The sequence below is a fragment of the Lepisma saccharinum genome, unplaced genomic scaffold, assembly GCF_977018435.1.
Source record: "Lepisma saccharinum unplaced genomic scaffold, izLepSacc3.1 HAP1_SCAFFOLD_35, whole genome shotgun sequence".
Taxonomy (NCBI): Eukaryota; Metazoa; Arthropoda; class Insecta; order Zygentoma; family Lepismatidae; genus Lepisma; species Lepisma saccharinum.
Window position 1 is genome coordinate 499846 of NW_028142899.1, and position 288358 is coordinate 788203.

Sequence of the window (288358 nt, forward strand, 5' to 3'; positions counted from 1 at the left end):
TACATTGAGTGTAAAATCACTGCTGTATCTTCTATAGTAACGGAGATATGCGAGTTTGAAATTTTATATAATGTTTTTGTACAATGTGATTCCTTAGGATGTATTACATTGTTTCAACAATCAAAGTGGTTATTTCAAATCTCCACGACGACGACTACAATCATGCACAAATAGATTGTTTACTTTATTGTTATGAGAGTTTCCATGGTAACTAAGCATGAATATTACACATGGATTAAATTTTTTGGTATGAGCAAATAGAGAGCTTCGACCTGATTACATTGAGTGTAAAATCACAGCTGTATCCTCTATAGTAACGGAGATATATGAGTTTGAAATTTTATATAATGTTTTTGTAAAACATGTTTCCAAGGATGTATTACATTGTTTCAACAATCAAAGTGGTTATTTCAAATCTCCACGACTACGACTACAATCATGCACAAATTGATTGTTTACTTTATTGTTATGAGAGTTTCCATTATAACTAAGCCTGAATATTACACATGGATTAAATTGTTGCGGATGAGCCAATAGAGAGCTTCGACCTGATTACATTGAGTGTAAAATCACAGCTGTATCTTCTATAGTAACGGAGATATAGGAGTTTGAAATTTTATATAATGTTTTTGTAAAACATGTTTCCAAGGATGTATTACATTGTTTCAACAATCAAAGTGGTTATTTCAAATCTCCACGACGACGACTACAATCATGCACAAATAGATTGTTTACTTTATTGTTATGAGAGTTTCCATGGTAACTAAGCATGAATATTACACATGGATTAAATTTTTTCGTATGAGCCAATAGAGAAGTTCGACCTGATTACATTGAGTGTAAAATCACAGCTGTATCTTCTATAGTAACGGAGATATATGAGTTTGAAATTTTATATAATGTTTTTGTAAAACATGTTTCCAAGAAGGTATTACATTGTTTCAACAATCAAAGTGGTTATTTCAAATCTCCACGACTACGACTACAATCATGCACAAATTGATTGTTTACTTTATTGTTATGAGAGTTTCCATTATAACTAAGCCTGAATATTACACATGGATTAAATTGTTGCGGATGAGCCAATAGAGAGCTTCAAACTGATTACATTGAGTGTAAAATCACTGCTGTATCTTCTATAGTAACGGAGATATGCGAGTTTGAAATTTTATATAATGTTTTTGTACAATGTGATTCCTTAGGATGTATTACATTGTTTCAACAATCAAAGTGGTTATTTCAAATCTCCACGACGACGACTACAATCATGCACAAATAGATTGTTTACTTTATTGTTATGAGAGTTTCCATGGTAACTAAGCATGAATATTACACATGGATTAAATTTTTTGGTATGAGCAAATAGAGAGCTTCGACCTGATTACATTGAGTGTAAAATCACAGCTGTATCCTCTATAGTAACGGAGATATATGAGTTTGAAATTTTATATAATGTTTTTGTAAAACATGTTTCCAAGGATGTATTACATTGTTTCAACAATCAAAGTGGTTATTTCAAATCTCCACGACTACGACTACAATCATGCACAAATTGATTGTTTACTTTATTGTTATGAGAGTTTCCATTATAACTAAGCCTGAATATTACACATGGATTAAATTGTTGCGGATGAGTCAATAGAGAGCTTCGACCTGATTACATTGAGTGTAAAATCACAGCTGTATCTTCTATAGTAACGGAGATATAGGAGTTTGAAATTTTATATAATGTTTTTGTAAAACATGTTTCCAAGGATGTATTACATTGTTTCAACAATCAAAGTGGTTATTTCAAATCTCCACGACGACGACTACAATAATGCACAAATAGATTGTTTACTTTATTGTTATGAGAGTTTCCATGGTAACTAAGCATGAATATTACACATGGATTAAATTTTTTCGTATGAGCCAATAGAGAAGTTCGACCTGATTACATTGAGAGTAAAATCACAGCTGTATCTTCTATAGTAACGGAGATATATGAGTTTGAAATTTTATATAATGTTTTTGTAAAACATGTTTCCAAGAAGGTATTACATTGTTTCAACAATCAAAGTGGTTATTTCAAATCTCCACGACTACGACTACAATCATGCACAAATAGATTGTTTACTTTATTGTTATGAGAGTTTCCATTATAACTAAGCCTGAATATTACACATGGATTAAATTGTTGCGGATGAGCCAATAGAGAGCTTCAAACTGATTACATTGAGTGTAAAATCACTGCTGTATCTTCTATAGTAACGGAGATATGCGAGTTTGAAATTTTATATAATGTTTTTGTACAATGTGATTCCTTAGGATGTATTACATTGTTTCAACAATCAAAGTGGTTATTTCAAATCTCCACGACGACGACTACAATCATGCACAAATAGATTGTTTACTTTATTGTTATGAGAGTTTCCATGGTAACTAAGCATGAATATTACACATGGATTAAATTTTTTGGTATTAATAAATAGAGAGCTTCGACCTGATTACATTGAGTGTAAAATCACAGCTGTATCTTCTTAAGTAACGGAGATATATGAGTTTGAAATTTTATATAAGGTTTTTGTAAAACATGTTTCCAAGGATGTATTACATTGTTTCAACAATCAAAGTGGTTATTTCAAATCTCCACGACGACGACTACAATCATGCACAAATAGATTGTTTACTTTATTGTTATGAGAGTTTCCATGGTAACTAAGCATGAATATTACACATGGATTAAATTTTTTCGTATGAGCCAATAGAGAAGTTCGACCTGATTACATTGAGTGTAAAATCACAGCTGTATCTTCTATAGTAACGGAGATATATGAGTTTGAAATTTTATATAATGTTTTTGTAAAACATGTTTCCAAAAAGGTATTACATTGTTTCAACAATCAAAGTGGTTATTTCAAATCTCCACGACTACGACTACAATCATGCACAAATTGATTGTTTACTTTATTGTTATGAGAGTTTCCATTATAACTAAGCCTGAATATTACACATGGATTAAATTGTTGCGGATGAGCCAATAGAGAGCTTCAAACTGATTACATTGAGTGTAAAATCACTGCTGTATCTTCTATAGTAACGGAGATATGCGAGTTTGAAATTTTATATAATGTTTTTGTACAATGTGATTCCTTAGGATGTATTACATTGTTTCAACAATCAAAGTGGTTATTTCAAATCTCCACGACGACGACTACAATCATGCACAAATAGATTGTTTACTTTATTGTTATGAGAGTTTCCATGGTAACTAAGCATGAATATTACACATGGATTAAATTTTTTGGTATGAGCCAATAGAGAGCTTCGACCTGATTACATTGAGTGTAAAATCACAGCTGTATCTTCTATAGTAACGGAGATATATGAGTTTGAAATTTTATATAATGTTTTTGTAAAACATGTTTCCAAGGATGTATTACATTGTTTCAACAATCAAAGTGGTTATTTCAAATCTCCACGACGACGACTACAATCATGCAAAAATAGATTGTTTACTTTATTGTTATGAGAGTTTCCATTATAACTAAGCCTGAATATTACACATGTATTAAATTGTTGCGGATGAGCCAATAGAGAGCTTCAAACTGATTACATTGAGTGTAAAATCACTGCTGTATCTTCTATAGTAACGGAGATATGCGAGTTTGAAATTTTATATAATGTTTTTGTACAATGTGATTCCTTAGGATGTATTACATTGTTTCAACAATCAAAGTGGTTATTTCAAATCTCCACGACGACGAATACAATCATGCACAAATAGATTGTTTACTTTATTGTTATGAGAGTTTCCATGGTAACTAAGCATGAATATTACACATGGATTAATTTTTTTGGTATGAGCAAATAGAGAGCTTCGACCTGATTACATTGAGTGTAAAATCACAGCTGTATCTTCTATAGTAACGGAGATATATGAGTTTGAAATTTTATATAATGTTTTTGTAAAACATGTTTCCAAGGATGTATTACATTGTTTCAACAATCAAAGTGGTTATTTCAAATCTCCACGACTACGACTACAATCATGCACAAATTGATTGTTTACTTTATTGTTATGAGAGTTTCCATTATAACTAAGCCTGAATATTACACATGGATTAAATTGTTGCGGATGAGCCAATAGAGAGCTTCGACCTGATTACATTGAGTGTAAAATCACAGCTGTATCTTCTATAGTAACGGAGATATAGGAGTTTGAAATTTTATATAATGTTTTTGTAAAACATGTTTCCAAGGATGTATTAAATTGTTTCAACAATCAAAGTGGTTATTTCAAATCTCCACGACGACGACTACAATCATGCACAAATAGATTGTTTACTTTATTGTTATGAGAGTTTCCATGGTAACTAAGCATGAATATTACACATGGATTAAATTGTTGCGGATGAGCCAATAGTGAGCTTCAAACTGATTACATTGAGTGTAAAATCACTGCTGTATCTTCTATAGTAACGGAGATATGCGAGTTTGAAATTTTATATAATGTTTTTGTACAATGTGATTCCTTAGGATGTATTACATTGTTTCAACAATCAAAGTGGTTATTTCAAATCTCCACGACGACGACTACAATCATGCACAAATAGATTGTTTACTTTATTGTTATGAGAGTTTCCATGGTAACTAAGCATGAATATTACACATGGATTAAATTTTTTGGTATGAGCAAATAGAGAGCTTTTACCTGATTACATTGAGTGTAAAATCACAGCTGTATCTTCTATAGTAACGGAGATATATGAGTTTGAAATTTTATATAATGTTTTTGTAAAACATGTTTCCAAGGATGTGTTACATTGTTTCAACAATCAAAGTGGTTATTTCAAATCTCCACGACTACGACTACAATCATGCACAAATTGATTGTTTACTTTATTGTTATGAGAGTTTCCATGGTAACTAAGCATGAATATTAAACATGGATTAAATTTTTTGGTATGAGCCAATAGCGAGCTTCAAACTGATTACATTGAGTGTAAAATCACTGCTGTATCTTCTATAGTAACGGAGATATGCGAGTTTGAAATTTTATATAATGTTTTTGTACAATGTGATTCCTTAGGATGTATTACATTGTTTCAACAATCAAAGTGGTTATTTCAAATCTCCACGACGACGACTACAATCATGCACAAATAGATTGTTTACTTTATTGTTATGAGAGTTTCCATGGTAACTAAGCATGAATATTACACATGGATTAAATTTTTTCGTATGAGCCAATAGAGAGCTTCGACCTGATTACATTGAGTGTAAAATCACAGCTGTATCTTCTATAGTAACGGAGATATGCGAGTTTGAAATTTTATATAATGTTTTTGTAAAACATGTTTACAAGGATGTATTACATTGTTTCAACAATCAAAGTGGTTATTTCAAATCTCCACGACTACGACTACAATCATGCACAAATTGATTGTTTACTTTATTGTTATGAGAGTTTCCATGGTAACTAAGCATGAATATTACACATGGATTAAATTGTTGCGGATGAGCCAATAGAGAGTTTCAAACTGATTACATTGAGTGTAAAATCGCTGCTGTATCTTCTATAGTAACGGAGATATGCGAGTTTGAAATTTTATATAATGTTTTTGTACAATGTGATTCCTTAGGATGTATTACATTGTTTCAACAATCAAAGTGGTTATTTCAAATCTCCACGACGACGACTACAATCATGCACAAATAGATTGTTTACTTTATTGTTATGAGAGTTTCCATGGTAACTAAGCATGAATATTACACATGGATTAAATTTTTTGGTATGATCAAATAGAGAGCTTCGACCTGATTACATTGAGTGTAAAATCACAGCTGTATCTACTATAGTAACGGAGATATATGAGTTTGAAATTTTATATAATGTTTTTGTAAAACATGTTTACAAGGATGTATTACATTGTTTCAACAATCAAAGTGGTTATTTCAAATCTCCACGACGACGACTACAATCATGCACAAATAGATTGTTTACTTTATTGTTATGAGAGTTTCCATGGTAACTAAGCATGAATATTACACATGGATTAAATTTTTTCGTATGAGCCAATAGAGAAGTTCGACCTGATTACATTGAGTGTAAAATCACAGCTGTATCTTCTATAGTAACGGAGATATATGAGTTTGAAATTTTATATAATGTTTTTGTAAAACATGTTTCCAAGGAGGTATTACATTGTTTCAACAATCAAAGTGGTTATTTCAAATCTCCACGACTACGACTACAATCATGCACAAATTGATTGTTTACTTTATTGTTATGAGAGTTTCCATTATAACTAAGCCTGAATATTACACATGGATTAAATTGTTGCGGATGAGCCAATAGAGAGCTTCAAACTGATTACATTGAGTGTAAAATCACTGCTGTATCTTCTATAGTAACGGAGATATGCGAGTTTGAAATTTTATACAATGTTTTTGTACAATGTGATTCCTTAGGATGTATTACATTGTTTCAACAATCAAAGTGGTTATTTCAAATCTCCACGACGACGAATACAATCATGCACAAATAGATTGTTTACTTTATTGTTATGAGAGTTTCCATGGTAACTAAGCATGAATATTACACATGGATTAAATTTTTTGGTATGAGCAAATAGAGAGCTTCGACCTGATTACATTGAGTGTAAAATCACAGCTGTATCTTCTATAGTAACGGAGATATATGAGTTTGAAATTTTATATAATGTTTTTGTAAAACATGTTTCCAAGGATGTATTACATTGTTTCAACAATCAATGTGGTTATTTCAAATCTCCACGACTACGACTACAATCATGCACAAATTGATTGTTTACTTTATTGTTATGAGAGTTTCCATTATAACTAAGCCTGAATATTACACATGGATTAAATTGTTGCGGATGAGCCAATAGAGAGCTTCAAACTGATTACATTGAGTGTAAAATCACTGCTGTATCTTCTATAGTAACGGAGATATGCGAGTTTGAAATTTTATATAATGTTTTTGTACAATGTGATTCCTTAGGATGTATTACATTGTTTCAACAATCAAAGTGGTTATTTCAAATCTCCACGACGACGAATACAATCATGCACAAATAGATTGTTTACTTTATTGTTATGAGAGTTTCCATGGTAACTAAGCATGAATATTACACATGGATTAAATTTTTTGGTATGAGCAAATAGAGAGCTTCGACCTGATTACATTGAGTGTAAAATCACAGCTGTATCTTCTATAGTAACGGAGATATATGAGTTTGAAATTTTATATAATGTTTTTGTAAAACATGTTTCCAAGGATGTATTACATTGTTTCAACAATCAAAGTGGTTATTTCAAATCTCCACGACTACGACTACAATCATGCACAAATTGATTGTTTACTTTATTGTTATGAGAGTTTCCATTATAACTAAGCCTGAATATTACACATGGATTAAATTGTTGCGGATGAGCCAATAGAGAGCTTCGACCTGATTACATTGAGTGTAAAATCACAGCTGTATCTTCTATAGTAACGGAGATATAGGAGTTTGAAATTTTAGATAATGTTTTCGTAAAACATTTTTCCAAGGATGTATTACATTGTTTCAACAATCAAAGTGGTTATTTCAAATCTCCACGACTACGACTACAATCATGCACAAATTGATTGATTACTTTATTGTTATGAGAGTTTCCATTATAACTAAGCCTGAATATTACACATGGATTAAATTGTTGCGGATGAGCCAATAGTGAGCTTCAAATTGATTACATTGAGTGTAAAATCACTGCTGTATCTTCTATAGTAACGGAGATATGCGAGTTTGAAATTTTATATAATGTTTTTGTACAATGTGATTCCTTAGGATGTATTACATTGTTTCAACAATCAAAGTGGTTATTTCAAATCTCCACGACGACGACTACAATCATGCAAAAATAGATTGTTTACTTTATTGTTATGAGAGTTTCCATGGTAACTAAGCATGAATATTACACATGGATTAAATTTTTTCGTATGAGCCAATAGAGAGCTTCGACCTGATTACATTGAGTGTAAAATCACTGCTGTATCTTCTATAGTAACGGAGATATATGAGTTTGAAATTTTATATAATGTTTTCGTAAAACATTTTTCCAAGGATGTATTACATTGTTTCAACAATCAAAGAGGTTATTTCAAATCTCCACGTAGACGACTACAATCATGCACAAATTGATTGTTTACTTTATCGTTATGAGAGTTTCCATTATAACTAAGCCTGAATATTACACATGGATTAAATTGTTGCGGATGAGCCAATAGAGAGCTTCAAACTGATTACATTGAGTGTAAAATCACTGCTGTATCTTCTATAGTAACGGAGATATGCGAGTTTGAAATTTTATATAATGTTTTTGTACAATGTGATTCCTTAGGATGTATTACATTGTTTCAACAATCAAAGTGGTTATTTCAAATCTCCACGACGACGACTACAATCATGCACAAATAGATTGTTTACTTTATTGTTATGAGAGTTTCCATGGTAACTAAGCATGAATATTACACATGGATTAAATTTTTTGGTATGATCAAATAGAGAGCTTCGACCTGATTACATTGAGTGTAAAATCACAGCTGTATCTTCTTAAGTAACGGAGATATATGAGTTTGAAATTTTATATAAGGTTTTTGTAAAACATGTTTCCAAGGATGTATTACATTGTTTCAACAATCAAAGTGGTTATTTCAAATCTCCACGACGACGACTACAATCATGCACAAATAGATTGTTTACTTTATTGTTATGAGAGTTTCCATGGTAACTAAGCATGAATATTACACATGGATTAAATTTTTTCGTATGAGCCAATAGAGAAGTTCGACCTGATTACATTGAGTGTAAAATCACAGCTGTATCTTCTATAGTAACGGAGATATATGAGTTTGAAATTTTATATAATGTTTTTGTAAAACATGTTTCCAAAAAGGTATTACATTGTTTCAACAATCAAAGTGGTTATTTCAAATCTCCACGACTACGACTACAATCATGCACAAATTGATTGTTTACTTTATTGTTATGAGAGTTTCCATTATAACTAAGCCTGAATATTACACATGGATTAAATTGTTGCGGATGAGCCAATAGAGAGCTTCAAACTGATTACATTGAGTGTAAAATCACTGCTGTATCTTCTATAGTAACGGAGATATGCGAGTTTGAAATTTTATATAATGTTTTTGTACAATGTGATTCCTTAGGATGTATTACATTGTTTCAACAATCAAAGTGGTTATTTCAAATCTCCACGACGACGACTACAATCATGCACAAATAGATTGTTTACTTTATTGTTATGAGAGTTTCCATGGTAACTAAGCATGAATATTACACATGGATTAAATTTTTTGGTATGAGCCAATAGAGAGCTTCGACCTGATTACATTGAGTGTAAAATCACAGCTGTATCTTCTATAGTAACGGAGATATATGAGTTTGAAATTTTATATAATGTTTTTGTAAAACATGTTTCCAAGGATGTATTACATTGTTTCAACAATCAAAGTGGTTATTTCAAATCTCCACGACGACGACTACAATCATGCAAAAATAGATTGTTTACTTTATTGTTATGAGAGTTTCCATTATAACTAAGCCTGAATATTACACATGTATTAAATTGTTGCGGATGAGCCAATAGAGAGCTTCAAACTGATTACATTGAGTGTAAAATCACTGCTGTATCTTCTATAGTAACGGAGATATGCGAGTTTGAAATTTTATATAATGTTTTTGTACAATGTGATTCCTTAGGATGTATTACATTGTTTCAACAATCAAAGTGGTTATTTCAAATCTCCACGACGACGAATACAATCATGCACAAATAGATTGTTTACTTTATTGTTATGAGAGTTTCCATGGTAACTAAGCATGAATATTACACATGGATTAATTTTTTTGGTATGAGCAAATAGAGAGCTTCGACCTGATTACATTGAGTGTAAAATCACAGCTGTATCTTCTATAGTAACGGAGATATATGAGTTTGAAATTTTATATAATGTTTTTGTAAAACATGTTTCCAAGGATGTATTACATTGTTTCAACAATCAAAGTGGTTATTTCAAATCTCCACGACTACGACTACAATCATGCACAAATTGATTGTTTACTTTATTGTTATGAGAGTTTCGATTATAACTAAGCCTGAATATTACACATGGATTAAATTGTTGCGGATGAGCCAATAGAGAGCTTCGACCTGATTACATTGAGTGTAAAATCACAGCTGTATCTTCTATAGTAACGGAGATATAGGAGTTTGAAATTTTATATAATGTTTTTGTAAAACATGTTTCCAAGGATGTATTAAATTGTTTCAACAATCAAAGTGGTTATTTCAAATCTCCACGACGACGACTACAATCATGCACAAATAGATTGTTTACTTTATTGTTATGAGAGTTTCCATGGTAACTAAGCATGAATATTACACATGGATTAAATTGTTGCGGATGAGCCAATAGTGAGCTTCAAACTGATTACATTGAGTGTAAAATCACTGCTGTATCTTCTATAGTAACGGAGATATGCGAGTTTGAAATTTTATATAATGTTTTTGTACAATGTGATTCCTTAGGATGTATTACATTGTTTCAACAATCAAAGTGGTTATTTCAAATCTCCACGACGACGACTACAATCATGCACAAATAGATTGTTTACTTTATTGTTATGAGAGTTTCCATGGTAACTAAGCATGAATATTACACATGGATTAAATTTTTTGGTATGAGCAAATAGAGAGCTTTTACCTGATTACATTGAGTGTAAAATCACAGCTGTATCTTCTATAGTAACGGAGATATATGAGTTTGAAATTTTATATAATGTTTTTGTAAAACATGTTTCCAAGGATGTGTTACATTGTTTCAACAATCAAAGTGGTTATTTCAAATCTCCACGACTACGACTACAATCATGCACAAATTGATTGTTTACTTTATTGTTATGAGAGTTTCCATGGTAACTAAGCATGAATATTAAACATGGATTAAATTTTTTGGTATGAGCCAATAGCGAGCTTCAAACTGATTACATTGAGTGTAAAATCACTGCTGTATCTTCTATAGTAACGGAGATATGCGAGTTTGAAATTTTATATAATGTTTTTGTACAATGTGATTCCTTAGGATGTATTACATTGTTTCAACAATCAAAGTGGTTATTTCAAATCTCCACGACGACGACTACAATCATGCACAAATAGATTGTTTACTTTATTGTTATGAGAGTTTCCATGGTAACTAAGCATGAATATTACACATGGATTAAATTTTTTCGTATGAGCCAATAGAGAGCTTCGACCTGATTACATTGAGTGTAAAATCACAGCTGTATCTTCTATAGTAACGGAGATATATGAGTTTGAAATTTTATATAATGTTTTCCTAAAACATTTTTCCAAGGATGTATTACATTGTTTCAACAATCAAAGTGGTTATTTCAAATCTCCACAACTACGACTACAATCATGCACAAATTGATTGTTTACTTTATTGTTATGAGAGTTTCCATTATAACTAAGCCTGAATATTACACATGGAATAAATTGTTGCGGATTAGCCAATAGAGAGCTTCAAACTGATTACATTGAATGTAAAATCACTGCTGTATCTTCTATAGTAACGGAGATATGCGAGTTTGAAATTTTATATAATGTTTTTGTAAAACATGTTTCCAAGGAGGTATTACATTGTTTCAACAATCAAAGTGGTTATTTCAAATCTCCACGACTACGACTACAATCATGCACAAATTGATTGTTTACTTTATTGTTATGAGAGTTTCCATTATAACTAAGCCTGAATATTACACATGGATTAAATTGTTGCGGATGAGCCAATAGAGAGCTTCAAACTGATTACATTGAGTGTAAAATCACTGCTGTATCTTCTATAGTAACGGAGATATGCGAGTTTGAAATTTTATATAATGTTTTTGTACAATGTGATTCCTTAGGATGTATTACATTGTTTCAACAATCAAAGTGGTTATTTCAAATCTCCACGACGACGACTACAATCATGCACAAATAGATTGTTTACTTTATTGTTATGAGAGTTTCCATGGTAACTAAGCATGAATATTACACATGGATTAAATTTTTTGGTATGAGCAAATAGAGAGCTTCGACCTGATTACATTGAGTGTAAAATCACAGCTGTATCCTCTATAGTAACGGAGATATATGAGTTTGAAATTTTATATAATGTTTTTGTAAAACATGTTTCCAAGGATGTATTACATTGTTTCAACAATCAAAGTGGTTATTTCAAATCTCCACGACTACGACTACAATCATGCACAAATTGATTGTTTACTTTATTGTTATGAGAGTTTCCATTATAACTAAGCCTGAATATTACACATGGATTAAATTGTTGGGGATGAGCCAATAGAGAGCTTCGACCTGATTACATTGAGTGTAAAATCACAGCTGTATCTTCTATAGTAACGGAGATATAGGAGTTTGAAATTTTATATAATGTTTTTGTAAAACATGTTTCCAAGGATGTATTACATTGTTTCAACAATCAAAGTGGTTATTTCAAATCTCCACGACGACGACTACAATCATGCACAAATAGATTGTTTACTTTATTGTTATGAGAGTTTCCATGGTAACTAAGCATGAATATTACACATGGATTAAATTTTTTCGTATGAGCCAATAGAGAAGTTCGACCTGATTACATTGAGTGTAAAATCACAGCTGTATCTTCTATAGTAACGGAGATATATGAGTTTGAAATTTTATATAATGTTTTTGTAAAACATGTTTCCAAGAAGGTATTACATTGTTTCAACAATCAAAGTGGTTATTTCAAATCTCCACGACTACGACTACAATCATGCACAAATTGATTGTTTACTTTATTGTTATGAGAGTTTCCATTATAACTAAGCCTGAATATTACACATGGATTAAATTGTTGCGGATGAGCCAATAGAGAGCTTCAAACTGATTACATTGAGTGTAAAATCACTGCTGTATCTTCTATAGTAACGGAGATATGCGAGTTTGAAATTTTATATAATGTTTTTGTACAATGTGATTCCTTAGGATGTATTACATTGTTTCAACAATCAAAGTGGTTATTTCAAATCTCCACGACGACGACTACAATCATGCACAAATAGATTGTTTACTTTATTGTTATGAGAGTTTCCATGGTAACTAAGCATGAATATTACACATGGATTAAATTTTTTGGTATGAGCAAATAGAGAGCTTCGACCTGATTACATTGAGTGTAAAATCACAGCTGTATCCTCTATAGTAACGGAGATATATGAGTTTGAAATTTTATATAATGTTTTTGTAAAACATGTTTCCAAGGATGTATTACATTGTTTCAACAATCAAAGTGGTTATTTCAAATCTCCACGACTACGACTACAATCATGCACAAATTGATTGTTTACTTTATTGTTATGAGAGTTTCCATTATAACTAAGCCTGAATATTACACATGGATTAAATTGTTGCGGATGAGCCAATAGAGAGCTTCGACCTGATTACATTGAGTGTAAAATCACAGCTGTATCTTCTATAGTAACGGAGATATAGGAGTTTGAAATTTTATATAATGTTTTTGTAAAACATGTTTCCAAGGATGTATTACATTGTTTCAACAATCAAAGTGGTTATTTCAAATCTCCACGACGACGACTACAATCATGCACAAATAGATTGTTTACTTTATTGTTATGAGAGTTTCCATGGTAACTAAGCATGAATATTACACATGGATTAAATTTTTTCGTATGAGCCAATAGAGAAGTTCGACCTGATTACATTGAGAGTAAAATCACAGCTGTATCTTCTATAGTAACGGAGATATATGAGTTTGAAATTTTATATAATGTTTTTGTAAAACATGTTTCCAAGAAGGTATTACATTGTTTCAACAATCAAAGTGGTTATTTCAAATCTCCACGACTACGACTACAATCATGCACAAATAGATTGTTTACTTTATTGTTATGAGAGTTTCCATTATAACTAAGCCTGAATATTACACATGGATTAAATTGTTGCGGATGAGCCAATAGAGAGCTTCAAACTGATTACATTGAGTGTAAAATCACTGCTGTATCTTCTATAGTAACGGAGATATGCGAGTTTGAAATTTTATATAATGTTTTTGTACAATGTGATTCCTTAGGATGTATTACATTGTTTCAACAATCAAAGTGGTTATTTCAAATCTCCACGACGACGACTACAATCATGCACAAATAGATTGTTTACTTTATTGTTATGAGAGTTTCCATGGTAACTAAGCATGAATATTACACATGGATTAAATTTTTTGGTATGATCAAATAGAGAGCTTCGACCTGATTACATTGAGTGTAAAATCACAGCTGTATCTTCTTAAGTAACGGAGATATATGAGTTTGAAATTTTATATAAGGTTTTTGTAAAACATGTTTCCAAGGATGTATTACATTGTTTCAACAATCAAAGTGGTTATTTCAAATCTCCACGACGACGACTACAATCATGCACAAATAGATTGTTTACTTTATTGTTATGAGAGTTTCCATGGTAACTAAGCATGAATATTACACATGGATTAAATTTTTTCGTATGAGCCAATAGAGAAGTTCGACCTGATTACATTGAGTGTAAAATCACAGCTGTATCTTCTATAGTAACGGAGATATATGAGTTTGAAATTTTATATAATGTTTTTGTAAAACATGTTTCCAAAAAGGTATTACATTGTTTCAACAATCAAAGTGGTTATTTCAAATCTCCACGACTACGACTACAATCATGCACAAATTGATTGTTTACTTTATTGTTATGAGAGTTTCCATTATAACTAAGCCTGAATATTACACATGGATTAAATTGTTGCGGATGAGCCAATAGAGAGCTTCAAACTGATTACATTGAGTGTAAAATCACTGCTGTATCTTCTATAGTAACGGAGATATGCGAGTTTGAAATTTTATATAATGTTTTTGTACAATGTGATTCCTTAGGATGTATTACATTGTTTCAACAATCAAAGTGGTTATTTCAAATCTCCACGACGACGACTACAATCATGCACAAATAGATTGTTTACTTTATTGTTATGAGAGTTTCCATGGTAACTAAGCATGAATATTACACATGGATTAAATTTTTTGGTATGAGCCAATAGAGAGCTTCGACCTGATTACATTGAGTGTAAAATCACAGCTGTATCTTCTATAGTAACGGAGATATATGAGTTTGAAATTTTATATAATGTTTTTGTAAAACATGTTTCCAAGGATGTATTACATTGTTTCAACAATCAAAGTGGTTATTTCAAATCTCCACGACGACGACTACAATCATGCAAAAATAGATTGTTTACTTTATTGTTATGAGAGTTTCCATTATAACTAAGCCTGAATATTACACATGTATTAAATTGTTGCGGATGAGCCAATAGAGAGCTTCAAACTGATTACATTGAGTGTAAAATCACTGCTGTATCTTCTATAGTAACGGAGATATGCGAGTTTGAAATTTTATATAATGTTTTTGTACAATGTGATTCCTTAGGATGTATTACATTGTTTCAACAATCAAAGTGGTTATTTCAAATCTCCACGACGACGAATACAATCATGCACAAATAGATTGTTTACTTTATTGTTATGAGAGTTTCCATGGTAACTAAGCATGAATATTACACATGGATTAATTTTTTTGGTATGAGCAAATAGAGAGCTTCGACCTGATTACATTGAGTGTAAAATCACAGCTGTATCTTCTATAGTAACGGAGATATATGAGTTTGAAATTTTATATAATGTTTTTGTAAAACATGTTTCCAAGGATGTATTACATTGTTTCAACAATCAAAGTGGTTATTTCAAATCTCCACGACTACGACTACAATCATGCACAAATTGATTGTTTACTTTATTGTTATGAGAGTTTCCATTATAACTAAGCCTGAATATTACACATGGATTAAATTGTTGCGGATGAGCCAATAGAGAGCTTCGACCTGATTACATTGAGTGTAAAATCACAGCTGTATCTTCTATAGTAACGGAGATATAGGAGTTTGAAATTTTATATAATGTTTTTGTAAAACATGTTTCCAAGGATGTATTAAATTGTTTCAACAATCAAAGTGGTTATTTCAAATCTCCACGACGACGACTACAATCATGCACAAATAGATTGTTTACTTTATTGTTATGAGAGTTTCCATGGTAACTAAGCATGAATATTACACATGGATTAAATTGTTGCGGATGAGCCAATAGTGAGCTTCAAACTGATTACATTGAGTGTAAAATCACTGCTGTATCTTCTATAGTAACGGAGATATGCGAGTTTGAAATTTTATATAATGTTTTTGTACAATGTGATTCCTTAGGATGTATTACATTGTTTCAACAATCAAAGTGGTTATTTCAAATCTCCACGACGACGACTACAATCATGCACAAATAGATTGTTTACTTTATTGTTATGAGAGTTTCCATGGTAACTAAGCATGAATATTACACATGGATTAAATTTTTTGGTATGAGCAAATAGAGAGCTTTTACCTGATTACATTGAGTGTAAAATCACAGCTGTATCTTCTATAGTAACGGAGATATATGAGTTTGAAATTTTATATAATGTTTTTGTAAAACATGTTTCCAAGGATGTGTTACATTGTTTCAACAATCAAAGTGGTTATTTCAAATCTCCACGACTACGACTACAATCATGCACAAATTGATTGTTTACTTTATTGTTATGAGAGTTTCCATGGTAACTAAGCATGAATATTAAACATGGATTAAATTTTTTGGTATGAGCCAATAGCGAGCTTCAAACTGATTACATTGAGTGTAAAATCACTGCTGTATCTTCTATAGTAACGGAGATATGCGAGTTTGAAATTTTATATAATGTTTTTGTACAATGTGATTCCTTAGGATGTATTACATTGTTTCAACAATCAAAGTGGTTATTTCAAATCTCCACGACGACGACTACAATCATGCACAAATAGATTGTTTACTTTATTGTTATGAGAGTTTCCATGGTAACTAAGCATGAATATTACACATGGATTAAATTTTTTCGTATGAGCCAATAGAGAGCTTCGACCTGATTACATTGAGTGTAAAATCACAGCTGTATCTTCTATAGTAACGGAGATATGCGAGTTTGAAATTTTATATAATGTTTTTGTAAAACATGTTTACAAGGATGTATTACATTGTTTCAACAATCAAAGTGGTTATTTCAAATCTCCACGACTACGACTACAATCATGCACAAATTGATTGTTTACTTTATTGTTATGAGAGTTTCCATGGTAACTAAGCATGAATATTACACATGGATTAAATTGTTGCGGATGAGCCAATAGAGAGTTTCAAACTGATTACATTGAGTGTAAAATCGCTGCTGTATCTTCTATAGTAACGGAGATATGCGAGTTTGAAATTTTATATAATGTTTTTGTACAATGTGATTCCTTAGGATGTATTACATTGTTTCAACAATCAAAGTGGTTATTTCAAATCTCCACGACGACGACTACAATCATGCACAAATAGATTGTTTACTTTATTGTTATGAGAGTTTCCATGGTAACTAAGCATGAATATTACACATGGATTAAATTTTTTGGTATGATCAAATAGAGAGCTTCGACCTGATTACATTGAGTGTAAAATCACAGCTGTATCTACTATAGTAACGGAGATATATGAGTTTGAAATTTTATATAATGTTTTTGTAAAACATGTTTACAAGGATGTATTACATTGTTTCAACAATCAAAGTGGTTATTTCAAATCTCCACGACGACGACTACAATCATGCACAAATAGATTGTTTACTTTATTGTTATGAGAGTTTCCATGGTAACTAAGCATGAATATTACACATGGATTAAATTTTTTCGTATGAGCCAATAGAGAAGTTCGACCTGATTACATTGAGTGTAAAATCACAGCTGTATCTTCTATAGTAACGGAGATATATGAGTTTGAAATTTTATATAATGTTTTTGTAAAACATGTTTCCAAGGAGGTATTACATTGTTTCAACAATCAAAGTGGTTATTTCAAATCTCCACGACTACGACTACAATCATGCACAAATTGATTGTTTACTTTATTGTTATGAGAGTTTCCATTATAACTAAGCCTGAATATTACACATGGATTAAATTGTTGCGGATGAGCCAATAGAGAGCTTCAAACTGATTACATTGAGTGTAAAATCACTGCTGTATCTTCTATAGTAACGGAGATATGCGAGTTTGAAATTTTATACAATGTTTTTGTACAATGTGATTCCTTAGGATGTATTACATTGTTTCAACAATCAAAGTGGTTATTTCAAATCTCCACGACGACGAATACAATCATGCACAAATAGATTGTTTACTTTATTGTTATGAGAGTTTCCATGGTAACTAAGCATGAATATTACACATGGATTAAATTTTTTGGTATGAGCAAATAGAGAGCTTCGACCTGATTACATTGAGTGTAAAATCACAGCTGTATCTTCTATAGTAACGGAGATATATGAGTTTGAAATTTTATATAATGTTTTTGTAAAACATGTTTCCAAGGATGTATTACATTTTTTCAACAATCAATGTGGTTATTTCAAATCTCCACGACTACGACTACAATCATGCACAAATTGATTGTTTACTTTATTGTTATGAGAGTTTCCATTATAACTAAGCCTGAATATTACACATGGATTAAATTGTTGCGGATGAGCCAATAGAGAGCTTCAAACTGATTACATTGAGTGTAAAATCACTGCTGTATCTTCTATAGTAACGGAGATATGCGAGTTTGAAATTTTATATAATGTTTTTGTACAATGGGATTCCTTAGGATGTATTACATTGTTTCAACAATCAAAGTGGTTATTTCAAATCTCCACGACGACGAATACAATCATGCACAAATAGATTGTTTACTTTATTGTTATGAGAGTTTCCATGGTAACTAAGCATGAATATTACACATGGATTAAATTTTTTGGTATGAGCAAATAGAGAGCTTCGACCTGATTACATTGAGTGTAAAATCACAGCTGTATCTTCTATAGTAACGGAGATATATGAGTTTGAAATTTTATATAATGTTTTTGTAAAACATGTTTCCAAGGATGTATTACATTGTTTCAACAATCAAAGTGGTTATTTCAAATCTCCACGACTACGACTACAATCATGCACAAATTGATTGTTTACTTTATTGTTATGAGAGTTTCCATTATAACTAAGCCTGAATATTACACATGGATTAAATTGTTGCGGATGAGCCAATAGAGAGCTTCGACCTGATTACATTGAGTGTAAAATCACAGCTGTATCTTCTATAGTAACGGAGATATAGGAGTTTGAAATTTTAGATAATGTTTTCGTAAAACATTTTTCCAAGGATGTATTACATTGTTTCAACAATCAAAGTGGTTATTTCAAATCTCCACGACTACGACTACAATCATGCACAAATTGATTGATTACTTTATTGTTATGAGAGTTTCCATTATAACTAAGCCTGAATATTACACATGGATTAAATTGTTGCGGATGAGCCAATAGTGAGCTTCAAATTGATTACATTGAGTGTAAAATCACTGCTGTATCTTCTATAGTAACGGAGATATGCGAGTTTGAAATTTTATATAATGTTTTTGTACAATGTGATTCCTTAGGATGTATTACATTGTTTCAACAATCAAAGTGGTTATTTCAAATCTCCACGACGACGACTACAATCATGCAAAAATAGATTGTTTACTTTATTGTTATGAGAGTTTCCATGGTAACTAAGCATGAATATTACACATGGATTAAATTTTTTCGTATGAGCCAATAGAGAGCTTCGACCTGATTACATTGAGTGTAAAATCACTGCTGTATCTTCTATAGTAACGGAGATATATGAGTTTGAAATTTTATATAATGTTTTCGTAAAACATTTTTCCAAGGATGTATTACATTGTTTCAACAATCAAAGAGGTTATTTCAAATCTCCACGTAGACGACTACAATCATGCACAAATTGATTGTTTACTTTATCGTTATGAGAGTTTCCATTATAACTAAGCCTGAATATTACACATGGATTAAATTGTTGCGGATGAGCCAATAGAGAGCTTCAAACTGATTACATTGAGTGTAAAATCACTGCTGTATCTTCTATAGTAACGGAGATATGCGAGTTTGAAATTTTATATAATGTTTTTGTACAATGTGATTCCTTAGGATGTATTACATTGTTTCAACAATCAAAGTGGTTATTTCAAATCTCCACGACGACGACTACAATCATGCACAAATAGATTGTTTACTTTATTGTTATGAGAGTTTCCATGGTAACTAAGCATGAATATTACACATGGATTAAATTTTTTGGTATGATCAAATAGAGAGCTTCGACCTGATTACATTGAGTGTAAAATCACAGCTGTATCTTCTTAAGTAACGGAGATATATGAGTTTGAAATTTTATATAAGGTTTTTGTAAAACATGTTTCCAAGGATGTATTACATTGTTTCAACAATCAAAGTGGTTATTTCAAATCTCCACGACGACGACTACAATCATGCACAAATAGATTGTTTACTTTATTGTTATGAGAGTTTCCATGGTAACTAAGCATGAATATTACACATGGATTAAATTTTTTCGTATGAGCCAATAGAGAAGTTCGACCTGATTACATTGAGTGTAAAATCACAGCTGTATCTTCTATAGTAACGGAGATATATGAGTTTGAAATTTTATATAATGTTTTTGTAAAACATGTTTCCAAAAAGGTATTACATTGTTTCAACAATCAAAGTGGTTATTTCAAATCTCCACGACTACGACTACAATCATGCACAAATTGATTGTTTACTTTATTGTTATGAGAGTTTCCATTATAACTAAGCCTGAATATTACACATGGATTAAATTGTTGCGGATGAGCCAATAGAGAGCTTCAAACTGATTACATTGAGTGTAAAATCACTGCTGTATCTTCTATAGTAACGGAGATATGCGAGTTTGAAATTTTATATAATGTTTTTGTACAATGTGATTCCTTAGGATGTATTACATTGTTTCAACAATCAAAGTGGTTATTTCAAATCTCCACGACGACGACTACAATCATGCACAAATAGATTGTTTACTTTATTGTTATGAGAGTTTCCATGGTAACTAAGCATGAATATTACACATGGATTAAATTTTTTGGTATGAGCCAATAGAGAGCTTCGACCTGATTACATTGAGTGTAAAATCACAGCTGTATCTTCTATAGTAACGGAGATATATGAGTTTGAAATTTTATATAATGTTTTTGTAAAACATGTTTCCAAGGATGTATTACATTGTTTCAACAATCAAAGTGGTTATTTCAAATCTCCACGACGACGACTACAATCATGCAAAAATAGATTGTTTACTTTATTGTTATGAGAGTTTCCATTATAACTAAGCCTGAATATTACACATGTATTAAATTGTTGCGGATGAGCCAATAGAGAGCTTCAAACTGATTACATTGAGTGTAAAATCACTGCTGTATCTTCTATAGTAACGGAGATATGCGAGTTTGAAATTTTATATAATGTTTTTGTACAATGTGATTCCTTAGGATGTATTACATTGTTTCAACAATCAAAGTGGTTATTTCAAATCTCCACGACGACGAATACAATCATGCACAAATAGATTGTTTACTTTATTGTTATGAGAGTTTCCATGGTAACTAAGCATGAATATTACACATGGATTAATTTTTTTGGTATGAGCAAATAGAGAGCTTCGACCTGATTACATTGAGTGTAAAATCACAGCTGTATCTTCTATAGTAACGGAGATATATGAGTTTGAAATTTTATATAATGTTTTTGTAAAACATGTTTCCAAGGATGTATTACATTGTTTCAACAATCAAAGTGGTTATTTCAAATCTCCACGACTACGACTACAATCATGCACAAATTGATTGTTTACTTTATTGTTATGAGAGTTTCGATTATAACTAAGCCTGAATATTACACATGGATTAAATTGTTGCGGATGAGCCAATAGAGAGCTTCGACCTGATTACATTGAGTGTAGAATCACAGCTGTATCTTCTATAGTAACGGAGATATAGGAGTTTGAAATTTTATATAATGTTTTTGTAAAACATGTTTCCAAGGATGTATTAAATTGTTTCAACAATCAAAGTGGTTATTTCAAATCTCCACGACGACGACTACAATCATGCACAAATAGATTGTTTACTTTATTGTTATGAGAGTTTCCATGGTAACTAAGCATGAATATTACACATGGATTAAATTGTTGCGGATGAGCCAATAGTGAGCTTCAAACTGATTACATTGAGTGTAAAATCACTGCTGTATCTTCTATAGTAACGGAGATATGCGAGTTTGAAATTTTATATAATGTTTTTGTACAATGTGATTCCTTAGGATGTATTACATTGTTTCAACAATCAAAGTGGTTATTTCAAATCTCCACGACGACGACTACAATCATGCACAAATAGATTGTTTACTTTATTGTTATGAGAGTTTCCATGGTAACTAAGCATGAATATTACACATGGATTAAATTTTTTGGTATGAGCAAATAGAGAGCTTTTACCTGATTACATTGAGTGTAAAATCACAGCTGTATCTTCTATAGTAACGGAGATATATGAGTTTGAAATTTTATATAATGTTTTTGTAAAACATGTTTCCAAGGATGTGTTACATTGTTTCAACAATCAAAGTGGTTATTTCAAATCTCCACGACTACGACTACAATCATGCACAAATTGATTGTTTACTTTATTGTTATGAGAGTTTCCATGGTAACTAAGCATGAATATTAAACATGGATTAAATTTTTTGGTATGAGCCAATAGCGAGCTTCAAACTGATTACATTGAGTGTAAAATCACTGCTGTATCTTCTATAGTAACGGAGATATGCGAGTTTGAAATTTTATATAATGTTTTTGTACAATGTGATTCCTTAGGATGTATTACATTGTTTCAACAATCAAAGTGGTTATTTCAAATCTCCACGACGACGACTACAATCATGCACAAATAGATTGTTTACTTTATTGTTATGAGAGTTTCCATGGTAACTAAGCATGAATATTACACATGGATTAAATTTTTTGGTATGAGCAAATAGAGAGCTTCGACCTGATTACATTGAGTGTAAAATCACAGCTGTATCTTCTATAGTAACGGAGATATATGAGTTTGAAATTTTATATAATGTTTTTGTAAAACATGTTTCCAAGGATGTATTACATTTTTTCAACAATCAATGTGGTTATTTCAAATCTCCACGACTACGACTACAATCATGCACAAATTGATTGTTTACTTTATTGTTATGAGAGTTTCCATTATAACTAAGCCTGAATATTACACATGGATTAAATTGTTGCGGATGAGCCAATAGAGAGCTTCAAACTGATTACATTGAGTGTAAAATCACTGCTGTATCTTCTATAGTAACGGAGATATGCGAGTTTGAAATTTTATATAATGTTTTTGTACAATGTGATTCCTTAGGATGTATTACATTGTTTCAACAATCAAAGTGGTTATTTCAAATCTCCACGACGACGAATACAATCATGCACAAATAGATTGTTTACTTTATTGTTATGAGAGTTTCCATGGTAACTAAGCATGAATATTACACATGGATTAAATTTTTTGGTATGAGCAAATAGAGAGCTTCGACCTGATTACATTGAGTGTAAAATCACAGCTGTATCTTCTATAGTAACGGAGATATATGAGTTTGAAATTTTATATAATGTTTTTGTAAAACATGTTTCCAAGGATGTATTACATTGTTTCAACAATCAAAGTGGTTATTTCAAATCTCCACGACTACGACTACAATCATGCACAAATTGATTGTTTACTTTATTGTTATGAGAGTTTCCATTATAACTAAGCCTGAATATTACACATGGATTAAATTGTTGCGGATGAGCCAATAGAGAGCTTCGACCTGATTACATTGAGTGTAAAATCACAGCTGTATCTTCTATAGTAACGGAGATATAGGAGTTTGAAATTTTAGATAATGTTTTCGTAAAACATTTTTCCAAGGATGTATTACATTGTTTCAACAATCAAAGTGGTTATTTCAAATCTCCACGACTACGACTACAATCATGCACAAATTGATTGATTACTTTATTGTTATGAGAGTTTCCATTATAACTAAGCCTGAATATTACACATGGATTAAATTGTTGCGGATGAGCCAATAGTGAGCTTCAAATTGATTACATTGAGTGTAAAATCACTGCTGTATCTTCTATAGTAACGGAGATATGCGAGTTTGAAATTTTATATAATGTTTTTGTACAATGTGATTCCTTAGGATGTATTACATTGTTTCAACAATCAAAGTGGTTATTTCAAATCTCCACGACGACGACTACAATCATGCAAAAATAGATTGTTTACTTTATTGTTATGAGAGTTTCCATGGTAACTAAGCATGAATATTACACATGGATTAAATTTTTTCGTATGAGCCAATAGAGAGCTTCGACCTGATTACATTGAGTGTAAAATCACTGCTGTATCTTCTATAGTAACGGAGATATATGAGTTTGAAATTTTATATAATGTTTTCGTAAAACATTTTTCCAAGGATGTATTACATTGTTTCAACAATCAAAGAGGTTATTTCAAATCTCCACGTAGACGACTACAATCATGCACAAATTGATTGTTTACTTTATCGTTATGAGAGTTTCCATTATAACTAAGCCTGAATATTACACATGGATTAAATTGTTGCGGATGAGCCAATAGAGAGCTTCAAACTGATTACATTGAGTGTAAAATCACTGCTGTATCTTCTATAGTAACGGAGATATGCGAGTTTGAAATTTTATATAATGTTTTTGTACAATGTGATTCCTTAGGATGTATTACATTGTTTCAACAATCAAAGTGGTTATTTCAAATCTCCACGACGACGACTACAATCATGCACAAATAGATTGTTTACTTTATTGTTATGAGAGTTTCCATGGTAACTAAGCATGAATATTACACATGGATTAAATTTTTTGGTATGATCAAATAGAGAGCTTCGACCTGATTACATTGAGTGTAAAATCACAGCTGTATCTTCTTAAGTAACGGAGATATATGAGTTTGAAATTTTATATAAGGTTTTTGTAAAACATGTTTCCAAGGATGTATTACATTGTTTCAACAATCAAAGTGGTTATTTCAAATCTCCACGACGACGACTACAATCATGCACAAATAGATTGTTTACTTTATTGTTATGAGAGTTTCCATGGTAACTAAGCATGAATATTACACATGGATTAAATTTTTTCGTATGAGCCAATAGAGAAGTTCGACCTGATTACATTGAGTGTAAAATCACAGCTGTATCTTCTATAGTAACGGAGATATATGAGTTTGAAATTTTATATAATGTTTTTGTAAAACATGTTTCCAAAAAGGTATTACATTGTTTCAACAATCAAAGTGGTTATTTCAAATCTCCACGACTACGACTACAATCATGCACAAATTGATTGTTTACTTTATTGTTATGAGAGTTTCCATTATAACTAAGCCTGAATATTACACATGGATTAAATTGTTGCGGATGAGCCAATAGAGAGCTTCAAACTGATTACATTGAGTGTAAAATCACTGCTGTATCTTCTATAGTAACGGAGATATGCGAGTTTGAAATTTTATATAATGTTTTTGTACAATGTGATTCCTTAGGATGTATTACATTGTTTCAACAATCAAAGTGGTTATTTCAAATCTCCACGACGACGACTACAATCATGCACAAATAGATTGTTTACTTTATTGTTATGAGAGTTTCCATGGTAACTAAGCATGAATATTACACATGGATTAAATTTTTTGGTATGAGCCAATAGAGAGCTTCGACCTGATTACATTGAGTGTAAAATCACAGCTGTATCTTCTATAGTAACGGAGATATATGAGTTTGAAATTTTATATAATGTTTTTGTAAAACATGTTTCCAAGGATGTATTACATTGTTTCAACAATCAAAGTGGTTATTTCAAATCTCCACGACTACGACTACAATCATGCACAAATTGATTGTTTACTTTATTGTTATGAGAGTTTCCATTATAACTAAGCCTGAATATTACACATGGATTAAATTGTTGCGGATGAGCCAATAGAGAGCTTCAAACTGATTACATTGAGTGTAAAATCACTGCTGTATCTTCTATAGTAACGGAGATATGCGAGTTTGAAATTTTATATAATGTTTTTGTACAATGTGATTCCTTAGGATGTATTACATTGTTTCAACAATCAAAGTGGTTATTTCAAATCTCCACGACGACGAATACAATCATGCACAAATAGATTGTTTACTTTATTGTTATGAGAGTTTCCATGGTAACTAAGCATGAATATTACACATGGATTAAATTTTTTGGTATGAGCAAATAGAGAGCTTCGACCTGATTACATTGAGTGTAAAATCACAGCTGTATCTTCTATAGTAACGGAGATATATGAGTTTGAAATTTTATATAATGTTTTTGTAAAACATGTTTCCAAGGATGTATTACATTGTTTCAACAATCAAAGTGGTTATTTCAAATCTCCACGACTACGACTACAATCATGCACAAATTGATTGTTTACTTTATTGTTATGAGAGTTTCCATTATAACTAAGCCTGAATATTACACATGGATTAAATTGTTGCGGATGAGCCAATAGAGAGCTTCGACCTGATTACATTGAGTGTAAAATCACAGCTGTATCTTCTATAGTAACGGAGATATAGGAGTTTGAAATTTTAGATAATGTTTTCGTAAAACATTTTTCCAAGGATGTATTACATTGTTTCAACAATCAAAGTGGTTATTTCAAATCTCCACGACTACGACTACAATCATGCACAAATTGATTGATTACTTTATTGTTATGAGAGTTTCCATTATAACTAAGCCTGAATATTACACATGGATTAAATTGTTGCGGATGAGCCAATAGTGAGCTTCAAATTGATTACATTGAGTGTAAAATCACTGCTGTATCTTCTATAGTAACGGAGATATGCGAGTTTGAAATTTTATATAATGTTTTTGTACAATGTGATTCCTTAGGATGTATTACATTGTTTCAACAATCAAAGTGGTTATTTCAAATCTCCACGACGACGACTACAATCATGCAAAAATAGATTGTTTACTTTATTGTTATGAGAGTTTCCATGGTAACTAAGCATGAATATTACACATGGATTAAATTTTTTCGTATGAGCCAATAGAGAGCTTCGACCTGATTACATTGAGTGTAAAATCACTGCTGTATCTTCTATAGTAACGGAGATATATGAGTTTGAAATTTTATATAATGTTTTCGTAAAACATTTTTCCAAGGATGTATTACATTGTTTCAACAATCAAAGAGGTTATTTCAAATCTCCACGTAGACGACTACAATCATGCACAAATTGATTGTTTACTTTATCGTTATGAGAGTTTCCATTATAACTAAGCCTGAATATTACACATGGATTAAATTGTTGCGGATGAGCCAATAGAGAGCTTCAAACTGATTACATTGAGTGTAAAATCACTGCTGTATCTTCTATAGTAACGGAGATATGCGAGTTTGAAATTTTATATAATGTTTTTGTACAATGTGATTCCTTAGGATGTATTACATTGTTTCAACAATCAAAGTGGTTATTTCAAATCTCCACGACGACGACTACAATCATGCACAAATAGATTGTTTACTTTATTGTTATGAGAGTTTCCATGGTAACTAAGCATGAATATTACACATGGATTAAATTTTTTGGTATGATCAAATAGAGAGCTTCGACCTGATTACATTGAGTGTAAAATCACAGCTGTATCTTCTTAAGTAACGGAGATATATGAGTTTGAAATTTTATATAAGGTTTTTGTAAAACATGTTTCCAAGGATGTATTACATTGTTTCAACAATCAAAGTGGTTATTTCAAATCTCCACGACGACGACTACAATCATGCACAAATAGATTGTTTACTTTATTGTTATGAGAGTTTCCATGGTAACTAAGCATGAATATTACACATGGATTAAATTTTTTCGTATGAGCCAATAGAGAAGTTCGACCTGATTACATTGAGTGTAAAATCACAGCTGTATCTTCTATAGTAACGGAGATATATGAGTTTGAAATTTTATATAATGTTTTTGTAAAACATGTTTCCAAAAAGGTATTACATTGTTTCAACAATCAAAGTGGTTATTTCAAATCTCCACGACTACGACTACAATCATGCACAAATTGATTGTTTACTTTATTGTTATGAGAGTTTCCATTATAACTAAGCCTGAATATTACACATGGATTAAATTGTTGCGGATGAGCCAATAGAGAGCTTCAAACTGATTACATTGAGTGTAAAATCACTGCTGTATCTTCTATAGTAACGGAGATATGCGAGTTTGAAATTTTATATAATGTTTTTGTACAATGTGATTCCTTAGGATGTATTACATTGTTTCAACAATCAAAGTGGTTATTTCAAATCTCCACGACGACGACTACAATCATGCACAAATAGATTGTTTACTTTATTGTTATGAGAGTTTCCATGGTAACTAAGCATGAATATTACACATGGATTAAATTTTTTGGTATGAGCCAATAGAGAGCTTCGACCTGATTACATTGAGTGTAAAATCACAGCTGTATCTTCTATAGTAACGGAGATATATGAGTTTGAAATTTTATATAATGTTTTTGTAAAACATGTTTCCAAGGATGTATTACATTGTTTCAACAATCAAAGAGGTTATTTCAAATCTCCACGTAGACGACTACAATCATGCACAAATTGATTGTTTACTTTATCGTTATGAGAGTTTCCATTATAACTAAGCCTGAATATTACACATGGATTAAATTGTTGCGGATGAGCCAATAGAGAGCTTCAAACTGATTACATTGAGTGTAAAATCACTGCTGTATCTTCTATAGTAACGGAGATATGCGAGTTTGAAATTTTATATAATGTTTTTGTACAATGTGATTCCTTAGGATGTATTACATTGTTTCAACAATCAAAGTGGTTATTTCAAATCTCCACGACGACGACTACAATCATGCACAAATAGATTGTTTACTTTATTGTTATGAGAGTTTCCATGGTAACTAAGCATGAATATTACACATGGATTAAATTTTTTGGTATGATCAAATAGAGAGCTTCGACCTGATTACATTGAGTGTAAAATCACAGCTGTATCTTCTTAAGTAACGGAGATATATGAGTTTGAAATTTTATATAAGGTTTTTGTAAAACATGTTTCCAAGGATGTATTACATTGTTTCAACAATCAAAGTGGTTATTTCAAATCTCCACGACGACGACTACAATCATGCACAAATAGATTGTTTACTTTATTGTTATGAGAGTTTCCATGGTAACTAAGCATGAATATTACACATGGATTAAATTTTTTCGTATGAGCCAATAGAGAAGTTCGACCTGATTACATTGAGTGTAAAATCACAGCTGTATCTTCTATAGTAACGGAGATATATGAGTTTGAAATTTTATATAATGTTTTTGTAAAACATGTTTCCAAAAAGGTATTACATTGTTTCAACAATCAAAGTGGTTATTTCAAATCTCCACGACTACGACTACAATCATGCACAAATTGATTGTTTACTTTATTGTTATGAGAGTTTCCATTATAACTAAGCCTGAATATTACACATGGATTAAATTGTTGCGGATGAGCCAATAGAGAGCTTCAAACTGATTACATTGAGTGTAAAATCACTGCTGTATCTTCTATAGTAACGGAGATATGCGAGTTTGAAATTTTATATAATGTTTTTGTACAATGTGATTCCTTAGGATGTATTACATTGTTTCAACAATCAAAGTGGTTATTTCAAATCTCCACGACGACGACTACAATCATGCACAAATAGATTGTTTACTTTATTGTTATGAGAGTTTCCATGGTAACTAAGCATGAATATTACACATGGATTAAATTTTTTGGTATGAGCCAATAGAGAGCTTCGACCTGATTACATTGAGTGTAAAATCACAGCTGTATCTTCTATAGTAACGGAGATATATGAGTTTGAAATTTTATATAATGTTTTTGTAAAACATGTTTCCAAGGATGTATTACATTGTTTCAACAATCAAAGTGGTTATTTCAAATCTCCACGACGACGACTACAATCATGCAAAAATAGATTGTTTACTTTATTGTTATGAGAGTTTCCATTATAACTAAGCCTGAATATTACACATGTATTAAATTGTTGCGGATGAGCCAATAGAGAGCTTCAAACTGATTACATTGAGTGTAAAATCACTGCTGTATCTTCTATAGTAACGGAGATATGCGAGTTTGAAATTTTATATAATGTTTTTGTACAATGTGATTCCTTAGGATGTATTACATTGTTTCAACAATCAAAGTGGTTATTTCAAATCTCCACGACGACGAATACAATCATGCACAAATAGATTGTTTACTTTATTGTTATGAGAGTTTCCATGGTAACTAAGCATGAATATTACACATGGATTAATTTTTTTGGTATGAGCAAATAGAGAGCTTCGACCTGATTACATTGAGTGTAAAATCACAGCTGTATCTTCTATAGTAACGGAGATATATGAGTTTGAAATTTTATATAATGTTTTTGTAAAACATGTTTCCAAGGATGTATTACATTGTTTCAACAATCAAAGTGGTTATTTCAAATCTCCACGACTACGACTACAATCATGCACAAATTGATTGTTTACTTTATTGTTATGAGAGTTTCGATTATAACTAAGCCTGAATATTACACATGGATTAAATTGTTGCGGATGAGCCAATAGAGAGCTTCGACCTGATTACATTGAGTGTAGAATCACAGCTGTATCTTCTATAGTAACGGAGATATAGGAGTTTGAAATTTTATATAATGTTTTTGTAAAACATGTTTCCAAGGATGTATTAAATTGTTTCAACAATCAAAGTGGTTATTTCAAATCTCCACGACGACGACTACAATCATGCACAAATAGATTGTTTACTTTATTGTTATGAGAGTTTCCATGGTAACTAAGCATGAATATTACACATGGATTAAATTGTTGCGGATGAGCCAATAGTGAGCTTCAAACTGATTACATTGAGTGTAAAATCACTGCTGTATCTTCTATAGTAACGGAGATATGCGAGTTTGAAATTTTATATAATGTTTTTGTACAATGTGATTCCTTAGGATGTATTACATTGTTTCAACAATCAAAGTGGTTATTTCAAATCTCCACGACGACGACTACAATCATGCACAAATAGATTGTTTACTTTATTGTTATGAGAGTTTCCATGGTAACTAAGCATGAATATTACACATGGATTAAATTTTTTGGTATGAGCAAATAGAGAGCTTTTACCTGATTACATTGAGTGTAAAATCACAGCTGTATCTTCTATAGTAACGGAGATATATGAGTTTGAAATTTTATATAATGTTTTTGTAAAACATGTTTCCAAGGATGTGTTACATTGTTTCAACAATCAAAGTGGTTATTTCAAATCTCCACGACTACGACTACAATCATGCACAAATTGATTGTTTACTTTATTGTTATGAGAGTTTCCATGGTAACTAAGCATGAATATTAAACATGGATTAAATTTTTTGGTATGAGCCAATAGCGAGCTTCAAACTGATTACATTGAGTGTAAAATCACTGCTGTATCTTCTATAGTAACGGAGATATGCGAGTTTGAAATTTTATATAATGTTTTTGTACAATGTGATTCCTTAGGATGTATTACATTGTTTCAACAATCAAAGTGGTTATTTCAAATCTCCACGACGACGACTACAATCATGCACAAATAGATTGTTTACTTTATTGTTATGAGAGTTTCCATGGTAACTAAGCATGAATATTACACATGGATTAAATTTTTTCGTATGAGCCAATAGAGAGCTTCGACCTGATTACATTGAGTGTAAAATCACAGCTGTATCTTCTATAGTAACGGAGATATATGAGTTTGAAATTTTATATAATGTTTTCCTAAAACATTTTTCCAAGGATGTATTACATTGTTTCAACAATCAAAGTGGTTATTTCAAATCTCCACAACTACGACTACAATCATGCACAAATTGATTGTTTACTTTATTGTTATGAGAGTTTCCATTATAACTAAGCCTGAATATTACACATGGAATAAATTGTTGCGGATTAGCCAATAGAGAGCTTCAAACTGATTACATTGAATGTAAAATCACTGCTGTATCTTCTATAGTAACGGAGATATGCGAGTTTGAAATTTTATATAATGTTTTTGTAAAACATGTTTCCAAGGAGGTATTACATTGTTTCAACAATCAAAGTGGTTATTTCAAATCTCCACGACTACGACTACAATCATGCACAAATTGATTGTTTACTTTATTGTTATGAGAGTTTCCATTATAACTAAGCCTGAATATTACACATGGATTAAATTGTTGCGGATGAGCCAATAGAGAGCTTCAAACTGATTACATTGAGTGTAAAATCACTGCTGTATCTTCTATAGTAACGGAGATATGCGAGTTTGAAATTTTATATAATGTTTTTGTACAATGTGATTCCTTAGGATGTATTACATTGTTTCAACAATCAAAGTGGTTATTTCAAATCTCCACGACGACGACTACAATCATGCACAAATAGATTGTTTACTTTATTGTTATGAGAGTTTCCATGGTAACTAAGCATGAATATTACACATGGATTAAATTTTTTGGTATGATCAAATAGAGAGCTTCGACCTGATTACATTGAGTGTAAAATCACAGCTGTATCTTCTTAAGTAACGGAGATATATGAGTTTGAAATTTTATATAAGGTTTTTGTAAAACATGTTTCCAAGGATGTATTACATTGTTTCAACAATCAAAGTGGTTATTTCAAATCTCCACGACGACGACTACAATCATGCACAAATAGATTGTTTACTTTATTGTTATGAGAGTTTCCATGGTAACTAAGCATGAATATTACACATGGATTAAATTTTTTCGTATGAGCCAATAGAGAAGTTCGACCTGATTACATTGAGTGTAAAATCACAGCTGTATCTTCTATAGTAACGGAGATATATGAGTTTGAAATTTTATATAATGTTTTTGTAAAACATGTTTCCAAAAAGGTATTACATTGTTTCAACAATCAAAGTGGTTATTTCAAATCTCCACGACTACGACTACAATCATGCACAAATTGATTGTTTACTTTATTGTTATGAGAGTTTCCATTATAACTAAGCCTGAATATTACACATGGATTAAATTGTTGCGGATGAGCCAATAGAGAGCTTCAAACTGATTACATTGAGTGTAAAATCACTGCTGTATCTTCTATAGTAACGGAGATATGCGAGTTTGAAATTTTATATAATGTTTTTGTACAATGTGATTCCTTAGGATGTATTACATTGTTTCAACAATCAAAGTGGTTATTTCAAATCTCCACGACGACGACTACAATCATGCACAAATAGATTGTTTACTTTATTGTTATGAGAGTTTCCATGGTAACTAAGCATGAATATTACACATGGATTAAATTTTTTGGTATGAGCCAATAGAGAGCTTCGACCTGATTACATTGAGTGTAAAATCACAGCTGTATCTTCTATAGTAACGGAGATATATGAGTTTGAAATTTTATATAATGTTTTTGTAAAACATGTTTCCAAGGATGTATTACATTGTTTCAACAATCAAAGTGGTTATTTCAAATCTCCACGACGACGACTACAATCATGCAAAAATAGATTGTTTACTTTATTGTTATGAGAGTTTCCATTATAACTAAGCCTGAATATTACACATGTATTAAATTGTTGCGGATGAGCCAATAGAGAGCTTCAAACTGATTACATTGAGTGTAAAATCACTGCTGTATCTTCTATAGTAACGGAGATATGCGAGTTTGAAATTTTATATAATGTTTTTGTACAATGTGATTCCTTAGGATGTATTACATTGTTTCAACAATCAAAGTGGTTATTTCAAATCTCCACGACGACGAATACAATCATGCACAAATAGATTGTTTACTTTATTGTTATGAGAGTTTCCATGGTAACTAAGCATGAATATTACACATGGATTAATTTTTTTGTTATGAGCAAATAGAGAGCTTCGACCTGATTACATTGAGTGTAAAATCACAGCTGTATCTTCTATAGTAACGGAGATATATGAGTTTGAAATTTTATATAATGTTTTTGTAAAACATGTTTCCAAGGATGTATTACATTGTTTCAACAATCAAAGTGGTTATTTCAAATCTCCACGACTACGACTACAATCATGCACAAATTGATTGTTTACTTTATTGTTATGAGAGTTTCCATTATAACTAAGCCTGAATATTACACATGGATTAAATTGTTGCGGATGAGCCAATAGAGAGCTTCGACCTGATTACATTGAGTGTAAAATCACAGCTGTATCTTCTATAGTAACGGAGATATAGGAGTTTGAAATTTTATATAATGTTTTTGTAAAACATGTTTCCAAGGATGTATTAAATTGTTTCAACAATCAAAGTGGTTATTTCAAATCTCCACGACGACGACTACAATCATGCACAAATAGATTGTTTACTTTATTTTTATGAGAGTTTCCATGGTAACTAAGCATGAATATTACACATGGATTAAATTGTTGCGGATGAGCCAATAGTGAGCTTCAAACTGATTACATTGAGTGTAAAATCACTGCTGTATCTTCTATAGTAACGGAGATATGCGAGTTTCAAATTTTATATAATGTTTTTGTACAATGTGATTCCTTAGGATGTATTACATTGTTTCAACAATCAAAGTGGTTATTTCAAATCTCCACGACGACGACTACAATCATGCACAAATAGATTGTTTACTTTATTGTTATGAGAGTTTCCATGGTAACTAAGCATGAATATTACACAGGGATTAAATTTTTTGGTATGAGCAAATAGAGAGCTTTTACCTGATTACATTGAGTGTAAAATCACAGCTGTATCTTCTATAGTAACGGAGATATATGAGTTTGAAATTTTATATAATGTTTTTGTAAAACATGTTTCCAAGGATGTGTTACATTGTTTCAACAATCAAAGTGGTTATTTCAAATCTCCACGACTACGACTACAATCATGCACAAATTGATTGTTTACTTTATTGTTATGAGAGTTTCCATGGTAACTAAGCAAGAATATTAAACATGGATTAAATTTTTTGGTATGAGCCAATAGCGAGCTTCAAACTGATTACATTGAGTGTAAAATCACTGCTGTATCTTCTATAGTAACGGAGATATGCGAGTTTGAAATTTTATATAATGTTTTTGTACAATGTGATTCCTTAGGATGTATTACATTGTTTCAACAATCAAAGTGGTTATTTCAAATCTCCACGACGACGACTACAATCATGCACAAATAGATTGTTTACTTTATTGTTATGAGAGTTTCCATGGTAACTAAGCATGAATATTACACATGGATTAAATTTTTTCGTATGAGCCAATAGAGAGCTTCGACCTGATTACATTGAGTGTAAAATCACAGCTGTATCTTCTATAGTAACGGAGATATATGAGTTTGAAATTTTATATAATGTTTTCCTAAAACATTTTTCCAAGGATGTATTACATTGTTTCAACAATCAAAGTGGTTATTTCAAATCTCCACAACTACGACTACAATCATGCACAAATTGATTGTTTACTTTATTGTTATGAGAGTTTCCATTGTAACTAAGCCTGAATATTACACATGGATTAAATTGTTGCGGATTAGCCAATAGAGAGCTTCCAACTGATTACATTGAATGTAAAATCACTGCTGTATCTTCTATAGTAACGGAGATATGGGAGTTTGAAATTTTATATAATGTTTTTGTAAAACATGTTTCCAAGGAGGTATTACATTGTTTCAACAATCAAAGTGGTTATTTCAAATCTCCACGACTACGACTACAATCATGCACAAATTGATTGTTTACTTTATTGTTATGAGAGTTTCCATTATAACTAAGCCTGAATATTACACATGGATTAAATTGTTGCGGATGAGCCAATAGAGAGCTTCAAACTGATTACATTGAGTGTAAAATCACTGCTGTATCTTCTATAGTAACGGAGATATGCGAGTTTGAAATTTTATATAATGTTTTTGTACAATGTGATTCCTTAGGATGTATTACATTGTTTCAACAATCAAAGTGGTTATTTCAAATCTCCACGACGACGACTACAATCATGCACAAATAGATTGTTTACTTTATTGTTATGAGAGTTTCCATGGTAACTAAGCATGAATATTACACATGGATTAAATTTTTTGGTATGAGCAAATAGAGAGCTTCGACCTGATTACATTGAGTGTAAAATCACAGCTGTATCCTCTATAGTAACGGAGATATATGAGTTTGAAATTTTATATAATGTTTTTGTAAAACATGTTTCCAAGGATGTATTACATTGTTTCAACAATCAAAGTGGTTATTTCAAATCTCCACGACTACGACTACAATCATGCACAAATTGATTGTTTACTTTATTGTTATGAGAGTTTCCATTATAACTAAGCCTGAATATTACACATGGATTAAATTGTTGCGGATGAGCCAATAGAGAGCTTCGACCTGATTACATTGAGTGTAAAATCACAGCTGTATCTTCTATAGTAACGGAGATATAGGAGTTTGAAATTTTATATAATGTTTTTGTAAAACATGTTTCCAAGGATGTATTACATTGTTTCAACAATCAAAGTGGTTATTTCAAATCTCCACGACGACGACTACAATCATGCACAAATAGATTGTTTACTTTATTGTTATGAGAGTTTCCATGGTAACTAAGCATGAATATTACACATGGATTAAATTTTTTCGTATGAGCCAATAGAGAAGTTCGACCTGATTACATTGAGTGTAAAATCACAGCTGTATCTTCTATAGTAACGGAGATATATGAGTTTGAAATTTTATATAATGTTTTTGTAAAACATGTTTCCAAGAAGGTATTACATTGTTTCAACAATCAAAGTGGTTATTTCAAATCTCCACGACTACGACTACAATCATGCACAAATTGATTGTTTACTTTATTGTTATGAGAGTTTCCATTATAACTAAGCCTGAATATTACACATGGATTAAATTGTTGCGGATGAGCCAATAGAGAGCTTCAAACTGATTACATTGAGTGTAAAATCACTGCTGTATCTTCTATAGTAACGGAGATATGCGAGTTTGAAATTTTATATAATGTTTTTGTACAATGTGATTCCTTAGGATGTATTACATTGTTTCAACAATCAAAGTGGTTATTTCAAATCTCCACGACGACGACTACAATCATGCACAAATAGATTGTTTACTTTATTGTTATGAGAGTTTCCATGGTAACTAAGCATGAATATTACACATGGATTAAATTTTTTGGTATGAGCAAATAGAGAGCTTCGACCTGATTACATTGAGTGTAAAATCACAGCTGTATCCTCTATAGTAACGGAGATATAGGAGTTTGAAATTTTATATAATGTTTTTGTAAAACATGTTTCCAAGGATGTATTAAATTGTTTCAACAATCAAAGTGGTTATTTCAAATCTCCACGACGACGACTACAATCATGCACAAATAGATTGTTTACTTTATTTTTATGAGAGTTTCCATGGTAACTAAGCATGAATATTACACATGGATTAAATTGTTGCGGATGAGCCAATAGTGAGCTTCAAACTGATTACATTGAGTGTAAAATCACTGCTGTATCTTCTATAGTAACGGAGATATGCGAGTTTCAAATTTTATATAATGTTTTTGTACAATGTGATTCCTTAGGATGTATTACATTGTTTCAACAATCAAAGTGGTTATTTCAAATCTCCACGACGACGACTACAATCATGCACAAATAGATTGTTTACTTTATTGTTATGAGAGTTTCCATGGTAACTAAGCATGAATATTACACAGGGATTAAATTTTTTGGTATGAGCAAATAGAGAGCTTTTACCTGATTACATTGAGTGTAAAATCACAGCTGTATCTTCTATAGTAACGGAGATATATGAGTTTGAAATTTTATATAATGTTTTTGTAAAACATGTTTCCAAGGATGTGTTACAATGTTTCAACAATCAAAGTGGTTATTTCAAATCTCCACGACTACGACTACAATCATGCACAAATTGATTGTTTACTTTATTGTTATGAGAGTTTCCATGGTAACTAAGCAAGAATATTAAACATGGATTAAATTTTTTGGTATGAGCCAATAGCGAGCTTCAAACTGATTACATTGAGTGTAAAATCACTGCTGTATCTTCTATAGTAACGGAGATATGCGAGTTTGAAATTTTATATAATGTTTTTGTACAATGTGATTCCTTAGGATGTATTACATTGTTTCAACAATCAAAGTGGTTATTTCAAATCTCCACGACGACGACTACAATCATGCACAAATAGATTGTTTACTTTATTGTTATGAGAGTTTCCATGGTAACTAAGCATGAATATTACACATGGATTAAATTTTTTCGTATGAGCCAATAGAGAAGTTCGACCTGATTACATTGAGTGTAAAATCACAGCTGTATCTTCTATAGTAACGGAGATATATGAGTTTGAAATTTTATATAATGTTTTTGTAAAACATGTTTCCAAGAAGGTATTACATTGTTTCAACAATCAAAGTGGTTATTTCAAATCTCCACGACTACGACTACAATCATGCACAAATTGATTGTTTACTTTATTGTTATGAGAGTTTCCATTATAACTAAGCCTGAATATTACACATGGATTAAATTGTTGCGGATGAGCCAATAGAGAGCTTCAAACTGATTACATTGAGTGTAAAATCACTGCTGTATCTTCTATAGTAACGGAGATATGCGAGTTTGAAATTTTATATAATGTTTTTGTACAATGTGATTCCTTAGGATGTATTACATTGTTTCAACAATCAAAGTGGTTATTTCAAATCTCCACGACGACGACTACAATCATGCACAAATAGATTGTTTACTTTATTGTTATGAGAGTTTCCATGGTAACTAAGCATGAATATTACACATGGATTAAATTTTTTGGTATGAGCAAATAGAGAGCTTCGACCTGATTACATTGAGTGTAAAATCACAGCTGTATCCTCTATAGTAACGGAGATATAGGAGTTTGAAATTTTATATAATGTTTTTGTAAAACATGTTTCCAAGGATGTATTAAATTGTTTCAACAATCAAAGTGGTTATTTCAAATCTCCACGACGACGACTACAATCATGCACAAATAGATTGTTTACTTTATTTTTATGAGAGTTTCCATGGTAACTAAGCATGAATATTACACATGGATTAAATTGTTGCGGATGAGCCAATAGTGAGCTTCAAACTGATTACATTGAGTGTAAAATCACTGCTGTATCTTCTATAGTAACGGAGATATGCGAGTTTCAAATTTTATATAATGTTTTTGTACAATGTGATTCCTTAGGATGTATTACATTGTTTCAACAATCAAAGTGGTTATTTCAAATCTCCACGACGACGACTACAATCATGCACAAATAGATTGTTTACTTTATTGTTATGAGAGTTTCCATGGTAACTAAGCATGAATATTACACAGGGATTAAATTTTTTGGTATGAGCAAATAGAGAGCTTTTACCTGATTACATTGAGTGTAAAATCACAGCTGTATCTTCTATAGTAACGGAGATATATGAGTTTGAAATTTTATATAATGTTTTTGTAAAACATGTTTCCAAGGATGTGTTACATTGTTTCAACAATCAAAGTGGTTATTTCAAATCTCCACGACTACGACTACAATCATGCACAAATTGATTGTTTACTTTATTGTTATGAGAGTTTCCATGGTAACTAAGCAAGAATATTAAACATGGATTAAATTTTTTGGTATGAGCCAATAGCGAGCTTCAAACTGATTACATTGAGTGTAAAATCACTGCTGTATCTTCTATAGTAACGGAGATATGCGAGTTTGAAATTTTATATAATGTTTTTGTACAATGTGATTCCTTAGGATGTATTACATTGTTTCAACAATCAAAGTGGTTATTTCAAATCTCCACGACGACGACTACAATCATGCACAAATAGATTGTTTACTTTATTGTTATGAGAGTTTCCATGGTAACTAAGCATGAATATTACACATGGATTAAATTTTTTCGTATGAGCCAATAGAGAGCTTCGACCTGATTACATTGAGTGTAAAATCACAGCTGTATCTTCTATAGTAACGGAGATATATGAGTTTGAAATTTTATATAATGTTTTCCTAAAACATTTTTCCAAGGATGTATTACATTGTTTCAACAATCAAAGTGGTTATTTCAAATCTCCACAACTACGACTACAATCATGCACAAATTGATTGTTTACTTTATTGTTATGAGAGTTTCCATTGTAACTAAGCCTGAATATTACACATGGATTAAATTGTTGCGGATTAGCCAATAGAGAGCTTCCAACTGATTACATTGAATGTAAAATCACTGCTGTATCTTCTATAGTAACGGAGATATGGGAGTTTGAAATTTTATATAATGTTTTTGTAAAACATGTTTCCAAGGAGGTATTACATTGTTTCAACAATCAAAGTGGTTATTTCAAATCTCCACGACTACGACTACAATCATGCACAAATTGATTGTTTACTTTATTGTTATGAGAGTTTCCATTATAACTAAGCCTGAATATTACACATGGATTAAATTGTTGCGGATGAGCCAATAGAGAGCTTCAAACTGATTACATTGAGTGTAAAATCACTGCTGTATCTTCTATAGTAACGGAGATATGCAAGTTTGAAATTTTATATAATGTTTTTGTACAATGTGATTCCTTAGGATGTATTACATTGTTTCAACAATCAAAGTGGTTATTTCAAATCTCCACGACGACGACTACAATCATGCACAAATAGATTGTTTACTTTATTGTTATGAGAGTTTCCATGGTAACTAAGCATGAATATTACACATGGATTAAATTTTTTGGTATGAGCAAATAGAGAGCTTCGACCTGATTACATTGAGTGTAAAATCACAGCTGTATCCTCTATAGTAACGGAGATATATGAGTTTGAAATTTTATATAATGTTTTTGTAAAACATGTTTCCAAGGATGTATTACATTGTTTCAACAATCAAAGTGGTTATTTCAAATCTCCACGACTACGACTACAATCATGCACAAATTGATTGTTTACTTTATTGTTATGAGAGTTTCCATTATAACTAAGCCTGAATATTACACATGGATTAAATTGTTGCGGATGAGCCAATAGAGAGCTTCGACCTGATTACATTGAGTGTAAAATCACAGCTGTATCTTCTATAGTAACGGAGATATAGGAGTTTGAAATTTTATATAATGTTTTTGTAAAACATGTTTCCAAGGATGTATTACATTGTTTCAACAATCAAAGTGGTTATTTCAAATCTCCACGACGACGACTACAATCATGCACAAATAGATTGTTTACTTTATTGTTATGAGAGTTTCCATGGTAACTAAGCATGAATATTACACATGGATTAAATTTTTTCGTATGAGCCAATAGAGAAGTTCGACCTGATTACATTGAGTGTAAAATCACAGCTGTATCTTCTATAGTAACGGAGATATATGAGTTTGAAATTTTATATAATGTTTTTGTAAAACATGTTTCCAAGAAGGTATTACATTGTTTCAACAATCAAAGTGGTTATTTCAAATCTCCACGACTACGACTACAATCATGCACAAATTGATTGTTTACTTTATTGTTATGAGAGTTTCCATTATAACTAAGCCTGAATATTACACATGGATTAAATTGTTGCGGATGAGCCAATAGAGAGCTTCGACCTGATTACATTGAGTGTAAAATCACAGCTGTATCTTCTATAGTAACGGAGATATAGGAGTTTGAAATTTTATATAATGTTTTTGTAAAACATGTTTCCAAGGATGTATTACATTGTTTCAACAATCAAAGTGGTTATTTCAAATCTCCACGACGACGACTACAATCATGCACAAATAGATTGTTTACTTTATTGTTATGAGAGTTTCCATGGTAACTAAGCATGAATATTACACATGGATTAAATTTTTTCGTATGAGCCAATAGAGAAGTTCGACCTGATTACATTGAGTGTAAAATCACAGCTGTATCTTCTATAGTAACGGAGATATATGAGTTTGAAATTTTATATAATGTTTTTGTAAAACATGTTTCCAAGAAGGTATTACATTGTTTCAACAATCAAAGTGGTTATTTCAAATCTCCACGACTACGACTACAATCATGCACAAATTGATTGTTTACTTTATTGTTATGAGAGTTTCCATTATAACTAAGCCTGAATATTACACATGGATTAAATTGTTGCGGATGAGCCAATAGAGAGCTTCAAACTGATTACATTGAGTGTAAAATCACTGCTGTATCTTCTATAGTAACGGAGATATGCGAGTTTGAAATTTTATATAATGTTTTTGTACAATGTGATTCCTTAGGATGTATTACATTGTTTCAACAATCAAAGTGGTTATTTCAAATCTCCACGACGACGACTACAATCATGCACAAATAGATTGTTTACTTTATTGTTATGAGAGTTTCCATGGTAACTAAGCATGAATATTACACATGGATTAAATTTTTTGGTATGAGCAAATAGAGAGCTTCGACCTGATTACATTGAGTGTAAAATCACAGCTGTATCCTCTATAGTAACGGAGATATAGGAGTTTGAAATTTTATATAATGTTTTTGTAAAACATGTTTCCAAGGATGTATTAAATTGTTTCAACAATCAAAGTGGTTATTTCAAATCTCCACGACGACGACTACAATCATGCACAAATAGATTGTTTACTTTATTTTTATGAGAGTTTCCATGGTAACTAAGCATGAATATTACACATGGATTAAATTGTTGCGGATGAGCCAATAGTGAGCTTCAAACTGATTACATTGAGTGTAAAATCACTGCTGTATCTTCTATAGTAACGGAGATATGCGAGTTTCAAATTTTATATAATGTTTTTGTACAATGTGATTCCTTAGGATGTATTACATTGTTTCAACAATCAAAGTGGTTATTTCAAATCTCCACGACGACGACTACAATCATGCACAAATAGATTGTTTACTTTATTGTTATGAGAGTTTCCATGGTAACTAAGCATGAATATTACACAGGGATTAAATTTTTTGGTATGAGCAAATAGAGAGCTTTTACCTGATTACATTGAGTGTAAAATCACAGCTGTATCTTCTATAGTAACGGAGATATATGAGTTTGAAATTTTATATAATGTTTTTGTAAAACATGTTTCCAAGGATGTGTTACATTGTTTCAACAATCAAAGTGGTTATTTCAAATCTCCACGACTACGACTACAATCATGCACAAATTGATTGTTTACTTTATTGTTATGAGAGTTTCCATGGTAACTAAGCAAGAATATTAAACATGGATTAAATTTTTTGGTATGAGCCAATAGCGAGCTTCAAACTGATTACATTGAGTGTAAAATCACTGCTGTATCTTCTATAGTAACGGAGATATGCGAGTTTGAAATTTTATATAATGTTTTTGTACAATGTGATTCCTTAGGATGTATTACATTGTTTCAACAATCAAAGTGGTTATTTCAAATCTCCACGACGACGACTACAATCATGCACAAATAGATTGTTTACTTTATTGTTATGAGAGTTTCCATGGTAACTAAGCATGAATATTACACATGGATTAAATTTTTTCGTATGAGCCAATAGAGAGCTTCGACCTGATTACATTGAGTGTAAAATCACAGCTGTATCTTCTATAGTAACGGAGATATATGAGTTTGAAATTTTATATAATGTTTTCCTAAAACATTTTTCCAAGGATGTATTACATTGTTTCAACAATCAAAGTGGTTATTTCAAATCTCCACAACTACGACTACAATCATGCACAAATTGATTGTTTACTTTATTGTTATGAGAGTTTCCATTGTAACTAAGCCTGAATATTACACATGGATTAAATTGTTGCGGATTAGCCAATAGAGAGCTTCCAACTGATTACATTGAATGTAAAATCACTGCTGTATCTTCTATAGTAACGGAGATATGGGAGTTTGAAATTTTATATAATGTTTTTGTAAAACATGTTTCCAAGGAGGTATTACATTGTTTCAACAATCAAAGTGGTTATTTCAAATCTCCACGACTACGACTACAATCATGCACAAATTGATTGTTTACTTTATTGTTATGAGAGTTTCCATTATAACTAAGCCTGAATATTACACATGGATTAAATTGTTGCGGATGAGCCAATAGAGAGCTTCAAACTGATTACATTGAGTGTAAAATCACTGCTGTATCTTCTATAGTAACGGAGATATGCGAGTTTGAAATTTTATATAATGTTTTTGTACAATGTGATTCCTTAGGATGTATTACATTGTTTCAACAATCAAAGTGGTTATTTCAAATCTCCACGACGACGACTACAATCATGCACAAATAGATTGTTTACTTTATTGTTATGAGAGTTTCCATGGTAACTAAGCATGAATATTACACATGGATTAAATTTTTTGGTATGAGCAAATAGAGAGCTTCGACCTGATTACATTGAGTGTAAAATCACAGCTGTATCCTCTATAGTAACGGAGATATATGAGTTTGAAATTTTATATAATGTTTTTGTAAAACATGTTTCCAAGGATGTATTACATTGTTTCAACAATCAAAGTGGTTATTTCAAATCTCCACGACTACGACTACAATCATGCACAAATTGATTGTTTACTTTATTGTTATGAGAGTTTCCATTATAACTAAGCCTGAATATTACACATGGATTAAATTGTTGCGGATGAGCCAATAGAGAGCTTCGACCTGATTACATTGAGTGTAAAATCACAGCTGTATCTTCTATAGTAACGGAGATATAGGAGTTTGAAATTTTATATAATGTTTTTGTAAAACATGTTTCCAAGGATGTATTACATTGTTTCAACAATCAAAGTGGTTATTTCAAATCTCCACGACGACGACTACAATCATGCACAAATAGATTGTTTACTTTATTGTTATGAGAGTTTCCATGGTAACTAAGCATGAATATTACACATGGATTAAATTTTTTCGTATGAGCCAATAGAGAAGTTCGACCTGATTACATTGAGTGTAAAATCACAGCTGTATCTTCTATAGTAACGGAGATATATGAGTTTGAAATTTTATATAATGTTTTTGTAAAACATGTTTCCAAGAAGGTATTACATTGTTTCAACAATCAAAGTGGTTATTTCAAATCTCCACGACTACGACTACAATCATGCACAAATTGATTGTTTACTTTATTGTTATGAGAGTTTCCATTATAACTAAGCCTGAATATTACACATGGATTAAATTGTTGCGGATGAGCCAATAGAGAGCTTCAAACTGATTACATTGAGTGTAAAATCACTGCTGTATCTTCTATAGTAACGGAGATATGCGAGTTTGAAATTTTATATAATGTTTTTGTACAATGTGATTCCTTAGGATGTATTACATTGTTTCAACAATCAAAGTGGTTATTTCAAATCTCCACGACGACGACTACAATCATGCACAAATAGATTGTTTACTTTATTGTTATGAGAGTTTCCATGGTAACTAAGCATGAATATTACACATGGATTAAATTTTTTGGTATGAGCAAATAGAGAGCTTCGACCTGATTACATTGAGTGTAAAATCACAGCTGTATCCTCTATAGTAACGGAGATATATGAGTTTGAAATTTTATATAATGTTTTTGTAAAACATGTTTCCAAGGATGTATTACATTGTTTCAACAATCAAAGTGGTTATTTCAAATCTCCACGACTACGACTACAATCATGCACAAATTGATTGTTTACTTTATTGTTATGAGAGTTTCCATTATAACTAAGCCTGAATATTACACATGGATTAAATTGTTGCGGATGAGCCAATAGAGAGCTTCGACCTGATTACATTGAGTGTAAAATCACAGCTGTATCTTCTATAGTAACGGAGATATAGGAGTTTGAAATTTTATATAATGTTTTTGTAAAACATGTTTCCAAGGATGTATTACATTGTTTCAACAATCAAAGTGGTTATTTCAAATCTCCACGACGACGACTACAATCATGCACAAATAGATTGTTTACTTTATTGTTATGAGAGTTTCCATGGTAACTAAGCATGAATATTACACATGGATTAAATTTTTTCGTATGAGCCAATAGAGAAGTTCGACCTGATTACATTGAGAGTAAAATCACAGCTGTATCTTCTATAGTAACGGAGATATATGAGTTTGAAATTTTATATAATGTTTTTGTAAAACATGTTTCCAAGAAGGTATTACATTGTTTCAACAATCAAAGTGGTTATTTCAAATCTCCACGACTACGACTACAATCATGCACAAATAGATTGTTTACTTTATTGTTATGAGAGTTTCCATTATAACTAAGCCTGAATATTACACATGGATTAAATTGTTGCGAATGAGCCAATAGAGAGCTTCAAACTGATTACATTGAGTGTAAAATCACTGCTGTATCTTCTATAGTAACGGAGATATGCGAGTTTGAAATTTTATATAATGTTTTTGTAAAACATGTTTCCAAGGAGGTATTACATTGTTTCAACAATCAAAGTGGTTATTTCAAATCTCCACGACTACGACTACAATCATGCACAAATTGATTGTTTACTTTATTGTTATGAGAGTTTCCATGGTAACTAAGCATGAATATTACACATGGATTAAATTTTTTGGTATGAGCAATAAGAGAGCTTCGACCTGATTACATTGAGTGTAAAATCACAGCTGTATCTTCTATAGTAACGGAGATATATGAGTTTGAAATTTTATATAATGTTTTCCTAAAACATTTTTCCAAGGATGTATTACATTGTTTCAACAATCAAAGTGGTTATTTCAAATCTCCAATTCGACTAATACAATCAAGGACAAATAGATTGTTTACTTTATTGTTATGAGAGTTTTCATGGCAACTAAGCATGAATATTACACATGGATTAATTTTTTTACTGATGAGCCAATAGAGAACTTCGACCTGATTACATTGAGTGTAAAATCACTGCTGTATCTTCTATAGTAACGGAGATATGCGAGTTTGAAATTTTATATAATGTTTTTGTACAATGTGATTCCTTAGGATGTATTACATTGTTTCAACAATCAAAGTGGTTATTTCAAATCTCCACGACTACGACTACAATCATGCACAAATTGATTGTTTACTTTATTGTTATGAGAGTTTCCATTATAACTAAGCCTGAATATTACACATGGATTAAATTGTTGCGGATGAGCCAATAGAGAGCTTCAAACTGATTACATTGAGTGTAAAATCACTGCTGTATCTTCTATAGTAACGGAGATATGCGAGTTTGAAATTTTATATAATGTTTTTGTACAATGTGATTCCTTAGGATGTATTACATTGTTTCAACAATCAAAGTGGTTATTTCAAATCTCCACGACGACGACTACAATCATGCACAAATAGATTGTTTACTTTATTGTTATGAGAGTTTCCATGGTAACTAAGCATGAATATTACACATGGATTAAATTTTTTGGTATGAGCAAATAGAGAGCTTCGACCTGATTACATTGAGTGTAAAATCACAGCTGTATCCTCTATAGTAACGGAGATATATGAGTTTGAAATTTTATATAATGTTTTTGTAAAACATGTTTCCAAGGATGTATTACATTGTTTCAACAATCAAAGTGGTTATTTCAAATCTCCACGACTACGACTACAATCATGCACAAATTGATTGTTTACTTTATTGTTATGAGAGTTTCCATTATAACTAAGCCTGAATATTACACATGGATTAAATTGTTGCGGATGAGCCAATAGAGAGCTTCGACCTGATTACATTGAGTGTAAAATCACAGCTGTATCTTCTATAGTAACGGAGATATAGGAGTTTGAAATTTTATATAATGTTTTTGTAAAACATGTTTCCAAGGATGTATTACATTGTTTCAACAATCAAAGTGGTTATTTCAAATCTCCACGACGACGACTACAATCATGCACAAATAGATTGTTTACTTTATTGTTATGAGAGTTTCCATGGTAACTAAGCATGAATATTACACATGGATTAAATTTTTTCGTATGAGCCAATAGAGAAGTTCGACCTGATTACATTGAGTGTAAAATCACAGCTGTATCTTCTATAGTAACGGAGATATATGAGTTTGAAATTTTATATAATGTTTTTGTAAAACATGTTTCCAAGAAGGTATTACATTGTTTCAACAATCAAAGTGGTTATTTCAAATCTCCACGACTACGACTACAATCATGCACAAATTGATTGTTTACTTTATTGTTATGAGAGTTTCCATTATAACTAAGCCTGAATATTACACATGGATTAAATTGTTGCGGATGAGCCAATAGAGAGCTTCAAACTGATTACATTGAGTGTAAAATCACTGCTGTATCTTCTATAGTAACGGAGATATGCGAGTTTGAAATTTTATATAATGTTTTTGTACAATGTGATTCCTTAGGATGTATTACATTGTTTCAACAATCAAAGTGGTTATTTCAAATCTCCACGACGACGACTACAATCATGCACAAATAGATTGTTTACTTTATTGTTATGAGAGTTTCCATGGTAACTAAGCATGAATATTACACATGGATTAAATTTTTTGGTATGAGCAAATAGAGAGCTTCGACCTGATTACATTGAGTGTAAAATCACAGCTGTATCCTCTATAGTAACGGAGATATATGAGTTTGAAATTTTATATAATGTTTTTGTAAAACATGTTTCCAAGGATGTATTACATTGTTTCAACAATCAAAGTGGTTATTTCAAATCTCCACGACTACGACTACAATCATGCACAAATTGATTGTTTACTTTATTGTTATGAGAGTTTCCATTATAACTAAGCCTGAATATTACACATGGATTAAATTGTTGCGGATGAGCCAATAGAGAGCTTCGACCTGATTACATTGAGTGTAAAATCACAGCTGTATCTTCTATAGTAACGGAGATATAGGAGTTTGAAATTTTATATAATGTTTTTGTAAAACATGTTTCCAAGGATGTATTACATTGTTTCAACAATCAAAGTGGTTATTTCAAATCTCCACGACGACGACTACAATCATGCACAAATAGATTGTTTACTTTATTGTTATGAGAGTTTCCATGGTAACTAAGCATGAATATTACACATGGATTAAATTTTTTCGTATGAGCCAATAGAGAAGTTCGACCTGATTACATTGAGTGTAAAATCACAGCTGTATCTTCTATAGTAACGGAGATATATGAGTTTGAAATTTTATATAATGTTTTTGTAAAACATGTTTCCAAGAAGGTATTACATTGTTTCAACAATCAAAGTGGTTATTTCAAATCTCCACGACTACGACTACAATCATGCACAAATTGATTGTTTACTTTATTGTTATGAGAGTTTCCATTATAACTAAGCCTGAATATTACACATGGATTAAATTGTTGCGGATGAGCCAATAGAGAGCTTCAAACTGATTACATTGAGTGTAAAATCACTGCTGTATCTTCTATAGTAACGGAGATATGCGAGTTTGAAATTTTATATAATGTTTTTGTACAATGTGATTCCTTAGGATGTATTACATTGTTTCAACAATCAAAGTGGTTATTTCAAATCTCCACGACGACGACTACAATCATGCACAAATAGATTGTTTACTTTATTGTTATGAGAGTTTCCATGGTAACTAAGCATGAATATTACACATGGATTAAATTTTTTGGTATGAGCAAATAGAGAGCTTCGACCTGATTACATTGAGTGTAAAATCACAGCTGTATCCTCTATAGTAACGGAGATATAGGAGTTTGAAATTTTATATAATGTTTTTGTAAAACATGTTTCCAAGGATGTATTAAATTGTTTCAACAATCAAAGTGGTTATTTCAAATCTCCACGACGACGACTACAATCATGCACAAATAGATTGTTTACTTTATTTTTATGAGAGTTTCCATGGTAACTAAGCATGAATATTACACATGGATTAAATTGTTGCGGATGAGCCAATAGTGAGCTTCAAACTGATTACATTGAGTGTAAAATCACTGCTGTATCTTCTATAGTAACGGAGATATGCGAGTTTCAAATTTTATATAATGTTTTTGTACAATGTGATTCCTTAGGATGTATTACATTGTTTCAACAATCAAAGTGGTTATTTCAAATCTCCACGACGACGACTACAATCATGCACAAATAGATTGTTTACTTTATTGTTATGAGAGTTTCCATGGTAACTAAGCATGAATATTACACAGGGATTAAATTTTTTGGTATGAGCAAATAGAGAGCTTTTACCTGATTACATTGAGTGTAAAATCACAGCTGTATCTTCTATAGTAACGGAGATATATGAGTTTGAAATTTTATATAATGTTTTTGTAAAACATGTTTCCAAGGATGTGTTACATTGTTTCAACAATCAAAGTGGTTATTTCAAATCTCCACGACTACGACTACAATCATGCACAAATTGATTGTTTACTTTATTGTTATGAGAGTTTCCATGGTAACTAAGCAAGAATATTAAACATGGATTAAATTTTTTGGTATGAGCCAATAGCGAGCTTCAAACTGATTACATTGAGTGTAAAATCACTGCTGTATCTTCTATAGTAACGGAGATATGCGAGTTTGAAATTTTATATAATGTTTTTGTACAATGTGATTCCTTAGGATGTATTACATTGTTTCAACAATCAAAGTGGTTATTTCAAATCTCCACGACGACGACTACAATCATGCACAAATAGATTGTTTACTTTATTGTTATGAGAGTTTCCATGGTAACTAAGCATGAATATTACACATGGATTAAATTTTTTCGTATGAGCCAATAGAGAGCTTCGACCTGATTACATTGAGTGTAAAATCACAGCTGTATCTTCTATAGTAACGGAGATATATGAGTTTGAAATTTTATATAATGTTTTCCTAAAACATTTTTCCAAGGATGTATTACATTGTTTCAACAATCAAAGTGGTTATTTCAAATCTCCACAACTACGACTACAATCATGCACAAATTGATTGTTTACTTTATTGTTATGAGAGTTTCCATTGTAACTAAGCCTGAATATTACACATGGATTAAATTGTTGCGGATTAGCCAATAGAGAGCTTCCAACTGATTACATTGAATGTAAAATCACTGCTGTATCTTCTATAGTAACGGAGATATGGGAGTTTGAAATTTTATATAATGTTTTTGTAAAACATGTTTCCAAGGAGGTATTACATTGTTTCAACAATCAAAGTGGTTATTTCAAATCTCCACGACTACGACTACAATCATGCACAAATTGATTGTTTACTTTATTGTTATGAGAGTTTCCATTATAACTAAGCCTGAATATTACACATGGATTAAATTGTTGCGGATGAGCCAATAGAGAGCTTCAAACTGATTACATTGAGTGTAAAATCACTGCTGTATCTTCTATAGTAACGGAGATATGCGAGTTTGAAATTTTATATAATGTTTTTGTACAATGTGATTCCTTAGGATGTATTACATTGTTTCAACAATCAAAGTGGTTATTTCAAATCTCCACGACGACGACTACAATCATGCACAAATAGATTGTTTACTTTATTGTTATGAGAGTTTCCATGGTAACTAAGCATGAATATTACACATGGATTAAATTTTTTGGTATGAGCAAATAGAGAGCTTCGACCTGATTACATTGAGTGTAAAATCACAGCTGTATCCTCTATAGTAACGGAGATATATGAGTTTGAAATTTTATATAATGTTTTTGTAAAACATGTTTCCAAGGATGTATTACATTGTTTCAACAATCAAAGTGGTTATTTCAAATCTCCACGACTACGACTACAATCATGCACAAATTGATTGTTTACTTTATTGTTATGAGAGTTTCCATTATAACTAAGCCTGAATATTACACATGGATTAAATTGTTGCGGATGAGCCAATAGAGAGCTTCGACCTGATTACATTGAGTGTAAAATCACAGCTGTATCTTCTATAGTAACGGAGATATAGGAGTTTGAAATTTTATATAATGTTTTTGTAAAACATGTTTCCAAGGATGTATTACATTGTTTCAACAATCAAAGTGGTTATTTCAAATCTCCACGACGACGACTACAATCATGCACAAATAGATTGTTTACTTTATTGTTATGAGAGTTTCCATGGTAACTAAGCATGAATATTACACATGGATTAAATTGTTGCGGATGAGCCAATAGAGAGCTTCGACCTGATTACATTGAGTGTAAAATCACAGCTGTATCTTCTATAGTAACGGAGATATAGGAGTTTGAAATTTTATATAATGTTTTTGTAAAACATGTTTCCAAGGATGTATTACATTGTTTCAACAATCAAAGTGGTTATTTCAAATCTCCACGACGACGACTACAATCATGCACAAATAGATTGTTTACTTTATTGTTATGAGAGTTTCCATGGTAACTAAGCATGAATATTACACATGGATTAAATTTTTTCGTATGAGCCAATAGAGAAGTTCGACCTGATTACATTGAGTGTAAAATCACAGCTGTATCTTCTATAGTAACGGAGATATATGAGTTTGAAATTTTATATAATGTTTTTGTAAAACATGTTTCCAAGAAGGTATTACATTGTTTCAACAATCAAAGTGGTTATTTCAAATCTCCACGACTACGACTACAATCATGCACAAATTGATTGTTTACTTTATTGTTATGAGAGTTTCCATTATAACTAAGCCTGAATATTACACATGGATTAAATTGTTGCGGATGAGCCAATAGAGAGCTTCAAACTGATTACATTGAGTGTAAAATCACTGCTGTATCTTCTATAGTAACGGAGATATGCGAGTTTGAAATTTTATATAATGTTTTTGTACAATGTGATTCCTTAGGATGTATTACATTGTTTCAACAATCAAAGTGGTTATTTCAAATCTCCACGACGACGACTACAATCATGCACAAATAGATTGTTTACTTTATTGTTATGAGAGTTTCCATGGTAACTAAGCATGAATATTACACATGGATTAAATTTTTTGGTATGAGCAAATAGAGAGCTTCGACCTGATTACATTGAGTGTAAAATCACAGCTGTATCCTCTATAGTAACGGAGATATATGAGTTTGAAATTTTATATAATGTTTTTGTAAAACATGTTTCCAAGGATGTATTACATTGTTTCAACAATCAAAGTGGTTATTTCAAATCTCCACGACTACGACTACAATCATGCACAAATTGATTGTTTACTTTATTGTTATGAGAGTTTCCATGGTAACTAAGCAAGAATATTAAACATGGATTAAATTTTTTGGTATGAGCCAATAGCGAGCTTCAAACTGATTACATTGAGTGTAAAATCACTGCTGTATCTTCTATAGTAACGGAGATATGCGAGTTTGAAATTTTATATAATGTTTTTGTACAATGTGATTCCTTAGGATGTATTACATTGTTTCAACAATCAAAGTGGTTATTTCAAATCTCCACGACGACGACTACAATCATGCACAAATAGATTGTTTACTTTATTGTTATGAGAGTTTCCATGGTAACTAAGCATGAATATTACACATGGATTAAATTTTTTCGTATGAGCCAATAGAGAGCTTCGACCTGATTACATTGAGTGTAAAATCACAGCTGTATCTTCTATAGTAACGGAGATATATGAGTTTGAAATTTTATATAATGTTTTCCTAAAACATTTTTCCAAGGATGTATTACATTGTTTCAACAATCAAAGTGGTTATTTCAAATCTCCACAACTACGACTACAATCATGCACAAATTGATTGTTTACTTTATTGTTATGAGAGTTTCCATTGTAACTAAGCCTGAATATTACACATGGATTAAATTGTTGCGGATTAGCCAATAGAGAGCTTCCAACTGATTACATTGAATGTAAAATCACTGCTGTATCTTCTATAGTAACGGAGATATGGGAGTTTGAAATTTTATATAATGTTTTTGTAAAACATGTTTCCAAGGAGGTATTACATTGTTTCAACAATCAAAGTGGTTATTTCAAATCTCCACGACTACGACTACAATCATGCACAAATTGATTGTTTACTTTATTGTTATGAGAGTTTCCATTATAACTAAGCCTGAATATTACACATGGATTAAATTGTTGCGGATGAGCCAATAGAGAGCTTCAAACTGATTACATTGAGTGTAAAATCACTGCTGTATCTTCTATAGTAACGGAGATATGCGAGTTTGAAATTTTATATAATGTTTTTGTACAATGTGATTCCTTAGGATGTATTACATTGTTTCAACAATCAAAGTGGTTATTTCAAATCTCCACGACGACGACTACAATCATGCACAAATAGATTGTTTACTTTATTGTTATGAGAGTTTCCATGGTAACTAAGCATGAATATTACACATGGATTAAATTTTTTGGTATGAGCAAATAGAGAGCTTCGACCTGATTACATTGAGTGTAAAATCACAGCTGTATCCTCTATAGTAACGGAGATATATGAGTTTGAAATTTTATATAATGTTTTTGTAAAACATGTTTCCAAGGATGTATTACATTGTTTCAACAATCAAAGTGGTTATTTCAAATCTCCACGACTACGACTACAATCATGCACAAATTGATTGTTTACTTTATTGTTATGAGAGTTTCCATTATAACTAAGCCTGAATATTACACATGGATTAAATTGTTGCGGATGAGCCAATAGAGAGCTTCGACCTGATTACATTGAGTGTAAAATCACAGCTGTATCTTCTATAGTAACGGAGATATAGGAGTTTGAAATTTTATATAATGTTTTTGTAAAACATGTTTCCAAGGATGTATTACATTGTTTCAACAATCAAAGTGGTTATTTCAAATCTCCACGACGACGACTACAATCATGCACAAATAGATTGTTTACTTTATTGTTATGAGAGTTTCCATTATAACTAAGCCTGAATATTACACATGGATTAAATTGTTGCGGATGAGCCAATAGAGAGCTTCGACCTGATTACATTGAGTGTAAAATCACAGCTGTATCTTCTATAGTAACGGAGATATAGGAGTTTGAAATTTTATATAATGTTTTTGTAAAACATGTTTCCAAGGATGTATTACATTGTTTCAACAATCAAAGTGGTTATTTCAAATCTCCACGACGACGACTACAATCATGCACAAATAGATTGTTTACTTTATTGTTATGAGAGTTTCCATGGTAACTAAGCATGAATATTACACATGGATTAAATTTTTTCGTATGAGCCAATAGAGAAGTTCGACCTGATTACATTGAGTGTAAAATCACAGCTGTATCTTCTATAGTAACGGAGATATATGAGTTTGAAATTTTATATAATGTTTTTGTAAAACATGTTTCCAAGAAGGTATTACATTGTTTCAACAATCAAAGTGGTTATTTCAAATCTCCACGACTACGACTACAATCATGCACAAATTGATTGTTTACTTTATTGTTATGAGAGTTTCCATTATAACTAAGCCTGAATATTACACATGGATTAAATTGTTGCGGATGAGCCAATAGAGAGCTTCAAACTGATTACATTGAGTGTAAAATCACTGCTGTATCTTCTATAGTAACGGAGATATGCGAGTTTGAAATTTTATATAATGTTTTTGTACAATGTGATTCCTTAGGATGTATTACATTGTTTCAACAATCAAAGTGGTTATTTCAAATCTCCACGACGACGACTACAATCATGCACAAATAGATTGTTTACTTTATTGTTATGAGAGTTTCCATGGTAACTAAGCATGAATATTACACATGGATTAAATTTTTTGGTATGAGCAAATAGAGAGCTTCGACCTGATTACATTGAGTGTAAAATCACAGCTGTATCCTCTATAGTAACGGAGATATATGAGTTTGAAATTTTATATAATGTTTTTGTAAAACATGTTTCCAAGGATGTATTACATTGTTTCAACAATCAAAGTGGTTATTTCAAATCTCCACGACTACGACTACAATCATGCACAAATTGATTGTTTACTTTATTGTTATGAGAGTTTCCATTATAACTAAGCCTGAATATTACACATGGATTAAATTGTTGCGGATGAGCCAATAGAGAGCTTCGACCTGATTACATTGAGTGTAAAATCACAGCTGTATCTTCTATAGTAACGGAGATATAGGAGTTTGAAATTTTATATAATGTTTTTGTAAAACATGTTTCCAAGGATGTATTACATTGTTTCAACAATCAAAGTGGTTATTTCAAATCTCCACGACGACGACTACAATCATGCACAAATAGATTGTTTACTTTATTGTTATGAGAGTTTCCATGGTAACTAAGCATGAATATTACACATGGATTAAATTTTTTCGTATGAGCCAATAGAGAAGTTCGACCTGATTACATTGAGTGTAAAATCACAGCTGTATCTTCTATAGTAACGGAGATATATGAGTTTGAAATTTTATATAATGTTTTTGTAAAACATGTTTCCAAGAAGGTATTACATTGTTTCAACAATCAAAGTGGTTATTTCAAATCTCCACGACTACGACTACAATCATGCACAAATTGATTGTTTACTTTATTGTTATGAGAGTTTCCATTATAACTAAGCCTGAATATTACACATGGATTAAATTGTTGCGGATGAGCCAATAGAGAGCTTCAAACTGATTACATTGAGTGTAAAATCACTGCTGTATCTTCTATAGTAACGGAGATATGCGAGTTTGAAATTTTATATAATGTTTTTGTACAATGTGATTCCTTAGGATGTATTACATTGTTTCAACAATCAAAGTGGTTATTTCAAATCTCCACGACGACGACTACAATCATGCACAAATAGATTGTTTACTTTATTGTTATGAGAGTTTCCATGGTAACTAAGCATGAATATTACACATGGATTAAATTTTTTGGTATGAGCAAATAGAGAGCTTCGACCTGATTACATTGAGTGTAAAATCACAGCTGTATCCTCTATAGTAACGGAGATATAGGAGTTTGAAATTTTATATAATGTTTTTGTAAAACATGTTTCCAAGGATGTATTAAATTGTTTCAACAATCAAAGTGGTTATTTCAAATCTCCACGACGACGACTACAATCATGCACAAATAGATTGTTTACTTTATTTTTATGAGAGTTTCCATGGTAACTAAGCATGAATATTACACATGGATTAAATTGTTGCGGATGAGCCAATAGTGAGCTTCAAACTGATTACATTGAGTGTAAAATCACTGCTGTATCTTCTATAGTAACGGAGATATGCGAGTTTCAAATTTTATATAATGTTTTTGTACAATGTGATTCCTTAGGATGTATTACATTGTTTCAACAATCAAAGTGGTTATTTCAAATCTCCACGACGACGACTACAATCATGCACAAATAGATTGTTTACTTTATTGTTATGAGAGTTTCCATGGTAACTAAGCATGAATATTACACAGGGATTAAATTTTTTGGTATGAGCAAATAGAGAGCTTTTACCTGATTACATTGAGTGTAAAATCACAGCTGTATCTTCTATAGTAACGGAGATATATGAGTTTGAAATTTTATATAATGTTTTTGTAAAACATGTTTCCAAGGATGTGTTACATTGTTTCAACAATCAAAGTGGTTATTTCAAATCTCCACGACTACGACTACAATCATGCACAAATTGATTGTTTACTTTATTGTTATGAGAGTTTCCATGGTAACTAAGCAAGAATATTAAACATGGATTAAATTTTTTGGTATGAGCCAATAGCGAGCTTCAAACTGATTACATTGAGTGTAAAATCACTGCTGTATCTTCTATAGTAACGGAGATATGCGAGTTTGAAATTTTATATAATGTTTTTGTACAATGTGATTCCTTAGGATGTATTACATTGTTTCAACAATCAAAGTGGTTATTTCAAATCTCCACGACGACGACTACAATCATGCACAAATAGATTGTTTACTTTATTGTTATGAGAGTTTCCATGGTAACTAAGCATGAATATTACACATGGATTAAATTTTTTCGTATGAGCCAATAGAGAGCTTCGACCTGATTACATTGAGTGTAAAATCACAGCTGTATCTTCTATAGTAACGGAGATATATGAGTTTGAAATTTTATATAATGTTTTCCTAAAACATTTTTCCAAGGATGTATTACATTGTTTCAACAATCAAAGTGGTTATTTCAAATCTCCACAACTACGACTACAATCATGCACAAATTGATTGTTTACTTTATTGTTATGAGAGTTTCCATTGTAACTAAGCCTGAATATTACACATGGATTAAATTGTTGCGGATTAGCCAATAGAGAGCTTCCAACTGATTACATTGAATGTAAAATCACTGCTGTATCTTCTATAGTAACGGAGATATGGGAGTTTGAAATTTTATATAATGTTTTTGTAAAACATGTTTCCAAGGAGGTATTACATTGTTTCAACAATCAAAGTGGTTATTTCAAATCTCCACGACTACGACTACAATCATGCACAAATTGATTGTTTACTTTATTGTTATGAGAGTTTCCATTATAACTAAGCCTGAATATTACACATGGATTAAATTGTTGCGGATGAGCCAATAGAGAGCTTCAAACTGATTACATTGAGTGTAAAATCACTGCTGTATCTTCTATAGTAACGGAGATATGCGAGTTTGAAATTTTATATAATGTTTTTGTACAATGTGATTCCTTAGGATGTATTACATTGTTTCAACAATCAAAGTGGTTATTTCAAATCTCCACGACGACGACTACAATCATGCACAAATAGATTGTTTACTTTATTGTTATGAGAGTTTCCATGGTAACTAAGCATGAATATTACACATGGATTAAATTTTTTGGTATGAGCAAATAGAGAGCTTCGACCTGATTACATTGAGTGTAAAATCACAGCTGTATCCTCTATAGTAACGGAGATATATGAGTTTGAAATTTTATATAATGTTTTTGTAAAACATGTTTCCAAGGATGTATTACATTGTTTCAACAATCAAAGTGGTTATTTCAAATCTCCACGACTACGACTACAATCATGCACAAATTGATTGTTTACTTTATTGTTATGAGAGTTTCCATTATAACTAAGCCTGAATATTACACATGGATTAAATTGTTGCGGATGAGCCAATAGAGAGCTTCGACCTGATTACATTGAGTGTAAAATCACAGCTGTATCTTCTATAGTAACGGAGATATAGGAGTTTGAAATTTTATATAATGTTTTTGTAAAACATGTTTCCAAGGATGTATTACATTGTTTCAACAATCAAAGTGGTTATTTCAAATCTCCACGACGACGACTACAATCATGCACAAATAGATTGTTTACTTTATTGTTATGAGAGTTTCCATGGTAACTAAGCATGAATATTACACATGGATTAAATTTTTTCGTATGAGCCAATAGAGAAGTTCGACCTGATTACATTGAGTGTAAAATCACAGCTGTATCTTCTATAGTAACGGAGATATATGAGTTTGAAATTTTATATAATGTTTTTGTAAAACATGTTTCCAAGAAGGTATAACATTGTTTCAACAATCAAAGTGGTTATTTCAAATCTCCACGACTACGACTACAATCATGCACAAATTGATTGTTTACTTTATTGTTATGAGAGTTTCCATTATAACTAAGCCTGAATATTACACATGGATTAAATTGTTGCGGATGAGCCAATAGAGAGCTTCAAACTGATTACATTGAGTGTAAAATCACTGCTGTATCTTCTATAGTAACGGAGATATGCGAGTTTGAAATTTTATATAATGTTTTTGTACAATGTGATTCCTTAGGATGTATTACATTGTTTCAACAATCAAAGTGGTTATTTCAAATCTCCACGACGACGACTACAATCATGCACAAATAGATTGTTTACTTTATTGTTATGAGAGTTTCCATGGTAACTAAGCATGAATATTACACATGGATTAAATTTTTTGGTATGAGCAAATAGAGAGCTTCGACCTGATTACATTGAGTGTAAAATCACAGCTGTATCCTCTATAGTAACGGAGATATATGAGTTTGAAATTTTATATAATGTTTTTGTAAAACATGTTTCCAAGGATGTATTACATTGTTTCAACAATCAAAGTGGTTATTTCAAATCTCCACGACTACGACTACAATCATGCACAAATTGATTGTTTACTTTATTGTTATGAGAGTTTCCATTATAACTAAGCCTGAATATTACACATGGATTAAATTGTTGCGGATGAGCCAATAGAGAGCTTCGACCTGATTACATTGAGTGTAAAATCACAGCTGTATCTTCTATAGTAACGGAGATATAGGAGTTTGAAATTTTATATAATGTTTTTGTAAAACATGTTTCCAAGGATGTATTACATTGTTTCAACAATCAAAGTGGTTATTTCAAATCTCCACGACGACGACTACAATCATGCACAAATAGATTGTTTACTTTATTGTTATGAGAGTTTCCATGGTAACTAAGCATGAATATTACACATGGATTAAATTTTTTCGTATGAGCCAATAGAGAAGTTCGACCTGATTACATTGAGAGTAAAATCACAGCTGTATCTTCTATAGTAACGGAGATATATGAGTTTGAAATTTTATATAATGTTTTTGTAAAACATGTTTCCAAGAAGGTATTACATTGTTTCAACAATCAAAGTGGTTATTTCAAATCTCCACGACTACGACTACAATCATGCACAAATAGATTGTTTACTTTATTGTTATGAGAGTTTCCATTATAACTAAGCCTGAATATTACACATGGATTAAATTGTTGCGAATGAGCCAATAGAGAGCTTCAAACTGATTACATTGAGTGTAAAATCACTGCTGTATCTTCTATAGTAACGGAGATATGCGAGTTTGAAATTTTATATAATGTTTTTGTAAAACATGTTTCCAAGGAGGTATTACATTGTTTCAACAATCAAAGTGGTTATTTCAAATCTCCACGACTACGACTACAATCATGCACAAATTGATTGTTTACTTTATTGTTATGAGAGTTTCCATGGTAACTAAGCATGAATATTACACATGGATTAAATTTTTTGGTATGAGCAATAAGAGAGCTTCGACCTGATTACATTGAGTGTAAAATCACAGCTGTATCTTCTATAGTAACGGAGATATATGAGTTTGAAATTTTATATAATGTTTTCCTAAAACATTTTTCCAAGGATGTATTACATTGTTTCAACAATCAAAGTGGTTATTTCAAATCTCCAATTCGACTAATACAATCAAGGACAAATAGATTGTTTACTTTATTGTTATGAGAGTTTTCATGGCAACTAAGCATGAATATTACACATGGATTAATTTTTTTACTGATGAGCCAATAGAGAACTTCGACCTGATTACATTGAGTGTAAAATCACTGCTGTATCTTCTATAGTAACGGAGATATGCGAGTTTGAAATTTTATATAATGTTTTTGTACAATGTGATTCCTTAGGATGTATTACATTGTTTCAACAATCAAAGTGGTTATTTCAAATCTCCACGACGACGACAACAATCATGCACAAATTGATTGTTTACTTTATTGTTATGAGAGTTTCCATGGTAACTAAGCATGAATATTACACATGGATTAAATTTTTTGGTATGAGCAATAAGAGAGCTTCGACCTGATTACATTGAGTGTAAAATCACAGCTGTATCTTCTATAGTAACGGAGATATATGAGTTTGAAATTTTATATAATGTTTTTGTAAAACATGTTTCCAAGGATGTATTACATTGTTTCAACAATCAAAGTGGTTATTTCAAATCTCCACGACTACGACTACAATCATGCACAAATTGATTGTTTACTTTATTGTTATGAGAGTTTCCATTATAACTAAGCCTGAATATTACACATGGATTAAATTGTTGCGGATGAGCCAATAGAGAGCTTCAAACTGATTACATTGAGTGTAAAATCACTGCTGTATCTTCTATAGTAACGGAGATATGCGAGTTTGAAATTTTATATAATGTTTTTGTACAATGTGATTCCTTAGGATGTATTACATTGTTTCAACAATCAAAGTGGTTATTTCAAATCTCCACGACGACGACTACAATCATGCACAAATAGATTGTTTACTTTATTGTTATGAGAGTTTCCATGGTAACTAAGCATGAATATTACACATGGATTAAATTTTTTGGTATGAGCAAATAGAGAGCTTCGACCTGATTACATTGAGTGTAAAATCACAGCTGTATCTTCTATAGTAACGGAGATATATGAGTTTGAAATTTTATATAATGTTTTTGTAAAACATGTTTCCAAGGATGTATTACATTGTTTCAACAATCAAAGTGGTTATTTCAAATCTCCACGACTACGACTACAATCATGCACAAATTGATTGTTTACTTTATTGTTATGAGAGTTTCCATTATAACTAAGCCTGAATATTACACATGGATTAAATTGTTGCGGATGAGCCAATAGAGAGCTTCAAACTGATTACATTGAATGTAAAATCACTGCTGTATCTTCTATAGTAACGGAGATATGCGAGTTTGAAATTTTATATAATGTTTTTGTAAAACATGTTTCCAAGGAGGTATTACATTGTTTCAACAATCAAAGTGGTTATTTCAAATCTCCACGACTACGGCTACAATCATGCACAAATTGATTGTTTACTTTATTGTTATGAGAGTTTCCATTATAACTAAGCCTGAATATTACACATGGATTAAATTGTTGCGGATGAGCCAATAGAGAGCTTCAAACTGTATACATTGAGTGTAAAATCACTGCTGTATCTTCTATAGTAACGGAGATATGCGAGTTTGAAATTTTATATAATGTTTTTGTACAATGTGATTCCTTAGGATGTATTACATTGTTTCAACAATCAAAGTGGTTATTTCAAATCTCCACGACGACGACTACAATCATGCACAAATAGATTGTTTACTTTATTGTTATGAGAGTTTCCATGGTAACTAAGCATGAATATTACACATGGATTAAATTTTTTGGTATGAGCAAATAGAGAGCTTCGACCTGATTACATTGAGTGTAAAATCACAGCTGTATCCTCTATAGTAACGGAGATATATGAGTTTGAAATTTTATATAATGTTTTTGTAAAACATGTTTATAAGGATGTATTACATTGTTTCAACAATCAAAGTGGTTATTTCAAATCTCCACGACTACGACTACAATCATGCACAAATTGATTGTTTACTTTATTGTTATGAGAGTTTCCATTATAACTAAGCCTGAATATTACACATGGATTAAATTGTTGCGGATGAGCCAATAGAGAGCTTCGACCTGATTACATTGAGTGTAAAATCACAGCTGTATCTTCTATAGTAACGGAGATATAGGAGATTGAAATTTTATATAATGTTTTTGTAAAACATGTTTCCAAGGATGTATTACATTGTTTCAACAATCAAAGTGGTTATTTCAAATCTCCACGACGACGACTACAATCATGCACAAATAGATTGTTTACTTTATTGTTATGAGAGTTTCCATGGTAACTAAGCATGAATATTACACATGGATTAAATTTTTTCGTATGAGCCAATAGAGAAGTTCGACCTGATTACATTGAGTGTAAAATCACAGCTGTATCTTCTATAGTAACGGAGATATATGAGTTTGAAATTTTATATAATGTTTTTGTAAAACATGTTTCCAAGGAGGTATTACATTGTTTCAACAATCAAAGTGGTTATTTCAAATCTCCACGACTACGACTACAATCATGCACAAATTGATTGTTTTCTTTATTGTTATGAGAGTTTCCATTATAACTAAGCCTGAATATTACACATGGATTAAATTGTTGCGGATGAGCCAATAGAGAGCTTCAAACTGATTACATTGAGTGTAAAATCACTGCTGTATCTTCTATAGTAACGGAGATATGCGAGTTTGAAATTTTATATAATGTTTTTGTAAAACATGTTTCCAAGGAGGTATTACATTGTTTCAACAATCAAAGTGGTTATTTCAAATCTCCACGACTACGACTACAATCATGCACAAATTGATTGTTTACTTTATTGTTATGAGAGTTTCCATTATAACTAAGCCTGAATATTACACATGGATTAAATTGTTGCGGATGAGCCAATAGAGAGCTTCAAACTGATTACATTGAGTGTAAAATCACTGCTGTATCTTCTATAGTAACGGAGATATGCGAGTTTGAAATTTTATATAATGTTTTTGTACAATGTGATTCCTTAGGATGTATTACATTGTTTCAACAATCAAAGTGGTTATTTCAAATCTCCACGACGACGACTACAATCATGAACAAATAGATTGTTTACTTTATTGTTATGAGAGTTTCCATGGTAACTAAGCATGAATATTACACATGGATTAAATTTTTTGGTATGAGCAATAAGAGAGCTTCGACCTGATTACATTGAGTGTAAAATCACAGCTGTATCTTCTATAGTAACGGAGATATATGAGTTTGAAATTTTATATAATGATTATGTAAAACATGTTTCCAAGGATGTATTACATTGTTTCAACAATCAAAGTGGTTATTTCAAATCTCCACGACTACGACTACAATCATGCACAAATTGATTGTTTACTTTATTGTTATGAGAGTTTCCATGGTAACTAAGCATGAATATTACACATGGATTAAATTTTTTGGTATGAGCAATAAGAGAGCTTCGAACTGATTACATTGAGTGTAAAATCACAGCTGTATCTTCTATAGTAACGGAGATATATGAGTTTGAAATTTTATATAATGTTTTCCTAAAACATTTTTCCAAGGATGTATTACATTGTTTCAACAATCAAAGTGGTTATTTCAAATCTCCAATTCGACTAATACAATCAAGGACAAATAGATTGTTTACTTTATTGTTATGAGAGTTTTCATGGCAACTAAGCATGAATATTACACATGGATTAATTTTTTTACTGATGAGCCAATAGAGAACTTCGACCTGATTACATTGAGTGTAAAATCACTGCTGTATCTTCTATAGTAACGGAGATATGCGAGTTTGAAATTTTATATAATGTTTTTGTACAATGTGATTCCTTAGGATGTATTACATTGTTTCAACAATCAAAGTGGTTATTTCAAATCTCCACGACGACGACTACAATCATGCACAAATAGATTGTTTACTTTATTGTTATGAGAGTTTCCATGGTAACTAAGCATGAATATTACACATGGATTAAATTTTTTGGTATGAGCAATAAGAGAGCTTCGACCTGATTACATTGAGTGTAAAATCACAGCTGTATCTTCTATAGTAACGGAGATATATGAGTTTGAAATTTTATATAATGTTTTTGTAAAACATGTTTCCAAGGATGTATTACATTGTTTCAACAATCAAAGTGGTTATTTCAAATCTCCACGACTACGACTACAATCATGCACAAATTGATTGTTTACTTTATTGTTATGAGAGTTTCCATTATAACTAAGCCTGAATATTACACATGGATTAAATTGTTGCGGATGAGCCAATAGAGAGCTTCAAACTGATTACATTGAATGTAAAATCACAGCTGTATCTTCTATAGTAACGGAGATATAGGAGTTTGAAATTTTATATAATGTTTTTGTAAAACATGTTTCCAAGGATGTATTACATTGTTTCAACAATCAAAGTGGTTATTTCAAATCTCCACGACGACGACTACAATCATGCACAAATAGATTGTTTACTTTATTGTTATGAGAGTTTCCATGGTAACTAAGCATGAATATTACACATGGATTAAATTTCTTGGTATGAGCAAATAGAGAGCTTCGACCTGATTACATTGAGTGTAAAATCACAGCTGTATCTTCTATAGTAACGGAGATATATGAGTTTGAAATTTTATATAATGTTTTTGTAAAACATGTTTCCAAGGATGTATTACATTGTTTCAACAATCAAAGTGGTTATTTCAAATCTCCACGACGACGACTACAATCATGCACAAATTGATTGTTTACTTTATTGTTATGAGAGTTTCCATTATAACTAAGCCTGAATATTACACATGGATTAAATTGTTGCGGATGAGCCAATAGAGAGCTTCAAACTGATTACATTGAATGTAAAATCACTGCTGTATCTTCTATAGTAACGGAGATATGCGAGTTTGAAATTTTATATAATGTTTTTGTAAAACATGTTTCCAAGGAGGTATTACATTGTTTCAACAATCAAAGTGGTTATTTCAAATCTCCACGACTACGGCTACAATCATGCACAAATTGATTGTTTACTTTATTGTTATGAGAGTTTCCATTATAACTAAGCCTGAATATTACACATGGATTAAATTTTTTGGTATGAGCCAATAGAGAGCTTCAAACTGATTACATTGAGTGTAAAATCACTGCTGTATCTTCTATAGTAACGGAGATATGCGAGTTTGAAATTTTATATAATGTTTTTGTACAATGTGATTCCTTAGGATGTATTACATTGTTTCAACAATCAAAGTGGTTATTTCAAATCTCCACGACGACGACTACAATCATGCACAAATAGATTGTTTACTTTATTGTTATGAGAGTTTCCATGGTAACTAAGCATGAATATTACACATGGATTAAATTTTTTGGTATGAGCAAATAGAGAGCTTCGACCTGATTACATTGAGTGTAAAATCACAGCTGTATCCTCTATAGTAACGGAGATATATGAGTTTGAAATTTTATATAATGTTTTTGTAAAACATGTTTCCAAGGATGTATTACATTGTTTCAACAATCAAAGTGGTTATTTCAAATCTCCACGACTACAACTACAATCATGCACAAATTGATTGTTTACTTTATTGTTATGAGAGTTTCCATTATAACTAAGCCTGAATATTACACATGGATTAAATTGTTGCGGATGAGCCAATAGAGAGCTTCGACCTGATTACATTGAGTGTAAAATCACAGCTGTATCTTCTATAGTAACGGAGATATAGGAGTTTGAAATTTTATATAATGTTTTTGTAAAACATGTTTCCAAGGATGTATTACATTGTTTCAACAATCAAAGTGGTTATTTCAAATCTCCACGACGACGACTACAATCATGCACAAATAGATTGTTTACTTTATTGTTATGAGAGTTTCCATGGTAACTAAGCATGAATATTACACATGGATTAATTTTTTTCGTATGAGCCAATAGAGAAGTTCGACCTGATTACATTGAGTGTAAAATCACAGCTGTATCTTCTATAGTAACGGAGATATATGAGTTTGAAATTTTATATAATGTTTTTGTAAAACATGTTTCCAAGGAGGTATTACATTGTTTCAACAATCAAAGTGGTTATTTCAAATCTCCACGACTACGACTACAATCATGCACAAATTGATTGTTTTCTTTATTGTTATGAGAGTTTCCATTATAACTAAGCCTGAATATTACACATGGATTAAATTGTTGCGGATGAGCCAATAGAGAGCTTCAAACTGATTACATTGAGTGTAAAATCACTGCTGTATCTTCTATAGTAACGGAGATATGCGAGTTTGAAATTTTATATAATGTTTTTGTAAAACATGTTTCCAAGGAGGTATTACATTGTTTCAACAATCAAAGTGGTTATTTCAAATCTCCACGACTACGACTACAATCATGCACAAATTGATTGTTAACTTTATTGTTATGAGAGTTTCCATTATAACTAAGCCTGAATATTACACATGGATTAAATTGTTGCGGATGAGCCAATAGAGAGCTTCAAACTGATTACATTGAGTGTAAAATCACTGCTGTATCTTCTATAGTAACGGAGATATGCGAGTTTGAAATTTTATATAATGTTTTTGTACAATGTGATTCCTTAGGATGTATTACATTGTCTCAACAATCAAAGTGGTTATTTCAAATCTCCACGACGACGACTACAATCATGCACAAATAGATTGTTTACTTTATTGTTATGAGAGTTTCCATGGTAACTAAGCATGAATATTACACATGGATTAAATTTTTTGGTATGAGCAATAAGAGAGCTTCGACCTGATTACATTGAGTGTAAAATCACAGCTGTATCTTCTATAGTAACGGAGATATATGAGTTTGAAATTTTATATAATGTTTTCCTAAAACATTTTTCCAAGGATGTATTACATTGTTTCAACAATCAAAGTGGTTATTTCAAATCTCCAATTCGACTAATACAATCAAGGACAAATAGATTGTTTACTTTATTGTTATGAGAGTTTTCATGGCAACTAAGCATGAATATTACACATGGATTAATTTTTTTACTGATGAGCCAATAGAGAACTTCGACCTGATTACATTGAGTGTAAAATCACTGCTGTATCTTCTATAGTAACGGAGATATGCGAGTTTGAAATTTTATATAATGTTTTTGTACAATGTGATTCCTTAGGATGTATTACATTGTTTCAACAATCAAAGTGGTTATTTCAAATCTCCACGACGACGACTACAATCATGCACAAATAGATTGTTTACTTTATTGTTATGAGAGTTTCCATGGTAACTAAGCATGAATATTACACATGGATTAAATTTTTTGGTATGAGCAATAAGAGAGCTTCGACCTGATTACATTGAGTGTAAAATCACAGCTGTATCTTCTATAGTAACGGAGATATATGAGTTTGAAATTTTATATAATGTTTTTGTAAAACATGTTTCCAAGGATGTATTACATTGTTTCAACAATCAAAGTGGTTATTTCAAATCTCCACGACTACGACTACAATCATGCACAAATTGATTGTTTACTTTATTGTTATGAGAGTTTCCATTATAACTAAGCCTGAATATTACACATGGATTAAATTGTTGCGGATGAGCCAATAGAGAGCTTCAAACTGATTACATTGAGTGTAAAATCACTGCTGTATCTTCTATAGTAACGGAGATATGCGAGTTTGAAATTTTATATAATGTTTTTGTACAATGTGATTCCTTAGGATGTATTACATTGTTTCAACAATCAAAGTGGTTATTTCAAATCTCCACGACTACGACTACAATCATGCACAAATTGATTGTTTACTTTATTGTTATGAGAGTTTCCATTATAACTAAGCCTGAATATTACACATGGATTAAATTGTTGCGGATGAGCCAATAGAGAGCTTCAAACTGATTACATTGAATGTAAAATCACAGCTGTATCTTCTATAGTAACGGAGATATAGGAGTTTGAAATTTTATATAATGTTTTTGTAAAACATGTTTCCAAGGATGTATTACATTGTTTCAACAATCAAAGTGGTTATTTCAAATCTCCACGACGACGACTACAATCATGCACAAATAGATTGTTTACTTTATTGTTATGAGAGTTTCCATGGTAACTAAGCATGAATATTACACATGGATTAAATTTTTTCGTATGAGCCAATAGAGAAGTTCGACCTGATTACATTGAGTGTAAAATCACAGCTGTATCTTCTATAGTAACGGAGATATATGAGTTTGAAATTTTATATAATGTTTTTGTAAAACATGTTTCCAAGGAGGTATTACATTGTTTCAACAATCAAAGTGGTTATTTCAAATCTCCACGACTACGACTACAATCATGCACAAATTGATTGTTTTCTTTATTGTTATGAGAGTTTCCATTATAACTAAGCCTGAATATTACACATGGATTAAATTGTTGCGGATGAGCCAATAGAGAGCTTCAAACTGATTACATTGAGTGTAAAATCACTGCTGTATCTTCTATAGTAACGGAGATATGCGAGTTTGAAATTTTATATAATGTTTTTGTAAAACATGTTTCCAAGGAGGTATTACATTGTTTCAACAATCAAAGTGGTTATTTCAAATCTCCACGACTACGACTACAATCATGCACAAATTGATTGTTTACTTTATTGTTATGAGAGTTTCCATTATAACTAAGCCTGAATATTACACATGGATTAAATTGTTGCGGATGAGCCAATAGAGAGCTTCAAACTGATTACATTGAGTGTAAAATCACTGCTGTATCTTCTATAGTAACGGAGATATGCGAGTTTGAAATTTTATATAATGTTTTTGTACAATGTGATTCCTTAGGATGTATTACATTGTTTCAACAATCAAAGTGGTTATTTCAAATCTCCACGACTACGACTACAATCATGCACAAATTGATTGTTTACTTTATTGTTATGAGAGTTTCCATTATAACTAAGCCTGAATATTACACATGGATTAAATTGTTGCGGATGAGCCAATAGAGAGCTTCAAACTGATTACATTGAATGTAAAATCACAGCTGTATCTTCTATAGTAACGGAGATATAGGAGTTTGAAATTTTATATAATGTTTTTGTAAAACATGTTTCCAAGGATGTATTACATTGTTTCAACAATCAAAGTGGTTATTTCAAATCTCCACGACGACGACTACAATCATGCACAAATAGATTGTTTACTTTATTGTTATGAGAGTTTCCATGGTAACTAAGCATGAATATTACACATGGATTAAATTTTTTCGTATGAGCCAATAGAGAAGTTCGACCTGATTACATTGAGTGTAAAATCACAGCTGTATCTTCTATAGTAACGGAGATATATGAGTTTGAAATTTTATATAATGTTTTTGTAAAACATGTTTCCAAGGAGGTATTACATTGTTTCAACAATCAAAGTGGTTATTTCAAATCTCCACGACTACGACTACAATCATGCACAAATTGATTGTTTTCTTTATTGTTATGAGAGTTTCCATTATAACTAAGCCTGAATATTACACATGGATTAAATTGTTGCGGATGAGCCAATAGAGAGCTTCAAACTGATTACATTGAGTGTAAAATCACTGCTGTATCTTCTATAGTAACGGAGATATGCGAGTTTGAAATTTTATACAATGTTTTTGTAAAACATGTTTCCAAGGAGGTATTACATTGTTTCAACAATCAAAGTGGTTATTTCAAATCTCCACGACTACGACTACAATCATGCACAAATTGATTGTTTACTTTATTGTTATGAGAGTTTCCATTATAACTAAGCCTGAATATTACACATGGATTAAATTGTTGCGGATGAGCCAACAGAGAGCTTCAAACTGATTACATTGAGTGTAAAATCACTGCTCTATCTTCTATAGTAACGGAGATATGCGAGTTTGAAATTTTATATAATGTTTTTGTACAATGTGATTCCTTAGGATGTATTACATTGTTTCAACAATCAAAGTGGTTATTTCAAATCTCCACGACGACGACTACAATCATGCACAAATAGATTGTTTACTTTATTGTTATGAGAGTTTCCATGGTAACTAAGCATGAATATTACACAAGGATTAAATTTTTTGGTATGAGCAATAAGAGAGCTTCGACCTGATTACATTGAGTGTAAAATCACAGCTGTATCTTCTATAGTAACGGAGATATATGAGTTTGAAATTTTATATAATGTTTTTGTAAAACATGTTTCCAAGGATGTATTACATTGTTTCAACAATCAAAGTGGTTATTTCAAATCTCCACGACTACGACTACAATCATGCACAAATTGATTGTTTACTTTATTGTTATGAGAGTTTCCATTATAACTAAGCCTGAATATTACACATGGATTAAATTGTTGCGGATGAGCCAATAGAGAGCTTCAAACTGATTACATTGAGTGTAAAATCACTGCTGTATCTTCTATAGTAACGGAGATATGCGAGTTTGAAATTTTATATAATGTTTTTGTACAATGTGATTCCTTAGGATGTATTACATTGTTTCAACAATCAAAGTGGTTATTTCAAATCTCCACGACTACGACTACAATCATGCACAAATTGATTGTTTACTTTATTGTTATGAGAGTTTCCATTATAACTAAGCCTGAATATTACACATGGATTAAATTGTTGCGGATGAGCCAATAGAGAGCTTCAAACTGATTACATTGAATGTAAAATCACAGCTGTATCTTCTATAGTAACGGAGATATAGGAGTTTGAAATTTTATATAATGTTTTTGTAAAACATGTTTCCAAGGATGTATTACATTGTTTCAACAATCAAAGTGGTTATTTCAAATCTCCACGACGACGACTACAATCATGCACAAATAGATTGTTTACTTTATTGTTATGAGAGTTTCCATGGTAACTAAGCATGAATATTACACATGGATTAAATTTTTTCGTATGAGCCAATAGAGAAGTTCGACCTGATTACATTGAGTGTAAAATCACAGCTGTATCTTCTATAGTAACGGAGATATATGAGTTTGAAATTTTATATAATGTTTTTGTAAAACATGTTTCCAAGGAGGTATTACATTGTTTCAACAATCAAAGTGGTTATTTCAAATCTCCACGACTACGACTACAATCATGCACAAATTGATTGTTTTCTTTATTGTTATGAGAGTTTCCATTATAACTAAGCCTGAATATTACACATGGATTAAATTGTTGCGGATGAGCCAATAGAGAGCTTCAAACTGATTACATTGAGTGTAAAATCACTGCTGTATCTTCTATAGTAACGGAGATATGCGAGTTTGAAATTTTATATAATGTTTTTGTAAAACATGTTTCCAAGGAGGTATTACATTGTTTCAACAATCAAAGTGGTTATTTCAAATCTCCACGACTACGACTACAATCATGCACAAATTGATTGTTTACTTTATTGTTATGAGAGTTTCCATTATAACTAAGCCTGAATATTACACATGGATTAAATTGTTGCGGATGAGCCAACAGAGAGCTTCAAACTGATTACATTGAGTGTAAAATCACTGCTCTATCTTCTATAGTAACGGAGATATGCGAGTTTGAAATTTTATATAATGTTTTTGTACAATGTGATTCCTTAGGATGTATTACATTGTTTCAACAATCAAAGTGGTTATTTCAAATCTCCACGACGACGACTACAATCATGCACAAATAGATTGTTTACTTTATTGTTATGAGAGTTTCCATGGTAACTAAGCATGAATATTACACAAGGATTAAATTTTTTGGTATGAGCAATAAGAGAGCTTCGACCTGATTACATTGAGTGTAAAATCACAGCTGTATCTTCTATAGTAACGGAGATATATGAGTTTGAAATTTTATATAATGTTTTTGTAAAACATGTTTCCAAGGATGTATTACATTGTTTCAACAATCAAAGTGGTTATTTCAAATCTCCACGACTACGACTACAATCATGCACAAATTGATTGTTTACTTTATTGTTATGAGAGTTTCCATTATAACTAAGCCTGAATATTACACATGGATTAAATTGTTGCGGATGAGCCAATAGAGAGCTTCAAACTGATTACATTGAGTGTAAAATCACTGCTGTATCTTCTATAGTAACGGAGATATGCGAGTTTGAAATTTTATATAATGTTTTTGTATAATGTGATTCCTTAGGATGTATTACATTGTTTCAACAATCAAAGTGGTTATTTCAAATCTCCACGACGACGACTACAATCATGCACAAATAGATTGTTTACTTTATTGTTATGAGAGTTTCCATGGTAACTAAGCATGAATATTACACATGGATTAAATTTTTTCGTATGAGCCAATAGAGAAGTTCGACCTGATTACATTGAGTGTAAAATCACAGCTGTATCTTCTATAGTAACGGAGATATATGAGTTTGATATTTTACATAATGTTTTTGTAAAACATGTTTCCAAGAAGGTATTACATTGTTTCAACAATCAAAGTGGTTATTTCAAATCTCCACGACTACGACTACAATCATGCACAAATTGATTGTTTACTTTATTGTTATGAGAGTTTCCATGGTAACTAAGCATGAATATTACACATGGATTAAATTTTTTGGTATGAGCCAATAGAGAGCTTCAAACTGATTACATTGAGTGTAAAATCACTGCTGTATCTTCTATAGTGACGGAGATATGCGAGTTTGAAATTTTATATAATGTTTTGTACAATGTGATTCCTTAGGATGTATTACATTGTTTCAACAATCAAAGTGGTTATTTCAAATCTCCACGACGACGACTACAATCATGCACAAATAGATTTTTTACTTTATTGTTATGAGAATTTCCATGGTAACTAAGCATGAATATTACACATGGATTAAATTTTTTGGTATGAGCAAATAGAGAGCTTCGACCTGATTACATTGAGTGTAAAATCACAGCTGTATCTTCTATAGTAACGGAGATATATGAGTTTGAAATTTTATATAATGTTTTTGTAAAACATGTTTCCAAGGATGTATTACATTGTTTCAACAATCAAAGTGGTTATTTCAAATCTCCACGACTACGACTACAATCATGCACAAATTGATTGTTTACTTTATTGTTATGAGAGTTTCCATTATAACTAAGCCTGAATATTACACATGGATTAAATTGTTGCGGATGAGCCAATAGAGAGCTTCGACCTGATTACGTTGAGTGTAAAATCACAGCTGTATCTTCTATAGTAACGGAGATATAGGAGTTTGAAATTTTATATAATGTTTTTGTAAAACATGTTTCCAAGGATGTATTACATTGTTTCAACAATCAAAGTGGTTATTTCAAATCTCCACGACGACGACTACAATCATGCACAATTAGATTGTTTACTTTATTGTTATGAGAGTTTCCATGGTAACTAAGCATGAATATTACACATGGATTAAATTTTTTCGTATGAGCCAATAGAGAAGTTCGACCTGATTACATTGAGTGTAAAATCACAGCTGTATCTTCTATAGTAACGGAGATATATGAGTTTGAAATTTTACATAATGTTTTTGTAAAACATGTTTCCAAGGAGGTATTACATTGTTTCAACAATCAAAGTGGTTATTTCAAATCTCCACGACTACGACTACAATCATGCACAAATAGATTGTTTACTTTATTGTTATGAGAGTTTCCATTATAACTAAGCCTGAATATTACACATGGATTAAATTGTTGCGGATGAGCCAATAGAGAGCTTCGACCTGATTACATTGAGTGTAAAATCACAGCTGTATCTTCTATAGTAACGGAGATATAGGAGTTTGAAATTTTATATAACGTTTTTGTACAATGCGATTCCTTAGGATGTATTACATTGTTTCAACAATCAAAGTGGTTATTTCAAATCTCCACGACGACGACTACAATCATGCACAAATAGATTGTTTACTTTATTGTTATGAGAGTTTCCATGGTAACTAAGCATGAATATTACACATGGATTAAATTTTTTGGTATGAGCAAATAGAGAGCTTCGACCTGATTACATTGAGTGTAAAATCACAGCTGTATCTTCTATAGTAACGGAGATATATGAGTTTGAAATTTTATATAATGTTTTTGTAAAACATGTTTCCAAGGATGTATTACATTGTTTCAACAATCAAAGTGGTTATTTCAAATCTCCACGACTACGACTACAATCATGCACAAATTGATTGTTTACTTTATTGTTATGAGAGTTTCCATTATAACTAAGCCTGAATATTACACATGGATTAAATTGTTGCGGATGAGCCAATAGAGAGCTTCAAACTGATTACATTGAGTGTAAAATCACTGCTGTATCTTCTATAGTAACGGAGATATGCGAGTTTGAAATTTTATATAATGTTTTTGTATAATGTGATTCCTTAGGATGTATTACATTGTTTCAACAATCAAAGTGGTTATTTCAAATCTCCACGACGACGACTACAATCATGCACAAATAGATTGTTTACTTTATTGTTATGAGAGTTTCCATGGTAACTAAGCATGAATATTACACATGGATTAAATTTTTTCGTATGAGCCAATAGAGAAGTTCGACCTGATTACATTGAGTGTAAAATCACAGCTGTATCTTCTATAGTAACGGAGATATATGAGTTTGAAATTTTACATAATGTTTTTGTAAAACATGTTTCCAAGGAGGTATTACATTGTTTCAACAATCAAAGTGGTTATTTCAAATCTCCACGACTACGACTACAATCATGCACAAATTGATTGTTTACTTTATTGTTATGAGAGTTTCCATGGTAACTAAGCATGAATATTACACATGGATTAAATTTTTTCGTATGAGCCAATAGAGAAGTTCGACCTGATTACATTGAGTGTAAAATCACAGCTGTATCTTCTATAGTAACGGAGATATATGAGTTTGAAATTTTACATAATGTTTTTGTAAAACATGTTTCCAAGGAGGTATTACATTGTTTCAACAATCAAAGTGGTTATTTCAAATCTCCACGACTACGACTACAATCATGCACAAATTGATTGTTTACTTTATTGTTATGAGAGTTTCCATGGTAACTAAGCATGAATATTACACATGGATTAAATTTTTTGGTATGAGCCAATAGAGAGCTTCAAACTGATTACATTGAGTGTAAAATCACTGCTGTATCTTCTATAGTAACGGAGATATGCGAGTTTGAAATTGCACTCACGGCCCCCGAAATGACGTGTCAATCATACCCCGGTACGGGGCCAAACGTCGTTATGTGTACGGGAGACCGGTCGTGACTCTCGGTCCAGTTATCAAGTTCGGTACTGAGACGGTCGTTTATTGTCATACTATTGCGAGGCGGAGATTAATACCTTGAAATGTTACACTGTTTGGTTTACCTTTGAGATGTAGATTCGAACAATCATAAAACACTAATAGCATAATATCCGGTACCTGAAAAACGTCAAATAACAACACTGACGAACGGTAAAAAAGTGAATATATATTGTAACAACAAAAAAATATTGCAATCAATAACTGTTTACAAAACCTCCTCACTCTCACAACATTCACGCTATCTCTCTTTCACACACATGAGGTATTTTTACATGTGAAGTATGGATACAAATCATGGATCTCATTAACATATCATTCCTTTTAATTTTTAAACCTTTATGTGAATTTAGGGCATTTGTCTGCCAGCTCCTGTGCTCTTTTAAATTAACTTAAGTGCCAGCCCTGGGAAAGCGGTTAACAAAGACAATTGGGTCGGCGTGGTTAAATCTTTCGTTCGAATGAACGTATGCATCGTTTCTCGGACGGGGGTATTACACACAAGCCTCTCTCGTCCCATGAGAACAACTACTCAATTACATAGTGATGCAAAAACTTAATTGGCTCCAGCTGCCGGAATACACTAATCAATCGTCGGCGCGAGCAAAAATTACCTTAAAAACCACTATGCAACAAATAATACTATTTCACGCACACGACCTTGAAATAAAAACAACTACGCTTTCCACAATTAAAAAGGACTCATCAGTCAACTATTGACAAATTAAATGGCGCGACGGGGCGGTCGGTTACACAAGAAATGGAGCACACTTTGACAATTTACACTAAATATTAAAGAAATGAAATGGAGCTTGTAACGCTGAATGCAGACAATTAAATTAGAATATCTGAACATGAAATAACCCTTTTTTACAACAATACCAAAACAATTTTTAGACGCGGAAATTAGGTTTAGGTTTTTCCTGAGTAACTTTGCGAATAAGTGAGACTTCGGCGTTAACTGTACGGTGTTGATACTAACGACGCACGTTTACATGTACATGAGACCCTCTGAAGTATACTGTACCAGACTCTGCTACATGGCGTGGTCATTCATCTCTCCTGGACGCGGGACTTGCACACGGTTCCTTTGTGGCGAAATTGTCCTCCAAGGTCGATCGCGACGAAGAATAATTGCGACGATCTGGTGTACTTGCACCTCCTTAGAACTTCGGGCGTTCCTCTTGCCACTAGCGTCGGATGTACGTGGTCACGCGCCGGTTCGGAATCTCTCTGGTGACGGGCTTCGATTTCGGCGTCGTTCTGGAAGCGTCGTTCTGGAGTCGTCCCTCAATCTCTCCCCCTGGCTTCGATTTCGGCGTCGTTCTGGAAGCGTCTCTCTCTCTGGAAACGTCCTTCGGGCTTTGGTTGGGACGTCGGTCTGAAAGCGTCCTTCGGGCTTTGGGCAGTGTTTGGTTTTGGTGTCGTCTGTGGCGTTGGCTGACTGGCTTCATCGGAAGATGGCGATGCATCGTTGCGGGCGTCAGGGGAAGCGACGTCCCCCCTTCTCTATCTTCTCTAGCCCTCCATCCTTATGTAGTCCACGCTTGGCAAAAACAAATCACCGCGTAATCTTCACCAAAATAAGGCGCACACTGGTAACGCTCTATCTGCGATTCACTCACGGTACGTAAGGAAACAAAGTTCACGGACACAAAACAATAATCACGCGAGAGTGTAGCGCGGAGATGCTCTCTCTGTGAAATCCGGGTAAAAACTGTGTGTGGAATCAGAGTACTGCCTATATATAAGAGATTCGAATTCTTCCGTTGAAAAGGACGCCCTAGTGGCTTGGCTTCTGTTTCAGAGGGGATGCGAAATGACCTCTCTCCATTGTCTTGAAACGCGGTCAAGTGCGCGTCGTCGATCCTTGCAAGCTTGAGCTCCAGCTGGTATCTCTGGTCATCCGTGAACATGGGTTAGCTCGCCCGCTGCGACTCAAGCCTGGTAGCGACGAAAATAATCCTTTCGTATCTCCGTGTCGGTGCAAATTTGTCATGTCCTAAGCCGAAAAGACAGTTCCGCTGTCACTCAAGAAAAACCCGTCCCCAACTCCCGATGTCTGGCTTGGATGCAAATTTATTCACAAAATAAAATCAAACCTCACACTTTCATGTTTGTGCATAAAATGAATCAATAAACAAAAAAATAATTTACATCGAACTGCGTTTTACATGTCACTAGATACCGTGACATTTCGCCCTCCTTCCGATCAAAAAATTCTGTAGGCGAATAAAATTTTTACTACTCAGGGGCATGAAATTTTGACTACAAATTTTTTAACACCCTGTACAAGAAAAGTCAACCAGTTCGATAACACAACACACATGATATAAATGATGCCTCCAATTTACATAATAGAATAACATATTATACACTCAAAAATTTACACAAAAATAGGATAAATGTACCTCACATCCTTATCAGAATTCAAACCAAATACTCGCTTGTGCTTTTATATCGCGCTAACCACTCTTGGCGCTTTTCGTCGGAGCAGTTCCACCTTTTGCATTTCTCTGCAAAAAATACGGCTCGTCGTACATGAAAAACGGCTTCTTGATCTTTCCCTTCACTTGCATAGAGCGTGGAAAGTGCGTTAGGAAGGCTTCCCTAAATGCCGAGTACGAATGAAAGTGTCTTTCATTCTGAACCAGCCAGTTCTTTGCTCGACCTTGCATCCAGCCTTTCAGTACAAGCAATCGCTCTCCATCCGTCAGTCCTAACTCCCGGGCTGTTGCTTTGAATTCCTCGACGAGGGCAGACGGCGATATCCGGTCGTCCCCGGAGAACTTCTTGAAGTTTTTCTTACATTCGGACGGGTACAAAGCTCTCGCCGACGGTGGTCTAGACCATATGTCGTCCCGGCTTGAAGTTTGGGCTTCGAACGGTCGCGACGATGGAAGATGTAGTCTCGATTCCACTTCGCTTCCTCGGTTGACACCTGTAGTCGGCCTTGCGTCACTCGCGCTTCTTGAAGGCGAAGGAACTTCAGCTGGCTGCGATGACGTCATAGCTGCCGGCTCTCGCGGTGATCCCGGAACGTCGGCTACGTTCAATTGTTGCAGTTTTTCCTCGATTCCCTTTATCTTCTCGGAATTCCCTTCCGCTGGGTTCGCTGCTCGCCGCACTTGTCGCTCGGGGGCATCGTTGCTCCGATTGCAGGCAGACTCCAGCTGTGCACATTGCTGGCCGATGTGTTGCAAAGCTCCTTCCTGCTCACTTACGCTCTGCGCCAGTGTTGCCACCTTGGCTTCTTGGTCCTTGATGCGAGCGTCGGTCTCGGCGGTCCTGGATTTGATTCGAGCCTCGGATTCTAGGATCGTTGGGGGGAGTTGTCGCGTCATTTCCTCTCCGGAGGCGCGAACTGTTCCTTGGAGGCGTTCTTCCATCCCTCGTACGTTGCTCTGCATCCTGGTTTCCAACCCCTGGATATTGGTCTGCGCCTCGGTCTGCAACTCCTGGCTGGTGGTTTGTACCCTGGTTCCCATTTCTTGGATGTTGATCCGCATTCTTTGCATGCTGGCTTGCAATCTCTCGGAGTCGGTACGCAACCCTTGGAGCATCTGGAGGATAAGCTGGAATTGGTTGGCAACACTGCCACTTCCTACGTCATCTTGTTCCTTGCTGTGGTCGCTGTCCGCACGTGACGATGTACCCCCTTGGGCACTTGGTATCTCCCTTTCCATTTCCAACGGGCCCTTGCACTGGGGACAAGCCGGTCTGGCCCCCTCGCTGTCGATTTCGGAGTCAGAAAATTGCTGTCCACAAGCCTCGCAAACCATCATGACGTCACTCTTGTTCAAACAGTCTATACGGCGATTTCTTAATCTCATGTAGGCCTTTCGCAAAATATCTGCTCGATTTTCTGTCGCACTTAGGAACAGTTATGCAAACTTACGCGAGCTCACGCAAAATGTGAATTACAAATCGATACATAAAAAGAAAAGGAGGTCCGTCGGGAATCCCTTATCCCGCAACTCAGCCTGATGCCATAAATTACGCAAACAACCAAAAAAATACACAAAAAGTACATAAAAAATGCCCTATGCAGCTGCCCTTGCTGCTTTCGCCGAAAAAATATCTGCCCTATTGTTACCAATTACGCCCAAAAACGTGTCCTTACACGTGAACCTACGACAAATACATGAAAATAACCCTCGAAATACAAAACGAAAAATACACAAATAACCAGGAACCTAACACAAGAATTTTATGCATGACGTATACACAATGAAATTTCTACCGCTCTCGCAACCTGGCTTTCCTGGAAAGACATGACAAAAGTTGCCGTCCCTGTTCGGGCGCCAAATGTAACGAGTGCACTCACGGCCCCCGAAATGACGTGTCAATCATACCCCGGTACGGGGCCAAACGTCGTTATGTGTACGGGAGACCGGTCGTGACTCTCGGTCCAGTTATCAAGTTCGGTACTGAGACGGTCGTTTATTGTCATACTATTGCGAGGCGGAGATTAATACCTTGAAATGTTACACTGTTTGGTTTACCTTTGAGATGTAGATTCGAACAATCATAAAACACTAATAGCATAATATCCGGTACCTGAAAAACGTCAAATAACAACACTGACGAACGGTAAAAAAGTGAATATATATTGTAACAACAAAAAAATATTGCAATCAATAACTGTTTACAAAACCTCCTCACTCTCACAACATTCACGCTATCTCTCTTTCACACACATGAGGTATTTTTACATGTGAAGTATGGATACAAATCATGGATCTCATTAACATATCATTCCTTTTAATTTTTAAACCTTTATGTGAATTTAGGGCATTTGTCTGCCAGCTCCTGTGCTCTTTTAAATTAACTTAAGTGCCAGCCCTGGGAAAGCGGTTAACAAAGACAATTGGGTCGGCGTGGTTAAATCTTTCGTTCGAATGAACGTATGCATCGTTTCTCGGACGGGGGTATTACACACAAGCCTCTCTCGTCCCATGAGAACAACTACTCAATTACATAGTGATGCAAAAACTTAATTGGCTCCAGCTGCCGGAATACACTAATCAATCGTCGGCGCGAGCAAAAATTACCTTAAAAACCACTATGCAACAAATAATACTATTTCACGCACACGACCTTGAAATAAAAACAACTACGCTTTCCACAATTAAAAAGGACTCATCAGTCAACTATTGACAAATTAAATGGCGCGACGGGGCGGTCGGTTACACAAGAAATGGAGCACACTTTGACAATTTACACTAAATATTAAAGAAATGAAATGGAGCTTGTAACGCTGAATGCAGACAATTAAATTAGAATATCTGAACATGAAATAACCCTTTTTTACAACAATACCAAAACAATTTTTAGACGCGGAAATTAGGTTTAGGTTTTTCCTGAGTAACTTTGCGAATAAGTGAGACTTCGGCGTTAACTGTACGGTGTTGATACTAACGACGCACGTTTACATGTACATGAGACCCTCTGAAGTATACTGTACCAGACTCTGCTACATGGCGTGGTCATTCATCTCTCCTGGACGCGGGACTTGCACACGGTTCCTTTGTGGCGAAATTGTCCTCCAAGGTCGATCGCGACGAAGAATAATTGCGACGATCTGGTGTACTTGCACCTCCTTAGAACTTCGGGCGTTCCTCTTGCCACTAGCGTCGGATGTACGTGGTCACGCGCCGGTTCGGAATCTCTCTGGTGACGGGCTTCGATTTCGGCGTCGTTCTGGAAGCGTCGTTCTGGAGTCGTCCCTCAATCTCTCCCCCTGGCTTCGATTTCGGCGTCGTTCTGGAAGCGTCTCTCTCTCTGGAAACGTCCTTCGGGCTTTGGTTGGGACGTCGGTCTGAAAGCGTCCTTCGGGCTTTGGGCAGTGTTTGGTTTTGGTGTCGTCTGTGGCGTTGGCTGACTGGCTTCATCGGAAGATGGCGATGCATCGTTGCGGGCGTCAGGGGAAGCGACGTCCCCCCTTCTCTATCTTCTCTAGCCCTCCATCCTTATGTAGTCCACGCTTGGCAAAAACAAATCACCGCGTAATCTTCACCAAAATAAGGCGCACACTGGTAACGCTCTATCTGCGATTCACTCACGGTACGTAAGGAAACAAAGTTCACGGACACAAAACAATAATCACGCGAGAGTGTAGCGCGGAGATGCTCTCTCTGTGAAATCCGGGTAAAAACTGTGTGTGGAATCAGAGTACTGCCTATATATAAGAGATTCGAATTCTTCCGTTGAAAAGGACGCCCTAGTGGCTTGGCTTCTGTTTCAGAGGGGATGCGAAATGACCTCTCTCCATTGTCTTGAAACGCGGTCAAGTGCGCGTCGTCGATCCTTGCAAGCTTGAGCTCCAGCTGGTATCTCTGGTCATCCGTGAACATGGGTTAGCTCGCCCGCTGCGACTCAAGCCTGGTAGCGACGAAAATAATCCTTTCGTATCTCCGTGTCGGTGCAAATTTGTCATGTCCTAAGCCGAAAAGACAGTTCCGCTGTCACTCAAGAAAAACCCGTCCCCAACTCCCGATGTCTGGCTTGGATGCAAATTTATTCACAAAATAAAATCAAACCTCACACTTTCATGTTTGTGCATAAAATGAATCAATAAACAAAAAAATAATTTACATCGAACTGCGTTTTACATGTCACTAGATACCGTGACAGTTTTGTACAATGTGATTCCTTAGGATGTATTACATTGTTTCAACAATCAAAGTGGTTATTTCAAATCTCCACGACTACGACTACAATCATGCACAAATTGATTGTTTACTTTATTGTTATGAGAGTTTCCATTATAACTAAGCCTGAATATTACACATGGATTAAATTGTTGCGGATGAGCCAATAGAGAGCTTCGACCTGATTACGTTGAGTGTAAAATCACAGCTGTATCTTATATAGTAACGGAGATATATGAGTTTGAAATTTTATATAATGTTTTTGTAAAACATGTTTCCAAGGATGTATTACATTGTTTCAACAATCAAAGTGGTTATTTCAAATCTCCACGACGACGACTACAATAATGCACAAATAGATTGTTTACTTTATTGTTATGAGAGTTTCCATTATAACTAAGCCTGAATATTACACATGGATTAAATTGTTGCGGATGAGCCAATAGAGAGCTTCGACCTGATTACATTGAGTGTAAAATCACTGCTGTATCTTCTATAGTAACGGAGATATGCGAGTTTGAAATTTTATATAATGTTTTTGTACAATGTGATTCCTTAGGATGTATTACATTGTTTCAACAATCAAAGTGGTTATTTCAAATCTCCACGACGACGACTACAATCATGCACAAATAGATTGTTTACTTTATTGTTATGAGAGTTTCCATGGTAACTAAGCATGAATATTACACATGGATTAAATTTTTTGGTATGAGCAATAAGAGAGCTTCGACCTGATTACATTGAGTGTAAAATCACAGCTGTATCTTCTATAGTAACGGAGATATATGAGTTTGAAATTTTATATAATGTTTTTGTAAAACATGTTTCCAAGGATGTATTACATTGTTTCAACAATCAAAGTGGTTATTTCAAATCTCCACGACTACGACTACAATCATGCACAAATTGATTGTTTACTTTATTGTTATGAGAGTTTCCATTATAACTAAGCCTGAATATTACACATGGATTAAATTGTTGCGGATGAGCCAATAGAGAGCTTCAAACTGATTACATTGAGTGTAAAATCACTGCTGTATCTTCTATAGTAACGGAGATATGCGAGTTTGAAATTTTATATAATGTTTTTGTATAATGTGATTCCTTAGGATGTATTACATTGTTTCAACAATCAAAGTGGTTATTTCAAATCTCCACGACTACGACAACAATCATGCACAAATTCATTGTTTACTTTATTGTTATGAGAGTTTCCATGGTAACTAAGCATGAATATTACACATGGATTAAATTTTTTGGTATGAGCAATAAGAGAGCTTCGACCTGATTACATTGAGTGTAAAATCACAGCTGTATCTTCTATAGTAACGGAGATATATGAGTTTGAAATTTTATATAATGTTTTCCTAAAACATTTTTCCAAGGATGTATTACATTGTTTCAACAATCAAAGTGGTTATTTCAAATCTCCAATTCGACTAATACAATCAAGGACAAATAGATTGTTTACTTTATTGTTATGAGAGTTTTCATGGCAACTAAGCATGAATATTACACATGGATTAATTTTTTTACTGACGAGCCAATAGCGAACTTCGACCTGATTACATTGAGTGTAAAATCACTGCTGTATCTTCTATAGTAACGGAGATATGCGAGTTTGAAATTTTATATAATGTTTTTGTACAATGTGATTCCTTAGGATGTATTACATTGTTTCAACAATCAAAGTGGTTATTTCAAATCTCCACGACGACGACTACAATCATGCACAAATAGATTGTTTACTTTATTGTTATGAGAGTTTCCATGGTAACTAAGCATGAATATTACACATGGATTAAATTTTTTGGTATGAGCAAATAGAGAGCTTCGACCTGATTACATTGAGTGTAAAATCACAGCTGTATCTTCTATAGTAACGGAGATATATGAGTTTGAAATTTTATATAATGTTTTTGTAAAACATGTTTCCAAGGATGTATTACATTGTTTCAACAATCAAAGTGGTTATTTCAAATCTCCACGACTACGACTACAATCATGCACAAATTGATTGTTTACTTTATTGTTATGAGAGTTTCCATTATAACTAAGCCTGAATATTACACATGGATTAAATTGTTGCGGATGAGCCAATAGAGAGCTTCAAACTGATTACATTGAATGTAAAATCACAGCTGTATCTTCTATAGTAACGGAGATATAGGAGTTTGAAATTTTATATAATGTTTTTGTAAAACATGTTTCCAAGGATGTATTACATTGTTTCAACAATCAAAGTGGTTATTTCAAATCTCCACGACGACGACTACAATCATGCACAAATAGATTGTTTACTTTATTGTTATGAGAGTTTCCATGGTAACTAAGCATGAATATTACACATGGATTAAATTTTTTCGTATGAGCCAATAGAGAAGTTCGACCTGATTACATTGAGTGTAAAATCACAGCTGTATCTTCTATAGTAACGGAGATATATGAGTTTGAAATTTTATATAATGTTTTTGTAAAACATGTTTCCAAGGAGGTATTACATTGTTTCAACAATCAAAGTGGTTATTTCAAATCTCCACGACTACGACTACAATCATGCACAAATAGATTGTTTACTTTATTGTTATGAGAGTTTCCATTATAACTAAGCCTGAATATTACACATGGATTAAATTGTTGCGGATGAGCCAATAGAGAGCTTCGACCTGATTACATTGAGTGTAAAATCACAGCTGTATCTTCTATAGTAACGGAGATATAGGAGTTTGAAATTTTATATAACGTTTTTGTACAATGCGATTCCTTAGGATGTATTACATTGTTTCAACAATCAAAGTGGTTATTTCAAATCTCCACGACGACGACTACAATCATGCACAAATAGATTGTTTACTTTATTGTTATGAGAGTTTCCATGGTAACTAAGCATGAATATTACACATGGATTAAATTTTTTGGTATGAGCAAATAGAGAGCTTCGACCTGATTACATTGAGTGTAAAATCACAGCTGTATCTTCTATAGTAACGGAGATATATGAGTTTGAAATTTTATATAATGTTTTTGTAAAACATGTTTCCAAGCATGTATTACATTGTTTCAACAATCAAAGTGGTTATTTCAAATCTCCACGACTACGACTACAATCATGCACAAATTGATTGTTTACTTTATTGTTATGAGAGTTTCCATTATAACTAAGCCTGAATATTACACATGGATTAAATTGTTGCGGATGAGCCAATAGAGAGCTTCAAACTGATTACATTGAGTGTAAAATCACTGCTGTATCTTCTATAGTAACGGAGATATGCGAGTTTGAAATTTTATATAATGTTTTTGTATAATGTGATTCCTTAGGATGTATTACATTGTTTCAACAATCAAAGTGGTTATTTCAAATCTCCACGACGACGACTACAATCATGCACAAATAGATTGTTTACTTTATTGTTATGAGAGTTTCCATGGTAACTAAGCATGAATATTACACATGGATTAAATTTTTTCGTATGAGCCAATAGAGAAGTTCGACCTGATTACATTGAGTGTAAAATCACAGCTGTATCTTCTATAGTAACGGAGATATATGAGTTTGAAATTTTACATAATGTTTTTGTAAAACATGTTTCCAAGGAGGTATTACATTGTTTCAACAATCAAAGTGGTTATTTCAAATCTCCACGACTACGACTACAATCATGCACAAATTGATTGTTTACTTGATTGTTATGAGAGTTTCCATGGTAACTAAGCATGAATATTACACATGGATTAAATTTTTTCGTATGAGCCAATAGAGAAGTTCGACCTGATTACATTGAGTGTAAAATCACAGCTGTATCTTCTATAGTAACGGAGATATATGAGTTTGAAATTTTACATAATGTTTTTGTAAAACATGTTTCCAAGGAGGTATTACATTGTTTCAACAATCAAAGTGGTTATTTCAAATCTCCACGACTACGACTACAATCATGCACAAATTGATTGTTTACTTTATTGTTATGAGAGTTTCCATGGTAACTAAGCATGAATATTACACATGGATTAAATTTTTTGGTATGAGCAATAAGAGAGCTTCGACCTGATTACATTGAGTGTAAAATCACAGCTGTATCTTCTATAGTAACGGAGATATATGAGTTTGAAATTTTATATAATGTTTTCCTAAAACATTTTTCCAAGGATGTATTACATTGTTTCAACAATCAAAGTGGTTATTTCAAATCTCCAATTCGACTAATACAATCAAGGACAAATAGATTGTTTACTTTATTGTTATGAGAGTTTTCATGGCAACTAAGCATGAATATTACACATGGATTAATTTTTTTACTGACGAGCCAATAGCGAACTTCGACCTGATTACATTGAGTGTAAAATCACTGCTGTATCTTCTATAGTAACGGAGATATGCGAGTTTGAAATTTTATATAATGTTTTTGTACAATGTGATTCCTTAGGATGTATTACATTGTTTCAACAATCAAAGTGGTTATTTCAAATCTCCACGACGACGACTACAATCATGCACAAATAGATTGTTTACTTTATTGTTATGAGAGTTTCCATGGTAACTAAGCATGAATATTACACATGGATTAAATTTTTTGGTATGAGCAAATAGAGAGCTTCGACCTGATTACATTGAGTGTAAAATCACAGCTGTATCTTCTATAGTAACGGAGATATATGAGTTTGAAATTTTATATAATGTTTTTGTAAAACATGTTTCCAAGGATGTATTACATTGTTTCAACAATCAAAGTGGTTATTTCAAATCTCCACGACTACGACTACAATCATGCACAAATTGATTGTTTACTTTATTGTTATGAGAGTTTCCATTATAACTAAGCCTGAATATTACACATGGATTAAATTGTTGCGGATGAGCCAATAGAGAGCTTCAAACTGATTACATTGAATGTAAAATCACAGCTGTATCTTCTATAGTAACGGAGATATAGGAGTTTGAAATTTTATATAATGTTTTTGTAAAACATGTTTCCAAGGATGTATTACATTGTTTCAACAATCAAAGTGGTTATTTCAAATCTCCACGACGACGACTACAATCATGCACAAATAGATTGTTTACTTTATTGTTATGAGAGTTTCCATGGTAACTAAGCATGAATATTACACATGGATTAAATTTTTTCGTATGAGCCAATAGAGAAGTTCGACCTGATTACATTGAGTGTAAAATCACAGCTGTATCTTCTATAGTAACGGAGATATATGAGTTTGAAATTTTATATAATGTTTTTGTAAAACATGTTTCCAAGGAGGTATTACATTGTTTCAACAATCAAAGTGGTTATTTCAAATCTCCACGACTACGACTACAATCATGCACAAATAGATTGTTTACTTTATTGTTATGAGAGTTTCCATTATAACTAAGCCTGAATATTACACATGGATTAAATTGTTGCGGATGAGCCAATAGAGAGCTTCGACCTGATTACATTGAGTGTAAAATCACAGCTGTATCTTCTATAGTAACGGAGATATAGGAGTTTGAAATTTTATATAACGTTTTTGTACAATGCGATTCCTTAGGATGTATTACATTGTTTCAACAATCAAAGTGGTTATTTCAAATCTCCACGACGACGACTACAATCATGCACAAATAGATTGTTTACTTTATTGTTATGAGAGTTTCCATGGTAACTAAGCATGAATATTACACATGGATTAAATTTTTTGGTATGAGCAAATAGAGAGCTTCGACCTGATTACATTGAGTGTAAAATCACAGCTGTATCTTCTATAGTAACGGAGATATATGAGTTTGAAATTTTATATAATGTTTTTGTAAAACATGTTTCCAAGCATGTATTACATTGTTTCAACAATCAAAGTGGTTATTTCAAATCTCCACGACTACGACTACAATCATGCACAAATTGATTGTTTACTTTATTGTTATGAGAGTTTCCATTATAACTAAGCCTGAATATTACACATGGATTAAATTGTTGCGGATGAGCCAATAGAGAGCTTCAAACTGATTACATTGAGTGTAAAATCACTGCTGTATCTTCTATAGTAACGGAGATATGCGAGTTTGAAATTTTATATAATGTTTTTGTATAATGTGATTCCTTAGGATGTATTACATTGTTTCAACAATCAAAGTGGTTATTTCAAATCTCCACGACGACGACTACAATCATGCACAAATAGATTGTTTACTTTATTGTTATGAGAGTTTCCATGGTAACTAAGCATGAATATTACACATGGATTAAATTTTTTCGTATGAGCCAATAGAGAAGTTCGACCTGATTACATTGAGTGTAAAATCACAGCTGTATCTTCTATAGTAACGGAGATATATGAGTTTGAAATTTTACATAATGTTTTTGTAAAACATGTTTCCAAGGAGGTATTACATTGTTTCAACAATCAAAGTGGTTATTTCAAATCTCCACGACTACGACTACAATCATGCACAAATTGATTGTTTACTTGATTGTTATGAGAGTTTCCATGGTAACTAAGCATGAATATTACACATGGATTAAATTTTTTCGTATGAGCCAATAGAGAAGTTCGACCTGATTACATTGAGTGTAAAATCACAGCTGTATCTTCTATAGTAACGGAGATATATGAGTTTGAAATTTTACATAATGTTTTTGTAAAACATGTTTCCAAGGAGGTATTACATTGTTTCAACAATCAAAGTGGTTATTTCAAATCTCCACGACTACGACTACAATCATGCACAAATTGATTGTTTACTTTATTGTTATGAGAGTTTCCATGGTAACTAAGCATGAATATTACACATGGATTAAATTTTTTGGTATGAGCCAATAGAGAGCTTCAAACTGATTACATTGAGTGTAAAATCACTGCTGTATCTTCTATAGTAACGGAGATATGCGAGTTTGAAATTTTATATAATGTTTTGTACAATGTGATTCCTTAGGATGTATTACATTGTTTCAACAATCAAAGTGGTTATTTCAAATCTCCACGACTACGACTACAATCATGCACAAATTGATTGTTTACTTTATTGTTATGAGAGTTTCCATTATAACTAAGCCTGAATATTACACATGGATTAAATTGTTGCGGATGAGCCAATAGAGAGCTTCGACCTGATTACGTTGAGTGTAAAATCACAGCTGTATCTTATATAGTAACGGAGATATATGAGTTTGAAATTTTATATAATGTTTTTGTAAAACATGTTTCCAAGGATGTATTACATTGTTTCAACAATCAAAGTGGTTATTTCAAATCTCCACGACGACGACTACAATCATGCACAAATAGATTGTTTACTTTATTGTTATGAGAGTTTCCATTATAACTAAGCCTGAATATTACACATGGATTAAATTGTTGCGGATGAGCCAATAGAGAGCTTCAAACTGATTACATTGAGTGTAAAATCACTGCTGTATCTTCTATAGTAACGGAGATATGCGAGTTTGAAATTTTATATAATGTTTTTGTACAATGTGATTCCTTAGGATGTATTACATTGTTTCAACAATCAAAGTGGTTATTTCAAATCTCCACGACGACGACTACAATCATGCACAAATAGATTGTTTACTTTATTGTTATGAGAGTTTCCATGGTAACTAAGCATGAATATTACACATGGATTAAATTTTTTGGTATGAGCAATAAGAGAGCTTCGACCTGATTACATTGAGTGTAAAATCACAGCTGTATCTTCTATAGTAACGGAGATATATGAGTTTGAAATTTTATATAATGTTTTTGTAAAACATGTTTCCAAGGATGTATTACATTGTTTCAACAATCAAAGTGGTTATTTCAAATCTCCACGACTACGACTACAATCATGCACAAATTGATTGTTTACTTTATTGTTATGAGAGTTTCCATTATAACTAAGCCTGAATATTACACATGGATTAAATTGTTGCGGATGAGCCAATAGAGAGCTTCAAACTGATTACATTGAGTGTAAAATCACTGCTGTATCTTCTATAGTAACGGAGATATGCGAGTTTGAAATTTTATATAATGTTTTTGTATAATGTGATTCCTTAGGATGTATTACATTGTTTCAACAATCAAAGTGGTTATTTCAAATCTCCACGACTACGACAACAATCATGCACAAATTGATTGTTTACTTTATTGTTATGAGAGTTTCCATGGTAACTGAGCATGAATATTACACATGGATTAAATTTTTTGGTATGAGCAATAAGAGAGCTTCGACCTGATTACATTGAGTGTAAAATCACAGCTGTATCTTCTATGGTGACGGAGATATATGAGTTTGAAATTTTATATAATGTTTTTGTAAAACATGTTTCCAAGGATGTATTACATTGTTTCAACAATCAAAGTGGTTATTTCAAATCTCCACGACTACGACTACAATCATGCACAAATTGATTGTTTACTTTATTGTTATGAGAGTTTCCATTATAACTAAGCCTGAATATTACACATGGATTAAATTGTTGCGGATGAGCCAATAGAGAGCTTCGACCTGATTACGTTGAGTGTAAAATCACAGCTGTATCTTCTATAGTAACGGAGATATAGGAGTTTGAAATTTTATATAATGTTTTTGTAAAACATGTTTCCAAGGATGTATTACATTGTTTCAACAATCAAAGTGGTCATTTCAAATCTCCACGACGACGACTACAATCATGCACAATTAGATTGTTTACTTTATTGTTATGAGAGTTTCCATGGTAACTAAGCATGAATATTACACATGGATTAAATTTTTTCGTATGAGCCAATAGAGAAGTTCGACCTGATTACATTGAGTGTAAAATCACAGCTGTATCTTCTATAGTAACGGAGATATATGAGTTTGAAATTTTACATAATGTTTTTGTAAAACATGTTTCCAAGGAGGTATTACATTGTTTCAACAATCAAAGTGGTTATTTCAAATCTCCACGACTACGACTACAATCATGCACAAATAGATTGTTTACTTTATTGTTATGAGAGTTTCCATTATAACTAAGCCTGAATATTACACATGGATTAAATTGTTGCGGATGAGCCAATAGAGAGCTTCGACCTGATTACATTGAGTGTAAAATCACAGCTGTATCTTCTATAGTAACGGAGATATAGGAGTTTGAAATTTTATATAATGTTTTTGTACAATGCGATTCCTTAGGATGTATTACATTTTTTCAACAATCAAAGTGGTTATTTCAAATCTCCACGACGACGACTACAATCATGCACAAATAGATTGTTTACTTTATTGTTATGAGAGTTTCCATGGTAACTAAGCATGAATATTACACATGGATTAAATTTTTTGGTATGAGCAAATAGAGAGCTTCGACCTGATTACATTGAGTGTAAAATCACAGCTGTATCTTCTATAGTAACGGAGATATATGAGTTTGAAATTTTATATAATGTTTTTGTAAAACATGTTTCCAAGGATGTATTACATTGTTTCAACAATCAAAGTGGTTATTTCAAATCTCCACGACTACGACTACAATCATGCACAAATTGATTGTTTACTTTATTGTTATGAGAGTTTCCATTATAACTAAGCCTGAATATTACACATGGATTAAATTGTTGCGAATGAGCCAATAGAGAGCTTAAAACTGATTACATTGAGTGTAAAATCACTGCTGTATCTTCTATAGTAACGGAGATATGCGAGTTTGAAATTTTATATAATGTTTTTGTATAATGTGATTCCTTAGGATGTATTACATTGTTTCAACAATCAAAGTGGTTATTTCAAATCTCCACGACGACGACTACAATCATGCACAAATAGATTGTTTACTTTATTGTTATGAGAGTTTCCATGGTAACTAAGCATGAATATTACACATGGATTAAATTTTTTCGTATGAGCCAATAGAGAAGTTCGACCTGATTACATTGAGTGTAAAATCACAGCTGTATCTTCTATAGTAACGGAGATATATGAGTTTGAAATTTTACATAATGTTTTTGTAAAACATGTTTCCAAGGAGGTATTACATTGTTTCAACAATCAAAGTGGTTATTTCAAATCTCCACGACTACGACTACAATCATGCACAAATTGATTGTTTACTTGATTGTTATGAGAGTTTCCATGGTAACTAAGCATGAATATTACACATGGATTAAATTTTTTCGTATGAGCCAATAGAGAAGTTCGACCTGATTACATTGAGTGTAAAATCACAGCTGTATCTTCTATAGTAACGGAGATATATGAGTTTGAAATTTTACATAATGTTTTTGTAAAACATGTTTCCAAGGAGGTATTACATTGTTTCAACAATCAAAGTGGTTATTTCAAATCTCCACGACTACGACTACAATCATGCACAAATTGATTGTTTACTTTATTGTTATGAGAGTTTCCATGGTAACTAAGCATGAATATTACACATGGATTAAATTTTTTGGTATGAGCCAATAGAGAGCTTCAAACTGATTACATTGAGTGTAAAATCACTGCTGTATCTTCTATAGTAACGGAGATATGCGAGTTTGAAATTTTATATAATGTTTTGTACAATGTGATTCCTTAGGATGTATTACATTGTTTCAACAATCAAAGTGGTTATTTCAAATCTCCACGACTACGACTACAATCATGCACAAATTGATTGTTTACTTTATTGTTATGAGAGTTTCCATTATAACTAAGCCTGAATATTACACATGGATTAAATTGTTGCGGATGAGCCAATAGAGAGCTTCGACCTGATTACGTTGAGTGTAAAATCACAGCTGTATCTTATATAGTAACGGAGATATATGAGTTTGAAATTTTATATAATGTTTTTGTAAAACATGTTTCCAAGGATGTATTACATTGTTTCAACAATCAAAGTGGTTATTTCAAATCTCCACGACGACGACTACAATCATGCACAAATAGATTGTTTACTTTATTGTTATGAGAGTTTCCATTATAACTAAGCCTGAATATTACACATGGATTAAATTGTTGCGGATGAGCCAATAGAGAGCTTCAAACTGATTACATTGAGTGTAAAATCACTGCTGTATCTTCTATAGTAACGGAGATATGCGAGTTTGAAATTTTATATAATGTTTTTGTACAATGTGATTCCTTAGGATGTATTACATTGTTTCAACAATCAAAGTGGTTATTTCAAATCTCCACGACGACGACTACAATCATGCACAAATAGATTGTTTACTTTATTGTTATGAGAGTTTCCATGGTAACTAAGCATGAATATTACACATGGATTAAATTTTTTGGTATGAGCAATAAGAGAGCTTCGACCTGATTACATTGAGTGTAAAATCACAGCTGTATCTTCTATAGTAACGGAGATATATGAGTTTGAAATTTTATATAATGTTTTTGTAAAACATGTTTCCAAGGATGTATTACATTGTTTCAACAATCAAAGTGGTTATTTCAAATCTCCACGACTACGACTACAATCATGCACAAATTGATTGTTTACTTTATTGTTATGAGAGTTTCCATTATAACTAAGCCTGAATATTACACATGGATTAAATTGTTGCGGATGAGCCAATAGAGAGCTTCAAACTGATTACATTGAGTGTAAAATCACTGCTGTATCTTCTATAGTAACGGAGATATGCGAGTTTGAAATTTTATATAATGTTTTGGTATAATGTGATTCCTTAGGATGTATTACATTGTTTCAACAATCAAAGTGGTTATTTCAAATCTCCACGACTACGACAACAATCATGCACAAATTGATTGTTTACTTTATTGTTATGAGAGTTTCCATGGTAACTGAGCATGAATATTACACATGGATTAAATTTTTTGGTATGAGCAATAAGAGAGCTTCGACCTGATTACATTGAGTGTAAAATCACAGCTGTATCTTCTATGGTAACGGAGATATATGAGTTTGAAATTTTATATAATGTTTTTGTAAAACATGTTTCCAAGGATGTATTACATTGTTTCAACAATCAAAGTGGTTATTTCAAATCTCCACGACTACGACTACAATCATGCACAAATTGATTGTTTACTTTATTGTTATGAGAGTTTCCATTATAACTAAGCCTGAATATTACACATGGATTAAATTGTTGCGGATGAGCCAATAGAGAGCTTCGACCTGATTACGTTGAGTGTAAAATCACAGCTGTATCTTCTATAGTAACGGAGATATAGGAGTTTGAAATTTTATATAATGTTTTTGTAAAACATGTTTCCAAGGATGTATTACATTGTTTCAACAATCAAAGTGGTTATTTCAAATCTCCACGACGACGACTACAATCATGCACAATTAGATTGTTTACTTTATTGTTATGAGAGTTTCCATGGTAACTAAGCATGAATATTACACATGGATTAAATTTTTTCGTATGAGCCAATAGAGAAGTTCGACCTGATTACATTGAGTGTAAAATCACAGCTGTATCTTCTATAGTAACGGAGATATATGAGTTTGAAATTTTACATAATGTTTTTGTAAAACATGTTTCCAAGGAGGTATTACATTGTTTCAACAATCAAAGTGGTTATTTCAAATCTCCACGACTACGACTACAATCATGCACAAATAGATTGTTTACTTTATTGTTATGAGAGTTTCCATTATAACTAAGCCTGAATATTACACATGGATTAAATTGTTGCGGATGAGCCAATAGAGAGCTTCGACCTGATTACATTGAGTGTAAAATCACAGCTGTATCTTCTATAGTAACGGAGATATAGGAGTTTGAAATTTTATATAATGTTTTTGTACAATGCGATTCCTTAGGATGTATTACATTTTTTCAACAATCAAAGTGGTTATTTCAAATCTCCACGACGACGACTACAATCATGCACAAATAGATTGTTTACTTTATTGTTATGAGAGTTTCCATGGTAACTAAGCATGAATATTACACATGGATTAAATTTTTTGGTATGAGCAAATAGAGAGCTTCGACCTGATTACATTGAGTGTAAAATCACAGCTGTATCTTCTATAGTAACGGAGATATATGAGTTTGAAATTTTATATAATGTTTTTGTAAAACATGTTTCCAAGGATGTATTACATTGTTTCAACAATCAAAGTGGTTATTTCAAATCTCCACGACTACGACTACAATCATGCACAAATTGATTGTTTACTTTATTGTTATGAGAGTTTCCATTATAACTAAGCCTGAATATTACACATGGATTAAATTGTTGCGAATGAGCCAATAGAGAGCTTAAAACTGATTACATTGAGTGTAAAATCACTGCTGTATCTTCTATAGTAACGGAGATATGCGAGTTTGAAATTTTATATAATGTTTTTGTATAATGTGATTCCTTAGGATGTATTACATTGTTTCAACAATCAAAGTGGTTATTTCAAATCTCCACGACGACGACTACAATCATGCACAAATAGATTGTTTACTTTATTGTTATGAGAGTTTCCATGGTAACTAAGCATGAATATTACACATGGATTAAATTTTTTCGTATGAGCCAATAGAGAAGTTCGACCTGATTACATTGAGTGTAAAATCACAGCTGTATCTTCTATAGTAACGGAGATATATGAGTTTGAAATTTTACATAATGTTTTTGTAAAACATGTTTCCAAGGATGTATTACATTGTTTCAACAATCAAAGTGGTTATTTCAAATCTCCACGACGACGACTACAATCATGCACAAATAGATTGTTTACTTTATTGTTATGAGAGTTTCCATGGTAACTAAGCATGAATATTACACATGGATTAAATTTTTTGGTATGAGCAAATAGAGAGCTTCGACCTGATTACATTGAGTGTAAAATCACAGCTGTATCTTCTATAGTAACGGAGATATATGAGTTTGAAATTTTATATAATGTTTTTGTAAAACATGTTTCCAAGGATGTATTACATTGTTTCAACAATCAAAGTGGTTATTTCAAATCTCCACGACTACGACTACAATCATGCACAAATTGATTGTTTACTTTATTGTTATGAGAGTTTCCATGGTAACTAAGCATGAATATTACACATGGATTAAATTTTTTGGTATGAGCAATAAGAGAGCTTCGACCTGATTACATTGAGTGTAAAATCACAGCTGTATCTTCTATAGTAACGGAGATATATGAGTTTGAAATTTTATATAATGTTTTTGTAAAACATGTTTCCAAGGATGTATTACATTGTTTCAACAATCAAAGTGGTTATTTCAAATCTCCACGACTACGACTACAATCATGCACAAATTGATTGTTTACTTTATTGTTATGAGAGTTTCCATTATAACTAAGCCTGAATATTACACATGGATTAAATTGTTGCGGATGAGCCAATAGAGAGCTTCAAACTGATTACATTGAGTGTAAAATCACTGCTGTATCTTCTATAGTAACGGAGATATGCGAGTTTGAAATTTTATATAATGTTTTTGTAAAACATGTTTCCAAGGAGGTATTACATTGTTTCAACAATCAAAGTGGTTATTTCAAATCTCCACGACTACGACTACAATCATGCACAAATTGATTGTTTACTTTATTGTTATGAGAGTTTCCATTATAACTAAGCCTGAATATTATACATGGATTAAATTGTTGCGGATGAGCCAATAGAGAGCTTCAAACTGATTACATTGAGTGTAAAATCACTGCTCTATCTTCTATAGTAACGGAGATATGCGAGTTTGAAATTTTATATAATGTTTTTGTACAATGTGATTCCTTAGGATGTATTACAATGTTTCAACAATCAAAGTGGTTATTTCAAATCTCCACGACGACGACTACAATCATGCACAAATAGATTGTTTACTTTATTGTTATGAGAGTTTCCATGGTAACTAAGCATGAATATTACACATGGATTAAATTTTTTGGTATGAGCAATAAGAGAGCTTCGACCTGATTACATTGAGTGTAAAATCACAGCTGTATCTTCTATAGTAACGGAGATATATGAGTTTGAAATTTTATATAATGTTTTTGTAAAACATGTTTCCAAGGATGTATTACATTGTTTCAACAATCAAAGTGGTTATTTCAAATCTCCACGACTACGACTACAATCATGCACAAATTGATTGTTTACTTTATTGTTATGAGAGTTTCCATTATAACTAAGCCTGAATATTACACATGGATTAAATTGTTGCGGATGAGCCAATAGAGAGCTTCGACCTGATTACGTTGAGTGTAAAATCACAGCTGTATCTTCTATAGTAACGGAGATATAGGAGTTTGAAATTTTATATAATGTTTTTGTAAAACATGTTTACAAGGATGTATTACATTGTTTCAACAATCAAAGTGGTTATTTCAAATCTCCACGACTACGACTACAATCATGCACAAATAGATTGTTTACTTTATTGTTATGAGAGTTTCCATGGTAACTAAGCATGAATATTACACATGGATTAAATTTTTTGGTATGAGCCAATAGAGAGCTTCAAACTGATTACATTGAGTGTAAAATCACTGCTGTATCTTCTATAGTAACGGAGATATGCGAGTTTGAAATTTTATATAATGTTTTGTACAATGTGATTCCTTAGGATGTATTACATTGTTTCAACAATCAAAGTGGTTATTTCAAATCTCCACGACTACGACTACAATCATGCACAAATTGATTGTTTACTTTATTGTTATGAGAGTTTCCATTATAACTAAGCCTGAATATTACACATGGATTAAATTGTTGCGGATGAGCCAATAGAGAGCTTCGACCTGATTACGTTGAGTGTAAAATCACAGCTGTATCTTATATAGTAACGGAGATATATGAGTTTGAAATTTTATATAATGTTTTTGTAAAACATGTTTCCAAGGATGTATTACATTGTTTCAACAATCAAAGTGGTTATTTCAAATCTCCACGACGACGACTACAATCATGCACAAATAGATTGTTTACTTTATTGTTATGAGAGTTTCCATTATAACTAAGCCTGAATATTACACATGGATTAAATTGTTGCGGATGAGCCAATAGAGAGCTTCAAACTGATTACATTGAGTGTAAAATCACTGCTGTATCTTCTATAGTAACGGAGATATGCGAGTTTGAAATTTTATATAATGTTTTTGTACAATGTGATTCCTTAGGATGTATTACATTGTTTCAACAATCAAAGTGGTTATTTCAAATCTCCACGACGACGACTACAATCATGCACAAATAGATTGTTTACTTTATTGTTATGAGAGTTTCCATGGTAACTAAGCATGAATATTACACATGGATTAAATTTTTTGGTATGAGCAATAAGAGAGCTTCGACCTGATTACATTGAGTGTAAAATCACAGCTGTATCTTCTATAGTAACGGAGATATATGAGTTTGAAATTTTATATAATGTTTTTGTAAAACATGTTTCCAAGGATGTATTACATTGTTTCAACAATCAAAGTGGTTATTTCAAATCTCCACGACTACGACTACAATCATGCACAAATTGATTGTTTACTTTATTGTTATGAGAGTTTCCATTATAACTAAGCCTGAATATTACACATGGATTAAATTGTTGCGGATGAGCCAATAGAGAGCTTCAAACTGATTACATTGAGTGTAAAATCACTGCTGTATCTTCTATAGTAACGGAGATATGCGAGTTTGAAATTTTATATAATGTTTTTGTATAATGTGATTCCTTAGGATGTATTACATTGTTTCAACAATCAAAGTGGTTATTTCAAATCTCCACGACTACGACAACAATCATGCACAAATTGATTGTTTACTTTATTGTTATGAGAGTTTCCATGGTAACTGAGCATGAATATTACACATGGATTAAATTTTTTGGTATGAGCAATAAGAGAGCTTCGACCTGATTACATTGAGTGTAAAATCACAGCTGTATCTTCTATGGTAACGGAGATATATGAGTTTGAAATTTTATATAATGTTTTTGTAAAACATGTTTCCAAGGATGTATTACATTGTTTCAACAATCAAAGTGGTTATTTCAAATCTCCACGACTACGACTACAATCATGCACAAATTGATTGTTTACTTTATTGTTATGAGAGTTTCCATTATAACTAAGCCTGAATATTACACATGGATTAAATTGTTGCGGATGAGCCAATAGAGAGCTTCGACCTGATTACGTTGAGTGTAAAATCACAGCTGTATCTTCTATAGTAACGGAGATATAGGAGTTTGAAATTTTATATAATGTTTTTGTAAAACATGTTTCCAAGGATGTATTACATTGTTTCAACAATCAAAGTGGTTATTTCAAATCTCCACGACGACGACTACAATCATGCACAATTAGATTGTTTACTTTATTGTTATGAGAGTTTCCATGGTAACTAAGCATGAATATTACACATGGATTAAATTTTTTCGTATGAGCCAATAGAGAAGTTCGACCTGATTACATTGAGTGTAAAATCACAGCTGTATCTTCTATAGTAACGGAGATATATGAGTTTGAAATTTTACATAATGTTTTTGTAAAACATGTTTCCAAGGAGGTATTACATTGTTTCAACAATCAAAGTGGTTATTTCAAATCTCCACGACTACGACTACAATCATGCACAAATAGATTGTTTACTTTATTGTTATGAGAGTTTCCATTATAACTAAGCCTGAATATTACACATGGATTAAATTGTTGCGGATGAGCCAATAGAGAGCTTCGACCTGATTACATTGAGTGTAAAATCACAGCTGTATCTTCTATAGTAACGGAGATATAGGAGTTTGAAATTTTATATAATGTTTTTGTACAATGCGATTCCTTAGGATGTATTACATTTTTTCAACAATCAAAGTGGTTATTTCAAATCTCCACGACGACGACTACAATCATGCACAAATAGATTGTTTACTTTATTGTTATGAGAGTTTCCATGGTAACTAAGCATGAATATTACACATGGATTAAATTTTTTGGTATGAGCAAATAGAGAGCTTCGACCTGATTACATTGAGTGTAAAATCACAGCTGTATCTTCTATAGTAACGGAGATATATGAGTTTGAAATTTTATATAATGTTTTTGTAAAACATGTTTCCAAGGATGTATTACATTGTTTCAACAATCAAAGTGGTTATTTCAAATCTCCACGACTACGACTACAATCATGCACAAATTGATTGTTTACTTTATTGTTATGAGAGTTTCCATTATAACTAAGCCTGAATATTACACATGGATTAAATTGTTGCGAATGAGCCAATAGAGAGCTTAAAACTGATTACATTGAGTGTAAAATCACTGCTGTATCTTCTATAGTAACGGAGATATGCGAGTTTGAAATTATATATAATGTTTTTGTATAATGTGATTCCTTAGGATGTATTACATTGTTTCAACAATCAAAGTGGTTATTTCAAATCTCCACGACGACGACTACAATCATGCACAAATAGATTGTTTACTTTATTGTTATGAGAGTTTCCATGGTAACTAAGCATGAATATTACACATGGATTAAATTTTTTCGTATGAGCCAATAGAGAAGTTCGACCTGATTACATTGAGTGTAAAATCACAGCTGTATCTTCTATAGTAACGGAGATATATGAGTTTGAAATTTTACATAATGTTTTTGTAAAACATGTTTCCAAGGATGTATTACATTGTTTCAACAATCAAAGTGGTTATTTCAAATCTCCACGACGACGACTACAATCATGCACAAATAGATTGTTTACTTTATTGTTATGAGAGTTTCCATGGTAACTAAGCATGAATATTACACATGGATTAAATTTTTTGGTATGAGCAATAAGAGAGCTTCGACCTGATTACATTGAGTGTAAAATCACTGCTGTATCTTCTATAGTAACGGAGATATGCGAGTTTGAAATTTTATATAATGTTTTTGTATAATGTGATTCCTTAGGATGTATTACATTGTTTCAACAATCAAAGTGGTTATTTCAAATCTCCACGACTACGACTACAATCATGCACAAATTGATTGTTTACTTTATTGTTATGAGAGTTTCCATTATAACTAAGCCTGAATATTACACATGGATTAAATTGTTGCGGATGAGCCAATAGAGAGCTTCGACCTGATTACGTTGAGTGTAAAATCACAGCTGTATCTTATATAGTAACGGAGATATATGAGTTTGAAATTTTATATAATGTTTTTGTAAAACATGTTTCCAAGGATGTATTACATTGTTTCAACAATCAAAGTGGTTATTTCAAATCTCCACGACGACGACTACAATCATGCACAAATAGATTGTTTACTTTATTGTTATGAGAGTTTCCATTATAACTAAGCCTGAATATTACACATGGATTAAATTGTTGCGGATGAGCCAATAGAGAGCTTCAAACTGATTACATTGAGTGTAAAATCACTGCTGTATCTTCTATAGTAACGGAGATATGCGAGTTTGAAATTTTATATAATGTTTTTGTACAATGTGATTCCTTAGGATGTATTACATTGTTTCAACAATCAAAGTGGTTATTTCAAATCTCCACGACGACGACTACAATCATGCACAAATAGATTGTTTACTTTATTGTTATGAGAGTTTCCATGGTAACTAAGCATGAATATTACACATGGATTAAATTTTTTGGTATGAGCAATAAGAGAGCTTCGACCTGATTACATTGAGTGTAAAATCACAGCTGTATCTTCTATAGTAACGGAGATATATGAGTTTGAAATTTTATATAATGTTTTTGTAAAACATGTTTCCAAGGATGTATTACATTGTTTCAACAATCAAAGTGGTTATTTCAAATCTCCACGACTACGACTACAATCATGCACAAATTGATTGTTTACTTTATTGTTATGAGAGTTTCCATTATAACTAAGCCTGAATATTACACATGGATTAAATTGTTGCGGATGAGCCAATAGAGAGCTTCAAACTGATTACATTGAGTGTAAAATCACTGCTGTATCTTCTATAGTAACGGAGATATGCGAGTTTGAAATTTTATATAATGTTTTTGTATAATGTGATTCCTTAGGATGTATTACATTGTTTCAACAATCAAAGTGGTTATTTCAAATCTCCACGACTACGACAACAATCATGCACAAATTGATTGTTTACTTTATTGTTATGAGAGTTTCCATGGTAACTGAGCATGAATATTACACATGGATTAAATTTTTTGGTATGAGCAATAAGAGAGCTTCGACCTGATTACATTGAGTGTAAAATCACAGCTGTATCTTCTATGGTAACGGAGATATATGAGTTTGAAATTTTATATAATGTTTTTGTAAAACATGTTTCCAAGGATGTATTACATTGTTTCAACAATCAAAGTGGTTATTTCAAATCTCCACGACTACGACTACAATCATGCACAAATTGATTGTTTACTTTATTGTTATGAGAGTTTCCATTATAACTAAGCCTGAATATTACACATGGATTAAATTGTTGCGGATGAGCCAATAGAGAGCTTCGACCTGATTACGTTGAGTGTAAAATCACAGCTGTATCTTCTATAGTAACGGAGATATAGGAGTTTGAAATTTTATATAATGTTTTTGTAAAACATGTTTCCAAGGATGTATTACATTGTTTCAACAATCAAAGTGGTTATTTCAAATCTCCACGACGACGACTACAATCATGCACAATTAGATTGTTTACTTTATTGTTATGAGAGTTTCCATGGTAACTAAGCATGAATATTACACATGGATTAAATTTTTTCGTATGAGCCAATAGAGAAGTTCGACCTGATTACATTGAGTGTAAAATCACAGCTGTATCTTCTATAGTAACGGAGATATATGAGTTTGAAATTTTACATAATGTTTTTGTAAAACATGTTTCCAAGGAGGTATTACATTGTTTCAACAATCAAAGTGGTTATTTCAAATCTCCACGACTACGACTACAATCATGCACAAATAGATTGTTTACTTTATTGTTATGAGAGTTTCCATTATAACTAAGCCTGAATATTACACATGGATTAAATTGTTGCGGATGAGCCAATAGAGAGCTTCGACCTGATTACATTGAGTGTAAAATCACAGCTGTATCTTCTATAGTAACGGAGATATAGGAGTTTGAAATTTTATATAATGTTTTTGTACAATGCGATTCCTTAGGATGTATTACATTTTTTCAACAATCAAAGTGGTTATTTCAAATCTCCACGACGACGACTACAATCATGCACAAATAGATTGTTTACTTTATTGTTATGAGAGTTTCCATGGTAACTAAGCATGAATATTACACATGGATTAAATTTTTTGGTATGAGCAAATAGAGAGCTTCGACCTGATTACATTGAGTGTAAAATCACAGCTGTATCTTCTATAGTAACGGAGATATATGAGTTTGAAATTTTATATAATGTTTTTGTAAAACATGTTTCCAAGGATGTATTACATTGTTTCAACAATCAAAGTGGTTATTTCAAATCTCCACGACTACGACTACAATCATGCACAAATTGATTGTTTACTTTATTGTTATGAGAGTTTCCATTATAACTAAGCCTGAATATTACACATGGATTAAATTGTTGCGAATGAGCCAATAGAGAGCTTAAAACTGATTACATTGAGTGTAAAATCACTGCTGTATCTTCTATAGTAACGGAGATATGCGAGTTTGAAATTATATATAATGTTTTTGTATAATGTGATTCCTTAGGATGTATTACATTGTTTCAACAATCAAAGTGGTTATTTCAAATCTCCACGACGACGACTACAATCATGCACAAATAGATTGTTTACTTTATTGTTATGAGAGTTTCCATGGTAACTAAGCATGAATATTACACATGGATTAAATTTTTTCGTATGAGCCAATAGAGAAGTTCGACCTGATTACATTGAGTGTAAAATCACAGCTGTATCTTCTATAGTAACGGAGATATATGAGTTTGAAATTTTACATAATGTTTTTGTAAAACATGTTTCCAAGGATGTATTACATTGTTTCAACAATCAAAGTGGTTATTTCAAATCTCCACGACGACGACTACAATCATGCACAAATAGATTGTTTACTTTATTGTTATGAGAGTTTCCATGGTAACTAAGCATGAATATTACACATGGATTAAATTTTTTGGTATGAGCAAATAGAGAGCTTCGACCTGATTACATTGAGTGTAAAATCACAGCTGTATCTTCTATAGTAACGGAGATATATGAGTTTGAAATTTTATATAATGTTTTTGTAAAACATGTTTCCAAGGATGTATTACATTGTTTCAACAATCAAAGTGGTTATTTCAAATCTCCACGACTACGACTACAATCATGCACAAATTGATTGTTTACTTTATTGTTATGAGAGTTTCCATGGTAACTAAGCATGAATATTACACATGGATTAAATTTTTTGGTATGAGCAATAAGAGAGCTTCGACCTGATTACATTGAGTGTAAAATCACAGCTGTATCTTCTATAGTAACGGAGATATATGAGTTTGAAATTTTATATAATGTTTTTGTAAAACATGTTTCCAAGGATGTATTACATTGTTTCAACAATCAAAGTGGTTATTTCAAATCTCCACGACTACGACTACAATCATGCACAAATTGATTGTTTACTTTATTGTTATGAGAGTTTCCATTATAACTAAGCCTGAATATTACACATGGATTAAATTGTTGCGGATGAGCCAATAGAGAGCTTCAAACTGATTACATTGAGTGTAAAATCACTGCTGTATCTTCTATAGTAACGGAGATATGCGAGTTTGAAATTTTATATAATGTTTTTGTACAATGTGATTCCTTAGGATGTATTACATTGTTTCAACAATCAAAGTGGTTATTTCAAATCTCCACGACGACGACTACAATCATGCACAAATAGATTGTTTACTTTATTGTTATGAGAGTTTCCATGGTAACTAAGCATGAATATTACACATGGATTAAATTTTTTGGTATGAGCAAATAGAGAGCTTCGACCTGATTACATTGAGTGTAAAATCACAGCTGTATCTTCTATAGTAACGGAGATATATGAGTTTGAAATTTTATATAATGTTTTTGTAAAACATGTTTCCAAGGATGTATTACATTGTTTCAACAATCAAAGTGGTTATTTCAAATCTCCACGACTACGACTACAATCATGCACAAATTGATTGTTTACTTTATTGTTATGAGAGTTTCCATTATAACTAAGCCTGAATATTACACATGGATTAAATTGTTGCGGATGAGCCAATAGAGAGCTTCAAACTGATTACATTGAGTGTAAAATCACTGCTGTATCTTCTATAGTAACGGAGATATGCGAGTTTGAAATTTTATATAATGTTTTTGTAAAACATGTTTCCAAGGAGGTATTACATTGTTTCAACAATCAAAGTGGTTATTTCAAATCTCCACGACTACGACTACAATCATGCACAAATTGATTGTTTACTTTATTGTTATGAGAGTTTCCATTATAACTAAGCCTGAATATTATACATGGATTAAATTGTTGCGGATGAGCCAATAGAGAGCTTCAAACTGATTACATTGAGTGTAAAATCACTGCTCTATCTTCTATAGTAACGGAGATATGCGAGTTTGAAATTTTATATAATGTTTTTGTACAATGTGATTCCTTAGGATGTATTACAATGTTTCAACAATCAAAGTGGTTATTTCAAATCTCCACGACGACGACTACAATCATGCACAAATAGATTGTTTACTTTATTGTTATGAGAGTTTCCATGGTAACTAAGCATGAATATTACACATGGATTAAATTTTTTGGTATGAGCAATAAGAGAGCTTCGACCTGATTACATTGAGTGTAAAATCACAGCTGTATCTTCTATAGTAACGGAGATATATGAGTTTGAAATTTTATATAATGTTTTTGTAAAACATGTTTCCAAGGATGTATTACATTGTTTCAACAATCAAAGTGGTTATTTCAAATCTCCACGACTACGACTACAATCATGCACAAATTGATTGTTTACTTTATTGTTATGAGAGTTTCCATTATAACTAAGCCTGAATATTACACATGGATTAAATTGTTGCGGATGAGCCAATAGAGAGCTTCGACCTGATTACGTTGAGTGTAAAATCACAGCTGTATCTTCTATAGTAACGGAGATATAGGAGTTTGAAATTTTATATAATGTTTTTGTAAAACATGTTTCCAAGGATGTATTACATTGTTTCAACAATCAAAGTGGTTATTTCAAATCTCCACGACTACGACTACAATCATGCACAAATAGATTGTTTACTTTATTGTTATGAGAGTTTCCATTATAACTAAGCCTGAATATTACACATGGATTAAATTGTTGCGGATGAGCCAATAGAGAGCTTCGACCTGATTACATTGAGTGTAAAATCACAGCTGTATCTTCTATAGTAACGGAGATATAGGAGTTTGAAATTTTATATAATGTTTTTGTACAATGCGATTCCTTAGGATGTATTACATTTTTTCAACAATCAAAGTGGTTATTTCAAATCTCCACGACGACGACTACAATCATGCACAAATAGATTGTTTACTTTATTGTTATGAGAGTTTCCATGGTAACTAAGCATGAATATTACACATGGATTAAATTTTTTGGTATGAGCAAATAGAGAGCTTCGACCTGATTACATTGAGTGTAAAATCACAGCTGTATCTTCTATAGTAACGGAGATATATGAGTTTGAAATTTTATATAATGTTTTTGTAAAACATGTTTCCAAGGATGTATTACATTGTTTCAACAATCAAAGTGGTTATTTCAAATCTCCACGACTACGACTACAATCATGCACAAATTGATTGTTTACTTTATTGTTATGAGAGTTTCCATTATAACTAAGCCTGAATATTACACATGGATTAAATTGTTGCGAATGAGCCAATAGAGAGCTTAAAACTGATTACATTGAGTGTAAAATCACTGCTGTATCTTCTATAGTAACGGAGATATGCGAGTTTGAAATTTTATATAATGTTTTTGTATAATGTGATTCCTTAGGATGTATTACATTGTTTCAACAATCAAAGTGGTTATTTCAAATCTCCACGACGACGACTACAATCATGCACAAATAGATTGTTTACTTTATTGTTATGAGAGTTTCCATGGTAACTAAGCATGAATATTACACATGGATTAAATTTTTTGGTATGAGCAAATAGAGAGCTTCGACCTGATTACATTGGGTGTAAAATCACAGCTGTATCTTCTATAGTAACGGAGATATATGAGTTTGAAATTTTATATAATGTTTTTGTAAAACATGTTTCCAAGGATGTATTACATTGTTTCAACAATCAAAGTGGTTATTTCAAATCTCCACGACTACGACTACAATCATGCACAAATTGATTGTTTACTTTATTGTTATGAGAGTTTCCATTATAACTAAGCCTGAATATTACACATGGATTAAATTGTTGCGAATGAGCCAATAGAGAGCTTAAAACTGATTACATTGAGTGTAAAATCACTGCTGTATCTTCTATAGTAACGGAGATATGCGAGTTTGAAATTTTATATAATGTTTTTGTATAATGTGATTCCTTAGGATGTATTACATTGTTTCAACAATCAAAGTGGTTATTTCAAATCTCCACGACGACGACTACAATCATGCACAAATAGATGGTTTACTTTATTGTTATGAGAGTTTCCATGGTAACTAAGCATGAATATTACACATGGATTAAATTTTTTCGTATGAGCCAATAGAGAAGTTCGACCTGATTACATTGAGTGTAAAATCACAGCTGTATCTTCTATAGTAACGGAGATATATGAGTTTGAAATTTTACATAATGTTTTTGTAAAACATGTTTCCAAGGATGTATTACATTGTTTCAACAATCAAAGTGGTTATTTCAAATCTCCACGACGACGACTACAATCATGCACAAATAGATTGTTTACTTTATTGTTATGAGAGTTTCCATGGTAACTAAGCATGAATATTACACATGGATTAAATTTTTTGGTATGAGCAAATAGAGAGCTTCGACCTGATTACATTGAGTGTAAAATCACAGCTGTATCTTCTATAGTAACGGAGATATATGAGTTTGAAATTTTATATAATGTTTTTGTAAAACATGTTTCCAAGGATGTATTACATTGTTTCAACAATCAAAGTGGTTATTTCAAATCTCCACGACTACGACTACAATCATGCACAAATTGATTGTTTACTTTATTGTTATGAGAGTTTCCATGGTAACTAAGCATGAATATTACACATGGATTAAATTTTTTGGTATGAGCAATAAGAGAGCTTCGACCTGATTACATTGAGTGTAAAATCACAGCTGTATCTTCTATAGTAACGGAGATATATGAGTTTGAAATTTTATATAATGTTTTTGTAAAACATGTTTCCAAGGATGTATTACATTGTTTCAACAATCAAAGTGGTTATTTCAAATCTCCACGACTACGACTACAATCATGCACAAATTGATTGTTTACTTTATTGTTATGAGAGTTTCCATTATAACTAAGCCTGAATATTACACATGGATTAAATTGTTGCGGATGAGCCAATAGAGAGCTTCAAACTGATTACATTGAGTGTAAAATCACTGCTGTATCTTCTATAGTAACGGAGATATGCGAGTTTGAAATTTTATATAATGTTTTTGTACAATGTGATTCCTTAGGATGTATTACATTGTTTCAACAATCAAAGTGGTTATTTCAAATCTCCACGACGACGACTACAATCATGCACAAATAGATTGTTTACTTTATTGTTATGAGAGTTTCCATGGTAACTAAGCATGAATATTACACATGGATTAAATTTTTTGGTATGAGCAAATAGAGAGCTTCGACCTGATTACATTGAGTGTAAAATCACAGCTGTATCTTCTATAGTAACGGAGATATAGGAGTTTGAAATTTTATATAATGTTTTTGTAAAACATGTTTCCAAGGATGTATTACATTGTTTCAACAATCAAAGTGGTTATTTCAAATCTCCACGACGACGACTACAATCATGCACAAATAGATTGTTTACTTTATTGTTATGAGAGTTTCCATGGTAACTAAGCATGAATATTACACATGGATTAAATTTTTTCGTATGAGCCAATAGAGAAGTTCGACCTGATTACATTGAGTGTAAAATCACAGCTGTATCTTCTATAGTAACGGAGATATATGAGTTTGAAATTTTATATAATGTTTTTGTAAAACATGTTTCCAAGGAGGTATTTCATTGTTTCAACAATCAAAGTGGTTATTTCAAATCTCCACGACTACGACTACAATCATGCACAAATTGATTGTTTTCTTTATTGTTATGAGAGTTTCCATTATAACTAAGCCTGAATATTACACATGGATTAAATTGTTGCGGATGAGCCAATAGAGAGCTTCAAACTGATTACATTGAGTGTAAAATCACTGCTGTATCTTCTATAGTAACGGAGATATGCGAGTTTGAAATTTTATATAATGTTTTTGTAAAACATGTTTCCAAGGAGGTATTACATTGTTTCAACAATCAAAGTGGTTATTTCAAATCTCCACGACTACGACTACAATCATGCACAAATTGATTGTTTACTTTATTGTTATGAGAGTTTCCATTATAACTAAGCCTGAATATTACACATGGATTAAATTGTTGCGGATGAGCCAATAGAGAGCTTCGACCTGATTACGTTGAGTGTAAAATCACAGCTGTATCTTCTATAGTAACGGAGATATAGGAGTTTGAAATTTTATATAATGTTTTTGTAAAACATGTTTCCAAGGATGTATTACATTGTTTCAACAATCAAAGTGGTTATTTCAAATCTCCACGACTACGACTACAATCATGCACAAATAGATTGTTTACTTTATTGTTATGAGAGTTTCCATTATAACTAAGCCTGAATATTACACATGGATTAAATTGTTGCGGATGAGCCAATAGAGAGCTTCGACCTGATTACATTGAGTGTAAAATCACAGCTGTATCTTCTATAGTAACGGAGATATAGGAGTTTGAAATTTTATATAATGTTTTTGTACAATGCGATTCCTTAGGATGTATTACATTTTTTCAACAATCAAAGTGGTTATTTCAAATCTCCACGACGACGACTACAATCATGCACAAATAGATTGTTTACTTTATTGTTATGAGAGTTTCCATGGTAACTAAGCATGAATATTACACATGGATTAAATTTTTTGGTATGAGCAAATAGAGAGCTTCGACCTGATTACATTGAGTGTAAAATCACAGCTGTATCTTCTATAGTAACGGAGATATATGAGTTTGAAATTTTATATAATGTTTTTGTAAAACATGTTTCCAAGGATGTATTACATTGTTTCAACAATCAAAGTGGTTATTTCAAATCTCCACGACTACGACTACAATCATGCACAAATTGATTGTTTACTTTATTGTTATGAGAGTTTCCATTATAACTAAGCCTGAATATTACACATGGATTAAATTGTTGCGAATGAGCCAATAGAGAGCTTAAAACTGATTACATTGAGTGTAAAATCACTGCTGTATCTTCTATAGTAACGGAGATATGCGAGTTTGAAATTTTATATAATGTTTTTGTATAATGTGATTCCTTAGGATGTATTACATTGTTTCAACAATCAAAGTGGTTATTTCAAATCTCCACGACGACGACTACAATCATGCACAAATAGATTGTTTACTTTATTGTTATGAGAGTTTCCATGGTAACTAAGCATGAATATTACACATGGATTAAATTTTTTGGTATGAGCAAATAGAGAGCTTCGACCTGATTACATTGAGTGTAAAATCACAGCTGTATCTTCTATAGTAACGGAGATATAGGAGTTTGAAATTTTATATAATGTTTTTGTAAAACATGTTTCCAAGGATGTATTACATTGTTTCAACAATCAAAGTGGTTATTTCAAATCTCCACGACGACGACTACAATCATGCACAAATAGATTGTTTACTTTATTGTTATGAGAGTTTCCATGGTAACTAAGCATGAATATTACACATGGATTAAATTTTTTCGTATGAGCCAATAGAGAAGTTCGACCTGATTACATTGAGTGTAAAATCACAGCTGTATCTTCTATAGTAACGGAGATATATGAGTTTGAAATTTTATATAATGTTTTTGTAAAACATGTTTCCAAGGAGGTATTTCATTGTTTCAACAATCAAAGTGGTTATTTCAAATCTCCACGACTACGACTACAATCATGCACAAATTGATTGTTTTCTTTATTGTTATGAGAGTTTCCATTATAACTAAGCCTGAATATTACACATGGATTAAATTGTTGCGGATGAGCCAATAGAGAGCTTCAAACTGATTACATTGAGTGTAAAATCACTGCTGTATCTTCTATAGTAACGGAGATATGCGAGTTTGAAATTTTATATAATGTTTTTGTAAAACATGTTTCCAAGGAGGTATTACATTGTTTCAACAATCAAAGTGGTTATTTCAAATCTCCACGACTACGACTACAATCATGCACAAATTGATTGTTTACTTTATTGTTATGAGAGTTTCCATTATAACTAAGCCTGAATATTACACATGGATTAAATTGTTGCGGATGAGCCAATAGAGAGCTTCGACCTGATTACGTTGAGTGTAAAATCACAGCTGTATCTTCTATAGTAACGGAGATATAGGAGTTTGAAATTTTATATAATGTTTTTGTAAAACATGTTTCCAAGGATGTATTACATTGTTTCAACAATCAAAGTGGTTATTTCAAATCTCCACGACTACGACTACAATCATGCACAAATAGATTGTTTACTTTATTGTTATGAGAGTTTCCATTATAACTAAGCCTGAATATTACACATGGATTAAATTGTTGCGGATGAGCCAATAGAGAGCTTCGACCTGATTACATTGAGTGTAAAATCACAGCTGTATCTTCTATAGTAACGGAGATATAGGAGTTTGAAATTTTATATAATGTTTTTGTACAATGCGATTCCTTAGGATGTATTACATTTTTTCAACAATCAAAGTGGTTATTTCAAATCTCCACGACGACGACTACAATCATGCACAAATAGATTGTTTACTTTATTGTTATGAGAGTTTCCATGGTAACTAAGCATGAATATTACACATGGATTAAATTTTTTGGTATGAGCAAATAGAGAGCTTCGACCTGATTACATTGAGTGTAAAATCACAGCTGTATCTTCTATAGTAACGGAGATATATGAGTTTGAAATTTTATATAATGTTTTTGTAAAACATGTTTCCAAGGATGTATTACATTGTTTCAACAATCAAAGTGGTTATTTCAAATCTCCACGACTACGACTACAATCATGCACAAATTGATTGTTTACTTTATTGTTATGAGAGTTTCCATTATAACTAAGCCTGAATATTACACATGGATTAAATTGTTGCGAATGAGCCAATAGAGAGCTTAAAACTGATTACATTGAGTGTAAAATCACTGCTGTATCTTCTATAGTAACGGAGATATGCGAGTTTGAAATTTTATATAATGTTTTTGTATAATGTGATTCCTTAGGATGTATTACATTGTTTCAACAATCAAAGTGGTTATTTCAAATCTCCACGACGACGACTACAATCATGCACAAATAGATTGTTTACTTTATTGTTATGAGAGTTTCCATGGTAACTAAGCATGAATATTACACATGGATTAAATTTTTTGGTATGAGCAAATAGAGAGCTTCGACCTGATTACATTGGGTGTAAAATCACAGCTGTATCTTCTATAGTAACGGAGATATATGAGTTTGAAATTTTATATAATGTTTTTGTAAAACATGTTTCCAAGGATGTATTACATTGTTTCAACAATCAAAGTGGTTATTTCAAATCTCCACGACTACGACTACAATCATGCACAAATTGATTGTTTACTTTATTGTTATGAGAGTTTCCATTATAACTAAGCCTGAATATTACACATGGATTAAATTGTTGCGAATGAGCCAATAGAGAGCTTAAAACTGATTACATTGAGTGTAAAATCACTGCTGTATCTTCTATAGTAACGGAGATATGCGAGTTTGAAATTTTATATAATGTTTTTGTATAATGTGATTCCTTAGGATGTATTACATTGTTTCAACAATCAAAGTGGTTATTTCAAATCTCCACGACGACGACTACAATCATGCACAAATAGATTGTTTACTTTATTGTTATGAGAGTTTCCATGGTAACTAAGCATGAATATTACACATGGATTAAATTTTTTCGTATGAGCCAATAGAGAAGTTCGACCTGATTACATTGAGTGTAAAATCACAGCTGTATCTTCTATAGTAACGGAGATATATGAGTTTGAAATTTTACATAATGTTTTTGTAAAACATGTTTCCAAGGATGTATTACATTGTTTCAACAATCAAAGTGGTTATTTCAAATCTCCACGACTACGACTACAATCATGCACAAATTGATTGTTTACTTTATTGTTATGAGAGTTTCCATTATAACTAAGCCTGAATATTACACATGGATTAAATTGTTGCGGATGAGCCAATAGAGAGCTTCAAACTGATTACATTGAGTGTAAAATCACTGCTGTATCTTCTATAGTAACGGAGATATGCGAGTTTGAAATTTTATATAATGTTTTTGTACAATGTGATTCCTTAGGATGTATTACATTGTTTCAACAATCAAAGTGGTTATTTCAAATCTCCACGACGACGACTACAATCATGCACAAATAGATTGTTTACTTTATTGTTATGAGAGTTTCCATGGTAACTAAGCATGAATATTACACATGGATTAAATTTTTTGGTATGAGCAAATAGAGAGCTTCGACCTGATTACATTGAGTGTAAAATCACAGCTGTATCTTCTATAGTAACGGAGATATATGAGTTTGAAATTTTATATAATGTTTTTGTAAAACATGTTTCCAAGGATGTATTACATTGTTTCAACAATCAAAGTGGTTATTTCAAATCTCCACGACTACGACTACAATCATGCACAAATTGATTGTTTACTTTATTGTTATGAGAGTTTCCATTATAACTAAGCCTGAATATTACACATGGATTAAATTGTTGCGGATGAGCCAATAGAGAGCTTCAAACTGATTACATTGAGTGTAAAATCACTGCTGTATCTTCTATAGTAACGGAGATATGCGAGTTTGAAATTTTATATAATGTTTTTGTACAATGTGATTCCTTAGGATGTATTACATTGTTTCAACAATCAAAGTGGTTATTTCAAATCTCCACGACGACGACTACAATCATGCACAAATAGATTGTTTACTTTATTGTTATGAGAGTTTCCATGGTAACTAAGCATGAATATTACACATGGATTAAATTTTTTGGTATGAGCAAATAGAGAGCTTCGACCTGATTACATTGAGTGTAAAATCACAGCTGTATCTTCTATAGTAACGGAGATATAGGAGTTTGAAATTTTATATAATGTTTTTGTAAAACATGTTTCCAAGGATGTATTACATTGTTTCAACAATCAAAGTGGTTATTTCAAATCTCCACGACGACGACTACAATCATGCACAAATAGATTGTTTACTTTATTGTTATGAGAGTTTCCATGGTAACTAAGCATGAATATTACACAAGGATTAAATTTTTTCGTATGAGCCAATAGAGAAGTTCGACCTGATTACATTGAGTGTAAAATCACAGCTGTATCTTCTATAGTAACGGAGATATATGAGTTTGAAATTTTATATAATGTTTTTGTAAAACATGTTTCCAAGGAGGTATTTCATTGTTTCAACAATCAAAGTGGTTATTTCAAATCTCCACGACTACGACTACAATCATGCACAAATTGATTGTTTTCTTTATTGTTATGAGAGTTTCCATTATAACTAAGCCTGAATATTACACATGGATTAAATTGTTGCGGATGAGCCAATAGAGAGCTTCAAACTGATTACATTGAGTGTAAAATCACTGCTGTATCTTCTATAGTAACGGAGATATGCGAGTTTGAAATTTTATATAATGTTTTTGTAAAACATGTTTCCAAGGAGGTATTACATTGTTTCAACAATCAAAGTGGTTATTTCAAATCTCCACGACTACGACTACAATCATGCACAAATTGATTGTTTACTTTATTGTTATGAGAGTTTCCATTATAACTAAGCCTGAATATTATACATGGATTAAATTGTTGCGGATGAGCCAATAGAGAGCTTCAAACTGATTACATTGAGTGTAAAATCACTGCTCTATCTTCTATAGTAACGGAGATATGCGAGTTTGAAATTTTATATAATGTTTTTGTACAATGTGATTCCTTAGGATGTATTACAATGTTTCAACAATCAAAGTGGTTATTTCAAATCTCCACGACGACGACTACAATCATGCACAAATAGATTGTTTACTTTATTGTTATGAGAGTTTCCATGGTAACTAAGCATGAATATTACACATGGATTAAATTTTTTGGTATGAGCAATAAGAGAGCTTCGACCTGATTACATTGAGTGTAAAATCACAGCTGTATCTTCTATAGTAACGGAGATATATGAGTTTGAAATTTTATATAATGTTTTTGTAAAACATGTTTCCAAGGATGTATTACATTGTTTCAACAATCAAAGTGGTTATTTCAAATCTCCACGACTACGACTACAATCATGCACAAATTGATTGTTTACTTTATTGTTATGAGAGTTTCCATTATAACTAAGCCTGAATATTACACATGGATTAAATTGTTGCGGATGAGCCAATAGAGAGCTTCAAACTGATTACATTGAGTGTAAAATCACTGCTGTATCTTCTATAGTAACGGAGATATGCGAGTTTGAAATTTTATATAATGTTTTTGTACAATGTGATTCCTTAGGATGTATTACATTGTTTCAACAATCAAAGTGGTTATTTCAAATCTCCACGACGACGACTACAATCATGCACAAATAGATTGTTTACTTTATTGTTATGAGAGTTTCCATGGTAACTAAGCATGAATATTACACATGGATTAAATTTTTTGGTATGAGCAAATAGAGAGCTTCGACCTGATTACATTGAGTGTAAAATCACAGCTGTATCTTCTATAGTAACGGAGATATAGGAGTTTGAAATTTTATATAATGTTTTTGTAAAACATGTTTCCAAGGATGTATTACATTGTTTCAACAATCAAAGTGGTTATTTCAAATCTCCACGACGACGACTACAATCATGCACAAATAGATTGTTTACTTTATTGTTATGAGAGTTTCCATGGTAACTAAGCATGAATATTACACATGGATTAAATTTTTTCGTATGAGCCAATAGAGAAGTTCGACCTGATTACATTGAGTGTAAAATCACAGCTGTATCTTCTATAGTAACGGAGATATATGAGTTTGAAATTTTATATAATGTTTTTGTAAAACATGTTTCCAAGGAGGTATTTCATTGTTTCAACAATCAAAGTGGTTATTTCAAATCTCCACGACTACGACTACAATCATGCACAAATTGATTGTTTTCTTTATTGTTATGAGAGTTTCCATTATAACTAAGCCTGAATATTACACATGGATTAAATTGTTGCGGATGAGCCAATAGAGAGCTTCAAACTGATTACATTGAGTGTAAAATCACTGCTGTATCTTCTATAGTAACGGAGATATGCGAGTTTGAAATTTTATATAATGTTTTTGTAAAACATGTTTCCAAGGAGGTATTACATTGTTTCAACAATCAAAGTGGTTATTTCAAATCTCCACGACTACGACTACAATCATGCACAAATTGATTGTTTACTTTATTGTTATGAGAGTTTCCATTATAACTAAGCCTGAATATTACACATGGATTAAATTGTTGCGGATGAGCCAATAGAGAGCTTCGACCTGATTACGTTGAGTGTAAAATCACAGCTGTATCTTCTATAGTAACGGAGATATAGGAGTTTGAAATTTTATATAATGTTTTTGTAAAACATGTTTCCAAGGATGTATTACATTGTTTCAACAATCAAAGTGGTTATTTCAAATCTCCACGACTACGACTACAATCATGCACAAATAGATTGTTTACTTTATTGTTATGAGAGTTTCCATTATAACTAAGCCTGAATATTACACATGGATTAAATTGTTGCGGATGAGCCAATAGAGAGCTTCGACCTGATTACATTGAGTGTAAAATCACAGCTGTATCTTCTATAGTAACGGAGATATAGGAGTTTGAAATTTTATATAATGTTTTTGTACAATGCGATTCCTTAGGATGTATTACATTTTTTCAACAATCAAAGTGGTTATTTCAAATCTCCACGACGACGACTACAATCATGCACAAATAGATTGTTTACTTTATTGTTATGAGAGTTTCCATGGTAACTAAGCATGAATATTACACATGGATTAAATTTTTTGGTATGAGCAAATAGAGAGCTTCGACCTGATTACATTGAGTGTAAAATCACAGCTGTATCTTCTATAGTAACGGAGATATATGAGTTTGAAATTTTATATAATGTTTTTGTAAAACATGTTTCCAAGGATGTATTACATTGTTTCAACAATCAAAGTGGTTATTTCAAATCTCCACGACTACGACTACAATCATGCACAAATTGATTGTTTACTTTATTGTTATGAGAGTTTCCATTATAACTAAGCCTGAATATTACACATGGATTAAATTGTTGCGAATGAGCCAATAGAGAGCTTAAAACTGATTACATTGAGTGTAAAATCACTGCTGTATCTTCTATAGTAACGGAGATATGCGAGTTTGAAATTTTATATAATGTTTTTGTATAATGTGATTCCTTAGGATGTATTACATTGTTTCAACAATCAAAGTGGTTATTTCAAATCTCCACGACGACGACTACAATCATGCACAAATAGATTGTTTACTTTATTGTTATGAGAGTTTCCATGGTAACTAAGCATGAATATTACACATGGATTAAATTTTTTGGTATGAGCAAATAGAGAGCTTCGACCTGATTACATTGAGTGTAAAATCACAGCTGTATCTTCTATAGTAACGGAGATATAGGAGTTTGAAATTTTATATAATGTTTTTGTAAAACATGTTTCCAAGGATGTATTACATTGTTTCAACAATCAAAGTGGTTATTTCAAATCTCCACGACGACGACTACAATCATGCACAAATAGATTGTTTACTTTATTGTTATGAGAGTTTCCATGGTAACTAAGCATGAATATTACACATGGATTAAATTTTTTCGTATGAGCCAATAGAGAAGTTCGACCTGATTACATTGAGTGTAAAATCACAGCTGTATCTTCTATAGTAACGGAGATATATGAGTTTGAAATTTTATATAATGTTTTTGTAAAACATGTTTCCAAGGAGGTATTTCATTGTTTCAACAATCAAAGTGGTTATTTCAAATCTCCACGACTACGACTACAATCATGCACAAATTGATTGTTTTCTTTATTGTTATGAGAGTTTCCATTATAACTAAGCCTGAATATTACACATGGATTAAATTGTTGCGGATGAGCCAATAGAGAGCTTCAAACTGATTACATTGAGTGTAAAATCACTGCTGTATCTTCTATAGTAACGGAGATATGCGAGTTTGAAATTTTATATAATGTTTTTGTAAAACATGTTTCCAAGGAGGTATTACATTGTTTCAACAATCAAAGTGGTTATTTCAAATCTCCACGACTACGACTACAATCATGCACAAATTGATTGTTTACTTTATTGTTATGAGAGTTTCCATTATAACTAAGCCTGAATATTACACATGGATTAAATTGTTGCGGATGAGCCAATAGAGAGCTTCGACCTGATTACGTTGAGTGTAAAATCACAGCTGTATCTTCTATAGTAACGGAGATATAGGAGTTTGAAATTTTATATAATGTTTTTGTAAAACATGTTTCCAAGGATGTATTACATTGTTTCAACAATCAAAGTGGTTATTTCAAATCTCCACGACTACGACTACAATCATGCACAAATAGATTGTTTACTTTATTGTTATGAGAGTTTCCATTATAACTAAGCCTGAATATTACACATGGATTAAATTGTTGCGGATGAGCCAATAGAGAGCTTCGACCTGATTACATTGAGTGTAAAATCACAGCTGTATCTTCTATAGTAACGGAGATATAGGAGTTTGAAATTTTATATAATGTTTTTGTACAATGCGATTCCTTAGGATGTATTACATTTTTTCAACAATCAAAGTGGTTATTTCAAATCTCCACGACGACGACTACAATCATGCACAAATAGATTGTTTACTTTATTGTTATGAGAGTTTCCATGGTAACTAAGCATGAATATTACACATGGATTAAATTTTTTGGTATGAGCAAATAGAGAGCTTCGACCTGATTACATTGAGTGTAAAATCACAGCTGTATCTTCTATAGTAACGGAGATATATGAGTTTGAAATTTTATATAATGTTTTTGTAAAACATGTTTCCAAGGATGTATTACATTGTTTCAACAATCAAAGTGGTTATTTCAAATCTCCACGACTACGACTACAATCATGCACAAATTGATTGTTTACTTTATTGTTATGAGAGTTTCCATTATAACTAAGCCTGAATATTACACATGGATTAAATTGTTGCGAATGAGCCAATAGAGAGCTTAAAACTGATTACATTGAGTGTAAAATCACTGCTGTATCTTCTATAGTAACGGAGATATGCGAGTTTGAAATTTTATATAATGTTTTTGTATAATGTGATTCCTTAGGATGTATTACATTGTTTCAACAATCAAAGTGGTTATTTCAAATCTCCACGACGACGACTACAATCATGCACAAATAGATTGTTTACTTTATTGTTATGAGAGTTTCCATGGTAACTAAGCATGAATATTACACATGGATTAAATTTTTTGGTATGAGCAAATAGAGAGCTTCGACCTGATTACATTGGGTGTAAAATCACAGCTGTATCTTCTATAGTAACGGAGATATATGAGTTTGAAATTTTATATAATGTTTTTGTAAAACATGTTTCCAAGGATGTATTACATTGTTTCAACAATCAAAGTGGTTATTTCAAATCTCCACGACTACGACTACAATCATGCACAAATTGATTGTTTACTTTATTGTTATGAGAGTTTCCATTATAACTAAGCCTGAATATTACACATGGATTAAATTGTTGCGAATGAGCCAATAGAGAGCTTAAAACTGATTACATTGAGTGTAAAATCACTGCTGTATCTTCTATAGTAACGGAGATATGCGAGTTTGAAATTTTATATAATGTTTTTGTATAATGTGATTCCTTAGGATGTATTACATTGTTTCAACAATCAAAGTGGTTATTTCAAATCTCCACGACGACGACTACAATCATGCACAAATAGATTGTTTACTTTATTGTTATGAGAGTTTCCATGGTAACTAAGCATGAATATTACACATGGATTAAATTTTTTCGTATGAGCCAATAGAGAAGTTCGACCTGATTACATTGAGTGTAAAATCACAGCTGTATCTTCTATAGTAACGGAGATATATGAGTTTGAAATTTTACATAATGTTTTTGTAAAACATGTTTCCAAGGATGTATTACATTGTTTCAACAATCAAAGTGGTTATTTCAAATCTCCACGACTACGACTACAATCATGCACAAATTGATTGTTTACTTTATTGTTATGAGAGTTTCCATTATAACTAAGCCTGAATATTACACATGGATTAAATTGTTGCGGATGAGCCAATAGAGAGCTTCAAACTGATTACATTGAGTGTAAAATCACTGCTGTATCTTCTATAGTAACGGAGATATGCGAGTTTGAAATTTTATATAATGTTTTTGTACAATGTGATTCCTTAGGATGTATTACATTGTTTCAACAATCAAAGTGGTTATTTCAAATCTCCACGACGACGACTACAATCATGCACAAATAGATTGTTTACTTTATTGTTATGAGAGTTTCCATGGTAACTAAGCATGAATATTACACATGGATTAAATTTTTTGGTATGAGCAAATAGAGAGCTTCGACCTGATTACATTGAGTGTAAAATCACAGCTGTATCTTCTATAGTAACGGAGATATATGAGTTTGAAATTTTATATAATGTTTTTGTAAAACATGTTTCCAAGGATGTATTACATTGTTTCAACAATCAAAGTGGTTATTTCAAATCTCCACGACTACGACTACAATCATGCACAAATTGATTGTTTACTTTATTGTTATGAGAGTTTCCATTATAACTAAGCCTGAATATTACACATGGATTAAATTGTTGCGGATGAGCCAATAGAGAGCTTCAAACTGATTACATTGAGTGTAAAATCACTGCTGTATCTTCTATAGTAACGGAGATATGCGAGTTTGAAATTTTATATAATGTTTTTGTACAATGTGATTCCTTAGGATGTATTACATTGTTTCAACAATCAAAGTGGTTATTTCAAATCTCCACGACGACGACTACAATCATGCACAAATAGATTGTTTACTTTATTGTTATGAGAGTTTCCATGGTAACTAAGCATGAATATTACACATGGATTAAATTTTTTGGTATGAGCAAATAGAGAGCTTCGACCTGATTACATTGAGTGTAAAATCACAGCTGTATCTTCTATAGTAACGGAGATATAGGAGTTTGAAATTTTATATAATGTTTTTGTAAAACATGTTTCCAAGGATGTATTACATTGTTTCAACAATCAAAGTGGTTATTTCAAATCTCCACGACGACGACTACAATCATGCACAAATAGATTGTTTACTTTATTGTTATGAGAGTTTCCATGGTAACTAAGCATGAATATTACACAAGGATTAAATTTTTTCGTATGAGCCAATAGAGAAGTTCGACCTGATTACATTGAGTGTAAAATCACAGCTGTATCTTCTATAGTAACGGAGATATATGAGTTTGAAATTTTATATAATGTTTTTGTAAAACATGTTTCCAAGGAGGTATTTCATTGTTTCAACAATCAAAGTGGTTATTTCAAATCTCCACGACTACGACTACAATCATGCACAAATTGATTGTTTTCTTTATTGTTATGAGAGTTTCCATTATAACTAAGCCTGAATATTACACATGGATTAAATTGTTGCGGATGAGCCAATAGAGAGCTTCAAACTGATTACATTGAGTGTAAAATCACTGCTGTATCTTCTATAGTAACGGAGATATGCGAGTTTGAAATTTTATATAATGTTTTTGTAAAACATGTTTCCAAGGAGGTATTACATTGTTTCAACAATCAAAGTGGTTATTTCAAATCTCCACGACTACGACTACAATCATGCACAAATTGATTGTTTACTTTATTGTTATGAGAGTTTCCATTATAACTAAGCCTGAATATTATACATGGATTAAATTGTTGCGGATGAGCCAATAGAGAGCTTCAAACTGATTACATTGAGTGTAAAATCACTGCTCTATCTTCTATAGTAACGGAGATATGCGAGTTTGAAATTTTATATAATGTTTTTGTACAATGTGATTCCTTAGGATGTATTACAATGTTTCAACAATCAAAGTGGTTATTTCAAATCTCCACGACGACGACTACAATCATGCACAAATAGATTGTTTACTTTATTGTTATGAGAGTTTCCATGGTAACTAAGCATGAATATTACACATGGATTAAATTTTTTGGTATGAGCAATAAGAGAGCTTCGACCTGATTACATTGAGTGTAAAATCACAGCTGTATCTTCTATAGTAACGGAGATATATGAGTTTGAAATTTTATATAATGTTTTTGTAAAACATGTTTCCAAGGATGTATTACATTGTTTCAACAATCAAAGTGGTTATTTCAAATCTCCACGACTACGACTACAATCATGCACAAATTGATTGTTTACTTTATTGTTATGAGAGTTTCCATTATAACTAAGCCTGAATATTACACATGGATTAAATTGTTGCGGATGAGCCAATAGAGAGCTTCGACCTGATTACGTTGAGTGTAAAATCACAGCTGTATCTTCTATAGTAACGGAGATATAGGAGTTTGAAATTTTATATAATGTTTTTGTAAAACATGTTTCCAAGGATGTATTACATTGTTTCAACAATCAAAGTGGTTATTTCAAATCTCCACGACTACGACTACAATCATGCACAAATAGATTGTTTACTTTATTGTTATGAGAGTTTCCATTATAACTAAGCCTGAATATTACACATGGATTAAATTGTTGCGGATGAGCCAATAGAGAGCTTCGACCTGATTACATTGAGTGTAAAATCACAGCTGTATCTTCTATAGTAACGGAGATATAGGAGTTTGAAATTTTATATAATGTTTTTGTACAATGCGATTCCTTAGGATGTATTACATTTTTTCAACAATCAAAGTGGTTATTTCAAATCTCCACGACGACGACTACAATCATGCACAAATAGATTGTTTACTTTATTGTTATGAGAGTTTCCATGGTAACTAAGCATGAATATTACACATGGATTAAATTTTTTGGTATGAGCAAATAGAGAGCTTCGACCTGATTACATTGAGTGTAAAATCACAGCTGTATCTTCTATAGTAACGGAGATATATGAGTTTGAAATTTTATATAATGTTTTTGTAAAACATGTTTCCAAGGATGTATTACATTGTTTCAACAATCAAAGTGGTTATTTCAAATCTCCACGACTACGACTACAATCATGCACAAATTGATTGTTTACTTTATTGTTATGAGAGTTTCCATTATAACTAAGCCTGAATATTACACATGGATTAAATTGTTGCGAATGAGCCAATAGAGAGCTTAAAACTGATTACATTGAGTGTAAAATCACTGCTGTATCTTCTATAGTAACGGAGATATGCGAGTTTGAAATTTTATATAATGTTTTTGTATAATGTGATTCCTTAGGATGTATTACATTGTTTCAACAATCAAAGTGGTTATTTCAAATCTCCACGACGACGACTACAATCATGCACAAATAGATTGTTTACTTTATTGTTATGAGAGTTTCCATGGTAACTAAGCATGAATATTACACATGGATTAAATTTTTTGGTATGAGCAAATAGAGAGCTTCGACCTGATTACATTGGGTGTAAAATCACAGCTGTATCTTCTATAGTAACGGAGATATATGAGTTTGAAATTTTATATAATGTTTTTGTAAAACATGTTTCCAAGGATGTATTACATTGTTTCAACAATCAAAGTGGTTATTTCAAATCTCCACGACTACGACTACAATCATGCACAAATTGATTGTTTACTTTATTGTTATGAGAGTTTCCATTATAACTAAGCCTGAATATTACACATGGATTAAATTGTTGCGAATGAGCCAATAGAGAGCTTAAAACTGATTACATTGAGTGTAAAATCACTGCTGTATCTTCTATAGTAACGGAGATATGCGAGTTTGAAATTTTATATAATGTTTTTGTATAATGTGATTCCTTAGGATGTATTACATTGTTTCAACAATCAAAGTGGTTATTTCAAATCTCCACGACGACGACTACAATCATGCACAAATAGATTGTTTACTTTATTGTTATGAGAGTTTCCATGGTAACTAAGCATGAATATTACACATGGATTAAATTTTTTCGTATGAGCCAATAGAGAAGTTCGACCTGATTACATTGAGTGTAAAATCACAGCTGTATCTTCTATAGTAACGGAGATATATGAGTTTGAAATTTTACATAATGTTTTTGTAAAACATGTTTCCAAGGATGTATTACATTGTTTCAACAATCAAAGTGGTTATTTCAAATCTCCACGACGACGACTACAATCATGCACAAATAGATTGTTTACTTTATTGTTATGAGAGTTTCCATGGTAACTAAGCATGAATATTACACATGGATTAAATTTTTTGGTATGAGCAAATAGAGAGCTTCGACCTGATTACATTGAGTGTAAAATCACAGCTGTATCTTCTATAGTAACGGAGATATATGAGTTTGAAATTTTATATAATGTTTTTGTAAAACATGTTTCCAAGGATGTATTACATTGTTTCAACAATCAAAGTGGTTATTTCAAATCTCCACGACTACGACTACAATCATGCACAAATTGATTGTTTACTTTATTGTTATGAGAGTTTCCATGGTAACTAAGCATGAATATTACACATGGATTAAATTTTTTGGTATGAGCAATAAGAGAGCTTCGACCTGATTACATTGAGTGTAAAATCACAGCTGTATCTTCTATAGTAACGGAGATATATGAGTTTGAAATTTTATATAATGTTTTTGTAAAACATGTTTCCAAGGATGTATTACATTGTTTCAACAATCAAAGTGGTTATTTCAAATCTCCACGACTACGACTACAATCATGCACAAATTGATTGTTTACTTTATTGTTATGAGAGTTTCCATTATAACTAAGCCTGAATATTACACATGGATTAAATTGTTGCGGATGAGCCAATAGAGAGCTTCAAACTGATTACATTGAGTGTAAAATCACTGCTGTATCTTCTATAGTAACGGAGATATGCGAGTTTGAAATTTTATATAATGTTTTTGTACAATGTGATTCCTTAGGATGTATTACATTGTTTCAACAATCAAAGTGGTTATTTCAAATCTCCACGACGACGACTACAATCATGCACAAATAGATTGTTTACTTTATTGTTATGAGAGTTTCCATGGTAACTAAGCATGAATATTACACATGGATTAAATTTTTTGGTATGAGCAAATAGAGAGCTTCGACCTGATTACATTGAGTGTAAAATCACAGCTGTATCTTCTATAGTAACGGAGATATATGAGTTTGAAATTTTATATAATGTTTTTGTAAAACATGTTTCCAAGGATGTATTACATTGTTTCAACAATCAAAGTGGTTATTTCAAATCTCCACGACTACGACTACAATCATGCACAAATTGATTGTTTACTTTATTGTTATGAGAGTTTCCATTATAACTAAGCCTGAATATTACACATGGATTAAATTGTTGCGGATGAGCCAATAGAGAGCTTCAAACTGATTACATTGAATGTAAAATCACAGCTGTATCTTCTATAGTAACGGAGATATAGGAGTTTGAAATTTTATATAATGTTTTTGTAAAACATGTTTCCAAGGATGTATTACATTGTTTCAACAATCAAAGTGGTTATTTCAAATCTCCACGACGACGACTACAATCATGCACAAATAGATTGTTTACTTTATTGTTATGAGAGTTTCCATGGTAACTAAGCATGAATATTACACATGGATTAAATTTTTTCGTATGAGCCAATAGAGAAGTTCGACCTGATTACATTGAGTGTAAAATCACAGCTGTATCTTCTATAGTAACGGAGATATATGAGTTTGAAATTTTATATAATGTTTTTGTAAAACATGTTTCCAAGGAGGTATTTCATTGTTTCAACAATCAAAGTGGTTATTTCAAATCTCCACGACTACGACTACAATCATGCACAAATTGATTGTTTTCTTTATTGTTATGAGAGTTTCCATTATAACTAAGCCTGAATATTACACATGGATTAAATTGTTGCGGATGAGCCAATAGAGAGCTTCAAACTGATTACATTGAGTGTAAAATCACTGCTGTATCTTCTATAGTAACGGAGATATGCGAGTTTGAAATTTTATATAATGTTTTTGTAAAACATGTTTCCAAGGAGGTATTACATTGTTTCAACAATCAAAGTGGTTATTTCAAATCTCCACGACTACGACTACAATCATGCACAAATTGATTGTTTACTTTATTGTTATGAGAGTTTCCATTATAACTAAGCCTGAATATTACACATGGATTAAATTGTTGCGGATGAGCCAATAGAGAGCTTCAAACTGATTACATTGAGTGTAAAATCACTGCTCTATCTTCTATAGTAACGGAGATATATGAGTTTGAAATTTTATATAATGTTTTTGTACAATGTGATTCCTTAGGATGTATTACAATGTTTCAACAATCAAAGTGGTTATTTCAAATCTCCACGACGACGACTACAATCATGCACAAATAGATTGTTTACTTTATTGTTATGAGAGTTTCCATGGTAACTAAGCATGAATATTACACATGGATTAAATTTTTTGGTATGAGCAATAAGAGAGCTTCGACCTGATTACATTGAGTGTAAAATCACAGCTGTATCTTCTATAGTAACGGAGATATATGAGTTTGAAATTTTATATAATGTTTTTGTAAAACATGTTTCCAAGGATGTATTACATTGTTTCAACAATCAAAGTGGTTATTTCAAATCTCCACGACTACGACTACAATCATGCACAAATTGATTGTTTACTTTATTGTTATGAGAGTTTCCATTATAACTAAGCCTGAATATTACACATGGATTAAATTGTTGCGGATGAGCCAATAGAGAGCTTCGACCTGATTACGTTGAGTGTAAAATCACAGCTGTATCTTCTATAGTAACGGAGATATAGGAGTTTGAAATTTTATATAATGTTTTTGTAAAACATGTTTCCAAGGATGTATTACATTGTTTCAACAATCAAAGTGGTTATTTCAAATCTCCACGACTACGACTACAATCATGCACAAATAGATTGTTTACTTTATTGTTATGAGAGTTTCCATTATAACTAAGCCTGAATATTACACATGGATTAAATTGTTGCGGATGAGCCAATAGAGAGCTTCGACCTGATTACATTGAGTGTAAAATCACAGCTGTATCTTCTATAGTAACGGAGATATAGGAGTTTGAAATTTTATATAATGTTTTTGTACAATGCGATTCCTTAGGATGTATTACATTTTTTCAACAATCAAAGTGGTTATTTCAAATCTCCACGACGACGACTACAATCATGCACAAATAGATTGTTTACTTTATTGTTATGAGAGTTTCCATGGTAACTAAGCATGAATATTACACATGGATTAAATTTTTTGGTATGAGCAAATAGAGAGCTTCGACCTGATTACATTGAGTGTAAAATCACAGCTGTATCTTCTATAGTAACGGAGATATATGAGTTTGAAATTTTATATAATGTTTTTGTAAAACATGTTTCCAAGGATGTATTACATTGTTTCAACAATCAAAGTGGTTATTTCAAATCTCCACGACTACGACTACAATCATGCACAAATTGATTGTTTACTTTATTGTTATGAGAGTTTCCATGGTAACTAAGCATGAATATTACACATGGATTAAATTTTTTGGTATGAGCAATAAGAGAGCTTCGACCTGATTACATTGAGTGTAAAATCACAGCTGTATCTTCTATAGTAACGGAGATATATGAGTTTGAAATTTTATATAATGTTTTTGTAAAACATGTTTCCAAGGATGTATTACATTGTTTCAACAATCAAAGTGGTTATTTCAAATCTCCACGACTACGACTACAATCATGCACAAATTGATTGTTTACTTTATTGTTATGAGAGTTTCCATTATAACTAAGCCTGAATATTACACATGGATTAAATTGTTGCGGATGAGCCAATAGAGAGCTTCAAACTGATTACATTGAGTGTAAAATCACTGCTGTATCTTCTATAGTAACGGAGATATGCGAGTTTGAAATTTTATATAATGTTTTTGTACAATGTGATTCCTTAGGATGTATTACATTGTTTCAACAATCAAAGTGGTTATTTCAAATCTCCACGACGACGACTACAATCATGCACAAATAGATTGTTTACTTTATTGTTATGAGAGTTTCCATGGTAACTAAGCATGAATATTACACATGGATTAAATTTTTTGGTATGAGCAAATAGAGAGCTTCGACCTGATTACATTGAGTGTAAAATCACAGCTGTATCTTCTATAGTAACGGAGATATATGAGTTTGAAATTTTATATAATGTTTTTGTAAAACATGTTTCCAAGGATGTATTACATTGTTTCAACAATCAAAGTGGTTATTTCAAATCTCCACGACTACGACTACAATCATGCACAAATTGATTGTTTACTTTATTGTTATGAGAGTTTCCATTATAACTAAGCCTGAATATTACACATGGATTAAATTGTTGCGGATGAGCCAATAGAGAGCTTCAAACTGATTACATTGAATGTAAAATCACAGCTGTATCTTCTATAGTAACGGAGATATAGGAGTTTGAAATTTTATATAATGTTTTTGTAAAACATGTTTCCAAGGATGTATTACATTGTTTCAACAATCAAAGTGGTTATTTCAAATCTCCACGACGACGACTACAATCATGCACAAATAGATTGTTTACTTTATTGTTATGAGAGTTTCCATGGTAACTAAGCATGAATATTACACATGGATTAAATTTTTTCGTATGAGCCAATAGAGAAGTTCGACCTGATTACATTGAGTGTAAAATCACAGCTGTATCTTCTATAGTAACGGAGATATATGAGTTTGAAATTTTATATAATGTTTTTGTAAAACATGTTTCCAAGGAGGTATTTCATTGTTTCAACAATCAAAGTGGTTATTTCAAATCTCCACGACTACGACTACAATCATGCACAAATTGATTGTTTTCTTTATTGTTATGAGAGTTTCCATTATAACTAAGCCTGAATATTACACATGGATTAAATTGTTGCGGATGAGCCAATAGAGAGCTTCAAACTGATTACATTGAGTGTAAAATCACTGCTGTATCTTCTATAGTAACGGAGATATGCGAGTTTGAAATTTTATATAATGTTTTTGTAAAACATGTTTCCAAGGAGGTATTACATTGTTTCAACAATCAAAGTGGTTATTTCAAATCTCCACGACTACGACTACAATCATGCACAAATTGATTGTTTACTTTATTGTTATGAGAGTTTCCATTATAACTAAGCCTGAATATTACACATGGATTAAATTGTTGCGGATGAGCCAATAGAGAGCTTCAAACTGATTACATTGAGTGTAAAATCACTGCTCTATCTTCTATAGTAACGGAGATATGCGAGTTTGAAATTTTATATAATGTTTTTGTACAATGTGATTCCTTAGGATGTATTACAATGTTTCAACAATCAAAGTGGTTATTTCAAATCTCCACGACGACGACTACAATCATGCACAAATAGATTGTTTACTTTATTGTTATGAGAGTTTCCATGGTAACTAAGCATGAATATTACACATGGATTAAATTTTTTGGTATGAGCAATAAGAGAGCTTCGACCTGATTACATTGAGTGTAAAATCACAGCTGTATCTTCTATAGTAACGGAGATATATGAGTTTGAAATTTTATATAATGTTTTTGTAAAACATGTTTCCAAGGATGTATTACATTGTTTCAACAATCAAAGTGGTTATTTCAAATCTCCACGACTACGACTACAATCATGCACAAATTGATTGTTTACTTTATTGTTATGAGAGTTTCCATTATAACTAAGCCTGAATATTACACATGGATTAAATTGTTGCGGATGAGCCAATAGAGAGCTTCGACCTGATTACGTTGAGTGTAAAATCACAGCTGTATCTTCTATAGTAACGGAGATATAGGAGTTTGAAATTTTATATAATGTTTTTGTAAAACATGTTTCCAAGGATGTATTACATTGTTTCAACAATCAAAGTGGTTATTTCAAATCTCCACGACTACGACTACAATCATGCACAAATAGATTGTTTACTTTATTGTTATGAGAGTTTCCATTATAACTAAGCCTGAATATTACACATGGATTAAATTGTTGCGGATGAGCCAATAGAGAGCTTCGACCTGATTACATTGAGTGTAAAATCACAGCTGTATCTTCTATAGTAACGGAGATATAGGAGTTTGAAATTTTATATAATGTTTTTGTACAATGCGATTCCTTAGGATGTATTACATTTTTTCAACAATCAAAGTGGTTATTTCAAATCTCCACGACGACGACTACAATCATGCACAAATAGATTGTTTACTTTATTGTTATGAGAGTTTCCATGGTAACTAAGCATGAATATTACACATGGATTAAATTTTTTGGTATGAGCAAATAGAGAGCTTCGACCTGATTACATTGAGTGTAAAATCACAGCTGTATCTTCTATAGTAACGGAGATATATGAGTTTGAAATTTTATATAATGTTTTTGTAAAACATGTTTCCAAGGATGTATTACATTGTTTCAACAATCAAAGTGGTTATTTCAAATCTCCACGACTACGACTACAATCATGCACAAATTGATTGTTTACTTTATTGTTATGAGAGTTTCCATTATAACTAAGCCTGAATATTACACATGGATTAAATTGTTGCGAATGAGCCAATAGAGAGCTTAAAACTGATTACATTGAGTGTAAAATCACTGCTGTATCTTCTATAGTAACGGAGATATGCGAGTTTGAAATTTTATATAATGTTTTTGTATAATGTGATTCCTTAGGATGTATTACATTGTTTCAACAATCAAAGTGGTTATTTCAAATCTCCACGACGACGACTACAATCATGCACAAATAGATTGTTTACTTTATTGTTATGAGAGTTTCCATGGTAACTAAGCATGAATATTACACATGGATTAAATTTTTTCGTATGAGCCAATAGAGAAGTTCGACCTGATTACATTGAGTGTAAAATCACAGCTGTATCTTCTATAGTAACGGAGATATATGAGTTTGAAATTTTACATAATGTTTTTGTAAAACATGTTTCCAAGGATGTATTACATTGTTTCAACAATCAAAGTGGTTATTTCAAATCTCCACGACGACGACTACAATCATGCACAAATAGATTGTTTACTTTATTGTTATGAGAGTTTCCATGGTAACTAAGCATGAATATTACACATGGATTAAATTTTTTGGTATGAGCAAATAGAGAGCTTCGACCTGATTACATTGAGTGTAAAATCACAGCTGTATCTTCTATAGTAACGGAGATATATGAGTTTGAAATTTTATATAATGTTTTTGTAAAACATGTTTCCAAGGATGTATTACATTGTTTCAACAATCAAAGTGGTTATTTCAAATCTCCACGACTACGACTACAATCATGCACAAATTGATTGTTTACTTTATTGTTATGAGAGTTTCCATGGTAACTAAGCATGAATATTACACATGGATTAAATTTTTTCGTATGAGCCAATAGAGAAGTTCGACCTGATTACATTGAGTGTAAAATCACAGCTGTATCTTCTATAGTAACGGAGATATATGAGTTTGAAATTTTACATAATGTTTTTGTAAAACATGTTTCCAAGGAGGTATTACATTGTTTCAACAATCAAAGTGGTTATTTCAAATCTCCACGACTACGACTACAATCATGCACAAATTGATTGTTTACTTTATTGTTATGAGAGTTTCCATGGTAACTAAGCATGAATATTACACATGGATTAAATTTTTTCGTATGAGCCAATAGAGAAGTTCGACCTGATTACATTGAGTGTAAAATCACAGCTGTATCTTCTATAGTAACGGAGATATATGAGTTTGATATTTTACATAATGTTTTTGTAAAACATGTTTCCAAGGAGGTATTACATTGTTTCAACAATCAAAGTGGTTATTTCAAATCTCCACGACTACGACTACAATCATGCACAAATTGATTGTTTACTTTATTGTTATGAGAGTTTCCATGGTAACTAAGCATGAATATTACACATGGATTAAATTTTTTGGTATGAGCCAATAGAGAGCTTCAAACTGATTACATTGAGTGTAAAATCACTGCTGTATCTTCTATAGTAACGGAGATATGCGAGTTTGAAATTTTATATAATGTTTTGTACAATGTGATTCCTTAGGATGTATTATATTGTTTCAACAATCAAAGTGGTTACTTCAAATCTCCACGACGACGACTACAATCATGCACAAATAGATTTTTTACTTTATTGTTATGAGAATTTCCATGGTAACTAAGCATGAATATTACACATGGATTAAATTTTTTGGTATGAGCAAATAGAGAGCTTCGACCTGATTACATTGAGTGTAAAATCACAGCTGTATCTTCTATAGTAACGGAGATATATGAGTTTGAAATTTTATATAATGTTTTTGTAAAACATGTTTCCAAGGATGTATTACATTGTTTCAACAATCAAAGTGGTTATTTCAAATCTCCACGACTACGACTACAATCATGCACAAATTGATTGTTTACTTTATTGTTATGAGAGTTTCCATTATAACTAAGCCTGAATATTACACATGGATTAAATTGTTGCGGATGAGCCAATAGAGAGCTTCGACCTGATTACGTTGAGTGTAAAATCACAGCTGTATCTTCTATAGTAACGGAGATATAGGAGTTTGAAATTTTATATAATGTTTTTGTAAAACATGTTTCCAAGGATGTATTACATTGTTTCAACAATCAAAGTGGTTATTTCAAATCTCCACGACGACGACTACAATCATGCACAATTAGATTGTTTACTTTATTGTTATGAGAGTTTCCATGGTAACTAAGCATGAATATTACACATGGATTAAATTTTTTCGTATGAGCCAATAGAGAAGTTCGACCTGATTACATTGAGTGTAAAATCACAGCTGTATCTTCTATAGTAACGGAGATATATGAGTTTGAAATTTTATATAATGTTTTTGTAAAACATGTTTCCAAGGATGTATTACATTGTTTCAACAATCAAAGTGGTTATTTCAAATCTCCACGACTACGACTACAATCATGCACAAATTGATTGTTTACTTTATTGTTATGAGAGTTTCCATTATAACTAAGCCTGAATATTACACATGGATTAAATTGTTGCGAATGAGCCAATAGAGAGCTTAAAACTGATTACATTGAGTGTAAAATCACTGCTGTATCTTCTATAGTAACGGAGATATGCGAGTTTGAAATTTTATATAATGTTTTTGTATAATGTGATTCCTTAGGATGTATTACATTGTTTCAACAATCAAAGTGGTTATTTCAAATCTCCACGACGACGACTACAATCATGCACAAATAGATTGTTTACTTTATTGTTATGAGAGTTTCCATGGTAACTAAGCATGAATATTACACATGGATTAAATTTTTTCGTATGAGCCAATAGAGAAGTTCGACCTGATTACATTGAGTGTAAAATCACAGCTGTATCTTCTATAGTAACGGAGATATATGAGTTTGAAATTTTACATAATGTTTTTGTAAAACATGTTTCCAAGGATGTATTACATTGTTTCAACAATCAAAGTGGTTATTTCAAATCTCCACGACGACGACTACAATCATGCACAAATAGATTGTTTACTTTATTGTTATGAGAGTTTCCATGGTAACTAAGCATGAATATTACACATGGATTAAATTTTTTGGTATGAGCAAATAGAGAGCTTCGACCTGATTACATTGAGTGTAAAATCACAGCTGTATCTTCTATAGTAACGGAGATATATGAGTTTGAAATTTTATATAATGTTTTTGTAAAACATGTTTCCAAGGATGTATTACATTGTTTCAACAATCAAAGTGGTTATTTCAAATCTCCACGACGACGACTACAATCATGCACAAATAGATTGTTTACTTTATTGTTATGAGAGTTTCCATGGTAACTAAGCATGAATATTACACATGGATTAAATTTTTTCGTATGAGCCAATAGAGAAGTTCGACCTGATTACATTGAGTGTAAAATCACAGCTGTATCTTCTATAGTAACGGAGATATAGGAGTTTGAAATTTTATATAATGTTTTTGTACAATGCGATTCCTTAGGATGTATTACATTTTTTCAACAATCAAAGTGGTTATTTCAAATCTCCACGACGACGACTACAATCATGCACAAATAGATTGTTTACTTTATTGTTATGAGAGTTTCCATGGTAACTAAGCATGAATATTACACATGGATTAAATTTTTTGGTATGAGCAAATAGAGAGCTTCGACCTGATTACATTGAGTGTAAAATCACAGCTGTATCTTCTATAGTAACGGAGATATATGAGTTTGAAATTTTATATAATGTTTTTGTAAAACATGTTTCCAAGGATGTATTACATTGTTTCAACAATCAAAGTGGTTATTTCAAATCTCCACGACTACGACTACAATCATGCACAAATTGATTGTTTACTTTATTGTTATGAGAGTTTCCATTATAACTAAGCCTGAATATTACACATGGATTAAATTGTTGCGAATGAGCCAATAGAGAGCTTAAAACTGATTACATTGAGTGTAAAATCACTGCTGTATCTTCTATAGTAACGGAGATATGCGAGTTTGAAATTTTATATAATGTTTTTGTATAATGTGATTCCTTAGGATGTATTACATTGTTTCAACAATCAAAGTGGTTATTTCAAATCTCCACGACGACGACTACAATCATGCACAAATAGATTGTTTACTTTATTGTTATGAGAGTTTCCATGGTAACTAAGCATGAATATTACACATGGATTAAATTTTTTCGTATGAGCCAATAGAGAAGTTCGACCTGATTACATTGAGTGTAAAATCACAGCTGTATCTTCTATAGTAACGGAGATATATGAGTTTGAAATTTTACATAATGTTTTTGTAAAACATGTTTCCAAGGATGTATTACATTGTTTCAACAATCAAAGTGGTTATTTCAAATCTCCACGACGACGACTACAATCATGCACAAATAGATTGTTTACTTTATTGTTATGAGAGTTTCCATGGTAACTAAGCATGAATATTACACATGGATTAAATTTTTTGGTATGAGCAAATAGAGAGCTTCGACCTGATTACATTGAGTGTAAAATCACAGCTGTATCTTCTATAGTAACGGAGATATATGAGTTTGAAATTTTATATAATGTTTTTGTAAAACATGTTTCCAAGGATGTATTACATTGTTTCAACAATCAAAGTGGTTATTTCAAATCTCCACGACTACGACTACAATCATGCACAAATTGATTGTTTACTTTATTGTTATGAGAGTTTCCATGGTAACTAAGCATGAATATTACACATGGATTAAATTTTTTCGTATGAGCCAATAGAGAAGTTCGACCTGATTACATTGAGTGTAAAATCACAGCTGTATCTTCTATAGTAACGGAGATATATGAGTTTGAAATTTTACATAATGTTTTTGTAAAACATGTTTCCAAGGAGGTATTACATTGTTTCAACAATCAAAGTGGTTATTTCAAATCTCCACGACTACGACTACAATCATGCACAAATTGATTGTTTACTTTATTGTTATGAGAGTTTCCATGGTAACTAAGCATGAATATTACACATGGATTAAATTTTTTCGTATGAGCCAATAGAGAAGTTCGACCTGATTACATTGAGTGTAAAATCACAGCTGTATCTTCTATAGTAACGGAGATATATGAGTTTGATATTTTACATAATGTTTTTGTAAAACATGTTTCCAAGGAGGTATTACATTGTTTCAACAATCAAAGTGGTTATTTCAAATCTCCACGACTACGACTACAATCATGCACAAATTGATTGTTTACTTTATTGTTATGAGAGTTTCCATGGTAACTAAGCATGAATATTACACATGGATTAAATTTTTTGGTATGAGCCAATAGAGAGCTTCAAACTGATTACATTGAGTGTAAAATCACTGCTGTATCTTCTATAGTAACGGAGATATGCGAGTTTGAAATTTTATATAATGTTTTGTACAATGTGATTCCTTAGGATGTATTATATTGTTTCAACAATCAAAGTGGTTACTTCAAATCTCCACGACGACGACTACAATCATGCACAAATAGATTTTTTACTTTATTGTTATGAGAATTTCCATGGTAACTAAGCATGAATATTACACATGGATTAAATTTTTTGGTATGAGCAAATAGAGAGCTTCGACCTGATTACATTGAGTGTAAAATCACAGCTGTATCTTCTATAGTAACGGAGATATATGAGTTTGAAATTTTATATAATGTTTTTGTAAAACATGTTTCCAAGGATGTATTACATTGTTTCAACAATCAAAGTGGTTATTTCAAATCTCCACGACTACGACTACAATCATGCACAAATTGATTGTTTACTTTATTGTTATGAGAGTTTCCATTATAACTAAGCCTGAATATTACACATGGATTAAATTGTTGCGGATGAGCCAATAGAGAGCTTCGACCTGATTACGTTGAGTGTAAAATCACAGCTGTATCTTCTATAGTAACGGAGATATAGGAGTTTGAAATTTTATATAATGTTTTTGTAAAACATGTTTCCAAGGATGTATTACATTGTTTCAACAATCAAAGTGGTTATTTCAAATCTCCACGACGACGACTACAATCATGCACAATTAGATTGTTTACTTTATTGTTATGAGAGTTTCCATGGTAACTAAGCATGAATATTACACATGGATTAAATTTTTTCGTATGAGCCAATAGAGAAGTTCGACCTGATTACATTGAGTGTAAAATCACAGCTGTATCTTCTATAGTAACGGAGATATATGAGTTTGAAATTTTACATAATGTTTTTGTAAAACATGTTTCCAAGGAGGTATTACATTGTTTCAACAATCAAAGTGGTTATTTCAAATCTCCACGACTACGACTACAATCATGCACAAATAGATTGTTTACTTTATTGTTATGAGAGTTTCCATTATAACTAAGCCTGAATATTACACATGGATTAAATTGTTGCGGATGAGCCAATAGAGAGCTTCGACCTGATTACATTGAGTGTAAAATCACAGCTGTATCTTCTATAGTAACGGAGATATAGGAGTTTGAAATTTTATATAATGTTTTTGTACAATGCGATTCCTTAGGATGTATTACATTTTTTCAACAATCAAAGTGGTTATTTCAAATCTCCACGACGACGACTACAATCATGCACAAATAGATTGTTTACTTTATTGTTATGAGAGTTTCCATGGTAACTAAGCATGAATATTACACATGGATTAAATTTTTTCGTATGAGCCAATAGAGAAGTTCGAACTGATTACATTGAGTGTAAAATCACAGCTGTATCTTCTATAGTAACGGAGATATATGAGTTTGATATTTTACATAATGTTTTTGTAAAACATGTTTCCAAGGAGGTATTACATTGTTTCAACAATCAAAGTGGTTATTTCAAATCTCCACGACTACGACTACAATCATGCACAAATTGATTGTTTACTTTATTGTTATGAGAGTTTCCATGGTAACTAAGCATGAATATTACACATGGATTAAATGTTTTGGTATGAGCCAATAGAGAGCTTCAAACTGATTACATTGAGTGTAAAATCACTGCTGTATCTTCTATAGTAACGGAGATATGCGAGTTTGAAATTTTATATAATGTTTTGTACAATGTGATTCCTTAGGATGTATTATATTGTTTCAACAATCAAAGTGGTTATTTCAAATCTCCACGACGACGACTACAATCATGCACAAATAGATTTTTTACTTTATTGTTATGAGAATTTCCATGGTAACTAAGCATGAATATTACACATGGATTAAATTTTTTGGTATGAGCAAATAGAGAGCTTCGACCTGATTACATTGAGTGTAAAATCACAGCTGTATCTTCTATAGTAACGGAGATATATGAGTTTGAAATTTTATATAATGTTTTTGTAAAACATGTTTCCAAGGATGTATTACATTGTTTCAACAATCAAAGTGGTTATTTCAAATCTCCACGACTACGACTACAATCATGCACAAATTGATTGTTTACTTTATTGTTATGAGAGTTTCCATTATAACTAAGCCTGAATATTACACATGGATTAAATTGTTGCGGATGAGCCAATAGAGAGCTTCGACCTGATTACGTTGAGTGTAAAATCACAGCTGTATCTTCTATAGTAACGGAGATATAGGAGTTTGAAATTTTATATAATGTTTTTGTAAAACATGTTTCCAAGGATGTATTACATTGTTTCAACAATCAAAGTGGTTATTTCAAATCTCCACGACGACGACTACAATCATGCACAATTAGATTGTTTACTTTATTGTTATGAGAGTTTCCATGGTAACTAAGCATGAATATTACACATGGATTAAATTTTTTCGTATGAGCCAATAGAGAAGTTCGACCTGATTACATTGAGTGTAAAATCACAGCTGTATCTTCTATAGTAACGGAGATATATGAGTTTGAAATTTTACATAATGTTTTTGTAAAACATGTTTCCAAGGAGGTATTACATTGTTTCAACAATCAAAGTGGTTATTTCAAATCTCCACGACTACGACTACAATCATGCACAAATAGATTGTTTACTTTATTGTTATGAGAGTTTCCATTATAACTAAGCCTGAATATTACACATGGATTAAATTGTTGCGGATGAGCCAATAGAGAGCTTCGACCTGATTACATTGAGTGTAAAATCACAGCTGTATCTTCTATAGTAACGGAGATATAGGAGTTTGAAATTTTATATAATGTTTTTGTACAATGCGATTCCTTAGGATGTATTACATTTTTTCAACAATCAAAGTGGTTATTTCAAATCTCCACGACGACGACTACAATCATGCACAAATAGATTGTTTACTTTATTGTTATGAGAGTTTCCATGGTAACTAAGCATGAATATTACACATGGATTAAATTTTTTGGTATGAGCAAATAGAGAGCTTCGACCTGATTACATTGAGTGTAAAATCACAGCTGTATCTTCTATAGTAACGGAGATATATGAGTTTGAAATTTTATATAATGTTTTTGTAAAACATGTTTCCAAGGATGTATTACATTGTTTCAACAATCAAAGTGGTTATTTCAAATCTCCACGACTACGACTACAATCATGCACAAATTGATTGTTTACTTTATTGTTATGAGAGTTTCCATTATAACTAAGCCTGAATATTACACATGGATTAAATTGTTGCGAATGAGCCAATAGAGAGCTTAAAACTGATTACATTGAGTGTAAAATCACTGCTGTATCTTCTATAGTAACGGAGATATGCGAGTTTGAAATTTTATATAATGTTTTTGTATAATGTGATTCCTTAGGATGTATTACATTGTTTCAACAATCAAAGTGGTTATTTCAAATCTCCACGACGACGACTACAATCATGCACAAATAGATTGTTTACTTTATTGTTATGAGAGTTTCCATGGTAACTAAGCATGAATATTACACATGGATTAAATTTTTTGGTATGAGCAAATAGAGAGCTTCGACCTGATTACATTGAGTGTAAAATCACAGCTGTATCTTCTATAGTAACGGAGATATATGAGTTTGAAATTTTATATAATGTTTTTGTAAGACATGTTTCCAAGGATGTATTACATTGTTTCAACAATCAAAGTGGTTATTTCAAATCTCCACGACTACGACTACAATCATGCACAAATTGATTGTTTACTTTATTGTTATGAGAGTTTCCATGGTAACTAAGCATGAATATTACACATGGATTAAATTTTTTCGTATGAGCCAATAGAGAAGTTCGACCTGATTACATTGAGTGTAAAATCACAGCTGTATCTTCTATAGTAACGGAGATATATGAGTTTGAAATTTTACATAATGTTTTTGTAAAACATGTTTCCAAGGAGGTATTACATTGTTTCAACAATCAAAGTGGTTATTTCAAATCTCCACGACTACGACTACAATCATGCACAAATTGATTGTTTACTTTATTGTTATGAGAGTTTCCATGGTAACTAAGCATGAATATTACACATGGATTAAATTTTTTGGTATGAGCCAATAGAGAGCTTCAAACTGATTACATTGTGTGTAAAATCACTGCTGTATCTTCTATAGTAACGGAGATATGCGAGTTTGAAATTTTATATAATGTTTTGTACAATGTGATTCCTTAGGATGTATTACATTGTTTCAACAATCAAAGTGGTTATTTCAAATCTCCACGACTACGACTACAATCATGCACAAATTGATTGTTTACTTTATTGTTATGAGAGTTTCCATTATAACTAAGCCTGAATATTACACATGGATTAAATTGTTGCGGATGAGCCAATAGAGAGCTTCGACCTGATTACGTTGAGTGTAAAATCACAGCTGTATCTTATATAGTAACGGAGATATATGAGTTTGAAATTTTATATAATGTTTTTGTAAAACATGTTTCCAAGGATGTATTACATTGTTTCAACAATCAAAGTGGTTATTTCAAATCTCCACGACGACGACTACAATCATGCACAAATAGATTGTTTACTTTATTGTTATGAGAGTTTCCATTATAACTAAGCCTGAATATTACACATGGATTAAATTGTTGCGGATGAGCCAATAGAGAGCTTCAAACTGATTACATTGAGTGTAAAATCACTGCTGTATCTTCTATAGTAACGGAGATATGCGAGTTTGAAATTTTATATAATGTTTTTGTACAATGTGATTCCTTAGGATGTATTACATTGTTTCAACAATCAAAGTGGTTATTTCAAATCTCCACGACGACGACTACAATCATGCACAAATAGATTGTTTACTTTATTGTTATGAGAGTTTCCATGGTAACTAAGCATGAATATTACACATGGATTAAATTTTTTCGTATGAGCAATAAGAGAGCTTCGACCTGATTACATTGAGTGTAAAATCACAGCTGTATCTTCTATAGTAACGGAGATATATGAGTTTGAAATTTTATATAATGTTTTTGTAAAACATGTTTCCAAGGATGTATTACATTGTTTCAACAATCAAAGTGGTTATTTCAAATCTCCACGACTACGACTACAATCATGCACAAATTGATTGTTTACTTTATTGTTATGAGAGTTTCCATTATAACTAAGCCTGAATATTACACATGGATTAAATTGTTGCGGATGAGCCAATAGAGAGCTTCAAACTGATTACATTGAGTGTAAAATCACTGCTGTATCTTCTATAGTAACGGAGATATGCGAGTTTGAAATTTTATATAATGTTTTTGTATAATGTGATTCCTTAGGATGTATTACATTGTTTCAACAATCAAAGTGGTTATTTCAAATCTCCACGACTACGACAACAATCATGCACAAATTGATTGTTTACTTTATTGTTATGAGAGTTTCCATGGTAACTAAGCATGAATATTACACATGGATTAAATTTTTTGGTATGAGCAATAAGAGAGCTTCGACCTGATTACATTGAGTGTAAAATCACAGCTGTATCTTCTATAGTAACGGAGATATATGAGTTTGAAATTTTATATAATGTTTTCCTAAAACATTTTTCCAAGGATGTATTACATTGTTTCAACAATCAAAGTGGTTATTTCAAATCTCCAATTCGACTAATACAATCAAGGACAAATAGATTGTTTACTTTATTGTTATGAGAGTTTTCATGGCAACTAAGCATGAATATTACACATGGATTAATTTTTTTACTGATGAGCCAATAGAGAACTTCGACCTGATTACATTGAGTGTAAAATCACTGCTGTATCTTCTATAGTAACGGAGATATGCGAGTTTGAAATTTTATATAATGTTTTTGTACAATGTGATTCCTTAGGATGTATTACATTGTTTCAACAATCAAAGTGGTTATTTCAAATCTCCACGACGACGACTACAATCATGCACAAATAGATTGTTTACTTTATTGTTATGAGAGTTTCCATGGTAACTAAGCATGAATATTACACATGGATTAAATTTTTTGGTATGAGCAATAAGAGAGCTTCGACCTGATTACATTGAGTGTAAAATCACAGCTGTATCTTCTATAGTAACGGAGATATATGAGTTTGAAATTTTATATAATGTTTTTGTAAAACATGTTTCCAAGGATGTATTACATTGTTTCAACAATCAAAGTGGTTATTTCAAATCTCCACGACTACGACTACAATCATGCACAAATTGATTGTTTACTTTATTGTTATGAGAGTTTCCATTATAACTAAGCCTGAATATTACACATGGATTAAATTGTTGCGGATGAGCCAATAGAGAGCTTCAAACTGATTACATTGAGTGTAAAATCACTGCTGTATCTTCTATAGTAACGGAGATATGCGAGTTTGAAATTTTATATAATGTTTTTGTACAATGTGATTCCTTAGGATGTATTACATTGTTTCAACAATCAAAGTGGTTATTTCAAATCTCCACGACGACGACTACAATCATGCACAAATAGATTGTTTACTTTATTGTTATGAGAGTTTCCATGGTAACTAAGCATGAATATTACACATGGATTAAATTTTTTGGTATGAGCAATAATAGAGCTTCGACCTGATTACATTGAGTGTAAAATCACAGCTGTATCTTCTATAGTAACGGAGATATATGAGTTTGAAATTTTATATAATGTTTTTGTAAAACATGTTTCCAAGGATGTATTACATTGTTTCAACAATCAAAGTGGTTATTTCAAATCTCCACGACTACGACTACAATCATGCACAAATTGATTGTTTACTTTATTGTTATGAGAGTTTCCATTATAACTAAGCCTGAATATTACACATGGATTAAATTGTTGCGGATGAGCCAATAGAGAGCTTCAAACTGATTACATTGAATGTAAAATCACAGCTGTATCTTCTATAGTAACGGAGATATAGGAGTTTGAAATTTTATATAATGTTTTTGTAAAACATGTTTCCAAGGATGTATTACATTGTTTCAACAATCAAAGTGGTTATTTCAAATCTCCACGACGACGACTACAATCATGCACAAATAGATTGTTTACTTTATTGTTATGAGAGTTTCCATGGTAACTAAGCATGAATATTACACATGGATTAAATTTTTTCGTATGAGCCAATAGAGAAGTTCGACCTGATTACATTGAGTGTAAAATCACAGCTGTATCTTCTATAGTAACGGAGATATATGAGTTTGAAATTTTATATAATGTTTTTGTAAAACATGTTTCCAAGGAGGTATTTCATTGTTTCAACAATCAAAGTGGTTATTTCAAATCTCCACGACTACGACTACAATCATGCACAAATTGATTGTTTTCTTTATTGTTATGAGAGTTTCCATTATAACTAAGCCGGAATATTACACATGGATTAAATTGTTGCGGATGAGCCAATAGAGAGCTTCAAACTGATTACATTGAGTGTAAAATCACTGCTGTATCTTCTATAGTAACGGAGATATGCGAGTTTGAAATTTTATATAATGTTTTTGTAAAACATGTTTCCAAGGAGGTATTACATTGTTTCAACAATCAAAGTGGTTATTTCAAATCTCCACGACTACGACTACAATCATGCACAAATTGATTGTTTACTTTATTGTTATGAGAGTTTCCATTATAACTAAGCCTGAATATTACACATGGATTAAATTGTTGCGGATGAGCCAATAGAGAGCTTCAAACTGATTACATTGAGTGTAAAATCACTGCTCTATCTTCTATAGTAACGGAGATATGCGAGTTTGAATTTTTATATAATGTTTTTGTACAATGTGATTCCTTAGGATGTATTACATTGTTTCAACAATCAAAGTGGTTATTTCAAATCTCCACGACGACGACTACAATCATGCACAAATAGATTGTTTACTTTATTGTTATGAGAGTTTCCATGGTAACTAAGCATGAATATTACACATGGATTAAATTTTTTGGTATGAGCAAATAGAGAGCTTCGACCTGATTACATTGAGTGTAAAATCACAGCTGTATCTTCTATAGTAACGGAGATATATGAGTTTGAAATTTTATATAATGTTTTTGTAAAACATGTTTCCAAGGATGTATTACATTGTTTCAACAATCAAAGTGGTTATTTCAAATCTCCACGACTACGACTACAATCATGCACAAATTGATTGTTTACTTTATTGTTATGAGAGTTTCCATTATGCTTAGCCTGAATATTACACATGGATTAAATTGTTGCGGATGAGCCAATAGAGAGCTTCAAACTGATTACATTGAGTGTAAAATCACTGCTGTATCTTCTATAGTAACGGAGATATGCGAGTTTGAAATTTTATATAATGTTTTTGTATAATGTGATTCCTTAGGATGTATTACATTGTTTCAACAATCAAAGTGGTTATTTCAAATCTCCACGACGACGACTACAATCATGCACAAATAGATTGTTTACTTTATTGTTATGAGAGTTTCCATGGTAACTAAGCATGAATATTACACATGGATTAAATTTTTTCGTATGAGCCAATAGAGAAGTTCGACCTGATTACATTGAGTGTAAAATCACAGCTGTATCTTCTATAGTAACGGAGATATATGAGTTTGATATTTTACATAATGTTTTTGTAAAACATGTTTCCAAGGAGGTATTACATTGTTTCAACAATCAAAGTGGTTATTTCAAATCTCCACGACTACGACTACAATCATGCACAAATTGATTGTTTACTTTATTGTTATGAGAGTTTCCATGGTAACTAAGCATGAATATTACACATGGATTAAATGTTTTGGTATGAGCAAATAGAGAGCTTCGACCTGATTACATTGAGTGTAAAATCACAGCTGTATCTTCTATAGTAACGGAGATATATGAGTTTGAAATTTTATATAATGTTTTTGTAAAACATGTTTCCAAGGATGTATTACATTGTTTCAACAATCAAAGTGGTTATTTCAAATCTCCACGACGACGACTACAATCATGCACAATTAGATTGTTTACTTTATTGTTATGAGAGTTTCCATGGTAACTAAGCATGAATATTACACATGGATTAAATTTTTTCGTATGAGCCAATAGAGAAGTTCGACCTGATTACATTGAGTGTAAAATCACAGCTGTATCTTCTATAGTAACGGAGATATATGAGTTTGAAATTTTACATAATGTTTTTGTAAAACATGTTTCCAAGGAGGTATTACATTGTTTCAACAATCAAAGTGGTTATTTCAAATCTCCACGACTACGACTACAATCATGCACAAATAGATTGTTTACTTTATTGTTATGAGAGTTTCCATTATAACTAAGCCTGAATATTACACATGGATTAAATTGTTGCGGATGAGCCAATAGAGAGCTTCGACCTGATTACATTGAGTGTAAAATCACAGCTGTATCTTCTATAGTAACGGAGATATAGGAGTTTGAAATTTTATATAATGTTTTTGTACAATGCGATTCCTTAGGATGTATTACATTTTTTCAACAATCAAAGTGGTTATTTCAAATCTCCACGACGACGACTACAATCATGCACAAATAGATTGTTTACTTTATTGTTATGAGAGTTTCCATGGTAACTAAGCATGAATATTACACATGGATTAAATTTTTTGGTATGAGCAAATAGAGAGCTTCGACCTGATTACATTGAGTGTAAAATCACAGCTGTATCTTCTATAGTAACGGAGATATATGAGTTTGAAATTTTATATAATGTTTTTGTAAAACATGTTTCCAAGGATGTATTACATTGTTTCAACAATCAAAGTGGTTATTTCAAATCTCCACGACTACGACTACAATCATGCACAAATTGATTGTTTACTTTATTGTTATGAGAGTTTCCATTATAACTAAGCCTGAATATTACACATGGATTAAATTGTTGCGAATGAGCCAATAGAGAGCTTAAAACTGATTACATTGAGTGTAAAATCACTGCTGTATCTTCTATAGTAACGGAGATATGCGAGTTTGAAATTTTATATAATGTTTTTGTATAATGTGATTCCTTAGGATGTATTACATTGTTTCAACAATCAAAGTGGTTATTTCAAATCTCCACGACGACGACTACAATCATGCACAAATAGATTGTTTACTTTATTGTTATGAGAGTTTCCATGGTAACTAAGCATGAATATTACACATGGATTAAATTTTTTGGTATGAGCAAATAGAGAGCTTCGACCTGATTACATTGAGTGTAAAATCACAGCTGTATCTTCTATAGTAACGGAGATATATGAGTTTGAAATTTTATATAATGTTTTTGTAAAACATGTTTCCAAGGATGTATTACATTGTTTCAACAATCAAAGTGGTTATTTCAAATCTCCACGACTACGACTACAATCATGCACAAATTGATTGTTTACTTTATTGTTATGAGAGTTTCCATGGTAACTAAGCATGAATATTACACATGGATTAAATTTTTTCGTATGAGCCAATAGAGAAGTTCGACCTGATTACATTGAGTGTAAAATCACAGCTGTATCTTCTATAGTAACGGAGATATATGAGTTTGAAATTTTACATAATGTTTTTGTAAAACATGTTTCCAAGGAGGTATTACATTGTTTCAACAATCAAAGTGGTTATTTCAAATCTCCACGACTACGACTACAATCATGCACAAATTGATTGTTTACTTTATTGTTATGAGAGTTTCCATGGTAACTAAGCATGAATATTACACATGGATTAAATTTTTTGGTATGAGCCAATAGAGAGCTTCAAACTGATTACATTGAGTGTAAAATCACTGCTGTATCTTCTATAGTAACGGAGATATGCGAGTTTGAAATTTTATATAATGTTTTGTACAATGTGATTCCTTAGGATGTATTACATTGTTTCAACAATCAAAGTGGTTATTTCAAATCTCCACGACTACGACTACAATCATGCACAAATTGATTGTTTACTTTATTGTTATGAGAGTTTCCATTATAACTAAGCCTGAATATTACACATGGATTAAATTGTTGCGGATGAGCCAATAGAGAGCTTCGACCTGATTACGTTGAGTGTAAAATCACAGCTGTATCTTATATAGTAACGGAGATATATGAGTTTGAAATTTTATATAATGTTTTTGTAAAACATGTTTCCAAGGATGTATTACATTGTTTCAACAATCAAAATGGTTATTTCAAATCTCCACGACGACGACTACAATCATGCACAAATAGATTGTTTACTTTATTGTTATGAGAGTTTCCATTATAACTAAGCCTGAATATTACACATGGATTAAATTGTTGCGGATGAGCCAATAGAGAGCTTCAAACTGATTACATTGAGTGTAAAATCACTGCTGTATCTTCTATAGTAACGGAGATATGCGAGTTTGAAATTTTATATAATGTTTTTGTACAATGTGATTCCTTAGGATGTATTACATTGTTTCAACAATCAAAGTGGTTATTTCAAATCTCCACGACGACGACTACAATCATGCACAAATAGATTGTTTACTTTATTGTTATGAGAGTTTCCATGGTAACTAAGCATGAATATTACACATGGATTAAATTTTTTGGTATGAGCAATAAGAGAGCTTCGACCTGATTACATTGAGTGTAAAATCACAGCTGTATCTTCTATAGTAACGGAGATATATGAGTTTGAAATTTTATATAATGTTTTTGTAAAACATGTTTCCAAGGATGTATTACATTGTTTCAACAATCAAAGTGGTTATTTCAAATCTCCACGACTACGACTACAATCATGCACAAATTGATTGTTTACTTTATTGTTATGAGAGTTTCCATTATAACTAAGCCTGAATATTACACATGGATTAAATTGTTGCGGATGAGCCAATAGAGAGCTTCAAACTGATTACATTGAGTGTAAAATCACTGCTGTATCTTCTATAGTAACGGAGATATGCGAGTTTGAAATTTTATATAATGTTTTTGTATAATGTGATTCCTTAGGATGTATTACATTGTTTCAACAATCAAAGTGGTTATTTCAAATCTCCACGACGACGACTACAATCATGCACAATTAGATTGTTTACTTTATTGTTATGAGAGTTTCCATGGTAACTAAGCATGAATATTACACATGGATTAAATTTTTTCGTATGAGCCAATAGAGAAGTTCGACCTGATTACATTGAGTGTAAAATCACAGCTGTATCTTCTATAGTAACGGAGATATATGAGTTTGAAATTTTACATAATGTTTTTGTAAAACATGTTTCCAAGGAGGTATTACATTGTTTCAACAATCAAAGTGGTTATTTCAAATCTCCACGACTACGACTACAATCATGCACAAATAGATTGTTTACTTTATTGTTATGAGAGTTTCCATTATAACTAAGCCTGAATATTACACATGGATTAAATTGTTGCGGATGAGCCAATAGAGAGCTTCGACCTGATTACATTGAGTGTAAAATCACAGCTGTATCTTCTATAGTAACGGAGATATAGGAGTTTGAAATTTTATATAATGTTTTTGTACAATGCGATTCCTTAGGATGTATTACATTTTTTCAACAATCAAAGTGGTTATTTCAAATCTCCACGACGACGACTACAATCATGCACAAATAGATTGTTTACTTTATTGTTATGAGAGTTTCCATGGTAACTAAGCATGAATATTACACATGGATTAAATTTTTTGGTATGAGCAAATAGAGAGCTTCGACCTGATTACATTGAGTGTAAAATCACAGCTGTATCTTCTATAGTAACGGAGATATATGAGTTTGAAATTTTATATAATGTTTTTGTAAAACATGTTTCCAAGGATGTATTACATTGTTTCAACAATCAAAGTGGTTATTTCAAATCTCCACGACTACGACTACAATCATGCACAAATTGATTGTTTACTTTATTGTTATGAGAGTTTCCATTATAACTAAGCCTGAATATTACACATGGATTAAATTGTTGCGAATGAGCCAATAGAGAGCTTAAAACTGATTACATTGAGTGTAAAATCACTGCTGTATCTTCTATAGTAACGGAGATATGCGAGTTTGAAATTTTATATAATGTTTTTGTATAATGTGATTCCTTAGGATGTATTACATTGTTTCAACAATCAAAGTGGTTATTTCAAATCTCCACGACGACGACTACAATCATGCACAAATAGATTGTTTACTTTATTGTTATGAGAGTTTCCATGGTAACTAAGCATGAATATTACACATGGATTAAATTTTTTGGTATGAGCAAATAGAGAGCTTCGACCTGATTACATTGAGTGTAAAATCACAGCTGTATCTTCTATAGTAACGGAGATATATGAGTTTGAAATTTTATATAATGTTTTTGTAAAACATGTTTCCAAGGATGTATTACATTGTTTCAACAATCAAAGTGGTTATTTCAAATCTCCACGACTACGACTACAATCATGCACAAATTGATTGTTTACTTTATTGTTATGAGAGTTTCCATGGTAACTAAGCATGAATATTACACATGGATTAAATTTTTTCGTATGAGCCAATAGAGAAGTTCGACCTGATTACATTGAGTGTAAAATCACAGCTGTATCTTCTATAGTAACGGAGATATATGAGTTTGAAATTTTACATAATGTTTTTGTAAAACATGTTTCCAAGGAGGTATTACATTGTTTCAACAATCAAAGTGGTTATTTCAAATCTCCACGACTACGACTACAATCATGCACAAATTGATTGTTTACTTTATTGTTATGAGAGTTTCCATGGTAACTAAGCATGAATATTACACATGGATTAAATTTTTTGGTATGAGCCAATAGAGAGCTTCAAACTGATTACATTGAGTGTAAAATCACTGCTGTATCTTCTATAGTAACGGAGATATGCGAGTTTGAAATTTTATATAATGTTTTGTACAATGTGATTCCTTAGGATGTATTACATTGTTTCAACAATCAAAGTGGTTATTTCAAATCTCCACGACTACGACTACAATCATGCACAAATTGATTGTTTACTTTATTGTTATGAGAGTTTCCATTATAACTAAGCCTGAATATTACACATGGATTAAATTGTTGCGGATGAGCCAATAGAGAGCTTCGACCTGATTACGTTGAGTGTAAAATCACAGCTGTATCTTATATAGTAACGGAGATATATGAGTTTGAAATTTTATATAATGTTTTTGTAAAACATGTTTCCAAGGATGTATTACATTGTTTCAACAATCAAAGTGGTTATTTCAAATCTCCACGACGACGACTACAATCATGCACAAATAGATTGTTTACTTTATTGTTATGAGAGTTTCCATTATAACTAAGCCTGAATATTACACATGGATTAAATTGTTGCGGATGAGCCAATAGAGAGCTTCAAACTGATTACATTGAGTGTAAAATCACTGCTGTATCTTCTATAGTAACGGAGATATGCGAGTTTGAAATTTTATATAATGTTTTTGTACAATGTGATTCCTTAGGATGTATTACATTGTTTCAACAATCAAAGTGGTTATTTCAAATCTCCACGACGACGACTACAATCATGCACAAATAGATTGTTTACTTTATTGTTATGAGAGTTTCCATGGTAACTAAGCATGAATATTACACATGGATTAAATTTTTTGTATGAGCAATAAGAGAGCTTCGACCTGATTACATTGAGTGTAAAATCACAGCTGTATCTTCTATAGTAACGGAGATATATGAGTTTGAAATTTTATATAATGTTTTTGTAAAACATGTTTCCAAGGATGTATTACATTGTTTCAACAATCAAAGTGGTTATTTCAAATCTCCACGACTACGACTACAATCATGCACAAATTGATTGTTTACTTTATTGTTATGAGAGTTTCCATTATAACTAAGCCTGAATATTACACATGGATTAAATTGTTGCGGATGAGCCAATAGAGAGCTTCAAACTGATTACATTGAGTGTAAAATCACTGCTGTATCTTCTATAGTAACGGAGATATGCGAGTTTGAAATTTTATATAATGTTTTTGTATAATGTGATTCCTTAGGATGTATTACATTGTTTCAACAATCAAAGTGGTTATTTCAAATCTCCACGACTACGACAACAATCATGCACAAATTGATTGTTTACTTTATTGTTATGAGAGTTTCCATGGTAACTAAGCATGAATATTACACATGGATTAAATTTTTTGGTATGAGCAATAAGAGAGCTTCGACCTGATTACATTGAGTGTAAAATCACAGCTGTATCTTCTATAGTAACGGAGATATATGAGTTTGAAATTTTATATAATGTTTTCCTAAAACATTTTTCCAAGGATGTATTACATTGTTTCAACAATCAAAGTGGTTATTTCAAATCTCCAATTCGACTAATACAATCAAGGACAAATAGATTGTTTACTTTATTGTTATGAGAGTTTTCATGGCAACTAAGCATGAATATTACACATGGATTAATTTTTTTACTGATGAGCCAATAGAGAACTTCGACCTGATTACATTGAGTGTAAAATCACTGCTGTATCTTCTATAGTAACGGAGATATGCGAGTTTGAAATTTTATATAATGTTTTTGTACAATGTGATTCCTTAGGATGTATTACATTGTTTCAACAATCAAAGTGGTTATTTCAAATCTCCACGACGACGACTACAATCATGCACAAATAGATTGTTTACTTTATTGTTATGAGAGTTTCCATGGTAACTAAGCATGAATATTACACATGGATTAAATTTTTTGGTATGAGCAATAAGAGAGCTTCGACCTGATTACATTGAGTGTAAAATCACAGCTGTATCTTCTATAGTAACGGAGATATATGAGTTTGAAATTTTATATAATGTTTTTGTAAAACATGTTTCCAAGGATGTATTACATTGTTTCAACAATCAAAGTGGTTATTTCAAATCTCCACGACTACGACTACAATCATGCACAAATTGATTGTTTACTTTATTGTTATGAGAGTTTCCATTATAACTAAGCCTGAATATTACACATGGATTAAATTGTTGCGGATGAGCCAATAGAGAGCTTCAAACTGATTACATTGAGTGTAAAATCACTGCTGTATCTTCTATAGTAACGGAGATATGCGAGTTTGAAATTTTATATAATGTTTTTGTACAATGTGATTCCTTAGGATGTATTACATTGTTTCAACAATCAAAGTGGTTATTTCAAATCTCCACGACGACGACTACAATCATGCACAAATAGATTGTTTACTTTATTGTTATGAGAGTTTCCATGGTAACTAAGCATGAATATTACACATGGATTAAATTTTTTGGTATGAGCAATAATAGAGCTTCGACCTGATTACATTGAGTGTAAAATCACAGCTGTATCTTCTATAGTAACGGAGATATATGAGTTTGAAATTTTATATAATGTTTTTGTAAAACATGTTTCCAAGGATGTATTACATTGTTTCAACAATCAAAGTGGTTATTTCAAATCTCCACGACTACGACTACAATCATGCACAAATTGATTGTTTACTTTATTGTTATGAGAGTTTCCATTATAACTAAGCCTGAATATTACACATGGATTAAATTGTTGCGGATGAGCCAATAGAGAGCTTCAAACTGATTACATTGAATGTAAAATCACAGCTGTATCTTCTATAGTAACGGAGATATAGGAGTTTGAAATTTTATATAATGTTTTTGTAAAACATGTTTCCAAGGATGTATTACATTGTTTCAACAATCAAAGTGGTTATTTCAAATCTCCACGACGACGACTACAATCATGCACAAATAGATTGTTTACTTTATTGTTATGAGAGTTTCCATGGTAACTAAGCATGAATATTACACATGGATTAAATTTTTTCGTATGAGCCAATAGAGAAGTTCGACCTGATTACATTGAGTGTAAAATCACAGCTGTATCTTCTATAGTAACGGAGATATATGAGTTTGAAATTTTATATAATGTTTTTGTAAAACATGTTTCCAAGGAGGTATTTCATTGTTTCAACAATCAAAGTGGTTATTTCAAATCTCCACGACTACGACTACAATCATGCACAAATTGATTGTTTTCTTTATTGTTATGAGAGTTTCCATTATAACTAAGCCGGAATATTACACATGGATTAAATTGTTGCGGATGAGCCAATAGAGAGCTTCAAACTGATTACATTGAGTGTAAAATCACTGCTGTATCTTCTATAGTAACGGAGATATGCGAGTTTGAAATTTTATATAATGTTTTTGTAAAACATGTTTCCAAGGAGGTATTACATTGTTTCAACAATCAAAGTGGTTATTTCAAATCTCCACGACTACGACTACAATCATGCACAAATTGATTGTTTACTTTATTGTTATGAGAGTTTCCATTATAACTAAGCCTGAATATTACACATGGATTAAATTGTTGCGGATGAGCCAATAGAGAGCTTCAAACTGATTACATTGAGTGTAAAATCACTGCTCTATCTTCTATAGTAACGGAGATATGCGAGTTTGAATTTTTATATAATGTTTTTGTACAATGTGATTCCTTAGGATGTATTACATTGTTTCAACAATCAAAGTGGTTATTTCAAATCTCCACGACGACGACTACAATCATGCACAAATAGATTGTTTACTTTATTGTTATGAGAGTTTCCATGGTAACTAAGCATGAATATTACACATGGATTAAATTTTTTGGTATGAGCAAATAGAGAGCTTCGACCTGATTACATTGAGTGTAAAATCACAGCTGTATCTTCTATAGTAACGGAGATATATGAGTTTGAAATTTTATATAATGTTTTTGTAAAACATGTTTCCAAGGATGTATTACATTGTTTCAACAATCAAAGTGGTTATTTCAAATCTCCACGACTACGACTACAATCATGCACAAATTGATTGTTTACTTTATTGTTATGAGAGTTTCCATTATGCTTAGCCTGAATATTACACATGGATTAAATTGTTGCGGATGAGCCAATAGAGAGCTTCAAACTGATTACATTGAGTGTAAAATCACTGCTGTATCTTCTATAGTAACGGAGATATGCGAGTTTGAAATTTTATATAATGTTTTTGTATAATGTGATTCCTTAGGATGTATTACATTGTTTCAACAATCAAAGTGGTTATTTCAAATCTCCACGACGACGACTACAATCATGCACAAATAGATTGTTTACTTTATTGTTATGAGAGTTTCCATGGTAACTAAGCATGAATATTACACATGGATTAAATTTTTTCGTATGAGCCAATAGAGAAGTTCGACCTGATTACATTGAGTGTAAAATCACAGCTGTATCTTCTATAGTAACGGAGATATATGAGTTTGATATTTTACATAATGTTTTTGTAAAACATGTTTCCAAGGAGGTATTACATTGTTTCAACAATCAAAGTGGTTATTTCAAATCTCCACGACTACGACTACAATCATGCACAAATTGATTGTTTACTTTATTGTTATGAGAGTTTCCATGGTAACTAAGCATGAATATTACACATGGATTAAATTTTTTGGTATGAGCCAATAGAGAGCTTCAAACTGATTACATTGAGTGTAAAATCACTGCTGTATCTTCTATAGTAACGGAGATATGCGAGTTTGAAATTTTATATAATGTTTTGTACAATGTGATTCCTTAGGATGTATTACATTGTTTCAACAATCAAAGTGGTTATTTCAAATCTCCACGACGACGACTACAATCATGCACAAATAGATTTTTTACTTTATTGTTATGAGAATTTCCATGGTAACTAAGCATGAATATTACACATGGATTAAATTTTTTGGTATGAGCAAATAGAGAGCTTCGACCTGATTACATTGAGTGTAAAATCACAGCTGTATCTTCTATAGTAACGGAGATATATGAGTTTGAAATTTTATATAATGTTTTTGTAAAACATGTTTCCAAGGATGTATTACATTGTTTCAACAATCAAAGTGGTTATTTCAAATCTCCACGACTACGACTACAATCATGCACAAATTGATTGTTTACTTTATTGTTATGAGAGTTTCCATTATAACTAAGCCTGAATATTACACATGGATTAAATTGTTGCGGATGAGCCAATAGAGAGCTTCGACCTGATTACGTTGAGTGTAAAATCACAGCTGTATCTTCTATAGTAACGGAGATATAGGAGTTTGAAATTTTATATAATGTTTTTGTAAAACATGTTTCCAAGGATGTATTACATTGTTTCAACAATCAAAGTGGTTATTTCAAATCTCCACGACGACGACTACAATCATGCACAATTAGATTGTTTACTTTATTGTTATGAGAGTTTCCATGGTAACTAAGCATGAATATTACACATGGATTAAATTTTTTCGTATGAGCCAATAGAGAAGTTCGACCTGATTACATTGAGTGTAAAATCACAGCTGTATCTTCTATAGTAACGGAGATATATGAGTTTGAAATTTTACATAATGTTTTTGTAAAACATGTTTCCAAGGAGGTATTACATTGTTTCAACAATCAAAGTGGTTATTTCAAATCTCCACGACTACGACTACAATCATGCACAAATAGATTGTTTACTTTATTGTTATGAGAGTTTCCATTATAACTAAGCCTGAATATTACACATGGATTAAATTGTTGCGGATGAGCCAATAGAGAGCTTCGACCTGATTACATTGAGTGTAAAATCACAGCTGTATCTTCTATAGTAACGGAGATATAGGAGTTTGAAATTTTATATAATGTTTTTGTACAATGCGATTCCTTAGGATGTATTACATTTTTTCAACAATCAAAGTGGTTATTTCAAATCTCCACGACGACGACTACAATCATGCACAAATAGATTGTTTACTTTATTGTTATGAGAGTTTCCATGGTAACTAAGCATGAATATTACACATGGATTAAATTTTTTGGTATGAGCAAATAGAGAGCTTCGACCTGATTACATTGAGTGTAAAATCACAGCTGTATCTTCTATAGTAACGGAGATATATGAGTTTGAAATTTTATATAATGTTTTTGTAAAACATGTTTCCAAGGATGTATTACATTGTTTCAACAATCAAAGTGGTTATTTCAAATCTCCACGACTACGACTACAATCATGCACAAATTGATTGTTTACTTTATTGTTATGAGAGTTTCCATTATAACTAAGCCTGAATATTACACATGGATTAAATTGTTGCGGATGAGCCAATAGAGAGCTTCAAACTGATTACATTGAGTGTAAAATCACTGCTGTATCTTCTATAGTAACGGAGATATGCGAGTTTGAAATTTTATATAATGTTTTTGTATAATGTGATTCCTTAGGATGTATTACATTGTTTCAACAATCAAAGTGGTTATTTCAAATCTCCACGACGACGACTACAATCATGCACAAATAGATTGTTTACTTTATTGTTATGAGAGTTTCCATGGTAACTAAGCATGAATATTACACATGGATTAAATTTTTTCGTATGAGCCAATAGAGAAGTTCGACCTGATTACATTGAGTGTAAAATCACAGCTGTATCTTCTATAGTAACGGAGATATATGAGTTTGAAATTTTACATAATGTTTTTGTAAAACATGTTTCCAAGGATGTATTACATTGTTTCAACAATCAAAGTGGTTATTTCAAATCTCCACGACGACGACTACAATCATGCACAAATAGATTGTTTACTTTATTGTTATGAGAGTTTCCATGGTAACTAAGCATGAATATTACACATGGATTAAATTTTTTGGTATGAGCAAATAGAGAGCTTCGACCTGATTACATTGAGTGTAAAATCACAGCTGTATCTTCTATAGTAACGGAGATATATGAGTTTGAAATTTTATATAATGTTTTTGTAAAACATGTTTCCAAGGATGTATTACATTGTTTCAACAATCAAAGTGGTTATTTCAAATCTCCACGACTACGACTACAATCATGCACAAATTGATTGTTTACTTTATTGTTATGAGAGTTTCCATGGTAACTAAGCATGAATATTACACATGGATTAAATTTTTTCGTATGAGCCAATAGAGAAGTTCGACCTGATTACATTGAGTGTAAAATCACAGCTGTATCTTCTATAGTAACGGAGATATATGAGTTTGAAATTTTACATAATGTTTTTGTAAAACATGTTTCCAAGGAGGTATTACATTGTTTCAACAATCAAAGTGGTTATTTCAAATCTCCACGACTACGACTACAATCATGCACAAATTGATTGTTTACTTTATTGTTATGAGAGTTTCCATTATAACTAAGCCTGAATATTACACATGGATTAAATTGTTGCGGATGAGCCAATAGAGAGCTTCGACCTGATTACGTTGAGTGTAAAATCACAGCTGTATCTTATATAGTAACGGAGATATATGAGTTTGAAATTTTATATAATGTTTTGTACAATGTGATTCCTTAGGATGTATTACATTGTTTCAACAATCAAAGTGGTTATTTCAAATCTCCACGACTACGACTACAATCATGCACAAATTGATTGTTTACTTTATTGTTATGAGAGTTTCCATTATAACTAAGCCTGAATATTACACATGGATTAAATTGTTGCGGATGAGCCAATAGAGAGCTTCGACCTGATTACGTTGAGTGTAAAATCACAGCTGTATCTTATATAGTAACGGAGATATATGAGTTTGAAATTTTATATAATGTTTTTGTAAAACATGTTTCCAAGGATGTATTACATTGTTTCAACAATCAAAGTGGTTATTTCAAATCTCCACGACGACGACTACAATCATGCACAAATAGATTGTTTACTTTATTGTTATGAGAGTTTCCATTATAACTAAGCCTGAATATTACACATGGATTAAATTGTTGCGGATGAGACAATAGAGAGCTTCAAACTGATTACATTGAGTGTAAAATCACTGCTGTATCTTCTATAGTAACGGAGATATGCGAGTTTGAAATTTTATATAATGTTTTCGTACAATGTGATTCCTTAGGATGTATTACATTGTTTCAACAATCAAAGTGGTTATTTCAAATCTCCACGACGACGACTACAATCATGCACAAATAGATTGTTTACTTTATTGTTATGAGAGTTTCCATGGTAACTAAGCATGAATATTACACATGGATTAAATTTTTTGGTATGAGCAATAAGAGAGCTTCGACCTGATTACATTGAGTGTAAAATCACAGCTGTATCTTCTATAGTAACGGAGATATATGAGTTTGAAATTTTATATAATGTTTTTGTAAAACATGTTTCCAAGGATGTATTACATTGTTTCAACAATCAAAGTGGTTATTTCAAATCTCCACGACTACGACTACAATCATGCACAAATTGATTGTTTACTTTATTGTTATGAGAGTTTCCATTATAACTAAGCCTGAATATTACACATGGATTAAATTGTTGCGGATGAGCCAATAGAGAGCTTCAAACTGATTACATTGAGTGTAAAATCACTGCTGTATCTTCTATAGTAACGGAGATATGCGAGTTTGAAATTTTATATAATGTTTTTGTATAATGTGATTCCTTAGGATGTATTACATTGTTTCAACAATCAAAGTGGTTATTTCAAATCTCCACGACTACGACAACAATCATGCACAAATTGATTGTTTACTTTATTGTTATGAGAGTTTCCATGGTAACTAAGCATGAATATTACACATGGATTAAATTTTTTGGTATGAGCAATAAGAGAGCTTCGACCTGATTACATTGAGTGTAAAATCACAGCTGTATCTTCTATAGTAACGGAGATATATGAGTTTGAAATTTTATATAATGTTTTCCTAAAACATTTTTCCAAGGATGTATTACATTGTTTCAACAATCAAAGTGGTTATTTCAAATCTCCAATTCGACTAATACAATCAAGGACAAATAGATTGTTTACTTTATTGTTATGAGAGTTTTCATGGCAACTAAGCATGAATATTACACATGGATTAATTTTTTTTTCTGATGAGCCAATAGAGAACTTCGACCTGATTACATTGAGTGTAAAATCACTGCTGTATCTTCTATAGTAACGGAGATATGCGAGTTTGAAATTTTATATAATGTTTTTGTACAATGTGATTCCTTAGGATGTATTACATTGTTTCAACAATCAAAGTGGTTATTTCAAATCTCCACGACGACGACTACAATCATGCACAAATAGATTGTTTACTTTATTGTTATGAGAGTTTCCATGGTAACTAAGCATGAATATTACACATGGATTAAATTTTTTGGTATGAGCAATAAGAGAGCTTCGACCTGATTACATTGAGTGTAAAATCACAGCTGTATCTTCTATAGTAACGGAGATATATGAGTTTGAAATTTTATATAATGTTTTTGTAAAACATGTTTCCAAGGATGTATTACATTGTTTCAACAATCAAAGTGGTTATTTCAAATCTCCACGACTACGACTACAATCATGCACAAATTGATTGTTTACTTTATTGTTATGAGAGTTTCCATTATAACTAAGCCTGAATATTACACATGGATTAAATTGTTGCGGATGAGCCAATAGAGAGCTTCAAACTGATTACATTGAGTGTAAAATCACTGCTGTATCTTCTATAGTAACGGAGATATGCGAGTTTGAAATTTTATATAATGTTTTTGTACAATGTGATTCCTTAGGATGTATTACATTGTTTCAACAATCAAAGTGGTTATTTCAAATCTCCACGACGACGACTACAATCATGCACAAATAGATTGTTTACTTTATTGTTATGAGAGTTTCCATGGTAACTAAGCATGAATATTACACATGGATTAAATTTTTTGGTATGAGCAAATAGAGAGCTTCGACCTGATTACATTGAGTGTAAAATCACAGCTGTATCTTCTATAGTAACGGAGATATATGAGTTTGAAATTTTATATAATGTTTTTGTAAAACATGTTTCCAAGGATGTATTACATTGTTTCAACAATCAAAGTGGTTATTTCAAATCTCCACGACTACGACTACAATCATGCACAAATTGATTGTTTACTTTATTGTTATGAGAGTTTCCATTATAACTAAGCCTGAATATTACACATGGATTAAATTGTTGCGGATGAGCCAATAGAGAGCTTCAAACTGATTACATTGAATGTAAAATCACAGCTGTATCTTCTATAGTAACGGAGATATAGGAGTTTGAAATTTTATATAATGTTTTTGTAAAACATGTTTCCAAGGATGTATTACATTGTTTCAACAATCAAAGTGGTAATTTCAAATCTCCACGACGACGACTACAATCATGCACAAATAGATTGTTTACTTTATTGTTATGAGAGTTTCCATGGTAACTAAGCATGAATATTACACATGGATTAAATTTTTTCGTATGAGCCAATAGAGAAGTTCGACCTGATTACATTGAGTGTAAAATCACAGCTGTATCTTCTATAGTAACGGAGATATATGAGTTTGAAATTTTATATAATGTTTTTGTAAAACATGTTTCCAAGGAGGTATTTCATTGTTTCAACAATCAAAGTGGTTATTTCAAATCTCCACGACTACGACTACAATCATGCACAAATTGATTGTTTTCTTTATTGTTATGAGAGTTTCCATTATAACTAAGCCTGAATATTACACATGGATTAAATTGTTGCGGATGAGCCAATAGAGAGCTTCAAACTGATTACATTGAGTGTAAAATCACTGCTGTATCTTCTATAGTAACGGAGATATGCGAGTTTGAAATTTTATATAATGTTTTTGTAAAACATGTTTCCAAGGAGGTATTACATTGTTTCAACAATCAAAGTGGTTATTTCAAATCTCCACGACTACGACTACAATCATGCACAAATTGATTGTTTACTTTATTGTTATGAGAGTTTCCATTATAACTAAGCCTGAATATTACACATGGATTAAATTGTTGCGGATGAGCCAATAGAGAGCTTCAAACTGATTACATTGAGTGTAAAATCACTGCTCTATCTTCTATAGTAACGGAGATATGCGAGTTTGAAATTTTATATAATGTTTTTGTACAATGTGATTCCTTAGGATGTATTACATTGTTTCAACAATCAAAGTGGTTATTTCAAATCTCCACGACGACGACTACAATCATGCACAAATAGATTGTTTACTTTATTGTTATGAGAGTTTCCATGGTAACTAAGCATGAATATTACACATGGATTAAATTTTTTGGTATGAGCAATAATAGAGCTTCGACCTGATTACATTGAGTGTAAAATCACAGCTGTATCTTCTATAGTAACGGAGATATATGAGTTTGAAATTTTATATAATGTTTTTGTAAAACATGTTTCCAAGGATGTATTACATTGTTTCAACAATCAAAGTGGTTATTTCAAATCTCCACGACTACGACTACAATCATGCACAAATTGATTGTTTACTTTATTGTTATGAGAGTTTCCATTATAACTAAGCCTGAATATTACACATGGATTAAATTGTTGCGGATGAGCCAATAGAGAGCTTCAAACTGATTACATTGAGTGTAAAATCACTGCTGTATCTTCTATAGTAACGGAGATATGCGAGTTTGAAATTTTATATAATGTTTTTGTATAATGTGATTCCTTAGGATGTATTACATTGTTTCAACAATCAAAGTGGTTATTTCAAATCTCCACGACGACGACTACAATCATGCACAAATAGATTGTTTACTTTATTGTTATGAGAGTTTCCATGGTAACTAAGCATGAATATTACACATGGATTAAATTTTTTCGTATGAGCCAATAGAGAAGTTCGACCTGATTACATTGAGTGTAAAATCACAGCTGTATCTTCTATAGTAACGGAGATATATGAGTTTGATATTTTACATAATGTTTTTGTAAAACATGTTTCCAAGGAGGTATTACATTGTTTCAACAATCAAAGTGGTTATTTCAAATCTCCACGACTACGACTACAATCATGCACAAATTGATTGTTTACTTTATTGTTATGAGAGTTTCCATGGTAACTAAGCATGAATATTACACATGGATTAAATTTTTTGGTATGAGCCAATAGAGAGCTTCAAACTGATTACATTGAGTGTAAAATCACTGCTGTATCTTCTATAGTAACGGAGATATGCGAGTTTGAAATTTTATATAATGTTTTGTACAATGTGATTCCTTAGGATGTATTACATTGTTTCAACAATCAAAGTGGTTATTTCAAATCTCCACGACGACGACTACAATCATGCACAAATAGATTTTTTACTTTATTGTTATGAGAATTTCCATGGTAACTAAGCATGAATATTACACATGGATTAAATTTTTTGGTATGAGCAAATAGAGAGCTTCGACCTGATTACATTGAGTGTAAAATCACAGCTGTATCTTCTATAGTAACGGAGATATATGAGTTTGAAATTTTATATAATGTTTTTGTAAAACATGTTTCCAAGGATGTATTACATTGTTTCAACAATCAAAGTGGTTATTTCAAATCTCCACGACTACGACTACAATCATGCACAAATTGATTGTTTACTTTATTGTTATGAGAGTTTCCATTATAACTAAGCCTGAATATTACACATGGATTAAATTGTTGCGGATGAGCCAATAGAGAGCTTCGACCTGATTACGTTGAGTGTAAAATCACAGCTGTATCTTCTATAGTAACGGAGATATAGGAGTTTGAAATTTTATATAATGTTTTTGTAAAACATGTTTCCAAGGATGTATTACATTGTTTCAACAATCAAAGTGGTTATTTCAAATCTCCAAGACGACGACTACAATCATGCACAATTAGATTGTTTACTTTATTGTTATGAGAGTTTCCATGGTAACTAAGCATGAATATTACACATGGATTAAATTTTTTCGTATGAGCCAATAGAGAAGTTCGACCTGATTACATTGAGTGTAAAATCACAGCTGTATCTTCTATAGTAACGGAGATATATGAGTTTGAAATTTTACATAATGTTTTTGTAAAACATGTTTCCAAGGAGGTATTACATTGTTTCAACAATCAAAGTGGTTATTTCAAATCTCCACGACTACGACTACAATCATGCACAAATAGATTGTTTACTTTATTGTTATGAGAGTTTCCATTATAACTAAGCCTGAATATTACACATGGATTAAATTGTTGCGGATGAGCCAATAGAGAGCTTCGACCTGATTACATTGAGTGTAAAATCACAGCTGTATCTTCTATAGTAACGGAGATATAGGAGTGTGAAATTTTATATAATGTTTTTGTACAATGCGATTCCTTAGGATGTATTACATTTTTTCAACAATCAAAGTGGTTATTTCAAATCTCCACGACGACGACTACAATCATGCACAAATAGATTGTTTACTTTATTGTTATGAGAGTTTCCATGGTAACTAAGCATGAATATTACACATGGATTAAATTTTTTGGTATGAGCAAATAGAGAGCTTCGACCTGATTACATTGAGTGTAAAATCACAGCTGTATCTTCTATAGTAACGGAGATATATGAGTTTGAAATTTTATATAATGTTTTTGTAAAACATGTTTCCAAGGATGTATTACATTGTTTCAACAATCAAAGTGGTTATTTCAAATCTCCACGACTACGACTACAATCATGCACAAATTGATTGTTTACTTTATTGTTATGAGAGTTTCCATTATAACTAAGCCTGAATATTACACATGGATTAAATTGTTGCGGATGAGCCAATAGAGAGCTTCAAACTGATTACATTGAGTGTAAAATCACTGCTGTATCTTCTATAGTAACGGAGATATGCGAGTTTGAAATTTTATATAATGTTTTTGTATAATGTGATTCCTTAGGATGTATTACATTGTTTCAACAATCAAAGTGGTTATTTCAAATCTCCACGACGACGACTACAATCATGCACAAATAGATTGTTTACTTTATTGTTATGAGAGTTTCCATGGTAACTAAGCATGAATATTACACATGGATTAAATTTTTTCGTATGAGCCAATAGAGAAGTTCGACCTGATTACATTGAGTGTAAAATCACAGCTGTATCTTCTATAGTAACGGAGATATATGAGTTTGAAATTTTACATAATGTTTTTGTAAAACATGTTTCCAAGGATGTATTACATTGTTTCAACAATCAAAGTGGTTATTTCAAATCTCCACGACGACGACTACAATCATGCACAAATAGATTGTTTACTTTATTGTTATGAGAGTTTCCATGGTAACTAAGCATGAATATTACACATGGATTAAATTTTTTGGTATGAGCAAATAGAGAGCTTCGACCTGATTACATTGAGTGTAAAATCACAGCTGTATCTTCTATAGTAACGGAGATATATGAGTTTGAAATTTTATATAATGTTTTTGTAAAACATGTTTCCAAGGATGTATTACATTGTTTCAACAATCAAAGTGGTTATTTCAAATCTCCACGACTACGACTACAATCATGCACAAATTGATTGTTTACTTTATTGTTATGAGAGTTTCCATGGTAACTAAGCATGAATATTACACATGGATTAAATTTTTTCGTATGAGCCAATAGAGAAGTTCGACCTGATTACATTGAGTGTAAAATCACAGCTGTATCTTCTATAGTAACGGAGATATATGAGTTTGAAATTTTACATAATGTTTTTGTAAAACATGTTTCCAAGGAGGTATTACATTGTTTCAACAATCAAAGTGGTTATTTCAAATCTCCACGACTACGACTACAATCATGCACAAATTGATTGTTTACTTTATTGTTATGAGAGTTTCCATTATAACTAAGCCTGAATATTACACATGGATTAAATTGTTGCGGATGAGCCAATAGAGAGCTTCGACCTGATTACGTTGAGTGTAAAATCACAGCTGTATCTTATATAGTAACGGAGATATATGAGTTTGAAATTTTATATAATGTTTTTGTAAAACATGTTTCCAAGGATGTATTACATTGTTTCAACAATCAAAGTGGTTATTTCAAATCTCCACGACGACGACTACAATCATGCACAAATAGATTGTTTACTTTATTGTTATGAGAGTTTCCATTATAACTAAGCCTGAATATTACACATGGATTAAATTGTTGCGGATGAGCCAATAGAGAGCTTCAAACTGATTACATTGAGTGTAAAATCACTGCTGTATCTTCTATAGTAACGGAGATATGCGAGTTTGAAATTTTATATAATGTTTTTGTACAATGTGATTCCTTAGGATGTATTACATTGTTTCAACAATCAAAGTGGTTATTTCAAATCTCCACGACGACGACTACAATCATGCACAAATAGATTGTTTACTTTATTGTTATGAGAGTTTCCATGGTAACTAAGCATGAATATTACACATGGATTAAATTTTTTGGTATGAGCAATAAGAGAGCTTCGACCTGATTACATTGAGTGTAAAATCACAGCTGTATCTTCTATAGTAACGGAGATATATGAGTTTGAAATTTTATATAATGTTTTTGTAAAACATGTTTCCAAGGATGTATTACATTGTTTCAACAATCAAAGTGGTTATTTCAAATCTCCACGACTACGACTACAATCATGCACAAATTGATTGTTTACTTTATTGTTATGAGAGTTTCCATTATAACTAAGCCTGAATATTACACATGGATTAAATTGTTGCGGATGAGCCAATAGAGAGCTTCAAACTGATTACATTGAGTGTAAAATCACTGCTGTATCTTCTATAGTAACGGAGATATGCGAGTTTGAAATTTTATATAATGTTTTTGTATAATGTGATTCCTTAGGATGTATTACATTGTTTCAACAATCAAAGTGGTTATTTCAAATCTCCACGACTACGACAACAATCATGCACAAATTGATTGTTTACTTTATTGTTATGAGAGTTTCCATGGTAACTAAGCATGAATATTACACATGGATTAAATTTTTTGGTATGAGCAATAAGAGAGCTTCGACCTGATTACATTGAGTGTAAAATCACAGCTGTATCTTCTATAGTAACGGAGATATATGAGTTTGAAATTTTATATAATGTTTTCCTAAAACATTTTTCCAAGGATGTATTACATTGTTTCAACAATCAAAGTGGTTATTTCAAATCTCCAATTCGACTAATACAATCAAGGACAAATAGATTGTTTACTTTATTGTTATGAGAGTTTTCATGGCAACTAAGCATGAATATTACACATGGATTAATTTTTTTACTGATGAGCCAATAGAGAACTTCGACCTGATTACATTGAGTGTAAAATCACTGCTGTATCTTCTATAGTAACGGAGATATGCGAGTTTGAAATTTTATATAATGTTTTTGTACAATGTGATTCCTTAGGATGTATTACATTGTTTCAACAATCAAAGTGGTTATTTCAAATCTCCACGACGACGACTACAATCATGCACAAATAGATTGTTTACTTTATTGTTATGAGAGTTTCCATGGTAACTAAGCATGAATATTACACATGGATTAAATGTTTTGGTATGAGCAATAAGAGAGCTTCGACCTGATTACATTGAGTGTAAAATCACAGCTGTATCTTCTATAGTAACGGAGATATATGAGTTTGAAATTTTATATAATGTTTTTGTAAAACATGTTTCCAAGGATGTATTACATTGTTTCAACAATCAAAGTGGTTATTTCAAATCTCCACGACTACGACTACAATCATGCACAAATTGATTGTTTACTTTATTGTTATGAGAGTTTCCATTATAACTAAGCCTGAATATTACACATGGATTAAATTGTTGCGGATGAGCCAATAGAGAGCTTCAAACTGATTACATTGAGTGTAAAATCACTGCTGTATCTTCTATAGTAACGGAGATATGCGAGTTTGAAATTTTATATAATGTTTTTGTACAATGTGATTCCTTAGGATGTATTACATTGTTTCAACAATCAAAGTGGTTATTTCAAATCTCCACGACGACGACTACAATCATGCACAAATAGATTGTTTACTTTATTGTTATGAGAGTTTCCATGGTAACTAAGCATGAATATTACACATGGATTAAATTTTTTGGTATGAGCAAATAGAGAGCTTCGACCTGATTACATTGAGTGTAAAATCACAGCTGTATCTTCTATAGTAACGGAGATATATGAGTTTGAAATTTTATATAATGTTTTTGTAAAACATGTTTCCAAGGATGTATTACATTGTTTCAACAATCAAAGTGGTTATTTCAAATCTCCACGACTACGACTACAATCATGCACAAATTGATTGTTTACTTTATTGTTATGAGAGTTTCCATTATAACTAAGCCTGAATATTACACATGGATTAAATTGTTGCGGATGAGCCAATAGAGAGCTTCAAACTGATTACATTGAGTGTAAAATCACTGCTGTATCTTCTATAGTAACGGAGATATGCGAGTTTGAAATTTTATATAATGTTTTTGTAAAACATGTTTCCAAGGAGGTATTACATTGTTTCAACAATCAAAGTGGTTATTTCAAATCTCCACGACTACGACTACAATCATGCACAAATTGATTGTTTACTTTATTGTTATGAGAGTTTCCATTATAACTAAGCCTGAATATTACACATGGATTAAATTGTTGCGGATGAGCCAATAGAGAGCTTCAAACTGATTACATTGAGTGTAAAATCACTGCTCTATCTTCTATAGTAACGGAGATATGCGAGTTTGAAATTTTATATAATGTTTTTGTACAATGTGATTCCTTAGGATGTATTACATTGTTTCAACAATCAAAGTGGTTATTTCAAATCTCCACGACGACGACTACAATCATGCACAAATAGATTGTTTACTTTATTGTTATGAGAGTTTCCATGGTAACTAAGCATGAATATTACACATGGATTAAATTTTTTGGTATGAGCAATAATAGAGCTTCGACCTGATTACATTGAGTGTAAAATCACAGCTGTATCTTCTATAGTAACGGAGATATATGAGTTTGAAATTTTATATAATGTTTTTGTAAAACATGTTTCCAAGGATGTATTACATTGTTTCAACAATCAAAGTGGTTATTTCAAATCTCCACGACTACGACTACAATCATGCACAAATTGATTGTTTACTTTATTGTTATGAGAGTTTCCATTATAACTAAGCCTGAATATTACACATGGATTAAATTGTTGCGGATGAGCCAATAGAGAGCTTCAAACTGATTACATTGAGTGTAAAATCACTGCTGTATCTTCTATAGTAACGGAGATATGCGAGTTTGAAATTTTATATAATGTTTTTGTATAATGTGATTCCTTAGGATGTATTACATTGTTTCAACAATCAAAGTGGTTATTTCAAATCTCCACGACGACGACTACAATCATGCACAAATAGATTGTTTACTTTATTGTTATGAGAGTTTCCATGGTAACTAAGCATGAATATTACACATGGATTAAATTTTTTCGTATGAGCCAATAGAGAAGTTCGACCTGATTACATTGAGTGTAAAATCACAGCTGTATCTTCTATAGTAACGGAGATATATGAGTTTGATATTTTACATAATGTTTTTGTAAAACATGTTTCCAAGGAGGTATTACATTGTTTCAACAATCAAAGTGGTTATTTCAAATCTCCACGACTACGACTACAATCATGCACAAATTGATTGTTTACTTTATTGTTATGAGAGTTTCCATGGTAACTAAGCATGAATATTACACATGGATTAAATTTTTTGGTATGAGCCAATAGAGAGCTTCAAACTGATTACATTGAGTGTAAAATCACTGCTGTATCTTCTATAGTAACGGAGATATGCGAGTTTGAAATTTTATATAATGTTTTGTACAATGTGATTCCTTAGGATGTATTACATTGTTTCAACAATCAAAGTGGTTATTTCAAATCTCCACGACGACGACTACAATCATGCACAAATAGATTTTTTACTTTATTGTTATGAGAATTTCCATGGTAACTAAGCATGAATATTACACATGGATTAAATTTTTTGGTATGAGCAAATAGAGAGCTTCGACCTGATTACATTGAGTGTAAAATCACAGCTGTATCTTCTATAGTAACGGAGATATATGAGTTTGAAATTTTATATAATGTTTTTGTAAAACATGTTTCCAAGGATGTATTACATTGTTTCAACAATCAAAGTGGTTATTTCAAATCTCCACGACTACGACTACAATCATGCACAAATTGATTGTTTACTTTATTGTTATGAGAGTTTCCATTATAACTAAGCCTGAATATTACACATGGATTAAATTGTTGCGGATGAGCCAATAGAGAGCTTCGACCTGATTACGTTGAGTGTAAAATCACAGCTGTATCTTCTATAGTAACGGAGATATAGGAGTTTGAAATTTTATATAATGTTTTTGTAAAACATGTTTCCAAGGATGTATTACATTGTTTCAACAATCAAAGTGGTTATTTCAAATCTCCACGACGACGACTACAATCATGCACAATTAGATTGTTTACTTTATTGTTATGAGAGTTTCCATGGTAACTAAGCATGAATATTACACATGGATTAAATTTTTTCGTATGAGCCAATAGAGAAGTTCGACCTGATTACATTGAGTGTAAAATCACAGCTGTATCTTCTATAGTAACGGAGATATATGAGTTTGAAATTTTACATAATGTTTTTGTAAAACATGTTTCCAAGGAGGTATTACATTGTTTCAACAATCAAAGTGGTTATTTCAAATCTCCACGACTACGACTACAATCATGCACAAATAGATTGTTTACTTTATTGTTATGAGAGTTTCCATTATAACTAAGCCTGAATATTACACATGGATTAAATTGTTGCGGATGAGCCAATAGAGAGCTTCGACCTGATTACATTGAGTGTAAAATCACAGCTGTATCTTCTATAGTAACGGAGATATAGGAGTGTGAAATTTTATATAATGTTTTTGTACAATGCGATTCCTTAGGATGTATTACATTTTTTCAACAATCAAAGTGGTTATTTCAAATCTCCACGACTACGACTACAATCATGCACAAATAGATTGTTTACTTTATTGTTATGAGAGTTTCCATTATAACTAAGCCTGAATATTACACATGGATTAAATTGTTGCGGATGAGCCAATAGAGAGCTTCGACCTGATTACGTTGAGTGTAAAATCACAGCTGTATCTTCTATAGTAACGGAGATATATGAGTTTGAAATTTTACATAATGTTTTTGTAAAACATGTTTCCAAGGAGGTATTACATTGTTTCAACAATCAAAGTGGTTATTTCAAATCTCCACGACTACGACTACAATCATGCACAAATTGATTGTTTACTTTATTGTTATGAGAGTTTCCATTATAACTAAGCCTGAATATTACACATGGATTAAATTGTTGCGGATGAGCCAATAGAGAGCTTCGACCTGATTACGTTGAGTGTAAAATCACAGCTGTATCTTATATAGTAACGGAGATATATGAGTTTGAAATTTTATATAATGTTTTTGTAAAACATGTTTCCAAGGATGTATTACATTGTTTCAACAATCAAAGTGGTTATTTCAAATCTCCACGACGACGACTACAATCATGCACAAATAGATTGTTTACTTTATTGTTATGAGAGTTTCCATTATAACTAAGCCTGAATATTACACATGGATTAAATTGTTGCGGATGAGCCAATAGAGAGCTTCAAACTGATTACATTGAGTGTAAAATCACTGCTGTATCTTCTATAGTAACGGAGATATGCGAGTTTGAAATTTTATATAATGTTTTTGTACAATGTGATTCCTTAGGATGTATTACATTGTTTCAACAATCAAAGTGGTTATTTCAAATCTCCACGACGACGACTACAATCATGCACAAATAGATTGTTTACTTTATTGTTATGAGAGTTTCCATGGTAACTAAGCATGAATATTACACATGGATTAAATTTTTTGGTATGAGCAATAAGAGAGCTTCGACCTGATTACATTGAGTGTAAAATCACAGCTGTATCTTCTATAGTAACGGAGATATATGAGTTTGAAATTTTATATAATGTTTTTGTAAAACATGTTTCCAAGGATGTATTACATTGTTTCAACAATCAAAGTGGTTATTTCAAATCTCCACGACTACGACTACAATCATGCACAAATTGATTGTTTACTTTATTGTTATGAGAGTTTCCATTATAACTAAGCCTGAATATTACACATGGATTAAATTGTTGCGGATGAGCCAATAGAGAGCTTCAAACTGATTACATTGAGTGTAAAATCACTGCTGTATCTTCTATAGTAACGGAGATATGCGAGTTTGAAATTTTATATAATGTTTTTGTATAATGTGATTCCTTAGGATGTATTACATTGTTTCAACAATCAAAGTGGTTATTTCAAATCTCCACGACTACGACAACAATCATGCACAAATTGATTGTTTACTTTATTGTTATGAGAGTTTCCATGGTAACTAAGCATGAATATTACACATGGATTAAATTTTTTGGTATGAGCAATAAGAGAGCTTCGACCTGATTACATTGAGTGTAAAATCACAGCTGTATCTTCTATAGTAACGGAGATATATGAGTTTGAAATTTTATATAATGTTTTCCTAAAACATTTTTCCAAGGATGTATTACATTGTTTCAACAATCAAAGTGGTTATTTCAAATCTCCAATTCGACTAATACAATCAAGGACAAATAGATTGTTTACTTTATTGTTATGAGAGTTTTCATGGCAACTAAGCATGAATATTACACATGGATTAATTTTTTTACTGATGAGCCAATAGAGAACTTCGACCTGATTACATTGAGTGTAAAATCACTGCTGTATCTTCTATAGTAACGGAGATATGCGAGTTTGAAATTTTATATAATGTTTTTGTACAATGTGATTCCTTAGGATGTATTACATTGTTTCAACAATCAAAGTGGTTATTTCAAATCTCCACGACGACGACTACAATCATGCACAAATAGATTGTTTACTTTATTGTTATGAGAGTTTCCATGGTAACTAAGCATGAATATTACACATGGATTAAATGTTTTGGTATGAGCAATAAGAGAGCTTCGACCTGATTACATTGAGTGTAAAATCACAGCTGTATCTTCTATAGTAACGGAGATATATGAGTTTGAAATTTTATATAATGTTTTTGTAAAACATGTTTCCAAGGATGTATTACATTGTTTCAACAATCAAAGTGGTTATTTCAAATCTCCACGACTACGACTACAATCATGCACAAATTGATTGTTTACTTTATTGTTATGAGAGTTTCCATTATAACTAAGCCTGAATATTACACATGGATTAAATTGTTGCGGATGAGCCAATAGAGAGCTTCAAACTGATTACATTGAGTGTAAAATCACTGCTGTATCTTCTATAGTAACGGAGATATGCGAGTTTGAAATTTTATATAATGTTTTTGTATAATGTGATTCCTTAGGATGTATTACATTGTTTCAACAATCAAAGTGGTTATTTCAAATCTCCACGACGACGACTACAATCATGCACAAATAGATTGTTTACTTTATTGTTAGGAGAGTTTCCATGGTAACTAAGCATGAATATTACACATGGATTAAATTTTTTCGTATGAGCCAATAGAGAAGTTCGACCTGATTACATTGAGTGTAAAATCACAGCTGTATCTTCTATAGTAACGGAGATATATGAGTTTGAAATTTTACATAATGTTTTTGTAAAACATGTTTCCAAGGATGTATTACATTGTTTCAACAATCAAAGTGGTTATTTCAAATCTCCACGACGACGACTACAATCATGCACAAATAGATTGTTTACTTTATTGTTATGAGAGTTTCCATGGTAACTAAGCATGAATATTACACATGGATTAAATTTTTTGGTATGAGCAAATAGAGAGCTTCGACCTGATTACATTGAGTGTAAAATCACAGCTGTATCTTCTATAGTAACGGAGATATATGAGTTTGAAATTTTATATAATGTTTTTGTAAAACATGTTTCCAAGGATGTATTACATTGTTTCAACAATCAAAGTGGTTATTTCAAATCTCCACGACTACGACTACAATCATGCACAAATTGATTGTTTACTTTATTGTTATGAGAGTTTCCATGGTAACTAAGCATGAATATTACACATGGATTAAATTTTTTCGTATGAGCCAATAGAGAAGTTCGACCTGATTACATTGAGTGTAAAATCACAGCTGTATCTTCTATAGTAACGGAGATATATGAGTTTGAAATTTTACATAATGTTTTTGTAAAACATGTTTCCAAGGAGGTATTACATTGTTTCAACAATCAAAGTGGTTATTTCAAATCTCCACGACTACGACTACAATCATGCACAAATTGATTGTTTACTTTATTGTTATGAGAGTTTCCATTATAACTAAGCCTGAATATTACACATGGATTAAATTGTTGCGGATGAGCCAATAGAGAGCTTCGACCTGATTACGTTGAGTGTAAAATCACAGCTGTATCTTATATAGTAACGGAGATATATGAGTTTGAAATTTTATATAATGTTTTTGTAAAACATGTTTCCAAGGATGTATTACATTGTTTCAACAATCAAAGTGGTTATTTCAAATCTCCACGACGACGACTACAATCATGCACAAATAGATTGTTTACTTTATTGTTATGAGAGTTTCCATTATAACTAAGCCTGAATATTACACATGGATTAAATTGTTGCGGATGAGCCAATAGAGAGCTTCAAACTGATTACATTGAGTGTAAAATCACTGCTGTATCTTCTATAGTAACGGAGATATGCGAGTTTGAAATTTTATATAATGTTTTTGTACAATGTGATTCCTTAGGATGTATTACATTGTTTCAACAATCAAAGTGGTTATTTCAAATCTCCACGACGACGACTACAATCATGCACAAATAGATTGTTTACTTTATTGTTATGAGAGTTTCCATGGTAACTAAGCATGAATATTACACATGGATTAAATTTTTTGGTATGAGCAATAAGAGAGCTTCGACCTGATTACATTGAGTGTAAAATCACAGCTGTATCTTCTATAGTAACGGAGATATATGAGTTTGAAATTTTATATAATGTTTTTGTAAAACATGTTTCCAAGGATGTATTACATTGTTTCAACAATCAAAGTGGTTATTTCAAATCTCCACGACTACGACTACAATCATGCACAAATTGATTGTTTACTTTATTGTTATGAGAGTTTCCATTATAACTAAGCCTGAATATTACACATGGATTAAATTGTTGCGGATGAGCCAATAGAGAGCTTCAAACTGATTACATTGAGTGTAAAATCACTGCTGTATCTTCTATAGTAACGGAGATATGCGAGTTTGAAATTTTATATAATGTTTTTGTATAATGTGATTCCTTAGGATGTATTACATTGTTTCAACAATCAAAGTGGTTATTTCAAATCTCCACGACTACGACAACAATCATGCACAAATTGATTGTTTACTTTATTGTTATGAGAGTTTCCATGGTAACTAAGCATGAATATTACACATGGATTAAATTTTTTGGTATGATCAATAAGAGAGCTTCGACCTGATTACATTGAGTGTAAAATCACAGCTGTATCTTCTATAGTAACGGAGATATATGAGTTTGAAATTTTATATAATGTTTTCCTAAAACATTTTTCCAAGGATGTATTACATTGTTTCAACAATCAAAGTGGTTATTTCAAATCTCCAATTCGACTAATACAATCAAGGACAAATAGATTGTTTACTTTATTGTTATGAGAGTTTTCATGGCAACTAAGCATGAATATTACACATGGATTAATTTTTTTACTGATGAGCCAATAGAGAACTTCGACCTGATTACATTGAGTGTAAAATCACTGCTGTATCTTCTATAGTAACGGAGATATGCGAGTTTGAAATTTTATATAATGTTTTTGTACAATGTGATTCCTTAGGATGTATTACATTGTTTCAACAATCAAAGTGGTTATTTCAAATCTCCACGACGACGACTACAATCATGCACAAATAGATTGTTTACTTTATTGTTATGAGAGTTTCCATGGTAACTAAGCATGAATATTACACATGGATTAAATGTTTTGGTATGAGCAATAAGAGAGCTTCGACCTGATTACATTGAGTGTAAAATCACAGCTGTATCTTCTATAGTAACGGAGATATATGAGTTTGAAATTTTATATAATGTTTTTGTAAAACATGTTTCCAAGGATGTATTACATTGTTTCAACAATCAAAGTGGTTATTTCAAATCTCCACGACTACGACTACAATCATGCACAAATTGATTGTTTACTTTATTGTTATGAGAGTTTCCATTATAACTAAGCCTGAATATTACACATGGATTAAATTGTTGCGGATGAGCCAATAGAGAGCTTCAAACTGATTACATTGAGTGTAAAATCACTGCTGTATCTTCTATAGTAACGGAGATATGCGAGTTTGAAATTTTATATAATGTTTTTGTACAATGTGATTCCTTAGGATGTATTACATTGTTTCAACAATCAAAGTGGTTATTTCAAATCTCCACGACGACGACTACAATCATGCACAAATAGATTGTTTACTTTATTGTTATGAGAGTTTCCATGGTAACTAAGCATGAATATTACACATGGATTAAATTTTTTGGTATGAGCAAATAGAGAGCTTCGACCTGATTACATTGAGTGTAAAATCACAGCTGTATCTTCTATAGTAACGGAGATATATGAGTTTGAAATTTTATATAATGTTTTTGTAAAACATGTTTCCAAGGATGTATTACATTGTTTCAACAATCAAAGTGGTTATTTCAAATCTCCACGACTACGACTACAATCATGCACAAATTGATTGTTTACTTTATTGTTATGAGAGTTTCCATTATAACTAAGCCTGAATATTACACATGGATTAAATTGTTGCGGATGAGCCAATAGAGAGCTTCAAACTGATTACATTGAATGTAAAATCACAGCTGTATCTTCTATAGTAACGGAGATATAGGAGTTTGAAATTTTATATAATGTTTTTGTAAAACATGTTTCCAAGGATGTATTACATTGTTTCAACAATCAAAGTGGTTATTTCAAATCTCCACGACGACGACTACAATCATGCACAAATAGATTGTTTACTTTATTGTTATGAGAGTTTCCATGGTAACTAAGCATGAATATTACACATGGATTAAATTTTTTCGTATGAACCAATAGAGAAGTTCGACCTGATTACATTGAGTGTAAAATCACAGCTGTATCTTCTATAGTAACGGAGATATATGAGTTTGAAATTTTATATAATGTTTTTGTAAAACATGTTTCCAAGGAGGTATTTCATTGTTTCAACAATCAAAGTGGTTATTTCAAATCTCCACGACTACGACTACAATCATGCACAAATTGATTGTTTACTTTATTGTTATGAGAGTTTCCATTATAACTAAGCCTGAATATTACACATGGATTAAATTGTTGCGGATGAGCCAATAGAGAGCTTCAAACTGATTACATTGAGTGTAAAATCACTGCTCTATCTTCTATAGTAACGGAGATATGCGAGTTTGAAATTTTATATAATGTTTTTGTACAATGTGATTCCTTAGGATGTATTACATTGTTTCAACAATCAAAGTGGTTATTTCAAATCTCCACGACGACGACTACAATCATGCACAAATAGATTGTTTACTTTATTGTTATGAGAGTTTCCATGGTAACTAAGCATGAATATTACACATGGATTAAATTTTTTGGTATGAGCAATAAGAGAGCTTCGACCTGATTACATTGAGTGTAAAATCACAGCTGTATCTTCTATAGTAACGGAGATATATGAGTTTGAAATTTTATATAATGTTTTTGTAAAACATGTTTCCAAGGAGGTATTACATTGTTTCAACAATCAAAGTGGTTATTTCAAATCTCCACGACTACGACTACAATCATGCACAAATTGATTGTTTACTTTATTGTTATGAGAGTTTCCATTATAACTAAGCCTGAATATTACACATGGATTAAATTGTTGCGGATGAGCCAATAGAGAGCTTCAAACTGATTACATTGAGTGTAAAATCACTGCTCTATCTTCTATAGTAACGGAGATATGCGAGTTTGAAATTTTATATAATGTTTTTGTACAATGTGATTCCTTAGGATGTATTACATTGTTTCAACAATCAAAGTGGTTATTTCAAATCTCCACGACGACGACTACAATCATGCACAAATAGATTGTTTACTTTATTGTTATGAGAGTTTCCATGGTAACTAAGCATGAATATTACACATGGATTAATTTTTTTCGTATGAACCAATAGAGAGCTTCAAACTGATTACATTGAGTGTAAAATCACTGCTGTATCTTCTATAGTAACGGAGATATGCGAGTTTGAAATTTTATATAATGTTTTTGTAAAACATGTTTCCAAGGAGGTATTACATTGTTTCAACAATCAAAGTGGTTATTTCAAATCTCCACGACTACGACTACAATCATGCACAAATTGATTGTTTACTTTATTGTTATGAGAGTTTCCATTATAACTAAGCCTGAATATTACACATGGATTAAATTGTTGCGGATGAGCCAATAGAGAGCTTCAAACTGATTACATTGAGTGTAAAATCACTGCTCTATCTTCTATAGTAACGGAGATATGCGAGTTTGAAATTTTATATAATGTTTTTGTACAATGTGATTCCTTAGGATGTATTACATTGTTTCAACAATCAAAGTGGTTATTTCAAATCTCCACGACGACGACTACAATCATGCACAAATAGATTGTTTACTTTATTGTTATGAGAGTTTCCATGGTAACTAAGCATGAATATTACACATGGATTAAATTTTTTGGTATGAGCAATAAGAGAGCTTCGACCTGATTACATTGAGTGTAAAATCACAGCTGTATCTTCTATAGTAACGGAGATATATGAGTTTGAAATTTTATATAATGTTTTTGTAAAACATGTTTCCAAGGATGTATTACATTGTTTCAACAATCAAAGTGGTTATTTCAAATCTCCACGACTACGACTACAATCATGCACAAATTGATTGTTTACTTTATTGTTATGAGAGTTTCCATTATAACTAAGCCTGAATATTACACATGGATTAAATTGTTGCGGATGAGCCAATAGAGAGCTTCAAACTGATTACATTGAGTGTAAAATCACTGCTGTATCTTCTATAGTAACGGAGATATGCGAGTTTGAAATTTTATATAATGTTTTTGTATAATGTGATTCCTTAGGATGTATTACATTGTTTCAACAATCAAAGTGGTTATTTCAAATCTCCACGACGACGACTACAATCATGCACAAATAGATTGTTTACTTTATTGTTATGAGAGTTTCCATGGTAACTAAGCATGAATATTACACATGGATTAAATTTTTTCGTATGAGCCAATAGAGAAGTTCGACCTGATTACATTGAGTGTAAAATCACAGCTGTATCTTCTATAGTAACGGAGATATATGAGTTTGATATTTTACATAATGTTTTTGTAAAACATGTTTCCAAGGAGGTATTACATTGTTTCAACAATCAAAGTGGTTATTTCAAATCTCCACGACTACGACTACAATCATGCACAAATTGATTGTTTACTTTATTGTTATGAGAGTTTCCATGGTAACTAAGCATGAATATTACACATGGATTAAATTTTTTGGTATGAGCCAATAGAGAGCTTCAAACTGATTACATTGAGTGTAAAATCACTGCTGTATCTTCTATAGTAACGGAGATATGCGAGTTTGAAATTTTATATAATGTTTTGTACAATGTGATTCCTTAGGATGTATTACATTGTTTCAACAATCAAAGTGGTTATTTCAAATCTCCACGACGACGACTACAATCATGCACAAATAGATTTTTTACTTTATTGTTATGAGAATTTCCATGGTAACTAAGCATGAATATTACACATGGATTAAATTTTTTGGTATGAGCAAATAGAGAGCTTCGACCTGATTACATTGAGTGTAAAATCACAGCTGTATCTTCTATAGTAACGGAGATATATGAGTTTGAAATTTTATATAATGTTTTTGTAAAACATGTTTCCAAGGATGTATTACATTGTTTCAACAATCAAAGTGGTTATTTCAAATCTCCACGACTACGACTACAATCATGCACAAATTGATTGTTTACTTTATTGTTATGAGAGTTTCCATTATAACTAAGCCTGAATATTACACATGGATTAAATTGTTGCGGATGAGCCAATAGAGAGCTTCGACCTGATTACGTTGAGTGTAAAATCACAGCTGTATCTTCTATAGTAACGGAGATATAGGAGTTTGAAATTTTATATAATGTTTTTGTAAAACATGTTTCCAAGGATGTATTACATTGTTTCAACAATCAAAGTGGTTATTTCAAATCTCCACGACGACGACTACAATCATGCACAATTAGATTGTTTACTTTATTGTTATGAGAGTTTCCATGGTAACTAAGCATGAATATTACACATGGATTAAATTTTTTGGTATGAGCAAATAGAGAGCTTCGACCTGATTACATTGAGTGTAAAATCACAGCTGTATCTTCTATAGTAACGGAGATATATGAGTTTGAAATTTTATATAATGTTTTTGTAAAACATGTTTCCAAGGATGTATTACATTGTTTCAACAATCAAAGTGGTTATTTCAAATCTCCACGACGACGACTACAATCATGCACAATTAGATTGTTTACTTTATTGTTATGAGAGTTTCCATGGTAACTAAGCATGAATATTACACATGGATTAAATTTTTTCGTATGAGCCAATAGAGAAGTTCGACCTGATTACATTGAGTGTAAAATCACAGCTGTATCTTCTATAGTAACGGAGATATATGAGTTTGAAATTTTACATAATGTTTTTGTAAAACATGTTTCCAAGGAGGTATTACATTGTTTCAACAATCAAAGTGGTTATTTCAAATCTCCACGACTACGACTACAATCATGCACAAATAGATTGTTTACTTTATTGTTATGAGAGTTTCCATTATAACTAAGCCTGAATATTACACATGGATTAAATTGTTGCGGATGAGCCAATAGAGAGCTTCGACCTGATTACATTGAGTGTAAAATCACAGCTGTATCTTCTATAGTAACGGAGATATAGGAGTGTGAAATTTTATATAATGTTTTTGTACAATGCGATTCCTTAGGATGTATTACATTTTTTCAACAATCAAAGTGGTTATTTCAAATCTCCACGACGACGACTACAATCATGCACAAATAGATTGTTTACTTTATTGTTATGAGAGTTTCCATGGTAACTAAGCATGAATATTACACATGGATTAAATTTTTTGGTATGAGCAAATAGAGAGCTTCGACCTGATTACATTGAGTGTAAAATCACAGCTGTATCTTCTATAGTAACGGAGATATATGAGTTTGAAATTTTATATAATGTTTTTGTAAAACATGTTTCCAAGGATGTATTACATTGTTTCAACAATCAAAGTGGTTATTTCAAATCTCCACGACTACGACTACAATCATGCACAAATTGATTGTTTACTTTATTGTTATGAGAGTTTCCATTATAACTAAGCCTGAATATTACACATGGATTAAATTGTTGCGGATGAGCCAATAGAGAGCTTCAAACTGATTACATTGAGTGTAAAATCACTGCTGTATCTTCTATAGTAACGGAGATATGCGAGTTTGAAATTTTATATAATGTTTTTGTATAATGTGATTCCTTAGGATGTATTACATTGTTTCAACAATCAAAGTGGTTATTTCAAATCTCCACGACGACGACTACAATCATGCACAAATAGATTGTTTACTTTATTGTTAGGAGAGTTTCCATGGTAACTAAGCATGAATATTACACATGGATTAAATTTTTTCGTATGAGCCAATAGAGAAGTTCGACCTGATTACATTGAGTGTAAAATCACAGCTGTATCTTCTATAGTAACGGAGATATATGAGTTTGAAATTTTACATAATGTTTTTGTAAAACATGTTTCCAAGGATGTATTACATTGTTTCAACAATCAAAGTGGTTATTTCAAATCTCCACGACGACGACTACAATCATGCACAAATAGATTGTTTACTTTATTGTTATGAGAGTTTCCATGGTAACTAAGCATGAATATTACACATGGATTAAATTTTTTGGTATGAGCAAATAGAGAGCTTCGACCTGATTACATTGAGTGTAAAATCACAGCTGTATCTTCTATAGTAACGGAGATATATGAGTTTGAAATTTTATATAATGTTTTTGTAAAACATGTTTCCAAGGATGTATTACATTGTTTCAACAATCAAAGTGGTTATTTCAAATCTCCACGACTACGACTACAATCATGCACAAATTGATTGTTTACTTTATTGTTATGAGAGTTTCCATGGTAACTAAGCATGAATATTACACATGGATTAAATTTTTTCGTATGAGCCAATAGAGAAGTTCGACCTGATTACATTGAGTGTAAAATCACAGCTGTATCTTCTATAGTAACGGAGATATATGAGTTTGAAATTTTACATAATGTTTTTGTAAAACATGTTTCCAAGGAGGTATTACATTGTTTCAACAATCAAAGTGGTTATTTCAAATCTCCACGACTACGACTACAATCATGCACAAATTGATTGTTTACTTTATTGTTATGAGAGTTTCCATTATAACTAAGCCTGAATATTACACATGGATTAAATTGTTGCGGATGAGCCAATAGAGAGCTTCGACCTGATTACGTTGAGTGTAAAATCACAGCTGTATCTTATATAGTAACGGAGATATATGAGTTTGAAATTTTATATAATGTTTTTGTAAAACATGTTTCCAAGGATGTATTACATTGTTTCAACAATCAAAGTGGTTATTTCAAATCTCCACGACGACGACTACAATCATGCACAAATAGATTGTTTACTTTATTGTTATGAGAGTTTCCATTATAACTAAGCCTGAATATTACACATGGATTAAATTGTTGCGGATGAGCCAATAGAGAGCTTCAAACTGATTACATTGAGTGTAAAATCACTGCTGTATCTTCTATAGTAACGGAGATATGCGAGTTTGAAATTTTATATAATGTTTTTGTACAATGTGATTCCTTAGGATGTATTACATTGTTTCAACAATCAAAGTGGTTATTTCAAATCTCCACGACGACGACTACAATCATGCACAAATAGATTGTTTACTTTATTGTTATGAGAGTTTCCATGGTAACTAAGCATGAATATTACACATGGATTAAATTTTTTGGTATGAGCAATAAGAGAGCTTCGACCTGATTACATTGAGTGTAAAATCACAGCTGTATCTTCTATAGTAACGGAGATATATGAGTTTGAAATTTTATATAATGTTTTTGTAAAACATGTTTCCAAGGATGTATTACATTGTTTCAACAATCAAAGTGGTTATTTCAAATCTCCACGACTACGACTACAATCATGCACAAATTGATTGTTTACTTTATTGTTATGAGAGTTTCCATTATAACTAAGCCTGAATATTACACATGGATTAAATTGTTGCGGATGAGCCAATAGAGAGCTTCAAACTGATTACATTGAGTGTAAAATCACTGCTGTATCTTCTATAGTAACGGAGATATGCGAGTTTGAAATTTTATATAATGTTTTTGTATAATGTGATTCCTTAGGATGTATTACATTGTTTCAACAATCAAAGTGGTTATTTCAAATCTCCACGACTACGACAACAATCATGCACAAATTGATTGTTTACTTTATTGTTATGAGAGTTTCCATGGTAACTAAGCATGAATATTACACATGGATTAAATTTTTTGGTATGAGCAATAAGAGAGCTTCGACCTGATTACATTGAGTGTAAAATCACAGCTGTATCTTCTATAGTAACGGAGATATATGAGTTTGAAATTTTATATAATGTTTTCCTAAAACATTTTTCCAAGGATGTATTACATTGTTTCAACAATCAAAGTGGTTATTTCAAATCTCCAATTCGACTAATACAATCAAGGACAAATAGATTGTTTACTTTATTGTTATGAGAGTTTTCATGGCAACTAAGCATGAATATTACACATGGATTAATTTTTTTACTGATGAGCCAATAGAGAACTTCGACCTGATTACATTGAGTGTAAAATCACTGCTGTATCTTCTATAGTAACGGAGATATGCGAGTTTGAAATTTTATATAATGTTTTTGTACAATGTGATTCCTTAGGATGTATTACATTGTTTCAACAATCAAAGTGGTTATTTCAAATCTCCACGACGACGACTACAATCATGCACAAATAGATTGTTTACTTTATTGTTATGAGAGTTTCCATGGTAACTAAGCATGAATATTACACATGGATTAAATGTTTTGGTATGAGCAATAAGAGAGCTTCGACCTGATTACATTGAGTGTAAAATCACAGCTGTATCTTCTATAGTAACGGAGATATATGAGTTTGAAATTTTATATAATGTTTTTGTAAAACATGTTTCCAAGGATGTATTACATTGTTTCAACAATCAAAGTGGTTATTTCAAATCTCCACGACTACGACTACAATCATGCACAAATTGATTGTTTACTTTATTGTTATGAGAGTTTCCATTATAACTAAGCCTGAATATTACACATGGATTAAATTGTTGCGGATGAGCCAATAGAGAGCTTCAAACTGATTACATTGAGTGTAAAATCACTGCTGTATCTTCTATAGTAACGGAGATATGCGAGTTTGAAATTTTATATAATGTTTTTGTACAATGTGATTCCTTAGGATGTATTACATTGTTTCAACAATCAAAGTGGTTATTTCAAATCTCCACGACGACGACTACAATCATGCACAAATAGATTGTTTACTTTATTGTTATGAGAGTTTCCATGGTAACTAAGCATGAATATTACACATGGATTAAATTTTTTCGTATGAACCAATAGAGAAGTTCGACCTGATTACATTGAGTGTAAAATCACAGCTGTATCTTCTATAGTAACGGAGATATATGAGTTTGAAATTTTATATAATGTTTTTGTAAAACATGTTTCCAAGGAGGTATTTCATTGTTTCAACAATCAAAGTGGTTATTTCAAATCTCCACGACTACGACTACAATCATGCACAAATTGATTGTTTACTTTATTGTTATGAGAGTTTCCATTATAACTAAGCCTGAATATTACACATGGATTAAATTGTTGCGGATGAGCCAATAGAGAGCTTCAAACTGATTACATTGAGTGTAAAATCACTGCTCTATCTTCTATAGTAACGGAGATATGCGAGTTTGAAATTTTATATAATGTTTTTGTACAATGTGATTCCTTAGGATGTATTACATTGTTTCAACAATCAAAGTGGTTATTTCAAATCTCCACGACGACGACTACAATCATGCACAAATAGATTGTTTACTTTATTGTTATGAGAGTTTCCATGGTAACTAAGCATGAATATTACACATGGATTAAATTTTTTGGTATGAGCAATAAGAGAGCTTCGACCTGATTACATTGAGTGTAAAATCACAGCTGTATCTTCTATAGTAACGGAGATATATGAGTTTGAAATTTTATATAATGTTTTTGTAAAACATGTTTCCAAGGAGGTATTACATTGTTTCAACAATCAAAGTGGTTATTTCAAATCTCCACGACTACGACTACAATCATGCACAAATTGATTGTTTACTTTATTGTTATGAGAGTTTCCATTATAACTAAGCCTGAATATTACACATGGATTAAATTGTTGCGGATGAGCCAATAGAGAGCTTCAAACTGATTACATTGAGTGTAAAATCACTGCTCTATCTTCTATAGTAACGGAGATATGCGAGTTTGAAATTTTATATAATGTTTTTGTACAATGTGATTCCTTAGGATGTATTACATTGTTTCAACAATCAAAGTGGTTATTTCAAATCTCCACGACGACGACTACAATCATGCACAAATAGATTGTTTACTTTATTGTTATGAGAGTTTCCATGGTAACTAAGCATGAATATTACACATGGATTAAATTTTTTGGTATGAGCAAATAGAGAGCTTCGACCTGATTACATTGAGTGTAAAATCACAGCTGTATCTTCTATAGTAACGGAGATATATGAGTTTGAAATTTTATATAATGTTTTTGTAAAACATGTTTCCAAGGATGTATTACATTGTTTCAACAATCAAAGTGGTTATTTCAAATCTCCACGACTACGACTACAATCATGCACAAATTGATTGTTTACTTTATTGTTATGAGAGTTTCCATTATAACTAAGCCTGAATATTACACATGGATTAAATTGTTGCGGATGAGCCAATAGAGAGCTTCAAACTGATTACATTGAGTGTAAAATCACTGCTGTATCTTCTATAGTAACGGAGATATGCGAGTTTGAAATTTTATATAATGTTTTTGTATAATGTGATTCCTTAGGATGTATTACATTGTTTCAACAATCAAAGTGGTTATTTCAAATCTCCACGACGACGACTACAATCATGCACAAATAGATTGTTTACTTTATTGTTAGGAGAGTTTCCATGGTAACTAAGCATGAATATTACACATGGATTAAATTTTTTCGTATGAGCCAATAGAGAAGTTCGACCTGATTACATTGAGTGTAAAATCACAGCTGTATCTTCTATAGTAACGGAGATATATGAGTTTGAAATTTTACATAATGTTTTTGTAAAACATGTTTCCAAGGATGTATTACATTGTTTCAACAATCAAAGTGGTTATTTCAAATCTCCACGACGACGACTACAATCATGCACAAATAGATTGTTTACTTTATTGTTATGAGAGTTTCCATGGTAACTAAGCATGAATATTACACATGGATTAAATTTTTTGGTATGAGCAAATAGAGAGCTTCGACCTGATTACATTGAGTGTAAAATCACAGCTGTATCTTCTATAGTAACGGAGATATATGAGTTTGAAATTTTATATAATGTTTTTGTAAAACATGTTTCCAAGGATGTATTACATTGTTTCAACAATCAAAGTGGTTATTTCAAATCTCCACGACTACGACTACAATCATGCACAAATTGATTGTTTACTTTATTGTTATGAGAGTTTCCATGGTAACTAAGCATGAATATTACACATGGATTAAATTTTTTCGTATGAGCCAATAGAGAAGTTCGACCTGATTACATTGAGTGTAAAATCACAGCTGTATCTTCTATAGTAACGGAGATATATGAGTTTGAAATTTTACATAATGTTTTTGTAAAACATGTTTCCAAGGAGGTATTACATTGTTTCAACAATCAAAGTGGTTATTTCAAATCTCCACGACTACGACTACAATCATGCACAAATTGATTGTTTACTTTATTGTTATGAGAGTTTCCATTATAACTAAGCCTGAATATTACACATGGATTAAATTGTTGCGGATGAGCCAATAGAGAGCTTCGACCTGATTACGTTGAGTGTAAAATCACAGCTGTATCTTATATAGTAACGGAGATATATGAGTTTGAAATTTTATATAATGTTTTTGTAAAACATGTTTCCAAGGATGTATTACATTGTTTCAACAATCAAAGTGGTTATTTCAAATCTCCACGACGACGACTACAATCATGCACAAATAGATTGTTTACTTTATTGTTATGAGAGTTTCCATTATAACTAAGCCTGAATATTACACATGGATTAAATTGTTGCGGATGAGCCAATAGAGAGCTTCAAACTGATTACATTGAGTGTAAAATCACTGCTGTATCTTCTATAGTAACGGAGATATGCGAGTTTGAAATTTTATATAATGTTTTTGTACAATGTGATTCCTTAGGATGTATTACATTGTTTCAACAATCAAAGTGGTTATTTCAAATCTCCACGACGACGACTACAATCATGCACAAATAGATTGTTTACTTTATTGTTATGAGAGTTTCCATGGTAACTAAGCATGAATATTACACATGGATTAAATTTTTTGGTATGAGCAATAAGAGAGCTTCGACCTGATTACATTGAGTGTAAAATCACAGCTGTATCTTCTATAGTAACGGAGATATATGAGTTTGAAATTTTATATAATGTTTTTGTAAAACATGTTTCCAAGGATGTATTACATTGTTTCAACAATCAAAGTGGTTATTTCAAATCTCCACGACTACGACTACAATCATGCACAAATTGATTGTTTACTTTATTGTTATGAGAGTTTCCATTATAACTAAGCCTGAATATTACACATGGATTAAATTGTTGCGGATGAGCCAATAGAGAGCTTCAAACTGATTACATTGAGTGTAAAATCACTGCTGTATCTTCTATAGTAACGGAGATATGCGAGTTTGAAATTTTATATAATGTTTTTGTATAATGTGATTCCTTAGGATGTATTACATTGTTTCAACAATCAAAGTGGTTATTTCAAATCTCCACGACTACGACAACAATCATGCACAAATTGATTGTTTACTTTATTGTTATGAGAGTTTCCATGGTAACTAAGCATGAATATTACACATGGATTAAATTTTTTGGTATGAGCAATAAGAGAGCTTCGACCTGATTACATTGAGTGTAAAATCACAGCTGTATCTTCTATAGTAACGGAGATATATGAGTTTGAAATTTTATATAATGTTTTCCTAAAACATTTTTCCAAGGATGTATTACATTGTTTCAACAATCAAAGTGGTTATTTCAAATCTCCAATTCGACTAATACAATCAAGGACAAATAGATTGTTTACTTTATTGTTATGAGAGTTTTCATGGCAACTAAGCATGAATATTACACATGGATTAATTTTTTTACTGATGAGCCAATAGAGAACTTCGACCTGATTACATTGAGTGTAAAATCACTGCTGTATCTTCTATAGTAACGGAGATATGCGAGTTTGAAATTTTATATAATGTTTTTGTACAATGTGATTCCTTAGGATGTATTACATTGTTTCAACAATCAAAGTGGTTATTTCAAATCTCCACGACGACGACTACAATCATGCACAAATAGATTGTTTACTTTATTGTTATGAGAGTTTCCATGGTAACTAAGCATGAATATTACACATGGATTAAATGTTTTGGTATGAGCAATAAGAGAGCTTCGACCTGATTACATTGAGTGTAAAATCACAGCTGTATCTTCTATAGTAACGGAGATATATGAGTTTGAAATTTTATATAATGTTTTTGTAAAACATGTTTCCAAGGATGTATTACATTGTTTCAACAATCAAAGTGGTTATTTCAAATCTCCACGACTACGACTACAATCATGCACAAATTGATTGTTTACTTTATTGTTATGAGAGTTTCCATTATAACTAAGCCTGAATATTACACATGGATTAAATTGTTGCGGATGAGCCAATAGAGAGCTTCAAACTGATTACATTGAGTGTAAAATCACTGCTGTATCTTCTATAGTAACGGAGATATGCGAGTTTGAAATTTTATATAATGTTTTTGTACAATGTGATTCCTTAGGATGTATTACATTGTTTCAACAATCAAAGTGGTTATTTCAAATCTCCACGACGACGACTACAATCATGCACAAATAGATTGTTTACTTTATTGTTATGAGAGTTTCCATGGTAACTAAGCATGAATATTACACATGGATTAAATTTTTTCGTATGAACCAATAGAGAAGTTCGACCTGATTACATTGAGTGTAAAATCACAGCTGTATCTTCTATAGTAACGGAGATATATGAGTTTGAAATTTTATATAATGTTTTTGTAAAACATGTTTCCAAGGAGGTATTTCATTGTTTCAACAATCAAAGTGGTTATTTCAAATCTCCACGACTACGACTACAATCATGCACAAATTGATTGTTTACTTTATTGTTATGAGAGTTTCCATTATAACTAAGCCTGAATATTACACATGGATTAAATTGTTGCGGATGAGCCAATAGAGAGCTTCAAACTGATTACATTGAGTGTAAAATCACTGCTCTATCTTCTATAGTAACGGAGATATGCGAGTTTGAAATTTTATATAATGTTTTTGTACAATGTGATTCCTTAGGATGTATTACATTGTTTCAACAATCAAAGTGGTTATTTCAAATCTCCACGACGACGACTACAATCATGCACAAATAGATTGTTTACTTTATTGTTATGAGAGTTTCCATGGTAACTAAGCATGAATATTACACATGGATTAAATTTTTTGGTATGAGCAATAAGAGAGCTTCGACCTGATTACATTGAGTGTAAAATCACAGCTGTATCTTCTATAGTAACGGAGATATATGAGTTTGAAATTTTATATAATGTTTTTGTAAAACATGTTTCCAAGGAGGTATTACATTGTTTCAACAATCAAAGTGGTTATTTCAAATCTCCACGACTACGACTACAATCATGCACAAATTGATTGTTTACTTTATTGTTATGAGAGTTTCCATTATAACTAAGCCTGAATATTACACATGGATTAAATTGTTGCGGATGAGCCAATAGAGAGCTTCAAACTGATTACATTGAGTGTAAAATCACTGCTCTATCTTCTATAGTAACGGAGATATGCGAGTTTGAAATTTTATATAATGTTTTTGTACAATGTGATTCCTTAGGATGTATTACATTGTTTCAACAATCAAAGTGGTTATTTCAAATCTCCACGACGACGACTACAATCATGCACAAATAGATTGTTTACTTTATTGTTATGAGAGTTTCCATGGTAACTAAGCATGAATATTACACATGGATTAATTTTTTTCGTATGAACCAATAGAGAGCTTCAAACTGATTACATTGAGTGTAAAATCACTGCTGTATCTTCTATAGTAACGGAGATATGCGAGTTTGAAATTTTATATAATGTTTTTGTAAAACATGTTTCCAAGGAGGTATTACATTGTTTCAACAATCAAAGTGGTTATTTCAAATCTCCACGACTACGACTACAATCATGCACAAATTGATTGTTTACTTTATTGTTATGAGAGTTTCCATTATAACTAAGCCTGAATATTACACATGGATTAAATTGTTGCGGATGAGCCAATAGAGAGCTTCAAACTGATTACATTGAGTGTAAAATCACTGCTCTATCTTCTATAGTAACGGAGATATGCGAGTTTGAAATTTTATATAATGTTTTTGTACAATGTGATTCCTTAGGATGTATTACATTGTTTCAACAATCAAAGTGGTTATTTCAAATCTCCACGACGACGACTACAATCATGCACAAATAGATTGTTTACTTTATTGTTATGAGAGTTTCCATGGTAACTAAGCATGAATATTACACATGGATTAAATTTTTTGGTATGAGCAATAAGAGAGCTTCGACCTGATTACATTGAGTGTAAAATCACAGCTGTATCTTCTATAGTAACGGAGATATATGAGTTTGAAATTTTATATAATGTTTTTGTAAAACATGTTTCCAAGGATGTATTAGATTGTTTCAACAATCAAAGTGGTTATTTCAAATCTCCACGACTACGACTACAATCATGCACAAATTGATTGTTTACTTTATTGTTATGAGAGTTTCCATTATAACTAAGCCTGAATATTACACATGGATTAAATTGTTGCGGATGAGCCAATAGAGAGCTTCAAACTGATTACATTGAGTGTAAAATCACTGCTGTATCTTCTATAGTAACGGAGATATGCGAGTTTGAAATTTTATATAATGTTTTTGTATAATGTGATTCCTTAGGATGTATTACATTGTTTCAACAATCAAAGTGGTTATTTCAAATCTCCACGACGACGACTACAATCATGCACAAATAGATTGTTTACTTTATTGTTATGAGAGTTTCCATGGTAACTAAGCATGAATATTACACATGGATTAAATTTTTTCGTATGAGCCAATAGAGAAGTTCGACCTGATTACATTGAGTGTAAAATCACAGCTGTATCTTCTATAGTAACGGAGATATATGAGTTTGATATTTTACATAATGTTTTTGTAAAACATGTTTCCAAGGAGGTATTACATTGTTTCAACAATCAAAGTGGTTATTTCAAATCTCCACGACTACGACTACAATCATGCACAAATTGATTGTTTACTTTATTGTTATGAGAGTTTCCATGGTAACTAAGCATGAATATTACACATGGATTAAATTTTTTGGTATGAGCCAATAGAGAGCTTCAAACTGATTACATTGAGTGTAAAATCACTGCTGTATCTTCTATAGTAACGGAGATATGCGAGTTTGAAATTTTATATAATGTTTTGTACAATGTGATTCCTTAGGATGTATTACATTGTTTCAACAATCAAAGTGGTTATTTCAAATCTCCACGACGACGACTACAATCATGCACAAATAGATTTTTTACTTTATTGTTATGAGAATTTCCATGGTAACTAAGCATGAATATTACACATGGATTAAATTTTTTGGTATGAGCAAATAGAGAGCTTCGACCTGATTACATTGAGTGTAAAATCACAGCTGTATCTTCTATAGTAACGGAGATATATGAGTTTGAAATTTTATATAATGTTTTTGTAAAACATGTTTCCAAGGATGTATTACATTGTTTCAACAATCAAAGTGGTTATTTCAAATCTCCACGACTACGACTACAATCATGCACAAATTGATTGTTTACTTTATTGTTATGAGAGTTTCCATTATAACTAAGCCTGAATATTACACATGGATTAAATTGTTGCGGATGAGCCAATAGAGAGCTTCGACCTGATTACGTTGAGTGTAAAATCACAGCTGTATCTTCTATAGTAACGGAGATATAGGAGTTTGAAATTTTATATAATGTTTTTGTAAAACATGTTTCCAAGGATGTATTACATTGTTTCAACAATCAAAGTGGTTATTTCAAATCTCCACGACGACGACTACAATCATGCACAATTAGATTGTTTACTTTATTGTTATGAGAGTTTCCATGGTAACTAAGCATGAATATTACACATGGATTAAATTTTTTCGTATGAGCCAATAGAGAAGTTCGACCTGATTACATTGAGTGTAAAATCACAGCTGTATCTTCTATAGTAACGGAGATATATGAGTTTGAAATTTTACATAATGTTTTTGTAAAACATGTTTCCAAGGAGGTATTACATTGTTTCAACAATCAAAGTGGTTATTTCAAATCTCCACGACTACGACTACAATCATGCACAAATAGATTGTTTACTTTATTGTTATGAGAGTTTCCATTATAACTAAGCCTGAATATTACACATGGATTAAATTGTTGCGGATGAGCCAATAGAGAGCTTCGACCTGATTACATTGAGTGTAAAATCACAGCTGTATCTTCTATAGTAACGGAGATATAGGAGTTTGAAATTTTATATAATGTTTTTGTACAATGCGATTCCTTAGGATGTATTACATTTTTTCAACAATCAAAGTGGTTATTTCAAATCTCCACGACGACGACTACATTCATGCACAAATAGATTGTTTACTTTATTGTTATGAGAGTTTCCATGGTAACTAAGCATGAATATTACACATGGATTAAATTTTTTGGTATGAGCAAATAGAGAGCTTCGACCTGATTACATTGAGTGTAAAATCACAGCTGTATCTTCTATAGTAACGGAGATATATGAGTTTGAAATTTTATATAATGTTTTTGTAAAACATGTTTCCAAGGATGTATTACATTGTTTCAACAATCAAAGTGGTTATTTCAAATCTCCACGACTACGACTACAATCATGCACAAATTGATTGTTTACTTTATTGTGATGAGAGTTTCCATTATAACTAAGCCTGAATATTACACATGGATTAAATTGTTGCGGATGAGCCAATAGAGAGCTTCAAACTGATTACATTGAGTGTAAAATCACTGCTGTATCTTCTATAGTAACGGAGATATGCGAGTTTGAAATTTTATATAATGTTTTTGTATAATGTGATTCCTTAGGATGTATTACATTGTTTCAACAATCAAAGTGGTTATTTCAAATCTCCACGACGACGACTACAATCATGCACAAATAGATTGTTTACTTTATTGTTATGAGAGTTTCCATGGTAACTAAGCATGAATATTACACATGGATTAAATTTTTTCGTATGAGCCAATAGAGAAGTTCGACCTGATTACATTGAGTGTAAAATCACAGCTGTATCTTCTATAGTAACGGAGATATATGAGTTTGATATTTTACATAATGTTTTTGTAAAACATGTTTCCAAGGAGGTATTACATTGTTTCAACAATCAAAGTGGTTATTTCAAATCTCCACGACTACGACTACAATCATGCACAAATTGATTGTTTACTTTATTGTTATGAGAGTTTCCATGGTAACTAAGCATGAATATTACACATGGATTAAATTTTTTGGTATGAGCCAATAGAGAGCTTCAAACTGATTACATTGAGTGTAAAATCACTGCTGTATCTTCTATAGTAACGGAGATATGCGAGTTTGAAATTTTATATAATGTTTTGTACAATGTGATTCCTTAGGATGTATTACATTGTTTCAACAATCAAAGTGGTTATTTCAAATCTCCACGACGACGACTACAATCATGCACAAATAGATTTTTTACTTTATTGTTATGAGAATTTCCATGGTAACTAAGCATGAATATTACACATGGATTAAATTTTTTGGTATGAGCAAATAGAGAGCTTCGACCTGATTACATTGAGTGTAAAATCACAGCTGTATCTTCTATAGTAACGGAGATATATGAGTTTGAAATTTTATATAATGTTTTTGTAAAACATGTTTCCAAGGATGTATTACATTGTTTCAACAATCAAAGTGTTTATTTCAAATCTCCACGACTACGACTACAATCATGCACAAATTGATTGTTTACTTTATTGTTATGAGAGTTTCCATTATAACTAAGCCTGAATATTACACATGGATTAAATTGTTGCGGATGAGCCAATAGAGAGCTTCGACCTGATTACGTTGAGTGTAAAATCACAGCTGTATCTTCTATAGTAACGGAGATATAGGAGTTTGAAATTTTATATAATGTTTTTGTAAAACATGTTTCCAAGGATGTATTACATTGTTTCAACAATCAAAGTGGTTATTTCAAATCTCCACGACGACGACTACAATCATGCACAATTAGATTGTTTACTTTATTGTTATGAGAGTTTCCATGGTAACTAAGCATGAATATTACACATGGATTAAATTTTTTCGTATGAGCCAATAGAGAAGTTCGACCTGATTACATTGAGTGTAAAATCACAGCTGTATCTTCTATAGTAACGGAGATATATGAGTTTGAAATTTTACATAATGTTTTTGTAAAACATGTTTCCAAGGAGGTATTACATTGTTTCAACAATCAAAGTGGTTATTTCAAATCTCCACGACTACGACTACAATCATGCACAAATAGATTGTTTACTTTATTGTTATGAGAGTTTCCATTATAACTAAGCCTGAATATTACACATGGATTAAATTGTTGCGGATGAGCCAATAGAGAGCTTCGACCTGATTACATTGAGTGTAAAATCACAGCTGTATCTTCTATAGTAACGGAGATATAGGAGTTTGAAATTTTATATAATGTTTTTGTACAATGCGATTCCTTAGGATGTATTACATTTTTTCAACAATCAAAGTGGTTATTTCAAATCTCCACGACGACGACTACAATCATGCACAAATAGATTGTTTACTTTATTGTTATGAGAGTTTCCATGGTAACTAAGCATGAATATTACACATGGATTAAATTTTTTGGTATGAGCAAATAGAGAGCTTCGACCTGATTACATTGAGTGTAAAATCACAGCTGTATCTTCTATAGTAACGGAGATATATGAGTTTGAAATTTTATATAATGTTTTTGTAAAACATGTTTCCAAGGATGTATTACATTGTTTCAACAATCAAAGTGGTTATTTCAAATCTCCACGACTACGACTACAATCATGCACAAATTGATTGTTTACTTTATTGTTATGAGAGTTTCCATTATAACTAAGCCTGAATATTACACATGGATTAAATTTTTTGGTATGAGCAATAAGAGAGCTTCGACCTGATTACATTGAGTGTAAAATCACAGCTGTATCTTCTATAGTAACGGAGATATATGAGTTTGAAATTTTATATAATGTTTTCCTAAAACATTTTTCCAAGGATGTATTACATTGTTTCAACAATCAAAGTGGTTATTTCAAATCTCCAATTCGACTAATACAATCAAGGACAAATAGATTGTTTACTTTATTGTTATGAGAGTTTTCATGGCAACTAAGCATGAATATTACACATGGATTAATTTTTTTACTGATGAGCCAATAGAGAACTTCGACCTGATTACATTGAGTGTAAAATCACTGCTGTATCTTCTATAGTAACGGAGATATGCGAGTTTGAAATTTTATATAATGTTTTTGTACAATGTGATTCCTTAGGATGTATTACATTGTTTCAACAATCAAAGTGGTTATTTCAAATCTCCACGACGACGACTACAATCATGCACAAATAGATTGTTTACTTTATTGTTATGAGAGTTTCCATGGTAACTAAGCATGAATAATACACATGGATTAAATTTTTTGGTATGAGCAATAAGAGAGCTTCGACCTGATTACATTGAGTGTAAAATCACAGCTGTATCTTCTATAGTAACGGAGATATATGAGTTTGAAATTTTATATAATGTTTTTGTAAAACATGTTTCCAAGGATGTATTACATTGTTTCAACAATCAAAGTGGTTATTTCAAATCTCCACGACTACGACTACAATCATGCACAAATTGATTGTTTACTTTATTGTTATGAGAGTTTCCATTATAACTAAGCCTGAATATTACACATGGATTAAATTGTTGCGGATGAGCCAATAGAGAGCTTCAAACTGATTACATTGAGTGTAAAATCACTGCTGTATCTTCTATAGTAACGGAGATATGCGAGTTTGAAATTTTATATAATGTTTTTGTACAATGTGATTCCTTAGGATGTATTACATTGTTTCAACAATCAAAGTGGTTATTTCAAATCTCCACGACGACGACTACAATCATGCACAAATAGATTGTTTACTTTATTGTTATGAGAGTTTCCATGGTAACTAAGCATGAATATTACACATGGATTAAATTTTTTGGTATGAGCAAATAGAGAGCTTCGACCTGATTACATTGAGTGTAAAATCACAGCTGTATCTTCTATAGTAACGGAGATATATGAGTTTGAAATTTTATATAATGTTTTTGTAAAACATGTTTCCAAGGATGTATTACATTGTTTCAACAATCAAAGTGGTTATTTCAAATCTCCACGACTACGACTACAATCATGCACAAATTGATTGTTTACTTTATTGTTATGAGAGTTTCCATTATAACTAAGCCTGAATATTACACATGGATTAAATTGTTGCGGATGAGCCAATAGAGAGCTTCAAACTGATTACATTGAATGTAAAATCACAGCTGTATCTTCTATAGTAACGGAGATATAGGAGTTTGAAATTTTATATAATGTTTTTGTAAAACATGTTTCCAAGGATGTATTACATTGTTTCAACAATCAAAGTGGTTATTTCAAATCTCCACGACGACGACTACAATCATGCACAAATAGATTGTTTACTTTATTGTTATGAGAGTTTCCATGGTAACTAAGCATGAATATTACACATGGATTAAATTTTTTCGTATGAACCAATAGAGAAGTTCGACCTGATTACATTGAGTGTAAAATCACAGCTGTATCTTCTATAGTAACGGAGATATATGAGTTTGAAATTTTATATAATGTTTTTGTAAAACATGTTTCCAAGGAGGTATTTCATTGTTTCAACAATCAAAGTGGTTATTTCAAATCTCCACGACTACGACTACAATCATGCACAAATTGATTGTTTTCTTTATTGTTATGAGAGTTTCCATTATAACTAAGCCTGAATATTACACATGGATTAAATTGTTGCGGATGAGCCAATAGAGAGCTTCAAACTGATTACATTGAGTGTAAAATCACTGCTGTATCTTCTATAGTAACGGAGATATGCGAGTTTGAAATTTTATATAATGTTTTTGTAAAACATGTTTCCAAGGAGGTATTACATTGTTTCAACAATCAAAGTGGTTATTTCAAATCTCCACGACTACGACTACAATCATGCACAAATTGATTGTTTACTTTATTGTTATGAGAGTTTCCATTATAACTAAGCCTGAATATTACACATGGATTAAATTGTTGCGGATGAGCCAATAGAGAGCTTCAAACTGATTACATTGAGTGTAAAATCACTGCTCTATCTTCTATAGTAACGGAGATATGCGAGTTTGAAATTTTATATAATGTTTTTGTACAATGTGATTCCTTAGGATGTATTACATTGTTTCAACAATCAAAGTGGTTATTTCAAATCTCCACGACGACGACTACAATCATGCACAAATAGATTGTTTACTTTATTGTTATGAGAGTTTCCATGGTAACTAAGCATGAATATTACACATGGATTAAATTTTTTCGTATGAGCCAATAGAGAAGTTCGACCTGATTACATTGAGTGTAAAATCACAGCTGTATCTTCTATAGTAACGGAGATATATGAGTTTGATATTTTACATAATGTTTTTGTAAAACATGTTTCCAAGGAGGTATTACATTGTTTCAACAATCAAAGTGGTTATTTCAAATCTCCACGACTACGACTACAATCATGCACAAATTGATTGTTTACTTTATTGTTATGAGAGTTTCCATGGTAACTAAGCATGAATATTACACATGGATTAAATTTTTTGGTATGAGCCAATAGAGAGCTTCAAACTGATTACATTGAGTGTAAAATCACTGCTGTATCTTCTATAGTAACGGAGATATGCGAGTTTGAAATTTTATATAATGTTTTGTACAATGTGATTCCTTAGGATGTATTACATTGTTTCAACAATCAAAGTGGTTATTTCAAATCTCCACGACGACGACTACAATCATGCACAAATAGATTTTTTACTTTATTGTTATGAGAATTTCCATGGTAACTAAGCATGAATATTACACATGGATTAAATTTTTTGGTATGAGCAAATAGAGAGCTTCGACCTGATTACATTGAGTGTAAAATCACAGCTGTATCTTCTATAGTAACGGAGATATATGAGTTTGAAATTTTATATAATGTTTTTGTAAAACATGTTTCCAAGGATGTATTACATTGTTTCAACAATCAAAGTGGTTATTTCAAATCTCCACGACTACGACTACAATCATGCACAAATTGATTGTTTACTTTATTGTTATGAGAGTTTCCATTATAACTAAGCCTGAATATTACACATGGATTAAATTGTTGCGGATGAGCCAATAGAGAGCTTCGACCTGATTACGTTGAGTGTAAAATCACAGCTGTATCTTCTATAGTAACGGAGATATAGGAGTTTGAAATTTTATATAATGTTTTTGTAAAACATGTTTCCAAGGATGTATTACATTGTTTCAACAATCAAAGTGGTTATTTCAAATCTCCACGACGACGACTACACTCATGCACAATTAGATTGTTTACTTTATTGTTATGAGAGTTTCCATGGTAACTAAGCATGAATATTACACATGGATTAAATTTTTTCGTATGAGCCAATAGAGAAGTTCGACCTGATTACATTGAGTGTAAAATCACAGCTGTATCTTCTATAGTAACGGAGATATATGAGTTTGAAATTTTACATAATGTTTTTGTAAAACATGTTTCCAAGGAGGTATTACATTGTTTCAACAATCAAAGTGGTTATTTCAAATCTCCACGACTACGACTACAATCATGCACAAATAGATTGTTTACTTTATTGTTATGAGAGTTTCCATTATAACTAAGCCTGAATATTACACATGGATTAAATTGTTGCGGATGAGCCAATAGAGAGCTTCGACCTGATTACATTGAGTGTAAAATCACAGCTGTATCTTCTATAGTAACGGAGATATAGGAGTTTGAAATTTTATATAATGTTTTTGTACAATGCGATTCCTTAGGATGTATTACATTTTTTCAACAATCAAAGTGGTTATTTCAAATCTCCACGACGACGACTACAATCATGCACAAATAGATTGTTTACTTTATTGTTATGAGAGTTTCCATGGTAACTAAGCATGAATATTACACATGGATTAAATTTTTTGGTATGAGCAAATAGAGAGCTTCGACCTGATTACATTGAGTGTAAAATCACAGCTGTATCTTCTATAGTAACGGAGATATATGAGTTTGAAATTTTATATAATGTTTTTGTAAAACATGTTTCCAAGGATGTATTACATTGTTTCAACAATCAAAGTGGTTATTTCAAATCTCCACGACTACGACTACAATCATGCACAAATTGATTGTTTACTTTATTGTTATGAGAGTTTCCATTATAACTAAGCCTGAATATTACACATGGATTAAATTGTTGCGGATGAGCCAATAGAGAGCTTCAAACTGATTACATTGAGTGTAAAATCACTGCTGTATCTTCTATAGTAACGGAGATATGCGAGTTTGAAATTTTATATAATGTTTTGTACAATGTGATTCCTTAGGATGTATTACATTGTTTCAACAATCAAAGTGGTTATTTCAAATCTCCACGACGACGACTACAATCATGCACAAATAGATTTTTTACTTTATTGTTATGAGAATTTCCATGGTAACTAAGCATGAATATTACACATGGATTAAATTTTTTGGTATGAGCAAATAGAGAGCTTCGACCTGATTACATTGAGTGTAAAATCACAGCTGTATCTTCTATAGTAACGGAGATATATGAGTTTGAAATTTTATATAATGTTTTTGTAAAACATGTTTCCAAGGATGTATTACATTGTTTCAACAATCAAAGTGGTTATTTCAAATCTCCACGACTACGACTACAATCATGCACAAATTGATTGTTTACTTTATTGTTATGAGAGTTTCCATTATAACTAAGCCTGAATATTACACATGGATTAAATTGTTGCGGATGAGCCAATAGAGAGCTTCGACCTGATTACGTTGAGTGTAAAATCACAGCTGTATCTTCTATAGTAACGGAGATATAGGAGTTTGAAATTTTATATAATGTTTTTGTAAAACATGTTTCCAAGGATGTATTACATTGTTTCAACAATCAAAGTGGTTATTTCAAATCTCCACGACGACGACTACAATCATGCACAATTAGATTGTTTACTTTATTGTTATGAGAGTTTCCATGGTAACTAAGCATGAATATTACACATGGATTAAATTTTTTCGTATGAGCCAATAGAGAAGTTCGACCTGATTACATTGAGTGTAAAATCACAGCTGTATCTTCTATAGTAACGGAGATATATGAGTTTGAAATTTTACATAATGTTTTTGTAAAACATGTTTCCAAGGAGGTATTACATTGTTTCAACAATCAAAGTGGTTATTTCAAATCTCCACGACTACGACTACAATCATGCACAAATAGATTGTTTACTTTATTGTTATGAGAGTTTCCATTATAACTAAGCCTGAATATTACACATGGATTAAATTGTTGCGGATGAGCCAATAGAGAGCTTCGACCTGATTACATTGAGTGTAAAATCACAGCTGTATCTTCTATAGTAACGGAGATATAGGAGTTTGAAATTTTATATAATGTTTTTGTACAATGCGATTCCTTAGGATGTATTACATTTTTTCAACAATCAAAGTGGTTATTTCAAATCTCCACGACGACGACTACAATCATGCACAAATAGATTGTTTACTTTATTGTTATGAGAGTTTCCATGGTAACTAAGCATGAATATTACACATGGATTAAATTTTTTGGTATGAGCAAATAGAGAGCTTCGACCTGATTACATTGAGTGTAAAATCACAGCTGTATCTTCTATAGTAACGGAGATATATGAGTTTGAAATTTTATATAATGTTTTTGTAAAACATGTTTCCAAGGATGTATTACATTGTTTCAACAATCAAAGTGGTTATTTCAAATCTCCACGACTACGACTACAATCATGCACAAATTGATTGTTTACTTTATTGTTATGAGAGTTTCCATTATAACTAAGCCTGAATATTACACATGGATTAAATTGTTGCGGATGAGCCAATAGAGAGCTTCAAACTGATTACATTGAGTGTAAAATCACTGCTGTATCTTCTATAGTAACGGAGATATGCGAGTTTGAAATTTTATATAATGTTTTTGTATAATGTGATTCCTTAGGATGTATTACATTGTTTCAACAATCAAAGTGGTTATTTCAAATCTCCACGACGACGACTACAATCATGCACAAATAGATTGTTTACTTTATTGTTATGAGAGTTTCCATGGTAACTAAGCATGAATATTACACATGGATTAAATTTTCTCGTATGAGCCAATAGAGAAGTTCGACCTGATTACATTGAGTGTAAAATCACAGCTGTATCTTCTATAGTAACGGAGATATATGAGTTTGAAATTTTACATAATGTTTTTGTAAAACATGTTTCCAAGGATGTATTACATTGTTTCAACAATCAAAGTGGTTATTTCAAATCTCCACGACGACGACTACAATCATGCACAAATAGATTGTTTACTTTATTGTTATGAGAGTTTCCATGGTAACTAAGCATGAATATTACACATGGATTAAATTTTTTGGTATGAGCCAATAGAGAGCTTCAAACTGATTACATTGAGTGTAAAATCACTGCTGTATCTTCTATAGTAACGGAGATATGCGAGTTTGAAATTTTATATAATGTTTTGTACAATGTGATTCCTTAGGATGTATTACATTGTTTCAACAATCAAAGTGGTTATTTCAAATCTCCACGACGACGACTACAATCATGCACAAATAGATTTTTTACTTTATTGTTATGAGAATTTCCATGGTAACTAAGCATGAATATTACACATGGATTAAATTTTTTGGTATGAGCAAATAGAGAGCTTCGACCTGATTACATTGAGTGTAAAATCACAGCTGTATCTTCTATAGTAACGGAGATATATGAGTTTGAAATTTTATATAATGTTTTTGTAAAACATGTTTCCAAGGATGTATTACATTGTTTCAACAATCAAAGTGGTTATTTCAAATCTCCACGACTACGACTACAATCATGCACAAATTGATTGTTTACTTTATTGTTATGAGAGTTTCCATTATAACTAAGCCTGAATATTACACATGGATTAAATTGTTGCGGATGAGCCAATAGAGAGCTTCGACCTGATTACGTTGAGTGTAAAATCACAGCTGTATCTTCTATAGTAACGGAGATATAGGAGTTTGAAATTTTATATAATGTTTTTGTAAAACATGTTTCCAAGGATGTATTACATTGTTTCAACAATCAAAGTGGTTATTTCAAATCTCCACGACGACGACTACAATCATGCACAATTAGATTGTTTACTTTATTGTTATGAGAGTTTCCATGGTAACTAAGCATGAATATTACACATGGATTAAATTTTTTCGTATGAGCCAATAGAGAAGTTCGACCTGATTACATTGAGTGTAAAATCACAGCTGTATCTTCTATAGTAACGGAGATATATGAGTTTGAAATTTTACATAATGTTTTTGTAAAACATGTTTCCAAGGAGGTATTACATTGTTTCAACAATCAAAGTGGTTATTTCAAATCTCCACGACTACGACTACAATCATGCACAAATAGATTGTTTACTTTATTGTTATGAGAGTTTCCATTATAACTAAGCCTGAATATTACACATGGATTAAATTGTTGCGGATGAGCCAATAGAGAGCTTCGACCTGATTACATTGAGTGTAAAATCACAGCTGTATCTTCTATAGTAACGGAGATATAGGAGTTTGAAATTTTATATAATGTTTTTGTACAATGCGATTCCTTAGGATGTATTACATTTTTTCAACAATCAAAGTGGTTATTTCAAATCTCCACGACGACGACTACAATCATGCACAAATAGATTGTTTACTTTATTGTTATGAGAGTTTCCATGGTAACTAAGCATGAATATTACACATGGATTAAATTTTTTGGTATGAGCAAATAGAGAGCTTCGACCTGATTACATTGAGTGTAAAATCACAGCTGTATCTTCTATAGTAACGGAGATATATGAGTTTGAAATTTTATATAATGTTTTTGTAAAACATGTTTCCAAGGATGTATTACATTGTTTCAACAATCAAAGTGGTTATTTCAAATCTCCACGACTACGACTACAATCATGCACAAATTGATTGTTTACTTTATTGTTATGAGAGTTTCCATTATAACTAAGCCTGAATATTACACATGGATTAAATTGTTGCGGATGAGCCAATAGAGAGCTTCAAACTGATTACATTGAGTGTAAAATCACTGCTGTATCTTCTATAGTAACGGAGATATGCGAGTTTGAAATTTTATATAATGTTTTGTACAATGTGATTCCTTAGGATGTATTACATTGTTTCAACAATCAAAGTGGTTATTTCAAATCTCCACGACGACGACTACAATCATGCACAAATAGATTTTTTACTTTATTGTTATGAGAATTTCCATGGTAACTAAGCATGAATATTACACATGGATTAAATTTTTTGGTATGAGCAAATAGAGAGCTTCGACCTGATTACATTGAGTGTAAAATCACAGCTGTATCTTCTATAGTAACGGAGATATATGAGTTTGAAATTTTATATAATGTTTTTGTAAAACATGTTTCCAAGGATGTATTACATTGTTTCAACAATCAAAGTGGTTATTTCAAATCTCCACGACTACGACTACAATCATGCACAAATTGATTGTTTACTTTATTGTTATGAGAGTTTCCATTATAACTAAGCCTGAATATTACACATGGATTAAATTGTTGCGGATGAGCCAATAGAGAGCTTCGACCTGATTACGTTGAGTGTAAAATCACAGCTGTATCTTCTATAGTAACGGAGATATAGGAGTTTGAAATTTTATATAATGTTTTTGTAAAACATGTTTCCAAGGATGTATTACATTGTTTCAACAATCAAAGTGGTTATTTCAAATCTCCACGACGACGACTACAATCATGCACAATTAGATTGTTTACTTTATTGTTATGAGAGTTTCCATGGTAACTAAGCATGAATATTACACATGGATTAAATTTTTTCGTATGAGCCAATAGAGAAGTTCGACCTGATTACATTGAGTGTAAAATCACAGCTGTATCTTCTATAGTAACGGAGATATATGAGTTTGAAATTTTACATAATGTTTTTGTAAAACATGTTTCCAAGGAGGTATTACATTGTTTCAACAATCAAAGTGGTTATTTCAAATCTCCACGACTACGACTACAATCATGCACAAATAGATTGTTTACTTTATTGTTATGAGAGTTTCCATTATAACTAAGCCTGAATATTACACATGGATTAAATTGTTGCGGATGAGCCAATAGAGAGCTTCGACCTGATTACATTGAGTGTAAAATCACAGCTGTATCTTCTATAGTAACGGAGATATAGGAGTTTGAAATTTTATATAATGTTTTTGTACAATGCGATTCCTTAGGATGTATTACATTTTTTCAACAATCAAAGTGGTTATTTCAAATCTCCACGACGACGACTACAATCATGCACAAATAGATTGTTTACTTTATTGTTATGAGAGTTTCCATGGTAACTAAGCATGAATATTACACATGGATTAAATTTTTTGGTATGAGCAAATAGAGAGCTTCGACCTGATTACATTGAGTGTAAAATCACAGCTGTATCTTCTATAGTAACGGAGATATATGAGTTTGAAATTTTATATAATGTTTTTGTAAAACATGTTTCCAAGGATGTATTACATTGTTTCAACAATCAAAGTGGTTATTTCAAATCTCCACGACTACGACTACAATCATGCACAAATTGATTGTTTACTTTATTGTTATGAGAGTTTCCATTATAACTAAGCCTGAATATTACACATGGATTAAATTGTTGCGGATGAGCCAATAGAGAGCTTCAAACTGATTACATTGAGTGTAAAATCACTGCTGTATCTTCTATAGTAACGGAGATATGCGAGTTTGAAATTTTATATAATGTTTTTGTATAATGTGATTCCTTAGGATGTATTACATTGTTTCAACAATCAAAGTGGTTATTTCAAATCTCCACGACGACGACTACAATCATGCACAAATAGATTGTTTACTTTATTGTTATGAGAGTTTCCATGGTAACTAAGCATGAATATTACACATGGATTAAATTTTCTCGTATGAGCCAATAGAGAAGTTCGACCTGATTACATTGAGTGTAAAATCACAGCTGTATCTTCTATAGTAACGGAGATATATGAGTTTGAAATTTTACATAATGTTTTTGTAAAACATGTTTCCAAGGATGTATTACATTGTTTCAACAATCAAAGTGGTTATTTCAAATCTCCACGACGACGACTACAATCATGCACAAATAGATTGTTTACTTTATTGTTATGAGAGTTTCCATGGTAACTAAGCATGAATATTACACATGGATTAAATTTTTTGGTATGAGCAAATAGAGAGCTTCGACCTGATTACATTGAGTGTAAAATCACAGCTGTATCTTCTATAGTAACGGAGATATATGAGTTTGAAATTTTATATAATGTTTTTGTAAAACATGTTTCCAAGGATGTATTACATTGTTTCAACAATCAAAGTGGTTATTTCAAATCTCCACGACTACGACTACAATCATGCACAAATTGATTGTTTACTTTATTGTTATGAGAGTTTCCATGGTAACTAAGCATGAATATTACACATGGATTAAATTTTTTCGTATGAGCCAATAGAGAAGTTCGACCTGATTACATTGAGTGTAAAATCACAGCTGTATCTTCTATAGTAACGGAGATATATGAGTTTGAAATTTTACATAATGTTTTTGTAAAACATGTTTCCAAGGAGGTATTACATTGTTTCAACAATCAAAGTGGTTATTTCAAATCTCCACGACTACGACTACAATCATGCACAAATTGATTGTTTACTTTATTGTTATGAGAGTTTCCATGGTAACTAAGCATGAATATTACACATGGATTAAATTTTTTGGTATGAGCCAATAGAGAGCTTCAAACTGATTACATTGAGTGTAAAATCACTGCTGTATCTTCTATAGTAACGGAGATATGCGAGTTTGAAATTTTATATAATGTTTTGTACAATGTGATTCCTTAGGATGTATTACATTGTTTCAACAATCAAAGTGGTTATTTCAAATCTCCACGACTACGACTACAATCATGCACAAATTGATTGTTTACTTTATTGTTATGAGAGTTTCCATTATAACTAAGCCTGAATATTACACATGGATTAAATTGTTGCGGATGAGCCAATAGAGAGCTTCGACCTGATTACGTTGAGTGTAAAATCACAGCTGTATCTTATATAGTAACGGAGATATATGAGTTTGAAATTTTATATAATGTTTTTGTAAAACATGTTTCCAAGGATGTATTACATTGTTTCAACAATCAAAGTGGTTATTTCAAATCTCCACGACGACGACTACAATCATGCACAAATAGATTGTTTACTTTATTGTTATGAGAGTTTCCATTATAACTAAGCCTGAATATTACACATGGATTAAATTGTTGCGGATGAGCCAATAGAGAGCTTCAAACTGATTACATTGAGTGTAAAATCACTGCTGTATCTTCTATAGTAACGGAGATATGCGAGTTTGAAATTTTATATAATGTTTTTGTACAATGTGATTCCTTAGGATGTATTACATTGTTTCAACAATCAAAGTGGTTATTTCAAATCTCCACGACGACGACTACAATCATGCACAAATAGATTGTTTACTTTATTGTTATGAGAGTTTCCATGGTAACTAAGCATGAATATTACACATGGATTAAATTTTTTGGTATGAGCAATAAGAGAGCTTCGACCTGATTACATTGAGTGTAAAATCACAGCTGTATCTTCTATAGTAACGGAGATATATGAGTTTGAAATTTTATATAATGTTTTTGTAAAACATGTTTCCAAGGATGTATTACATTGTTTCAACAATCAAAGTGGTTATTTCAAATCTCCACGACTACGACTACAATCATGCACAAATTGATTGTTTACTTTATTGTTATGAGAGTTTCCATTATAACTAAGCCTGAATATTACACATGGATTAAATTGTTGCGGATGAGCCAATAGAGAGCTTCAAACTGATTACATTGAGTGTAAAATCACTGCTGTATCTTCTATAGTAACGGAGATATGCGAGTTTGAAATTTTATATAATGTTTTTGTATAATGTGATTCCTTAGGATGTATTACATTGTTTCAACAATCAAAGTGGTTATTTCAAATCTCCACGACTACGACAACAATCATGCACAAATTGATTGTTTACTTTATTGTTTTGAGAGTTTCCATGGTAACTAAGCATGAATATTACACATGGATTAAATTTTTTGGTATGAGCAATAAGAGAGCTTCGACCTGATTACATTGAGTGTAAAATCACAGCTGTATCTTCTATAGTAACGGAGATATATGAGTTTGAAATTTTATATAATGTTTTCCTAAAACATTTTTCCAGGGATGTATTACATTGTTTCAACAATCAAAGTGGTTATTTCAAATCTCCAATTCGACTAATACAATCAAGGACAAATAGATTGTTTACTTTATTGTTATGAGAGTTTTCATGGCAACTAAGCATGAATATTACACATGGATTAATTTTTTTACTGATGAGCCAATAGAGAACTTCGACCTGATTACATTGAGTGTAAAATCACTGCTGTATCTTCTATAGTAACGGAGATATGCGAGTTTGAAATTTTATATAATGTTTTTGTACAATGTGATTCCTTAGGATGTATTACATTGTTTCAACAATCAAAGTGGTTATTTCAAATCTCCACGACGACGACTACAATCATGCACAAATAGATTGTTTACTTTATTGTTATGAGAGTTTCCATGGTAACTAAGCATGAATATTACACATGGATTAAATTTTTTGGTATGAGCAATAAGAGAGCTTCGACCTGATTACATTGAGTGTAAAATCACAGCTGTATCTTCTATAGTAACGGAGATATATGAGTTTGAAATTTTATATAATGTTTTTGTAAAACATGTTTCCAAGGATGTATTACATTGTTTCAACAATCAAAGTGGTTATTTCAAATCTCCACGACTACGACTACAATCATGCACAAATTGATTGTTTACTTTATTGTTATGAGAGTTTCCATTATAACTAAGCCTGAATATTACACATGGATTAAATTGTTGCGGATGAGCCAATAGAGAGCTTCAAACTGATTACATTGAGTGTAAAATCACTGCTGTATCTTCTATAGTAACGGAGATATGCGAGTTTGAAATTTTATATAATGTTTTTGTACAATGTGATTCCTTAGGATGTATTACATTGTTTCAACAATCAAAGTGGTTATTTCAAATCTCCACGACGACGACTACAATCATGCACAAATAGATTGTTTACTTTATTGTTATGAGAGTTTCCATGGTAACTAAGCATGAATATTACACATGGATTAAATTTTTTGGTATGAGCAAATAGAGAGCTTCGACCTGATTACATTGAGTGTAAAATCACAGCTGTATCTTCTATAGTAACGGAGATATATGAGTTTGAAATTTTATATAATGTTTTTGTAAAACATGTTTCCAAGGATGTATTACATTGTTTCAACAATCAAAGTGGTTATTTCAAATCTCCACGACTACGACTACAATCATGCACAAATCGATTGTTTACTTTATTGTTATGAGAGTTTCCATGGTAACTAAGCATGAATATTACACATGGATTAAATTTTTTCGTATGAGCCAATAGAGAAGTTCGACCTGATTACATTGAGTGTAAAATCACAGCTGTATCTTCTATAGTAACGGAGATATATGAGTTTGAAATTTTATATAATGTTTTTGTAAAACATGTTTCCAAGGAGGTATTTCATTGTTTCAACAATCAAAGTGGTTATTTCAAATCTCCACGACTACGACTACAATCATGCACAAATTGATTGTTTTCTTTATTGTTATGAGAGTTTCCATTATAACTAAGCCTGAATATTACACATGGATTAAATTGTTGCGGATGAGCCAATAGAGAGCTTCAAACTGATTACATTGAGTGTAAAATCACTGCTGTATCTTCTATAGTAACGGAGATATGCGAGTTTGAAATTTTATATAATGTTTTTGTAAAACATGTTTCCAAGGAGGTATTACATTGTTTCAACAATCAAAGTGGTTATTTCAAATCTCCACGACTACGACTACAATCATGCACAAATTGATTGTTTACTTTATTGTTATGAGAGTTTCCATTATAACTAAGCCTGAATATTACACATGGATTAAATTGTTGCGGATGAGCCAATAGAGAGCTTCAAACTGATTACATTGAGTGTAAAATCACTGCTCTATCTTCTATAGTAACGGAGATATGCGAGTTTGAAATTTTATATAATGTTTTTGTACAATGTGATTCCTTAGGATGTATTACATTGTTTCAACAATCAAAGTGGTTATTTCAAATCTCCACGACGACGACTACAATCATGCACAAATTGATTGTTTACTTTATTGTTATGAGAGTTTCCATGGTAACTAAGCATGAATATTACACATGGATTAAATTTTTTGGTATGAGCAATAAGAGAGCTTCGACCTGATTACATTGAGTGTAAAATCACAGCTGTATCTTCTATAGTAACGGAGATATATGAGTTTGAAATTTTATATAATGTTTTTGTAAAACATGTTTCCAAGGATGTATTACATTGTTTCAACAATCAAAGTGGTTATTTCAAATCTCCACGACTACGACTACAATCATGCACAAATTGATTGTTTACTTTATTGTTATGAGAGTTTCCATTATAACTAAGCCTGAATATTACACATGGATTAAATTGTTGCGGATGAGCCAATAGAGAGCTTCAAACTGATTACATTGAATGTAAAATCACAGCTGTATCTTCTATAGTAACGGAGATATAGGAGTTTGAAATTTTATATAATGTTTTTGTAAAACATGTTTCCAAGGATGTATTACATTGTTTCAACAATCAAAGTGGTTATTTCAAATCTCCACGACGACGACTACAATCATGCACAAATCGATTGTTTACTTTATTGTTATGAGAGTTTCCATGGTAACTAAGCATGAATATTACACATGGATTAAATTTTTTCGTATGAGCCAATAGAGAAGTTCGACCTGATTACATTGAGTGTAAAATCACAGCTGTATCTTCTATAGTAACGGAGATATATGAGTTTGAAATTTTATATAATGTTTTTGTAAAACATGTTTCCAAGGAGGTATTTCATTGTTTCAACAATCAAAGTGGTTATTTCAAATCTCCACGACTACGACTACAATCATGCACAAATTGATTGTTTTCTTTATTGTTATGAGAGTTTCCATTATAACTAAGCCTGAATATTACACATGGATTAAATTGTTGCGGATGAGCCAATAGAGAGCTTCAAACTGATTACATTGAGTGTAAAATCACTGCTGTATCTTCTATAGTAACGGAGATATGCGAGTTTGAAATTTTATATAATGTTTTTGTAAAACATGTTTCCAAGGAGGTATTACATTGTTTCAACAATCAAAGTGGTTATTTCAAATCTCCACGACTACGACTACAATCATGCACAAATTGATTGTTTACTTTATTGTTATGAGAGTTTCCATTATAACTAAGCCTGAATATTACACATGGATTAAATTGTTGCGGATGAGCCAATAGAGAGCTTCAAACTGATTACATTGAGTGTAAAATCACTGCTCTATCTTCTATAGTAACGGAGATATGCGAGTTTGAAATTTTATATAATGTTTTTGTACAATGTGATTCCTTAGGATGTATTACATTGTTTCAACAATCAAAGTGGTTATTTCAAATCTCCACGACGACGACTACAATCATGCACAAATAGATTGTTTACTTTATTGTTATGAGAGTTTCCATGGTAACTAAGCATGAATATTACACATGGATTAAATTTTTTGGTATGAGCAATAAGAGAGCTTCGACCTGATTACATTGAGTGTAAAATCACAGCTGTATCTTCTATAGTAACGGAGATATATGAGTTTGAAATTTTATATAATGTTTTTGTAAAACATGTTTCCAAGGATGTATTACATTGTTTCAACAATCAAAGTGGTTATTTCAAATCTCCACGACTACGACTACAATCATGCACAAATTGATTGTTTACTTTATTGTTATGAGAGTTTCCATTATAACTAAGCCTGAATATTACACATGGATTAAATTGTTGCGGATGAGCCAATAGAGAGCTTCAAACTGATTACATTGAGTGTAAAATCACTGCTGTATCTTCTATAGTAACGGAGATATGCGAGTTTGAAATTTTATATAATGTTTTTGTATAATGTGATTCCTTAGGATGTATTACATTGTTTCAACAATCAAAGTGGTTATTTCAAATCTCCACGACGACGACTACAATCATGCACAAATAGATTGTTTACTTTATTGTTATGAGAGTTTCCATGGTAACTAAGCATGAATATTACACATGGATTAAATTTTTTCGTATGAGCCAATAGAGAAGTTCGACCTGATTACATTGAGTGTAAAATCACAGCTGTATCTTCTATAGTAACGGAGATATATGAGTTTGATATTTTACATAATGTTTTTGTAAAACATGTTTCCAAGGAGGTATTACATTGTTTCAACAATCAAAGTGGTTATTTCAAATCTCCACGACTACGACTACAATCATGCACAAATTGATTGTTTACTTTATTGTTATGAGAGTTTCCATGGTAACTAAGCATGAATATTACACATGGATTAAATTTTTTGGTATGAGCCAATAGAGAGCTTCAAACTGATTACATTGAGTGTAAAATCACTGCTGTATCTTCTATAGTAACGGAGATATGCGAGTTTGAAATTTTATATAATGTTTTGTACAATGTGATTCCTTAGGATGTATTACATTGTTTCAACAATCAAAGTGGTTATTTCAAATCTCCACGACGACGACTACAATCATGCACAAATAGATTTTTTACTTTATTGTTATGAGAATTTCCATGGTAACTAAGCATGAATATTACACATGGATTAATTTTTTTGGTATGAGCAAATAGAGAGCTTCGACCTGATTACATTGAGTGTAAAATCACAGCTGTATCTTCTATAGTAACGGAGATATATGAGTTTGAAATTTTATATAATGTTTTTGTAAAACATGTTTCCAAGGATGTATTACATTGTTTCAACAATCAAAGTGGTTATTTCAAATCTCCACGACTACGACTACAATCATGCACAAATTGATTGTTTACTTTATTGTTATGAGAGTTTCCATTATAACTAAGCCTGAATATTACACATGGATTAAATTGTTGCGGATGAGCCAATAGAGAGCTTCGACCTGATTACGTTGAGTGTAAAATCACAGCTGTATCTTCTATAGTAACGGAGATATAGGAGTTTGAAATTTTATATAATGTTTTTGTAAAACATGTTTCCAAGGATGTATTACATTGTTTCAACAATCAAAGTGGTTATTTCAAATCTCCACGACGACGACTACAATCATGCACAATTAGATTGTTTACTTTATTGTTATGAGAGTTTCCATGGTAACTAAGCATGAATATTACACATGGATTAAATTTTTTCGTATGAGCCAATAGAGAAGTTCGACCTGATTACATTGAGTGTAAAATCACAGCTGTATCTTCTATAGTAACGGAGATATATGAGTTTGAAATTTTACATAATGTTTTTGTAAAACATGTTTCCAAGGAGGTATTACATTGTTTCAACAATCAAAGTGGTTATTTCAAATCTCCACGACTACGACTACAATCATGCACAAATAGATTGTTTACTTTATTGTTATGAGAGTTTCCATTATAACTAAGCCTGAATATTACACATGGATTAAATTGTTGCGGATGAGCCAATAGAGAGCTTCGACCTGATTACATTGAGTGTAAAATCACAGCTGTATCTTCTATAGTAACGGAGATATAGGAGTTTGAAATTTTATATAATGTTTTTGTACAATGCGATTCCTTAGGATGTATTACATTTTTTCAACAATCAAAGTGGTTATTTCAAATCTCCACGACGACGACTACAATCATGCACAAATAGATTGTTTACTTTATTGTTATGAGAGTTTCCATGGTAACTAAGCATGAATATTACACATGGATTAAATTTTTTGGTATGAGCAAATAGAGAGCTTCGACCTGATTACATTGAGTGTAAAATCACAGCTGTATCTTCTATAGTAACGGAGATATATGAGTTTGAAATTTTATATAATGTTTTTGTAAAACATGTTTCCAAGGATGTATTACATTGTTTCAACAATCAAAGTGGTTATTTCAAATCTCCACGACTACGACTACAATCATGCACAAATTGATTGTTTACTTTATTGTTATGAGAGTTTCCATTATAACTAAGCCTGAATATTACACATGGATTAAATTGTTGCGGATGAGCCAATAGAGAGCTTCAAACTGATTACATTGAGTGTAAAATCACTGCTGTATCTTCTATAGTAACGGAGATATGCGAGTTTGAAATTTTATATAATGTTTTTGTATAATGTGATTCCTTAGGATGTATTACATTGTTTCAACAATCAAAGTGGTTATTTCAAATCTCCACGACGACGACTACAATCATGCACAAATAGATTGTTTACTTTATTGTTATGAGAGTTTCCATGGTAACTAAGCATGAATATTACACATGGATTAAATTTTTTCGTATGAGCCAATAGAGAAGTTCGACCTGATTACATTGAGTGTAAAATCACAGCTGTATCTTCTATAGTAACGGAGATATATGAGTTTGATATTTTACATAATGTTTTTGTAAAACATGTTTCCAAGGAGGTATTACATTGTTTCAACAATCAAAGTGGTTATTTCAAATCTCCACGACTACGACTACAATCATGCACAAATTGATTGTTTACTTTATTGTTATGAGAGTTTCCATGGTAACTAAGCATGAATATTACACATGGATTAAATTTTTTGGTATGAGCCAATAGAGAGCTTCAAACTGATTACATTGAGTGTAAAATCACTGCTGTATCTTCTATAGTAACGGAGATATGCGAGTTTGAAATTTTATATAATGTTTTGTACAATGTGATTCCTTAGGATGTATTACATTGTTTCAACAATCAAAGTGGTTATTTCAAATCTCCACGACGACGACTACAATCATGCACAAATAGATTTTTTACTTTATTGTTATGAGAATTTCCATGGTAACTAAGCATGAATATTACACATGGATTAATTTTTTTGGTATGAGCAAATAGAGAGCTTCGACCTGATTACATTGAGTGTAAAATCACAGCTGTATCTTCTATAGTAACGGAGATATATGAGTTTGAAATTTTATATAATGTTTTTGTAAAACATGTTTCCAAGGATGTATTACATTGTTTCAACAATCAAAGTGGTTATTTCAAATCTCCACGACTACGACTACAATCATGCACAAATTGATTGTTTACTTTATTGTTATGAGAGTTTCCATTATAACTAAGCCTGAATATTACACATGGATTAAATTGTTGCGGATGAGCCAATAGAGAGCTTCGACCTGATTACGTTGAGTGTAAAATCACAGCTGTATCTTCTATAGTAACGGAGATATAGGAGTTTGAAATTTTATATAATGTTTTTGTAAAACATGTTTCCAAGGATGTATTACATTGTTTCAACAATCAAAGTGGTTATTTCAAATCTCCACGACGACGACTACAATCATGCACAATTAGATTGTTTACTTTATTGTTATGAGAGTTTCCATGGTAACTAAGCATGAATATTACACATGGATTAAATTTTTTCGTATGAGCCAATAGAGAAGTTCGACCTGATTACATTGAGTGTAAAATCACAGCTGTATCTTCTATAGTAACGGAGATATATGAGTTTGAAATTTTACATAATGTTTTTGTAAAACATGTTTCCAAGGAGGTATTACATTGTTTCAACAATCAAAGTGGTTATTTCAAATCTCCACGACTACGACTACAATCATGCACAAATAGATTGTTTACTTTATTGTTATGAGAGTTTCCATTATAACTAAGCCTGAATATTACACATGGATTAAATTGTTGCGGATGAGCCAATAGAGAGCTTCGACCTGATTACATTGAGTGTAAAATCACAGCTGTATCTTCTATAGTAACGGAGATATAGGAGTTTGAAATTTTATATAATGTTTTTGTACAATGCGATTCCTTAGGATGTATTACATTTTTTCAACAATCAAAGTGGTTATTTCAAATCTCCACGACGACGACTACAATCATGCACAAATAGATTGTTTACTTTATTGTTATGAGAGTTTCCATGGTAACTAAGCATGAATATTACACATGGATTAAATTTTTTGGTATGAGCAAATAGAGAGCTTCGACCTGATTACATTGAGTGTAAAATCACAGCTGTATCTTCTATAGTAACGGAGATATATGAGTTTGAAATTTTATATAATGTTTTTGTAAAACATGTTTCCAAGGATGTATTACATTGTTTCAACAATCAAAGTGGTTATTTCAAATCTCCACGACTACGACTACAATCATGCACAAATTGATTGTTTACTTTATTGTTATGAGAGTTTCCATTATAACTAAGCCTGAATATTACACATGGATTAAATTGTTGCGGATGAGCCAATAGAGAGCTTCAAACTGATTACATTGAGTGTAAAATCACTGCTGTATCTTCTATAGTAACGGAGATATGCGAGTTTGAAATTTTATATAATGTTTTTGTATAATGTGATTCCTTAGGATGTATTACATTGTTTCAACAATCAAAGTGGTTATTTCAAATCTCCACGACGACGACTACAATCATGCACAAATAGATTGTTTACTTTATTGTTATGAGAGTTTCCATGGTAACTAAGCATGAATATTACACATGGATTAAATTTTTTCGTATGAGCCAATAGAGAAGTTCGACCTGATTACATTGAGTGTAAAATCACAGCTGTATCTTCTATAGTAACGGAGATATATGAGTTTGAAATTTTACATAATGTTTTTGTAAAACATGTTTCCAAGGAGGTATTACATTGTTTCAACAATCAAAGTGGTTATTTCAAATCTCCACGACTACGACTACAATCATGCACAAATTGATTGTTTACTTTATTGTTATGAGAGTTTCCATGGTAACTAAGCATGAATATTACACATGGATTAAATTTTTTCGTATGAGCCAATAGAGAAGTTCGACCTGATTACATTGAGTGTAAAATCACAGCTGTATCTTCTATAGTAACGGAGATATATGAGTTTGAAATTTTACATAATGTTTTTGTAAAACATGTTTCCAAGGAGGTATTACATTGTTTCAACAATCAAAGTGGTTATTTCAAATCTCCACGACTACGACTACAATCATGCACAAATTGATTGTTTACTTTATTGTTATGAGAGTTTCCATGGTAACTAAGCATGAATATTACACATGGATTAAATTTTTTGGTATGAGCCAATAGAGAGCTTCAAACTGATTACATTGAGTGTAAAATCACTGCTGTATCTTCTATAGTAACGGAGATATGCGAGTTTGAAATTTTATATAATGTTTTGTACAATGTGATTCCTTAGGATGTATTACATTGTTTCAACAATCAAAGTGGTTATTTCAAATCTCCACGACGACGACTACAATCATGCACAAATAGATTGTTTACTTTATTGTTATGAGAGTTTCCATGGTAACTAAGCATGAATATTACACATGGATTAAATTTTTTGGTATGAGCAATAAGAGAGCTTCGACCTGATTACATTGAGTGTAAAATCACAGCTGTATCTTCTATAGTAACGGAGATATATGAGTTTGAAATTTTATATAATGTTTTTGTAAAACATGTTTCCAAGGATGTATTACATTGTTTCAACAATCAAAGTGGTTATTTCAAATCTCCACGACTACGACTACAATCATGCACAAATTGATTGTTTACTTTATTGTTATGAGAGTTTCCATTATAACTAAGCCTGAATATTACACATGGATTAAATTGTTGCGGATGAGCCAATAGAGAGCTTCAAACTGATTACATTGAGTGTAAAATCACTGCTGTATCTTCTATAGTAACGGAGATATGCGAGTTTGAAATTTTATATAATGTTTTTGTATAATGTGATTCCTTAGGATGTATTACATTGTTTCAACAATCAAAGTGGTTATTTCAAATCTCCACGACGACGACTACAATCATGCACAAATAGATTGTTTACTTTATTGTTATGAGAGTTTCCATGGTAACTAAGCATGAATATTACACATGGATTAAATTTTTTCGTATGAGCCAATAGAGAAGTTCGACCTGATTACATTGAGTGTAAAATCACAGCTGTATCTTCTATAGTAACGGAGATATATGAGTTTGATATTTTACATAATGTTTTTGTAAAACATGTTTCCAAGGAGGTATTACATTGTTTCAACAATCAAAGTGGTTATTTCAAATCTCCACGACTACGACTACAATCATGCACAAATTGATTGTTTACTTTATTGTTATGAGAGTTTCCATGGTAACTAAGCATGAATATTACACATGGATTAAATTTTTTGGTATGAGCCAATAGAGAGCTTCAAACTGATTACATTGAGTGTAAAATCACTGCTGTATCTTCTATAGTAACGGAGATATGCGAGTTTGAAATTTTATATAATGTTTTGTACAATGTGATTCCTTAGGATGTATTACATTGTTTCAACAATCAAAGTGGTTATTTCAAATCTCCACGACGACGACTACAATCATGCACAAATAGATTTTTTACTTTATTGTTATGAGAATTTCCATGGTAACTAAGCATGAATATTACACATGGATTAATTTTTTTGGTATGAGCAAATAGAGAGCTTCGACCTGATTACATTGAGTGTAAAATCACAGCTGTATCTTCTATAGTAACGGAGATATATGAGTTTGAAATTTTATATAATGTTTTTGTAAAACATGTTTCCAAGGATGTATTACATTGTTTCAACAATCAAAGTGGTTATTTCAAATCTCCACGACTACGACTACAATCATGCACAAATTGATTGTTTACTTTATTGTTATGAGAGTTTCCATTATAACTAAGCCTGAATATTACACATGGATTAAATTGTTGCGGATGAGCCAATAGAGAGCTTCGACCTGATTACGTTGAGTGTAAAATCACAGCTGTATCTTCTATAGTAACGGAGATATAGGAGTTTGAAATTTTATATAATGTTTTTGTAAAACATGTTTCCAAGGATGTATTACATTGTTTCAACAATCAAAGTGGTTATTTCAAATCTCCACGACGACGACTACAATCATGCACAATTAGATTGTTTACTTTATTGTTATGAGAGTTTCCATGGTAACTAAGCATGAATATTACACATGGATTAAATTTTTTCGTATGAGCCAATAGAGAAGTTCGACCTGATTACATTGAGTGTAAAATCACAGCTGTATCTTCTATAGTAACGGAGATATATGAGTTTGAAATTTTACATAATGTTTTTGTAAAACATGTTTCCAAGGAGGTATTACATTGTTTCAACAATCAAAGTGGTTATTTCAAATCTCCACGACTACGACTACAATCATGCACAAATAGATTGTTTACTTTATTGTTATGAGAGTTTCCATTATAACTAAGCCTGAATATTACACATGGATTAAATTGTTGCGGATGAGCCAATAGAGAGCTTCGACCTGATTACATTGAGTGTAAAATCACAGCTGTATCTTCTATAGTAACGGAGATATAGGAGTTTGAAATTTTATATAATGTTTTTGTACAATGCGATTCCTTAGGATGTATTACATTTTTTCAACAATCAAAGTGGTTATTTCAAATCTCCACGACGACGACTACAATCATGCACAAATAGATTGTTTACTTTATTGTTATGAGAGTTTCCATGGTAACTAAGCATGAATATTACACATGGATTAAATTTTTTGGTATGAGCAAATAGAGAGCTTCGACCTGATTACATTGAGTGTAAAATCACAGCTGTATCTTCTATAGTAACGGAGATATATGAGTTTGAAATTTTATATAATGTTTTTGTAAAACATGTTTCCAAGGATGTATTACATTGTTTCAACAATCAAAGTGGTTATTTCAAATCTCCACGACTACGACTACAATCATGCACAAATTGATTGTTTACTTTATTGTTATGAGAGTTTCCATTATAACTAAGCCTGAATATTACACATGGATTAAATTGTTGCGGATGAGCCAATAGAGAGCTTCAAACTGATTACATTGAGTGTAAAATCACTGCTGTATCTTCTATAGTAACGGAGATATGCGAGTTTGAAATTTTATATAATGTTTTTGTATAATGTGATTCCTTAGGATGTATTACATTGTTTCAACAATCAAAGTGGTTATTTCAAATCTCCACGACGACGACTACAATCATGCACAAATAGATTTTTTACTTTATTGTTATGAGAATTTCCATGGTAACTAAGCATGAATATTACACATGGATTAATTTTTTTGGTATGAGCAAATAGAGAGCTTCGACCTGATTACATTGAGTGTAAAATCACAGCTGTATCTTCTATAGTAACGGAGATATATGAGTTTGAAATTTTATATAATGTTTTTGTAAAACATGTTTCCAAGGATGTATTACATTGTTTCAACAATCAAAGTGGTTATTTCAAATCTCCACGACTACGACTACAATCATGCACAAATTGATTGTTTACTTTATTGTTATGAGAGTTTCCATTATAACTAAGCCTGAATATTACACATGGATTAAATTGTTGCGGATGAGCCAATAGAGAGCTTCGACCTGATTACGTTGAGTGTAAAATCACAGCTGTATCTTCTATAGTAACGGAGATATAGGAGTTTGAAATTTTATATAATGTTTTTGTAAAACATGTTTCCAAGGATGTATTACATTGTTTCAACAATCAAAGTGGTTATTTCAAATCTCCACGACGACGACTACAATCATGCACAATTAGATTGTTTACTTTATTGTTATGAGAGTTTCCATGGTAACTAAGCATGAATATTACACATGGATTAAATTTTTTCGTATGAGCCAATAGAGAAGTTCGACCTGATTACATTGAGTGTAAAATCACAGCTGTATCTTCTATAGTAACGGAGATATATGAGTTTGAAATTTTACATAATGTTTTTGTAAAACATGTTTCCAAGGAGGTATTACATTGTTTCAACAATCAAAGTGGTTATTTCAAATCTCCACGACTACGACTACAATCATGCACAAATAGATTGTTTACTTTATTGTTATGAGAGTTTCCATTATAACTAAGCCTGAATATTACACATGGATTAAATTGTTGCGGATGAGCCAATAGAGAGCTTCGACCTGATTACATTGAGTGTAAAATCACAGCTGTATCTTCTATAGTAACGGAGATATAGGAGTTTGAAATTTTATATAATGTTTTTGTACAATGCGATTCCTTAGGATGTATTACATTTTTTCAACAATCAAAGTGGTTATTTCAAATCTCCACGACGACGACTACAATCATGCACAAATAGATTGTTTACTTTATTGTTATGAGAGTTTCCATGGTAACTAAGCATGAATATTACACATGGATTAAATTTTTTGGTATGAGCAAATAGAGAGCTTCGACCTGATTACATTGAGTGTAAAATCACAGCTGTATCTTCTATAGTAACGGAGATATATGAGTTTGAAATTTTATATAATGTTTTTGTAAAACATGTTTCCAAGGATGTATTACATTGTTTCAACAATCAAAGTGGTTATTTCAAATCTCCACGACTACGACTACAATCATGCACAAATTGATTGTTTACTTTATTGTTATGAGAGTTTCCATTATAACTAAGCCTGAATATTACACATGGATTAAATTGTTGCGGATGAGCCAATAGAGAGCTTCAAACTGATTACATTGAGTGTAAAATCACTGCTGTATCTTCTATAGTAACGGAGATATGCGAGTTTGAAATTTTATATAATGTTTTTGTATAATGTGATTCCTTAGGATGTATTACATTGTTTCAACAATCAAAGTGGTTATTTCAAATCTCCACGACGACGACTACAATCATGCACAAATAGATTGTTTACTTTATTGTTATGAGAGTTTCCATGGTAACTAAGCATGAATATTACACATGGATTAAATTTTTTCGTATGAGCCAATAGAGAAGTTCGACCTGATTACATTGAGTGTAAAATCACAGCTGTATCTTCTATAGTAACGGAGATATATGAGTTTGAAATTTTACATAATGTTTTTGTAAAACATGTTTCCAAGGAGGTATTACATTGTTTCAACAATCAAAGTGGTTATTTCAAATCTCCACGACTACGACTACAATCATGCACAAATTGATTGTTTACTTTATTGTTATGAGAGTTTCCATGGTAACTAAGCATGAATATTACACATGGATTAAATTTTTTCGTATGAGCCAATAGAGAAGTTCGACCTGATTACATTGAGTGTAAAATCACAGCTGTATCTTCTATAGTAACGGAGATATATGAGTTTGAAATTTTACATAATGTTTTTGTAAAACATGTTTCCAAGGAGGTATTACATTGTTTCAACAATCAAAGTGGTTATTTCAAATCTCCACGACTACGACTACAATCATGCACAAATTGATTGTTTACTTTATTGTTATGAGAGTTTCCATGGTAACTAAGCATGAATATTACACATGGATTAAATTTTTTGGTATGAGCCAATAGAGAGCTTCAAACTGATTACATTGAGTGTAAAATCACTGCTGTATCTTCTATAGTAACGGAGATATGCGAGTTTGAAATTTTATATAATGTTTTGTACAATGTGATTCCTTAGGATGTATTACATTGTTTCAACAATCAAAGTGGTTATTTCAAATCTCCACGACGACGACTACAATCATGCACAAATAGATTGTTTACTTTATTGTTATGAGAGTTTCCATGGTAACTAAGCATGAATATTACACATGGATTAAATTTTTTGGTATGAGCAATAAGAGAGCTTCGACCTGATTACATTGAGTGTAAAATCACAGCTGTATCTTCTATAGTAACGGAGATATATGAGTTTGAAATTTTATATAATGTTTTTGTAAAACATGTTTCCAAGGATGTATTACATTGTTTCAACAATCAAAGTGGTTATTTCAAATCTCCACGACTACGACTACAATCATGCACAAATTGATTGTTTACTTTATTGTTATGAGAGTTTCCATTATAACTAAGCCTGAATATTACACATGGATTAAATTGTTGCGGATGAGCCAATAGAGAGCTTCAAACTGATTACATTGAGTGTAAAATCACTGCTGTATCTTCTATAGTAACGGAGATATGCGAGTTTGAAATTTTATATAATGTTTTTGTATAATGTGATTCCTTAGGATGTATTACATTGTTTCAACAATCAAAGTGGTTATTTCAAATCTCCACGACGACGACTACAATCATGCACAAATAGATTGTTTACTTTATTGTTATGAGAGTTTCCATGGTAACTAAGCATGAATATTACACATGGATTAAATTTTTTCGTATGAGCCAATAGAGAAGTTCGACCTGATTACATTGAGTGTAAAATCACAGCTGTATCTTCTATAGTAACGGAGATATATGAGTTTGATATTTTACATAATGTTTTTGTAAAACATGTTTCCAAGGAGGTATTACATTGTTTCAACAATCAAAGTGGTTATTTCAAATCTCCACGACTACGACTACAATCATGCACAAATTGATTGTTTACTTTATTGTTATGAGAGTTTCCATGGTAACTAAGCATGAATATTACACATGGATTAAATTTTTTGGTATGAGCCAATAGAGAGCTTCAAACTGATTACATTGAGTGTAAAATCACTGCTGTATCTTCTATAGTAACGGAGATATGCGAGTTTGAAATTTTATATAATGTTTTGTACAATGTGATTCCTTAGGATGTATTACATTGTTTCAACAATCAAAGTGGTTATTTCAAATCTCCACGACGACGACTACAATCATGCACAAATAGATTTTTTACTTTATTGTTATGAGAATTTCCATGGTAACTAAGCATGAATATTACACATGGATTAATTTTTTTGGTATGAGCAAATAGAGAGCTTCGACCTGATTACATTGAGTGTAAAATCACAGCTGTATCTTCTATAGTAACGGAGATATATGAGTTTGAAATTTTATATAATGTTTTTGTAAAACATGTTTCCAAGGATGTATTACATTGTTTCAACAATCAAAGTGGTTATTTCAAATCTCCACGACTACGACTACAATCATGCACAAATTGATTGTTTACTTTATTGTTATGAGAGTTTCCATTATAACTAAGCCTGAATATTACACATGGATTAAATTGTTGCGGATGAGCCAATAGAGAGCTTCGACCTGATTACGTTGAGTGTAAAATCACAGCTGTATCTTCTATAGTAACGGAGATATAGGAGTTTGAAATTTTATATAATGTTTTTGTAAAACATGTTTCCAAGGATGTATTACATTGTTTCAACAATCAAAGTGGTTATTTCAAATCTCCACGACGACGACTACAATCATGCACAATTAGATTGTTTACTTTATTGTTATGAGAGTTTCCATGGTAACTAAGCATGAATATTACACATGGATTAAATTTTTTCGTATGAGCCAATAGAGAAGTTCGACCTGATTACATTGAGTGTAAAATCACAGCTGTATCTTCTATAGTAACGGAGATATATGAGTTTGAAATTTTACATAATGTTTTTGTAAAACATGTTTCCAAGGAGGTATTACATTGTTTCAACAATCAAAGTGGTTATTTCAAATCTCCACGACTACGACTACAATCATGCACAAATAGATTGTTTACTTTATTGTTATGAGAGTTTCCATTATAACTAAGCCTGAATATTACACATGGATTAAATTGTTGCGGATGAGCCAATAGAGAGCTTCGACCTGATTACATTGAGTGTAAAATCACAGCTGTATCTTCTATAGTAACGGAGATATAGGAGTTTGAAATTTTATATAATGTTTTTGTACAATGCGATTCCTTAGGATGTATTACATTTTTTCAACAATCAAAGTGGTTATTTCAAATCTCCACGACGACGATTACAATCATGCACAAATAGATTGTTTACTTTATTGTTATGAGAGTTTCCATGGTAACTAAGCATGAATATTACACATGGATTAAATTTTTTGGTATGAGCAAATAGAGAGCTTCGACCTGATTACATTGAGTGTAAAATCACAGCTGTATCTTCTATAGTAACGGAGATATATGAGTTTGAAATTTTATATAATGTTTTTGTAAAACATGTTTCCAAGGATGTATTACATTGTTTCAACAATCAAAGTGGTTATTTCAAATCTCCACGACTACGACTACAATCATGCACAAATTGATTGTTTACTTTATTGTTATGAGAGTTTCCATTATAACTAAGCCTGAATATTACACATGGATTAAATTGTTGCGGATGAGCCAATAGAGAGCTTCAAACTGATTACATTGAGTGTAAAATCACTGCTGTATCTTCTATAGTAACGGAGATATGCGAGTTTGAAATTTTATATAATGTTTTTGTATAATGTGATTCCTTAGGATGTATTACATTGTTTCAACAATCAAAGTGGTTATTTCAAATCTCCACGACGACGACTACAATCATGCACAAATAGATTGTTTACTTTATTGTTATGAGAGTTTCCATGGTAACTAAGCATGAATATTACACATGGATTAAATTTTTTCGTATGAGCCAATAGAGAAGTTCGACCTGATTACATTGAGTGTAAAATCACAGCTGTATCTTCTATAGTAACGGAGATATATGAGTTTGAAATTTTACATAATGTTTTTGTAAAACATGTTTCCAAGGAGGTATTACATTGTTTCAACAATCAAAGTGGTTATTTCAAATCTCCACGACTACGACTACAATCATGCACAAATTGATTGTTTACTTTATTGTTATGAGAGTTTCCATGGTAACTAAGCATGAATATTACACATGGATTAAATTTTTTCGTATGAGCCAATAGAGAAGTTCGACCTGATTACATTGAGTGTAAAATCACAGCTGTATCTTCTATAGTAACGGAGATATATGAGTTTGAAATTTTACATAATGTTTTTGTAAAACATGTTTCCAAGGAGGTATTACATTGTTTCAACAATCAAAGTGGTTATTTCAAATCTCCACGACTACGACTACAATCATGCACAAATTGATTGTTTACTTTATTGTTATGAGAGTTTCCATTATAACTAAGCCTGAATATTACACATGGATTAAATTGTTGCGGATGAGCCAATAGAGAGCTTCGACCTGATTACGTTGAGTGTAAAATCACAGCTGTATCTTCTATAGTAACGGAGATATAGGAGTTTGAAATTTTATATAATGTTTTTGTAAAACATGTTTCCAAGGATGTATTACATTGTTTCAACAATCAAAGTGGTTATTTCAAATCTCCACGACGACGACTACAATCATGCACAATTAGATTGTTTACTTTATTGTTATGAGAGTTTCCATGGTAACTAAGCATGAATATTACACATGGATTAAATTTTTTCGTATGAGCCAATAGAGAAGTTCGACCTGATTACATTGAGTGTAAAATCACAGCTGTATCTTCTATAGTAACGGAGATATATGAGTTTGAAATTTTACATAATGTTTTTGTAAAACATGTTTCCAAGGATGTATTACATTGTTTCAACAATCAAAGTGGTTATTTCAAATCTCCACGACTACGACTACAATCATGCACAAATAGATTGTTTACTTTATTGTTATGAGAGTTTCCATTATAACTAAGCCTGAATATTACACATGGATTAAATTGTTGCGGATGAGCCAATAGAGAGCTTCGACCTGATTACATTGAGTGTAAAATCACAGCTGTATCTTCTATAGTAACGGAGATATAGGAGTTTGAAATTTTATATAATGTTTTTGTACAATGCGATTCCTTAGGATGTATTACATTTTTTCAACAATCAAAGTGGTTATTTCAAATCTCCACGACGACGACTACAATCATGCACAAATAGATTGTTTACTTTATTGTTATGAGAGTTTCCATGGTAACTAAGCATGAATATTACACATGGATTAAATTTTTTCGTATGAGCCAATAGAGAAGTTCGACCTGATTACATTGAGTGTAAAATCACAGCTGTATCTTCTATAGTAACGGAGATATATGAGTTTGAAATTTTACATAATGTTTTTGTAAAACATGTTTCCAAGGAGGTATTACATTGTTTCAACAATCAAAGTGGTTATTTCAAATCTCCACGACTACGACTACAATCATGCACAAATTGATTGTTTACTTTATTGTTATGAGAGTTTCCATGGTAACTAAGCATGAATATTACACATGGATTAAATTTTTTCGTATGAGCCAATAGAGAAGTTCGACCTGATTACATTGAGTGTAAAATCACAGCTGTATCTTCTATAGTAACGGAGATATATGAGTTTGAAATTTTACATAATGTTTTTGTAAAACATGTTTCCAAGGAGGTATTACATTGTTTCAACAATCAAAGTGGTTATTTCAAATCTCCACGACTACGACTACAATCATGCACAAATTGATTGTTTACTTTATTGTTATGAGAGTTTCCATGGTAACTAAGCATGAATATTACACATGGATTAAATTTTTTGGTATGAGCCAATAGAGAGCTTCAAACTGATTACATTGAGTGTAAAATCACTGCTGTATCTTCTATAGTAACGGAGATATGCGAGTTTGAAATTTTATATAATGTTTTGTACAATGTGATTCCTTAGGATGTATTACATTGTTTCAACAATCAAAGTGGTTATTTCAAATCTCCACGACTACGACTACAATCATGCACAAATTGATTGTTTACTTTATTGTTATGAGAGTTTCCATTATATTCTCACATATTCATGACGCAGGAGTTATTTTGTGTGTGTGTGTTTGTGTGTGTGTGTGTGTGTGTGTGTGTGTGTGTGTTTGTTTGTTTGTTTGTTTGTTTTTATATTGTGTAGTAGTTGTGGTGTGTGTGTGTTTATATTGTGTTATAGTTGTGATGTGTTGTGATGTGTTTGTGTGTGTCTTGTGTAGTATAGTTATGCTGTCTAATGTGTTTGTGTTTGTCTTGTGTAGTAGTTCCTCCATTCATATCGGGGGTTAGGCGTAGAGCTGACAACTCTGCACTGTAAAAAGACATGTCAAGAAACAGAAATATAAGGCCATGGATGTTCCCAAGGTAAAATATTCCGGAGGTAAAATAGTCCCCCGTTCGGATCTCCGGGTGGGGACTACTTTGGGAGGTCCCTGGACTAAGGATAAGATCTACGTTAGGAATAAGGATATTAAATTAGGCACCTGGAATGTTCTGAGCCTTTACCGGCCTGGGGCATTTCAGTGTACAGTTAATGAGATAGTGAAGTATAAATTAGATGTAGTAGCTGTCCAGGAAGTTAGGTGGCCAGGAGAAGGGAATTGTAAAACTAAAAATTATACTTTTTTCTATGGTGGTACTGAAAATCATAATTTTGGAACAGGCTTTTTCATAAATAATAGAATTATCTCGGCTCTTAAAACAGTAGAATTTATTAATGATAGGATATCATATGCAGTTTTACAGGGTAGGTGGTGTAAAATTATTTTAATAAACATACATGCACCAACGGAAGATAAAGATGATAATACTAAAGATGATTTTTATACAGAGTTAGAACAGGTCTTTGATAAATTTTCTCAGTATGATATGAAAATTCTGTTAGGTGACTGTAATGCACAGATTGGCAAAGAAGATACATTTAAACCCACGATTGGTAAAGAAAGTCTTCATGAATTAAGTAATGATAATGGTATAAGATTGATTACTTTTGCAACCTCAAAGAATTTAATTGTGAAAAGTACCACTTTTAAACATAAAGATATCCATAAATATACCTGGTCTTCTCCAGATGGTAAAACTCATAATCAGATAGATCATATTCTCATTGATAAGAGAAGGCATACTAGTATAATTGACGTTCGTACACATAGAGGTGCTGACTGTGCCAGTGACCATTATTTAGTAATTGCTAAATTAAGAGAAAGACTCTCAGTGATAAATCATAAGCAACAAAATCTAAAAGTTATAAAATTTGATACAGGAAAGTTTGCTGATGAAAGAATTAAGAAAGATTACCAAATTAAACTGTCAAATAGATTTGAGGTTTTGCAGGATTTAAATGATGATGAAAATATAAATGAAACAGACGTAAATAAGAATTGGGAGCACATACGTAATGCAATAGAATCAGCAGCGAAAGAAACTATAGGATACCATAAACCGAGAAAAAGTAAGCCATGGTTTGATAATGAATGTCATAATCTAATAGAAATAAGAAATCAGGCTAGACTTAGGTGGTTAAATAACTCGGATGATACAAATCTAAGCAATTATAATACAATAAAGCGAGAAGTTAACCGCACGTTTAGAAGTAAAAAAAGAGATTACTTGAAAAGCAAAATTAACGAAATTGAAACAAACAGCAAAAATAAAAATATCAGAGATTTATATAAAGGTGTAAATGAATTTAGAAAGGGGTGGCAACCTAAAGTAAACTTGATAAAAGATAAAGATGGTGATTTTCTAGCTGACCCAAGCGATATTCTAAATAGATGGAAGAACTACTTTAATGACCTTTTAAATGTCCATGTAGGAGATAAATCAGAAGTAAGTGAAGTACACACAGCAGAACCTTTAGTTCCAGAACCTAACTTGACTGAAGTTAAAGATGCTATTAAAAGGCTTAAGAATAACAAAGCACCTGGCATTGATTTAATACCAGCTGAGTTAATTAAATATGGTGGAAATTCATTAATATGTCAAATTCATAAATTAATTTGTTTAATATGGAATAAAGAAGAAATCCCTCAACAGTGGAAAGAATCCATAATTGTTCCTGTGTTTAAAAAAGGTGATAAAATGAACTGCAATAATTACCGTGGAATTTCTCTACTCTCAACAACATACAAAATATTGTCTAACATTCTTTTAACAAGACTAACCCCATATGCTAATGAAATTATAGGTGATTATCAATGTGGATTTAAACGTAACAGATCAACTACAGATCAAATTTTTCACATTAGACAGACACTTGAAAAAAAGTGGGAATATAATCAAAATGTCCATCAGCTATTCATTGATTTCAAAAAAGCATATGATTCGGTCAAAAGAGATAAATTATATAATATATTAGTAGAGTTTGGAATACCTAAGAAGCTTGTTAGTATGATAAAAATATGCACCAGTGAAACAGAAAGTAAAATTCGTGTGGGTAATAATATGTCTGACAAATTTATAATTCATGATGGGTTAAAACAAGGAGATGCATTATCTCCATTGCTCTTTAATTTTGCCTTAGAATATGCTGTAAGGAAGGTAAAAGAAACTAAAGAAGGACTAAAATTAAATGGTGTGACTCAGTTGTTAGCATATGCAGATGATGTAGACTTACTGGGGGATGATATAAATACGATTAAGAATAATGCTAAAATATTTTTCAAAACTGCTAAAGAAATAGGTTTGGAAGTTAACAAAGAGAAAACTAAATATATGCTTACAGGCCGAAACCAAGTGTTAGGTAATAATCAAAATCTAATTATTGATAACAACTCGTTTGAACCAGTTTCGAAATTCAAATACTTAGGAGTAATATTAACAAATGAAAATTATATTAAAGAGGAAATAAAAAGTAGGCTTAATTCAGGAAATGCATGTTACTTCTCTCTTCATAAACTTTTGTCTTCTCGTTTAATATCTAAGAAACTAAAAGTTAAAATATACAAAACAGTAATTTTGCCTGTAGTATTATATGGGTGTGAAACGTGGTCCCTTACATTAAAAGAGGAACATAAATTGAGAGTATTTGAAAATAAGATCCTTAGGAAAATATTTGGACCTAAAAGGGATGAGGAGACAGGTGAGTGGAGAAGGTTACATAATTTAGAACTACATAATTTGTATTCATGTCCAGATATTATTAGAATAATTAAATCAAGAAGACTTAGGTGGGCAGGCCATGTGGCACGAATGGGAGAGGAAAGAGGAGTTTACAGGATTCTTGTTGGGAAACCAGATGGTAAGAGACCTGTAGGAAGGCCAAGACGAAGATGGAGGGACAACGTTGAGATGGACCTAAAGGAAATCGGTAGGGATGGAAAAGAGTATATAGATCTTGCTCAAGATAGGGACAGATGGAAGGCCTGTGTTGCTGCAGCCATGAACCTTCGGGTTTAAGAAGGCTAGAGAGTTAGTTAGTTAGTTTCCATTATAACTAAGCCTGAATATTACACATGGATTAAATTGTTGCGGATGAGCCAATAGAGAGCTTCGACCTGATTACGTTGAGTGTAAAATCACAGCTGTATCTTATATAGTAACGGAGATATATGAGTTTGAAATTTTATATAATGTTTTTGTAAAACATGTTTCCAAGGATGTATTACATTGTTTCAACAGTCAAAGTGGTTATTTCAAATCTCCACGAAGACGACTACAATCATGCACAAATAGATTGTTTACTTTATTGTTATGAGAGTTTCCATTATAACTAAGCCTGAATATTACACATGGATTAAATTGTTGCGGATGAGCCAATAGAGAGCTTCAAACTGATTACATTGAGTGTAAAATCACTGCTGTATCTTCTATAGTAACGGAGATATGCGAGTTTGAAATTTTATATAATGTTTTTGTACAATGTGATTCCTTAGGATGTATTACATTGTTTCAACAATCAAAGTGGTTATTTCAAATCTCCACGACGACGACTACAATCATGCACAAATAGATTGTTTACTTTATTGTTATGAGAGTTTCCATGGTAACTAAGCATGAATATTACACATGGATTAAATTTTTTGGTATGAGCAAATAGAGAGCTTTGACCTGATTACATTGAGTGTAAAATCACAGCTGTATCTTCTATAGTAACGGAGATATATGAGTTTGAAATTTTATATAATGTTTTTGTAAAACATGTTTCCAAGGATGTATTACATTGTTTCAACAATCAAAGTGGTTATTTCAAATCTCCACGACTACGACTACAATCATGCACAAATTGATTGTTTACTTTATTGTTATGAGAGTTTCCATTATAACTAAGCCTGAATATTACACATGGATTAAATTGTTGCGGATGAGCCAATAGAGAGCTTCGACCTGATTACGTTGAGTGTAAAATCACAGCTGTATCTTCTATAGTAACGGAGATATATGAGTTTGAAATGTTATATAATGTTTTTGTAAAACATGTTTCCAAGGATGTATTACATTGTTTCAACAATCAAAGTGGTTATTTCAAATCTCCACGACGACGACTACAATCATGCACAAATAGATTGTTTACTTTATTGTTATGAGAGTTTCCATTATAACTAAGCCTGAATATTACACATGGATTAAATTGTTGCGGATGAGCCAATAGAGAGCTTCAAACTGATTACATTGAGTGTAAAATCACTGCTGTATCTTCTATAGTAACGGAGATATGCGAGTTTGAAATTTTATATAATGTTTTTGTACAATGTGATTCCTTAGGATGTATTACATTGTTTCAACAATCAAAGTGGTTATTTCAAATCTCCACGACGGCGACTACAATCATGCACAAATAGATTGTTTACTTTATTGTTATGAGAGTTTCCATGGTAACTAAGCATGAATATTACACATGGATTAAATTTTTTGGTATGAGCAAATAGAGAGCTTCGACCTGATTACATTGAGTGTAAAATCACAGCTGTATCTTCTATAGTAACGGAGATATATGAGTTTGAAATTTTATATAATGTTTTTGTAAAACATGTTTCCAAGGATGTATTACATTGTTTCAACAATCAAAGTGGTTATTTCAAATCTCCACGACTACGACTACAATCATGCACAAATTGATTGTTTACTTTATTGTTATGAGAGTTTCCATTATAACTAAGCCTGAATATTACACATGGATTAAATTGTTGCGGATGAGCCAATAGAGAGCTTCGACCTGATTACATTGAGTGTAAAATCACAGCTGTATCTTCTATAGTAACGGAGATATAGGAGTTTGAAATTTTATATAATGTTTTTGTAAAACATGTTTCCAAGGATGTATTACATTGTTTCAACAATCAAAGTGGTTATTTCAAATCTCCACGACGACGACTACAATCATGCACAAATAGATTGTTTACTTTATTGTTATGAGAGTTTCCATGGTAACTAAGCATGAATATTACACATGGATTAAATTTTTTGGTATGAGCAATAAGAGAGCTTCAAACTGATTACATTGAGTGTAAAATCACAGCTGTATCTTCTATAGTAACGGAGATATATGAGTTTGAAATTTTATATAATGTTTTTGTAAAACATGTTTCCAAGGATGTATTACATTGTTTCAACAATCAAAGTGGTTATTTCAAATCTCCACGACTACGACTACAATCATGCACAAATTGATTGTTTACTTTATTGTTATGAGAGTTTCCATTATAACTAAGCCTGAATATTACACATGGATTAAATTGTTGCGGATGAGCCAATAGAGAGCTTCGACCTGATTACGTTGAGTGTAAAATCACAGCTGTATCTTCTATAGTAACGGAGATATATGAGTTTGAAATTTTATATAATGTTTTTGTAAAACATGTTTCCAAGGATGTATTACATTGTTTCAACAATCAAAGTGGTTATTTCAAATCTCCACGACTACGACTACAATCATGCACAAATTGATTGTTTACTTTATTGTTATGAGAGTTTCCATGGTAACTAAGCATGAATATTACACATGGATTAATTTTTTTGGTATGAGCCAATAGAGAAGTTCGACCTGATTACATTGAGTGTAAAATCACAGCTGTATCTTCTATAGTAACGGAGATATGCGAGTTTGAAATTTTATATAATGTTTTGTACAATGTGATTCCTTAGGATGTATTACATTGTTTCAACAATCAAAGTGGTTATTTCAAATCTCCACGACTACGACTACAATCATGCACAAATTGATTGTTTACTTTTTTGTTATGAGAGTTTCCATTATAACTAAGCCTGAATATTACACATGGATTAAATTGTTGCGGATGAGCCAATAGAGAGCTTCAAACTGATTACATTGAGTGTAAAATCACTGCTGTATCTTCTATAGTAACGGAGATATGCGAGTTTGAAATTTTATATAATGTTTTTGTATAATGTGATTCCTTAGGATGTATTACATTGTTTCAACAATCAAAGTGGTTATTTCAAATCTCCACGACGACGACTACAATCATGCACAAATAGATTGTTTACTTTATTGTTATGAGAGTTTCCATGGTAACTAAGCATGAATATTACACATGGATTAAATTTTTTCGTATGAGCCAATAGAGAAGTTCGACCTGATTACATTGAGTGTAAAATCACAGCTGTATCTTCTATAGTAACGGAGATATATGAGTTTGATATTTTACATAATGTTTTTGTAAAACATGTTTCCAAGGAGGTATTACATTGTTTCAACAATCAAAGTGGTTATTTCAAATCTCCACGACTACGACTACAATCATGCACAAATTGATTGTTTACTTTATTGTTATGAGAGTTTCCATGGTAACTAAGCATGAATATTACACATGGATTAAATTGTTGCGGATGAGCCAATAGAGAGCTTCAAACTGATTACATTGAGTGTAAAATCACTGCTGTATCTTCTATAGTAACGGAGATATGCGAGTTTGAAATTTTATATAATGTTTTGTACAATGTGATTCCTTAGGATGTATTACATTGTTTCAACAATCAAAGTGGTTATTTCAAATCTCCACGACGACGACTACAATCATGCACAAATAGATTTTTTACTTTATTGTTATGAGAATTTCCATGGTAACTAAGCATGAATATTACACATGGATTAATTTTTTTGGTATGAGCAAATAGAGAGCTTCGACCTGATTACATTGAGTGTAAAATCACAGCTGTATCTTCTATAGTAACGGAGATATATGAGTTTGAAATTTTATATAATGTTTTTGTAAAACATGTTTCCAAGGATGTATTACATTGTTTCAACAATCAAAGTGGTTATTTCAAATCTCCACGACTACGACTACAATCATGCACAAATTGATTGTTTACTTTATTGTTATGAGAGTTTCCATTATAACTAAGCCTGAATATTACACATGGATTAAATTGTTGCGGATGAGCCAATAGAGAGCTTCGACCTGATTACGTTGAGTGTAAAATCACAGCTGTATCTTCTATAGTAACGGAGATATAGGAGTTTGAAATTTTATATAATGTTTTTGTAAAACATGTTTCCAAGGATGTATTACATTGTTTCAACAATCAAAGTGGTTATTTCAAATCTCCACGACGACGACTACAATCATGCACAATTAGATTGTTTACTTTATTGTTATGAGAGTTTCCATGGTAACTAAGCATGAATATTACACATGGATTAAATTTTTTCGTATGAGCCAATAGAGAAGTTCGACCTGATTACATTGAGTGTAAAATCACAGCTGTATCTTCTATAGTAACGGAGATATATGAGTTTGAAATTTTACATAATGTTTTTGTAAAACATGTTTCCAAGGAGGTATTACATTGTTTCAACAATCAAAGTGGTTATTTCAAATCTCCACGACTACGACTACAATCATGCACAAATAGATTGTTTACTTTATTGTTATGAGAGTTTCCATTATAACTAAGCCTGAATATTACACATGGATTAAATTGTTGCGGATGAGCCAATAGAGAGCTTCGACCTGATTACATTGAGTGTAAAATCACAGCTGTATCTTCTATAGTAACGGAGATATAGGAGTTTGAAATTTTATATAATGTTTTTGTACAATGCGATTCCTTAGGTTGTATTACATTTTTTCAACAATCAAAGTGGTTATTTCAAATCTCCACGACGACGACTACAATCATGCACAAATAGATTGTTTACTTTATTGTTATGAGAGTTTCCATGGTAACTAAGCATGAATATTACACATGGATTAAATTTTTTGGTATGAGCAAATAGAGAGCTTCGACCTGATTACATTGAGTGTAAAATCACAGCTGTATCTTCTATAGTAACGGAGATATATGAGTTTGAAATTTTATATAATGTTTTTGTAAAACATGTTTCCAAGGATGTATTACATTGTTTCAACAATCAAAGTGGTTATTTCAAATCTCCACGACTACGACTACAATCATGCACAAATTGATTGTTTACTTTATTGTTATGAGAGTTTCCATTATAACTAAGCCTGAATATTACACATGGATTAAATTGTTGCGGATGAGCCAATAGAGAGCTTCAAACTGATTACATTGAGTGTAAAATCACTGCTGTATCTTCTATAGTAACGGAGATATGCGAGTTTGAAATTTTATATAATGTTTTTGTATAATGTGATTCCTTAGGATGTATTACATTGTTTCAACAATCAAAGTGGTTATTTCAAATCTCCACGACGACGACTACAATCATGCACAAATAGATTGTTTACTTTATTGTTATGAGAGTTTCCATGGTAACTAAGCATGAATATTACACATGGATTAAATTTTTTCGTATGAGCCAATAGAGAAGTTCGACCTGATTACATTGAGTGTAAAATCACAGCTGTATCTTCTATAGTAACGGAGATATATGAGTTTGAAATTTTACATAATGTTTTTGTAAAACATGTTTCCAAGGAGGTATTACATTGTTTCAACAATCAAAGTGGTTATTTCAAATCTCCACGACTACGACTACAATCATGCACAAATTGATTGTTTACTTTATTGTTATGAGAGTTTCCATGGTAACTAAGCATGAATATTACACATGGATTAAATTTTTTCGTATGAGCCAATAGAGAAGTTCGACCTGATTACATTGAGTGTAAAATCACAGCTGTATCTTCTATAGTAACGGAGATATATGAGTTTGAAATTTTACATAATGTTTTTGTAAAACATGTTTCCAAGGAGGTATTACATTGTTTCAACAGTCAAAGTGGTTATTTCAAATCTCCACGACTACGACTACAATCATGCACAAATTGATTGTTTACTTTATTGTTATGAGAGTTTCCATTATAACTAAGCCTGAATATTACACATGGATTAAATTGTTGCGGATGAGCCAATAGAGAGCTTCGACCTGATTACGTTGAGTGTAAAATCACAGCTGTATCTTCTATAGTAACGGAGATATAGGAGTTTGAAATTTTATATAATGTTTTTGTAAAACATGTTTCCAAGGATGTATTACATTGTTTCAACAATCAAAGTGGTTATTTCAAATCTCCACGACGACGACTACAATCATGCACAATTAGATTGTTTACTTTATTGTTATGAGAGTTTCCATGGTAACTAAGCATGAATATTACACATGGATTAAATTTTTTCGTATGAGCCAATAGAGAAGTTCGACCTGATTACATTGAGTGTAAAATCACAGCTGTATCTTCTATAGTAACGGAGATATATGAGTTTGAAATTTTACATAATGTTTTTGTAAAACATGTTTCCAAGGAGGTATTACATTGTTTCAACAATCAAAGTGGTTATTTCAAATCTCCACGACTACGACTACAATCATGCACAAATAGATTGTTTACTTTATTGTTATGAGAGTTTCCATTATAACTAAGCCTGAATATTACACATGGATTAAATTGTTGCGGATGAGCCAATAGAGAGCTTCGACCTGATTACATTGAGTGTAAAATCACAGCTGTATCTTCTATAGTAACGGAGATATAGGAGTTTGAAATTTTATATAATGTTTTTGTACAATGCGATTCCTTAGGATGTATTACATTTTTTCAACAATCAAAGTGGTTATTTCAAATCTCCACGACGACGACTACAATCATGCACAAATAGATTGTTTACTTTATTGTTATGAGAGTTTCCATGGTAACTAAGCATGAATATTACACATGGATTAAATTTTTTGGTATGAGCAAATAGAGAGCTTCGACCTGATTACATTGAGTGTAAAATCACAGCTGTATCTTCTATAGTAACGGAGATATATGAGTTTGAAATTTTATATAATGTTTTTGTAAAACATGTTTCCAAGGATGTATTACATTGTTTCAACAATCAAAGTGGTTATTTCAAATCTCCACGACTACGACTACAATCATGCACAAATTGATTGTTTACTTTATTGTTATGAGAGTTTCCATTATAACTAAGCCTGAATATTACACATGGATTAAATTGTTGCGGATGAGCCAATAGAGAGCTTCAAACTGATTACATTGAGTGTAAAATCACTGCTGTATCTTCTATAGTAACGGAGATATGCGAGTTTGAAATTTTATATAATGTTTTTGTATAATGTGATTCCTTAGGATGTATTACATTGTTTCAACAATCAAAGTGGTTATTTCAAATCTCCACGACGACGACTACAATCATGCACAAATAGATTGTTTACTTTATTGTTATGAGAGTTTCCATGGTAACTAAGCATGAATATTACACATGGATTAAATTTTTTCGTATGAGCCAATAGAGAAGTTCGACCTGATTACATTGAGTGTAAAATCACAGCTGTATCTTCTATAGTAACGGAGATATATGAGTTTGAAATTTTACATAATGTTTTTGTAAAACATGTTTCCAAGGAGGTATTACATTGTTTCAACAATCAAAGTGGTTATTTCAAATCTCCACGACTACGACTACAATCATGCACAAATTGATTGTTTACTTTATTGTTATGAGAGTTTCCATGGTAACTAAGCATGAATATTACACATGGATTAAATTTTTTCGTATGAGCCAATAGAGAAGTTCGACCTGATTACATTGAGTGTAAAATCACAGCTGTATCTTCTATAGTAACGGAGATATATGAGTTTGAAATTTTACATAATGTTTTTGTAAAACATGTTTCCAAGGAGGTATTACATTGTTTCAACAATCAAAGTGGTTATTTCAAATCTCCACGACTACGACTACAATCATGCACAAATTGATTGTTTACTTTATTGTTATGAGAGTTTCCATGGTAACTAAGCATGAATATTACACATGGATTAAATTTTTTGGTATGAGCCAATAGAGAGCTTCAAACTGATTACATTGAGTGTAAAATCACTGCTGTATCTTCTATAGTAACGGAGATATGCGAGTTTGAAATTTTATATAATGTTTTGTACAATGTGATTCCTTAGGATGTATTACATTGTTTCAACAATCAAAGTGGTTATTTCAAATCTCCACGACTACGACTACAATCATGCACAAATTGATTGTTTACTTTATTGTTATGAGAGTTTCCATTATATTCTCACATATTCATGACGCAGGAGTTATTTTGTGTGTGTGTGTTTGTGTGTGTGTGTGTGTGTGTGTGTGTGTGTGTGTGTGTTTGTTTGTTTGTTTGTTTGTTTTTATATTGTGTAGTAGTTGTGGTGTGTGTGTGTTTATATTGTGTTATAGTTGTGATGTGTTGTGATGTGTTTGTGTGTGTCTTGTGTAGTATAGTTATGCTGTCTAATGTGTTTGTGTTTGTCTTGTGTAGTAGTTCCTCCATTCATATCGGGGGTTAGGCGTAGAGCTGACAACTCTGCACTGTAAAAAGACATGTCAAGAAACAGAAATATAAGGCCATGGATGTTCCCAAGGTAAAATATTCCGGAGGTAAAATAGTCCCCCGTTCGGATCTCCGGGTGGGGACTACTTTGGGAGGTCCCTGGACTAAGGATAAGATCTACGTTAGGAATAAGGATATTAAATTAGGCACCTGGAATGTTCTGAGCCTTTACCGGCCTGGGGCATTTCAGTGTACAGTTAATGAGATAGTGAAGTATAAATTAGATGTAGTAGCTGTCCAGGAAGTTAGGTGGCCAGGAGAAGGGAATTGTAAAACTAAAAATTATACTTTTTTCTATGGTGGTACTGAAAATCATAATTTTGGAACAGGCTTTTTCATAAATAATAGAATTATCTCGGCTCTTAAAACAGTAGAATTTATTAATGATAGGATATCATATGCAGTTTTACAGGGTAGGTGGTGTAAAATTATTTTAATAAACATACATGCACCAACGGAAGATAAAGATGATAATACTAAAGATGATTTTTATACAGAGTTAGAACAGGTCTTTGATAAATTTTCTCAGTATGATATGAAAATTCTGTTAGGTGACTGTAATGCACAGATTGGCAAAGAAGATACATTTAAACCCACGATTGGTAAAGAAAGTCTTCATGAATTAAGTAATGATAATGGTATAAGATTGATTACTTTTGCAACCTCAAAGAATTTAATTGTGAAAAGTACCACTTTTAAACATAAAGATATCCATAAATATACCTGGTCTTCTCCAGATGGTAAAACTCATAATCAGATAGATCATATTCTCATTGATAAGAGAAGGCATACTAGTATAATTGACGTTCGTACACATAGAGGTGCTGACTGTGCCAGTGACCATTATTTAGTAATTGCTAAATTAAGAGAAAGACTCTCAGTGATAAATCATAAGCAACAAAATCTAAAAGTTATAAAATTTGATACAGGAAAGTTTGCTGATGAAAGAATTAAGAAAGATTACCAAATTAAACTGTCAAATAGATTTGAGGTTTTGCAGGATTTAAATGATGATGAAAATATAAATGAAACAGACGTAAATAAGAATTGGGAGCACATACGTAATGCAATAGAATCAGCAGCGAAAGAAACTATAGGATACCATAAACCGAGAAAAAGTAAGCCATGGTTTGATAATGAATGTCATAATCTAATAGAAATAAGAAATCAGGCTAGACTTAGGTGGTTAAATAACTCGGATGATACAAATCTAAGCAATTATAATACAATAAAGCGAGAAGTTAACCGCACGTTTAGAAGTAAAAAAAGAGATTACTTGAAAAGCAAAATTAACGAAATTGAAACAAACAGCAAAAATAAAAATATCAGAGATTTATATAAAGGTGTAAATGAATTTAGAAAGGGGTGGCAACCTAAAGTAAACTTGATAAAAGATAAAGATGGTGATTTTCTAGCTGACCCAAGCGATATTCTAAATAGATGGAAGAACTACTTTAATGACCTTTTAAATGTCCATGTAGGAGATAAATCAGAAGTAAGTGAAGTACACACAGCAGAACCTTTAGTTCCAGAACCTAACTTGACTGAAGTTAAAGATGCTATTAAAAGGCTTAAGAATAACAAAGCACCTGGCATTGATTTAATACCAGCTGAGTTAATTAAATATGGTGGAAATTCATTAATATGTCAAATTCATAAATTAATTTGTTTAATATGGAATAAAGAAGAAATCCCTCAACAGTGGAAAGAATCCATAATTGTTCCTGTGTTTAAAAAAGGTGATAAAATGAACTGCAATAATTACCGTGGAATTTCTCTACTCTCAACAACATACAAAATATTGTCTAACATTCTTTTAACAAGACTAACCCCATATGCTAATGAAATTATAGGTGATTATCAATGTGGATTTAAACGTAACAGATCAACTACAGATCAAATTTTTCACATTAGACAGACACTTGAAAAAAAGTGGGAATATAATCAAAATGTCCATCAGCTATTCATTGATTTCAAAAAAGCATATGATTCGGTCAAAAGAGATAAATTATATAATATATTAGTAGAGTTTGGAATACCTAAGAAGCTTGTTAGTATGATAAAAATATGCACCAGTGAAACAGAAAGTAAAATTCGTGTGGGTAATAATATGTCTGACAAATTTATAATTCATGATGGGTTAAAACAAGGAGATGCATTATCTCCATTGCTCTTTAATTTTGCCTTAGAATATGCTGTAAGGAAGGTAAAAGAAACTAAAGAAGGACTAAAATTAAATGGTGTGACTCAGTTGTTAGCATATGCAGATGATGTAGACTTACTGGGGGATGATATAAATACGATTAAGAATAATGCTAAAATATTTTTCAAAACTGCTAAAGAAATAGGTTTGGAAGTTAACAAAGAGAAAACTAAATATATGCTTACAGGCCGAAACCAAGTGTTAGGTAATAATCAAAATCTAATTATTGATAACAACTCGTTTGAACCAGTTTCGAAATTCAAATACTTAGGAGTAATATTAACAAATGAAAATTATATTAAAGAGGAAATAAAAAGTAGGCTTAATTCAGGAAATGCATGTTACTTCTCTCTTCATAAACTTTTGTCTTCTCGTTTAATATCTAAGAAACTAAAAGTTAAAATATACAAAACAGTAATTTTGCCTGTAGTATTATATGGGTGTGAAACGTGGTCCCTTACATTAAAAGAGGAACATAAATTGAGAGTATTTGAAAATAAGATCCTTAGGAAAATATTTGGACCTAAAAGGGATGAGGAGACAGGTGAGTGGAGAAGGTTACATAATTTAGAACTACATAATTTGTATTCATGTCCAGATATTATTAGAATAATTAAATCAAGAAGACTTAGGTGGGCAGGCCATGTGGCACGAATGGGAGAGGAAAGAGGAGTTTACAGGATTCTTGTTGGGAAACCAGATGGTAAGAGACCTGTAGGAAGGCCAAGACGAAGATGGAGGGACAACGTTGAGATGGACCTAAAGGAAATCGGTAGGGATGGAAAAGAGTATATAGATCTTGCTCAAGATAGGGACAGATGGAAGGCCTGTGTTGCTGCAGCCATGAACCTTCGGGTTTAAGAAGGCTAGAGAGTTAGTTAGTTAGTTTCCATTATAACTAAGCCTGAATATTACACATGGATTAAATTGTTGCGGATGAGCCAATAGAGAGCTTCGACCTGATTACGTTGAGTGTAAAATCACAGCTGTATCTTATATAGTAACGGAGATATATGAGTTTGAAATTTTATATAATGTTTTTGTAAAACATGTTTCCAAGGATGTATTACATTGTTTCAACAGTCAAAGTGGTTATTTCAAATCTCCACGACGACGACTACAATCATGCACAAATAGATTGTTTACTTTATTGTTATGAGAGTTTCCATGGTAACTAAGCATGAATATTACACATGGATTAAATTTTTTGGTATGAGCAAATAGAGAGCTTTGACCTGATTACATTGAGTGTAAAATCACAGCTGTATCTTCTATAGTAACGGAGATATATGAGTTTGAAATTTTATATAATGTTTTTGTAAAACATGTTTCCAAGGATGTATTACATTGTTTCAACAATCAAAGTGGTTATTTCAAATCTCCACGACTACGACTACAATCATGCACAAATTGATTGTTTACTTTATTGTTATGAGAGTTTCCATTATAACTAAGCCTGAATATTACACATGGATTAAATTGTTGCGGATGAGCCAATAGAGAGCTTCGACCTGATTACGTTGAGTGTAAAATCACAGCTGTATCTTCTATAGTAACGGAGATATATGAGTTTGAAATGTTATATAATGTTTTTGTAAAACATGTTTCCAAGGATGTATTACATTGTTTCAACAATCAAAGTGGTTATTTCAAATCTCCACGACGACGACTACAATCATGCACAAATAGATTGTTTACTTTATTGTTATGAGAGTTTCCATTATAACTAAGCCTGAATATTACACATGGATTAAATTGTTGCGGATGAGCCAATAGAGAGCTTCAAACTGATTACATTGAGTGTAAAATCACTGCTGTATCTTCTATAGTAACGGAGATATGCGAGTTTGAAATTTTATATAATGTTTTTGTACAATGTGATTCCTTAGGATGTATTACATTGTTTCAACAATCAAAGTGGTTATTTCAAATCTCCACGACGGCGACTACAATCATGCACAAATAGATTGTTTACTTTATTGTTATGAGAGTTTCCATGGTAACTAAGCATGAATATTACACATGGATTAAATTTTTTGGTATGAGCAAATAGAGAGCTTCGACCTGATTACATTGAGTGTAAAATCACAGCTGTATCTTCTATAGTAACGGAGATATATGAGTTTGAAATTTTATATAATGTTTTTGTAAAACATGTTTCCAAGGATGTATTACATTGTTTCAACAATCAAAGTGGTTATTTCAAATCTCCACGACTACGACTACAATCATGCACAAATTGATTGTTTACTTTATTGTTATGAGAGTTTCCATTATAACTAAGCCTGAATATTACACATGGATTAAATTGTTGCGGATGAGCCAATAGAGAGCTTCGACCTGATTACATTGAGTGTAAAATCACAGCTGTATCTTCTATAGTAACGGAGATATAGGAGTTTGAAATTTTATATAATGTTTTTGTAAAACATGTTTCCAAGGATGTATTACATTGTTTCAACAATCAAAGTGGTTATTTCAAATCTCCACGACGACGACTACAATCATGCACAAATAGATTGTTTACTTTATTGTTATGAGAGTTTCCATGGTAACTAAGCATGAATATTACACATGGATTAAATTTTTTGGTATGAGCAATAAGAGAGCTTCAAACTGATTACATTGAGTGTAAAATCACAGCTGTATCTTCTATAGTAACGGAGATATATGAGTTTGAAATTTTATATAATGTTTTTGTAAAACATGTTTCCAAGGATGTATTACATTGTTTCAACAATCAAAGTGGTTATTTCAAATCTCCACGACTACGACTACAATCATGCACAAATTGATTGTTTACTTTATTGTTATGAGAGTTTCCATTATAACTAAGCCTGAATATTACACATGGATTAAATTGTTGCGGATGAGCCAATAGAGAGCTTCGACCTGATTACGTTGAGTGTAAAATCACAGCTGTATCTTCTATAGTAACGGAGATATATGAGTTTGAAATTTTATATAATGTTTTTGTAAAACATGTTTCCAAGGATGTATTACATTGTTTCAACAATCAAAGTGGTTATTTCAAATCTCCACGACTACGACTACAATCATGCACAAATTGATTGTTTACTTTATTGTTATGAGAGTTTCCATGGTAACTAAGCATGAATATTACACATGGATTAATTTTTTTGGTATGAGCCAATAGAGAAGTTCGACCTGATTACATTGAGTGTAAAATCACAGCTGTATCTTCTATAGTAACGGAGATATGCGAGTTTGAAATTTTATATAATGTTTTTTACAATGTGATTCCTTAGGATGTATTACATTGTTTCAACAATCAAAGTGGTTATTTCAAATCTCCACGACTACGACTACAATCATGCACAAATTGATTGTTTACTTTATTGTTATGAGAGTTTCCATTATAACTAAGCCTGAATATTACACATGGATTAAATTGTTGCGGATGAGCCAATAGAGAGCTTCGACCTGATTACGTTGAGTGTAAAATCACAGCTGTATCTTATATAGTAACGGAGATATATGAGTTTGAAATTTTATATAATGTTTTTGTAAAACATGTTTCCAAGGATGTATTACATTGTTTCAACAATCAAAGTGGTTATTTCAAATCTCCACGAAGACGACTACAATCATGCACAAATAGATTGTTTATTTTATTGTTATGAGAGTTTCCATTATAACTAAGCCTGAATATTACACATGGATTAAATTGTTGCGGATGAGCCAATAGAGAGCTTCAAACTGATTACATTGAGTGTAAAATCACTGCTGTATCTTCTATAGTAACGGAGATATGCGAGTTTGAAATTTTATATAATGTTTTTGTACAATGTGATTCCTTAGGATGTATTACATTGTTTCAACAATCAAAGTGGTTATTTCAAATCTCCACGACGACGACTACAATCATGCACAAATAGATTGTTTACTTTATTGTTATGAGAGTTTCCATGGTAACTAAGCATGAATATTACACATGGATTAAATTTTTTGGTATGAGCAAATAGAGAGCTTTGACCTGATTACATTGAGTGTAAAATCACAGCTGTATCTTCTATAGTAACGGAGATATATGAGTTTGAAATTTTATATAATGTTTTTGTAAAACATGTTTCCAAGGATGTATTACATTGTTTCAACAATCAAAGTGGTTATTTCAAATCTCCACGACTACGACTACAATCATGCACAAATTGATTGTTTACTTTATTGTTATGAGAGTTTCCATTATAACTAAGCCTGAATATTACACATGGATTAAATTGTTGCGGATGAGCCAATAGAGAGCTTCGACCTGATTACATTGAGTGTAAAATCACAGCTGTATCTTCTATAGTAACGGAGATATAGGAGTTTGAAATTTTATATAATGTTTTTGTAAAACATGTTTCCAAGGATGTATTACATTGTTTCAACAATCAAAGTGGTTATTTCAAATCTCCACGACGACGACTACAATCATGCACAAATAGATTGTTTACTTTATTGTTATGAGAGTTTCCATGGTAACTAAGCATGAATATTACACATGGATTAAATTTTTTGGTATGAGCAAATAGAGAGCTTCGACCTGATTACATTGAGTGTAAAATCACAGCTGTATCTTCTATAGTAATGGAGATATATGAGTTTGAAATTTTATATAATGTTTTTGTAAAACATGTTTCCAAGGATGTATTACATTGTTTCAACAATCAAAGTGGTTATTTCAAATCTCCACGACTACGACTACAATCATGCACAAATTGATTGTTTACTTTATTGTTATGAGAGTTTCCATTATAACTAAGCCTGAATATTACACATGGATTAAATTGTTGCGGATGAGCCAATAGAGAGCTTCAAACTGATTACATTGAGTGTAAAATCACTGCTGTATCTTCTATAGTAACGGAGATATGCGAGTTTGAAATTTTATATAATGTTTTTGTATAATGTGATTCCTTAGGATGTATTACATTGTTTCAACAATCAAAGTGGTTATTTCAAATCTCCACGACGACGACTACAATCATGCACAAATAGATTGTTTACTTTATTGTTATGAGAGTTTCCATGGTAACTAAGCATGAATATTACACATGGATTAAATTTTTTCGTATGAGCCAATAGAGAAGTTCGACCTGATTACATTGAGTGTAAAATCACAGCTGTATCTTCTATAGTAACGGAGATATATGAGTTTGAAATTTTACATAAGGTTTTTGTAAAACATGTTTCCAAGGAGGTATTACATTGTTTCAACAATCAAAGTGGTTATTTCAAATCTCCACGACTACGACTACAATCATGCACAAATTGATTGTTTACTTTATTGTTATGAGAGTTTCCATGGTAACTAAGCATGAATATTACACATGGATTAAATTTTTTCGTATGAGCCAATAGAGAAGTTCGACCTGATTACATTGAGTGTAAAATCACAGCTGTATCTTCTATAGTAACGGAGATATATGAGTTTGAAATTTTACATAATGTTTTTGTAAAACATGTTTCCAAGGAGGTATTACATTGTTTCAACAATCAAAGTGGTTATTTCAAATCTCCACGACTACGACTACAATCATGCACAAATTGATTGTTTACTTTATTGTTATGAGAGTTTCCATTATAACTAAGCCTGAATATTACACATGGATTAAATTGTTGCGGATGAGCCAATAGAGAGCTTCGACCTGATTACGTTGAGTGTAAAATCACAGCTGTATCTTATATAGTAACGGAGATATATGAGTTTGAAATTTTATATAATGTTTTTGTAAAACATGTTTCCAAGGATGTATTACATTGTTTCAACAATCAAAGTGGTTATTTCAAATCTCCACGACGACGACTACAATCATGCACAAATAGATTGTTTACTTTATTGTTATGAGAGTTTCCATTATAACTAAGCCTGAATATTACACATGGATTAAATTGTTGCGGATGAGCCAATAGAGAGCTTCAAACTGATTACATTGAGTGTAAAATCACTGCTGTATCTTCTATAGTAACGGAGATATGCGAGTTTGAAATTTTATATAATGTTTTTGTACAATGTGATTCCTTAGGATGTATTACATTGTTTCAACAATCAAAGTGGTTATTTCAAATCTCCACGACGACGACTACAATCATGCACAAATAGATTGTTTACTTTATTGTTATGAGAGTTTCCATGGTAACTAAGCATGAATATTACACATGGATTAAATTTTTTGGTATGAGCAAATAGAGAGCTTTGACCTGATTACATTGAGTGTAAAATCACAGCTGTATCTTCTATAGTAACGGAGATATATGAGTTTGAAATTTTATATAATGTTTTTGTAAAACATGTTTCCAAGGATGTATTACATTGTTTCAACAATCAAAGTGGTTATTTCAAATCTCCACGACTACGACTACAATCATGCACAAATTGATTGTTTACTTTATTGTTATGAGAGTTTCCATTATAACTAACCCTGAATATTACACATGGATTAAATTGTTGCGGATGAGCCAATAGAGAGCTTCGACCTGATTACATTGAGTGTAAAATCACAGCTGTATCTTCTATAGTAACGGAGATATATGAGTTTGAAATGTTATATAATGTTTTTGTAAAACATGTTTCCAAGGATGTATTACATTGTTTCAACAATCAAAGTGGTTATTTCAAATCTCCACGACGACGACTATAATCATGCACAAATAGATTGTTTACTTTATTGTTATGAGAGTTTCCATTATAACTAAGCCTGAATATTACACATGGATTAAATTGTTGCGGATGAGCCAATAGAGAGCTTCAAACTGATTACATTGAGTGTAAAATCACTGCTGTATCTTCTATAGTAACGGAGATATGCGAGTTTGAAATTTTATATAATGTTTTTGTACAATGTGATTCCTTAGGATGTATTACATTGTTTCAACAATCAAAGTGGTTATTTCAAATCTCCACGACGACGACTACAATCATGCACAAATAGATTGTTTACTTTATTGTTATGAGAGTTTCCATGGTAACTAAGCATGAATATTACACATGGATTAAATTTTTTGGTATGAGCAAATAGAGAGCTTCGACCTGATTACATTGAGTGTAAAATCACAGCTGTATCTTCTATAGTAACGGAGATATATGAGTTTGAAATTTTATATAATGTTTTTGTAAAACATGTTTCCAAGGATGTATTACATTGTTTCAACAATCAAAGTGGTTATTTCAAATCTCCACGACTACGACTACAATCATGCACAAATTGATTGTTTACTTTATTGTTATGAGAGTTTCCATTATAACTAAGCCTGAATATTACACATGGATTAAATTGTTGCGGATGAGCCAATAGAGAGCTTCAAACTGATTACATTGAGTGTAAAATCACTGCTGTATCTTCTATAGTAACGGAGATATGCGAGTTTGAAATTTTATATAATGTTTTTGTATAATGTGATTCCTTAGGATGTATTACATTGTTTCAACAATCAAAGTGGTTATTTCAAATCTCCACGACGACGACTACAATCATGCACAAATAGATTGTTTACTTTATTGTTATGAGAGTTTCCATGGTAACTAAGCATGAATATTACACATGGATTAAATTTTTTCGTATGAGCCAATAGAGAAGTTCGACCTGATTACATTGAGTGTAAAATCACAGCTGTATCTTCTATAGTAACGGAGATATATGAGTTTGAAATTTTACATAATGTTTTTGTAAAACATGTTTCCAACGAGGTATTACATTGTTTCAACAATCAAAGTGGTTATTTCAAATCTCCACGACTACGACTACAATCATGCACAAATTGATTGTTTACTTTATTGTTATGAGAGTTTCCATGGTAACTAAGCATGAATATTACACATGGATTAAATGTTTTGGTATGAGCAAATAGAGAGCTTCGACCTGATTACATTGAGTGTAAAATCACAGCTGTATCTTCTATAGTAACGGAGATATATGAGTTTGAAATTTTATATAATGTTTTTGTAAAACATGTTTCCAAGGATGTATTACATTGTTTCAACAATCAAAGTGGTTATTTCAAATCTCCACGACTACAACTACAATCATGCACAAATTGATTGTTTTCTTTATTGTTATGAGAGTTTCCATTATAACTAAGCCTGAATATTACACATGGATTAAATTGTTGCGGATGAGCCAATAGTGAGCTTCAAATTGATTACATTGAGTGTAAAATCACTGCTGTATCTTCTATAGTAACGGAGATATGCGAGTTAGAAATTTTATATAATGTTTTTGTACAATGTGATTCCTTAGGATGTATTACATTGTTTCAACAATCAAAGTGGTTATTTCAAATCTCCACGACGACGACTACAATCATGCACAAATAGATTTTTTACTTTATTGTTATGAGAATTTCCATGGTAACTAAGCATGAATATTACACATGGATTAAATTTTTTGGTATGAGCAAATAGAGAGCTTCGACCTGATTACATTGAGTGTAAAATCACAGCTGTATCTTCTATAGTAACGGAGATATATGAGTTTGAAATTTTATATAATGTTTTTGTAAAACATGTTTCCAAGGATGTATTACATTGTTTCAACAATCAAAGTGGTTATTTCAAATCTCCACGACTACAACTACAATCATGCACAAATTGATTGTTTACTTTATTGTTATGAGAGTTTCCATTATAACTAAGCCTGAATATTACACATGGATTAAATTGTTGCGGATGAGCCAATAGTGAGCTTCAAATTGATTACATTGAGTGTAAAATCACTGCTGTATCTTCTATAGTAACGGAGATATGCGAGTTAGAAATTTTATATAATGTTTTTGTACAATGTGATTCCTTAGGATGTATTACATTGTTTCAACAATCAAAGTGGTTATTTCAAATCTACACGACGACGACTACAATCATGCAAAAATAGATTGTTTACTTTATTGTTATGAGAGTTTCCATGGTAACTAAGCATGAATATTACACATGGATTAAATTGTTGCGGATGAGCCAATAGAGAGCTTCAAACTGATTACATTGAGTGTAAAATCACTGCTGTATCCTCTATAGTAACGGAGATATGCGAGTTTGAAATTTTATATAATGTTTTTGTACAATGTGATTCCTTAGGATGTATTACATTGTTTCAACAATCAAAGTGGTTATTTCAAATCTCCACGACGACGACTACAATCATGCACAAATAGATTGTTTACTTTATTGTTATGAGAGTTTCCATGGTAACTAAGCATGAATATTACACATGGATTAAATTTTTTGGTATGAGCAAATAGAGAGCTTCGACCTGATTACATTGAGTGTAAAATCACAGCTGTATCTTCTATAGTAACGGAGATATATGAGTTTGAAATTTTATATAATGTTTTTGTAAAACATGTTTCCAAGGATGTATTACATTGTTTCAACAATCAAAGTGGTTATTTCAAATCTCCACGACGACGACTACAATCATGCAAAAATAGATTGTTTACTTTATTGTTATGAGAGTTTCCATGGTAACTAAGCATGAATATTACACATGGATTAAATTGTTGCAGATGAGCCAATAGAGAGTTTCAAACTGATTACATTGAGTGTAAAATCACTGCTGTATCTTCTATAGTAACGGAGATATGCGAGTTTGAAATTTTATATAATGTTTTTGTACAATGTGATTCCTTAGGATGTATTACATTGTTTCAACAATCAAAGTGGTTATTTCAAATCTCCACGACGACGACTACAATCATGCACAAATAGATTGTTTACTTTATTGTTATGAGAGTTTCCATGGTAACTAAGCATGAATATTACACATGGATTAAATTTTTTGGTATGATCAAATAGAGAGCTTCGACCTGATTACATTGAGTGTAAAATCACAGCTGTATCTACTATAGTAACGGAGATATATGAGTTTGAAATTTTATATAATGTTTTTGTAAAACATGTTTACAAGGATGTATTACATTGTTTCAACAATCAAAGTGGTTATTTCAAATCTCCACGACGACGACTACAATCATGCACAAATAGATTGTTTACTTTATTGTTATGAGAGTTTCCATGGTAACTAAGCATGAATATTACACATGGATTAAATTTTTTCGTATGAGCCAATAGAGAAGTTCGACCTGATTACATTGAGTGTAAAATCACAGCTGTATCTTCTATAGTAACGGAGATATATGAGTTTGAAATTTTATATAATGTTTTTGTAAAACATGTTTCCAAGGAGGTATTACATTGTTTCAACAATCAAAGTGGTTATTTCAAATCTCCACGACTACGACTACAATCATGCACAAATTGATTGTTTACTTTATTGTTATGAGAGTTTCCATTATAACTAAGCCTGAATATTACACATGGATTAAATTGTTGCGGATGAGCCAATAGAGAGCTTCAAACTGATTACATTGAGTGTAAAATCACTGCTGTATCTTCTATAGTAACGGAGATATGCGAGTTTGAAATTTTATACAATGTTTTTGTACAATGTGATTCCTTAGGATGTATTACATTGTTTCAACAATCAAAGTGGTTATTTCAAATCTCCACGACGACGAATACAATCATGCACAAATAGATTGTTTACTTTATTGTTATGAGAGTTTCCATGGTAACTAAGCATGAATATTACACATGGATTAAATTTTTTGGTATGAGCAAATAGAGAGCTTCGACCTGATTACATTGAGTGTAAAATCACAGCTGTATCTTCTATAGTAACGGAGATATATGAGTTTGAAATTTTATATAATGTTTTTGTAAAACATGTTTCCAAGGATGTATTACATTGTTTCAACAATCAATGTGGTTATTTCAAATCTCCACGACTACGACTACAATCATGCACAAATTGATTGTTTACTTTATTGTTATGAGAGTTTCCATTATAACTAAGCCTGAATATTACACATGGATTAAATTGTTGTGGATGAGCCAATAGAGAGCTTCACACTGATTACATTGAGTGTAAAATCACTGCTGTATCTTCTATAGTAACGGAGATATGCGAGTTTGAAATTTTATATAATGTTTTTGTACAATGTGATTCCTTAGGATGTATTACATTGTTTCAACAATCAAAGTGGTTATTTCAAATCTCCACGACGACGAATACAATCATGCACAAATAGATTGTTTACTTTATTGTTATGAGAGTTTCCATGGTAACTAAGCATGAATATTACACATGGATTAAATTTTTTGGTATGAGCAAATAGAGAGCTTCGACCTGATTACATTGAGTGTAAAATCACAGCTGTATCTTCTATAGTAACGGAGATATATGAGTTTGAAATTTTATATAATGTTTTTGTAAAACATGTTTCCAAGGATGTATTACATTGTTTCAACAATCAAAGTGGTTATTTCAAATCTCCACGACTACGACTACAATCATGCACAAATTGATTGTTTACTTTATTGTTATGAGAGTTTCCATTATAACTAAGCCTGAATATTACACATGGATTAAATTGTTGCGGATGAGCCAATAGAGAGCTTCGACCTGATTACGTTGAGTGTAAAATCACAGCTGTATCTTCTATAGTAACGGAGATATATGAGTTTGAAATGTTATATAATGTTTTTGTAAAACATGTTTCCAAGGATGTATTACATTGTTTCAACAATCAAAGTGGTTATTTCAAATCTCCACGACGACGACTACAATCATGCACAAATAGATTGTTTACTTTATTGTTATGAGAGTTTCCATTATAACTAAGCCTGAATATTACACATGGATTAAATTGTTGCGGATGAGCCAATAGAGAGCTTCAAACTGATTACATTGAGTGTAAAATCACTGCTGTATCTTCTATAGTAACGGAGATATGCGAGTTTGAAATTTTATATAATGTTTTTGTACAATGTGATTCCTTAGGATGTATTACATTGTTTCAACAATCAAAGTGGTTATTTCAAATCTCCACGACGGCGACTACAATCATGCACAAATAGATTGTTTACTTTATTGTTATGAGAGTTTCCATGGTAACTAAGCCTGAATATTACACATGGATTAAATTGTTGCGGATGAGCCAATAGAGAGCTTCGACCTGATTACATTGAGTGTAAAATCACAGCTGTATCTTCTATAGTAACGGAGATATAGGAGTTTGAAATGTTATATAATGTTTTTGTAAAACATGTTTCCAAGGATGTATTACATTGTTTCAACAATCAAAGTGGTTATTTCAAATCTCCACGACGACGACTACAATCATGCACAAATAGATTGTTTACTTTATTGTTATGAGAGTTTCCATTATAACTAAGCCTGAATATTACACATGGATTAAATTGTTGCGGATGAGCCAATAGAGAGCTTCAAACTGATTACATTGAGTGTAAAATCACTGCTGTATCTTCTATAGTAACGGAGATATGCGAGTTTGAAATTTTATATAATGTTTTTGTATAATGTGATTCCTTAGGATGTATTACATTGTTTCAACAATCAAAGTGGTTATTTCAAATCTCCACGACGACGACTACAATCATGCACAAATAGATTGTTTACTTTATTGTTATGAGAGTTTCCATGGTAACTAAGCATGAATATTACACATGGATTAAATTTTTTCGTATGAGCCAATAGAGAAGTTCGACCTGATTACATTGAGTGTAAAATCACAGCTGTATCTTCTATAGTAACGGAGATATATGAGTTTGAAATTTTACATAATGTTTTTGTAAAACATGTTTCCAAGGAGGTATTACATTGTTTCAACAATCAAAGTGGTTATTTCAAATCTCCACGACTACGACTACAATCATGCACAAATTGATTGTTTACTTTATTGTTATGAGAGTTTCCATGGTAACTAAGCATGAATATTACACATGGATTAAATTTTTTCGTATGAGCCAATAGAGAAGTTCGACCTGATTACATTGAGTGTAAAATCACAGCTGTATCTTCTATAGTAACGGAGATATATGAGTTTGAAATTTTACATAATGTTTTTGTAAAACATGTTTCCAAGGAGGTATTACATTGTTTCAACAATCAAAGTGGTTATTTCAAATCTCCACGACTACGACTACAATCATGCACAAATTGATTGTTTACTTTATTGTTATGAGAGTTTCCATGGTAACTAAGCATGAATATTACACATGGATTAAATTTTTTGGTATGAGCCAATAGAGAGCTTCAAACTGATTACATTGAGTGTAAAATCACTGCTGTATCTTCTATAGTAACGGAGATATGCGAGTTTGAAATTTTATATAATGTTTTGTACAATGTGATTCCTTAGGATGTATTACATTGTTTCAACAATCAAAGTGGTTATTTCAAATCTCCACGACTACGACTACAATCATGCACAAATTGATTGTTTACTTTATTGTTATGAGAGTTTCCATTATAACTAAGCCTGAATATTACACATGGATTAAATTGTTGCGGATGAGCCAATAGAGAGCTTCGACCTGATTACGTTGAGTGTAAAATCACAGCTGTATCTTATATAGTAACGGAGATATATGAGTTTGAAATTTTATATAATGTTTTTGTAAAACATGTTTCCAAGGATGTATTACATTGTTTCAACAATCAAAGTGGTTATTTCAAATCTCCACGACGACGACTACAATCATGCACAAATAGATTGTTTACTTTATTGTTATGAGAGTTTCCATTATAACTAAGCCTGAATATTACACATGGATTAAATTGTTGCGGATGAGCCAATAGAGAGCTTCAAACTGATTACATTGAGTGTAAAATCACTGCTGTATCTTCTATAGTAACGGAGATATGCGAGTTTGAAATTTTATATAATGTTTTTGTACAATGTGATTCCTTAGGATGTATTACATTGTTTCAACAATCAAAGTGGTTATTTCAAATCTCCACGACGACGACTACAATCATGCACAAATAGATTGTTTACTTTATTGTTATGAGAGTTTCCATGGTAACTAAGCATGAATATTACACATGGATTAAATTTTTTGGTATGAGCAAATAGAGAGCTTTGACCTGATTACATTGAGTGTAAAATCACAGCTGTATCTTCTATAGTAACGGAGATATATGAGTTTGAAATTTTATATAATGTTTTTGTAAAACATGTTTCCAAGGATGTATTACATTGTTTCAACAATCAAAGTGGTTATTTCAAATCTCCACGACTACGACTACAATCATGCACAAATTGATTGTTTACTTTATTGTTATGAGAGTTTCCATTATAACTAAGCCTGAATATTACACATGGATTAAATTGTTGCGGATGAGCCAATAGAGAGCTTCGACCTGATTACATTGAGTGTAAAATCACAGCTGTATCTTCTATAGTAACGGAGATATATGAGTTTGAAATGTTATGTAATGTTTTTGTAAAACATGTTTCCAAGGATGTATTACATTGTTTCAACAATCAAAGTGGTTATTTCAAATCTCCACGACGACGACTACAATCATGCACAAATAGATTGTTTACTTTATTGTTATGAGAGTTTCCATTATAACTAAGCCTGAATATTACACATGGATTAAATTGTTGCGGATGAGCCAATAGAGAGCTTCAAACTGATTACATTGAGTGTAAAATCACTGCTGTATCTTCTATAGTAACGGAGATATGCGAGTTTGAAATTTTATATAATGTTTTTGTACAATGTGATTCCTTAGGATGTATTACATTGTTTCAACAATCAAAGTGGTTATTTCAAATCTCCACGACGACGACTACAATCATGCACAAATAGATTGTTTACTTTATTGTTATGAGAGTTTCCATGGTAACTAAGCATGAATATTACACATGGATTAAATTTTTTCGTATGAGCCAATAGAGAAGTTCGACCTGATTACATTGAGTGTAAAATCACAGCTGTATCTTCTATAGTAACGGAGATATATGAGTTTGAAATTTTACATAATGTTTTTGTAAAACATGTTTCCAAGGAGGTATTACATTGTTTCAACAATCAAAGTGGTTATTTCAAATCTCCACGACTACGACTACAATCATGCACAAATTGATTGTTTACTTTATTGTTATGAGAGTTTCCATTATAACTAAGCCTGAATATTACACATGGATTAAATTGTTGCGGATGAGCCAATAGAGAGCTTCGACCTGATTACATTGAGTGTAAAATCACAGCTGTATCTTCTATAGTAACGGAGATATATGAGTTTGAAATTTTACATAATGTTTTTGTAAAACATGTTTCCAAGGAGGTATTACATTGTTTCAACAATCAAAGTGGTTATTTCAAATCTCCACGACTACGACTACAATCATGCACAAATTGATTGTTTACTTTATTGTTATGAGAGTTTCCATTATAACTAAGCCTGAATATTACACATGGATTAAATTGTTGCGGATGAGCCAATAGAGAGCTTCAAACTGATTACATTGAGTGTAAAATCACTGCTGTATCTTCTATAGTAACGGAGATATGCGAGTTTGAAATTTTATATAATGTTTTTGTACAATGTGATTCCTTAGGATGTATTACATTGTTTCAACAATCAAAGTGGTTATTTCAAATCTCCACGACGACGACTACAATCATGCACAAATAGATTTTTTACTTTATTGTTATGAGAATTTCCATGGTAACTAAGCATGAATATTACACATGGATTAAATTTTTTGGTATGAGCAAATAGAGAGCTTCGACCTGATTACATTGAGTGTAAAATCACAGCTGTATCTTCTATAGTAACGGAGATATATGAGTTTGAAATTTTATATAATGTTTTTGTAAAACATGTTTCCAAGGATGTATTACATTGTTTCAACAATCAAAGTGGTTATTTCAAATCTCCACGACTACAACTACAATCATGCACAAATTGATTGTTTACTTTATTGTTATGAGAGTTTCCATTATAACTAAGCCTGAATATTACACATGGATTAAATTGTTGCGGATGAGCCAATAGTGAGCTTCAAATTGATTACATTGAGTGTAAAATCACTGCTGTATCTTCTATAGTAACGGAGATATGCGAGTTTGAAATTTTATATAATGTTTTTGTACAATGTGATTCCTTAGGATGTATTACATTGTTTCAACAATCAAAGTGGTTATTTCAAATCTCCACGACGACGACTACAATCATGCACAAATAGATTGTTTACTTTATTGTTATGAGAGTTTCCATGGTAACTAAGCATGAATATTACACATGGATTAAATTTTTTGGTATGAGCAAATAGAGAGCTTCGACCTGATTACATTGAGTGTAAAATCACAGCTGTATCTTCTATAGTAACGGAGATATATGAGTTTGAAATTTTATATAATGTTTTTGTAAAACATGTTTCCAAGGATGTATTACATTGTTTCAACAATCAAAGTGGTTATTTCAAATCTCCACGACTACGACTACAATCATGCACAAATTGATTGTTTACTTTATTGTTATGAGAGTTTCCATTCTAACTAAGCCTGAATATTACACATGGATTAAATTGTTGCGGATGAGCCAATAGAGAGCTTCGACCTGATTACATTGAGTGTAAAATCACAGCTGTATCTTCTATAGTAACGGAGATATAGGAGTTTGAAATTTTATATAATGTTTTTGTAAAACATGTTTCCAAGGATGTATTACATTGTTTCAACAATCAAAGTGGTTATTTCAAATCTCCACGACGACGACTACAATCATGCACAAATAGATTGTTTACTTTATTGTTATGAGAGTTTCCATGGTAACTAAGCATGAATATTACACATGGATTAAATTTTTTCGTATGAGCCAATAGAGAAGTTCGACCTGATTACATTGAGTGTAAAATCACAGCTGTATCTTCTATAGTAACGGAGATATATGAGTTTGAAATTTTACATAATGTTTTTGTAAAACATGTTTCCAAGGAGGTATTACATTGTTTCAACAATCAAAGTGGTTATTTCAAATCTCCACGACTACGACATCAATCATGCACAAATTGATTGTTTACTTTATTGTTATGAGAGTTTCCATTATAACTAAGCCTGAATATTACACATGGATTAAATTGTTGCGGATGAGCCAATAGAGAGCTTCGACCTGATTACATTGAGTGTAAAATCACAGCTGTATCTTCTATAGTAACGGAGATATATGAGTTTGAAATTTTACATAATGTTTTTGTAAAACATGTTTCCAAGGAGGTATTACATTGTTTCAACAATCAAAGTGGTTATTTCAAATCTCCACGACTACGACTACAATCATGCACAAATTGATTGTTTACTTTATTGTTATGAGAGTTTCCATGGTAACTAAGCATGAATATTACACATGGATTAATTTTTTTGGTATGAGCCAATAGAGAGCTTCAAACTGATTACATTGAGTGTAAAATCACTGCTGTATCTTCTATAGTAACGGAGATATGCGAGTTTGAAATTTTATATAATGTTTTGTACAATGTGATTCCTTAGGATGTATTACATTGTTTCAACAATCAAAGTGGTTATTTCAAATCTCCACGACTACGACTACAATCATGCACCAATTGATTGTTTACTTTATTGTTATGAGAGTTTCCATTATAACTAAGCCTGAATATTACACATGGATTAAATTGTTGCGGATGAGCCAATAGAGAGCTTCGACCTGATTACGTTGAGTGTAAAATCACAGCTGTATCTTATATAGTAACGGAGATATATGAGTTTGAAATTTTATATAATGTTTTTGTAAAACATGTTTCCAAGGATGTATTACATTGTTTCAACAATCAAAGTGGTTATTTCAAATCTCCACGAAGACGACTACAATCATGCACAAATAGATTGTTTACTTTATTGTTATGAGAGTTTCCATTATAACTAAGCCTGAATATTACACATGGATTAAATTGTTGCGGATGAGCCAATAGAGAGCTTCAAACTGATTACATTGAGTGTAAAATCACTGCTGTATCTTCTATAGTAACGGAGATATGCGAGTTTGAAATTTTATATAATGTTTTTGTACAATGTGATTCCTTAGGATGTATTACATTGTTTCAACAATCAAAGTGGTTATTTCAAATCTCCACGACGACGACTACAATCATGCACAAATAGATTTTTTACTTTATTGTTATGAGAATTTCCATGGTAACTAAGCATGAATATTACACATGGATTAAATTTTTTGGTATGAGCAAATAGAGAGCTTCGACCTGATTACATTGAGTGTAAAATCACAGCTGTATCTTCTATAGTAACGGAGATATATGAGTTTGAAATTTTATATAATGTTTTTGTAAAACATGTTTCCAAGGATGTATTACATTGTTTCAACAATCAAAGTGGTTATTTCAAATCTCCACGACTACAACTACAATCATGCACAAATTGATTGTTTACTTTATTGTTATGAGAGTTTCCATTATAACTAAGCCTGAATATTACACATGGATTAAATTGTTGCGGATGAGCCAATAGTGAGCTTCAAATTGATTACATTGAGTGTAAAATCACTGCTGTATCTTCTATAGTAACGGAGATATGCGAGTTAGAAATTTTATATAATGTTTTTGTACAATGTGATTCCTTAGGATGTATTACATTGTTTCAACAATCAAAGTGGTTATTTCAAATCTACACGACGACGACTACAATCATGCAAAAATAGATTGTTTACTTTATTGTTATGAGAGTTTCCATGGTAACTAAGCATGAATATTACACATGGATTAAATTGTTGCGGATGAGCCAATAGAGAGCTTCAAACTGATTACATTGAGTGTAAAATCACTGCTGTATCTTCTATAGTAACGGAGATATGCGAGTTTGAAATTTTATATAATGTTTTTGTACAATGTGATTCCTTAGGATGTATTACATTGTTTCAACAATCAAAGTGGTTATTTCAAATCTCCACGACGACGACTACAATCATGCACAAATAGATTGTTTACTTTATTGTTATGAGAGTTTCCATGGTAACTAAGCATGAATATTACACATGGATTAAATTTTTTGGTATGAGCAAATAGAGAGCTTCGACCTGATTACATTGAGTGTAAAATCACAGCTGTATCTTCTATAGTAACGGAGATATATGAGTTTGAAATTTTATATAATGTTTTTGTAAAACATGTTTCCAAGGATGTATTACATTGTTTCAACAATCAAAGTGGTTATTTCAAATCTCCACGACGACGACTACAATCATGCAAAAATAGATTGTTTACTTTATTGTTATGAGAGTTTCCATGGTAACTAAGCATGAATATTACACATGGATTAAATTGTTGCGGATGAGCCAATAGAGAGTTTCAAACTGATTACATTGAGTGTAAAATCACTGCTGTATCTTCTATAGTAACGGAGATATGCGAGTTTGAAATTTTATATAATGTTTTTGTACAATGTGATTCCTTAGGATGTATTACATTGTTTCAACAATCAAAGTGGTTATTTCAAATCTCCACGACGACGACTACAATCATGCACAAATAGATTGTTTACTTTATTGTTATGAGAGTTTCCATGGTAACTAAGCATGAATATTACACATGGATTAAATTTTTTGGTATGATCAAATAGAGAGCTTCGACCTGATTACATTGAGTGTAAAATCACAGCTGTATCTACTATAGTAACGGAGATATATGAGTTTGAAATTTTATATAATGTTTTTGTAAAACATGTTTACAAGGATGTATTACATTGTTTCAACAATCAAAGTGGTTATTTCAAATCTCCACGACGATGACTACAATCATGCACAAATAGATTGTTTACTTTATTGTTATGAGAGTTTCCATGGTAACTTAGCATGAATATTACACATGGATTAAATTTTTTCGTATGAGCCAATAGAGAAGTTCGACCTGATTACATTGAGTGTAAAATCACAGCTGTATCTTCTATAGTAACGGAGATATATGAGTTTGAAATTTTATATAATGTTTTTGTAAAACATGTTTCCAAGGAGGTATTACATTGTTTCAACAATCAAAGTGGTTATTTCAAATCTCCACGACTACGACTACAATCATGCACAAATTGATTGTTTACTTTATTGTTATGAGAGTTTCCATTATAACTAAGCCTGAATATTACACATGGATTAAATTGTTGCGGATGAGCCAATAGAGAGCTTCAAACTGATTACATTGAGTGTAAAATCACTGCTGTATCTTCTATAGTAACGGAGATATGCGAGTTTGAAATTTTATACAATGTTTTTGTACAATGTGATTCCTTAGGATGTATTACATTGTTTCAACAATCAAAGTGGTTATTTCAAATCTCCACGACGACGAATACAATCATGCACAAATAGATTGTTTACTTTATTGTTATGAGAGTTTCCATGGTAACTAAGCATGAATATTACACATGGATTAAATTTTTTGGTATGAGCAAATAGAGAGCTTCGACCTGATTACATTGAGTGTAAAATCACAGCTGTATCTTCTATAGTAACGGAGATATATGAGTTTGAAATTTTATATAATGTTTTTGTAAAACATGTTTCCAAGGATGTATTACATTGTTTCAACAATCAATGTGGTTATTTCAAATCTCCACGACTACGACTACAATCATACACAAATTGATTGTTTACTTTATTGTTATGAGAGTTTCCATTATAACTAAGCCTGAATATTACACATGGATTAAATTGTTGCGGATGAGCCAATAGAGAGCTTCAAACTGATTACATTGAGTGTAAAATCACTGCTGTATCTTCTATAGTAACGGAGATATGCGAGTTTGAAATTTTATATAATGTTTTTGTACAATGTGATTCCTTAGGATGTATTACATTGTTTCAACAAACAAAGTGGTTATTTCAAATCTCCACGACTACGAATACAATCATGCACAAATAGATTGTTTACTTTTTTGTTATGAGAGTTTCCATGGTAACTAAGCATGAATATTACACATGGATTAAATTTTTTGGTATGAGCAAATAGAGAGCTTCGACCTGATTACATTGAGTGTAAAATCACAGCTGTATCTTCTATAGTAACGGAGATATATGAGTTTGAAATTTTATATAATGTTTTTGTAAAACATGTTTCCAAGGATGTATTACATTGTTTCAACAATCAAAGTGGTTATTTCAAATCTCCACGACTACGACTACAATCATGCACAAATTGATTGTTTACTTTATTGTTATGAGAGTTTCCATTATAACTAAGCCTGAATATTACACATGGATTAAATTGTTGCGGATGAGCCAATAGAGAGCTTCGACCTGATTACGTTGAGTGTAAAATCACAGCTGTATCTTCTATAGTAACGGAGATATATGAGTTTGAAATGTTATATAATGTTTTTGTAAAACATGTTTCCAAGGATGTATTACATTGTTTCAACAATCAAAGTGGTTATTTCAAATCTCCACGACGACGACTACAATCATGCACAAATAGATTGTTTACTTTATTGTTATGAGAGTTTCCATTATAACTAAGCCTGAATATTACACATGGATTAAATTGTTGCGGATGAGCCAATAGAGAGCTTCAAACTGATTACATTGAGTGTAAAATCACTGCTGTATCTTCTATAGTAACGGAGATATGCGAGTTTGAAATTTTATATAATGTTTTTGTACAATGTGATTCCTTAGGATGTATTACATTGTTTCAACAATCAAAGTGGTTATTTCAAATCTCCACGACGGCGACTACAATCATGCACAAATAGATTGTTTACTTTATTGTTATGAGAGTTTCCATGGTAACTAAGCATGAATATTACACATGGATTAAATTTTTTGGTATGAGCAAATAGAGAGCTTCGACCTGATTACATTGAGTGTAAAATCACAGCTGTATCTTCTATAGTAACGGAGATATATGAGTTTGAAATTTTATATAATGTTTTTGTAAAACATGTTTCCAAGGATGTATTACATTGTTTCAACAATCAAAGTGGTTATTTCAAATCTCCACGACTACGACTACAATCATGCACAAATTGATTGTTTACTTTATTGTTATGAGAGTTTCCATTATAACTAAGCCTGAATATTACACATGGATTAAATTGTTGCGGATGAGCCAATAGAGAGCTTCGACCTGATTACATTGAGTGTAAAATCACAGCTGTATCTTCTATAGTAACGGAGATATAGGAGTTTGAAATTTTATATAATGTTTTTGTAAAACATGTTTCCAAGGATGTATTACATTGTTTCAACAATCAAAGTGGTTATTTCAAATCTCCACGACGACGACTACAATCATGCACAAATAGATTGTTTACTTTATTGTTATGAGAGTTTCCATTATAACTAAGCCTGAATATTACACATGGATTAAATTGTTGCGGATGAGCCAATAGAGAGCTTCAAACTGATTACATTGAGTGTAAAATCACTGCTGTATCTTCTATAGTAACGGAGATATGCGAGTTTGAAATTTTATATAATGTTTTTGTATAATGTGATTCCTTAGGATGTATTACATTGTTTCAACAATCAAAGTGGTTATTTCAAATCTCCACGACTACGACTACAATCATGCACAAATTGATTGTTTACTTTATTGTTATGAGAGTTTCCATTATAACTAAGCCTGAATATTACACATGGATTAAATTGTTGCGGATGAGCCAATAGAGAGCTTCGACCTGATTACGTTGAGTGTAAAATCACAGCTGTATCTTCTATAGTAACGGAGATATATGAGTTTGAAATGTTATATAATGTTTTTGTAAAACATGTTTCCAAGGATGTATTACATTGTTTCAACAATCAAAGTGGTTATTTCAAATCTCCACGACGACGACTACAATCATGCACAAATAGATTGTTTACTTTATTGTTATGAGAGTTTCCATTATAACTAAGCCTGAATATTACACATGGATTAAATTGTTGCGGATGAGCCAATAGAGAGCTTCAAACTGATTACATTGAGTGTAAAATCACTGCTGTATCTTCTATAGTAACGGAGATATGCGAGTTTGAAATTTTATATAATGTTTTTGTACAATGTGATTCCTTAGGATGTATTACATTGTTTCAACAATCAAAGTGGTTATTTCAAATCTCCACGACGGCGACTACAATCATGCACAAATAGATTGTTTACTTTATTGTTATGAGAGTTTCCATGGTAACTAAGCATGAATATTACACATGGATTAAATTTTTTGGTATGAGCAAATAGAGAGCTTCGACCTGATTACATTGAGTGTAAAATCACAGCTGTATCTTCTATAGTAACGGAGATATATGAGTTTGAAATTTTATATAATGTTTTTGTAAAACATGTTTCCAAGGATGTATTACATTGTTTCAACAATCAAAGTGGTTATTTCAAATCTCCACGACTACGACTACAATCATGCACAAATTGATTGTTTACTTTATTGTTATGAGAGTTTCCATTATAACTAAGCCTGAATATTACACATGGATTAAATTGTTGCGGATGAGCCAATAGAGAGCTTCGACCTGATTACATTGAGTGTAAAATCACAGCTGTATCTTCTATAGTAACGGAGATATAGGAGTTTGAAATTTTATATAATGTTTTTGTAAAACATGTTTCCAAGGATGTATTACATTGTTTCAACAATCAAAGTGGTTATTTCAAATCTCCACGACGACGACTACAATCATGCACAAATAGATTGTTTACTTTATTGTTATGAGAGTTTCCATTATAACTAAGCCTGAATATTACACATGGATTAAATTGTTGCGGATGAGCCAATAGAGAGCTTCAAACTGACTACATTGAGTGTAAAATCACTGCTGTATCTTCTATAGTAACGGAGATATGCGAGTTTGAAATTTTATATAATGTTTTTGTATAATGTGATTCCTTAGGATGTATTACATTGTTTCAACAATCAAAGTGGTTATTTCAAATCTCCACGACTACGACTACAATCATGCACAAATTGATTGTTTACTTTATTGTTATGAGAGTTTCCATGGTAACTAAGCATGAATATTACACATGGATTAAATTTTTTCGTATGAGCCAATAGAGAAGTTCGACCTGATTACATTGAGTGTAAAATCACAGCTGTATCTTCTATAGTAACGGAGATATATGAGTTTGAAATTTTACATAATGTTTTTGTAAAACATGTTTCCAAGGAGGTATTACATTGTTTCAACAATCAAAGTGGTTATTTCAAATCTCCACGACTACGACTACAATCATGCACAAATTGATTGTTTACTTTATTGTTATGAGAGTTTCCATGGTAACTAAGCATGAATATTACACATGGATTAATTTTTTTGGTATGAGCCAATAGAGAGCTTCAAACTGATTACATTGAGTGTAAAATCACTGCTGTATCTTCTATAGTAACGGAGATATGCGAGTTTGAAATTTTATATAATGTTTTGTACAATGTGATTCCTTAGGATGTATTACATTGTTTCAACAATCAAAGTGGTTATTTCAAATCTCCACGACTACGACTACAATCATGCACAAATTGATTGTTTACTTTATTGTTATGAGAGTTTCCATTATAACTAAGCCTGAATATTACACATGGATTAAATTGTTGCGGATGAGCCAATAGAGAGCTTCGACCTGATTACGTTGAGTGTAAAATCACAGCTGTATCTTATATAGTAACGGAGATATATGAGTTTGAAATTTTATATAATGTTTTTGTAAAACATGTTTCCAAGGATGTATTACATTGTTTCAACAATCAAAGTGGTTATTTCAAATCTCCACGACGACGACTACAATCATGCACAAATAGATTGTTTACTTTATTGTTATGAGAGTTTCCATTATAACTAAGCTTGAATATTACACATGGATTAAATTGTTGCGGATGAGCCAATAGAGAGCTTCAAACTGATTACATTGAGTGTAAAATCACTGCTGTATCTTCTATAGTAACGGAGATATGCGAGTTTGAAATTTTATATAATGTTTTTGTACAATGTGATTCCTTAGGATGTATTACATTGTTTCAACAATCAAAGTGGTTATTTCAAATCTCCACGACGACGACTACAATCATGCACAAATAGATTGTTTACTTTATTGTTATGAGAGTTTCCATGGTAACTAAGCATGAATATTACACATGGATTAAATTTTTTGGTATGAGCAAATAGAGAGCTTTGACCTGATTACATTGAGTGTAAAATCACAGCTGTATCTTCTATAGTAACGGAGATATATGAGTTTGAAATTTTATATAATGTTTTTGTAAAACATGTTTCCAAGGATGTATTACATTGTTTCAACAATCAAAGTGGTTATTTCAAATCTCCACGACTACGACTACAATCATGCACAAATTGATTGTTTACTTTATTGTTATGAGAGTTTCCATTATAACTAAGCCTGAATATTACACATGGATTAAATTGTTGCGGATGAGCCAATAGAGAGCTTCGACCTGATTACATTGAGTGTAAAATCACAGCTGTATCTTCTATAGTAACGGAGATATATGAGTTTGAAATGTTATATAATGTTTTTGTAAAACATGTTTCCAAGGATGTATAACATTGTTTCAACAATCAAAGTGGTTATTTCAAATCTCCACGACGACGACTACAATCATGCACAAATAGATTGTTTACTTTATTGTTATGAGAGTTTCCATTATAACTAAGCCTGAATATTACACATGGATTAAATTGTTGCGGATGAGCAAATAGAGAGCTTCGACCTGATTACATTGAGTGTAAAATCACAGCTGTATCTTCTATAGTAACGGAGATATATGAGTTTGAAATTTTATATAATGTTTTTGTAAAACATGTTTCCAAGGATGTATTACATTGTTTCAACAATCAAAGTGGTTATTTCAAATCTCCACGACTACGACTACAATCATGCACAAATTGATTGTTTACTTTATTGTTATGAGAGTTTCCATTCTAACTAAGCCTGAATATTACACATGGATTAAATTGTTGCGGATGAGCCAATAGAGAGCTTCGACCTGATTACATTGAGTGTAAAATCACAGCTGTATCTTCTATAGTAACGGAGATATAGGAGTTTGAAATTTTATATAATGTTTTTGTAAAACATGTTTCCAAGGATGTATTACATTGTTTCAACAATCAAAGTGGTTATTTCAAATCTCCACGACGACGACTACAATCATGCACAAATAGATTGTTTACTTTATTGTTATGAGAGTTTCCATGGTAACTAAGCATGAATATTACACATGGATTAAATTTTTTCGTATGAGCCAATAGAGAAGTTCGACCTGATTACATTGAGTGTAAAATCACAGCTGTATCTTCTATAGTAACGGAGATATATGAGTTTGAAATTTTACATAATGTTTTTGTAAAACATGTTTCCAAGGAGGTATTACATTGTTTCAACAATCAAAGTGGTTATTTCAAATCTCCACGACTACGACTACAATCATGCACAAATTGATTGTTTACTTTATTGTTATGAGAGTTTCCATTATAACTAAGCCTGAATATTACACATGGATTAAATTGTTGCGGATGAGCCAATAGAGAGCTTCGACCTGATTACATTGAGTGTAAAATCACAGCTGTATCTTCTATAGTAACGGAGATATATGAGTTTGAAATTTTACATAATGTTTTTGTAAAACATGTTTCCAAGGAGGTATTACATTGTTTCAACAATCAAAGTGGTTATTTCAAATCTCCACGACTACGACTACAATCATGCACAAATTGATTGTTTACTTTATTGTTATGAGAGTTTCCATGGTAACTAAGCATGAATATTACACATGGATTAATTTTTTTGGTATGAGCCAATAGAGAGCTTCAAACTGATTACATTGAGTGTAAAATCACTGCTGTATCTTCTATAGTAACGGAGATATGCGAGTTTGAAATTTTATATAATGTTTTTGTACAATGTGATTCCTTAGGATGTATTACATTGTTTCAACAATCAAAGTGGTTATTTCAAATCTCCACGACGACGACTACAATCATGCACAAATAGATTGTTTACTTTATTGTTATGAGAGTTTCCATGGTAACTAAGCATGAATATTACACATGGATTAAATTTTTTGGTATGAGCAAATAGAGAGCTTTGACCTGATTACATTGAGTGTAAAATCACAGCTGTATCTTCTATAGTAACGGAGATATATGAGTTTGAAATTTTATATAATGTTTTTGTAAAACATGTTTCCAAGGATGTATTACATTGTTTCAACAATCAAAGTGGTTATTTCAAATCTCCACGACTACGACTACAATCATGCACAAATTGATTGTTTACTTTATTGTTATGAGAGTTTCCATTATAACTAAGCCTGAATATTACACATGGATTAAATTGTTGCGGATGAGCCAATAGAGAGCTTCGACCTGATTACATTGAGTGTAAAATCACAGCTGTATCTTCTATAGTAAAGGAGATATAGGAGTTTGAAATTTTATATAATGTTTTTGTAAAACATGTTTCCAAGGATGTATTACATTGTTTCAACAATCAAAGTGGTTATTTCAAATCTCCACGACGACGACTACAATCATGCACAAATAGATTGTTTACTTTATTGTTATGAGAGTTTCCATGGTAACTAAGCATGAATATTACACATGGATTAAATTTTTTGGTATGAGCAAATAGAGAGCTTCGACCTGATTACATTGAGTGTAAAATCACAGCTGTATCTTCTATAGTAACGGAGATATATGAGTTTGAAATTTTATATAATGTTTTTGTAAAACATGTTTCCAAGGATGTATTACATTGTTTCAACAATCAAAGTGGTTATTTCAAATCTCCACGACTACGACTACAATCATGCACAAATTGATTGTTTACTTTATTGTTATGAGAGTTTCCATTATAACTAAGCCTGAATATTACACATGGATTAAATTGTTGCGGATGAGCCAATAGAGAGCTTCAAACTGATTACATTGAGTGTAAAATCACTGCTGTATCTTCTATAGTAACGGAGATATGCGAGTTTGAAATTTTATATAATGTTTTTGTATAATGTGATTCCTTAGGATGTATTACATTGTTTCAACAATCAAAGTGGTTATTTCAAATCTCCACGACGACGACTACAATCATGCACAAATAGATTGTTTACTTTATTGTTATGAGAGTTTCCATGGTAACTAAGCATGAATATTACACATGGATTAAATTTTTTCGTATGAGCCAATAGAGAAGTTCGACCTGATTACATTGAGTGTAAAATCACAGCTGTATCTTCTATAGTAACGGAGATATATGAGTTTGAAATTTTACATAATGTTTTTGTAAAACATGTTTCCAAGGAGGTATTACATTGTTTCAACAATCAAAGTGGTTATTTCAAATCTCCACGACTACGACTACAATCATGCACAAATTGATTGTTTACTTTATTGTTATGAGAGTTTCCATGGTAACTAAGCATGAATATTACACATGGATTAAATTTTTTCGTATGAGCCAATAGAGAAGTTCGACCTGATTACATTGAGTGTAAAATCACAGCTGTATCTTCTATAGTAACGGAGATATATGAGTTTGAAATTTTACATAATGTTTTTGTAAAACATGTTTCCAAGGAGGTATTACATTGTTTCAACAATCAAAGTGGTTATTTCAAATCTCCACGACTACGACTACAATCATGCACAAATTGATTGTTTACTTTATTGTTATGAGAGTTTCCATTATAACTAAGCCTGAATATTACACATGGATTAAATTGTTGCGGATGAGCCAATAGAGAGCTTCGACCTGATTACGTTGAGTGTAAAATCACAGCTGTATCTTATATAGTAACGGAGATATATGAGTTTGAAATTTTATATAATGTTTTTGTAAAACATGTTTCCAAGGATGTATTACATTGTTTCAACAATCAAAGTGGTTATTTCAAATCTCCACGACGACGACTACAATCATGCACAAATAGATTGTTTACTTTATTGTTATGAGAGTTTCCATTATAACTAAGCCTGAATATTACACATGGATTAAATTGTTGCGGATGAGCCAATAGAGAGCTTCAAACTGATTACATTGAGTGTAAAATCACTGCTGTATCTTCTATAGTAACGGAGATATGCGAATTTTGAAATTTTATATAATGTTTTTGTACAATGTGATTCCTTAGGATGTATTACATTGTTTCAACAATCAAAGTGGTTATTTCAAATCTCCACGACGACGACTACAATCATGCACAAATAGATTGTTTACTTTATTGTTATGAGAGTTTCCATGGTAACTAAGCATGAATATTACACATGGATTAAATTTTTTGGTATGAGCAAATAGAGAGCTTTGACCTGATTACATTGAGTGTAAAATCACAGCTGTATCTTCTATAGTAACGGAGATATATGAGTTTGAAATTTTATATAATGTTTTTGTAAAACATGTTTCCAAGGATGTATTACATTGTTTCAACAATCAAAGTGGTTATTTCAAATCTCCACGACTACGACTACAATCATGCACAAATTGATTGTTTACTTTATTGTTATGAGAGTTTCCATTATAACTAAGCCTGAATATTACACATGGATTAAATTGTTGCGGATGAGCCAATAGAGAGCTTCGACCTGATTACATTGAGTGTAAAATCACAGCTGTATCTTCTATAGTAACGGAGATATATGAGTTTGAAATGTTATATAATGTTTTTGTAAAACATGTTTCCAAGGATGTATTACATTGTTTCAACAATCAAAGTGGTTATTTCAAATCTCTACGACGACGACTACAATCATGCACAAATAGATTGTTTACTTTATTGTTATGAGAGTTTCCATTATAACTAAGCCTGAATATTACACATGGATTAAATTGTTGCGGATGAGCCAATAGAGAGCTTCAAACTGATTACATTGAGTGTAAAATCACTGCTGTATCTTCTATAGTAACGGAGATATGCGAGTTTGAAATTTTATATAATGTTTTTGTACAATGTGATTCCTTAGGATGTATTACATTGTTTCAACAATCAAAGTGGTTATTTCAAATCTCCACGACGACGACTACAATCATGCACAAATAGATTGTTTACTTTATTGTTATGAGAGTTTCCATGGTAACTAAGCATGAATATTACACATGGATTAAATTTTTTGGTATGAGCAAATAGAGAGCTTCGACCTGATAACATTGAGTGTAAAATCACAGCTGTATCTTCTATAGTAACGGAGATATATGAGTTTGAAATTTTATATAATGTTTTTGTAAAACATGTTTCCAAGGATGTATTACATTGTTTCAACAATCAAAGTGGTTATTTCAAATCTCCACGACTACGACTACAATCATGCACAAATTGATTGTTTACTTTATTGTTATGAGAGTTTCCATTCTAACTAAGCCTGAATATTACACATGGATTAAATTGTTGCGGATGAGCCAATAGAGAGCTTCGACCTGATTACATTGAGTGTAAAATCACAGCTGTATCTTCTATAGTAACGGAGATATAGGAGTTTGAAATTTTATATAATGTTTTTGTAAAACATGTTTCCAAGGATGTATTACATTGTTTCAACAATCAAAGTGGTTATTTCAAATCTCCACGACGACGACTACAATCATGCACAAATAGATTGTTTACTTTATTGTTATGAGAGTTTCCATGGTAACTAAGCATGAATATTACACATGGATTAAATTTTTTCGTATGAGCCAATAGAGAAGTTCGACCTGATTACATTGAGTGTAAAATCACAGCTGTATCTTCTATAGTAACGGAGATATATGAGTTTGAAATTTTACATAATGTTTTTGTAAAACATGTTTCCAAGGAGGTATTACATTGTTTCAACAATCAAAGTGGTTATTTCAAATCTCCACGACTACGACTACAATCATGCACAAATAGATTGTTTACTTTATTGTTATGAGAGTTTCCATTATAACTAAGCCTGAATATTACACATGGATTAAATTGTTGCGGATGAGCCAATAGAGAGCTTCGACCTGATTACATTGAGTGTAAAATCACAGCTGTATCTTCTATAGTAACGGAGATATAGGAGTTTGAAATTTTATATAATGTTTTTGTACAATGCGATTCCTTAGGATGTATTACATTGTTTCAACAATCAAAGTGGTTATTTCAAATCTCCACGACGACGACTACAATCATGCACAAATAGATTGTTTACTTTATTGTTATGAGAGTTTCCATGGTAACTAAGCATGAATATTACACATGGATTAAATTTTTTGGTATGAGCAAATAGAGAGCTTCGACCTGATTACATTGAGTGTAAAATCACAGCTGTATCTTCTATAGTAACGGAGATATATGAGTTTGAAATTTTACATAATGTTTTTGTAAAACATGTTTCCAAGGAGGTATTACATTGTTTCAACAATCAAAGTGGTTATTTCAAATCTCCACGACTACGACTACAATCATGCACAAATTGATTGTTTACTTTATTGTTATGAGAGTTTCCATTATAACTAAGCCTGAATATTACACATGGATTAAATTGTTGCGGATGAGCCAATAGAGAGCTTCGACCTGATTACGTTGAGTGTAAAATCACAGCTGTATCTTATATAGTAACGGAGATATATGAGTTTGAAATTTTATATAATGTTTTTGTAAAACATGTTTCCAAGGATGTATTACATTGTTTCAACAATCAAAGTGGTTATTTCAAATCTCCACGACGACGACTACAATCATGCACAAATAGATTGTTTACTTTATTGTTATGAGAGTTTCCATTATAACTAAGCCTGAATATTACACATGGATTAAATTGTTGCGGATGAGCCAATAGAGAGCTTCAAACTGATTACATTGAGTGTAAAATCACTGCTGTATCTTCTATAGTAACGGAGATATGCGAATTTTGAAATTTTATATAATGTTTTTGTACAATGTGATTCCTTAGGATGTATTACATTGTTTCAACAATCAAAGTGGTTATTTCAAATCTCCACGACGACGACTACAATCATGCACAAATAGATTGTTTACTTTATTGTTATGAGAGTTTCCATGGTAACTAAGCATGAATATTACACATGGATTAAATTTTTTGGTATGAGCAAATAGAGAGCTTTGACCTGATTACATTGAGTGTAAAATCACAGCTGTATCTTCTATAGTAACGGAGATATATGAGTTTGAAATTTTATATAATGTTTTTGTAAAACATGTTTCCAAGGATGTATTACATTGTTTCAACAATCAAAGTGGTTATTTCAAATCTCCACGACTACGACTACAATCATGCACAAATTGATTGTTTACTTTATTGTTATGAGAGTTTCCATTATAACTAAGCCTGAATATTACACATGGATTAAATTGTTGCGGATGAGCCAATAGAGAGCTTCGACCTGATTACATTGAGTGTAAAATCACAGCTGTATCTTCTATAGTAACGGAGATATATGAGTTTGAAATGTTATATAATGTTTTTGTAAAACATGTTTCCAAGGATGTATTACATTGTTTCAACAATCAAAGTGGTTATTTCAAATCTCTACGACGACGACTACAATCATGCACAAATAGATTGTTTACTTTATTGTTATGAGAGTTTCCATTATAACTAAGCCTGAATATTACACATGGATTAAATTGTTGCGGATGAGCCAATAGAGAGCTTCAAACTGATTACATTGAGTGTAAAATCACTGCTTTATCTTCTATAGTAACGGAGATATGCGAGTTTGAAATTTTATATAATGTTTTTGTACAATGTGATTCCTTAGGATGTATTACATTGTTTCAACAATCAAAGTGGTTATTTCAAATCTCCACGACGACGACTACAATCATGCACAAATAGATTGTTTACTTTATTGTTATGAGAGTTTCCATGGTAACTAAGCATGAATATTACACATGGATTAAATTTTTTGGTATGAGCAAATAGAGAGCTTCGACCTGATAACATTGAGTGTAAAATCACAGCTGTATCTTCTATAGTAACGGAGATATATGAGTTTGAAATTTTATATAATGTTTTTGTAAAACATGTTTCCAAGGATGTATTACATTGTTTCAACAATCAAAGTGGTTATTTCAAATCTCCACGACTACGACTACAATCATGCACAAATTGATTGTTTACTTTATTGTTATGAGAGTTTCCATTCTAACTAAGCCTGAATATTACACATGGATTAAATTGTTGCGGATGAGCCAATAGAGAGCTTCGACCTGATTACATTGAGTGTAAAATCACAGCTGTATCTTCTATAGTAACGGAGATATAGGAGTTTGAAATTTTATATAATGTTTTTGTAAAACATGTTTCCAAGGATGTATTACATTGTTTCAACAATCAAAGTGGTTATTTCAAATCTCCACGACGACGACTACAATCATGCACAAATAGATTGTTTACTTTATTGTTATGAGAGTTTCCATGGTAACTAAGCATGAATATTACACATGGATTAAATTTTTTCGTATGAGCCAATAGAGAAGTTCGACCTGATTACATTGAGTGTAAAATCACAGCTGTATCTTCTATAGTAACGGAGATATATGAGTTTGAAATTTTACATAATGTTTTTGTAAAACATGTTTCCAAGGAGGTATTACATTGTTTCAACAATCAAAGTGGTTATTTCAAATCTCCACGACTACGACTACAATCATGCACAAATAGATTGTTTACTTTATTGTTATGAGAGTTTCCATTATAACTAAGCCTGAATATTACACATGGATTAAATTGTTGCGGATGAGCCAATAGAGAGCTTCGACCTGATTACATTGAGTGTAAAATCACAGCTGTATCTTCTATAGTAACGGAGATATAGGAGTTTGAAATTTTATATAATGTTTTTGTACAATGCGATTCCTTAGGATGTATTACATTGTTTCAACAATCAAAGTGGTTATTTCAAATCTCCACGACGACGACTACAATCATGCACAAATAGATTGTTTACTTTATTGTTATGAGAGTTTCCATGGTAACTAAGCATGAATATTACACATGGATTAAATTTTTTGGTATGAGCAAATAGAGAGCTTCGACCTGATTACATTGAGTGTAAAATCACAGCTGTATCTTCTATAGTAACGGAGATATATGAGTTTGAAATTTTACATAATGTTTTTGTAAAACATGTTTCCAAGGAGGTATTACATTGTTTCAACAATCAAAGTGGTTATTTCAAATCTCCACGACTACGACTACAATCATGCACAAATTGATTGTTTACTTTATTGTTATGAGAGTTTCCATTATAACTAAGCCTGAATATTACACATGGATTAAATTGTTGCGGATGAGCCAATAGAGAGCTTCGACCTGATTACGTTGAGTGTAAAATCACAGCTGTATCTTATATAGTAACGGAGATATATGAGTTTGAAATTTTATATAATGTTTTTGTAAAACATGTTTCCAAGGATGTATTACATTGTTTCAACAATCAAAGTGGTTATTTCAAATCTCCACGACGACGACTACAATCATGCACAAATAGATTGTTTACTTTATTGTTATGAGAGTTTCCATTATAACTAAGCCTGAATATTACACATGGATTAAATTGTTGCGGATGAGCCAATAGAGAGCTTCAAACTGATTACATTGAGTGTAAAATCACTGCTTTATCTTCTATAGTAACGGAGATATGCGAATTTTGAAATTTTATATAATGTTTTTGTACAATGTGATTCCTTAGGATGTATTACATTGTTTCAACAATCAAAGTGGTTATTTCAAATCTCCACGACGACGACTACAATCATGCACAAATAGATTGTTTACTTTATTGTTATGAGAGTTTCCATGGTAACTAAGCATGAATATTACACATGGATTAAATTTTTTGGTATGAGCAAATAGAGAGCTTTGACCTGATTACATTGAGTGTAAAATCACAGCTGTATCTTCTATAGTAACGGAGATATATGAGTTTGAAATTTTATATAATGTTTTTGTAAAACATGTTTCCAAGGATGTATTACATTGTTTCAACAATCAAAGTGGTTATTTCAAATCTCCACGACTACGACTACAATCATGCACAAATTGATTGTTTACTTTATTGTTATGAGAGTTTCCATTATAACTAAGCCTGAATATTACACATGGATTAAATTGTTGCGGATGAGCCAATAGAGAGCTTCGACCTGATTACATTGAGTGTAAAATCACAGCTGTATCTTCTATAGTAACGGAGATATATGAGTTTGAAATGTTATATAATGTTTTTGTAAAACATGTTTCCAAGGATGTATTACATTGTTTCAACAATCAAAGTGGTTATTTCAAATCTCTACGACGACGACTACAATCATGCACAAATAGATTGTTTACTTTATTGTTATGAGAGTTTCCATTATAACTAAGCCTGAATATTACACATGGATTAAATTGTTGCGGATGAGCCAATAGAGAGCTTCAAACTGATTACATTGAGTGTAAAATCACTGCTTTATCTTCTATAGTAACGGAGATATGCGAGTTTGAAATTTTATATAATGTTTTTGTACAATGTGATTCCTTAGGATGTATTACATTGTTTCAACAATCAAAGTGGTTATTTCAAATCTCCACGACGACGACTACAATCATGCACAAATAGATTGTTTACTTTATTGTTATGAGAGTTTCCATGGTAACTAAGCATGAATATTACACATGGATTAAATTTTTTGGTATGAGCAAATAGAGAGCTTCGACCTGATAACATTGAGTGTAAAATCACAGCTGTATCTTCTATAGTAACGGAGATATATGAGTTTGAAATTTTATATAATGTTTTTGTAAAACATGTTTCCAAGGATGTATTACATTGTTTCAACAATCAAAGTGGTTATTTCAAATCTCCACGACTACGACTACAATCATGCACAAATTGATTGTTTACTTTATTGTTATGAGAGTTTCCATTCTAACTAAGCCTGAATATTACACATGGATTAAATTGTTGCGGATGAGCCAATAGAGAGCTTCGACCTGATTACATTGAGTGTAAAATCACAGCTGTATCTTCTATAGTAACGGAGATATAGGAGTTTGAAATTTTATATAATGTTTTTGTAAAACATGTTTCCAAGGATGTATTACATTGTTTCAACAATCAAAGTGGTTATTTCAAATCTCCACGACGACGACTACAATCATGCACAAATAGATTGTTTACTTTATTGTTATGAGAGTTTCCATGGTAACTAAGCATGAATATTACACATGGATTAAATTTTTTCGTATGAGCCAATAGAGAAGTTCGACCTGATTACATTGAGTGTAAAATCACAGCTGTATCTTCTATAGTAACGGAGATATATGAGTTTGAAATTTTACATAATGTTTTTGTAAAACATGTTTCCAAGGAGGTATTACATTGTTTCAACAATCAAAGTGGTTATTTCAAATCTCCACGACTACGACTACAATCATGCACAAATAGATTGTTTACTTTATTGTTATGAGAGTTTCCATTATAACTAAGCCTGAATATTACACATGGATTAAATTGTTGCGGATGAGCCAATAGAGAGCTTCGACCTGATTACATTGAGTGTAAAATCACAGCTGTATCTTCTATAGTAACGGAGATATAGGAGTTTGAAATTTTATATAATGTTTTTGTACAATGCGATTCCTTAGGATGTATTACATTGTTTCAACAATCAAAGTGGTTATTTCAAATCTCCACGACGACGACTACAATCATGCACAAATAGATTGTTTACTTTATTGTTATGAGAGTTTCCATGGTAACTAAGCATGAATATTACACATGGATTAAATTTTTTGGTATGAGCAAATAGAGAGCTTCGACCTGATTACATTGAGTGTAAAATCACAGCTGTATCTTCTATAGTAACGGAGATATATGAGTTTGAAATTTTACATAATGTTTTTGTAAAACATGTTTCCAAGGAGGTATTACATTGTTTCAACAATCAAAGTGGTTATTTCAAATCTCCACGACTACGACTACAATCATGCACAAATTGATTGTTTACTTTATTGTTATGAGAGTTTCCATTATAACTAAGCCTGAATATTACACATGGATTAAATTGTTGCGGATGAGCCAATAGAGAGCTTCGACCTGATTACGTTGAGTGTAAAATCACAGCTGTATCTTATATAGTAACGGAGATATATGAGTTTGAAATTTTATATAATGTTTTTGTAAAACATGTTTCCAAGGATGTATTACATTGTTTCAACAATCAAAGTGGTTATTTCAAATCTCCACGACGACGACTACAATCATGCACAAATAGATTGTTTACTTTATTGTTATGAGAGTTTCCATTATAACTAAGCCTGAATATTACACATGGATTAAATTGTTGCGGATGAGCCAATAGAGAGCTTCAAACTGATTACATTGAGTGTAAAATCACTGCTGTATCTTCTATAGTAACGGAGATATGCGAATTTTGAAATTTTATAAAATGTTTTTGTACAATGTGATTCCTTAGGATGTATTACATTGTTTCAACAATCAAAGTGGTTATTTCAAATCTCCACGACGACGACTACAATCATGCACAAATAGATTGTTTACTTTATTGTTATGAGAGTTTCCATGGTAACTAAGCATGAATATTACACATGGATTAAATTTTTTGGTATGAGCAAATAGAGAGCTTTGACCTGATTACATTGAGTGTAAAATCACAGCTGTATCTTCTATAGTAACGGAGATATATGAGTTTGAAATTTTATATAATGTTTTTGTAAAACATGTTTCCAAGGATGTATTACATTGTTTCAACAATCAAAGTGGTTATTTCAAATCTCCACGACTACGACTACAATCATGCACAAATTGATTGTTTACTTTATTGTTATGAGAGTTTCCATTATAACTAAGCCTGAATATTACACATGGATTAAATTGTTGCGGATGAGCCAATAGAGAGCTTCGACCTGATTACATTGAGTGTAAAATCACAGCTGTATCTTCTATAGTAACGGAGATATATGAGTTTGAAATGTTATATAATGTTTTTGTAAAACATGTTTCCAAGGATGTATTACATTGTTTCAACAATCAAAGTGGTTATTTCAAATCTCTACGACGACGACTACAATCATGCACAAATAGATTGTTTACTTTATTGTTATGAGAGTTTCCATTATAACTAAGCCTGAATATTACACATGGATTAAATTGTTGCGGATGAGCCAATAGAGAGCTTCAAACTGATTACATTGAGTGTAAAATCACTGCTGTATCTTCTATAGTAACGGAGATATGCGAGTTTGAAATTTTATATAATGTTTTTGTACAATGTGATTCCTTAGGATGTATTACATTGTTTCAACAATCAAAGTGGTTATTTCAAATCTCCACGACGACGACTACAATCATGCACAAATAGATTGTTTACTTTATTGTTATGAGAGTTTCCATGGTAACTAAGCATGAATATTACACATGGATTAAATTTTTTGGTATGAGCAAATAGAGAGCTTCGACCTGATAACATTGAGTGTAAAATCACAGCTGTATCTTCTATAGTAACGGAGATATATGAGTTTGAAATTTTATATAATGTTTTTGTAAAACATGTTTCCAAGGATGTATTACATTGTTTCAACAATCAAAGTGGTTATTTCAAATCTCCACGACTACGACTACAATCATGCACAAATTGATTGTTTACTTTATTGTTATGAGAGTTTCCATTCTAACTAAGCCTGAATATTACACATGGATTAAATTGTTGCGGATGAGCCAATAGAGAGCTTCGACCTGATTACATTGAGTGTAAAATCACAGCTGTATCTTCTATAGTAACGGAGATATAGGAGTTTGAAATTTTATATAATGTTTTTGTAAAACATGTTTCCAAGGATGTATTACATTGTTTCAACAATCAAAGTGGTTATTTCAAATCTCCACGACGACGACTACAATCATGCACAAATAGATTGTTTACTTTATTGTTATGAGAGTTTCCATGGTAACTAAGCATGAATATTACACATGGATTAAATCTTTTCGTATGAGCCAATAGAGAAGTTCGACCTGATTACATTGAGTGTAAAATCACAGCTGTATCTTCTATAGTAACGGAGATATATGAGTTTGAAATTTTACATAATGTTTTTGTAAAACATGTTTCCAAGGAGGTATTACATTGTTTCAACAATCAAAGTGGTTATTTCAAATCTCCACGACTACGACTACAATCATGCACAAATAGATTGTTTACTTTATTGTTATGAGAGTTTCCATTATAACTAAGCCTGAATATTACACATGGATTAAATTGTTGCGGATGAGCCAATAGAGAGCTTCGACCTGATTACATTGAGTGTAAAATCACAGCTGTATCTTCTATAGTAACGGAGATATAGGAGTTTGAAATTTTATATAATGTTTTTGTACAATGCGATTCCTTAGGATGTATTACATTGTTTCAACAATCAAAGTGGTTATTTCAAATCTCCACGACGACGACTACAATCATGCACAAATAGATTGTTTACTTTATTGTTATGAGAGTTTCCATGGTAACTAAGCATGAATATTACACATGGATTAAATTTTTTGGTATGAGCAAATAGAGAGCTTCGACCTGATTACATTGAGTGTAAAATCACAGCTGTATCTTCTATAGTAACGGAGATATAGGAGTTTGAAATTTTATATAATGTATTTGTAAAACATGTTTCCAAAGATGTATTACATTGTTTCAACAATCAAAGTGGTTATTTCAAATCTCCACGACTACGACTACAATCATGCACAAATTGATTGTTTACTTTATTGTTATGAGAGTTTCCATTATAACTAAGCCTGAATATTACACATGGATTACATTGTTGCGGATGAGCCAATAGAGAGCTTCAAACTGATTACATTGAGTGTAAAATCACTGCTGTATCTTCTATAGTAACGGAGATATGCGAGTTTGAAATTTTATATAATGTTTTTGTATAATGTGATTCCTTAGGATGTATTACATTGTTTCAACAATCAAAGTGGTTATTTCAAATCTCCACGACGACGACTACAATCATGCACAAATAGATTGTTTACTTTATTGTTATGAGAGTTTCCATGGTAACTAAGCATGAATATTACACATGGATTAAATTTTTTCGTATGAGCCAATAGAGAAGTTCGACCTGATTACATTGAGTGTAAAATCACAGCTGTATCTTCTATAGTAACGGAGATATATGAGTTTGAAATTTTACATAATGTTTTTGTAAAACATGTTTCCAACGAGGTATTACATTGTTTCAACAATCAAAGTGGTTATTTCAAATCTCCACGACTACGACTACAATCATGCACAAATTGATTGTTTACTTTATTGTTATGAGAGTTTCCATGGTAACTAAGCATGAATATTACACATGGATTAAATTTTTTGGTATGAGCAAATAGAGAGCTTCGACCTGATTACATTGAGTGTAAAATCACAGCTGTATCTTCTATAGTAACGGAGAAATATGAGTTTGAAATTTTATATAATGTTTTTGTAAAACATGTTTCCAAGGATGTATTACATTGTTTCAACAATCAAAGTGGTTATTTCAAATCTCCACGACTACAACTACAATCATGCACAAATTGATTGTTTACTTTATTGTTATGAGAGTTTCCATTATAACTAAGCCTGAATATTACACATGGATTAAATTGTTGCGGATGAGCCAATAGTGAGCTTCAAATTGATTACATTGAGTGTAAAATCACTGCTGTATCTTCTATAGTAACGGAGATATGCGAGTTAGAAATTTTATATAATGTTTTTGTACAATGTGATTCCTTAGGATGTATTACATTGTTTCAACAATCAAAGTGGTTATTTCAAATCTCCACGACGACGACTACAATCATGCACAAATAGATTTTTTACTTTATTGTTATGAGAATTTCCATGGTAACTAAGCATGAATATTACACATGGATTAAATTTTTTGGTATGAGCAAATAGAGAGCTTCGACCTGATTACATTGAGTGTAAAATCACAGCTGTATCTTCTATAGTAACGGAGATATATGAGTTTGAAATTTTATATAATGTTTTTGTAAAACATGTTTCCAAGGATGTATTACATTGTTTCAACAATCAAAGTGGTTATTTCAAATCTCCACGACTACAACTACAATCATGCACAAATTGATTGTTTACTTTATTGTTATGAGAGTTTCCATTATAACTAAGCCTGAATATTACACATGGATTAAATTGTTGCGGATGAGCCAATAGTGAGCTTCAAATTGATTACATTGAGTGTAAAATCACTGCTGTATCTTCTATAGTAACGGAGATATGCGAGTTAGAAATTTTATATAATGTTTTTGTACAATGTGATTCCTTAGGATGTATTACATTGTTTCAACAATCAAAGTGGTTATTTCAAATCTCCACGACGACGACTACAATCATGCAAAAATAGATTGTTTACTTTATTGTTATGAGAGTTTCCATGGTAACTAAGCATGAATATTACACATGGATTAAATTGTTGCGGATGAGCCAATAGAGAGCTTCAAACTGATTACATTGAGTGTAAAATCACTGCTGTATCTTCTATAGTAACGGAGATATGCGAGTTTGAAATTTTATATAATGTTTTTGTACAATGTGATTCCTTAGGATGTATTACATTGTTTCAACAATCAAAGTGGTTATTTCAAATCTCCACGACGACGACTACAATCATGCACAAATAGATTGTTTACTTTATTGTTATGAGAGTTTCCATGGTAACTAAGCATGAATATTACACATGGATTAAATTTTTTGGTATGAGCAAATAGAGAGCTTCGACCAGATTACATTGAGTGTAAAATCACAGCTGTATCTTCTATAGTAACGGAGATATATGAGTTTGAAATTTTATATAATGTTTTTGTAAAACATGTTTCCAAGGATGTATTACATTGTTTCAACAATCAAAGTGGTTATTTCAAATCTCCACGACGACGACTACAATCATGCAAAAATAGATTGTTTACTTTATTGTTATGAGAGTTTCCATGGTAACTAAGCATGAATATTACACATGGATTAAATTGTTGCGGATGAGCCAATAGAGAGTTTCAAACTGATTACATTGAGTGTAAAATCACTGCTGTATCTTCTATAGTAACGGAGATATGCGAGTTTGAAATTTTATATAATGTTTTTGTACAATGTGATTCCTTAGGATGTATTACATTGTTTCAACAATCAAAGTGGTTATTTCAAATCTCCACGACGACGACTACAATCATGCACAAATAGATTGTTTACTTTATTGTTATGAGAGTTTCCATGGTAACTAAGCATGAATATTACACATGGATTAAATTTTTTGGTATGATCAAATAGAGAGCTTCGACCTGATTACATTGAGTGTAAAATCACAGCTGTATCTACTATAGTAACGGAGATATATGAGTTTGAAATTTTATATAATGTTTTTGTAAAACATGTTTCCAAGGATGTATTACATTGTTTCAACAATCAAAGTGGTTATTTCAAATCTCCACGACTACGACTACAATCATGCACAAATTGATTGTTTACTTTATTGTCATGAGAGTTTCCATTATAACTAAGCCTGAATATTACACATGGATTAAATTGTTGCGGATGAGCCAATAGAGAGCTTCGACCTGATTACATTGAGTGTAAAATCACAGCTGTATCTTCTATAGTAACGGAGATATAGGAGTTTGAAATTTTATATAATGTTTTTGTAAAACATGTTTCCAAGGATGTATTACATTGTTTCAACAATCAAAGTGGTTATTTCAAATCTCCACGACGACGACTACAATCATGCACAAATAGATTGTTTACTTTATTGTTATGAGAGTTTCCATTATAACTAAGCCTGAATATTACACATGGATTAAATTGTTGCGGATGAGCCAATAGAGAGCTTCAAACTGATTACATTGAGTGTAAAATCACTGCTGTATCTTCTATAGTAACGGAGATATGCGAGTTTGAAATTTTATATAATGTTTTTGTATAATGTGATTCCTTAGGATGTATTACATTGTTTCAACAATCAAAGTGGTTATTTCAAATCTCCACGACGACGACTACAATCATGCACAAATAGATTGTTTACTTTATTGTTATGAGAGTTTCCATGGTAACTAAGCATGAATATTACACATGGATTAAATTTTTTCGTATGAGCTAATAGAGAAGTTCGACCTGATTACATTGAGTGTAAAATCACAGCTGTATCTTCTATAGTAACGGAGATATATGAGTTTGAAATTTTACATAATGTTTTTGTAAAACATGTTTCCAAGGAGGTATTACATTGTTTCAACAATCAAAGTGGTTATTTCAAATCTCCACGACGACGACTACAATCATGCACAAATAGATTGTTTACTTTATTGTTATGAGAGTTTCCATTATAACTAAGCCTGAATATTACACATGGATTAAATTGTTGCGGATGAGCCAATAGAGAGCTTCAAACTGATTACATTGAGTGTAAAATCACTGCTGTATCTTCTATAGTAACGGAGATATGCGAGTTTGAAATTTTATATAATGTTTTTGTACAATGTGATTCCTTAGGATGTATTACATTGTTTCAACAATCAAAGTGGTTATTTCAAATCTCCACGACGACGACTACAATCATGCACAAATAGATTGTTTACTTTATTGTTATGAGAGTTTCCATGGTAACTAAGCCTGAATATTACACATGGATTAAATTGTTGCGGATGAGCCAATAGTGAGCTTCAAATTGATTACATTGAGTGTAAAATCACTGCTGTATCTTCTATAGTAACGGAGATATGCGAGTTAGAAATTTTATATAATGTTTTTGTACAATGTGATTCCTTAGGATGTATTACATTGTTTCAACAATCAAAGTGGTTATTTCAAATCTCCACGACGACGACTACAATCATGCAAAAATAGATTGTTTACTTTATTGTTATGAGAGTTTCCATGGTAACTAAGCATGAATATTACACATGGATTAAATTGTTGCGGATGAGCCAATAGAGAGCTTCAAACTGATTACATTGAGTGTAAAATCACTGCTGTATCTTCTATAGTAACGGAGATATGCGAGTTTGAAATTTTATATAATGTTTTTGTACAATGTGATTCCTTAGGATGTATTACATTGTTTCAACAATCAAAGTGGTTATTTCAAATCTCCACGACGACGAATACAATCATGCACAAATAGATTGTTTACTTTATTGTTATGAGAGTTTCCATGGTAACTAAGCATGAATATTACACATGGATTAAATTTTTTGGTATGAGCAAATAGAGAGCTTCGACCTGATTACATTGAGTGTAAAATCACAGCTGTATCTTCTATAGTAACGGAGATATATGAGTTTGAAATTTTATATAATGTTTTTGTAAAACATGTTTCCAAGGATGTATTACATTGTTTCAACAATCAATGTGGTTATTTCAAATCTCCACGACTACGACTACAATCATGCACAAATTGATTGTTTACTTTATTGTTATGAGAGTTTCCATTATAACTAAGCCTGAATATTACACATGGATTAAATTTTTTGGTATGAGCCAATAGCGAGCTTCAAACTGATTACATTGAGTGTAAAATCACTGCTGTATCTTCTATAGTAACGGAGATATGCGAGTTTGAAATTTTATATAATGTTTTTGTACAATGTGATTCCTTAGGATGTATTACATTGTTTCAACAATCAAAGTGGTTATTTCAAATCTCCACGACGACGAATACAATCATGCACAAATAGATTGTTTACTTTATTGTTATGAGAGTTTCCATGGTAACTAAGCATGAATATTACACATGGATTAAATTTTTTGGTATGAGCAAATAGAGAGCTTCGACCTGATTACATTGAGTGTAAAATCACAGCTGTATCTTCTATAGTAACGGAGATATATGAGTTTGAAATTTTATATAATGTTTTTGTAAAACATGTTTCCAAGGATGTATTACATTGTTTCAACAATCAAAGTGGTTATTTCAAATCTCCACGACTACGACTACAATCATGCACAAATTGATTGTTTACTTTATTGTTATGAGAGTTTCCATTATAACTAAGCCTGAATATTACACATGGATTAAATTGTTGCGGATGAGCCAATAGAGAGCTTCGACCTGATTACGTTGAGTGTAAAATCACAGCTGTATCTTCTATAGTAACGGAGATATATGAGTTTGAAATGTTATATAATGTTTTTGTAAAACATGTTTCCAAGGATGTATTACATTGTTTCAACAATCAAAGTGGTTATTTCAAATCTCCACGACGACGACTACAATCATGCACAAATAGATTGTTTACTTTATTGTTATGAGAGTTTCCATTATAACTAAGCCTGAATATTACACATGGATTAAATTGTTGCGGATGAGCCAATAGAGTGCTTCAAACTGATTACATTCAGTGTAAAATCACTGCTGTATCTTCTATATTAACGGAGATATGCGAGTTTGAAATTTTATATAATGTTTTTGTACAATGTGATTCCTTAGGATGTATTACATTGTTTCAACAATCAAAGTGGTTATTTCAAATCTCCACGACGGCGACTACAATCATGCACAAATAGATTGTTTACTTTATTGTTATGAGAGTTTCCATGGTAACTAAGCATGAATATTACACATGGATTAAATGTTTTGGTATGAGCAAATAGAGAGCTTCGACCTGATTACATTGAGTGTAAAATCACAGCTGTATCTTCTATAGTAACGGAGATATATGAGTTTGAAATTTTATATAATGTTTTTGTAAAACATGTTTCCAAGGATGTATTACATTGTTTCAACAATCAAAGTGGTTATTTCAAATCTCCACGACTACGACTACAATCATGCACAAATTGATTGTTTACTTTATTGTTATGAGAGTTTCCATTATAACTAAGCCTGAATATTACACATGGATTAAATTGTTGCGGATGAGCCAATAGAGAGCTTCGACCTGATTACATTGAGTGTAAAATCACAGCTGTATCTTCTATAGTAACGGAGATATAGGAGTTTGAAATTTTATATAATGTTTTTGTAAAACATGTTTCCAAGGATGTATTACATTGTTTCAACA